The sequence below is a fragment of the Monodon monoceros genome, unplaced genomic scaffold, assembly GCF_005190385.1.
Source record: "Monodon monoceros isolate NGI ecotype Baffin Bay Population unplaced genomic scaffold, NGI_Narwhal_1 Super_Scaffold_8, whole genome shotgun sequence".
Taxonomy (NCBI): domain Eukaryota; kingdom Metazoa; phylum Chordata; class Mammalia; order Artiodactyla; family Monodontidae; genus Monodon; species Monodon monoceros.
Window position 1 is genome coordinate 23,564,172 of NW_021703785.1, and position 288,358 is coordinate 23,852,529.

A 288,358-nucleotide genomic window follows, 5' to 3' on the forward strand; every position below is an offset into this window, starting at 1 on the left:
GGGCTGATCTCAATTATTCATGGGACATCAAATGTGATAGGAAGACAAACCTGAGAGAAACATTTACAATACAATAGCATAACTTGCTAAATTCTTCATCAGCATTCTCTGAAAAAAACTTCTCAAAGTCTTTCTCCTCTTTATTTTAGCAATGGATTGTGGAAAATGTGTGATTTTCTGTTGACATGAAAATATTTCAAGGCACGGTGTCCTTGCCTGACTGGTTTAGTATTTTCTGCATAAGTGATACAGGAACACCTATACAACTCTCTTCCACCCTGTTGTAAAGGTCAGAAAAAAGCATCAAACTGGGAGGGTACTAGCTTATTGCCAGAGTAGTAATGTCTCAAGCCTTTCAAAGTATGTTGTCTTTTCCCTCGTTCTGTTTGTCTCCATTTTCTTTTTACAGCTCACAGAATGTAGGGGTTTTGTTGTTGTTAACAGTTGTTCTTTGCAGGTTTTTTTTTTTCCTCCAGATTAAAGTCCTATCTCTTCTTAGTTTGTTTCTCTATGTGGTATTTCACTTGGTCAGTTCCTGCCTGATTGCATCGATGAGCTCTTCTTGTAGCTTAGTTACTTCTTTTCTCATTTCTTCTAAAGTGTTTGGCTTCAGCCTGTCATAGTCCAGTCCTTCTGTCTGGACTCCGTTGGCACTGGACTGTGATGAGGGTGCAGATTTTGGTCTGTAAATAACAGGTGACTTGCTGCCATTCATTGTATTTGTTCTTTCCCAAGGTTTTCTTGTTGGTTCAGGTGTACTTGTTGAAGAGGCCTTAGAAGTTACAGGCTCTGAATCTTCATTTTCGTCTTCTTTTCGTTCTGCTCCTATTGTTGATCACTTTTCAGCAATTCTCTTCCTCCTGGCCAGCAGGGTGCTCATTTCTTCCATTAACCCACCACCCCTAACGGAAGGGGTCCTTTTCCACTACCTGTATTTTTTAGATGAGGCCAAATTCACACCAGTGATCTCTCCGCTTGGGAAACAGGAATCCTCCATCCGTGACACTTTCCTAAGTTTTGATCCAGAAATTGCAGCTGCAAGTCCAGTTAAAGGATGACTGTCTTCAAACATGGATCCCCAAAAGATCCAGATGCAGGGAGGGGAGAAGCAGGGGGTGGTGGAGGAGGAGGGGGTACCTGATTAGGAAGGAGGTGGTAGAGGAGGCGGAGGCCCTGAGGAAGGAAGTGGATGGGATGGAGGGAGTCCTGGGGGAGGAGGGAGTGTGGCTGATGCCTGGGCAGGACCTGGTGGGAGTGGAGGAGGGGGTGGAGGTGCCGGTGGTCCCAGGACAATGCAAGCCTGGCTCAGCAGCAGAGGAGACTCCCAGCACAGAGCTTAGAGGAGTCTCCACAGAGGCAGGGGCAGCAGCGTTTGACATTCTTTGCTCTCGCTCGCATTCCAGCTGCTCCCTTTCTAGTTGCTCTTGCCGCTTTCGTTCTTGCCTTTCTCGGTCCAGTCTCTCCAGCCTCTCCGCTCTTGTCTCTCCCGCTCCAGGCAATCCTGAACTTCTCTTTCTTGTCTCTCTCTCTCCAGCTGCTCCTGTTCTAGTCACTCCCTCTCCAGCCCTCCCCTTTCTAACCTCTCCCCCTCCAATCTCTCCCTTTTCATTCTTTCGCCCTTTCCTGCTCCAGGTCACTTTCTTTGCTGTGCTTGTAGTTGCCTCTTAATTTTTTTGTGTGGTACGCGGGCCTCTCACCGCTGTGGCCTCTCCCGCCGCGGAGCACAGGCTCCGGATGCGCAGGTTCAGCAGCCATGGCTCACGGGCCCAGCTGCTCCGTGGCACGTGGGATCTTCCCGGACCGGGGCACGAACCCGTGTCCCCTGCATCGGCAGGTGGTCTCTCAACCACTGCACCACCAGGGAAGCCCTATAGTGTATTTTTAATTTTAGTTATTGTAATCTTCAGCTCTTGTTTTATATATATACATATATATATATATATATATATATATATATATATATATATATATATAGTTTTATCAAGTTCTCAGTGACTTCTTCAATTCTTCTCCTGAGTTTGGTAAGCAACTTTATTATTATTACCTGAACTCTTTACCAGGTAGATTTCTTATCTCCATTTAGTTTAGTTCTTTTTCTGAGGTTTTGTCTTTTTCTTTCTTTTGGAACATATTCCTTTGTCTCCTCATTTTGCTAATTCTCTGTGTTTATCTCTATGTATTAGGTAGATCAGATATATCCCCTGGTCTTGAAGGAGTGGTCCATTGTAGGTTTCCTGTGAGGCCCAGAAGAGCAATCCCCTATGGTCACCAGAGCCAGGCACTTCATGAGTATTCCTTCTGTGGGCTGTTTGAGTCCTCCTGTTGTGGTGGGGTCATGTTTGCTACTGGTGTACTGATTGGTGCGGCTGTTCCCTGGCCCAGCTGTTTGCAAGGCCTGGTCATGACTGCTGCCCCAGTGAGGCTGGATTCAGGGCCTGACTGCAACAGCTGTGGGTATGGTGGTTTTATGGGGTTGGTCCCCTGGCACAGGAGCCATTTTGTGGGGGAGGCATGCCAGACCCACCTGAGGCTGCCTGCCAGGTGTGGTGGGGTAGGGCTTGCTTTGGAAAGGCACTGACCAGGGTGGATGGATTGGACAGGATGGGTCCTCAGGGGACTGCTAGGACAGGGAAGGAAATACTAGCAGGGTAGTTAGCAAATGTCAGAAATAATGCCCACCAGCGCCTGGCCAGCTAGGTAAAAGGAGAATTAGAAAAATGGCATCTACCACTGGTTTGGTACCTTGATAAAGTTCCAATAGATCCCTGCTCCTTTGGGACTCACCCTAAAGTTTGTCAATGAATCTCCTTCACATATAGCCCAGGCACTTTTCAAACATAGGTCTCTTTGCCGGAACTCAGAGTGAGTGAGCTTGTGCACAATCCATTTAAGAGCAGAGTCTGTTTGCTATAGCCCTCCAGCTCTCCAAGCCATAAGCCTCGGTGGTTTTCAAAGCCAGACATTATATGGGATCATCTTCCAGGTGCAGGTCCCCAGGGCTGGGCTGCCTGATGTAGAGCTCAAACCCTTTGCTCCTTAGGGAGGACCTCTGAGTTTGTGATATCCCCTCCCACTGTGGGTCACTGTGCCAGGGATGTGGGTCCTGACTAGACTGCATCTCTGCCCCTCCTAGCCATCTCAATTTGGATTTTTCTTTATATCTTTAGCTGTAAAAGAGGCATTCTTCTAGTCTTCAGGTTGTTCTTAGAAAAACTTCTATACATAGCATAGTTTTTGTGTGTCTGCGGGAGGAGGTGAGCTGAGGTTCTTCCTACTCCACCATCTTGATTCTCTCCTCCTTCTTGAAAGGACTACTCTTGATGAAGATATACAGTGAATTAAAGGCAAGTATTTTGTTTGTGAAGGAGTAGGAGCATCTGTGGCATATATTAGAAATTTAACAGCATTATATTCTTCCAAACCTGGTTATATGATATTTTCCCCATTAATCACATGGCAAGGTATATATGAGTAGTAATGCAGAGAGTTGGCAAGTGTCATATTGCAAAACAACACACAATTTATTTTCCAAAAATACTTATTCTGAAAATTAAATGACACCTTAAACAAAATAAATGTCCAGAATATAACTTAAAATTTGGCTGTTTTATCAACAAAGATTATCCACTTCTCTTTGACACTTAATCACTTTTGTGCTATCTTTATATGGACACTATTTTTTAAGCTGAAAATTTTCATCATTATCAACATTAACATTTATTGTGTACTTAATCAAAAAAACTTAATCTACTCAGGAAGGATTAAAATTTTGAAAGTGCATAAATATTTTAAATATCTTGATCTTCTACTACTGATGATACTTTCTACTGCTACTAACATTGACTGTTCATTTGTTTCTGTGGAAAACAGATCCACCAAAACATAATTTCCAGAACATAATTTCCAAGAAAGATTAATTTGGAAAGCAGCAGATTTAAAAGTTCATTCAATATCATTTTTAAGCTTCTCTTGAAACCAATGACAAAATTTCTTGGCAAGAGTGAAAACTAGAGTTGCTAGTACTGTACTGTTGTTTTTTAAAAAATGGATTTAACTGGAATGTGGATTTCTTCTTAAAATAATGCAATGAGGAACAAAATTCTGGAAAGTATATTCCTTTTGTACATTATCAAATGTCAGGAAATATTTTGTATATTATGAAATTACATTCATTTTACATTTTAGGAAAATACTCATAAATTATGTAAATGATTTGTGAAATTATGGAAAATATGGAATTATTGTGAACAAATATGGGAATTATCTTCCTTTCTTTAAACATGTACTATACGACAAATACACTTCCTCTGCAGCTTAAATTAGTTTTCTTGTTTACTCTCTGCAAAAGTTAAAAAGTTACGTATCTTATTAATAGAAGATTATTTATTATAAATTTGCTTTTCTTTTTGCCTACCTTACCTAAAATTTTCATCTCAGAGAAGAGTAAAATAAATTCTAAAAGGAATATGGAGACTGAGATGTATTATTGAGGAATATACATTGAATAGAGAGATAATATTCATGTTCTAATATAAAAAGCATTATACATTGTGGGGAGGATAACTGTGTTAATCAAGATGTTATTATGAGAGAGGATTTTCTAATTTTCTACCAACATTCCCATTAGAATGTCAATAATGCACCTAAAGGAAACACATAAGTACATTGTCCTGTGTGGTGGAGGGTAAGCATCATCCACAGGTTTCATCATCTCTGATTATGGTAGAATGAGATTGAGTCCTTTTCTGACCTAGTGATATTTGAGGGGTGAGAAGGAAAAAAGTAAAGAGAGAGAGAGAGAGAATCACATTTGAAAGAGTCCCATTTTCCACCTATATAGTCTTTAACATAAAGAGGGGGATATATGTTATATCAGGCAAGATTCTACAAGGGCAGAGATAGGAGAGATAGTGACTCACCTGGCTCTCTAAATTAGGTTGAGGAAAGTGGATATCTAGAAGGCTTCTATATAATAATCTAGTACACAGATATCACCACAGAACCTTGGCAGTGTGCTTAGGTATGAGTCATGAGCCTTTCAGAACCTGTAGGCTTAGAATTAAGAACTAAAATATAGCTGTGAATAAAAATGCTGAGCAAAAAACACAAGTGGGATTATTGTAGTGAGTCAGATGGAAAATTTTGTGGGATTTAAGGTTTGTTTTCACCAAGAAGAGAAGCTGAGCTATGTATATCAAAGAGTGTCCCAGCCTATGCTGACTGTCTGGATGTGATTATTATTAATAGCAACTCTTTACTGTCAAAGTATTCTATTCTGAACAATAAGTCACATGGTCACTACAGATAATGTATATTCTCCAAGGGCTTTGCCATTGAAATTATAGAAGTAGAAAGAGGAAAGGGATGCTGAGTAACTAGAAAATTTTATCTAATAGACACCAAACATTATTTAAAAGGACTACAAAAAACTAAGGTATCATACAATTTTCAAACTTTATATAACAGAAAGTTACTTTTCTCCCTCATCCATGCATACATGCTATTAAGTCAGACCAAATTAATTAGAGATTAACTATTATGCTTTCTAGGCACATCAGCATTGTAGTATGAAATAAATTTTCCAATTCCACATCATTGCACTATTTATAAGATTTAAAGATAATGGAATAAAATTGTATTTTTGTTTTGTCTTTATTTTTGAATTTTATTTAATATTTTTATACAGCAGGTTCTTATTAGTCATCAATTTTATACACATCAGTGTATACATGTCAATCCCAATCGCCCAATTCATCACACCACCACCACCACCCTCTGCCGCTTTCCCCCCTTGGTGTCCATACATTTGTTCTATACACCTGTGTCTCAACTTCTGCCCTGCAAACTAGTTCACCTATACCATTTTTCTAGGTTCCACATATATACATTTATATATGATATTTGTTTTTCTCTTTCTGACTTACTTCACTCTGTATGACAGTCTCTACATCCATCCACGTCTCTACAAATGACCAAATTTTGTTCTTTTTTATGGCTGAGTAATATTCCATTCTATATAAGTACCACAACTTCTTTATCCATTCGTCTGTTGATGGGCATTTAGGTTGCTTCCATGACCTGGTTATTGTAAATAGTGCTGCAGTGAATATTGGTGTGCATGTGTCTTTTTGAATTATGGTTTTCTCTGGGTATATGCCCAGTAGTGGGATTCCTGGATCACATGGTAACTCTATTTTTAGTTCTATAAGGAACCTCCATACTGTTCTCCATAGTGGCTGTATAAATTTACATTCCCACCAACAGGGCAAGAGGGTTCCCTTTTCTCCACACCCTCTCCAGCATTTGTTGTTTGTAGATTGTCTGATGATGCCCATTCTAACTGGTGTGAGGTGATACCTCATTGTAGTTTTGATATGCATTTCTCTAATAATTAGTGATGTTGAGCAGCTTTTCATGTACTGCTTGGCCATCTGTATGCCTTCTTTGGAGAAATGTCTATTTAGCTCTTCTGCCCATTTTTGGATTGGGTTGTTTGTTTTCTTAATATTGAGCTGCATGAGCTGTTTGTGTATTTTGGAGATTAATCCTTTGTCCATTGATTCATTTGCAAATATTTTCTCCTATTCTGAGGGTTGTCTTTTCGTCTTGTTTATTATTTCCTTTGCTGTGCAAAAGCTTTGAAGTTTCATTAGGTCCCATTTGTTTATTTTTGTTTTTACTTCCATTACTCTAGGAGGTGGACCAAAAAAGATTTTGCTGGGCTTCCCTGGTGGCGCAGTGGTTGAGAGTCCGCCTGCTGATGCAGGGGATGCGGGTTCATGCCCCGGTCTGGGAAGATCCCACATGCCGCGGAGTGGCTGGGCCCGTGAGCCATGGCCGCTGAGCCTGCGCGTCCGGAGCCTGTGCTCCGCAGTGGGAGAGGCCACAACGGTGAGAGGCCCGCATACGGCAAAAAAAAAAAAAAAGGATCTTGCTGTAATTTATGTCAAAGAGTGTTCTTCCAATGTTTTCCTGTAACAGTTTTATAGTGTCCGGTCTTACAATTACATCTCTAATCCATTTTGAGTTTATTTTTGTGTATGGTGTTAGGAAGTGTTCTAATTTCATTCTTTTACACGTAGCTGTCCAGTTTTCCCAGCACCACTTATTGAAGAGACTATCTTTTCTCCATTGTATATCCTTGCCTCCTTTGTCATAGATTAGTTGCCCATAGGTGCGTGGGTTTATCTCTGGGCTTTGTGTCTTGTTCCATTGATCTATGTTTCTGTTTTTGTGCCAGTACCATATTGTCTTGATTACTGTACCTTTGCAGAATAGTCTGAAGTCAGGGAGTCTGATTCTTCCAGCTCCATTTTTTTCCCCTCAAGACTGCTTTGGCTATTCAGGGTCTTTTGTGTCTCCACACAAATTTTAAGATTTTTTGTTCTAGTTCCGTAAAAACTGCCATTGGTAATTTGATAGGGATTGAACTGAATCTGTAGATTGCTTTGGGTAGTATAGTCACTTTCACAATATTAATTCTTCCAATCCAAGAACAAGGTATATCTATCTGTTGGTTTCATTTCTTTCATCAGTGTCTTATACTTTTCTGCATACAGGTCTTTTGTCTCCCTAGGTAGGTTTATTCCTAGGTATTTTATTCTTTTTGTTGCAGTGGTAAATGGGAGTGTTTCCTTAATTTCTCTTTCAGATTTTTCATCATTAGTGTATAGGAATGCAAGAGATTTCTGTGCATTAATTTTGTATCCTGCTACTTTACCAAATTCACTGATTAGCTCTAGTGGTTTTCTGGTGGCATCTTTAGGATTCTCTATGTGTAGTATCATGTCATCTGCTAACAGTGACAGTTTTACTTCTTCTTTTCCAATCTGTATTCCTTTTATTTCTTTATCTTCTCTGATTGCCATGGCTAGGACTTCCAAAACTATGCTGAATAATAGTGGTGAGAGTGGACATCCTTGTCTTGCTCATCTTAGAGGAAAAGCTTTCAATTTTTCACCATTGAGAATGGTATTTGCTGTGGATTTGTAGTATATGCCCTTTATTATGTTGAGGTTAGTACGCTCTATGCCGACTTTCTTGAGAGGTTTTATCAAAAATGGGTGTTGAATTTTGTCAAAAGCTTTTTCTGTATCTCTTGGGATGATCATATGGTTTTTACTGTTCAGTTTGTTAATATGGTGCATCACATTGACTGATTTGCATATATTGAAGAATATTTGCATCTCTGGGATAAATCCCACTTGATCATCGTGTATGGTGCTTTTAATGTGTTGTTGGATTCTGTTTGCTAGAATTTTGTTGAGGATTTTTGCATGTATATTCATCAGTGATATTGGTCTGTAATTTTCTTTTTTTGTAGTATCTTTGTCTGGTTTTGGTATCAGGGTGATGGTGGCCTCATAGAATGAGTTTGGGAGTGTTCCTTCCTCTGCAAGTTTTTGGATGAGTTTGAGAAGGACGGGTGTTAGCTCTTCTCTAAATGTTTGATAGAATTCACCTGTGAAGCCATCTGGTCCTAGACTTTTGTTTGTTGGAAGATTTTTAATCACAGTTTCAATTTAATTACTTGTGATTGGTCTGTTTATATTTTCTATTTCTTCCTGCTTCAGTCTTGGAAGGTTATACATTTCTAAGAATTTGTCCGTTTCTTCCAGGTTGTCCATTTTATTGGCATAGAGTTGCTTGTTGTAGTCTCTTAGGATGCTTTGCATTTCTGCGGTGTCTGTTGTAACTTCTTTTTTATTTTTAATTTTATTGATTTGAGTCCTCTCCCTCTTTTTCTTGATGAGTCTGGCTAATGGTTTATCAATTTTGTTTATCTTCTCAAAGAACCAGCTTTTAGCTTTATTGATCTGTGCTATTGTTTTCTCTGTTTCTCTTTCACTTACTTCTGCTCTGATATTTATGATTTCTTTCCTTCTGCTAACTTTGCGTTTTGTTTGTTCTTCTTCCTCTAGTTCCTTTAGGTGTAAGGTTAGATTGTTTACTTGAGATTTTTCTTGTTTCTTGAGGTAGGCTTGTATAGCTATAAACTTCCCTCTTAAAACTGCTTTTGCTGCATCCCATAGGTTTTGGATCGTCATGTTTTCATTGTCATTTGTCTCTAGGTGTTTTTTGATTTCCTCTTTGATTTCTTCAGTGGCTTCTTGGTTATTTAGTAACGTATTGTTTAGCCTCAATTTGTTTGTGTTTTTTACGTTTTTTCCCTTGTAATTCATTTCTAATCTCACAGAGTTGTGGTCAGAAAAGATACTTGATATGATTTCAATTTTCTTAAATTTACTGAGGCTTGATTTGTGACCTAAGATGTGCTCTATCCTGGAGAGTGATCTGTGCGCACTTGAGAAGAAAGTGTAATCTGCTGTTTTTGGATGGAATTCCTATAAATATCAATTAAATCTATCTCATCTGTTGTGTCATTTAAAGCTTCTGTTTCCTTATTTTCATTTTGGATGATCTGTCCATTGGTGTAAGTGAGGTGTTAAAGTCCCCTACTATTATTGTGTTACTGTCAATTTCCTCTTTTACAGCTGTTAGTAGTTGCCTTATGTATTGAGGTGCTCCTAAGTTGGATGCATATATATTTATAATTGTTATATCTTCTTCTTGGATTGAACCCTTGATCCTTATGTAGTGTCCTTCCTTGTCTCTTGTAACATTCTTTATTTTAAAGTCTTTTATATCTGGTATGAGTTTTGCTACTCCAGCTTTCGTTTGGTTTTCATTTGCCTGGAATATCTTTTTCCATCCCCTTGCTTTCAGTCTTTATGTGTCCCTAGGTCTGAAGTGGGTCTCTTGTAGACAGCATATAGATGGGTCTTGTTTTTGTATCCATTCAGCAAGCCTGTGTCTTTTGGTTGGAGCATTTAGTCCATTCACGTTTAAGGTAATTATCCATATATATGGTTCTATGACCATTTTCTTAATTGTTTTGGGTTTGTTTTTTTAGGTCCTTTTCTTCTCTTGTGTTTCCCACTTAAAGAAGTTCCTTTAGCATTTGTTGTAGAGCTGGTTTGGTGGTGCTGAATTCTCTTAGCTTTTGCTTGTCTGTAAACCTTCTGAGTTCTCCATCGAATCTGAATGAGATCCTTGCCAGGTAGAGTAATCTTGGTTGTAGGTTCTTCCCTTTCATCACTTTAAGTATATCGTGCCATTCCCTTCTGGCTTGTAGAGTTTCTGCTGAGAAATCAGCTGTTAACCTTATGGGACTTCCCTTGTATGTTATTTGTCGTTTTTCCCTTGCTGCTTTCAATAATTTTTCTTTGTCTTTAATTTTTGCCAATTTGATTACTATGTGTCTCTGCTGTTTCTCCTTGGGTTTATCCTGTATGGGACTCTCTGTGCTTCCTGGACTTGGGTGGCTATTTTCTTTTCTATGTTAGGGAAGTTTTTGACTATAATCTCTTCAAATATTTTCTCGAGTCCTTTCTCTCTCTCTTCTTCTTCTGGGATCCGTATAATGCAAATGTTGTAGCATTTAATGTTTTCCCAGAGGTCTCTTATGCTCTCTTCATTTCTTTTCATTCTTTTTTCTTTAGTCTGTTCTGCAGCAGTGAATTCCACCATTCTGTCTTCCAGGTCACTTATCCGTTATTCTGCCTCAGTTATTCTGCTATTGATCCCTTCTAGTGTAGTTTTCATTTCAGTTATTGTATTGTTCATCTCTGTTTGTCTGTTAATTCTTCTAGGTCTTTGTTAAACATTTCTTGCATCTTCTCAATCTTTGCCTCCAATATTTTCTGAGGTCCTGGATCATCTTCACTATTATTATTCTGAATTCTTTTGCTGGAAGGTTGCCTATCTCCACTTCATTTAGTTATTTTTCTGGGCTTTTATCTTGTTCCTTCATCTGGTACATAGCCCTCTGCTTTCTCATCTTGTCTATCTTTCTGTGAATGCAGTTTTCATCTCACAGGCTGCAGGATTGTAATTCTTCTCACTTCTGCTGTCTGCCCTCTGGTGGATGAGGCTATCTAAGAGGCTTGTGCAAGTTTCCTGGTGGGAGGGACTGGTGGTGGTGAAAGCTGTTGCTCTGGTGGGCAGAGCTCAGTAAAACTTTAATCCTCTTGACTGCTAATGGGTGGGGCTGTGTTCCCTCTCTGTTGGTTGTTTGGCCTGAGGCAACCCAACACTGGAGACTACCTGGGCTCTTTGGTGGGGCTAATGGCAGACTCTGGGAGGGCTCACGCCAAGGAGTACTTCCAGAACTTCTGCTGCCAGTGTCCTTGTCCCCATGGTGAGCCACAGCCAACCCCTTGCCTCTGCAGGAGACCCTCCAACACTAGCAGGTAGGTCTGGTTCAGTCTCCCCTGGGGCCACTGCTCCTTCCCCTGGGTCCTGATGCACACACTACTTTGTGTGTGCCCTCCAAGAGTGGAGTCTCTGTTTCCCCCAGTCCTGTCGAAGCCCTGCAATCAATTCCCACTATGCTTCAAAGTCTTATTCTCTAGGAATTCCTCCTCCCGTTGCTGGACCCCCAGGTTGGGAAGCCTGATGTAGGGCTCAGAACCTTCACTCCAGTGGGTGGACTTCTGTGGTATAAGTGTTCTCCAGTCTGTGAGTCACCCACCCACCGGTTATGGGATTTGATTTTACTGTGATTGCGCCCCTCCTACCATCTCACTGTGGCTTCTCCTTTGTCTTTGGATGTGGGGTATCTTTTTTGGTGAGTTCCAGGGTCTTCCTGTCGATGACTGTCCAGCAGCTAGTTGTGATTCTGGTGTTCTCACAAAAGGGAGTGAGAGCATGTCCTTCTACTCTGCCATCTTGGTTCAGGGCCTACTCTAAAATTGTATTTTTAGAGGTTTTGAACTATGTATAGGGAATTGAAAAGCATTACTCACAAAGTAGTTTCAAAGATATCAGCCCCTGCATTATGAAAAATGGTATAAACATTACTTCCATTTATGTTTATTTTCTCACTCATGTCCCTCATACTGGATTTATGGTTTCTGGAGCTAATACGTGCTTTGTTTTTTGCTATTAGTACAAAGAAGTTATATTGCTAAATATAGCTATTTACAAGTAAAGCTCACATTTCAACCTCAACAGAAGATGGGGAAATTAATTTTTGTACTCATTATATTTTTATATATGTTCTTATTTAAATCTGAAGAACAACTTACATAAATTACAGAGGAAACTAAAATATATTAAAAATGTTCCACAATTACATTAAAGAAAAAAAGTTTTTGTTCAAATACAGAAGATAACAAACTTACCTAAATGTGTGATAACCTGAAATATTCTGCAAAGTTGTGTTAAAATTATATTTTTGAAATTATTAAATATATATTAATGCTTCTAAGGTATAATATTCTTCTAGTGTCATTTTACCAGGCAAAATATGAGAAGATGGAAAGTTCTTTCACTTTTATGTTTAACATTTTTATAAGCAAGCGAGAGTCACAGAAGTCATTTGTTAGGTTAAGATAAATGTTACAGAGACCTTGATAAAATGTCAATGTTAGCAGAAGAAAGTCAACATATGATACAGTTAAAGTGTGTGTATGTGGGTGTGCGTGTGTATATATGTATATAATCTCTTAACTAGATAAATGCTCCATTTATAATTTTAATCCAACACACATATAAGGCAGGAAAAATGATAAAATATTTAAAAAACAAGTTTATGTTTAACAAGTATCATTTATAATTTTTAAAATTCTATCAAAACTTGACTGTGTTTTGAAATTATTATAAGTGAATAATGTCTACCCAACTATAATATGGCTATCAATTTATTATATTTCAAAGGCAAAGGACTTAGGGTGATATTATGGAGGGCGATCATTTTAAAACAGTATCAAATACTGTATACACCACAATACACCTGCAGAACATTTGTTTTATTAACACACCCACCCACCGCCAGACACACTTTTAAATGATTTCTTTATAAAGTATGTAGTAGCTGAACTCCACATAGACTCTGTTATGTAGAAGGGGATTAAATAGATGTAAGTGTTATATTTAAACTAAAGATTGGATCAGATTAGATACTTTGCTAAAGATTTATCTTGAAAAATTCTAAATGGAATAGTACTACCTTAGTTAACAAAGGACAAAGAGGATTTTTAGGGCTGTGAAAATACGCTGTATGATACTGTAATGATGTATACATGTCATTGTACATCTTTCCAAACTCATAAAATGTACAACACTAAGAGTGAACCCTATGTAAACCATGAACTTTGTGTGATTCTAATGTGGCAATATAGGTTATTCAACTGTAATAACTGCACCACTCCGGGAAGGGGGTGGCATGGTTCATAGTGGGGGAGGATGTGCATGTGTTTGTCAGGAAGTATATGAGGAATCACTGCACTTTCCTCTCAATTCTTCTGCAAATCAAAAGCTGCTCTAGAAAATAAAGTTTTAAAAAATTAAAATAAAACGATGATTAAGTCACACCTGATTTAAATCCAATGCTTATTTATCATGTTTCGTGGAAATTCAAAGTAAATGTTGCAAGTAACAGTAATTTGCAAATTGAATTAGTTTTTTTTAAATCAACCACAATTTATTTTATTTTCAATAATAGTGGGATATTGTGTAAATCATTAACAGATCCATTTCATCTCAGACAACCAGAAAGTCTTGGTAATAATCAATATCTGGCTTTCTTTTTAGTTATTATCATACTTTCAATCCAAACTCCATTCAAAAAGGATAAATCCCACTCATTAGTATCTTGAAAACATAATTTTGCAATAGGACATTGCTAAAAATTCCACAGATATCTACAACTTTGTTATAATTATATCTGTTTTGCAGAGTAATTTATTAATATGACATTTTAAAACCCATTATTAAAAGCAGAAAACCAATAGAAAATTAGAGCACATGAACAAACACTTCACAAGAGTAATATCTAAATAACCAACAAGATTTGAAACACTGGGTAGGATCATTAGCCATTATCAACATGCATATTAAAACATTTAACCCATACCAAATAATGGATTAAAAATCTCAGAGATATCAAATTCTGGTGAGTGTGGTACAATCATAATAAAATTATGTTAAAACAAAAAAACTGAATTATGAAAAAAGTCATCTTAAATTCAAGTTTTCACAAGTGCTTCAATTCAATAACTGAAGTAATTTACCTGTAAGGTATTTAAACAGCCTTCTATTACAGACAGAATTATAGTTACTTTATACTGGAAGAATAAGTTTTTTAAGCTAACACATAAGGGCTTTAAATACTGTTTTATTTGTATATAACACATTACAGTGTTTTAATATAAGGCCCTTCCTCCTGATACCCATAACTCTTATTTCTTTACAGCATTCAGTATATATGGACTATTTATCCCTTAATAAAATGTGCTGAAAGCCATTTCAGTGGAAGTAGTTCCATCATCTATACTGCCTGTTGATAAATTCTATTATTTTACTTTACAGGTTAACACTTGAAATACCCAAAGTACTATCAGAGATAACCTGAAGGAGCAAGCAGCATGGATTTCATCTGTATAAAATGTTAAGGAAAGATTTGAAAAAAAAAATTTCACTATAGTAAAGAACATCTCAACAGATGGAAAAGCTAATCTTGCATTTGTGATGAACATCAGAAATTCCTTTCAGAAATATTATTAGCAAAATTTAGCTCATCTGATATCTGGTAAAAGTCATATTTTGCTAAAAGCTATGCAATTAAGGAATTACTTGACTTTGGTTCAACATTCTAAAATTATAAATAAATTAACAGACGAAACTGCCAAAAATCTTTCCAGCCAGTAGGAGTTCAGGTTAAGGTGGTAATACCTTTTGGGCAAAGAGATCTATTTGATTAGAATACAGAGGTAGGGCAAGAATAGATGTCCAAAATTATGTGTTCTCCTAACTTAGCCCTGGATTTTCTTCAAAGGACAAATCCGGTGAAGTTCCGACCATAATGTCCAAATCCTTATTTCTAAGTTAAAAAAATCTATGTTGCATAGAGACCAATTTATGTTTGCTTCATTCAAAATTTCATTTTTTTTACATTTAGTTATATGGAAATTCTGAGACTTTTTAAATGCTATATTTAACTAAGTTATTTCCTTATATCTGAGGTTAAATTTATCTTGTTATTTCTTTTTACATGATTTCTCAGTGTCCTCCTTATGTACATTCTTTTCTACTGTTGTTTTGGGAGAACTGTCTAACCAAATGTTATTTTTAGGATAAATCAGATAAGTTTCTGGGTACTATAGCGTTTAAGAACATAGGCCTGAACCTAGAGTCTGGGATTGTAAGTCTGTCCTGGCCCTTACTAAATGAGTTACCTTGGTACCCAGAGAAAACCATAATTCAAAAAGACACATGCACCCCAGTGTTCATTGCAGCACTATTTACAATAGGCAGGCCATGGAAGCAACCTAAATGCCCATTGACAGATGAATGGATAATGAAGATGTGGTACATATATACAATGGAATATTACTCAGCCACGAAAAGGAACGAAATTGGGTCATTTGTAGAAAAATGGTACAGATGAACTGGTTTGCAAGGCAGAAATAGAGGCACAAATGTAGAGAACAAACATATAGACAACAAAGGGGGAAGCAGGGGTGGGAGGGCTGGTGGTAGGATGAATTGGGAGATTGGGATTGACATATATACACTAATATGTATAAAATAGATAACTAATAAGAACCTGCTGTATAAAAATAAATAAATTAAATTTAAAAAAAAGATAAATAAATGAGCTACCTTGGGTAAAGTACTGATTGAACCTCTCTGCTTAGAGACTCCATCTGTAGATGGGGCTGTAGGATAATGATTAAATAAACCAACCCATGAAAATACTAAGAGGAGCGGAGACCATGTATCAATAAATTCTCAATAAATAATAGGTATTATTTTTATATTTGTACATCCTTTTGTCTGTCTTTAAGTACAGTTGGTTGCCTGTCTAACCTATATTTTACAGCCTGTCACTGTGCCAGGCCTCCTGCTTATTTCTCATAAAATGAGAATAACCCTCAAAAAATATCCCTGGATTACTGCAGTAATCTCCCAATTATTGCCTGGTGTCTAATCAATCAGTTGTCCAGTGATGTCAGATTACTGTGTAAAAGAATATTTTCCAAAACATATTCCATTAAACCTTGGTCTTTTTTGGTGTATCATGTGAGAAAAGTAATATGTGGTTTATGTTCAGAAAGCCCATTGTTTTACATGGTCTTTTTGGATCTCCATAGGAATTTTAGCAAAATACAGCTCCTGGGGAGTACTGCAGTTAAATTTTGTTTAACTCATAATTTGACAAGTTTATTTCAGCAACTTTGCTCCAACTAAGAAATCGTATTACTATTATTAACTACTGTTCTGAGGAGCATGTTATAAAAACACTACAATTGTTCTATCTTGAATTAATAATTTTTTCTCAGAGTGTAAGGCAAGGAATTCTAAGATATTCATGTGATTTGGGGGCAATGGAGTTACTACAAGTATACACAAATACAGATGAGAATCAAATATTGTCTGTGTGATGGAATAGATAATAGCTGGAATATATGAACTAATTTTCAAATATATATACCCGCTTTTATTACTAATAATATACTCCTATTATTAGTATATACTAATAATATACTTAAACATGCTATTTAATATATAGCAATTTAGTATTACATAAATGTTAAAATACAATTAAAATCATGTAAACTACATATTACACTTTATTGTTATAAAAAGGGTAAGAACTATATATGAGGAGAAAAGACCTAGTTTTAAAAATCAGCTAAACATGGACTGAACGTCTGTTCCCTCATTAACACAACAGAATCCACTATTTATATGAAACCTCACTTATAAGGCTGTTATGAGCAAAGTTTGTCAACATTGGTAAAAATTTCTTCAGAGTCCATAGCATCAAGTACATAATAAGATGTTACGTCTTTCATTCTTTCCTTTTGCTTCTCAAGTGTAATTTTATCAGGGTATAGACTTGTCTTTTTCATTTCTACATTCATAGCATATATAGCTCACTATATACATTATAATATATATAGTAGCTCTCCAAACAATATTTGCTAAAGTGATTGATTGTAAAATGGGGATGGCAGAGTTAAAAAAATTATTAATATAGAAATAAAATATGTAGCCAATAATCACATTACTAAAATGCATATTTATGGATTTTTATTCATTAAATAAAGATGAATATTTGTTCTGTTTGTTTTATACAAGTATAACTATTTTTCTACTTCGTTTGCATACTCACTTATAAATCTACAGCTGCTTATGTTGTCCCAGCTGGCAAGAAATGTAATTTTCACAGCGTTTGTCATAGATATTAGGAATATGCAAACCTCACCTGAGCACTCACACTATTTAAAACCCCAGATTGACTCAGAGCATTAACATTACTTCTTCATACTCTTAGCAAGAATCTGTCTTTACGTTTAGCCTAAGTCTAAGACAAATGAATTTGTCTGAGAAAGTCAACTACATATAGTCAACTCTCTTTGCCTGAGCTGCTAGTAATTTGTTTAATGTAAATTATGTACCCAAAGCAAATCTATGAGTCATTAGAGAACCATACAGTAAACCCCCAAAAGAGCAAATCGTCCCAGGTAAGCTCATTTTCCTATTGCAGCATATGGGCTAAAAATTGAAGATTTTTTAAAAGTTTGTAGTTTATTATCATTACCATCAAAAATAACTGTTCTAAGAACAAACATACTGTAACATCAGAGTGGTCATTGTTCAGGATTTCTGGCTGCAAACAATGCAATCATGAGCCACTTAAGCAGAAACTGAATTCATTAATGGATGTTTGCCAGTTTACAGAATCTCTGGTAAGGCCAAAACAAGCAAGAAAAAGGTAGCAACAACGTTCCACACACTGCAGTGATTTCTCTACCTAAACATCACTGCCACTATCAGTGGCTCCTATCACATTCAAGGACTGGTATCAGAAACTCTACTACTGCCACCCTTGAGGAGCAGGACACCCTGTCTCATAGGTTGCCAAAAGACTGATTTCCTTCTAGGTGTTGACCACTTCTATATCTAAATCTTTTTTTTTTTTTTTTTGGTACGCAGGCCTCTCACTGTTGTGGCCTCTCTCGCTGCGGAGCACAGGCTCCGGACGCGCAGGCTCAGCGGCCATGGCCCACGGGCCCAGCCGCTCCGCGGCATGTGGGACCTTCCCGGACCGGGGCATGAACCCGTGTCCCCTGCATCGGCAGGCAGACTCTTAACCACTGCGCCACCAGGGAAGCCCTATATCTAAATCTTGCTTGGTTGCATTCATTGGAGTAACTGGATTAAATAACTGTTCTCTACTTGAAAGGGATCCTGTGGATGCAGGCTTTATAATTCTGAGAAGGTAGGACTCATAGTGTCAAAAATTATCAAGATACAGAGATGGAGTGCAAAACATTGGATAGCTATAGGTAACAGATGGTCTCAGAGTAGAAAACAATATTGTATAAGGATGGATATGATTTCTAGGAATACATGCTCTTTTACCAAAACAATAAATGTTTATTTAGAACACTGAAAGACTTGCTTTAATCATATATGTAGCTATTAAGTGATCAATTATTTATCAATTGTGACACTGTAATGAGTGTTGGTGGCACAAAGCTACAGATACCATTCTGAACTACTGTCAATATAGCATAGAAAGTAGATATATGGTTGTAAGTTCACAGAAACAAGGCAAATCTGTAATGACGGTATACAGATGGAAAATCAGAGGGGACATTTTGTCTTCATGGGAATGTCATAATTATCTTCAAAAATAAAATTTTGGGGACAGAAGATGTGACACTGAAAAAAGTAAACATTCTAAAGGTGGACAAAGGGACAAAAGGTATGTTTTTCTCAGGAGAAATATACAGTTGATGTTAGAAACCATCACATTGTGTTGAGAATTTTCTTTGCTCGAAAGTATATTTTATTAGATATTAATACAGCCACTCTTGCTTTCTTATTTTTTATTAATGTTTGCACGGTATATGTTTCCATTATTTTATTTCAACCTATCTATGCTATTGAACTTGAATAGAAATTCTTGTAAGCAACATACAGTTTAGTCATGATTTTTTGTTCTGTTTTGACAATCTGTATCTTTAGATTGGCTCCAAACAACAAATGCAGATACTTACAGATCATGATAGAAACAGACACTGGCATGCTTTAACCTCAGAATTCCAGTTTCTAATACCGCAGCACAGTAAGTATTTCTAATTTTGCTTCATGGCTTGAGAATGGCAGGAAATGACACAGAACAGGAATAAATTATACATCCATCAAATCATTGTCAAGTGCCTACCATGTGCCAGGCTGCGATATCTGTTGGAGTTGTAGTGATAATCAAAACCGGTACTTGTTGTCAGAAGGCTTACAATCTAGTAGACTATAGTACCAGAGCAAGTTCTGTAGTGTGACTCATTAAACTGTTCTAAATACACATGTCTATTGTCAAGACTGGTCCTAACGATGAGAGATGGAATTGGGATGGGGTTATCAATGGTCTCAATTGAAGAGAGAAGAGGAATTCAGAAGTTAGACATTAGGAAGATAAAACATAAACTATTCCAGGATATCTTTTCTTTTTCTCTCATATTTTGGTTGTTAGTCAAGAGTCAAGATGTTTTTCTACTTCTTAAATAATCTGTAACATTCCAATTGAAAACGTTCCCCTGATTTAAGCCATATGAGGTTTTACATTAAATGGCTTAAAATTTCAAAATTAAACTCTAATTAAAACAATATCAAATGTGTCAGTTTTATGTTTAACTTAATATATATACACAATATATATATATATACACACAATATATATACACCACTGCGCCACCAGGGAAGTCCCTAGAAAAATATTTTTATGGCAGCGCAGGTATGACAACTACATTTAACTTATTTCATATTAAATATAATCAAAATGGTTTTCCTAAAGAATAGCCATTGATCATTTAATTTAGATCAGTAAACAAAATTGCTTACAAGCGAGTTTTGCTTCTCATTTACCTAATGTTGGTATGCAAGTCTTATAGATATTGGGCATCTTTTGAGACATAAATCAGGACATTGTCTGAAAGCTTTTTTTTTTTCGCTTATTAGGTAATTTGGAATCTGTTAACATCTAAAATCCACAATAATATATAATTAAAAGAAAGATTAGTTTAGGCTGATTTTTATTCTCTTCTTTCCTTTCCTTTGTTTTCCTTCCTTTCTATTTCTAATATTTCTTGGAACCTTGATTAAATGATGTATCTTAAATTAGTCTGTCAATACTGAAATAGTACAGTGTTTTTAATTCAGAGATGTAAATTACTTTATTGACAATAATCATAATAATTGGGAATCAAAAACATTTCTTCATATATTATTACATATAGTAATATTTATATTACATAAAATATGTTGATTCTTTTACTTATAACAGCCAAAACCACTGCTTCTCAAACTGTAATGTACCCAAAAACTAATAAAAAGATATTATCAAAAAATACAGATTCTGATTCAGTAGTTCTGAGATAGGACTTGAGATTCTGAATTTTTAGCTCCTTCATAATGCCAGTGGTCCATAGATCATACCATGATAGTAATGGCCTCTCCTATGCATTAAGAGATATTTTGATATATTAGAAATTTATGAATAATTTAGTATACATATAATATACTAATAAAGAATATAATGTTCCATGACAGTTCACATTGATTAAAAAGCAAGTATTTTCAACTCTGAATATATAAAAATGAGATATTCCAATAAACATCATTTAGCTTCACTGCAGAGATAGTGATTTTAAAAAGATGTCTGGAATAAACATGGTAACTGCTGTAAAAATCTAATATCAGAATACAGTAAAATGTATGTACATTTTTATTTTTAGTTGATAATCAATTAATAGAAACATTGTTAACTGACTATTAACATTGCTATTTTCTAAAGTATGTAAGAAACATGGAAAGGTAATGTCAACAGTGTCTATTTTTGCATCTTAGAAATTCCTTTGTTAAGCCTCAAATTAATTAATTAATCAATTAATTAATGCAATCTACAAAATAACTTCTGATCTCATTGAGGTTTTAACCTAGGCCAAGAAATGATTTTCAGAAGGCAAAAAAAATTACAAATCATCTATGTAAATGCACATACAGGGTATTCACTCAAGATAAGGAAAATAAGACAGCTATATCATATATCTTTATTCTGTTTAAAATTGAGCTGTAAATGTCCATTTTATACCAAATAGTAGCATTTTATTTTAGCATTTACATTAACAAGATGCAATAATGCAATCAGTTGTTAATTATTTTGAGTAGTGGCTGTGCTTTCCATTCATAGCTTGGTATATTTATTGGCAAATTGTTATAGCAGCATATGTCTGGTTTTAATGATATTTCACTAACTTATGGGGATGAACTGTTATTTAGAAACACATAAGATCTAGTTCACAGGGTAGTTCATTAGTCCATAAATAACCACAGTTATTTTATTTTGCCTTGACTTTACAATATGACTTTTTATATCTCTGTTTTTATTTTTTTAATCCTATGACACTAGACTATAAACTACCTAGTAGGTTATGATTTTTTTGCATGGACTTTCCACATGTATTTTAATATCACCAGGAAAAGTATAATTCTAGAAGACTGAAGTACCTCAATAATAGTCTTCAACTGAATACATCAAATGATGTTAACTTTCACTTTTTTCCCTCTTTATTATACAGTGTTCCATGTCTGTATCTGTCTCCTTTTGGAGAATGCTCCATTTTTCCAAGCCATTTCCCAAGTTGCTTAATATCTTAATTTCTCAATTACCATGGCATCCCAGACAGTGTGCTATGCAAACTTTCCCTCAGGGCAATGGCATTTCTTCAGCAGAATTAAATGTGTTGTATACCTAACCTTTAAAATATAAAGCCTGCAAAAAGTAAATTTTCTTATGAAAAATAATTAATAAAATGATGCTAATGATGAATCCTTGGAACCTCTGGTATAGCACAAGGAATTGTTATCTATCTTATTTTTTGTCTCCTAGTCCCTGCTTACTCAATCAAAAAAATATGCAAGACAATGGAGTGAATTCCTATGACACTAAGAAGTGAGGGATAAAATGCATTATAACAGATTTCTTTCCAAGTTCACAAGAAATCTTGACTCTATTCTTTGGTCAAGATAAGCGTCCAGGCACTCATTACATTAAAATTATAATATTTACTGCCAAGAACGTACTAAGCATCTAATTTTCACCTATATTTTACAAATACATTAACTAAGACAGACTGTGGAAGCGATTTAGTGATAGTGTATTAGCAGTTTTAAAAACAAAGCTAAAATTATATTAAATTTTCCCGACCTCTACTTTTCCCATTACACTTTAGAAGATGGGAGTACAAAATTAAAAGAACACAGATTTTTTTATCCTAGATTTTATTAGCTCTTTGTACACTTGATTAAATGGTTTTCAAACTGTGTCATTCAAAAAAAAAAACAGGCCTCTTGTCTAAAATATTTGGGAATCCATTCTGATGTAATTCTTGATAAGAGAAGAGCACATTTTCTATACTTTGACCATAATGGTTTGACAGTAAATGCTTTTTTCTTTTAATAAGAACACTTCATTGTCCAAAAACTGTAGAGTATTAACAAATTTGAATGAAAATATATGCTGTGTTTGTCCTTTACTGTCAATGGTACACTATTCTTACTTAATCACCACTATAAAAGAGACTGAGGTTTAAATAAAGTCAGAAAATGAGTTAATTTTATAGTTTAGCTCAACCAGGAGACTAGTTAGTCTTTGCCTTGTATTAATATTAGATACAATGTATCAATACAAACATTTATCAAAACCTTGAAATAATTATCCAGTACCATCCTAACTCATTTCAACATTAAAAAAATATTAATGACTTTGTGTTTGAAAACTCATAAATTACAAAAAGGTTTAACCTTTATGAGAGAGAAGGTAGGCATTCTCCTATATGTAATCTTTCAAAAATTCACTTTAGAAAAACAAAATAATTTATTTGGCCTTGACTGAACCTAAATTTTAATTATGGAATATATATAAGGGGAAAATACTGCTTTAACAGAAGGCATGTTTATGCACTTAGAAATAAAACAGGATATAATAAGTGTTATTTTCAGATCTTAGAGAAAATGAACAGAAAATCAAATCACAAATGCAGGTGAAAGATAAAATTCCTGGATAAAAAGAATTCTCAAAGGATTCAACAGCATACAGAATTCCAACTTGTAGTGTATTTTAAGTTTTTTCTTAGTCATATTTTTTTTTGTGGTCCATATCTTGCAATTTTCTTTTATTTTAAAGACATTGCCTAATGAACTGCTTTATCATTTCCTTCCTTCCTGCCTCTTTATTTCTTTCTTATCCTTTGTACATTGTTATTCATTTTAGTTTATTTTTGTTGTAATTTTTGATTTTTGTTTTTCTAAAACAGAAAACATCTATGTATGAGTTTAGATATGTAATATAGTAATACCTAAAATATCTAAAAATATTTGATTGGGACATATTCATTTTACATGCAAATTTGGAATAAACATTTCTTTAAAAAGTTGATGAAAGAGAAGTTGAGGCTGCTTCAACTAATCCAATATTTGAAACTGGGTCATCATTTTATATCAGTCACAGGTCTTAACCCTGTTATTGGTTTCAGTAACACTGAAGAAAAAAAACTGATTCATCAATACAAGTAGGCAGAAATAATAACATTTTATACTTGCTTTTTTCTGTATCCTTTACAATATTTACTATTATATCTTAAGAACAAAATAAATTGCCAAAGTTTATATTTCCTGTTTGGTAGCAAGCAGTCTCTAGTTACGTTTTTTATGAAGATTTCATTTCTTTAGAGAAGTTTTAAGTTCACAGCAAAACTAAAAGGAGGGTACAGAAAGCTTTCATATACCACACACACACATCCATACCCCTCCCACACCATTATCAACATCCATCAGAGTGATACATTTGTTACAATTTGATACAACATGGTCATCAGCCAAAGTCCATAGTGTATATTACGGTTCACTCTTGGTGCTATACATTTTATGGGTCTGATCAAATGTATAATGACATGTATCCACAATTATAGTATTATAAAGTATTTTCACTACCCTAAAAATCCTATGTGTTCCATTTATCCATTCCTCCCTCCTGCCAAACTCATGGCAATCACTGATTTTTTTTTTTTTTTTTTTTTTTTACTGCTCCATAGTTTTGCCTATTCCAGAATATCACATAGTTAGAATCATGCAGTACGTACGTAGCCTTTTCAGATTGGTGTCTTTCACTTAATACGCATTTAAGTTTCCTCCATGTCTTTTCATGGCTAGATAGCCCATTTTTGCAAAAGATATACCTGATAAAAGACTGTTATCCAAGATATAGAAGAACATTTAAAACTTAATAAGAAAACAAACACCCCAATTTAAAAATGGGCCAAAGACTTTAGACACCTCACTGAAAAAGATATACAGAGGGCAAATGAACATATGAAAAGATGCTCCACTATACATGCCACCAGGGAAATGGAAATTAAAACAACGAGATATCACTACACATCTATTAAAACGGCCAAAATACAGAACACTGACCACACCAAATGCTGACGAAGATACTGAGCAACAGGAACTTTCATTCATTGTTAGTGGGAATGCAAAATACTACAGACATTCTGGAAGATGCTTTGGCAGTTTCTCACAAAACATAACATACTCTTACCACAAGACACAGTTGTGTTCCTTGGTATTTACTCAAATGAGCTGAAATCTTATGTCCACACAAAAACCTGCACACAAATGTTTTTGGCAGCTTTACCCATAATTGCCAAAATGTGTAGGTAATAACCAAGATGTCTTTCAGAAGGTGAATGGATAAACTGTGGTACATCCAGACAACGGAATATTATTCAGCACTAAAAAGAAATGTGCTATTATGCTTGCTTTTTATTTTAGTAAATTCATTTAAACTCTTGAAAACAAAGGAGCAGAAAATTCATTTTCAAAGTTAAATCCATATAAATACATTGGCATATATATATCCATTAGTAAATTTAATCTGAAGGTGTAGAAAAATAGATTTCTTACTTTTTTAATATCTATTGTTTAGCAAAAAATTGTTTTTTCACAAAAACTTTTTTCACATATTTTTGTTAAAGTTTGACACAGAAAAATGTGACTATAAAGCACAATCTTAGATACCACTGCACTTTTACCTGTGAAATAAGTTATTTTTTTTAACTGAATTTTGTAGGTGTTGAGTAAACTATTTTCTATGTAATTCAAGTTATTTGCCTTTTCAAGCAGGTTAAAAATGTGAAATATAGAATTGTCAAGTGCGGCTCATTTTGTTTATGAAAATATCAAGAAAATGTGAGTTACCACATTATATTTTAGAAAATATTTATATATTGGGACTTTTACAAAGATCTGAAAATAAAATATGACTCTTTGACATACCTGGAATATTTTTCTGGACTCAGACTACATGTGTCAACATGAGTCAGTTTGTTCCCTATGCTCTTTGCTCAGGAAGATAAAACTGTAAATCTATACTGAACTTTATTTTTTGCTTCAGGAATCTCTTGCAGAGAAATTTATCTGAAACAGTAGCCTGCTCAGCTAGACAAAGCATTCACTTATCACACAATATCGATACCTGCTTCAAGACCATCACCACATGTCATATCTATGGCTAATTACAAATTGGAAGATCTAAATTGGACTTTTTAAACCTAGATCCCAAAATCCTATTATAAAAGCCTCTTCTGACTTCCCCTTTTTGAGACACTGCTAAGTCTCTATCAAGGTAATATTCTCCCTCAGTCCCTCACTGCAATGAGTTCTAGAGAAAGCAACCTCCATGCTGGTAAATGCTTCTATCACATGTTTTCTCTACTCCAAGGCTAAAGAAGACTGTTCCAGGTGAGTAAAATTCAAAGCACTATTGCAGCTGAGACTGAAGACTCAGCCATGTGGCATAAATGTACCTAGCTCTGGGCAGTGAGACTTTTTGAATGCTGGAACCCATAACTTGCTCAGAAAACTGAATGAGCAAATCCTTGCAAAACTGCCCTTGCTCGAGAGAAGGCGTGGCTATGCCTTCTTCTCTTTGTTTCATTTGTCTCTTACCCCATCTCATCCACGTTGAGTCTGTAGACTGCTTTCATTTAAGAAATGGTACTAGACCTGCTCTTTTCTGATTGGGTCAAGTTCTCTGTTACTAGTTGATGTGCTAGTTTATTAGTTTCTCATTAGTCTTTCCATATCAATTGAAGGGCAAGATGGAAGTCTTGAAAAGAATGTGGAAAAGAACAGATGTAAGAAGCTACCTACATTTAAGCCTGGGTCAAGGTTAGCCTTCGTCTTTGAGCAAATTAGAGAAAGGCGGCAGGTCTGGGATGGTAAATTAGAAATTGCCCCTCCCCTGGGTGTTATGGCTCAGTTGGAACAAAATATTAAGCACGAGGCATTTTTGTTTAGAAAAATGGTCCCTTGTCCTTGCAGAGGAGGACACGTGACTTGATGAATGGAATCCCGGCTGCATTTAATTCACCCCTCAGCAGGGCATCTATGTGCCCTGCACAAACTCACCAACCATATGAGAAAACCCTGAATCCAGTTTGCTATATTTAAACCAAAGCCACGGTTATAGATACACAACCCCACATTGACATTTATCCGAAGCTGGAGTTTGCATTCCCTACTTGATACATTTAAGGTACAAATTCAGTTTTAGTGTATACATATTAACAAGGTCACAAATAACTTTGAACTTTGTTTCATTTAGAACTTGAAACCCAGACTGCATTTTATTTTCCCATTAAATATATTGTTAATTAGTCTCAAAGTCTATAGGATTTTTTTTCTCTCTTATCAGTTCAGAATTACTCCCTTCAGAATGTGGTAAAAGACTGATGTAAATTTAGGGTTATGATCTAATTTTTCTTTTAAGAAATCAATACGAAAATTTGTATGAAGGTCTTGCTTTTAGTAGTTTTTTTTTTTTAATTGAAGATTGAGGAGGATTAAAGGTACATCTAAAAGAATTTTGTTGCAATTGAGAAAAGAAATATCAGTTAGATATGTCCCTTATAGTTTACCATATGAATGAGGCTCCACAATTAGTCCCTGCAGGAGAGTATCTGTGTCATATCCTCAGTCCCCCCAGTGAATCTTAAGCCCCACAACTCAACTCCAGTATGCATGCCTTAAGTTCTTCCCAAAGTATTCTAGCTCAGTCTCTTTTCATAATTTACTTCCTTTGCTCTTTTATTTTCCAAAAGGAAACTCCTCAAGGGTAATGAGTAAAACACATGAATTTAAGCTCTGCAGAGTCAAATGATCACTACCCACTTTTTCAATGACTCTATGAAGGATATATAATTTGTTATAAATATAAACTGAGAAAAGAAGAATTTAAACCATTCACTTTTATCGCTAACAGGCTGGACTAGGTTAAGTTTGCATCACCTCTATATGGCTAATTGTTTTGCAGGGAATATTTTTTGGTTCCATCATGGAACAGGAACAGCAATGCAGTGTGGCTAATTCTGTTTGAGGGAAGTCATTTAACTATATGATAATAATTTACCCTTTAACTATATGATAATAAAATTTACCCTATCTTAAAATAGTTTATTTTATTCTCATCATTGTCCTTCCTCTTCTGTATAAAATTCAGCCTATGTTAGTATGTGCATAAATCAACATGGAAACATTAAAAATAATTACTTCGTGTTAATTTCACTTACAAAACATTTGCCACATGTCGAGCACTATGTGAATCATGCTTCTCCTATGTGACACTTCTGAAAAAGCCAAAGTTATCCACCACCTATAGAAAAACCAGAGAAAGCATTTTGAGTGTTAAGTTCTTTGCTGAGTTTAGCTAATTTTACACCTTTATTTTCCTTTTACCCTCATTTACTGACCTAAGAAATTTGTTTTTGCCATAACATGTATTTTTGTATGTCATTTTAAATCCAGCTAAAATATAATCATGTAAAAATAAATAATGCTATGATTTTTTTTATTACTGGCAAACACATTTGTACAGAAACTCCTAAATAACAGAACCTTGAAATGAATTGAGGCAACAACAACATCTGCAGCAGAAAAATAACTATTACTATAAAACCTTAATACCTAGAACCTGTAATTAACCAGCATTCATTAAAGATTTGAATTCACAGAAATGATGTATACATAAGTAGCCATGCACATTTAGTTTAGGAGAGTGTTTCTGCAAGACTATTTACTATAAAAAGAAAAATGCACATGGATATAAGCAATTGTAATGGTATTTATATATAATTCAGCACATGGTAAATGTACATAAAGAGCCCAAGTAGTTAGATCATTTTGTTATAATGGAATGACATCTGTGTTATATAAAACATCATATTCATTGTCTGCCAAAATATTTTTTGTTTGTTCTTTTTTCAGTTTTCCTCTTTGTTATTCTGTGACAAAATTATACGACAGCTATAATGGCGTGGCAACCAAAAGCTTAAAGGCTTCCTCAGGAAAAGAAGAGATACTAGTTTGTGATAACAAATGCTTACTCTATTTGTGATTTATCAAGTGAGACTGATGTGAAATTTTTTTCTCAAAGTGAGAAATATCTCTAAATTCTCTAAAACTATTCAAAATATGTCAAATACTTATTAAATATTTAGTAACATGTTAAGTAAATTCTGACCATTTTTCAACAGAAATTTAGTGATAGTTTACTCAACATGTCTAGAAACTGACTTAACTCTAATTGGAAGGGGAACAATTGCAGAGTCCATTAATTTCACAACTGTTATTTGTATGGATTTTGGAGTCATAAAAACTTAAGAAAATTATCCTTTGTGAGACTCTGTTTTTGCTTTATCTATTATCTGATGATATTTAATCCATCCTTATAAGGTTTTCACAAATACGGGCACTCTGTATTTTTTAATGACACTATAATAAATGCTTGAGACTGTATAAGATGCTATAAAACTACTTTCTGTTTTTATATTTAGGTAACTTGCAGATTCATCCTGAGTGAACTGAACAGATTTCTCTGTAATTCTCTAGTGGTAGTGTATCTGCTCCAAATTATTTGTATAATCATGTGCAGGCCCCAGAGTCATCTATTCATTGATTTGAATTACATTTTCTTGCCTCTATGGGTTGTGGTAGGGAGTTACCCTGTGGAAGTGGAACAAAGAATTTGCCTGTGATATGTCTGACCTGGTCTATACTTGCTGTTCTTAATTGTACACTGTGCTAACTGACATGATTAACTTTACATCAACTTAACTAGGCCACAGTACATAGATATTTGGTCAAAAATGTCTGGATGTTGCTGTGTAGGTATTTATTTAGATGAGATTAACCTTCATAATGTGGGTGGGCCTCATCCAAACTGTTGAAGGTGTTAAGAAAAAGACTGACCTTCTCCAAGGAGGAAGGAAATCTTCCAGAAGTTTGCATTTAGACTTAAACTGCAAGATCACCTCTTCCTTAGGTCTTTAGCCTGCCAACTTACCTTGCAGATTTAGGACTTGCCAGTTTCCATAATCTTATAAACCAATTTCTTAAAATAATCTGCACCCCCCCACACACACAGTCCCTATTGGTTCTGTTTCTCTGGGAAATCCTGACTAAAACACCAACTAAGCTTTGTGCATTTATTTAGAAAATATTTTGGGGGTGAAACATTTGTCATTCTACTCAACTTCATCCATGTACTACATGTCAGGTACTATGTTAGGTGTGGATGAAAAAAAAAAAAGATAAATAAGACATAAGTTATACTTTGAGATGACTTGAAAATTTTGTAATGAGAAATATTTATAAAAAATATCATTGAAATAAATAGTAGTATATTTAAATATAGAGATAACAGAGTTCAAAATATGGAGAAAAAGAGTCAATAACAAAGAAAATTCATTAAAGAATGAACTATGGGGCAGAAATTGTCTGCAGGTGAGAATGGAAAGAAAAAGCATAGAGGACTATGAATGTCATGAAATTACACTGAATTTTATTCTATAAATTAAGTCATTCATTGAAAGTTTTTAAGCTTAGGAATCAAATGTATAGATTTAGATTTTTGTTTTGATCATTCTGATGATATTATAGGTGATAAATTTGTACAAGGTGGGAACAGAAGGCAAAACTATTGAGGGTATTATTGTATTAAGTTAGGAAATAAATGATAATGACCCAATCTACAGATGGAGTTAAGGGGACATATTTACAAATATGAATGAGACTGATTTGGGGAGTTTCATTAATGGGGTCATTAAAATGACTTCTATTGAGATTTCTAGCTTGGGTCACTGGGTGATAAGGCTACCTAAATAAGACATGCCAGACAAAAAGAACAGATTCAAAGAACAATATAATGAACTACATGTTGGAAGTGTTGCATTTCAGACACTAGTTAAGTAACTATATGCTGTAAGCTTGTTTACTTTCTCCAATGTAGTCTGATTAGACCTACAATCAGCTGCCACTAGGTAGGTGGCTGGTTTTTGAAGTTCAACCCAACCAGTGAGACAGAGATCTTTTCCAGCCATAGACAAAAGAGACGATTTCCACTTTATTCCTTGGATAAGGAATAACATCCACGTTAGTTTCTTTCTAGTGGTGTTGGAATTAAAATCCTTTTAATTGAAAGAAGAACAACAAAATCCTAGGAAAGAAGTGAAGGAAGAAGCTTCCTAACCTTGCAATACAATTCCCCAATAACCATATGCACAAGAAAGGAGAAGGTTATAGAAAAAAGTGTCTGTAAGTTTGTGGATATTTCCTTGGCTTTCTTGGATACTGGGATATTTCTAAGCTATTCCTTGTAAAACAAATTAACTTTCTGATTCATTTATTTCCTGATCCTGAATAACTAATTTCTGCATATGGTTATTTCGGGAATTATATTACAAAGTTAGGAAGGTTCTTCCCTCACTTCTTTCCTAGGATTTTGTTGTTCTAATTTTTCTTTTCCCTTTTGATGAAGAAATATGTATAATATTTTTAAAATATAAGATGAGCATTGAACTAGATATCAACAGATTATGTTCAAATTCTTGCTCTATACAGCTCTAAAGTATATGTTGCCAGACAGATTACTTAAAAGTGAGGAACAGTTAAATAAATATTTATAGCCTATTTCACACAGTTGTAGGAATAAAGTTTGATATATATGAACACTTCTAGAAGATGGACTTGTACACTGTAAATATTCATTAAAATTTAGTAATTACAGATCTTTAGTTGCAAATAATTTTAAAACTATTACCCCAAATTTCTGATTGTAGAATTCTTGTCCCTATTCTGTGACTTTAAATTCTTAAGTTTTCATTCTGTAAGTGAATTCAAATCCTTCCATTTGTAAGAAGAAACATATACAGATTTCCATAGATTGGGGGGGTTATTTTAAGGGCATATAGGCAAGTTGTTACTGTAGAACATTTATTTAGATTTATCCTATAGATGCCACTCCCCTTCTGATACAGGTTTTCTTTGTCATCACTTCTTGTCTACTCCACCTCTTTTATCAGCCTAGACTCTGTCCCTATCCTTGTTTCTCAATTACAGACATACCAGGAAGCAGGGTTTTTCTGGCTGGATAATCACTATATATAGGCATATATAATCACATATATAGGCAAACTCTTCAAGCTAAGTGTTCTTCCTCATAAGTGACACTGAGCAGGCTAAGGATGGATGACATTGGAAGGATTCCATCTCTAATTCAACATTGGAAGGGTATCATCTCTAATTCAATCAACTTGGACCAAGTTAGCAGAATCATATGTAATGAAGTTAGAGATCTATCTGAGCAGGACCACCTTTGACTGCTTGCTGAGAAGCTATCTTTGCATATTGAAGACTGCCATTCCCACTAGCAGAAAAGTAGGTCAGACAATACATATTTTACAATTTTATGTAAAATTTTAGTAAAATTTTTAGTAAAATTGCATTGCAAATTTTCATGGATTCATTATGATACAGATCTACTTAAATAAATATTGCTATGGAAATAATTTGACAAGAACAAGAAATGATGCCAGAGGGAATAAAGCAGGGATAATACATACAAACTCACAGTAGAGGCAGAAAAGATATTTTGTAAAATTTATTATATGAATCTAAATAGTATTACCATGATGCACAAGCACATTTGCAAAAGGTTTCCCACAGGAAAACCATATTCTGAACCATAATATGAACCATGCAGAAAGATTCATGGATCAGGAAAAAATCATACAGAAAAAGTTAAAAGATCATTAGATCATTATTTTCCTTAAAATTCAGAAAACTACTGTGCTTTACAACACTTATAGGTTTCACGTTTTGGTAACAACAATGTGGTAGGCAGAACAATGCCCCCACCACCAATAAAATAAAAAATTAACAGTCTTATTCCTCAAAGTGAATATGCTGGGTAAAATAAGAAGAATTACAGTTGCAGATGGAATTAACGCTGCTAATCAGCTGACCTTAACATGGAGAAATGATCCTGGATATTCCAGGTGAGCCCAATATAAGCACAAAAGTCCTTAAAAATATTGAATACAAGAGGGAGGCAGAAGAAGAGAATCAGAGAAAGAGATGTAAAGATGAAAGGAAGTTGAGTAAGAGTGAAGGGGTATGAGAAGAAATTGACCAACCATTTCTGGCCTTGAACATAGAGGAAAGAGGCCCCAAACCAAAGAATGCAGACAGTCTCTAGATGCTGAAGAAGGCAAGAAAAGAGATTCTAGCTAGAGGAGATTAAGGTTACAGATGGAATTATGGTTTCTAATAAACGGACCTTAAAATAGGGCCAGTAGCCTGGATTATCTAGGTGGGCAATTGCTAAATAAATATTTTATGTGAAATGAATGAACACAATGTAGGGAAGGGACATTTAAAATTGACTACTGATAAGTTAATACAAAAATGTGGGTGAGGGCTTCCCTGGTGGCGCAGTGGTTGAGAGTCCCCCTGCCAGTGCAAGGGGACACGGGTTCGTGCCCCGGTCCGGGAAGGTTCCACATGCCGCGGAGTGGCTGGGCCCGTGAGCCATGGCCGCTGAGCCTGCGTGTCCGGAGCCTGTGCTCCGCAACGAGAGAGGCCACAACAGTGAGTGAGAGGCCCGCGATGTTGGTGACGCAATTCTGAACGAAATCATTTTCATTTTTCATAGACTTCGCAATTAAAAAAAATTACAAAATACCAAGATGTAATTGAATAGATATGAGTATTAAAATCAAGATTCTAGTGCTTAGAAAGCTCAAAGCCAGATAAGTATAAATGCGTGTTAATATTTAAAGTTTATGTATTTGTATAGAATAACAGATTTATGGCATGCAAGTCTGAACAAAAACTCATAAGCCTTATTTTAAAAGGTCAAAAACTGTGCTATTCTCCCCTTCAAATTAGGGGAGTACTTTCTTTTTAATCATTTTATGAAATTGCTGTATATTTCATTTCAGGCCTTAAAAGATATGGCAGTCCCACTAATTGAAAGAATTTTCTTCTTTATCCTAATTAAATCCCTCCCTTCTTTAATATGCACTGGAAATTTATGTCATAGAGGAGTCACCAATAGTTTATTCCCTGGATTACCTTATGGTCCACTCAGCAGTACTCTAATACTCAATTTAAACATACATTAAAAATGTTTCTTTATAATTTAATTGGAAGGAATTTTAGCTCAGTTAATGAATTAAAACCCATTCATGGCACAGACATGATTGTTCTGCCTCCCTTTAGTTTGTAGACTTTATTGCACATACCACCTGCTTAATACTCACTTTAAGATGTCTAGGAGTTTGGATTGTCAACTGGATTTCAGAAATTAATAATTGTTGACTTGTAATATTTCTTCAGCTTTATTAAGGTATAAATGACAAATAAAATTTTAAGATATTTAAAATGTCCTGGAATTTTGTTTGTTGGGAGCTTATTGATCACTGATTCAATCTCCTTACTAGTAATCAGTCTGTTCGGATTTTCTGTTTCTTTATGATTCGGTGTTGGTAGGTTACATGTTTCTAGCAATTTATCTATTGCTTCTAGGTTGTCCAGTTTGTTGGTATATAGTTGTTCATTCTCATATCTTATGTTCCTTTGTATTTGTGTGTGTGGTAGCAGCATTACAACTGCTACTGCATTTTTCATTTATAAATTTATTTATTTGAGTCTTTTCTCTTATTTTCTTGATGAATCTAGCTAAAGGTCTATTTTGTTTTTTTTCAAATTGTGATATTATTAATATATATTTATGATTTCTGAAATAAAGCTTGTAAATTATTAACATTTGGAATGAGCTGAAATAAAGGATTTATGTCTTATCTTTTAAATCGTCTCAGATCAAGCTCTTCCAAGGGCTAATGAACACATAGGAACCATCAAGATTAATACAAACATTCTGATCTCACAAGTAAACACAGATGAAGGTCCCACAAGTCACTCAGTAAGTAAGAATACATAGCAAAAATGATGAAACATTCTGTGCTTTGTTTCTGGTTATTTTTCAAGTGAACTACACGATTTTAAGTCTCTGCAATTCAGTTTGTATTTGTGTGCAATAGGAGAATTGAATATTATGCAAATTATTATTATACCTCCAAAAGTTCTTATACCAACGGCAATAATAGGCATCATCCATGCCATTTAATATTTAGATTAATTTCATGTAATTGATTCTTGGTACTTTTTTTAAAATATAAATTTATTTATTTATTTTTGGCTGCATTGGGTCTTCGTTGCTGCGTGCGGGCTTTCTCTAGTTGTGGCGAGCAGGGGCTACTCTTCGGTGCGGTGTGAGGGCTTCTCATTGAGGTGGCTTCTCTTGCTGTTGAGCAGGGGCTCTAGAGCGCAGGCTCAGCAGTTGTGGCGCACGGGCTAGGTTGCTCTGTGGCATGTGGGATCTTCCTGGACCAGGGCACTTTTCTGTCCTAGTTCTGTAAAAAATGTCATTGGTAATTTGATAGAGATGGCATTGAATCTGTAGATTGCCTTGGGTATATGATCATTCTAACAATACTGATTCTTTCAATCCAAGAACATGGTATGTCTTTCCATCCGTTTGTGTCATCTTTTGGTACCATTACTCAATATATACATTTTCTACTCTCAAATAAAACTTAAACTATGGATTAGTCTCAAGTTAATGTTTTCTTTAAAGTAAATATAACAAGTTTTTGAAAATGTAAAACAAAATTATTGTTAGACAACAATTTTATTTTATATTTTTGGAAAGCAAAAATAAATAAAACAACTGACAATGTACAGTGAGCCCCATCACAATGAAATCTCAGTCATAGACAATGCTATCCATCTATTAGTATCTCCTCTCTTTTGCGTGGGTTTGTGTGTGTGTATGAAATAAAATTCAAATGTGTAAATAACCATATTTATTCAAAATACATTCATATGAAACTAAGTATCTACACATATGTAAAGGGAAAGAATAATTATATCATCTACTGTGTCAGATGTTTTGAGTTTTATATGATACAGTCATTTAGTTACCCGTCTTTTCATCACACTTCATATTTCCAGAATATTTTATAGTGTTATCCATCTAAGAGATGAACACATGTTTGTGAATGACTGAATGGTTATTAAGATTGGTGAAGTTGGGACCTTGAAGATGGCGGAAGAATAAGACGCGGAGATCGCCTTCCTCCCCACGGATACACCAGAAATACATCTATCTACACGTGGAACAACTCCTACAGAACACCTACTGAAGGCTGGCAGAAGACCTCAGACCTCCCAAAAGGCAAGAAACTCCCCACGTACCTGGGTAGGGCAAAAGAAAAAAAGAAAAAACAGAGACAAAAGAATAAGGACGGCACCTGCACCAGTGGGAGGGAGCTGTGAAGGAGGAAAAGTTTCCACACACTAGGAAGCCCCTCCGCGGGCGGAGACTGCGGGAGGCTAAGGGGGGAGCTTCGGGACCGTGGAGTAGTGCACAGCGACGGGTGCGGAGAGCAAAGCTGGGGAAATTCCCGCACAGAGGATCGGTGCCGACCGGCACTCACCAGCCCGACAGGCTTGTCTGCTCACCCGCTGGGGCGGGCGGGGCTGCGAGCTGAGGCTCGGGTTTCGGTTTTGGACGGAGCGCAGGGAGAGGACTGGGGTTGGCGGCTTGAACATAGCCTGAAGGGGTTAGTGCACCACGACTAGCCGGGAGGGAGTTCGGGGAAAAGCCTGCACCTGCCGAAGAGGCAAGAGACTTTTTCTTCCCTCTTTGTTTCCTGGTGCGCGAGGAGAGGGGTTTAAGAGCGCTGCTTAAAGGAACTCCAGAGACGGGCGCGAGCCGCGGCTAAAAGCGCGAACCCCAGAGACGGGCGCGAGCCGCGGCTAAAAGCTCGAACCCCAGAGACGGGCGCGAACCGCGGCTAAAAGCGCGGACCCCAGAGACGGACGGGAGACGTTAAGGCTGCTGCTGCCGCCAGCAAGGGGCCTGTGTGCGAGCACAGGTCACTCTCCACACCCCTCTTCCGCGGAGCCTGTGCAGCCCGCCACTGCCAGGTTCCCGGGATCCAGGGACAACTTCCCCGGGAAAACGCACGGCAGGCCTCAGGCTGCTGCAACGTCACGCCAGCCTCTGCTGCAACGTCACGCCGCCTCTGACGCCGCAGGCCCGCCCCGCACGCAGTGCCCCTCCTTCCCCCCCCCCCCGGCCTGAGTGAGCCGGAGCCCCCGAATCAGCGGCTCCTTTAACCCCGTCCTGTCTGAGCAAAAAACAGACGCCCTCCAGCGACCTACACGCAGAGGCAGGGCCAAATCCAAAGGTGAGCTCCTGTGAGCTGTGAGAACAAAGAAGAGAAAGGGAAATCTCTCCCAGCAGCCTCAGAAGCAGCGGATTAAAGCTCCACAATCAACTTGATATACCCTGCATCTGTGGAATACCTGAATAGACAAGGAATGATCCCAAATTGAAGAGGCGGAATTTAGGAGCGAGATCTATGATTTTTTTCCCTTTTCCTCTTTTTGTGAATGTGTACGTGTATGCTTCTGTGTGAGATCTTGTCTGTATACTCTTGCTTCCACCATTTGTCCTAGGGCTCTATCCGTCCATGGTTTTTTTTTTAATTTTTTTTCTTAATAATTAACTTTAATTGTAATAACTTTATTATACTTTACCTTCGTTCTTTCTTTCTTTCTTTCCTTCCTTCCTTCCCTCCTTTAGACAACGAATCACCCCAAATAGAGGAGGTGGTCCCTGAGAGCAAGATTTATGATTTTTCCCCCTTTACCTCTTTTTGTGAAGGTGTATGTGTATGCTTCTGTGTAAGATTTTCTCTGTATAGCTTTGCTTCCAACATTTGTCCTAAGGTTCTATCCGTCCCTTTTTTTTTCTTTTCTAAATATTTTTTAATTCAATAACTATATTATACTTTATTTTATTTTTACTGTATCTTCTTTCTTTCTGTCTTTTTTCCTTCTTTCCCTCCTTCCTTCCTTCCTCCCTCCCTCCCTCCCTCCTTTCTTTCCTTCTTTGCTTCTTTCTTCCTTCCTTCCTTTCCTCCTTTCCTTCTTTCTTTCCTCATACTTCTACTAATTCTCTCTACTTTTTCTCCCTTTTATTCTGAGCCATGTGGATGAAAGGCTCTTGGTGCTCCAGCCAGGAGTCAGGGCTCTGCCTCTGAGGTAGGAGAGCCAACTTCAGGACACTGGTCCACAAGAGACCTCCCAGCTCCACATAATATTAAACAGCGGAAATCTCCCAGAGACCTCCATCTTAACACCAGCACCCAGCTTCACTCAACGACCAGCAAGCTACAGTGCTGGACAACCTATGCCAAACAACTAGCAAAACAGGAACACAACCCCACCCATTAGCAGAGAGGCTGCCTAAAATCATAATAAGGCCACAGACACCCCAAAACACACCACCAGACGTGAACCTGCCCACTAGAGAGACAAGATCCAGCCTCATCCACCACAACACAGGCACTAGTCCCCTCCACCAGGAAGCCTACACAACCCACTGAAACAACCTTAGCCACTGGAGACAGACATCAAAAACAACGGGAACTACGAACGTGCAGCCTGCAAAAAGGAGACCCCAAACACAGTAAGATAAGCAAAATGAGAAGACAGAAAAACACACAGCAGATGAAGGAGCAAGATAAAAATGCACCAGACCTAACAAGTGAAGAGGAAATAGGCAGTCTACCTGAAAAAGAATTCAGAATAATGATAGTAAGGATGATCCGAAATCTTGGAAGTAGAATGGACAAAATGCAAGAAACAGTTAACAAGGACCTAGAAGAAATAAAGATGAAACAAGCAACGATGAACAACGCAATAAATGAAATTAAAAGTACTCTAAATGGGATCAATAGCAGAATAACTGAGGCAGAAGAATGGATAAGTGACCTGGAAGATAAAATAGTGGAAATAACTACTGCAGAGCAGAATAAAGAAAAAAGAATGAAGAACTGAGGACAGTCTCAGAGACCTCTGGGACAACATTAAACGCACCAACATTCGAATTATAGGGGTTCCAGAAGAAGAAGAGAAAAAGAAAGGGACTGAGAAAATATTTGAAGACATTATAGTTGAAAACTTCCCTAATATGGGAAAGAAAATAGTTAATCAAGTCCAGGAAGCACAGAGAGTCCCATACAGGATAAATACAAGGAGAAATACGCCAAGACACATATTAATCAAACTGTCAAAAATTAAATACAAAGAAAGCATATTAAAAGCAGCAAGGGAAAAACAACAAATAACACACAAGGGAATCCCCATAAGGTTAACAGCTGATCTCTCAGCAGAAACCCTACAAGCCAGAAGGGAGTGGCAGGACATACTGAAAGTGATGAAGGAGAAAAACCTGCAACCAAGACTACTCTACCCAGCAAGGATCTCATTCAGATTTGATGGAGAAATTAAAACCTTTACAGACAAGCAAAAGCTGAGAGAGTTCAGCACCACCAAACCAGCTTTACAACAAATGCTAAAGGAACTTCTCTAGACAAGAAACACAAGAGAAGGAAAAGACCTATAATAACGAACCCAAAACAATATAGAAAATGGGAATAGGAACATACATATCGATAATTACCTTAAATGTAAATGGACTAAATGCTCCCACCAAAAGACACAGATTGGCTGAATGGATGCAAAAACAAGACCCTTATATATGCTGTCTACAAGAGACCCACTTCAGACCTAGAGACACATACAGACTGAAAGTAAGGGGATGGAAAAAGATATTCCATGCAAATGGAAACCAAAAGAAAGCTGGAGTAGCAATTCTCATTATCAGACAAAATAGACTTTAAAATAAGGACTATTAAAAGAGACAAAGAAGGACACTACATAATGATCAAGGGATCGATCCAAGAAGAAGATATAACAATTGTAAATATTTATGCACCCTACATAGGAGCACCTCAATACATAAGGCAAATACTAACAGCCATAAAAGGGGAGATCGACAGTAACACATTCATAGTAGGGGACTTTAACACCCCACTTTCACCCATGGACAGATCATCCAAAATGAAAATAAATAAGGAAACACAAGCTTTAAATGATACATTAAACAAGATGGACTTCATTGATATTTATAGGACACTCCATCCAAAAACAACAGAATACACATTTTTCTCAAGTGCTCATGGAACATTCTCCAGGATAGATCATATCTTGGGTCACAAATCAAGCCTTGGTAAATTTAAGAAAATTGAAATTGTATCAAGTATCTTTTCTGACCACAACGCCATGAGACTAGATATCAATTACAGGAAAAGATCTGTAAAAAATACAAACACATGGAGGCTAAACAATACACTACTTAATAATGAAGTGATCACTGAAGAAATCAAAGAGGAAATAAAAAAATACCTAGAAACAAATGACAATGGAGACACAACGACCCAAAACCTATGGGATGCAGCAAAAGCAGTTCTAAGGGGGAAGTTTATAGCAATACAAGCCCACCTTAAGAAGCAGGAAACATCTCGAATAAACAACCTAACCTTGCACCTCAAGCAATTAGAGAAAGAAGAACAAAAAAACCCCAAAGCTAGCAGAAGGAAAGAAATCATAAAAATCCGATGAGAAATAAATGAAAAAGAAATGAAGGAAATGATAGCAAAGATCAATAAAACTAAAAGCTGGTTCTTTGAGAAGATAAACAAAATAGATAAACCACTAGCCAGACTCATCAAGAAAAAAAGGGAGAAGACTCAAATCAATAGAATTAGAAATGAAAAAGGAGAAGTAACAACTGACACTGCAGAAATAAAAAAAATCATGAGAGATTACTACAAGCAACTCTATGCCAATAAAATGGACAATCTGGAAGAAATGAACAAATTCTTAGAAATGCACAACCTGCCAAGACTGAATCAGGAAGAAATAGAAAATATGAACAGACCAATCACAAGCACTGAAATTGAAACTGTGATTAAAAATCTTCCAACAAACAAAAGCCCAGGACCAGATGGCTTCACAGGCGAATTCTATCAAACATCTACATAAGAGCTAACACCTATCCTTCTCAAACTCTTCCAAAATTTAGCAGAGGAAGGAACACTCCCAAACTCATTCTACAGGGCCACCATCACCCTGATACCAAAACAAGACAAAGATGTCACAAAGAAAGAAAACTACAGGCCAATATCACTGATGAACATAGATGCAAAAATCCTCAACAAAATACTAGCAAACAGAATCCAACAGCACATTAAAAGGATCATACACCATGATCAAGTGGGGTTTATGCCAGGAATGCAAGGATTCTTCAATATACGCAAATCTATCAATGTGATAAACCATATTAACAAATTGAAGGAGAAAAACCATATTATCATCTCAATAGATGCAGAGAAAGCTTTCGACAAAATTCAACACCCATTTATGATAAAAACCCTGCAGAAAGTAGGCATAGAGGGAACTTTCCTCAACATAATAAAGGCCATATATGACAAGCCCACAGCAAACATCATCCTCAATGGTGAAAAACTGAAAGCATTTCCACTAAGATCAGGAACAAGACAAGGTTGCCCACTCTCACCACTCTTATTCAACATAGTTTTGGAAGTGTTACCCACAGCAATCAGAGAAGAAAAGGAAATAAAAGGAATCCAAATCGGAAAAGAAGAAGTAAAGCTGTCACTGTTTGCAGATGACATGATACTATACATAGAGAATCCTAAAGATGCTACCAGAAAACTACTAGAGCTAATCAATGAATTTGGTAAAGTAGCAGGATACAAAATTAATGCACAGAAATCTCTTGCATTCCTATATACTAATGATGAAAAATCTGAAAATGAAATCAAGAAAACACTCCCATTTACCACTGCAACAAAAAGAATAAAATATCTAGGAATAAACCTACCTAAGGAGATGAAAGACCTGTATGCAGAAAATTATAAGACACTGATGAAAGAAATTAAAGATGATAGGAATAGATGGAGAGATATACCATGTTCCTGGATTGGAAGAATCAACATTGTGAAAATGACTCTACTACCCAAAGCAATCTACAGATTCAATGCAATCCCTATCAAACTACCACTGGCATTTTTCACAGAACTAGAACAAAAAATTTCGCAATTTGTATGGAAACACAAAAGACCCCGAATAGCCAAAGCAATCTTGAGAACGAAAAAAGGAGCTGGAGGAATCAGGCTCCCTGACTTCAGACTATACTACAAAGCTACAGTAATCAAGACAGTATGGTACTGGCACAAAAACACAAAGATAGATCAATGGAACAGGATAGAAAGCCCAGAGATAAACCCACACACATATGGACACCTTATCTTTGATAAAGGTGGCAGGAATGTACAGTGGAGAAAGGACAGCCTCTTCAATAAATGGTGCTGGGAAAACTGGACAGGTACATGTAAAAGTATGAGATTAGATCACTCCCTAACACCATACACAAAAGTAAGCTCAAAATGGATTAAAGACCTAAATGTAAGGCCAGAAACTATCAAACTCTTAGAGGAAAACATAGGCAGAACACTCTATGACATAAATCACAGCAAGATCCTTTCTGACCCACCTCCTAGAGTAATGGAAGTAAAAACAAAAATAAACAAATTGGACCTAATGAAACTTCAAAGCTTCTGCACAGCAAAGGAAACCATAATCAAGACCAAAAGACAACCCTCAGAATAGGAGAAAATATTTGCAAATGAAGCAACTGACAAAGGATTAATCTCCAAAATTTACAAGCAGCTCGTGCAGCTCAATAACAAAAAAACAAACAACCCAATCCAAAAATGGGCAGAAGACCTAAATAGACATTTCTCCAAAGAAGATATACAGAATGCCAACAAACACATGAAAGAATGCTCAACATCATTAATCATTAGAGAAATGCAAATCAAAACTACAATGAGATATCATCTCACACCAGTCAGAATGGCCATCATCAAAACATCTAGAAACAATAAATGCTGGAGAGGGTGTGGAGAAAAGGGAACACTCTTGCACTGCTGGTGGGAATGTGAATTGGTTCAGCCACTACGGAGAACAGTATGGAGGTTCCTTAAAAAACTACAAATAGAATTTACCATATGACCCAGCAATCCCACTACTGGGCATATACCCTGAGAAAACCAAAATTCAAAAAGAGTCATGTACCAAAATGTTCACTGCAGCTCTATTGACAATAGCCCGGAGATGGAAACAACCTAAGCGCCCATCATCGGATGAATGGATAAAGAAGATGTGGCACATATATACAATGGAATATTACTCAGCCTTAAAAAGAAATGAAATTGAGCTATTTGTAATGAGATGGATAGACCTAGAGTCTGTCATACAGAGTGAAGTAAGTCAGAAAGAAAAAGACAAATACCGTATGCTAACACATATATATGGAATTTAAGGGAAAAAAAATGTCATGAAGAACCTAGGGGTAAGACAGGAATAAAGACGCAGACCTACTGGAGAACGGACTTGAGGATATGGGGAGGGGGAAGGGTGAGCTTTGACAGGGTGAGAGAGAGTCATGGACATATATACACACTAACAAACGTAGTAAGGTAGATAGTTAGGGGGAAGCAGCTGCAAGGCACAGGGATATTAGCTCGGTGCTTTGTGACAGCCTGGAGGGGTGGGATAGGGAGAGTGGGAGGGAGGGAGACGCAAGAGGGAAGACATATGGGAACATATGTATATGTATAACTGATTCAGTTTGTTATAAAGCAGAAACTAACACACCATTGTAAAGCAATTATACCCCAATAAAGATGTTTAAAAAAAAAAAAAAAAAAGATTGGTGAAGTTAAGCCATTCTCTTTTCAAGAATTTTGTAGACTCTGGTTTATGAAAATCTCTCAGAAAAATACAATGTGATGATAAATAAATATATTCAAAAAAAATAACATCAGAAGAATTTTAGAAAAATACCCATAATTCAATATTGAAAACCAGAAATGCACATATTTGCCTTCTGTTTGCCAATACTTGTAAACCAAAACCTGTTACTTAACAAGCATATGTAGAAAAATGCAAAATTATATCATCCATGAAAGTGAGAATTACAAAAATACATTTACTTTCCATCAGGGAAACAGGAAAGCTTATTTTGGTTTGAAAAAAAAACCAAAACACACAATTTTACATGAGAATTAATATGCCCTGTTCTGATTTTAGGTGCTATTGAGATTTGAATTTTAAAACATGTGTGATTCAAGTAACCACAAGCAACAAAATACACATTAATGTCAATCATTGTTGATAACACTAGATAGTGCCAACCGAATCTGAGAGTAAAATATCTTTCAAGGAACACACCCTCATCTCAGGCAACAATGATGTCCATAGGTAAAGCTCCACCAAAAATGAATTGCTAATTCTAAATTATAATGCACAAAAGGAAATAATTTATCATGAGAATAAGCTAAAACACTAAGTGACAAGGGTAGATTTACAGGAAACTTAATTATGAATATTACAGTATAAAATAATATAAGCATGCTTACTATGATTAAATGAACAATATACTTTCAAAGTAGTCTAGACATATTTGAGAAAGATCTAACTAGAAATTCTTGCAATTAGAAGAATAACAATACAACTAAAATATAAGCTCAGTGATGGATATAAAACAAGTTAGCACAGCCACTTAGAGAATTTGTGTAACCGAGTATATATTTTAAGTTACAAATATGTGCATATATATTTGTATGGATTTATAGATATAGATACAGATACGATAACAGGTCAGAGAAAGAAAGATATGGAAAATATGAAGGAGAGAAAGAGACATGGGGAATACATTAAAACAACTGAGCATGAGTTATGGAAGATGCAAACAGAAAAGAATGGGGAAAATAATGAAGTAATAATGACCAAGATTTTTTCAGAACTGATGAAAACATGAATTCAGATTTAGGAATTCCAACAAAACCCAAGAGAAGTATGGAAACATAAACCTAATGACAAATAGAGTATCTTAAAAGAAGTTGGAGGGGCTTCCCTGGTGGCACAGTGGTTAAGAATTCACCTGCCAATGCAGGGGACATGGGTTTAAGCCCTGGTCCAGGAAGATCCCACATGCTGCGGAGCAACCAAGTCCACACGCCAAAACTGCTGAGCCTGCGCTCTAGAGCCCATGAGCCACAACTACTGAGCACATATGCCACAACTACTGAAGCCCATGTGCCTAGAGCTAGTGCTCTGCAACACAAGAGAAGGCACTGCAATGAGAAGCCCACGCACCACAATGAAGAGTAGCCCCCACTCAATGCAACTAGAGAAAGCCTGCGCACAGCAACAAAGACCCAATGCAGCCAAAAATAAAATAAAATAAATAAGTAAATAAATTTATTAAAAAAAAAGTTGGAAAGAAAAGTAATAAATAGTAGACTGAAAGATGATGCTTCAACTCTAGCAATAAATGCAGAGTAATAGAGTAATAGCTTCAAAATGTGGGGAGAAAAATTTGCAACAGAAACTGTTTTATTCACCTAATCTATGACTCCACACTGAAAAAAGAAATATATTTTTAAGTAAAAATAAATAGATAGATAACTTATAACTAACATGTCCTCAATGTAAGAGACTATAAAGTCTGTACTTACAGAAGAAAGAATTTGAACCTAGAAGACTGAGCTGCAAATAGGAATAGTTAAAAAAGATAATGGCAATTATGTAAAAATTCTGAATGCTTAAAACAATGAAAGTAGCAGTAATGAAACTGTAAATAAAAATAGAACTGAAATACTGGATAACAGTAATGGAAAGACACAAAGGTGTGACCAGAATTAAGGCTTTCACAGAATCTTGGCATACTTGGAAGGAGGAAAGAGACAATGATAACTGTGTATGCTAAAGGGTATGTGATACAATGATAGAAACAGAATGTTTAACTTCCAAATCATACAACTAACTTTCTATATTATGAGGGTAAATAAAAATATTTTAATATAGCTATACTATTTTGATGAACACTTAATGAAGCATTTATAATGCTAAGATGTACCATATGTAGTATCTAAGGAACTAGCACTCTCAGATGTTCAGTGTTAGGGACAACAAGTGCTGAATCTTCTAATGTATGAAAACTGTACCATAATTATAGATGAAATAAATCCCCTGAATCTATGCTAATTATTCTTACATAAGTTAAATGTAGAAATTGAATCTGTTTTACTTGCTATGTAGAAGCTATGCAATGCATTTTTGATGACTAGAATATTTTCTATTTCCCCACTTGATAACCTAATGTTTTTTCTATATTTAATTTTTTATAGAATATGAAGATTATGCAATCTTATACAGTTTGCTTAACAAAGATAAAAGGAGCTCTTTTAAGTGTCAGAAAACGGCAAAGTCAACAGTTTTCACAGTACTGAATTGCTAATTAGTGAGTTTTTCTCCTGCATATATAACAATATCACTTTTAACAAAAGACCTAGGTAAGAAATATTGCCTATAGTAGGAAAGTTCCAAAAGTTTGGTGTCAAATAGACCTAAGTTTTCCAGTCCTTACAAATGTTTAGCTTATAAACAAGTGTAGTTAGATCTGATACTTGGTTTCCTCAAAAGAGGTATAAAACATGTACAATATTTATCTCATTTTGGAAAAATATATAAAAATTGTATGTTAAGTCTGTAGCACTACATCTGACACAAAGTAAGTCCTCATTAAATGATGGCTACTAGAATAAGTTTTCCAACAATTATTTTATAATTTCATAGATGATTTTTATCACAAGACTCACTTTGACATCATTTTTCCTTTTTTCTGGAAAGTTCTAATTTTTGAGAAAAATATCAATATACCTAAATATTTTTAAGGTTGGGAAAAATCATGCTTTGTATACAAACAATTTAAACTTATATTCCTCTGTGTGTGTGTGTGTCTGTGTGTGATTAAATTGTCTGTATATTCTCCTAGCTTTTCTCAGATTATCCATGCTAATTTTCTCTTTATTCACTTGTTTCTAAATCAGATTCCAGTTTCATTTGGTTGTTTGTATGAGTTTAGAAACATTTTTTTTGTGTGTAAAATTTGTTTAGGAATTTTTTTTTGCAATAAAAGCCCTAAGCTTGCTACAAAGGATTATATAAGATTTATTTTCTAGTAAATAATTTAATAAGTTGACTATGTATGAATCATTATAATAGAAAAAGGAGCAGGGAAATTTTTTGATATGACTCATAAAGGTAGAATAAATACTTCTGAATACCTAAAAAGAAATAGTTATTTGTCAAATCATAACACTTTAAAAAAAATTGCAAGAGTGCAGGTGAATCCAGTTAGAATATTTGCCAAGACATTCTTAACATACATTTAGAAAAAATGGAGAAAACTGACTTAATAATTTGGACAAAGTATATTCATAGAGAAAGTAAAGGAAAAAAACCCCAAAAAACAATTATATCACCAAAAAGTCCCAAATATTTAGGAACATACCAGAATTATTAAGAAAATATTTGTCTAAAGAAACAAATATTTTGATAGTTTTTAAAGGTCATCAGAATTATTACCTTGGACTTTTAATAATCACTGAATATAATTACATGTATATGTTGTAATTTAGAAAACATTTAAATATTTTTGAAAGCAAATGTTTGGGAGTGTGACCATAAGTAGCATAATAATATTATGGCATTCATAGCTTGTAATCTCACATTCATTAGTCAGTATCATGCCCATGACATACAGGAAAATGAAGTTTATCATATAAAAGTTGAGAATAAATTCAGTGATCAATAGCAAATGATCTTCATGATATACAATTCAAGGTTTAAAGCCAGTAGAGCCACAGTTGTACTCTGAATCACACTGTGTGCACAGTAACTACAGTATTGCTAAAGATAATGGAGATTGGCTAGTACTTTTCACATACTGGAAAAAACGGAGAATACTGAGAATTTGGCCCTAACCCAATGTCTTCCCTTTCTTCTATCCAGAGATAGAAGAAGCCACATGAAGGCTCCTATCTTCCCAGACCACAAATTCACTAAGGATTCATTAAAAAAAAAAAACTGCAACACTAGACCTAAGCTTGAAAGCTTGCAAGAGCTCCAAGATGGCCCCGCTGACAATGTTATGCTTGGTCTTGTGGCTTCAAGACTCCTTCTGCCAATGGGCGGACAATACATTCTATCTGATGTTTGATGATCAACAAACTTTCTGTGAAAGGCCAGACAGTAAATATTTTAGGCTTTGTGGGCCATATGATCTCTTTCACAACAATTCAAACCTACAGTTGTAGCATAAAGGCAGGCATAAAATATATATAGATGAATGTGATTCCATTCTAATAAAATTTTATTGATGGACTTTAAACATTTAATTTAATTTTTGCATTTTATCCCACTGATTAAGAAATGTTTAGGAATATAAAAACTATTTTTTTGTGAACCCCAAAAATAAGAGGCAGGCTAGATTTGGCCGGCTGGCAATAGTTTGCCAACCCCTGATTTAGGTCACCATGATAATCAGATACAGACAGAAAAGACCTGACAAAAATAAGTAACAATGCATCTAAGCTGTGCTATGAGCTCAGGAGGAAGGCAATCAGAAGGAAAAGGTCCAACATGATTTATCAGCTACAGAAGAAAGTTTACTAAAATTCTAAAAAAAACAATTACTTATACATGATTAAGAATAGCACAGGTGTTTTCAATGCAAAATAAAAAAAGTATCTAGAAGTAAAATGTATTTTTTAAAATGAGATGACTCAGTGGAACACCAAAGTTTCTTGAACTAAAAGGTTTGCTTTCTAGTTAAAAAATCAATAAGTCAATTAAAGGAAAGAACAGCTGCCCCTGAGTCCTAAATTATGGACAAAGTAAAGGAAATATCCTAAAACATAAACAGAAAAAAGGAAAGAGATTAAAAATATGAAAATTATGAGGAAATAGACAAAAACCCTGGAGTTCAGATATTGAGAATTAATAACTAAATATTAAAAACCCAGGTAAAAAAGAATTGATAGTAAAAATTTAAAAAATGACAACAAATAATAGAGACTCATTCCTGGGCCAAAGAGAAATCCAAGTCTACTTTCTTGAATGCATTGATTTCTAGCAGACTAATCATGAAAGACATGCACATAGACATTTCCTGACAAAAGCCATACATTCCCACCCATTTTTAGGAACTAGAGCAATAATTTAAAATAAAAATGTGAAATATAATGAAATAAAACATGCTTTTTAAAATATAAAATTAATGAAAGAAAACAAAATTTAGCAACTTCTCCAAAAATAATTGTCTGTAGAAAATGATGCCATACGTTGAGATTGAAATTTTGAGAAGGTACAGGTTTGAAGAAAGATTGGTCATTTTCAAAATGTTGAGTTTCAGATATAGAGAAATAGAAAACAATGTCATGGAATTAGTGATTAAGAAACTATGGGGTAGAAAAAAAATGTGGAACTCAACACTACATAATTCTTGGATAAAACTCTGGGAGTCAATGAAATGGCCCTGAAAAACATAGTGTGGTAAAAGAAGAGACAATACATGAAGATAAAATTTTGGTAACACCACCATTTATAAGTGAGTAAGGAAAAGAAACCAGAAATGAAACTCAAGAAGAACAGGTAGCACAACATGCTACAGTAGTAATACAGAGACACCACTCTTCTTGAAACAAAAGAATATAAAATTCTGAGGAAAAAACTTCGGGAACAATAATGGTAAATTTTGCCAAAAAGTTCAATTAAGAGAAGTGTTGGGAAAAAAATCAGCTTTCAAAATGTGGAGGGTTTCAATGTAATTAACAAAAGTAATTTCAATGGAGTGCTTTGACAGAAGCTATGTCACTGTCACTTGGAGTGAATAGGTGAAAAGAAAGCAGAAAATATGTAATGTGTATATGTAAGTATTGTGTACTTTAAGATATTAGTATTCTTGGTTTTATGAATAAAGAAACAGTATCAGAAATATCAAGCAACTTTTCACTCACAGCCAAATAACAGGATTCCTGTATTTGGGAATGATTCCATATATTTTAACCTTATATTGATTTATTTTCATTTATATTTATTTTATTTTATATTTATATATTTATTTTAACCATATGTCTAACATTGTAGTGTGTGTGTGTGCGTATACCTTTAATCCTAGAAAGGTGCTCCATTAGTAAAAATATTAGAAGGTCAATTCAGAAAAATCACAGGAATTCATATTTTTATACTCCAATAACTTCAGCTTGTATATTGTATAAAGATATAAATACTATTTTATTTTTCAACATGTTGGGACTGAAGATCTTTTTTATTCAACAGTACATTTTAGTTCCTTTTCTCTCCACTAAAAATGGTAGAAATTATATCAATATTATTTATTCATTTTTTATTAAGCATAAGTATTTGGAGAACATACAAATATGTTCAGATCATTTTAAGGGCATTCCTTCATTAGCAAATGTTTGGAAAGCCAAACAACATGCTTAATAAAATTATGAAAACTTATTTTTACTTTTTCCTCAAATAAAATTTCATACTTTAAAATATTTAATGCCTTAAAAAGGAGGCAAGAACATAAAATGGAGAAAAGACAGTCTCTTCAATAAATAGTGCTGGGAAAACTGGACAGCTACATATAAAAGAATGAAACTAGAACACACCCTAACACCATACACAAAAATAAACTCAAAATGGATTAAAGACCTAAATGTAAGACCAGATAGTATAAAACTCTTAGAGGAAAACATGGGCAGAACACTCTCTGACATAAATCATATAGCAAGATTATTTTTGATCCACTTCCTTGAGTAATGAAAATAAAAACAAAAACAAACAAATGGGATCTAATTAAACTTAAAAGCTTTTGCACAGCAAAGGAAGCCATAAACAAAATGAAAAGACAACCCTCAGAATGGGAGAAAATATTTGCAAATGAAGCAATCAATGAGGGATTAATCTCCAAAATATACAAACAGCTCATGCAACTCAATATCAAAAAAACCAAACAACCCAGTCAAAAAATGGGCAGAAGATCTAAATAAACATTGTTCCAAAGAAGATATATAGATGCTTTAAAAGCACATGAAAAGATGCTCAACATCGCTAATTAGAGAAATGCAAATCAAAACTACAATGAGGTATCACCTCACACTGGTCAGAATGGCCATCATCAAAAAAATCTACAAACAATAAATGCTGGAGAGGGTGTGGAGAAAAGGGAACCCTCTTGCACTGTTGATGGGAATGTAAATGGGTACAGCTACTATGGAGAACAGTATGGAGGTTCCTTAAAAAACTAAAAATAGAGCTACTATAGGATCTAGCAATCTCACTCCTGGGCATATATCCATATACACACACACAATGGAATATTACCCATAAATTTGCAGCAACATGATGGACCTAGAGAATATCATACCCAGTGAAGTAAGCTAGACAGAGAAAGACAAATATTATGTGATATCACTTCATCAGGCAAATGGATCTACAAACAAAACAGAAACAGACTCACAGACATAGAAAAAGAATTTATGGTTACTAAAGGGGAGAGGGAAGTGGGGAAGTGACAGATTAGGAGTATGGTATTAACAGATACAAATTACTATACATAAAATAGAAAAGCAACAAGGATTTACTTTATAGCACAGGAAATTAACACCCAATATTTTGTAATAACCTACAATGGAATATAATCTGCAAAAAAATCCCTCACATCACTATGCTGTACACACATGAAACTAACAAAACACTGTATATCAACTGTACTTCAATTAAAAAAAACAAATAAGCAAACAAAAACAACCAGAAAAAGATAACCAGAGTATTTACCCTTTGTTTTCCTAACTTTTAATTGTATCTGCACCTTATTGTTCAAATTAAAAAATCACATACAAATATGAGACTTTACTTGATCTTCCTGATCTTCTTCACGCAAGTAGAAACAATACCTCCTTCCTTTGAATTCCTGTAGTATTTTATTTAAGAATGTCTCACAACAGTTATTACTATTTTATTTTGCAGTCATTAATTTTATCATCTCAAAGATTGTAAAACACAATACCTGTTTGAGATTCAAATGTTATTTGTCTCAGAGATTTGAATAATATGAAAAAACACAATAAATATTTATGGAATTAAAGAGCTAATGAATAAATAAACACTATCCATGTGATTTTCCCCACTTTTTTACCTGATTTTCAACAAAGAATTTAGTACTCAACATTAGTTTTCTCAGTGTAGTTTCCTCCACTACATGAGTATGTCAACCTACTTATATTCACACATTTATATGTTTAGCATTTAGAAGTTACAGAATATTATATATGAAAAATAATACAGTTTTAAATCCCTTACCCATACGCATATTGAAAAATAAAATACCAAGAAAATAACCTATACTTCTGAAGGCAAGAATATATCGAAAAGAGGAAAAATTATGCTCAGAGCCTTTTGGGCTTTAGGGATAGAATAATTAAAACATGTAATTTCCAAGGAATGCTGCAGAAGTGTAAAAGAGATAATCGAGGTTTATTAAGTCAGTAGGACTATGTCCCATGCGGACACGCGCTTAAGAGTTATAGAGAGAAAAAGAAAATCTGAATACACAGCTTTTAGTTTGTGTGTGTGTGTAATAATGCAATTAGAGTTTAGTGTCAGAGTATATAATTATAATGTGAAGTACAGATCAGAAATTCCAGCATGAATCCTGTGCTTCATATTTTCATTATATTAATGTATGCATCTAATTAATCTATACTAATTGAAGCTAAATGTGAAACTCTTTAGGTTACAGTAAATTTTTATGTGTTTTGAAAACTCTAATTCAAGATATATATGATTACATTATAATATGCCCTTCAGATGCTAAATTTATATGGCAATATTCATATATCTAGTACATTTCCTTTGTTTTCTTTAGGTTCTATACTGAGGTGCTGTAATCTGCTAATATATAGTTTATAGAAATAACCCCCCAAAGTGCTACCTTTATATGGTCTGCAAATATTTTATCAACAAATGTTGCACTGGGTTTTAGTCTGCAGGAACATTAAATATTTGGGTTTAGGCAAATTATATGAATAAAAACAAAGCAGACAATAATAATTAGAGGAAAGAGAAGAAACTGAGAGAAAAAAAGGAAGGAGGAAAAAAAGATTATGGCCTTGGAATCAGAAGAAAATGAGGAAAATTTAAGACATAGTAGGAAAAAGAATTGGAATGGGCAGTTGGAAGGGTACCAAGATAAAAGTAAAGACTAGGCATAGAAAGGGAATGAGGTTGGAATGAGAAGGTGCTTTTGGTGCCAGAAGGAGAAAAGATATTGGGTTCTGAGCCAGATCGGGCTGTGAGGGTGCTGGTGTCCCTTACAGGATTGAGTTATGGCTGGAAGGGAGAACAGGATGTGCCTGGCCAGGAGCAGAGATACTGGAACAAAACTGCAGCATATGAAGTGAGAGGAATATGTTCAGAGCTGTTGGAGGTTGTGGTTATTTAATCATAACTTTGTTCCTTCTGGTGCCAGAAATCTGATGGAACTCCCTCCCACAGAGGTCAAACAAATGATTTTCTCAACTCAGTCAATTACCCACCCTGTGAATAGAAGGTCAGAATGCTGACTAACCACAGTTTAAGACAAATGAGGTGCATTAGATGTGCACTTGCTCCCAAGGTTCCTGTGACCTAATCATTTTAGAGATTTAGATACTGCTTTGCTAAGGTCAGACTAACTGAATGATCAGTATGTTAAAATACTTGTTTTGATATTCTTATAATATATCCTTACTAAGGATATTATATAAACAATTAAGAATTATATAAAGTACTAAACAATAACACTTTAAGGAGATAGAATAGTTCAGTACTAACATACCTTACTAGAAATAGTTACTAGCTTTTGATTCAGAAAAAAGTGAAATTGAACCCCAAGTCTGTTATTTAACTATTTGAATTGGTAATTTAATGTCTTAGAGCCTCGGTGTTCTACCATTATTATTTAAATAGTAATACGAAACCCACGTGGTTTGTGTAATGATAAACTGGGACTAAATCTTGTTTAGCACAATACCTGGTACACATAATAAATGATACTTACAGAAGATACTTGATAAGATCTCCCTATATGAACCCTTCCTAAAGGCTCTCAAACTTTCCCACTTTTACCAAACACATTTCCTTAAGCCACTCCTAGAACTATTACACTGTCTTAAAAACAATCCCCTTCTCCTGAATCTTTATTCTGCTGTTCAATCAGTCAAGTGCTTCTGTTTATTGGTGAGTAAGTAACAATTTCCTTCACAAGAGTTTTCAACTTTGGTTATGGCATTTTCTTACACTGTTCCTCTCTTCTGAACTCATTTGTTCCTATATTCTATAATCTTCTATTTTGAAAGAGCTTTCAAGTGTAAAAACAAATCATTCTTTCTTACCATAACTGATATGTCTTATATTTTAATAGCCCTTTATATTTAACAATACACTGATATGAATTACACAGTGTATCATATCTCATTTTGCCTTGTCTCCCCCAAATATCACATAAAAATCTTAATAGAATGTGCCAAGTCGTATACCTCTTTTAATTCTCCATTGAGAAGAACAGTGCCTTGTCACTGTACAGGGGGCAAAACTTTCACCTCTATACTCTTAAGGTTTTCCTCTGGCCCTGAGAATTAAACTGACATAAAACAGATTAACAGGAGAAGAGCATTCAGATATATAAGTTTTATGTGACACGGAAACCTTCATAAGGAATGAACACCCAAATAAGTGATAAGTCTATTAGGATGAACAAAGAGAGGCAATAGTGGAAAAATAACTGAATTATGTGTTAAAGCTAAAAGAAAATAAGAATTATTTTAACAAGATCTGTTTGTACAGAATTCTTTTGGTCTCAGCTTCTTGTCCTTGATGATAAGAATGTTACTTTCCTTCTGATACAGGTGTTACCAAACCAAACTTGGGTCTTCTCACCTGTGCACAGTAAAGCCAATCTACTGACACCAGGTTGTGGTGAAGGAAAGTGTAGCCTTTATTGCAGGGCACCAAGCAAGGAGTCCAGGCAGCTAGTGCTCAAAAGACCCAAACTCCCCAGTGGCTTTCAGGGAAAGGTTTTTAAAGCCAGGGTGAGGGAGAAGGGTTGTGGGGTATATGATCAGCTCATGGATACTCTTCTGATTGGCTGGTGGTGAGGTAATTGGGAGTCAACATCAACAACCTTCTGGTTCCAACAAGTCTGGGGTCTACATGCTTGTGGGCAGCATACAGTTAACTTCTTCCACCTGGCAGGGGTTTTAGTATCTGAAAAACAGCTCAAGGATATGGCTCAGAATATTATCTGTAGCCCTTGAGAAGGAACTAAAGGTTCCTGACTTTGTTTAATGGCTAAACTATTACTATTCTGTCTTGCTTGGCTATTTTCCTTTCTTTCTGCATTTTCTCACTTCTCTGATTAAATTTATTCTTTGGAACTCGGGGAAAACCTAGGAGGCTAAAGATTTTCTACAGATAAGAAGCAGGTGGAGGACACGGTGGGGGGTGGGTGTTCCCAGATGGCCCCATCGGGTCCTGCTCACATAGGAAGGACATCCTTAGCATGGGCAATTCATCTTCTGCTCTTAAGAAAAAGAAGGAAGGTCACAGTGTTTTTCTTGCATTTTCTGTTTTGCAAGTGCCTTTAACTCAAAATAGTCAACGTGCCAGAGCAGCAAATTTGGGGGTGGTATATTCTGCCAGCCTTCACTGGTAAAATAAGTCCAATAAAAATTGAACGGTCACTTAATTTGAGAAGTATATATCAGAGGATTGCAGCACCACAAATTCCTTTTCATTTTGAAGTCCTCTGCTGAGTGAAGACAACACTAAATTAATATTAGTCATTTTTATTAGTCGAAGTTTTATCTGTGATATCAGTGCAAGGGTTCCTGGGCCAAATCTAGATTTTAGCAACTCTGCATTCTGAATCTAGATATTGTCAGAAATATATCTACAGAGGTTGACAGGAAGGAAAAAATTCTATGAAAACATATCAACTCTACTTACACTATTACTGACAAATGTCTCAGACCAGGAAACCCAAATCTTTTTGTTTCTTATCTCTTTTTCCTTGAATTTCAGAGAATATTTACATAAATTATTGCAAGAACAAGTAGCTGGAATAAGGAGAAAATGGCAGACAAATAGAATCAGATGAATGGCAAGAAGCAGCATGATAGCTTCCGAGTTTAGCACTAAGGTGGCCAAGGCTACGTAGCTTCTATGTGTCCCAGGCCTGTCACTAAACAGGGTGCCATTTGCACAAGAGAGAGATGTGGGTCGGGGGGAGGAGATGGCTGACTATAATGTAAATATCTACCAGAAAGTGGAAAAATAATAACAAGGAATGTCAACTTGATTTTTAAGATAGTGTTATTATTAATTTTTAAAAAATTAATAAACAGAAACCTCGGTCAAGTAGATGTGGGATACCAGAAGTTAGAGCTTTCACACCCTGCAAAGATAGCAGAGCCCAACGGGAAGAAGAGATTCCTCTTCTTTCCTGTCAAGGACTCAGCCAACAAAAAGCCACGGTCTATTTGTTTCCGATTCCCTCTAACTTCCTTTTCCCTTTTATGAAAGTGTTCTTCTTGGGACTTCCCTGGTGGTCCAGTGGTAAAGAATCTGCCTTCCAATGCAGGGGAGGAAGGTTCAATCCCTCGTTGGGGAACTAAGATTCCACATACCTTGGGCCAACTAAGCCCGAGCACCACAAATACAGAGCCCACACGCTCTGGAGCCTGTGCGCCACAACTAGAGAAAACCCGCACGCCACAACTAGAGAGAAGCCCGAGTGCCGTAAGTGGAGACAAGCTCGTGTGCTGTAACGAAAGATCCTGCATGCTGCAACCAAGACCCAACTCAGCCAAAAAAAATAAAGAAAATAAATAAATAAAATATTTAAAAATAAATAAATAAAGTGTTCTTCTTTCCTTACCATGTGGTGGCTTGCACATGGCTCGCCATGGCTGCAGACCCCAAACTGCAATTTTCTGCTTATCCCGAATAAACCCATTTTGCTGGAGAACGTGGTGGCTCCAGGGTTGCTGAGAAAACAGGTGAGGTACCCATGATTGAGCCCATTGTGCTCACTGCTTATCTCACAAAACCCTGGAGTTTGAAGGTATTTCTTTTTCTTGGATCTGAGCTTACATGCTCTTTGTGTTTGAAGCTCTCCCGTCTTTACTTAGGATCTTTTTAAAGGTTTCATCTTTCTGGTTAAGGCCTTGTTTTGTATATAAATACTCCTTTGGCACTTTGGTCTGACTGGAGATCAGACTGTTTCACTGAAGCTGGCTAGTCTTCAAACCATTCCTTCCGGAACAGGGTTGTTTCTCTGAAACAATGCCAATTTTTTCAGGCTTTGGCCAATTCCTTTGGAAGGGCTATCTTCTGGAGAGTGCCTAAAAAAAAAGCATTTGGCCTGGCTCCTCTGGGACCAAGCTGTCTTAAGACTGGCTAAGATGGCTTGTAAACTGTTCAAATTAAGCCATTTGTGCTGTAAACTTATTTAAGCTGTTTGAAAATTGTTCTTTACTCTAGAAGAAAAACCTCTAGGAAATGGCATCCCAGTATCTAAGTGTCTTGAGGGAGCCTCACTCCCTCCCCGCAGGGAATCTGGCCAATTTTATGTTTAAAAACATGGTCCTTCCTCAGGTATATTTCTAACTGAATGGACCAACCTGACCAAAGGCAATTTAGAATATCAATTGCCATTATGGGGAACTTTTGAAATACCCAAACTTAATTTACTTAAAACTGTACTGGACTACAATAGCTTGAAAGTTTCCAGAACTGAGTGGAATGCTTATTTCAATTAATATTTTGAAGCTTCCTAGCATTATTAGGAATCTAAAATTGCCTCTGTAAAATAAAGTTTTAAAGATTAACTGAGGCAAACAAATGACTAAAGAAAGATAAAATGGCTCCCGCAGCCTCAGAATCTTCTTCCTTGGCTTCCCCTCAGACTCTGTCATTGGCACTATCTTGTCTCTCTCAGCACCTCCTGGCCAGACTCAGCCTCCAGAGCTATCTTCCTTCTTCCCCTCTACACCACCTCCACCTCCACCATACTCCCAAATTTCCCATACTAATTCTCTTGCCAAACTTCCCGTTTTCTCTGAAACTCTCCCCACTTCCTTTTTCTCTGACTTGTCAGAACCTGTCCCTTTAAAATTAAGCCTTCTGAGGATCCAGAGGCTAAATTTTTAATTTTTTATGCTTTCTGGATTAAAGCTGAACTGTGAGACATAGTCAAAGATTTTCCTAAAGTAATCAAAGATCCTCATAGATTTGCTAAGGAATTTAATATAGCCATCCACACTTATCAACCTGGTTTCTCTGACTTACATCACCTAGTTCTTATGCTTGTTGGTAAAGGCCAGGGCCAGCACTGGATGAAAACTGCTAATTGGGTAAGTCTTGAAAAGTCTCTAGAATTAGAACTGGGAGACCGGCCTGCTAACTTACGATCACATTCAGGCAACTGCTAGGCAATTTCATTGAGCAATTCTTAGCGCTATTTGAAAGCCTGTTGATTAGAACAAAACTCAAGTGTGCACACAAACATCTAAAGAACCTATTCATAATTTTTACAGTCAACTTCAGAATGTTTTAAAAGAAAATTCTAGTCTTCCTTCAGATGTTGATTCCACCTGAGTAGCTTTTAACTCTATGCTTATTAATGGGGCTGAACCAGGACCTTTCCCTTCCAGTAAAAAGGACCAGGATGGAATGGGAAACTATGTCCACTCCACATTTAATTAATCTGGCAACCAGCTCTCTTGCACTCCAGATGAGTCACCGCTAAGGAAGACCACCAAACTTCTTAATCTTAAACTCCAGCAAATGAAGGCTCCTAAATGAAACCAAACCCCACCTAGTTTCTGCTACTACTGAAAAGAGGCAAAACATTGGAAAGGAGATCTTTACAAATTTAAGCACTTTAGATACCTTCAGCTCACTAGCCAGCCTTTCCAAAGTCCTCCCTAATGATGGGACTACAAGGAACTACTGGGCTTCCTCCCAATCCTCCCTCTTGACTGGCTTGGAGGAACTTGTCTCCATATTAGGGATCAATCTCTTCCAGTCCTGACACTGGAGCCACACTCTTAGTGCTCAGCCCTGCTACTATGAAACAGCTCCTGCTTCGGAGTACTAAAACAGTTCAACCAGTGGGCATCTCTAATGAACCTCAAGAGGTTCCTGTCCCCGAACCTATTCCTTTTTGTTTGGGCCCTTTGAGAGATACTCACCCTTTTCTCCTTAGTTCCTCCGCCCCTATACGTTTATTACACTGAGACTTCTTAGAGAAGCATCATGCTTCTAATTCTAGAAATTGATAGTAGTCATCAAAGTAACCAACTAGGTGAATTAAATGACCCTTTGACATTTTTCAGTTGTTCCATTTCTGATGGAACTAGAGCAGATTCTGGCAACACTGATCATTTGTCCCTTTTGAATCAGCTACCACTTTCCTTATGGGCAAAATCTCCAACTGATGTTGGCAAAATTCACAGCCACCTCCCAGCAAAATTTAAATAGACCCCTCAAAACCTCTTCCCAAAATTAATCAATATCCTGTAGGTCAAGAAGCCCTGTGAGGCATAACGCCCATAATAGACGCCCCAAGGTTTCATTATCCCCTGTACTAGCCCTGTAACACCTCCATTAAACCAGTGAAAAAAATCTAAGGGCCCAGGGTGGAGGTTTGTCCAGTACCTCACAGCAATAAACAACACTGTTGTCCCTTGATACTTCACAGGTTACTAACATCTATTTCCACTGAAAGCAAATTCTCTACTATAACTGATTTATGCAGTATATCCTTAAGTATTCCAGTTGATGAAGATAGCCAATACCTTTTTTGCCTTCACTTGGGAAGAAAAACAATTCACCTGAACAGTAATTCCTGAGTGTTATACTGTGAGTCCCTATTTCCTGAAAGTCCTGAAGGCTGATCTGGATGCTTTGTTGCAATGTGGATGATTTGCTTCTTTGCTCTCCTTCTCAAGCTTCCTCACAGGAGGACAGTGTCCAGTTGCTAAAGCTTTTAGCCTTAAAGGGACATAAGGACGCCAAGAAAACTGCAGTTTGCCCAAACTCAGGTTCAATATTTAGGGCACTGGATATCAGAACAAGTGCTACACCTACATCCCAATAGACTTCATGGTGTCTTAAAGCCCAAAACTAAGTGCCAACTGTGGGGTTTTCTCAGGCCAGTTGGTTATTGCTGAATTTGGATTCCAAATTGCTCTCTTATGGGCAAACCTCTATAAGTTTTACTCAACAATAACAATCCCAATCCAATTTTATGGGAAGAACCAGATAACACAGCCTTCAAGACCTTAAAGGAGAGTCTGATGAACTCACCTGCCCTCTGGCATCCCAATGATCAGATTCCCTTTTTCCTTCTTGTATATGAAAAGGAAGGGAATGCCCTTGGGGGACCCACCCAAAAACACAGGGACCACTATCAACCGATAGGGTATTATAGGCAGCAACTGGACCCTATGGCATGGGGATATACCCTTGCCTTCGAGCCATTACAGCCACTGCCCTTTTGATTAAAGCCACAGAGAAAATCATGGAATCCAGAGAAAATCATGGAATCCCTTCTAACCATTTTTGTACCTCATGCAGTAGAAGCTCTCCTGACTTCTCATCACAGTCAGCATTTCTCAGCCAGCTGCCTCATCTCTTATGAAGGTCTTTTATTAACTGTTCCTCACATAACTCTTTTACTTTGTAATAAACTTAATCTGGCTACTTCCCTCTACATCACTGATGAAGTCCCTTACGACTATAACGCTAACAAACTACCTCCTGACTCCTTGTGATGAGTTACAGGAAACTCCACTGGGTAATGTTGACTTCTCATGGTCCACTGATGGTTCTTATTTAAAAGTGACAATGGTAATTGTCCTGGAAATGCTATTACAACTCCTTTGGATGTTGTTGAGGAATCATCTCTACATATTGCTACTTCAGCACAACAGGCTGAGTTATACAGTCTTTTATGAGCTTATATTTTGGTCAAGAACAAAACTGCCAATATTTATAGTAATAGTATATATACTTTTGGAGTAGTTCATGACTTGAGGATAGTGTGGAAGCAACGTGTCTTCCTTACTTCCAGTGGAAATACAATTAAAAATGGTCCCTGTGTTCAGGAATTATTGGATGCAATACTTTAAATCACTGCTTTAGCTATCATTAAGATTCCAGGGCATTCTAAACTTGATTCTGTGGAAGCTAAGGGTAATCACACCTTGCTGATATTTCTGCAAGGAATGCTACCCTTTAAGGGATCAACAGCAGCCAAACCTCTGTCATGGTCCAACGGGCTATTTCCCCAAATAATAATTTAGAAAAACTGGCTAAAGAAGCCCGATAATTGGCCTCAGAAAAAGAAAAACAAGATTGGGAATTCAACAATTGTTGGTCTGATAGAAAGAGGAAGCTCTGGTTTGGACCAAACAACAACCCAGTCTTACCAGACACTAAAATTCCCACTCTTCACTACTGTCCATGAATCAAACAATTAGTCTACTGACAAAATGGTAGCCTTCATGAGTCAATATGGTGGGGAAACATTAACAAAGCTGCATAAAGTGCCTGCCTCACTTGTCCCACTTGTCCAAAGTACAACCCAGGGAAAACTGCTTCCAGACATTTTAAACTGCCTAATGGACCACTGAGGGTCTGGCAAATGTATTCACACAACTTCCTCTGTTTCATGGATATAAATATGCTTTAGTCATGGTCTGTATGTTTCCACACTGGACTGAAGCCTTCCCTTGAAGATAGGCTACTGCCTCTTCTGTGGCTAAGGTCCTATTGGTAAAGATTATTCCTACCTGGGTAACTCCTCTCAAACTCCATAGATCAAGGAACCCATTTTACTGGCCAGGTGCTCTGACAAGTCTGCACTGTTTGGCTAGTTTTACAGCACTTTCATTGTGCCAATCATTCTCAATCCTTTGCTTTAGCCTAATGCAATAATGGCATTTCTAAGACTCATTTGGCATACTTTGTAGAGGCCCTCCAAGTACTTTGGCCAAAATCATTGCTGTTGGTCCTTCTAAATCTCACATCCACCCTTTTGGAACTCATAAACTCTCACCCTTTGAGACAGAGGATACCCACTGCACTTGGCACCCGCTTCTTTTGACCCACACGAATAAAAGGAGAGAGACTCCAATACTGCAAGGACCTAATTGCTTCTATTAAAAATAACCATGTTTTGGTACAGCAGTCTTTTCACAGTGTGTCCTCAGGAGATGAAGGCCTTAAGCTTCATACCTTGCAACCTTGAGATTTTATCTATTGGAAAAGCCCCTTCAACCTTGCTGGTTGAAGTACTGCTAACAAACCCTTGTGCCACCCAATTTTAGGAAACAGACTCTTGGATTCACGTGACACACCTAAAGAAAGCACCAAACATTGACTAGACCTGCACGTCAACTGGTAACCTAAAAGTAAAGATTTCCCAAACTGAAGCAAATGACATCTGATGAGACAGCTTTCCCAAGACTAGCTGGATGTTTGTCACCAAATCTTTGATGATGACAGAATTCAGATGATTTCAAAAGTCTTTGATCTTGAGAACATATGAACTTCAGATAAAAAGTGCCTGAGAGTTCTCTCTCCTGCCCCTCATTGTTACCTGAATGTGACCTTAATAGGTTTCCAATCTGTGAACTTTCTCTCTGATGTGAGACACTAACCCAGGGAAGATCCTTCCCTTTTGCGGGACAGAAAACAGCTGAAACTAGAAAACCTGACACCTAATCAGCGAGGTTTCCAAGAAAGAACTTGATCAAAAGAAGAAAATGTAAAAAATTAAGAGACCTTGGGGCTTCCCTGGTGGCGCAGTGGTTGAGACTCCGCCTGCCGATGCAGGGGACACGGGTTCGTGCCCAGGTCCGGGAAGATCTCACATGCCGCGGAGCAGCTGGGCCCGTGAGCCATGGCCGCTGAGCCTGCGCGTCCGGAGCCTGTGCACCGCAACAGTGAGAGGCCCGCGTACCGCAAAAAAAAAAAAAAAAAAAAAAAATTAAGAGACCTCAATTAATTAGAGTTGGGAGACCAGAAGGGGGAGCTCTCACGCCCTACGATGACAGCAGAGCCCAAAAGGGAAAAGAAAGACTTCTCTTTCCTGGCAGAGACTCAGCCAATGAAAAGCCATGAACTGCTGGTTTACTAGAGCTCTCCCAACTTTCTCTCCCTCCCAATAAAAGTGTTCTGTTTTTCTGGGGCCTTGCACATGGCTCACCATGGTTGTTGGCCCCAAACTGTCATTCTCTGCTGATCCTGAATAAATCCATCTTTGCTGGGAAAATATCTGGCAGTCTTTTTGTTTCAGGTCAAAAACAGTTACCCGTGAAGTAACAGACTGTTCAATGCCCAATCAATTAGAAGGTAACTTCTATTCCAAGACCAAAATCAGATATGAAAATAGAATTTGGGGTGAGAATATTCTGCTTCATAGGAGAAGGCCAAAGTATTGATAGCTCTGCTTAAAATGCTGTAAATTTTCAGATAATTTCTCTTAGCTGTTTGCACTGAACCTTCACAGTCTTACAGAGTTTTCCCAATTGGAACTCATTACCTACAATGCTCTGAAATGTGCATTCAAAAATACCTTGTTTCATGCTTAGTAGTTTTTATTTTCTTCCTTCCACAAGAACACATTTTCTAAAATTTTCTGCAACAAAAATGTATACTACTGTCTTTTGAAAATAGACTTATCAGTCATTTGAATTGACTCTACTCCTAAAAATTACACATCAAACAGACACATTTGCTTCCTCATGAAGGTCCACACATGAAAGTTAGAAATTATCATCTCTCTCCTGGGAGCATTCCAGTGGCTACATGGTGATAACTGACACAAGAACATTTCTGAACATAAGTGCTGAACACATGTAGGAAATCCATTTTAGGAGCAGTAAATAGAGAACAAATCACAGATTCTGGTGACCTCTGCATCTTCCATTATTTTATATTCCTAAACCTTATTCCATCTTACTTCCTAATTCCATGCTCCCTTTTAAACTATAAATTAATAGATCCTCAAAGTAGTTGGTCTAATCATAGTGTAAAAGTGATTAGGTATATTTTTCTTAGCTCTTCATTTTTAAATGTAATTTTAGCCACTCAAAGGAAACTTAGATATAAATGTAGATTATGTTTATATGATATAATCAAATGTGAATTTATTTATTGGCTATAACTTGTTATTCAGGTAATTCTAGATAGATAGGTAGATAGATAGGGCCCCTGGCTCAAGGAACTTAACACTGTGAGAAGATCGCACAAAATACTAAGTAAATCTGGAGGAAAGAGTGAGTAATCAGGTCTGGAAGATAGCAAGATCAGACAAGTGTATACTCTGTTCTTTTTACCCTCTAGTTATTTCATTAGTATTTCAATAGTAGAGAGTTCCTTCTCTCTACTATTTCATTTAAAAAAATACTCAAATGGTGATCTATTTATGTTTAATATCAAATACATTTGATATATTAGCACCTAGCACAGTCACTGGTTTAGCTTCCACCTGCCTGCCAGTAAATTAACTGTGATGATTATCATACATTCATTTACCATAATAATTATTAAATAAGTCCCTATTACGTTCCAAACGTTGTAAATTTTGTGATTCAGCAGGGAGCGATGCAGAGTATAACATACATTAAACCAGTAAACATATCATACATAATATTTCATATACTGCTGTGCTATGAAGAAAATAATCAGGGTCAAAAAAATAGGAGTAAATGGAATGGGATGGGATTGTTTTGGAAGGGGATTTAGAGAAACTTCTCAAGAAAGAGACCTCTGAACAGAGACCAGCTGAATGAGGAGTGCCCCCTATGAAGATACAGGGAGGGAATTCCAGGAAGAAAACAACCAGCAAGCTTAGAGATACTGAGGCAGGAAGGGATCAGAATAGTTGGAGGAAAGAAAGAAGAATGTGGCTGAACTGTAGTTGACAAGGAGGAGAATGGTACTGAATGATACTGTAGAAGCAGATAGCAGGTAGACTGCCAAAAATAAATAGGTTGATAAATAAACAAACAAACATAGGACTTTGGCTTTTTCTGTAGATGTGATTTAAAGCTACTGAGGGATTTTTAAAATGGAAGATACTGCTTTGAATTGTCCTGGGGGAAGGGTAAGGAACAAACACACGGCCTGACTGGCAATAGTGTTTGCAGGCTGACCAGTTAGGATGTTACATTAGTAACACAGATGAAGGATTATGATTCCTTGAAACCAGTGTTTGTTGTGGCGATAACAAGAAGTGTCTGGCTTCTGGATATGACGTGATCATAGATAACTGGTATACAGATAAGGTAGATAATGAGGAAAAGAGAACCTTGGATTACTCTGAAATTGTATTCTTAGATAGTATGTAATTGGTGATTGTATGGATAGTAACTCATCTGGATGTCAAATGGGTATTTGGGCAAGCCCATTTGCTTTTGTCCTTGGTCACGAACCATTCTCAATGCTTCTTTTCTGTGCACTGAGCCAAGGGGGGCTGACCCAGGAGGGAACCTGACATTTGAGGACAGCCTCCTTTGGGCTCACTTGCCAGTAGAATTCTCACTGGGTTCAGTCAATTGGAGGAGGATTTAAATGATCTCCTAAATGCTATTGATTTATAAATATATTTTTCTAGGGAAAAAAGTTATTTTCCTTTTTGTATCTATATATGAAATGTACCTATCCAATAAATATCTAAACTCAAAATGTTCCATATTGAACATTCTCTGGAAACATGCTTGCCTTCTTGTTTCTCTCTTGAATCACACTACAATTCTGTAAATTCCTGAATCTCAAACCTATAAATACATCTGATTTTCTAACTACCAGCATATACTAGTTATTAAAATCATATTAATAAAATCCAAAAATATTTTTACTAAAATTTTCTTTAATTTTTATCCTTTACTGTCTTTCACAGACACATCATCTCTTCCTATGGACTGTTCCTCTAGCCTTCTGTGCATAAATTTGTTCTCCAACTTACTAACTGAATGGCCCTACTAAAATTTAACTACTTTGATGTATGTCATCTATAAAATCTTCAATTGGTTCTCAATAGTCTGGGATAAAGTCTAACTGTCTTTTATTTACACATATAACTCATTATTTTTTGGTTTTGTTAACACTTCATGTTCAACTGTCATCATACACAAATCCCCATCCTTAGTGTACACACACATACACAGGCCACATTGGGATCCAGTGGAAATAGTTATATTCAATTTTAGGCATACACAGCATAGTCTGCATCTAACCCTTGCTTTGATCACCCTCTCTCTCTTGCATAGAATACCCTTTGAACCCACTTCTTCTTTTTCTTTGTTTTTTTTTTGGCCGCGCAGTGTGGCATGCGGGATCTTAGTTCCCAGACCAGGGATGGAACCCATGCCCCCCTGCATTAGGAGCATGGAGTCTTAACCACTGGACTGCAAGGGAAGTCCCAAACCCACTCCTTCTAAACAACTATAAATATAATTGGCTCGGGCTTCCCTGGTGGCGCAGTGGTTGAGAGTCTGCCTGCCGATGCAGGGGACACGGGTTTGTGCCCGGGTCTGGGAGGATCCCACATGCCGCGGAGCGGCTGGGCCCGTGAGCCATGGCCGCTGAGCCTGCGCGTCCGGAGCCTGTGCTCCACAATGGGAGAGGCCACAACAGTGAGAGGCCCGCGTACCACACACACACACACACACACACACACACACACACAAAATATATATATATATAATTGGCTTGATTTGCTTCTTATGAAATGTTCTTTGTCCCAGTTAGAATTATCTCACTTATTCTTGATGCCTCAAAAGAATCCACACTTCTATATTTATACCTCTACCATTTCCTTACAAATACTAGTTTTATTTCTATCTCCTCCAATTAAGCAGAAAATAATAGTATCTTTCCCAATACCCTGGTTGTTAAATCTTAGGCTCATTACCTCAGCCAATCAGGTGTTCCATTCTGAAACTGTGAAGTTTGATGAAGTAAAAGAAAAAAATGGATAGTTAAATTATTCAGGGCTTTTGTTGTTACAAGTCCCCCAGAGATGGTAGTACTGACACTGCAGCAGCACGGGCTTATAGAGCACTAGCCTCAGCAGCTGGTCACAGCGATAACCTCAGGTGCAAAACATTTCACCCACACTCCCCAAACCTAAAGTTTTTTCAGTTACCTCCTAGAATATCTGCTATATCATGCACCTTCAAATACTTACACATCTACTTTATATACATTCATGTATATTTTTAGTTAGTTTAGCTAAATTTTACTAGGAAAAAAAAAAAGAACCTTGACTGAACTGCCCTTATACTCTCAATACCAAATAATATGCTTACATCATTGAAGCTTAATTTATATTTGCAGACTGTATAAATGAATACGTTTCATCCTTAAAGATGAACAACATAACAAATGTTAACATTCATCAAGTGCTTATTTTGGGTGTAGCTCTGTGCAACATGCTTTGCAGAAATGAATTTATTTACTCCTAACCCCATCCCTTGAGGTAGATGTTATTCTTTGCTTTACTGTGTAGGATACTGAGGCATAAGAGTTAGTTATATGGCTCAAAGTCATATCTCGTAAATAGGGAAGCTGGGATTTGTACTTGAACATCTGCCTCTGATACCCACACCCATTCCATTGCCTTTTATTGCCTCTTAAAGCAGGATAAGAGGTATGTTTTCTTTGTTGTTTGTATTTGTTTGTGTATTGAGATCATTACTAGTTTAAGCAAAAATAAATGAGTACTCTTTGAATTTTTAATATTAGATTACATTTTTTCTACTGTCCTTTGCCCAAAATAAAAGAAATGTGAAAAATAATACAGGTTTATCCAAATTCAGGAGAGAAGTGAAAACGATTTTAATGATCATCTTCTCAGCTGTTTGGTTTGCTTATTATCAGCATGGTCCATATGAATCAGCTGACACTAATAAGAACCTCTAAGAGGAGAATATATGCTTTCAATTTAAAAGTCTAGAACCTATCAATCCCAGTTAAATGAGCATCATGTTTTGTAAATTTGAATGTTATACTAGAAATGTATAAATATTTAAACATATCTTCTTTATTATATATAAATATATACATATGATATGTACATATTTATGTGTGTGTATATATATATATATATCATTATAAATGGATATATGTTTTACTTCCACATAAATTCGGTTTTTAGATCCTGTGTCTTTATATAGACAAAGTCTAAGCCAAAATAAGAATTAGCTTGGCTTAGTAGATGCAGAATACTGATGAAGAGCTATCTTTTGAATTTCTTCCTAAATGCTCTTATATTAAGCCTTAGAACTGCAGGAACAGAGAGTTCCACAGCCTTGGAAACATGACAAAGACATCCTCCCCTGAATTTTACAACATTTATTTCAGTTAACTACAAAATGTCAGAAATGAAAAGGACACCACCAGAAATTTTCTCAGTAAATTTTCACCTCAATTATGGCCATAAGAATATAGCACAAAAAAATTTAAACAGCACAAAACTAGAAGTAAAAAGAACAATTTCCGACAGACTTGCTTTCAATTGTACCTATTAGAGAAAGCATTATCTTCTAAAAATCAATATTGTACAATCATAACTTTTTTCTTGACCTATAAAACGTTGAGGCTACTGAGTTTGTAATTCTGAGAAATAAAGCCCCAATACTTATCCCAGATGTTGTTGAGTATGCCCCAAGTATGAGCATGCAATGTTTATTCACATATTCACATCCGTTAATTCATTACAAAAATTTTTTTGAGGCAAAATTGTACCTTGAAGTCTGTGGCCTGCAAAAACTTCAATAATTATGCATATGGATATGTACATATATTACATAAAAAATACATAGTATAGAGTGTCAATGATCTACATTGAAGTTTCTGGTGATCACAGACAAATCATTTCCTAAATGAACCATTAAGATATTTATTAATTCATGTGTATTAGACACTAATAATTTTGAAATAATTTTTACTCACATGTGAAAGAGAAGGAATTTTGTTGGCTCAAAGGGAGAGGCAGGACTCAACTTGGTAGGTTTCATGTTCTTGTTTTATTTTTAAACCTACCAGGAGGAACTGAAAGCTGGGAAGGGAAGCGTTACTGCATAGGGAAAAATGTAGAGTAAGAACAGTAACAAAATTAATGTCTGAAATAATCTAACCTAAGTTCTTTATCGTACTAGTAGTTATAAAGAATGCAGTTGCTTTTTGAACACACTATTCTCCTAATTCTCTGGATTCCTGTTCTGATTCGTTCTTTTGCTTTCCAGGCCTACTTTTTTTTTTTTTTAATTATTTTTTTTTTTGCAGTACGCGGGCCTCTCACTGTTGTGGCCTCTCCCGTTGCGGAGCACAGGCTCTGGACACGCAGGCTCAGTGGCCATGGCTCACAGGCCCAGCCGCTCCGCGGCATGTGGGATCCTCCCGGACCAGGGCACAAACCCGCGTCCCCTGCATCAGCAGGCGGACTCTCAACCACTGCGCCACCAGGGAAGCCCCTCCAGGCCTACTCCTTAGCTTTTACTCTCAGACTTCATTTCCTTGTTCTCCTGGATTTGGCATCTGTTTTCTGGAAGCCAGATTTTCCAATACTTTAATTTAAAAAAAAACAACAATAAAAACAAACCTGAAGCCTTAAAGAATTCTCCAAGAGGCATCAGAGTATCATACTCATGTAAATCTCTTCAAATCTATAGATATTTATGTCATCCTCATACTTGATAGATATTCTGGCAGAAATATTTGAAGAAAGGAAAACTCAGAGTTGCCCAAATTTAATTTTAAAAATATACAAAACATCAGCTTGAAAGGGCACCTATAGTGTCAAACAGAATAAAGAAGAAAAAAGTCCAAATAGAAACTTGGTAGAGTCAGTTTCTAAACCATCAAGAAACAGTTCTGAAGACTTACAGAAATGAAATGCAATTATTAAAAATTAAGAAATGGCCTTCTTCAGAGTAACACTAAATACATGAAAGCAATGGATTAATATTTATCATGTTTTGAAGTTAAAAACTTATTATTTTTGATATGGAATACTCACAATAAAATGAACACAAGCTGGGCCATAAAAGTCCTCAAATTATTAAACAATGAACATCACTTATCTATATTACCTGTCTAGAATAAATTGCAAGTCACAAATAAGTGGAGATATAAAAAAATATCTTACTTCTGAAAACAGTTATAAATATTCCACAGACAAAAGAGAAAAAAGCTTAAAAGAGATTACGGATAACTGAGAACTAAATTACTGTAATAAAACACAGGAAATAGCTAGAGAGAAATATTTAACTTGGAAGTCATTTTTTCAGAAATAAGTTTGAAAACCACGATCTCAGTCTCTAACTCCAAAAGCTAAACTCCCAAAAGATTTAATTCCAAAATATTAATAGAATTCACCTTTCAAAATATGAAATAATAATAAAAAAAGATAATGAAAAATTAAAAAATGGGGTAAATCCTAAAATTTTAAATGGTTTATCAAATATATATATATTACTTCTGAAATAGATTTTTATTGTTTAATCAAAATTATCATATTGTTTCATTTAAAAATTTCTTTTGGAAAAATTCCTGAGCTAAAAAATTCCTGAGCTAAAATTTCTCATATAGCATGACTGAATACACTGTAAATTTTACTCAGCAGCAAAATATCTTGGAATTTGTTTAGCTAACAAAATTTACAGTAATCTGAAAAACACTGACCCTTGTCTTATTTCAATAATTTAACTATTACAATAAAATCTCTCTCTCTTTCCCTCTCTCTCTCTTCTACCCAGTCCAGGAAAACTCTGTCAAATCCTTAAAATGCAAACATAAAGCAAACACCAGACAAATGAGACTTGGTAAGCACTCTGTTTGAAACTAGGTTTTCCACTAGGTTCAAATCTAGATAATAATTTTCCTTGTAATTTTTCCATTTTATAAATCAAATATACTTCAGTGTCCAGTTTACTGTATAGAGTTCTTTTATATCTCAAATCACTTTGTATGGATATTCTCCTCACTAAGTTCTCCCCTTAAGAGAAACAAACACTAATGTATTACCAGAGTCTTCACCACATAAGTTAGTATATACTAGAACAATTTTTTTGTTCCAAACTATTTCATCCACTAATCAGAATGCTGTCCAGATTATTTTGTTCTTAAATCCAAGACAAGCTATTTTCTATATTGCTAAGGAATAATAAAAAGGAGAAAATTCAACTTAACTTCAAAATAAATTTCCAGGAGAACAAGAGAAAATACATATTAATTTAAAATAAGTAATACATATGTGAGAAATGAATTTGTTATACTGTAATATGAGCATATTTAGACATTTTTATGATTTCCGTATTGCTTTTATTTTCATATAGACATTTAAACCATTAGTTTTCATATCTACTGTAAAATTTCTAGGAAAGATATAGCTATGTTTGGGTATACATTATATATAGAATATATAAAGTATATATAGATTCAAATATATTTAAGCACAGACATATATCATATATGTGATATGCATGTGATATATATATGAATATATATCTGTGCATATATATAATGCTTCCAGGATGAACCCAACAAAACTTAAAATATGGACTAAAGAAGGGCTTCCCTGGTGGCGGAGGGGTTGAGGGTCCACCTGCCGATGCAGGGGACATGGGTTCGTGCCCCAGTCAGGGAGGATCCCACATGCCGCGGAGCGGCTAGGCCCGCGAGCCATGGCCGCTGAGCCTGCACGTCCGGAGCCTGTGCTCCGCAACGGGAGAGGCCACAGCAGTGAGAGGCCCGCGTACCGAAAAAAAAAAAAAAAAAAAAAAATATGGACTAAAGATATTGTACTAGTACTTATTATTTACTGCATCACTAGCACTTCATCAATCATTCTGAGCAAAATCTGATTCACTTGTCATTCTTACTTGGCAATCAAAAATCTATCTCAGAAACAATGTTTATCCATCACAGCTCCATTTCCACCAACATTAAAATGTGTATTTTTTCCAACATAGTCACAAAAAAGTCCCCAAGTTTTGACCTATAATGAAGATAAGGTTTTTGAGTTTAAGGATGACTTTGTCTTAGTTTAATTTAACCAATTTTTGGAAATAACCAGCTAACTAATGGTTTTGAAATTCTTCATTTGCTTTAACTTGGTGTCAAGCCTCAGTTATTCAGGTCCTCTGAACTTCACCATCATGGCTCATATGGGGGTAGTGCAAGGTTGCTCAAAATTTGATAGATTAGAACTATTTCTGTCTACCTCAAATATGTTTCTATGGTATATTTTCTTTGTGAGGCCTCTAGTTGGCCTAGGGAACTAAATTCTTTTTTTTTTTTTTGATAGACATTATTTTCAAGTCTCCCATCAAGAAATGTCTACACTTAAAACCTATGCTTCAGTTTACTGAGCCTATGTTTTCCTTCCTCCACTAGTTGAGAATAATCTTAACTCCAGCAAAAAGGCTTTAGGATGCCAAATTTTTTTCTTTTGATCTACAATTTTCTAAAATGGCAATACCAATAGTTTTGTCATCAGTTACCACATGTTGCCACAAGTCATTACAATCTAGGGATCAGTATAGAATTCAGAGGATAAAAATCTGGGTCTTAAACTTGGTTACACAACAAGGTCGGCAAGTTGTATAATGTCTATGTCTCCTTTTCTCCATTTGTTAGAAAAACTAATAAAATCCTATTTGAGATTGTTTTGAGCATTTTGTAGTACCTAATCCTATTTAAAATAGTATTTATTACATTATTATATATAAGTTCACTCACTGATATTAGTACTTGCAAAGATCTACTCTACCTACAAAAGTTTAACACGAAGTCAATGGTGTATTGTGACTCTAAAATATGCATAACAAAGCCAGTAAAACACAATTTTTATATGCACGCCTATTAAAACATTAAGTCCTACAGACCTTGGGAATATTCTGCTATAGAAAGATTAATTTAGTTATAAGAATATTCTGCTATAGAAAGATTTAGGAAAGCGATTTGTTTAGCACAATATAATTTAAAAAATAATCACCACAGCTTTTAAAAAGAGAATAAAGCAATTTTTCAGCGGCATACTATTATTGAAACTATTTGAGGGTACATTGAGAAAAACAAATTCCAAAAATCACAAAGCTTCATACAATGAATTAAGATGCACTTTCTCATTCCACTCAACACAGCTATGACATGAAATTTTCAAAGCTTTGGATATGAGTCACTGTCTACTAACATTCACTTGGAATTCTTTTATTCATTTTTTTTTTTTTTTTTGCTATGGCATGGTGCCCTGTGTCTGCTGGTGTTAACGTTTATCTAAGATCAGCATTTTTTCTATAGCATTCTGCTGTGTTTATTTGTTTGTTTTTTATTTCCTTACTGCTGTAACACAATTGTCTATAATTTATTCATATTGTCTTCTTTAAACCACTATAGATTTAACTCTTCATTGTGCAAATAATATCATAGATTTCTTTTTAAAGTTTTTAGATTTTGTTATTACTTTTAATAGAAAATGATTTATGTTATCATCACCTTATTTGAAGACACATGAAGTTGAAGAATCCTGGATCTTGTTTTTCAACATAGTTTACTTTTCACTGGATTTTTATGATGCACTTCTGTATATATCTATAATAATAGTGTCAAATAAAAATTACAAAAATGCAACTTATTAAACCATTTTAATACTATAAAGAAATTATGGATAATAATCTGATAATAATAATCTTCTGATATATTTAGTAAAATATCTTTTTTTACAGCATACTAATACCAACATTGGACATACTTAAATATTAATATTTAAGATAACATATAGTATGCCTGTAAATGCTAAAAAAGACAGTTGGCTACTTCTGTTTTTGCTATCTCTTTTTGCACTTTCCACTGTCATATATAAATATTTTTAAAATATAGAAAGAGGTCCAATAAAGGTTCCAAAAGAATTGTCACAAGATTAATCATTAGAAACACTCATAACATATGTGATGGAACTATGCTTCCATACAGTACTGCAAAGATTTAAAGTGTCTTTCAGTTCTTATACTGCCTCTTCCCAAACATAACCCTCAACAGAAATGTAACTGTGTGGTGGTGGTGGGGGGGCATTCTTTGTTACCAAAAGAAGCAGATATTAAAATTTCATTAAATCAGTGCATGCAGTTTATAAGTAATTCTAAGTCAACAGAATTTTGTAATAGTTTTTATCATATCTTCCCTCTAGATTAAATAATATAGTTGTGAGGTCTATTTTTCATACTCTACTCTGCCAAGACTGACAGAAACCTGACAAAGGGATTAGCATAATACTACCTATTTTTTTATTTTAGAAGTTATTATTGAATTAATACTGTGATAAACAAGTGTTTAAAAAGTGCCTTTAAGGATCTGTACTGATGAAAGTGAATTCACTGTGATTATTGACAAAATCTGTTGAATTAATCTTAATTTCTCTTTGCATTCATCATCCCTTTACTCAGCTAGCAGATGTTTATTACATACATTTAAGTGCACAGTGATACCACAGGCATTTAACAATTATTTGCTTATATGCAAATATTTTAAGAATAATATCCTGATTTTTCTTTAAGGTTGCATCTACATTTTCAATATTCTGAAAGAAAAATGATCAGTTTAATTTAAAATTTTTCATCTTAAATATCTATATACCTACCAGCACTGCAGATCTCACCTGCATGTGAAAATAATCTATTACCAATGTAAGACAAAATTTCCTTACAAATTTTTGAATATATGAATTTAAATCTCTTGGAATAATACTGATAGTAAAGGCTTGATAAAAGAAAAAAATACAACCATATATGTCTGCATAAGATGATATTCTATTCTGGTCCTCTCTCCTACAAATTTCAATATTCATTTTAGCCAATCCCAAAGCTATCATCAAGAATTAGTACAGAAATCTCCATCTTAGTTTTTCTCTTCAGAATGGCGAGTCTTAAATATGAACCTCAATGCATTTCGAATAATTAAATATATGTAATGCAATCTTCCTTAATCTTTTGCTTCCCAGTAATTTCCCCAAAACTGAATTCTACAGTTCTTCAGTAAGATAAACACCATATATTCTTAAATGAACTTTCTAGCAGCATTAGACAGCAGAAGGTGAAAAGCCTCACATTTATCATCAGATTCCAGGCTTCATCAAGCCAAACAGTTTATTAGATTTGAAATACAATTTAATGATCACATCTGCCATGACTTATTCTTCAGGATGGCCCTTAACTCTGTTCATCTTCATCTTTGCTGAATTTTACAGACAGTAAAACAATATCATCAATTTTTTACACATCAATTTTCTACAATTTTCTACACATCATATCTTGCCTGAAATAATTCTTAAAAACTTGTATATTTTTTCTCATCATTTAGGAATTTCTTCCAATGGAGGTGATCTATGATTTATATTGTCATAATAATTAATAACATTGAGTTAGGCACCAAATTAATGCTTAATAAATGGCTGAATGAATTTTTTTTAAAGTAAATCAATTGTTTTGACAAAGAGAACCCTTTAAGAATCATGTTAGGATTATAATAAAAAATAAAATAACCTATTAATTGGAGTGTATCACAGCCTAAAATGAAGACAGTAAAATATAAAGTTTACTGTTATGGACTGAATTGTGCCCCCCCTCAAATTCAAATGCTAAAGTTCTAATTCTTAGTACCTCAAATGTGAATGTACTTGGAGATGAGGCCTTTAAAGAGGAAATTAGGTTAAATGAAATCTTAAGGATGGAGCCCTAACCAATAAGACTGGTTTTCTTATAAGTGGAAGAGACAATAGGGACACATATGCACAGAGAAAAGGCTGTATATGAACACAGCAAGAAAACTGCCATCTGTCAGTCAAGAAAAGAGGCCTCAGGAGAAACCAAACCTGCCAACACTTTAATCTTAGACTTTCAGATTCCACAACTGTGAGAAAATAAATTTCTGTTGTTTAAGTCATCCAGTGTGTGGTATTTCATTATGGGAACGCTAGCAAACACATACAACTGTCAAAACACAGTATCTTCTATGCAATTTGGCTTCTGTTAAAATGAATAATTATTATTTTTTTAATGAAAAAATATAACAAAGTCTGTGTTATCTAATTACTATCACTTCATGTCATTTTAAAATATGACAAACATTTTCTAATTCCATATTAGAACTACTATAGTGCTTTCCTAATTAATGAAAAATCTCTTATTACTCAATATTATGTTGTGTTATGGAGAAATTAATATAACATTCCTTTTATGAAATTGCTAAATGGAGAAATAAACTCATTTGAATTTAGGTTTTAAGAAATTACAAGATAAGGGAAGTTTTAAATAAAAACTGAAGCATGTACCATTTTAAATTTGAGAAGATAAGATCTCAAAATATTAGCAAGGAAAAAACACATTAGCAGTTTTAACTACAATTTTTAAACTCAAATCTCACAGTTCTCACAGGGCTCTCACAGTTCTAACTAATGCATATCTTAATAAAATTCATATCCCCTTAAGTGATCATATACCTTTTTTCTTCCTTACTAAATAGTTAAATTGACAGTTACTTGCAGGCCATATAATGTCCATTTTAATTTTGTATTATAAGTTTCAGTTCTATTTTCTGAGTATCTGAAAATATTGATGGCCTCTTAAAATATGTATTTGTTATTTGCAGGATTTTTTTTTCTATTTCAAATTTTCATGTTTAAAGAAATTGTGCTAATAAACACTGTCATCTGCAATCTTGTGAATAGGATATTGGACTAAGAGTCATTAGAGTTGATATCGAGGCCCACCACTTACACTTACTAGCTTTGTAGCTTGGTACAAGTCATTTAACATCTTTGAGATCATTTATTCATCTGTAAATTACCAGTATTCATCTGTAAACTATCCCCCAAAGGATACTTGATTGCATTAGATATACTAGACAGGGGTTGGTAAACTCTATTATCCAAACAGAAATCATTTTAGGGTGATTAAAATATTTTGAATTATTTAAAATAAAAGTAGCTACAATAAGCATATTATGATTCTATTGATTTGATATTGATTTTTGCATCACTTATTATATTGCCGTTATATGTTCCAGGAAAAGAAATTCTTTCTTTGCCTAATGTACCCCAAATTAAAACAATTTAGCTGTTCAGAACAGTCACCATTTAAAAATTATAACAGCATGTCATCATGTGCACTATGGCTAGTCCTATACCAGTAGGTCCTTTATTATAACTTGAGTGATAGTAGCACAAACTCTTCATGAGGCTCTTTCTCCAAAAAGTGAGCTTCTTATTCTATTTCATGTGAGATATTAAAAGTTGCAAAGGAAAAAAAAAAACAAAAAACAACACACCTTTAGACCCAAACTGACCTGCTAGATGACCAATTGACTGACTTACAAAGAGAAATGTGGAAAACCGTTTTCCGTGACCCTTACTGAAGGTATAGAAGTGTGAAAACTGAGTAAATTGAACAACATCATTTTTTTCTTTCCATAGCATTTTGTTAAAAATCCTGTGAGGCTCCCCCGACCGAGTTTTATTGAGATATAATAGACTTATTAGTTTGAGGTGTACAACGCAATGATTTAATATATGTATATATTGTGAAATGATCACAGTAAGTCCAGTTAACACACATCACATTTTTTTTTTTAGATTCCACATATAAATGAGATCATACTGTATTTGTCTTTCTCTGTCTGACTGATTTCACTGAGTATAATGCCCTCAGTGTTCATTCATGTTGTCACAAATGGTAGGATTTCCTTCTTTTTTATAGATGAATAACATTCCAGAGTGTGTGTGTGTGTGTGTGTGTGTGTATGTGCCACATATTCTTTATCCATTCATCAATTGATGGATATAGGTTGTTTCCGTGTCTTTTACTGCAAATAATGCTGCAATGAACATGGAAGTGCAGAAATCTCTTTGATACAGTGATTTCATTTCCTTTGGATATCTACACTGAAGTGGAATTGCTGGATCATATGGAAGTTCTGTATTTAACTTTTTGAGGAACCTCCATACTGTTTTCCACTGTGGTGGCACCAATTTACATTCCTACCAACAGTGCACACCACATCCTCACCAACACTTATTATCTCTTGTCTTTTTGAAGACAGTCATTCTAATAGGTGTGAGAAGATACCTCATTGTGGTTTTGATTTGCATATTCTTGATGATTAGTAATATGGATCACCTTTTCGTGTACCTGTTGGCCATTTGTATGTATTCTTTGTAAAAGTTTCTACTCACTTCCTCTGCCAATTTTTTAATCAAATTTTTTTGCTGTTATTGAATTGTATGAGTTCTTTATACATTTTGGATATTAATATCTTAGATACAGGAATTGCAAATATTTTCTCCCATTCCAGAGGTTGCCTTTTCATTCTGTTTATAGTTTTCTTTCCTGTGCAAAAACTTCTTTAGTTTGATGTGGTCCCACTTGTTTATTTTTGCTTTTGTTGCCTTTACTTTTGGTTTCAAATCTAAAAAGAAAAAAAAACAAAACACTGCCAAGACCAATGTCAAGGAGCTTACTATGTTTTCTTCTAGGGGGTTTATGTTTTTAAATATTACTTTCAAGTCTTTAATCCCTTTTTTTTTAACATCTTTATTGGAGTATAATTGCTTTACATTGGTGTGTTAGTTTCTGCTTTATAACAAAGTGAATCAGCTATACATATGTATATATCCCCATATATCCTCCCTCTTACGTCTCCCTCCCACCCTCCTTATCCCACCCCTCTAGGTGGTCACAAAGCATCGAGCTGATCTCCCTGTGTGAAGCAGCTGCTTCCCACTAGCTATCTACTTTACATTTGGTAGTATATATAAGTCCATGCCACTCTCTCACTTCGTCCCAGATTACCCTTCCCCCTCCCCATGTCCTCAAGTCCATTCTGTACATCTGCGTCTTTATTCCTGTCCTGCCCCTACGTTCTTCAGAACCATTTTTTTTCTTTTTAGATTACATATATATGTGTTAGCATATGGTATTTGTTTTTCTCTTTCTGACTTACTTCACTCTGTATGACAGACTCTAGGTCCATCAACCTCACAACAAATAACTCAATTTCGTTTCTTTTTATGGCTGAGTAATATTCCACTGTATATATGTGCCACATCTTCTTTATCCATTCATCTGTCAATGGACACTTAGGTTGCTTACATGTCCTGGCTAGTGAAAATAGAGCTGCAATAAACATTGTGGCGCATGACTCTTTTTGAATTATGGTTTTCTCAAGGTACATGCCCAGTAGTGGGATTGCTGGGTCGTACGGTAGTTCTATTCTTAGTTTTTTAAGGAACCTCCATACAGTTCTCCATAGTGGCTGTATCAATTTACATTCCCACCAACAGTTCAAGAGGGTTCCCTTTTCTCCACACCCTCTCCAGCATTTATTGTTTGTAGATTTTGTGATGATGGCCATTCTGACTGGTGTGAGGAGATACCTCATTGTAGTTTTGATTTGCATTTCTCTAATGATTAGTGATGTTGAGCATCCTTTCATGTGTTTGTTGGCAATCTGTATACTTCTTTGGAGAAATGTCTATTTAGGTCTTCTGCCTTGGATTGGGTTGTTTGTTTTTTTGATATTGAGCTGCATGAGCTGCTTGTAAATTTTGGAGATTAATCCTTTGTCAGTTGCTTCTTTTGCAAATATTTTCTCCCATTCTGAGGGTTGTCTTTTCATCTTGTTTATGGTTTCCTTTGCTGTGCAAAAGCTTTTAACTTTCATTAGGTCCCATTTATTTTTGTTTTTATTTCCATTTCTCTAGAAGGTGGGTCAAAAAGGATCTTGCTGTGACTTATGTCATAGAGTGTTCTGCCTATGTTTCCCTCTAAGAGTTTTATAGTGTCTGGCCTTACATTTAGGTCTTTAATCCACTTTGAGTTTACTTTTGTATGGTGTTAGGAAGTGTTCTAATTTAATTCTTTTACATGTGGCTTTCCAGTTGTCCCAGCACCACTTACTGAGGAGGCTGTCTTTCCTCCATTGTATATTCTTGCCTCCTTTATCAAAAATAAGGTGACCATATGTGTGTGGATTTATCTCTGGGCTTTCTATCCTGTTCCATTGATCTATCTTTGTGTTTTTGTGCCAGTACCATACTGTCTTGATTACTGTAGCTTTGTAGTATAGTCTGAAGTCCAGGAGTCTGATTCCTCCAGCTCCGTTTTTCTTTCTCAAGATTGCTTTGGCTATTCAGGGTCTTTTGTGTTTCCCTAGTAGTCGTGAAATTTTTTGTTCTAGTTCTGTGAAAAATGCCATTGGTAGTTCGATAGGGATTGCACTGAATCTGCAGATTGCTTTGGGTAGTATAGTCACTTTCACAATGTTGATTCTTCCAATCCAAGAACATGGTATATCTCTCCATCTGTTTGCATCATCTTTCTTTCATAGTGTCTTATAGTTTTCTGCATACAGGTCTTTTGTCTCCTTAGGTAGGTTTATTCCTAGGTATTTTATTCTTTTTGTTGCAATGGTAAATGGGAGTGATTCCTTAATTTCTCTTTCAGATTTTTCATCATTAGTGTATAGGAATGCAAGAGATTTCTGTGCATTAATTTTGTATCCTGCTACTTTACCAAATTCATTGATTAGCTCTAGTAGTTTTCTGGTAGCATCTTTAGGATTCTCTATGTATAGTATCATGTCATCTGCAAACAGTGACCGTTTTACTTCTTTTCGGATTTGGATTCCTTTTATTTTTTTCTTCTCTGACTGCTGTGGCTAAAACTTCCAAAACTATGTTGAATAACAGTGGTGAGAGTGGGCAACCTTGTTTGCTCCTGATCTAGTGGAAATGGTTTCAGTTTTTTACCTTTGAGAACGATGTTGGCTGTGGGTTTAATCCATTTTGATTGTTGTGTATGGCCTAAGATAGGGATGCAGTTTCGTTCATTTGCATGTGGTTGTCCAGTTTTATCAGCATCATTTATTGAAAAGACTATCCTTCCCCATGGTATACTCTTAGCTCCTGTGTCATAAATTAATTGCCTATGTATGTGTGCATTTATTTTGGGGTTCATTCTTTTTAAGTAACATTGTCACTGTCCTCTAGATCTCTTCTTACCCCACTTAGATGGGGAAGGTGTAGGGATGTTCTGATTGTTAATTTTATGTATCAACTTGACTGGAGTAAGGGATATCCAGACAGCAGATAAAAAATTATTGCTAGAGTGTCTGTGAGGGTGTTTCTGGATAGGATTAGCATTTGGACAGATAGAATGAAGAAGCCTGCCCTCATCAGTGCAGGTGTGCCTCAGCTAATTCTCTGAGGGCCTTAACAGAACAAAAAGGCAAAAGAAGGGAAAATTTGCTCTCTGCTTGAGCTGGGACATCCATTTTCTGCTGCCCTCAGACTTCAGTGCTCCTGGGCCTTTGAACACAGGACAGGAGTTACATCATTGGCTTTGCTGGTTCTCAAGCCTTTGAGATTTGACTGGATTTATACTATCAGTTTTCCTGGCCATCCAGCTTCCAGATAGCATAACATAGCCTCCATAACTGTGAAACCTCATAATAAATCTCCTTCTATAGATCCATATTTATTTCATTGGTTCTGCTTCTCTGGACAACCCTAATACAGGTGCTTTCTTTTTACTGTCAACCAAATGAGAGGACTTTCAGGGGATCATTGGAAAACTTATGTGAGCCCTGCAATTTTAGTGGGTATTGCCATGAAATTCTACCGGCAAGAGGCTGACTTAAGTGACCTATGAAAGCTTAGAAGGTAAGACTGGAAATGTACCCTCACCTCTGTCTGGGCAAAACGAGGTATACATAAAAGAATATAACTGAAGTTTCCTTAGACCGTATTAAAACATCAGACAAGAGAGCGTTTGTAACCCTAGCAGAAGGTGGACCACTGGATGTCCAGAGTTGAATGGGAAATCATTAGCTCCCAGCTGGATGAGAGGTACTGCCTCTATCAAATTAGAGTTGGGAGATCTTAAAGAGAAACATCTGAGAAAACCACACAAGTGTTCTAAGGGATTAAGAAAAACTGAAATGCAATTCAGAAGGAATCATCAAATATGTCCTTGCACAAAGACATTTGCTACACTTACATCTCTGTTCTCCTTCTTGTTCTATATCTGTATAGAACAGAAGCAGCCTCATGAAGGGAGGGGAGAAATACATAAAGTTAGAGAAAACAGACTGAAACCCTCTATCCAAGCCCAGTTTCTTTCCTCCTACGTCACTCTCCAGTGCAGTCTTTGCAGTTTGAACCTCAAGGAAAACTTTTGATTGGTTATGACAATGGAGTAGTTATTGTAATTGCTTAAATGAGCATGTGATTGGAGCTCAAATGCCTGGAAGTGGAGATTATGGAACTCCAACTAGTGGCAAGAAAAAACTGGTGCAGAGAGTAACTTTAGAACAAAATTATATTATGTATCAACTTGAGAGTCGCTTTAACAAATGTGTTATACTAGGCCATGGTGCTGTAAATTTTCTTTTTTTCTTACATGTTTTTATTTTGCTTTATTTGCTTTTTAGTTTGTTTGTCTTCTGGCTCCTGCACAGAATAAGGAAGCTGAACTAAAGAGACATAAGAATATCACTTATATGTGGAATCTAAAAAAAGAAAATGATACAAATGAACTTATTTACAAAACAGAAACAGACTCACAGACTTCGAAAACAAACTTATGTTTACTAAAAGTGAAAGGCTGGGGGGGGCAGGATAAATTAAGAGTTTGAGATTAACATACACCCACTACATATATAAAATAGATAATCAACAAGAATCTATTGTATAGCACAGGGAACTCTATATTCTGTAATAAACTATATGGGAAAAGAATCTGAAAAAGAATGGATATATGTATATATATAACTGAATCACTTTGTTGTACATCTGAAACGAGCACAACATTGTAAATCAACTATACTCCAATATAAAATAAAAATTATATTAAATTAAAAAGAGAGATAAGGAAGAAAAGTAAGTCAGCATGCAGTACATTTTGCCTCTCTGGGTGCAACCTTAAAATGGAAACTTTCAAGTCTAGTAAAGTCTATCCTTTACATACTTTAAGAAGACCCTAGAGATTATTTGGAGAAACCGCTGCTGGTGGAGCTCGGAAAAAAAGTAGACAAATACTTCTTGAGTTCTCCTTCTCGTTTTTATAACTGCCTTTTATTGAAATAAATATTACTATGAATTGCAACACAATTAAATGCATCCATTTTAAGAATACACATCAATGAATTTTAACACACATATATAAACTCAAGTAACTATCACCACAATCAAGATACAGAATACAGCCATCTATTACTGTTGGTGGTTCTCTCTCCATCCATGGCACAATGAGCTTCGTGTCCCTATAAATGAGATTTGCCTCTTTAAGTGTTCCATATAAATGGAAAGATACAGTAAATACTCTTTTGTATTTGTGTTTTGTCACTTAGAACAATGATTTTGAGAATCTTTCTTGTAATTTCATGCATCAATAGATCATTCTTTGTATTGGTATTATTACATTATATGGATAGATCGAAAGTTTATCATTCACCTGTTGATATTTTCATTGCTTATAATTTTCAGCTATTATGAGAAAAATGACAATAAAATGTTTGTACAGATATTTGTCAGAATATATACTTTCATTTGTCTTAGGTAAATATTCAAGACTCCAGTTACTAGGCTTATGGTCAGTATATGTTTAATTGTATAAGGAATTGCCAAAATACTTTTCAAAGTGGTCACACTGTTTTAGATTTCCATCAGCAATGTATGAGTTTAATTTATATGCTTACCAACACTTGGTTTTCTGCCTTTTTAAATTTCTCTATTCTAGCAGTGTGTCGTGGTATCTATTGATAATTGTGATTTTAATTTGCATTTCCCTAATGACTAATTATGGTACGCAGCATTCCAGTGCTTACTTGCCATTAGCACATGTTCTTTGATGTACAAATTCTTTGCCCATTTTTAATTGGGTAGTTTGCCTTCTTATTACAGAGATATGAGTCCTTATATATTTCAGATCCAAGTCATTTATCAGATATCAGTATTACAAATATTCTCTTCCAGTCTGCGCTTTCCTTTTCCTTTTTAATGGCATTTATGAAAATCAGAAATTTTTAGTTATTTGAAGTCCAATTTATCATTTTTTTTTCCAATTGCCCATGTGTTTTGCCTGTCTCAGGATCACAAAGATTTTCTTCTATCTTTCAATCCAGAAGTATCATAGATTTAGCTTTCACGTTTCAGGTTCCATAAATCATTTAAATTTAATTTTCATTCATATTGTGAGGTAGCCAAGTTTTTTTTTCTCCCATGTGGATATCAAGTTGCTTCATCAGCAAGATTGAAAAAACTAGCCACTCCTTCCACTGAATTACCATGGCAAAAGGGTTGAATATCACTGATACATGATGAGTCCATCTGTGGACTCTAATTTATCCTACTGATCTACATGTATATCCTCAAACCATATCACAGCATCTTAACTACTGTAGATTTATGTTTTAATCACATAGTGTACATCCTCCAAATGTGTTCTTCGTTTTCCAAATTGTTTTAGCTATTCCAAGTCCTTTGCAACTGCATATTTATTTTAGAATCAGCTTGTATAATTCTACAAAATAAATGCCTGATGGGGTTTTAACTAGAATTATGTTGAATTCATTCAGCAATGTGGTGTGAATTAACATCTTAATAGTATCAAATCAGCCAACTCATGAATAACATCTTTCCATATATTAATTTAGGACTTTTAAATGTCTCAAAGCCATGTTTTGCAGTTACCAGTGCAGAGGTCATGCACGTATTTTGTTAAAACTTATCCCTAAATATTTCATGCTTTGGGGTGATAATTTGAATGGTATATTTTATTTTGATTCCATTTCCCAATTGTTTCCAACTGTTATTTTCTAGTATATAGTAATACAAATAATTTATAAATGACTACTCTAATCTCAGTTATTTTTATTATTTTTTGTATATCATTCAGGATTTTCTTCATATACAATAATGCCACATGCAAACAAAGAGATGTTTACTTCTTAGTTTTTTGTTTGGTGTATGTTTTACATCTTTGATTGCCTTGTTGGTCTAGGGAGAATCTCTAATACCATGTTAAATAAAAAAGGTGAGAGTGCATCCTTGCCTTATATACAGTTTTTTCCATTTTCCCTCCCTCTCTCCTCCCTTCGTTTCCCCCACCTCCTTTCTTTTTTTCTTTCATCCTCCCTTTATGTATGTATTCTCCCTTCTTTTCTCTCTCTAACCCTCTCCCCCTTTCTCTCTTTCTCTTCCTCTCTTTTTTTTGTGATATTCATTGTTGGATTGAGAAAGATTCCTTTATTGCTCACTGTTTGAGCATTTTCATCATGAATAAGATAAATTTATTTAAATGCTTCCCTGGTAATCTGTTTAGTAGTGAATTACGTTGAGAGTTTTGAATGCTAAAACAGTGATCCATTATTGGAATAAATCTCACATGATCATGATGTCTTAAAATATACTTTAATATGTTTCATTTAAATTATCTTTTATATATGCACATGCATTTGGATTCCCTTTGTTAATGTGTGGGTACGTATATATATGTACATATATATATATATATTTTTTTTTTTCATTTTTAAGTCTAGGTTCACATGGCATAGAGTGGTATATAGTTCTGTTTTTTCCACAATGCTCTTATCTGATTTGGTTATCAGGATAATGCTGACCTTATAAAATAAGTGGTAATGCCTTCTTCTCTCTTTTATTTCTAGAAGAGTTTGTGTAGGATTGATATTATTTTTCCCTAAATTTTTGAAAGGGCTTATCAGAGAAGCCATTTGAGTCAGGAGTTTTCTTGTTGCGGAGGGTTTCAAATATATTTTCCTTAGTACATATAGTCTACTGAGATATCTTATTTTTTTAAGTAAGTTTTAGCATATTTCAAAGAAACTATATTTCATCTCTGAGTTGAATGTATGGCATAAAATTGTTCATATATTCTTTTTCTCCTAAAATATCTGTGGAGCCCTAATAATGTATCCATCTTTATTCTTGACACTGGATATCTGCATATTCACTTTTATTGCATAATCAATCTAGGTAGATGTTCATCAATTTTATAGAATTTTTAATAAAACAGATTTATGATTCATTGATTTCATCTTTTGCTTATTTTCTACTTTACCACTTGCTCTTTTTATCTTATTATATCCTTCTCCTACATGTTTTGGATTTAATTTGCACTTCTTTACTAGCATCTTTGGATAGAAACTTAGATCATACATTTTAGACCTTACTATTTTCCAATATAAGCCTTTAAAACTATACATTTCCCTCCAAGCATTGTTTTAGCTCTATCTTCCAAATTTTGGTAAGATATATTTTTAATTTTTAAAATTTCCCATTTTACTATTTTTTTAAATCTGAGGGGTATTTAACAGTGTATTTTTAAAATCCAATTCTACTGTGGTCAAAGAACATGATTTATAGGATTTCATCCCTCAAATCTATTCAGACATATTTGAATGTTTCAAATGAACTTGAGAAAACTGATTTTCTACTGTTTTGGAGTGGTTACATTATTTCAATTACCTTACTTTAAGTCTTTTATATTTTCAAAGATGTTCTGTCTTCTTATACTAACAATTACTGAGAGATTCCTGTTGAAATTCATTTCTACTTCATTTTCTGTCGGTTCTTGCTTCACATATTTTGAAGCTGTATTAATAGATGCATATACATTTACGACTTTTAAAATCTTCTTCAAGAACTGACCCTTTTATAATTATGAAATATCCCTTTATCTCTGGTAACAGTTTTTTTTGTTTTTTTTTCTGGCTTTGTTGGGTCTTCATTGCTGCGCGTGGGCTTTCTCTAGTTGTGGCGAGTGGGGGCTACTCTTCATTGCAGTGCGTGGGCTTCTCATTGCAGTGGCTTCCCTTGTTGTGGAGCACAGGCTCTAGGCACGTGGGCTCAGTAGTTGCAGCATGCAGGCTCAGTAGTTGTGGCTCGTGGGCTCTAGAGCGCAGGCTCAGTAGTTGTGGTACACGGGCTTAGTTGCTCCATGGCATATGGGATGTTCCCAGACCAGGGATCGAACCCATGTCTCCTGCATTGACAGGCGGATTCTTAACCACTGCACCACCAGGGAAGCCCTCTGGTAACAGTTCTTTTCCTAAAGTTTAGTTTCATTTTTGTAATACTGCCAATTGGGAATTTATCTGATAAGTGTTTGCATGAATTATTTTTCCATCCTTTTCTTTTAAGTTGTATATATATATATATATATATATATATATCCTTGTACTTAAGATGTACTTCTTGTATGCAGCATATTGTTGACAATATATGCCTTTCAATTGGTGCATTTGGACAATGTGCTTATAATTGAATTATCTATGTATTTAGGTTTAAACTTGCCATCTTGGTAATTGTTTTCTATTTATCAATTTGTTCTTTGTACTTTTTGTATTTTTTCTCTGCTTTGTATTGGGTTAAATATGTTTACCGGCTAAGCCTGCTTGTGTGTGTGCATGTGGGTCTGTGTGTGTGCATGGGCAGGTGTGCATGTGTGTGTGATTGCTTAAGATTTACAATATGCATCTTTACCTTAAAAGTCTGTCTTTAAATAATATTATACCTTCTAATATTAAATATAAAAATCACGTCAATGCACACAAGCATTTCTCCCCTTTCAACAACTGTGATATATCAATATAATCAATATAGATAAATGTTTTATAGGGGTTTAACATATTGATTATATTTTCCCAACCATTGAAAACCATAGTTTTGTCCTATTTTGTATTGTTTGCTTTTTGCTGCTGTTGTTGTTAGTAAAAGTTGAACTTTTTTTCACAGTTCAAACGTAAATTTATCAGTAAATTTATCAGTCTTTTTTAGGAACTGGTAAATGCACCTATTCAAAAATTAATTTACATCAACTAAAAAGAAGTCAAAAGCATCAAATAAAAGTCATTACAGAAGTCAAATATATATGTATACACACACACACACACACACACATATTTGTCTTTTTTATTTCTCCTGATTTTTGGACCTTATATAGCATTACTTTCCCCTTAAATTTTTAGAAGGTAATGAACATGTACCATATAACATAAGTGTATTTGAGTTCTCTTCTCCAGGTCCTTACCTTTAATACTAAATGGTAAAATAATTAATAAATAAATTTGAATAATGTTGACAAGTAGTCATGAACTTTTTAAAATCTATTCATTAACTTATTTCATCAGTCACGCCTAGATAAAAATAATTTTCTCACCCTCAAAGGTTTAGACTCAATCTGCTTGTGGACATTGGTTTGTTCAACATTCCAATATGCTTTAAATTTGCATATAATATGCATCTCAGAGGACACAAATTTATTTTAGATGTATTTACTGTATTATAGATGAACATTTTTTCTAAGATATTTTTATGATAGTGCTAAGTTACTAAACATTTATTTAAACAAAAACAGTAAGATATCACAACTGAATAGAAGTGATATGCCAGTGTCGCTATTAATTTAAAATAAAAAGTAAAATTATTTATGAAATACAAAATATATCATTTGCCCAATAATGCAAATTAAAGGTTCTATATGAAACATATTATACACCAATTAAGATTATAAAAGTCTTGGTCATTTAGTGTACTTATAGAGTAATTATGTTAATAAAATGTTATAATAAATTGAACAAACATAAATTAGATAAATTAGTAGTTGATATTATTGTGAGAACACTAAATAACAGAGCTATATGAAAAACAAATATTGTAAAAATGGTATAATTAATTTTTGAATCCTTGACAATGAATACTTAGAAAATTCTAATCAGGAAAGAAAATTAACCAGGCTATGTTTTGGTAAAATTGGGTTCCCTGGTAAAGTAAAATTTATACTATATAACACTTGAACTGTGTTATCAAAAAATTAAAACATTACTTTTAAAATAAGTCCTCTGATGAATTAGTCAAACCCATAGTCTTATAAAATTTCATTTAAATTTCAAATATGAAGTTAGCAAATTTACAGATTGTTATTTTTTACTAATCTGAAATTCAACACCTTATCTTATATACTATATAATATTTTTTACATGTATATAATTATAGGAGAAGAACATTAAGAAGAAATTAGATACTGTAAAATCCTTAAGTGGATTTTGTTTAATTCTACCTCATCTTCTAAAAGAAGTCTAATAGTTTCTTCTAACTTGATTTTGGCATTCATCAAAAGAAGTTACTTAATGCTAGAATAAGAAGATACAATTCTATTTCATGAGTGCTTTTGCGTAACAGTCAATGTATACCTCAGTGCCATCCAAAAATGACAATGCATTTTGTTTTCTACCTAGTCTTTTTTGGGGGGGCATGGAACATTGATGTTATGGAATTGGGTATTTATTTCTAACTATGTAGTAAAAAGAATTGACAATTTAAATTAATATTTCTTTGATAACTAATTTTAAAATAACCTCCTTGATACAGACATGCAATACTCTTCAAATTTTATATTTCTAAATGAACAGTTGGCTTTATGGCAATGAAATGATTTAAATTTCATCATAAAATTTGGTATCTTTTGGTTCAAACTATATTTCTGTCTTGAGGATGGTAGGTATTCAACATACATTTACTACTGTTATTTATTAATCCTCTGTGACAGTATGTCGGGTCAAAGTCAAAATTATATTGCAGAATTAAGTGAAAAGACACAGTTTATATAGATGTTAAAAAAAGACTCAGTTTAATGTTTATAAATGATAAACCACTTATACTGATTATAGTTTCATGTGGTGAAAAAGAAGCCATCTGGATTAAAAACTATTTAGATCATGTAACACAACCTTTCCTCTAGTTGGCCAAAAAGGTTACATTTCTAGAGCAATGTAATGACATCTTAAAATAATGTGACTACTTATTGAGAAAATTAGCACTTTTAAATTAGATCTCAGATTTTGAAACCAGACCTTCTGAGTTCAAATTCTAGTTCTACCAGCTGCTAATTTTGTGACCACAGGTGTGTAATTTAACTTCACCATACTACAGGCTCCTCATTTCTAAAATAAAAGTAAACTAACATACAAGATTGCTGTAAAAATTAAATGCATTAATGTTAAACTACTGTGACAATACTTGAAACATATTAATTGCTAACTTGTTTTTAATTTTTTTTCAAATTAACATATATGCATAAACTCTTTTTAAATGATATACTGAACAAAATAATTATTTTTATTGATTAATCAATGTTCTACTCATATGTGAATACTAGATTAGACTTTTATATGAAAAATGTTTATATATTTGATATTCAAATATATAAAATTCATGAAGATATGAAAAATAATGTATTAAAAGTCTTTATATAAAATGATAAAATATGTATTTTCAAAGCTGAGATTCAGAATTTTGAATTTTAGATATATAGGTTTAAGTATGAAAATGTAAGGCAGAAGAAAAAGAAAGAAAAAAGAGAGAAAGAAGGAAGGGAGGGAGGGAGGGAGGGGAAGGGAAGGAAAGGGGAGGGGGAGGGGAGGGGGAGAAAGGAAAAAAGTAAAGGAAGGAAGAAAGAAAAAAGTAAAGGAAGGAAGGAAGAAAACTAAATGATGGCTTAACAGTAAACCAGAGAAAAAACGCTCCATGTATCTAATGTTTGGGGTTTAAATTATCCCTACAATAATACTCTTGCTATAGTATTCTTTCTGAAGTAATATACTCTTTCAAACTTAATTTTTAAAATAAAAGCTTTGCACAAAGATGAAATATTTATTTTAAAGTCTATATTATCTGATATTAGTATAGCCATTCCAGCTTTCTTAGGTTTCTGCTTGCAATGACATATTTTTATATCCTTTTACTTTCAACCTAATTGTATATTTGGATTTAAAGTGTGTCTCCTATAGACAGCCTATATATGGATCCTGCTTGTTTTCTATTCAGCCTGAAAATCTGTCTTAATTAGATTGTTTAATCCATTCAGAACTTAATGGTATTAACTGATATAGCTGGATTTGTCTGCCATACATTATGGCAGTTATTATTTTATATAATTGTATATCACTGACAAAAGTTTATATAGAAAATAGAGAGTAAGTACATATTTATAGAGGTTGTTGTATTAACCTGCTAATATATCATTTTGGTTCTTTTCATTTGTATCTATGGATTTGACTTATCATATGGTATCATTTCCTTACTCCAATATAGCTTTGCTTCTACTTACCTCCTTTATGTTCTTATTGTAAAATATATTACATTTCTATGTACTATGGATCCATATAATAATATACAAATTGTTGCACACGATTCTTTTTAAAAATCAGCTAAGAGAAGAAAGGAGAAACATTATGCATTTGTTTGTCTTTTGTGTTACATAATTACCTTCACTGGTGTTCACTGTTTGCTGTGGATTTGAATTTCCCTCTCTGGGTTTATTGCTTTCAGCCTGAAAAGTTTCCTTTGATATTTTTAAGGTGCCTCTGGGACTTACTAATTTTGCTGTTGTTTACCTGTTCATTTGTTTAGTGAACTGGCTGATCTCTTTTTGTGGCACCTGTTTCCTCTGCCTTGTAAATCAGGGGTCCCCAACTCCTGGGCCGTGGACCAGTACCAGCCCATGGCCTGTTAGGAACCCAGCCACACAGCAGGAGGTAAGCGGTGGGTGAGAGAGCGAAACTGATAGCTGATTGTTATAGTTTCTATCAATGCCCTGGAGCATAAATTAATACACAGTGATCCAACTTCACTTGGGTTCCTTTGCAGAGGTAGTTTCTGAGGCTATCTTGAAAGTTTGAAAGTTTTTTTGTTCCTCCTGGTTCCAGGAGGCTGTCTTTCTACCTTGTTGTCTGTGGTAAACTAGCTGATCTAAAGCTTAGCTCATTCTCATGAAGATATTAACCTTTTCCTTGGTTGCTTACCATTAAAAGCTCTCTTGTTTTTGAAGGGGCCCTAGGCTAAATCTTGCCTACGTGCTCTTCAAAATAAAGTCAGTTCTTTTGGGGAGAACTCTGGTGACCTCTGTTCTTATGGCCTAAACCTTTCACTGGGAAAAAAATCTGAGCTCTGAAGATGGGGTTGGGAACACTTGCTTGCTTCTCTTATAATGACATGCCTAGGATATAAATGGATGCTAGAAATAGCCTCTGGTCTTCTCAGCTTGACTCTCCCTGTGTGGTACCTCCAACCTGTAAGCCCAAGTGAGGGTAGTTGAAGTACTTTGAGTCTTCCTCCCCTGAATGAGGTACAGTGGCAGGTTTTTGCACTGGGGCAAGGTTTTCCTGGGGTTTGCTTAAGCAACAAGAAGCTAGGGTTGTGAGAAAATGCTGGTGATACCACACTTCTGGAGAGATTCCATAGCTCTTAACTAAGATCTGGATGGAAAGAGAGACCTCCCATTTTGGCGACAGCTGCCCAGAATGGAACAGGGGTTCAGCATGGAGGCTGGGAACAGACCATGGCTCAAGTTATACAGTCTCTCTTTTTCTCTTCCTGCTATTTAGTAGATTTTCTTTTTTTTTTTTTTCCAATCAAAATTATTTATTTATTTACTTACTTACTTATTGCCGCCTCAAGCAGCTTGCGGGATCTTAGTTCCCTGACCAGGGACTGAACCCGTGCCCATGGCAGTGAAAGCATTCAGTCCTATCCACGGGACCACCAGGAAATTCCCTAGTAGATTTTCTTGAATAAATATTTATTCATTTGCTTTATATCTTTAGGATAAGTCCCAGTGATTTTAATTTCTTTAATATAACTTTCCTCAGTTATATTTGTTCTACTGGGAATTGGTTTCACAGATCTCCTCCTATCACTATGCAGGAAATGGAATCTGTGTGTGTATGTATTTAATGTCAGTCATCACACAAAACTGTAACATGAAACATAAAGGCCTGTAAAGAAGTATAGATAATTATAAAGAAATTGGAGGGGGGCTTTGCTGGTGGCGCAGTGGTTGAGAGTCCGCCTGCCGATACAGGGGACGCGGATTCGTGCCCCGGTCCGGGAGAGTCCCGCGTGCCGCGCAGCGGCTGGGCCCGTGAGCCATGGCCGCTGGGCCTGTGCGTCCGGAGCCTGTGCCCCGCGGCAGAAGAGGCCACGGCAATGAGAGGCCCGCGTACCGCAAAAAAAAAAAAAAAAAAAAGAAATTGGAGGGGTTGGGAGTGGGCAAAATAGGTGAAAGGAGTCAACTGTATGGTAATACATGGAAACTAGACTTGCTGGTGGTGATTACTTTGTAGTGTATACAGATTCTGAATTATAATCCTGAAAACTGGAAACTTACATAGTAAAAAACTAAAGTTAAAACTAAAACAAAACTTCTTTGTGACATACAAGATACATCACCTGCATAAATGACAGCACAATTCTGAAAATTATTTTTGTGATTCACAATGGCAGCAAAAGGACTGATATGTTCTTTTAAGGTTTTATTCTCTCCATTTTTCCCTTTACTTATACTACAGACAGCATTTAAAATCGTGTTGCCATAGTTACTGATATTAAAGCACATACAAGAGAATCAAACCTGAAACTCTAAGAAAATATACTTGAAATAAAAGAAAAATCACTACAGTAAACATACTTATATATAATAATTTCCCACCTGACATTGTATTATTTTTCTTCCCTTAGAAGATATAATGATTGAACTATATAGTGCCCCCAAAAGGTTGCAGGATTTAAAGAACTTTAAAATGTTTCCTTAAAAGAGTCATTTTTAGAAACCAAAAATGGCATGATATTTACAAATACATTGTGTATAAATAAGTGATGACATGAGAAATACATTGCATGGTAATGAAAAGTTTATCCCAGACACAAATTATAACATATCCTTTTCTCATTAACATATTAATTTCTCATTAATATGAATATTTCTGTTGGCAATCATTTTTTATCAACTCAATGGCATACAATTGACATTTAGTTCAAGAAGAGTGAAATACAATATATAAACAGCATTTTAAAAGCTAGATTACTGTATGTGGCTCCGCACAGTGTGGTAGCCCATTCCATAAGGTCATTCTGAACTGAATGAAAAGGTAATAGCTGACCTGATATGGGATTTGATGCTATTCTTAACAGTGTGATGCCTCTTATTATATTGCAATAGATGCATCATTTAAAAGGTTTTAAATCGCTTTATTTCTCTTTTTTTGTCAAAAGAGCATACAGGGTAAAAATAGCTTTTTCAAAACAACCTGAGCACCTTTTTTTTTTCAAAACCAATTCCACACCAATAAATCACAGAAAACATAAAGGCTTTGCAGTTGAAATCAGCCCACTCAAGTTCCTTCATCTTAATTCTATACATTAAATGTGAAAAGCCTGAATTTATCATATTTTCCATACACTGGGATTCACCAATATATTTATAGATAGAAATATATAGATTGCATACTTAGATATACAGACATAGATATATAGATATACACATAGATATAGATATCACACACCAACACACAAACACACACACACACACACACATATATATATAAATTTAGGAGGCCAGACAGAGTAACTTCTTTATCTTTGAATCTTACTCCTCTTTTGTTCCTGTTATACATAATATTTATTAGGTAGCTTAAATAAGTATTAACTGATTAATTTGTCAAAGGAATTTGGAAATTTGAGCAAGTTAACATGCTTAATATTAGGATCAAAAATTAATAATTGAAGAAAAAAGAAAAGTACTTTAAATTTTCAAATTATCTGGAACATGCATTGACTTATTATTTTTTGACAATGCTCAATTTTAAATCTCCTATCCTGCCTGCTCTTCTAAATTCCTCTATCATATATTCAATTATTCACTTACTATGAGCTTCTTTGTTCCCAATAGAAATACAAAGGCAGAGTCCTTAAATCAATTCATGGGACCCTGCTGATTTTCTCCTGCCCATTCCCTCCCCCCCACACACACACATACCTGAAAAACCATCCAAATCTCATCCAAGAGTACCCTCCACTTAGATATTGGTACCTACAATCTGAGAGTGACTTTCTGTGTGTGTGTGTCTGTCTCTCTCCCTCCTCAAAATCAATCACCAACTGTTTGATTCCACTCCCGAAATATTGATCAAATCTCTCTGTTATTCATCTACAGTGCCGTGACATTAGTGACAGTCACCATTCTCTTCAGCTTAAACCTCGGCCACTATGGAAAACAATATGAAGAGTCCTCAAAAAATTAAAAATAGAGCTACCATATGATCCAGCAATTTTACTTCTAGGTATATACCCAAAGGAAATAAAAACAGGGTATTGAAGAAATATATGCATTCCCGTGTTTACTGCAGTATTATTATTACTCACAATATGGGAAAACCTAAGTGTCCATCAACGGATAAATGGATAAAAAAGATGTTGTATATATACATACAGTGAAATAGTATTCATCAGAAAAAAGGATATCTTGCCATTTGTGACAGCATGGATGGAACTTGAGGACAGATACTATGCTAAGTGAGATAAGCCAGAGATAGACAAATACTGTATGATATGACTTATGTGTGACTTTAAAAAAAACACTGAACTCTAAAAACAGAATAAAATGGTGGTTACCAGGTGGGGAAATAAGAGAGATGTTGTTTAAGGGTACAAACTTGCAACTAGTAGATACATAAGTCCTGGCGATCTAATGCACAGTATAGTGATTATAGATAACAATATTATAAAAATTAAACTTGATAAGAAACTAGATCTTAATCATTCCCACCACAAAAAACAAATGACAATTATGTGACCTGACAGAGGCGCTACTTAACACACTACAATGGCAATCATACTGCAGTATATAAATGTATCAAATCAACATGCTGTACAACTTAAACTTACACAATGTTATATATCAAATATATTTCAATAAAAGACAACAAAAAAATCCCTGCAGTACCCTGTTAACTCATCTGCTCTGTCCTCTCTTGCAGCCCTTCATTTGGTTCATCACTAAGTATCAGAGAAGTATTTTAAAATATGATTCTGATAAGGGAGATTTCCTGCTTAAAACTACAATGCCTTCTCCTCTAGACTACAAAACCTTGCAGCAACTAGCTGTGACTTCATCTGTAAATTTACTTCACCCTTTTCACAGTCAGCTACTATCTTTTCCTAACAAATATGACATAGGTTTATTCACATTCTCAGAATTTCAAGTCCTCCTCTGTCAGGCATGCTTTCTCTTCTTCTTTTCATGGGTTAATTTCTCCTCATCTTATCTCCTTAAATTTGCTTTCCTAGGAAGTCTTCCATAAACCTCACACTAGGTAAGTCTCCTTGTTATAGCTATAATCTAATGGCACAAATCTTAATATAAATCCTTATTTCCAAATTTTAAAGTATATCCCTTTTATGAGATCCCCAGCTTCTTGAAGCCAAAGACTGTTAATCACTTAATTCCCAGCACCCAAGCTGACTAGCTAGTAATGAGTAAATACTCAATAGTGTTTGTGGAATAAATGAGTCAATCAACCAATCAACAGTAGATTAGTGGGGAGCACAAGTGAGATTATAAATGAAATAAAAATTTTACAAAATGGGAACATATACAGAGTTCTTCCAGGAACCTACATTATAATTACCATTATTAAAAACTGGATCTTCACTCTGTATTATTTTTCTGAGAGCACTAATGCTGAATACTGGCAACAGGGAATACAAAGCTCTTTTGTTTGATTTCATGAGACACAGATGAACAGATATTAGGACAAACATCTTAAAGCAAGGCATATAACTACCTTTCCAACCAGAATCAGTTTCATTGCTATCTGATTCTGAGGAACCTCTGGAGGGTCTGAGATAAAGAAATATTAAGTGGTGTTGACAACTTAATTGGAATTTCAAACAGAGCAAATCAATTCAGTGAGCATTTTATTGAACACCTAGATAGGCAAAGCCCTGTGATAGTATGTGTGGAGGCACAAAGGTGAATAAAGCACGCATACTGCTGATTGTCTAGGTGGCTACAGCAGGGTCCTCTGAGTCCATCAACACTTCTCATTATGGCTCTTTTTGGCTATACACTGATTCTCTCAGAACTTCCTCCATCACTGGTATACTTGACCATGTCATTTTAAGTATTCTGATGAGGGGTGATTATGGAATAATAGAAGGACTGCAGCATGGACGCAGAGTCTTTTTAGATCTAGGGTTCACACAGGCAATGTTTGCGATTTCTGAATTGAATTTTCTCAATGTGTAAAGTGAAGAATTAATATTACTTATCTTTAAGATCACACATTGACATATCCAAAGCTTTTCTGATGTTGATAGTGAGTATTAAGCCACATAAGATCTCTAACTATTTAATCCTTTGACAATATTGTTCCTAAAATTGTGCCTAAAATTTGGACAGCTGAGGGAAGGAAAGCAGAGTACTTTGCAGTGGGCTCTTCTAATCCAGATCCTATGGGTTTGCAACAAACTTGAAATGGTGTGGACACTGGAACTGTGTGAAGATCAGATATGGCCTCATAAATAACAGTAAAGGAGACTGTATTTTTATTTTGGGAGACATAACCCTCATCTTCGTACTTTTCATATTTCATTTCTTTAGGCTCCTAAGCCAGACATGTTTCAAAAACTTTGTCATCCTGAATAACGTATTTCAAGTTTCCTGTTATATATACTTTCTTGTGGATGCCTTTTGATGCAACTGATTTCAATTAGGTAACAGAAACAAGATCTTTTTTATTCTCAGAAATTTTACTACCTTACCTCCAAATTTATGAAATTATCTATATAGTATATATTTCACCCTTCCAGGTTTCTCTCTAGTTTCTATAAGTATTATTTTTACTTTATAATATTTGTTTGTTCTATTTTTCTCAGACGTAGTTAACCCAGCGTTACTCCTCTGCTCTTTAAAATAATAATAATGCTAATTATGGAAATACTGCTTAATTATTAAGAGAATAGAATTATAGAATCATTCCAGTATAACACCATGTTCTTTGCATGCATAAACTTGTTAAATATTCACAACGAATTTTTGCATTAATTACAAATTCCTGTTTTACAAAGGAACAAAATCAGACTCAGAAAAATTAGGCTACTTGTCTAAGTTCATAGAGCTAGTAAGTGGTAATAGGTTAAAGCCAAGAATATCTAATTCCAGAGACTGAGGTCTGAATTATTATGCCATAAATACATTATCACTGTTGCTTGGAGAAATTGTTCTTTTGATTTATAGTGAGAATAGTCTTCTTAGATGATGTACTCAGTTACATATGTGAAGTTACAGTAATGTAATTTCAACCAAAATGCAATTAAAGTGATTTGTTAGCCTACGAAATGATTTTCTTAAGAAAGCAACCAGCTTAAGTGATGAGGGCAAACCACAGGACAATTCAAATTAAGAGGCTTGATTGGAACATTTTCCCACCTTCATTCCAATGTTCTTCTGAGTTCATACAACACATTCTCTCAGGTATAATACTTTTTTGACTGCTCACTACTCCTTGGAGACACTTGGACTCTCTGAGAAGTCACCTCTGTCAGAATCTCTCCTTTCAGTATCCCCATTTTTTTTTTTTTTTTTTTTTTTTTTTTGGCGGTCCACGGGCCTCCCACTGCTGCGGCCTCTCCCATTGCGGAGCACAGGCTCCGGACGCGCAGGCTCAGCGGCCATGGCTCGCGGGCCCAGCCAATCCGCGACATGTGGGATCTTCCTGGACCAGGGCACAAACCTGTGTCCCCTGCATCGGCAGGCGGACTCTCAACCACTGCGCCACCAGGGAAGCCCCTATCCCCATTTTTAAAACTTGTTCTCAGCTTAGAACCACATTAGACGATAAAATGATGACTCAAACACGTGTGTTAATGGCAGGCACCAGTTCGCTGAATTTTGTTAATTTTTAACAAAATATGCTTTCTTTAAAGTAAGAAATTATAATTTAAGGCAATGTTACATAGTGTGTGGTCAGTAAATGTTTAATAACTGATTAGTTTATGACAGAAATTCAAAGATTGGCAGTTGAAAATACAGATACATTTTTGGCCAAGCCCTACCTCTCTCCCCATCTCTCATCATGCATTCACACGATACAGTCAACTGCATTTTTGGTTTGCCTTCCTGTTCATGGTGTCTCTCATACTTCATCAAACCTGCAAGTAGAGACACTGCAAAGTAGAGACACTGACAACATTTATTTTTTCTTCCTGGATTACTTTTAAGGGTGTTGCATAGTGAACAGCTTTGGAAGATAGAGATGATGAGGGCAGAACTGTTTGCTATTCAGCTTAATAAAGATAAGCTCTCCCTCCAGGTAACAGATTGGATAGGTTTGCTTGCAGTTCATTATAAAAGACTGAGGTTTTATAATCTTGGGGTTCCCATCTGCGACACAAGGCCACTGCTGCACCCAGCTCTACCCACCAGCATTATGTGCTCGGGAAGTGGATTGGGGACGGGGAGAGAAACTGATATAATTATGAAGTTTATGCTTCTTGCTGTATCTGAGAAACAAAGTCCTTTTTCTCTGTTATGGGTGTCTCATGTTTTCTGTCAGCAAACATAAAACCATGGCAGGCTTATTTGCTAGTTTGCAAATCAGGAAAATCTCAGGCCCTTTACCATACTTGACACCATCCAGTTTAGAAATCAACCACATGATTATCACACAATAAATCTAGGAAGATGGATACACCTGCAGCTTCCACCTGTGTGTTTCCTCTACTTTAGCTTTCTGAATATGTAAAACTCCAACCAGCATGAAAAGTTGGCTATTTTCTTCCTGATTGTTACATTTTAAAAGGAATTTAATTAGCAATGGTGGAAAATTAATGGCAGTTGATAATTCATAAATTTAAAGACAACATTGCCAAATTTAAACTTAGAAGTTGATATTGTACAATTTGTGTATTTCTTTTCATATTTTGAATGCAAACATTTTTCAAATAAATTAGTATAATCTATATTAATTATTTTAAAATGATCTTCTATATTTGTCTGGGTAGGTACCTTGGTGATATGTAAAGGTATAGTAGACAAAATGTAAATCTAAGCAGAGTAGAGGTGACAAATTAATATCCACCTATATATCATTCACCCTATTTCCATTAAAATAGAAGATAATTTGGTGGTAAAAATATTTTGCTCTTACTCACATTCCAAAAGCCCTCAAAATTTCTTCTCACTGGATTTATACAAAAAGATACTGAAGGGAAGCATAAAGATCTATCTCCACGGCTCTTTTTGACTGTGCAAGGTATCATAAAGGTAGATGGAGAACGTGGCAGAACCTCACTCCACTCCAGACTTTGGCATAATGGTGCAGGAAAGCTAATCCAGTGAGTGAGTTATTTATTTTTTTCCCCTCTGCCAAGCAACAGCATTTGCAAACATCAGTGGAGTACTGAGATCTCAGGATTTTCTCTTAGCAGTGGTGGCCACAAGATGTTCAACTCATGAAGTAAGCTGATACACACAGTTACCTGGAGAGACTGTCATATACTAGAATACACAGTTTGACCTGTGGCCAGTTGCCTGAAGCACATGGTCAGATACTGACTCATCCTCAATGTTAACGTATGTTAAACGTTCTTATTATGTACTCTCTTGTTTTAACTCCCTTCTTGTTGTTTTTTCATTTATGTGTCTCTCCACCCTCTTGCATTCATGTGTCTTACTAATGCATCTGGAATGCTTATTCTTCTAGCTCACCAGGTTCAATTACAGTGAAATAGCAGTGTAGTGAACCAGTGTGATTATCTATAGAATATTTTTCTGAATGTCAAAGACATGAAATTAATAGCAAAGTTGGGACTAAAATTCACACATTTCTGTCTTTACAAGTCAATGTGTTTAATAGAGTAGAGTGTTTCTTAACATAATCCTAATATTAAGAAGGCTATAATGTGCAATACTATGTTTAATCATTTGTTTGTTCATTCTTTCATGAATTTACTGAAAAGAAATAGAATTATGCCTGAGGATAAAGAAATAAATAATATAGAAAATTGTGACAGTTTCAAAGAGCTTATGTCTAAAATAAACAAAAAATTGATACATTAGAGTTAAAAAGGACATTTTTATCAGATCCTTTAAATCCAAATTAAAGGTCTGACTTTTACCTGAAAGAAATGAGAGGTTTTTTTAAGTGTTAGGAAACAAATTGTGAGCAGATGTTTACTTTTAAAATATAATTTTCACTGCCATACCAAAAATGGATACTCCTCATGCAGCTTGTATAGCAATTCATTTTCAAATTGACAATATTTTAAACTCAGGTATAAACAGGAGTTATAAAAAGGACTCCAGAAGCATTTAAAAGTAGAATAAAATAAACTTAATATGTTTTTCAAGATCATATGGATTCATGAGAGGGTGGGAGAGGTCTAAGAATGACTTCTAAATCTGAAACACTATAATGGGAAACTGGTTTGATTAAGGTATCATTTCATGAACTAAGGTTTAAAATAGAAAATAAATTTTGTGAAAAAAAAGATGAGTTCAATTTTGTTTAGACTGGTATTGTGGCTCCTAAGAGGTATCAAATGTAGACATAAAATGAGAATTTTGAAATACGGGTGTGAATTTCAACAGACATCAGAGTCGTGTAACTTGAATTTTAGTTTATAAATAAACTGATGAGAAATTAACCCTTGGGAATAGATAAATTAGCCCATGCCTATATATTAGTTATTGACTGTTACAATAACAAATTATCCCAAAGCTTAGTGGCTTACAACATTTATTATTTCACAGTTTGTAAGTTAGGAATCTGAAGTGGTATAGTCGATGCATTTGGCTCTAGGTCTCTCACAAATGTACATTCACTACCAGTCTCCACTGGGAAGGATTCACTTCCTAACTCACTCACGTGGTTGTTGGCAGCCTTCAGTCACTCACAGGCTGTTAAACTGAGACCTCAGTTCTTCATGAGGTTTGGCTATAACTGTCTCTCAGTTTCTTGACTCATTTTCATCTACATACACTACCTTACAACATGGCTTGCTTCATCAGAGTGATCAAACAAGAGAGCAAGACAGAATACCAGCAAGAGAAAATGAGTGCGGGCAAGTTGAACGTCACAGTTAAGCTCATACCAGAAATGATAACCCATTAATTTCCATACTCTATTCATTAGAACCAAATCACTAAGCCCAGCTCACAAATAATGGACTAAGCTTAAAGAAGAACATGAGTTGGAAGAGGTGGGGTCATTGGAAGTGATGTCAAAAGCTACCAGCCACAGCCCCAAGGAGTGAGAAGTAGTAAGAGGAGTAGACTCATGGCGAACTTGAGAAACATCTTTAATGTTATAATTTTAAAATTAGCTGGTACAGAGCTAAAAAAAATATTTGAGGAACGGGGCTTCCCTGGTGGCGCAGTGGTTGAGAGTCCGCCTGCCGAAGCAGGGGACACGGGTTCGTGCCCCGGTCCGGGAGGATCCCACATGCCGCGGAGCGGCTGGACCCGTGAGCCATGGCCGCTGCGCCTGCGCGTCCGGAGCCTGTGCTCCGCAACGGGAGAGGCCACAACAGTGAGAGGCCCGCGTACCGCAAAAAAAAAAAAAAATTTGAGGAACATCTCAGGCATTGTTTAACTTCATATTCTATTTAAACTATCCACATATATGGAAATTGTTAACATTTCTAACTATAACCTAAATTGAAGATTCCATGTCTTCTATTCACGCCTTATTTAAGTGCTCAATGTTCAATAGAGGTCTTGGTTTATTAACCAATTATAAACAATGCTACAATTTATATCCATTCAATTGATGTCCAAGATGGAAAATACCACTCTACAATTAATAATAAAAACATATCATATTCTGATGATTACTATAAATACACTCCTTTCTTATATCTCCTCTAGTTCAATGGTTTGAATAATTTGATATTTTAACTATATTTGATATTTTAATTATTAATATATAGAATTGTAATTGCTATATTATGAAAGTTCTTTGTATTTCGCTGTTTCATTTCCAATCTGAACATCTACAGCTAATACTCATGAGTCAAATTCAATGAAATATAAATCACAAGGAATTTCCGAATGATCAGAACTATGTTTAAGAAGTCTACGATGGAACCATAGGCTAAGAACACAGACTGAACTGAAAAACTGACACTTAACCACAAGAAGCATGTCTAATTTCATAAGATTATTTGTGTGATTCACTCAGTTTTATGGTGCATTCCTTGATTATGACTTTCTGAAGACAACAGCATTTTGCTATAATATAATCATAGCAAAAACTGCCCAGCATAACATTAATTAACAAATATATTCTTAAGTATATTTTTAAAAATTCAGTTTACAGTTTAACAGCTTACTGACTTCTCAGTATTATTATGATCATATTTTGAAATGATCTCTTAAATTTCTTTACAGGTAGTTCACTGTTACAGTATTTGAAACACAAAGCATTTTTCTATGTTGATTGCTTTTCCTGAAACTTTACTGAATTCATTTGTTAGTTCTAGCACTTTGTGTGTGTGTGTGTGTGTGTGTGTGTGTGTGTGTAGTCTTCAGGGTTTTCTATATATAAGATCATGCTATATGCAAACAGACAAAATTCTGCTTTTCCTTTCCAATTTGCACGCCTTTTTTTTCTTACTCTACCTAGGACATCCAGTACTATGTTGATTAGAAGCTGTAGAGTGTGCATCCATGAGTTGCTCCAGATCTTAGAGGAAAAGATTTCAAATTTTCAAAGATATTTCACGGCTGAATATTCTGTTAGCTGTGGACCTGTTATACATGCCTCAATTATGTTGAGATAAATTCCTTCTACACCTAATTTATTGAGAGTTTTTATCATGAATTGATACTGAATTTTGTCAAATGCTTTTTCTGCATTTATTGAGATGACTGTGTAATTTTTATCCTTCAGTCTGTTAATGTGGTTATCATATTGAATCTATAGGTTCAATGCTATAGCCATCAAAATCCCAATGACATTTTTTATAGAAATAGAAAAACAATTCTAAAATTCATACAGAACCACAAAAGACCTCAAATAGCCAAAGAAATCTTGAGAAAGAAGAACAAAGCTAGAGGCATCACATTTCCTGATTTCAAAATATATTACAGTGCTACAGTAATTTTAAAAGTATGGTACTGGCATAAAGACAGGCATGGAGGCCAACAGAATAGAATACAGACCCCAGAAATAAAACCATATACACAGTCAACTGATCCTCAAAACGGGTGCCAGGAATACACAATGGGGAAAGGGCAGTCTTTCAACAAATAGTGTTGGGAAAACTGGGTATAGACATGCAAAAAAAAAAAAAATTGGAACCTTATTTTACACCACACACAAAAATCAGTTCAATTTGCATTACAGACTTGCATGTAAGATCTGAAACTGTAAAACTCCTAGAAGGAAACAGGGGAAAAGCTTTTGGACACTGGTCTTGGCAATAATTTCTTGGATATGACACCAACAGCACAGGCAATAAAAGCAAAAATTAATAAGTGGAACTGCATCAACTAAAAAGCTTCTGCAGCATCAAGGAAACAATCAACAGAATGAAAAAGCAACCTATGGAATGGAAGATAGTATTTGCTAACCATATTATCTCATAAGCGATTTATATCAAAAAAATGTATAAAACATAGACAACTCAATAGCAAACAAAAAAAAAAAACAACAAATAAACTGATTGAAAAATGGGTAAAGGACCTGAACAGATATTTCACCAAAGAAGACATACAAATGGCCAACACACAAATGGTATATGAAAAGGTATTCAACATCAGTAATCATCAGGGAAATGCAAATTAAAACCAAAATGAGCTATCACCTCACACCTATCAGGATGGCTATTATCAAAAAGACAAAAGATAAGAAGTATTGACAAGGATATGGAGAAACTGGAACTCTTGGAGGGAATGTAAATTGGTGCAGTTGCTATGGTGCATAGAGGTCCCTCAAAAAAAAAAAAAAAAAAGAATCACCATTCGATCCACAAATCACATTTCTGACTACATATCCAAAATAATTGAAATTAGGATTTGAGGAGATATCTGCACTCCATGTTCACTGGAGCATTAGTCACAAGAGCCAAATTTAGGAAACAACCTAAATGTCCACTGATGGATGAACGGATAAAGCACACGTGGCATATATGTATAATGGAGTGTTATTCATCCTTAAAAGAGAAGGAAACCCTGCCATTTGAGACAACATGGATGAACTTGGCATGAAATGCCAAGTGAAATAAGCCAGTAATAGAAGGAAGCACAAATGCTGCATGATTCCATGTATATGAGGAATCTAAAGTAACCAAACTCATAGAAGCATAGAGTAGAATGCTGGTTGCCAGGGGCTGGGGTAGGGAGAACAAGGAGTTGCTGTTAAATGGGTATAAAGTTTCAATTATGTAAATGAATGATTCTGGAGATCTACTGTACAATGTAGTGCCTACAGTTAATGGTAACCTATTGTGGGCCTGAAAAATTTGTCAGTAGGGTAGATCTCATAGTAGGTATTCTTAATACACACACACACACACACACACACACACACAGGGCAAGAGGAAACAGTTGGAGGTGTTGGATATGCTTATTACCTTGATTGTAATGATTGACACAAGGGTGTACGCATGTGTCCAAACTCATCAAATTGCATGCATTAAATATGTACATTTTTTGGTATATCAATTAGACCTCAATAAAAAAATTCTTTTTACAGTAATGATCCCTTACCAAAATTTTGGTGGTACACAGGAAAATTTATAAACCTAAAATAATACTCTTTTTCTGTATAATATAGTTCTAAAGATTCCAAATACAAATAATTTAAAGACAATCATCATTAACACTTGGTACCAAGATAAATATAAAGTTTTTGATTATCATCTTAATAAATGTTTTACAAAATCTACTGTATATTAGGTAAAATAATAAACATAAAAATTACTCTATATTTTAGGAGGTGGAGCTTTTTCAAGGCTATGTTCAAATGCATACTTTTCAAATATAAACATACCTCAAAGGGTATAAAACATAAAATGATTAGTTCCATATTGACTGTAGATGAAAAACTGGTTTTTAGGAAATTGCTGTTAAAGATTTGTTCCCATACTTTTCCAATAATTTTTATATTTCCTGTATAAAATGAGGTTGATCAAATAAGATATAACAACATAAACAAAAACCACGTGGCAAGATGCTTTTAGGAAACAAACTAAATGTAATAAATATAATAGAAATTTATGCTAAAAATAGAACCGATAAATCAACACAGCAGCACAAAGCAAATATAAAATATACAGGCACCATATGAGATCCCTTTTATATAATTAACTGAAAATACACTGTGCACCACAGCGAAGAGTAGCACCCACTCACCACAACTAGAGAAAGCCCACGCACAGCAATGAAGACCCCATGCAGCCAAAAAAAATTAAATGAAATAAATGAATTAAAGAATTAAACAAATACATTCAATAACTATATTTGTGATTAGTCAAATTCATAGAAGATTTGAGAAGGGTAGAAAATTAGGCTAATAGGCACACTCGGAATAAAACAACTATGGAAACAGCAAATTTATTCTAAAGTTTACTTCATTTTAGTAATTCTACAGTGGTCAAAACAATTCAAGTATAAGGGAATTTATATGTTGGTTATTGCTGTAAAATGTGTTTCTTTAGAATAATTAACCTAAGATGTGTAAAATGTGTTTCTTTAGAATAATTAACCTAAGATGTGGTATTATTTCACTAATATTTCAGGCACCTCAAACTCATAATGTCCACTATTCCAATCACTACTTGCAATCCACACCTCTTACCCTGTTTCTTCTCCTCTTTATAGCATCATTTTGAAAACAAGAAATTTAAGTTTTATTCTTGATTTGGCTCTCTTCCTTACCTCCAAATCAAATTAATTTAAAAGTATGTAATTCTATTTCCTGAACATTGTTATATGTGCAATTTCCACCTTACCATACCTCCCTGAGTGTCAACTCCCATCATCTGTCAAGCAGATTACTGTCACATCTCCCAACTGGCCTATCTGCCTCAGTCTTTTCCCTTCCAATCCCTTCTGCCCAAATTAATACCGATGATTACTTCAGCCTTGCCTCTTACCTGTTGCCTCCATCCTTAGCTTTACATTCAGTACTCCAGTTACTCAATATTGTTCAGTTGATTCAAAGTACATTTTCTAGAATGTCTGGCTATGGGCTCAAGTTTTTTGTCTGCCTGAAATTCACTCCACCCTTTTCTCCACCTCAGGTTAATTTATACTCATATTCCAAATTTTAAATTATATATATTGATTCATCTGTTCAACAAACTTGTTTTGAGGGCCAACCCTGTATCAAGATTTATCGCAGAACCTAAGAATAAATACATCAACAAATAATACAGATAGAGTTCATGCTCTATTGGGTCTCACACAAAAGCATACAAAGGAGTAAGTGACATCATGTGTAATGAAGAAAAATAAATTAGGGTAAGGTGAGTAAAGAATCATGAAGAGATAAGGGTGGCCGGCAAAAGCACTCTGATGGGATGAATATCTCAGCAGAGGCCTGAATGAACTAAAGGAGTGAATTATGCAATTATTTAGGGGAAGCAGTTTCCAAGGTGATAGAACAACCAGAGTAAGGATGCCCTTAGGTAAAAGTAGGTTGTAGGGATCTAGGAAAAGCAGAGATCAATGTGTTATATCCTGACATCTTTGGTCTGTTTTATATATGGCTGTCCACTGAGCTTTCAGAGCATACTATTTCCCCAGCCTACAAACGGATACACTTTATGTAATCACCTGCTTGCTGTTTTTTCAACTCTCACGCAAGCATTCAAAAGACAGAGTCCTTGCCTGACGTTTTCACTTGGTACACGGTGCCCATGACAAAAAGGCTCAATATATATTTTATCAAAAATGAAAGTATAAGGAGACATTCATACATAAACACATACATATGTATGTGCATGTATATATATATGTTTTTCTGCCCCCCCATTTTTTTTCTTTTATTCTTGCATTACATTTGTGTTTCCAACTGTGCGGAAAAGAATGCTTAGAGAGTTGTCACAACACAGAGTGAAGTGACACGAGGCGCGCGTGGCCCCCAGGCCCGTCACTTCCCATCGACCCCCTCCCCCAGTTAGACCGGCCTGGCGCCGGGTCGGCTCGGCCTACCTGGGCTCCGAGGGCTTTGCACTCTCTGGATCTGGCAGGGCTCGGCTGGGGCCCTCAGCTCCTGCCCCGGGAGTGGCCACGGCAGGAAGAGGGCTGGTGCTGGGGCCAGACACGCTGTCCCGCCTGCTGCTGAGGCGCGCTCACAGCCGTCTCCTCGCGTGCCTGGAGCCGGGGTCCAGGCCCGTCTGCGTGACGTCGCCCGCGTGGCGTAGCGTCTGCGTCTCCGCCGCTCGTGAAGCGTCGGCTGCCGTCGCGCGCGCTTCACAGTCTACCAGCCCGTGCAAGTCGTCTGTAAAGATGCGGCTCTTAACTGTTATACATATGTTTATAATATATATTTTATATACTTTATAACATTTAATATATGTAACATGTATATACTGCTTGAATATATAAAAGGTAAACATTTAAAGTTGCATAATTGAATATATAAATAGGTATCAAACACGTTCACACACAGAGACATACCCTTCTGTTTCTCGCTCTAGAACCCTGGTGACACATATTTTGATACTGAGAGTGGTTCTGGAGAACAGAATCTTAAGGATGAGTGTTCTAAATTGTTTCTAAGATTTCCGGAATTGGTTCTCTACTCTGATGAGTTTTAAAGGCATTCGTGATTCTATTTCCAGTGGTAAAGAAGGCACTGAGAGTCCATAATGTGAAGCAGCAAGAGAGGCAGGCAAAATATCATCACTGACTTCTCTCTCTCTCTTTTTTTTTTTTCCAAAAATACGATTTGAATGAGGTATTCTTCAAAATCTTCCCTTTTTTTCTATTGGTTAAATACATGCAAATGTAATCTTGATTGTTTTCACTGAACTATCTTTTAAAGCGTTAAGGACCTATTTCTTTTCCATCGTTAGCATGATTATTTTCATTTAACTTTTTAAGTTGAAGTACAAGACACATCCAGAAAAAGACAAAAGGCACGTATGTATATAGCTCATTGAATTATCAAAAAGTGAGCACACTTATGTAAATATTACCTAGGCCAAGCATGTTAGAGTATGTCAGACACCTCCTTCTGTGCCCGTCCTGATAACTACTACCTCCCCCACCCCCCAAAGTAATCATTGTCATCACTGCTAATGCATGTTTTGAATTATATACAAAAGGAATCATGAAGGATGTACTTTTTACACCTGGCTTCTTGGGTTAACATTATGCTTGTGAAAGGTATTCACGTTGTTATGTATAGGTATAATTGATTTATTTTCATTGCTTTACAACATTTCTTTATATAAATATATCCCAATTTGTTTGTCCATTCTACAAATGGACATGAGAGATGTCTTTTGAGACTATTCTGAATAATATTTCAAAAACATTCACGTGCATGTCTTTTGTAGAGAGTGACAGCTTTTCTGATGGACACATTCTCAGGGTGAATATGCTGGCTCATAAAATAAATGCATGTTTATCTTTAGCAGAATATGTAAAAGACTTTTTATGGAGATTGTACTAATTTACACTCTCAAGAGCAGTGTATGAAAATTCCATCCTTTACAATATTTCGTATTGTCAGTTTTCTTTCTTTTAAGCTTTTTACTGCTTCTCTCAATTTTAGGCATTCTGGCTGTGCAGAACTCTCTCACTGTGGTTTTAATTTGCAATACCCCTATGACTATTTAGGTTGAGCACCACTTCAAAGATTTGTTAGTCATTTAGATATTTCTTATTGTCCCTGTTTTTCTTACTGCTTTGTAGTTCTCTATAAATTTTGAATACTAATGTACTGAAAAATAGATTCTTCCTATTTCTGTGGTTTCTGTTCCCAGCATTTTAACAGTGTCTATAAACGAACAGTTCTTAAAATTAATGTAGTCTGGTTTATCAGTCTTTCCTCTTATGGGTAGTTCCTTTGTGTCATTGGGAGACTGCACCACAGTCCTGAAGCTATTTAGCTATGCTGTCTTCTAATAGCTTTATTGTTTTGCCTTTCACATCTAGGTCTACAGTCTTACTGGAATTCGTTTATACATATGATTTAAGGCAGTGATCAAACACCCATCTCAGATTTTTTCTCTTATCTTTTTTGTCCAATGTGGATATTCAATTGACCCAGCATTATGTATTTAAAAGAGAGTTTTTGTGGTGTGTGTGTGTGTATGTGTTTTCTGTTTTGTGTTGTATCATCATTGAATACTCTTAATTAAATATCAATACTTATGAAAGTGAGGTTCTGGTTGACCATATATCTGATATCTTAGAACAATTTTGTCAAACTAACTAGTATAATGAGATTGGCTGGTTGCTCATAATTGTACGGGGATAAGTTGGGAAAGAAAAGAATGAACTCAAGGTTTAAAATTCCCAGTTCAAGCTCAACATATATGACCTGAAAGGTTTTATATCTGTCCCGAAAGAAACCTTTATCTCCCGTAGCCACAGAGCTGAAGTTTCTCAAAACCAAATCTAGAGTCTCATCATACAAGTGACTGAATTACAATCTAATTTGAATCTCCCAACCATACAGGGTATCTTCTGTTAAGTTGAGGGCATTGATTGGGAAGAAATGGGATCCTGAAAGTCAGAATAGAGACATGGGCAGATTCTGATGAAGCTGGGGCCATCAGACCCCTAAATTCTGCTGCGTCTCCTTTGCCAGGAGAAACAGCTCTTTCAACCCTGTTTGTTAACTCATTTTTGCCTGAATAATCTGTAATGACCTTCCCTGAGGTAGCTGCCTAACAAGACACTGCAGATTTTCTTCAGGACCAACTCTCACCACCCTTCTGTGCTTCTACCTGTAAGGAGACTCAAGCCCAAGCAGGTCTCAAAAAGTGAACTACAAACATTGACTCATGAAGAGGTGCCCATAATCCAAAACAACTGCATGATTTTTCTAATTTATGCAGACATTTAGCTGTGGAATATGTGTGAGAATGGATATTAAGAGAGAGATAATGGCAGAAGGACATAAAGTTTTATCAGGCTGAGTTTATTCATATGGCCCAGTAAGTTGTCTTTTTATAATACAAATTGAGTAATATCACCCACTTCCTTAAGCCCTCAGAAAGGTTCCTGTTGCAGTTAGAAGAAAATTTGACCATTTTTTCATTGCTTAGATGACTTTGTTCAGCCTTGTTTCTTACTGCCACCTGGTCTCTGTGTTCCTTACTCATATGGTCCATGTTCAGTTTCTTGTGCATATCAAGCTTTCCCCTGACTCAAGGCTTTAAATTTGCATAATATCAAAGTTTCTGTATAACTACTTTCTGTTGTCCTTGTCTCAGCATCACATTTAGAATAAATACACATTCCCTCCGCTCTTTATTACTTCTTACTGATTTATTTGCTTTTAAATAGTTATGATGATCGTAAATGGAAATGCATTCATAAATTCATTATCTGTATTTCTCCCACAAAACCCCAATATCCAAATCTAATGTCCACAAGACAAATAAAATAGTGCTTCACACAAGTACCTGCTCAATAAATATATGTTTAAAGAATGAATATAAATTACACATGTAAGAATAACACTAATATACTCTACAAATACTTTATAATAGTTTCTAAAAATTCTGTACATTTAAATGCTTTAAAACTCTAGATATTTACAACAGTCTAAACAAAATACTATGAAAATGTTCACATTCACAAATGGCATATCTATGTTATGTAATCAATACATACAAATTCCTTGTGATGTAGAGGGTAATATATATTTGAATAGGATTAAAATTATTTCTTCAAGTCACAACATTGGTAACTGTTTCACAAACCCAACATTGGCAACTATAACACATAAACACAAACTTGCAAAGCTCAGCTGTTTAAAGATACTTTCCTTAGAAGAAAATATTGATTTTTCTTTGTCAATAAGTGGATTTAATAGTCCCTTTTTTGATCTTCCATATAATTTTAACCACCTCGTAGCATAGAATCAGGTGTCTGTCTTCCCCAAGACCCTGACAGCTCCTTAAAGCCTTGATAATTATATATTTGACAGAATAAAGTATAATATAAAAATTGGACTAAGGGAGTTATTTATTTTTAAAAGGGAGCCTGTTAAAAACAAACGACAACAAAAAATAGAAACAACGGAACCAACCAAGGGTTCATGGATAGTAAAGCCAGAAACTAATGCCAGACAGCAACTTTCTTCACTAAGCTATAATAAAAAAGCCCATGCAGTTCACCACATTTGAATGGTCTGATGATGGCGAGAGCCAAAGCACAGGGCTTGAGGGGTCACTGGGTACTAAGCTGGGTTGGGCCAAGGATGTGAACAAAGGAAAGAAGTTTTATATCTGTATGAGTTCATTTATTTGGTAACCACATTATGTGAAGCCTACAAGTTTGAGAGCTGTTGCTTCTCTTACTTCGATCAAGTCAGTGTAGGTAGGCAACCAGGTAACTGGCTATAATTATCGCTGTGTATGTTCTAAACACATGCTAGAGAATATGAACTGGGGACATGCGAAAAGCTCACTCACCTTGTTTCGTGCTTCATTGTTGAAGAGGTAGCTTGAGACAGACAGAAGCTTAAAAAGTACTTTTTTAAAAATTAAAATTTCCAGGTTTTTTCTGAAACATTGACGCTCCTGTGTTTAACATTACACTGATTGATGAAGAGAAAAACTTCCAAAATAAGATACATATTTATTAAAGTATAAGACATGTTTAAGGTTTTATTGAAGATTAGAAACTAAGTCTAACTTATCTATTGTCATCACATTTTCAATTCTGAATCAGTTGCCTTAGGAATTGAAAATATATTCACTTTTATTACTTTGTTTCTGTTCATTAGGACCTCCAAGACAAGGTGTAAATACTTGAGGTCTAGGACAACAAATAATGCTTCCCTAGTGCCATCTAGAGCACCCATAAGAGGTAGTTATGGAGCAGTACTTTAAAAATAAAATAATCAAATGACCAAACGTTTTTGATTGATTTGCAAACTATTGAATGATTGACTTGTGAACTTATTGTTGAAATACTGCCTATCATGTTTGGTGGGTACTGGTTACAAAGAAACTTATTTCAGATTTATTTACCCAGTGGCTTATTAACATTAGGATTAAGTTAAAGAGTGTATCAACAAATATATATATATATATGTGTGTGTATATATATAATATTTTTATATACATGTAAAACGTAGATAATGTGAAACTTTAAAAAAATTAGTCCATCACAGTAATACAGTAGTTCTAATATATCATAAGTACTCTAATTGCAACAGTGCCAAATGCAGTGCAAACAAACGCTTTGTTGATATATTGATTTGGATCAGTATTTTTTGTTACAGAACATATTGATTTCATTATCAGTTATCTTGTTTGTAGCAGTATTATCTACTTAGGTATTGACTCAGTAAGTCGGGTCATCTTGTAGCCTTGTGCTTCTGATGCATACCGAATTTTAGTGCCAATTATGGCATCATTAACCATGGTGGGTTTACTTCAACCTTTAGTGAGATGCCAAATTTAGCCTCAATTTTTTTCTTCTTGGCCAGAATAAGAACTTGAATAAAATGAACCACTTGCGTAGATTTTTTTAATGATAAAAAAAAATTTCTCAGAAGTAAATGAGATTCATCACAGCAGTGCATAGACGCAGTCTGTTACTAAACTAAACATTTTTTCTAATTTTCACTTTAAAAAATTAGCCTCATCTGGAAGAATCCACTGAAAGAGTCAACAAATTTACATTATATGAGTTTGTGTGCAGAAATACTTAAATCTAATAGGAACAATATGCTTACTAACATAGTGCTATAACATCTGAACTAAAATGGGGTGTGATGAGAAAAAAATTAAATTAACTTAAAATGTGTTTTGATTACTGCTTGTCTACAGCATGTACATAAAAAATAGAAGACCTTCTTGTTATTTTGAGTGTGACATTTTCCTGTGATGGGAGATGTCAGTAGAATCATAACTGTAATAATTCAGAACTCTGGCAAGATCACGCACCTTTAAAAGTGGTCTTCAAATAGTAATGAGAAAGAAGGAGGTTTTTTTTTTTTATTGAAGTATCATTGATGTACAATGTTGTGTTAATTTCTGCTGTACAGCAAAGTGACTCAGTCATACATATATATATATTCTTTTTCATATTCTTTTCCATTATGGTTTATCACAGGATATTAAATATAGTTCCCTGTGCTATACAGTAGGACCTTGTTGTTTATTCATCCTATATATAATAGTTTGCATCTGCTAACGCCAGACTCCCAATCCATCCCTCCCCCATACCTCCCCCTTTTGGCAACCATAAGTCTGTTCTCTATGTCTGTGAGTCTGTTTCTGTTTCATAGATAGGTTCATTTGTGTCATATTTTAGATTCTACCTATAAGTGATACCATGTGGTATTTGTCTTTCTCTGTCTGATGTACTTCACTTAGTATGATAATCTCGCCATCCATATTGCTGCAAATGGCATTATTTCATTCTTTTTTATGGCTAAGAGAATTGTTAAAGAGTATACACTTGAGCTTTCAGTGGGGTCAGGGTATACCAATTATTCCTCCTATGTAAATAATCAGATAAATTGCATTCCTTCTGAAAACCAACCAGCTAATCAACAACAATGAAGAGGATGAATATAATAATACCACAACCCTGATTAACTAAAAGAATTATTCCAAGGAGGGGACAGCAATTGCCTTCAAAAGAAAAGGACATAAAATTGCTTTACAGAAAGTAAAATTCTTTTTCTTTTTTAATATGTACTGTCTCTGAATATAGATACCTCCCCTTCCGAAAGAGTCAGACTTAGTAAAGATAAAAAAGAGAGGAAATTTCTCATTTTAAAATGTCTCAGTTAAATATCAAAAGTAAACATATGTCTTTTGATATTCCTGATTGCATTTATTTTGAGGGACTAACTAAGAATAAAGTTGAAGCAAGGGACATCGATTTTAAAACAAACTTCATTTACTCAGTACTCGATAAAGAGAAAAAAAATAATTTGTTTCACCTTTCAGTATGATTTAATTCAGCAAGCAATCATTGATTTTCTATGCTGTACAAAGCTTCGTCCTTGGTGTTATGAGAGGTACAAAAATGAATAACTGTAGTCCCTACTTTTAATAAGCTCATTGTCTATTGAATAAAACAGATTCATAAACTGCCATACAAAATATCAGGTAGTAATTTTATAAAAAAAGGAAAAAGGCTGTCAAACTTTATCAAGCATTGGAATTATCTGGAGGAACTGTTTAAATTAGATTGATTGGCCCCACCCTCAGAGTTCTCAATTTGAATTTCTAACATGGTCTCAAGTTATGCTTATGCTGTGGATCTTGGTACGATACTTTAAAAATTACTGCTTTAAGGATTTGATGGAGTTATTTATTTTTATTTGGTCAACAAAGGAAGAATTCCCAAGAGACATGGACTTGCTATTTGATCATTCATTTGCATTTGACAGGAAGATGAGGAATTAGGCAATCATATGGAAAGAAAATAAATCAATCAAAGACATAATAAAACCAAATATTGAAATCATGTATAGAATGTGTGGTCGGACCATGAATGAATGTATTTGGCTAGTATAGCACAGGGAACTATATTTAATATCCTGTGATAAACCAGGATATAGCTATAAGAACTATATTTAATATCCTGTGATAAACCAGGATATAGCTATAAGACACGTGGCAGCTTCCTAGTTCAAAACCAGTAAGAGAAAGAAAGAGAAAGAGGGAGATAGGAAGCAAGTGAAAGAGCGAAAGGGGGAGAGAGAGAGAGAGAGAGAGATGCTAACCAGATGGGTACCACAATCCTAGCAATCATCTGTAATCGTGTAAATGTAATCACATGCATCTTATCACCTTTGCCATTGGTTAAAGCAAGTCATATGTCTTCCCACACTCAAGGGGAAGATTTATACAGTAGTGTGAAGACCAGGAGACAGGGACCATGTGGATCACCTTGAAGTTTGTCCTCCATAGTAGAGAAAGCAAAAGTTGTTCGGGATTTGTGAATCTTTAGCGTGTCTCTGTCAAGAATGCAGTAGAAAAAAAAACAAAAACAAAGAATGCAGTAGAAAATGCAGCATGATTTATGATTATTTAAGGCTACCAATATAAAATATATAAATGGCATTTTAATACCTGTTTACACTTTCTATTAAATTTCTGGAATATAAAAGAAAACAGAACTTGATGTCAATCTCTCTATTTTGGAAAAATATAAGTTGATTTTCCAGTATGATGCAAGTAAGGAGAGAAATTTTCCCATATAGATCAGTTGGGACTGTGGAGTTTTAAAAATACTTTTCAGGAAACATGACTAGAGACATTTTTAAATTGCAAAGATACATACTAACATAAAACAAGAGCAAGGAAGCAAAGATAGATGTCAGTTCTGAACCAATGGATTCACTGAACATATTTTCTCTTCCTGAGTCCAGGGATAAGATGACCATTATCACAATGCTCATAATCAGTTTCACCAGTCATTTCTCTAGCACTCTGTCTTAAATCCCTAGAATGAATCTGTGGATAAAAGGTGACCACTTGGCTGAAGATTAACGCGGTTGAAATATAATACTTAGGCAGGAACTTAGCAAACTCTCTGACAGGTTTCATGATAAGAGGAAAGAAACTGTCGGGCCACACAATTTGTGGGAATTTGGTGAGGATCTTTTGGTAATGTTGATAGTGATTTACTAAATGCAGAAGGTAAAGACAAAATAGCAGGTTGTTTTATGGAATTATAGTATTCTAGCTATGTGAATAAAGCAACTCTTGGCAGATTCTTTAAGAGGTAGTGAATATGAGGAAAAACGGTGCAATAGAGAAGATAATCATAGAAGAGATATTAGAAAATACTTAATGACCATTTAAGAATGAACTCAGTTAAAGTAGAGATAAAAACCTGGTGAAGATTTTTTAAAGCAACAGTTCTAGTAATTGCAAGTATAATTTAACTCACTTTGGGTTGAAACTGTCATTGACTTGGGAATATAAGATTACAGATAAACTATCTCTGAATTTATAGGAGAGGTTTTAAGCAGATTAGTATAGAAGTAACATCTTTGGTTACATAAGAAGTTGAGGAATATGAAGCAGTAACAGCAGAGAGAACAGGAGCCAGTGTTGGGGCAGAGAGCCAGCTACACTATTCCATTAATTCAGGATGGAGAGGAGTTGCTATTGGAAGTGGAATTGTGTTAGCTAACATGTATTTCCCAGCCCAGGGGCTTCCTGAAATTTAAACAGAATTTCAGTTGTCTATGTATAGGTTCATTTTTCAGAGAATAATTTTTAGAGCTTACATAAAATTCTCATCAACATATATGACCCCAAATAAGTATAAGATCTAAAACCTGCTGAAACTAAATTACGCTTTTTTAGAGACACTCTCTCCCTTTAAGAGCAAAGAGGACCAAGGACATCTGAATGGGGCTTTTGTGCTGAGAACTGACAGAAGTCTAGCCCTTGTCATAAATTTGCCAAGGAGGGAGCCCAAGACAGTTGTTACATGTGGAACGATATTTCAGAATACAAGTGCTGACTATACTGTAGATGTCTTTTGTTGTTGTTCTGGTCAGAGAATAAAACCAAGGAATGACTGGCAAGGGCTGATGAAAATAAAATATTTAAATGAAAAAAAGGTTGCTAATCATTACTAATTGCCTAGGCAATTAGGAAAGCCCCAAATTATCACACTCAAATATAGTCTAACTAGACCATTCCTGAAGTTAAGGTTTTATAGAAATAGACTCCTCACAGATTATTATACAAGGAGATTTTAGACAAAGACTTGTTAAAGAAAAATTTCACTGGATGGAGTTAAACAGGCAGTGAAGAATTTACTTGATACTGTGGCAGTAGGGCAGAGGGATTGAACTCAACTCTACTAACACAAAAGGCAGGAGGATTTTTACACTGGGATGAGCTCATGGAAAAGTACAGGAGGATGTTAGGGGAGAGGGAGGTTAGTCACTGTGCTTATGCCGTCTGTGTTCGCTAACTGGTACTTATCTAAATTTGACTCCTACCCTCCCTTAGAAACTGGGTGATGGACGGGCTTTCTTGATGATTAGATTTCAAAGAGATGGTTCCCAAATCCTTGAGAAAGATATGCCTGGGTTTATAAATCTGGCAAGAGGATGTGAGAAGATTTACACCTATAAAGAGTGGACAAATAATTTACAATTGCAAGTTTGCTAAAATGTATGCTCTAAGAAAGGAAGGTCGGGGGACTATAGTCAGGAAGAAACCTATCTAAAGTTTAGACAAGCTGAGGGACACATAAGGCTTTCTTAGACTCGTCTGTGGTTCAGTAATTTCCTTATATGACAACTATACACTCAACTGAAATAGCTCCAGTCCTTATATGGAACCATGACATTAGTAGTGCTTTCCTTTACCAAATGCTGTGGAAGCTTAGACTTGGAGCTGCCATACCACATACCATTACTGCAAAACAGAAGCACTGTGTTTCTTCTACTTGCCACTTTCAATTTATTAAACCATTCAATTTTCTCTGAAGGAAAAAAAATGTATATGCACATATATTTGAAGATCTTATTTTAACACATATGCAGCCTGTAAAAATGTTTCCACTAGAGTTTCAAGGCTTTTGCTGAATTGGCTGAATTTTGTATATTGTAGTAAAGCTAACTATTCTTTTGCTTACACTGCTGTAAATTTTGCTTATTGTTATGTATAATGTATGAAGAAGTACAAATGTACAATGTATCTTTTGCAGGAAGATTATGAACTAAATCAAAAGTATTTCGAATATAAATAATAAAATAGAAAATACAATTTAAAATAGAGCCAGAAAAGCTTAGACTCAGAAATAAAATTTTCACAGCTACTTTGGAAAACAAATCATTCAAGGCACATTGTAGGCACAAGGCTTAGTTATTTGTTAGAACTCACTGGAGATATTTTTCAGTTCACATGTGGAACTTAATGTTGAAGGCTACTTTAATTTCTGATGAAAGTTAATCACTCAATGTTTTTGGCTTCACACTAATACTTAATATCAGATAGAGGAGAATAAAAAGAAGTTAAAGTGTTATCCACAAAAGAAAGGAAAGGATATTCGCAAACAAGAAGAGTTTTCTAAAACCTAATATGTAACACTAAATACTCAAAAAAAGAGAGAAAGCTATTCAAAGATGACTCTTGGAGAGTTCCTTCTTAGACACTGAATAAGGTCAATATGACTTCAAGATTTATGGAAAATAACAATGGAACAAATGTCCCAAGTAGGACAGACTTTTAACATAACTTCCCTCAATTTAATATTGAAGTAAACTTGAAATATAACTAATTCTGAACTGAAAGAAGCATTATTTCTCATTTTGGTAACATTGTTGGCCGTGTAACCTGGACAACAGATATTTAAGGGTCAATCCAAACTGTTCTTTTGCATTTACTAAATGGTGGATGGTGTCCAGATCTCTCTTGGCTAGTATGGATTAGAAGTATTAAAAATATACTTAATGGTCTCTCAGAAAGAGATGTTTTGGTTATGAATCTAAATGGTACTCTTTCAAATTTAGTATACATAGACCAGTTGTCCTTGAGAAGAGCAATCTGGGTAACAGCCAAATTAAAACTTTATGGAAGAAATAGACTGTTATCAAGCTACTGTTTTTGGCATACTGTACTGTACTAAGAAAGTGAAAGAGGTATGTGTGTGTGTGTGTGTGTGTGTGTGTGTCTGTGTCTGTGTATATGTATATATACATAGGATGCTTTTAATTTTCCTTTTCACATATACTGGAATTGTTCACTCTGAAAGTATGCATTTAAATTCTAGTTTCATTATTATCATTTCATTGTATTGCCTCTATTCTTTGTTACTTATTTTATGGTCACTGAATGTTTGAGCCTGCAACACAGATAACCTCAGTGCTTCTTGAATATCTTGACTTCAGCCTAAATTCCACTCTTGTTAGAAAATATTTATCTCCTGCATATCAAAATCTCTGAGAATGTTTACATTTAATCTGTCACATCTAGCTCTAATTTGCTCTTTTCATTAAATTAACAGTCTCTAGTTGAAGCCTTTTACAGCTGCTTTCATCTTCCAGAGCCACGAAGATACTGTTTCTCCATTTCCCTAAACTAACCACATCAGCAAAAATCTTCTCAAATCACATCAGCAAAAATCTTCTATGTCATATTTGTCTCAAGATGTTGAGTATGGAGGAGAAATACATGGTATGATAAGACTTTCAGCAAAATAAAGTTAAGGCTTTGTTGATGGTCATACCTCTTTGGTCTCAGATTACCACTAAATGTTGCTTTTTTTTCACCATATATTTGTAGGTACTTCATTTTCTTTCTGAATTCATAGGTGCCTCAGTAAGTCAAACTTCATTATCATTATGTGGAAAAATTCACCTCCATTTAGTTACTCATGGCAGTGAGACTTATCAACCATCTTGGCTTTATCAGGAAGGGGCATCAAAATATATTTTCCTCAATAATTAGATTATATACTTGGATACAATTACACTACTTTGGAAAAAGGAAAAAAATCAATGGCAATTAGATTTTTGTATAGAAGAGCATCTTGACACTATTTTTATATTTTACATTATTATTTTCCTTAAAATATTCTTATGAATTAATACCCATATATTTTATTATTTATTAACATGTATTGTTAATTTTCTTTTGGATTTATTTAGACATTGTTTTGTCCAATAGGAAACATAATCACAATTATAAATTAATAGAAACTTTAAAATATACCTCTAAAGGAGTTACCATTTTATTTAAAGCATTTATTGATATTGATGTTACCAGCAGAATAAAGTTGAAATTATTTTCATGAAGTCAACAATATATATGCTTGGCATAAAGCCTGTACCGTTAAGGAAAAACAAAGGAAAACCAAAGACCATTAAACTAAGCAGGATATATGCTACCAGATTTTTGGATTTTTGTCCATCTTTTCAATGTTCCTGAGCATTCAATTCCTTTTATTGCCTGGATTATGCTTCTTGGTAATTTTAATTGTACATGACATTTTGAAAACAATGGGTTGTACTAGGTTAAAGGGAGGAAAAACTTATTCAGCTGAGAGAAATGCAGCAGAAGAAATTTACAGGAAGAAAAATCCTTGAAAAAAATGCATAAAAAAAGAATAATAACAAAAGATCAAAGTTAATGTGTTACAAAAGCAGTCTGAATAATCTGTCCTGGGAACTGTCAGATCTTAATGGTTGAATTCTGTATTCATCAATGCCGCAAATTTTATTATGAGTAAGAAAATGAGTAGAGTTATATATAATTTTGACATGTGATCGGAAGTTAGACAAAGAGAATATTATTTTATTGTGCCACCGAAACTAAGTTTGCCATCATTTTCTTGATGTTCTTTCACTTGAATTCAAATTGATTGTAAATTTTCGGGAATACTTTGAACTACTGAACAACTAGCATTACTCGTTATTACTATGTTTATTAACAAAACACTTTAACTTTTTTAGTCATGGAATAAAAATTAGTTTAATATGATGTGTATACAAGACATTTTGCTAAGTATTAATCTGTGATTAAATTGTGAAATGTATTTTTTTTAAGTAAAAATTTCATCTGTAAATTACTCTAAAAGCCACTTAGACTGTGAAAGTCTTTCTGATAAAACTGGTGGACATATTCTTTCTAATTATATGATTTAAGACCACCATATATTATTTGTATCCATTTGGAGAGTAAAAAGTAAATATGATATTATTATAATTAAGTATATAAAATTATAATATAAATTTAATTATATAATCCAATATATCTTAAAATCATAATTGGGAGGCAATACGCTAAATAATTTGTTTAACAATGAGCAAATAAATTGTGCTTGCATTTTATTTACTATTTTTCTGATTCTAAACTATTATGTGATAATTGTAGAGAATTTGTAAAATTCTGAAAATGAAAATATGAAAAAATACAAAACAAAAACATTATAATGAACTACTCATGCATTTAAACATTTAAGACTCTGCAACTTGACGCATATTTTGTGTTGTTTACTATAATCAGATGAAGATGCACAATTATGTCTATATATGTATAAATTGGAGAATAATATTGAATTGGTACAAGAGCATGAATTATTACCCCTTAAGCTTATTCTCCGCCCAGGAAGTGAGACACAGAAGCATTAGAGTTTTCTACCTGGCGGAAGTTTAGTAGCCGTGGTATGAAGTCATTTCTTCCCATGCCATAGGCAAAGGAATGGTATATCCAGCATGCTACGCCCAAACCCTGTTCCTTGTCTAAGTTAAATGAAATGGTCTCCAGAGATCTGAGTGAGGTCGAAGATGCCTGCAAGATGGGAAAAGACCATTCAGACCCTGATAGGATGATGGCTGAAATAGTGAATGACTAGGCTGTTCCTCCTGCTACCCCAGCAGTGGACAGATAAGAGAGATGGATAGGCAGATAGATGGATAGATTTAGAGAGAGGTACAAATGTGGCAGCCTGAATTTCTGTTTTCAAGTCCGGTGCATATTTTCTGTGAGTTTATTTTGGGTCAAGGAGAAAATGCTAGCAAGACCTGAACTGTTTTGTAGTTACCCTACCAAAAAGGGCTTCTAATTTGGAGGAAACCTTAGCAGCTATGGAATAATTTGAGCCAGAAGGGAAATCTCACTTCCTGGAGCCTTGCAGCAAAAGAGCCACAGAAGAGACCGTGAAGGACTCACACCTAGAACCACATAAGTCATCAGTGCCTGGACGGAGTTTAATTTTAACAGGAAGGAGCTACAGGGATAAAAAGGAATCGATTATTTTGCTCTCCACACTCCAAGTCCCTGAAGCCACAAGTTTAGACAATCATGATGGAAATGGTAAGTATCTTAGTCAGTTCAGGCAGCTGTAACAAATTACTACAGACTGGGTAGCTTAAACAAGAAATATTTATTTCTTACAGTCTTAAGAGGCTAGAAATCCAAGATCTGGCCACTGTGGTCAGGTTCTTGGTGAGGGCCCTCTTCCTGGTTTATAGATGGCAGCCTTCTCTCTGTGTCCTCATATGGCAGAGAGTTAGCACGCTATCTGGCCTCTTCTTATAAGAGTATCTATATTTTATTTTGTCACTTTCAGTAATATGCAACTTCCAAGTAACTTCTTCATTTCATGTAATTGGTGTTAAGTTATTTATAATGACCCCTTTTTATTATCTTAATATCTGAAAGATCTTGAGTAGTATACCCTCTATAATTGCTAGTAATGGCAATTTGTCACCTGTCTCCTTTTTCTTTCTTTCTTTCTTTTTTTTTTTTTTTGCGGTATGCGGGCCTGTCACTGCCGCGGCCTCTCGCGTGACGGAGCACCGGCTCCAGACGCACAGGCTCAGCGGCCATGGCTCACGGGCCCAGCCGCTCAGCAGCATGTGGGATCCTCCCGGACTGGGGCACAAACCCGTGTACCCTGCATCAGCAGGCAGACTCTCAACCACTGCGCCACCAGGGAAGCCCCTGTCTCCTTTTTTTTTGATCAATAGATTATGAGGTTAATCAATTTTATTGATATTTTTTCAAAACACACTTTTAGTGTTATTGATTTTTATGTTAAGGTTATCAGATTTAACAAATAAAAATACAAGAACCCAATTAAATTTGAAATCAGATAATGAATATTTTGCATGCATAATTATGTTCCATGTAATATTTGTGACATACTTAAAAATGTACTTTATCTGAAATCCAAATTTAACTGAGTGTTCTGAATTATATGGGGCAGCTCTATATTCTGTATTTTTGCCTGTTTTCTATTTTGTTGGTTTCTGCTCTTTATAATACCCTTTCTTCTACTTAGGATATTTTTTGTTTGCTGTTCTTTTACTACTCTCCTATGGTTGTAGGTTTACAGCATTGATTTCAGACATTTCTTCTTTTCTGATATTTACATTTAACATAAAAATTTCCCTTTAAACATTTCTTTAGCAGTTTCACATATAGTTTGATATGCTAGCCTTATAATATCATTTGACTCAAAATACTGTGTAATTCCGTTTTGTGTTATATGTTGATATATGTGCTGTTTAGAAATGAGCTATTTAATATGTATATATGTGGGGCTATTCTATGTGTATTTTTTTATTTCTAGTTTGTGTTCTGATCAGGGAACATAGTTTGAAAGAAACCCTTTTTTAATATCTATTGAGATTTGTTTTATGAATCTGTGGTCTGTTTTTGGGAACACTCCATATGTGCTGGAAATAATGTTTAACCTGTAGTTGTTAAGTATAATGTCTCACATATATCAATTAGGTTATGATGCTGACATTGTCATTCATATCTTGCATATCATTTTTTTTGGTCTAGTCACCCTATAAATTAATATGAGGTATAAATTAATATGAGGTATAAGAGAACCTGGAAAAGAATAGATACATGTATATGTATAACTGAATCACTTTGCTGTACACCTGAAACTAACACAACATTGTAAATCAACTATACTCCAATATAAAATAATTTTTTTTAAATATGAGGTATATATTAAATATTGAATTCTATGTAGATTTGGCAATTTTGTTAGAAGCTCCAATTTCTGTCTTATTTAGATATTGTACGGTGTATTTAATTATTTTTCATATTGTATTCAGTTTTTATAATTACTGTCTGTAGGCAGGAAAGGTTCATACAACTTCATTGCTTTCTTGCTATTATGGGTATGATGTTAAATTAAATTGTTTTTATAAGTGTTAAGGTTTGGATCAAAGGCAGTTGTTATAGTTAGTGCTTGATAAATGTTTCCTCAATTCAATACGTTTTAAAATGGGATTCTCATTATATATGTATACATAAAGTCATATATTTTAATATAGATTAGATCTTGAAATGAGCACTCTGGGTGAAAAATGTGTTAATTTATTATAATGTTATGTTTAAGGCACTAGAACTATCAATTTGACTTGTTCATTTATGACTTATAGAACATATTCATAACATCATTGTTCTATTTAATGCTTCCCAATTGAATCCTAGCCTCCCAGCACATATTACTGTGATTTTTTACTAGTGTTCACTTCTGGGGCTTTAGTAATGTAGAGGAAATTGAGGTGGTATTCTGATGAGAATTTTCTGCTTACTGACTGACATGAGCTACTACAGCCACTATATTAATCTTCTTCCAATCCCTTCACCAGTATAGAAGAGAACCATATAATTTATTTATTTACGTGATTTCTCTGATCTTCTTAGGTTATATAAATTATTCAAGGCACACTGTTGAGAAGATATAGGTTCTGTTGATAGTCAAGACCATACGATTCAATGCCTGTATGTGTATATGCTTTATATACTCAGCAGCAAAGACAGAATTTTTTATTGGATTCAAAAAATAAATATATTTTGAATGTTTAATGGATAACTTAACATGTATCCTAGATAGCATTTGGGCTTTCCAATTTTTTGGAGATGAATATAACTTTGTATTACACCCAAAATTCTGAGGATTATGAAAGTCAAGACTGTCTTCAATGATTTTTTTCTTAAATATTCACAGGAACTTAATTTCTCATGTTCCCCAATAGTACTGTCATTGGTGAGTTATGTGACTATTTCTTCTTGACCTACTATCATAATCCTCACTTTCTTTAAAATCAAACAAGAAGCTTAGCTAATTCCTTGACCACTATATAGAGAACACATATCTGCCATTTATCTTGCCAGTACCTTGGTCTCTCTTGGCTTCTCAGGTTAGTTCCATTGTGAATCCTTGTTTAATTTCCTTCCTGGGGTTTCAGATTTTATTCTTTCATTCTGTAGAGAAATTCAACTTCCTTTATTCCTTCCCCATATTTCATGACAAATCATTGATATTGCATTAGCAACTTTTTCTTGATACCTATAGATAAATAACAATGTTTATATATGTTTCAGAAAAGCCATCATTTAAATAAAACTTTGAAGATAATATGCAGGAATTATTTTTAAAAGTGATATTTCTTTTCTTTTTCACATGACATGGTATATTAAAAATATCAATCTGAATATGGTAATATTTATTTTATACAAGATTTTAATAACTATGTACTGTACTTAATGAGTATTTAAATAATTTATTTGTCATTATGTTAGTCAGCTCTGATTGCCATAAAAAATACCATAGATTAGATGGCTTAATCAATAGAAATTTATTTTTTCTCAGTTACAGAGGCTGTTAAGTCTGAGATCTAGGGTCAGCAATGGTTGGGTTCTGGTTCGGGCTCTCTTCCTGGTTTGCAGAAGGCTAACTTTTCACTGTGGCCTCCCATGGCACAGGGAGGGAGAGATGGCTCTTGTTCTCTTTTTATAAGAGGACACACTCCTATCAGATTAGGGTTCCCTCTTATTACCTCATTTTACCTTATGTAATTACCTCCTAAAAGTCATACCTCTAGATACAGTCACATGGGTGGAGAGGTAGGACTTCAACACATGAATATGAGATACAATTCAGTTCATAGTAGTTATTATTGAGTAGTTACTACCTAAATAATAATATATTGGCCCTTACTGTGTGTTTACTCTATATGGAGTTTACATTTATTGTTATTTCATTCTTTGTTTTGAATATTTGAAATTTTTATAACTGTGTCATTTGGAAGTGACTTAATACCTTCTTATCAATTTGTGTCAAAAAATTATATAACTAAAGTCTCATATCTAAATAACAAAAAATGATTTGAATTGTTTTTAAATCTTTAATCTTAAACTGTTTGGATTTATACTTTATTTTAAGTACATTTGCTAATATTTTTAGTTTGTACATAAAATTATGAGGCCCCAAGCAGTCTTATTTTTAAATATTAATCAGTTTCTCTCCATCTATTTACTTCTTCTGAAGCATCTATTAGTATTAACCCAGGCTGTGAAAAGAGTGACTGAAAGAAAGAAGAATGTTAGGCAGTGCTAGGATTTAAGTCATTTGTGACTCAACAAAGAACATCTGCTAAACCAAATGTGCACATCAACTGCAAAGGGAGCTTTTTTCAGACATTCCCTAGATAAGGCCCATTCTCTCCAGATTTCAAAACAGCCAATGCCTACAAAGTCTGATTAATAAAGAAAGGATTTGATATTTATATTTAGGACTGAATTACAATCATGAAGAGAAATTCAGTACTTCTGGATTTTTACAAGCTTCAAACTATTTGACTTTACTAAGGCAAGTACATATACCTTTTTGAAGAAAATATGGAAACATTCAAGTTAAGAAAAAAAATTAACACTCAGATAATCATTTTGTAGAGAGATTTCCTTATAGAAATTATTCAGATATCAGAGCATCACATGGAAGAAAAAGTCTGTTATTTTCTAGGAAAGAGAACTAGAAGCATTATTTAGTCAGTAGTCCTAACTTGTAGAGTTTTCTGTTTCCTGATGCTTTCAAGATACACCAATTAGCTTTTTGTTGCAGAAGTCTATATTCATGTGCCAACATTCCATTTCCTTATCTTCTTTTGAAAGCAAGTTTAAGCATTTGCTCTACTAATTTCTCCAAAACAGGGATTTACCTTGCAATCAATCTTTTAATTTACTGTATTTCTATCTTCCTTCTTTTTTAAACAGAAATAGCTGCTGGTTATTATGGAATTGCCTTTAAAATGCTGATAATATGAAGTCTCTATAGATTTTTTTCATGACATGAAGGTTTTTGTATTTCACAAAAGTGTTTTATCAAATGCCCAGGAGGGAGCCTGCCACTACTGGGAAAATGAATAAATAGCAATCTTAAAAATTAAAAATTTCTTGTTTTTATTGAGGAAGGAAAAGAGATTCATGGATTCATTAGTCATTATAGTTGAAGATATATGTGAGTTTTTATAAGTGGTATAATAAATTGAGTGATGCTATTTTAGACTGGCATTATTTAAGTGTCATTTGTGGAGGAAATAGAATATTAAATTTATGTTGCAAACAAGTAGACAAGTAACATATGAGATAAATTCAAGCCATATAAAGTAGTTGTGAGAATTACATGAGATTACAGTATTCATCTCAATACAGTATTGAGATTAACTTGAATTAAGTAGAACATTTAATTTGGGGGGGCTGTGTGTGAATTGAAAGGTTATCCATCCAAGGATTAACCCTGTATGTTATAATCAACATTTAGTGATCTAACAAAAAGCATATTACTCAATACTTATATGACCCTGTTTCCTTATCTGCCTTACCAATTTTATCTACTATAACCATCCCAATGTGTAATATGTGAGAATCATATTTAACATCATTTTAAAATAAATGATAAACATCAAGATGAGAAGATTTACTAAGAGAAGTATTAAAGCTTGTTAAATTGTCAGAACAAGAAGTTTTAGACAATTACGTTACCATGGTGTCTGCTTAATGCATTCAACATTTTATAAAGAAAAAAAACTGAAGAGAATACGCACACACAGCTTTCATCAGATGCATTGAGAGTGTCAGAATTCTTTAAAAACATGGAGAAATCCTGAACTCCTGCAGGAAAAAAGAAAAGAAATATATAGAAAATATATTAAAAAGGTAAAAAAAAAAAGAAGGAAGACATTGCTGCTCTAGTTGTTTCATCATCAAAAATCATTATAGGAGTCAAAATGAAGAAATAAGATAAGAAAATGTTTACGGAAAAATTTTTTTTCTAGGACCACATATCCCAAAGATGAATTCAGGTATCATGCCAATACCTAAATTACTGGGACTTAGATTGTCACAGAAAATTGAATGTACCTGAGGGATGTGTTTGTCCTAAGTTAAACTCAGTAAATATGGGGTTTGATGTGATCTTTCAAAGAGAGAGGGATTCCTCACTTTACTGAATACACTTTATAGTATCCTGAATATTAACATGAAGCAGAAAATTTTGACCCACTTAATCACAGGAAAAAAACTTCTAAAATAGTAGCTATTATTCACTGATAACCTACTGTGTTGAAACACAGTAATATGCCTATGCATTCATTATCTAAATAATGACTTCTCAATTAAGGTGTCAAAGAAAGTTCTAGGTATTCTATGTTAATGTTATTTTCAGCCTTTGAGGTAACAGGTAGGAACCTGAAGGAGCCTGAGCAGGCTTCTGTGTTTTACCCATTGGGACATAAACATATTATCATCTTCTCTGTGTGCAGTAAAGTAAAGGTTAGGAAGCAATGACATAATTCTTACAATGGCCTTATTAAATAGTTACTGTTATTATCCTCACTTTACATAAATTTAAGCTGAAAGAAGTTTAGTAATTCTATTTAAAGAAGTTAAGTAACATTCTCTAGATCCCATGGCTAGAGAATTTTGTGCACTCTAAATCTGTCTGATTAATCTTGAGCTTTCAAGTACTTTACGAGTACACATGATAGAGTCTCTCTACTTCCAAGTCATCTGTATACTCTCCTTCCTCCTTTCTGCCCCTTCTTGGATGAAGGTATTCATGCATTTGTTAATTCCATCCCCACTATTATACTTGCAAATATTATTTTACAAATGAAATGCAGTAGAAAGAGTATAGACCTTGGAATCAATGAAACCTGGGTTGTAGCCCAAATTCTAAATGATAGCTACAGTAATACTTTTAGGTGGGTTAAATTAGTGAACTCCAAACTCTCTAGGATTCTAGTTTAGCTTAATGAATGTAAATATATATTGAGAATTCACCTAAATTAATGGAATGTGTAGAATCTCTCATTAAGTTGGTTTATGGTGGGTAATCCAGTTTCAGTAGACTATGTCAGTGAAGGTGGGCCAGAGTAGAGTATCAGACAGAAGCCCCTGCTAATACCTTCAGTTGCTATCCGTTGTCCCTGATCATCTCAGGCACTGGTTGACCATCCACTCTTTAACCACTGCGATCTGAAAAAACTGATGTTTTGGTTCCATGAGCAAATAATGACTTTCCCTCATGTACCTCCTCCCATCAATTAGCCCCAGTTAGTGTATACTTTATCTTATTCAATAATATGAAAGAGCATATTTGCTAGTTATTATTGAACTTCTCCAGACAATCAGATGGGGGGAAATATACTCTGATGTCTGGGAAAGGTGTAGAGGTAAAAATATATATTATCTACAGGGAGCACAGAAGGGTTTCTAATGGATCAAAATTTCTCCAAATTATGGCAAACGAAAAGCAATGTCTTGTTGGATAAGAATGGTCTACACCTAGATGTGCAGCTGCTGGGACACAATTCTAAATAAAATTAAACAATACTCTTGAATCTTACATAGCTCATTGGTTTAGACAGAAGTCTTCTGATTTCAGATTTTAAAAAGCAGTAAACTCAGAAGGTTTTTGTTTTTTTGGTTAAGGAGTGATTCATAGTAGCTTTCCTTCCAGATATCTATATGATAATAGAGTTTCCAAGTCTAGTTAATATTAACACCTTAGGAGTTTATCTCCTCACTATAAAGTGTATAGTAGTTCTTCTTGTCACACAATGTTATTTTCTTCTCCTCCTTCTCCTTCTCCTTGTTTTTCTCCTCCTCCTTTACCACCACCACCACTATCACTATACTTAACACAAAAAGAGGAGGAACACTATGTAATTTTGGTTTATTACTGATCTCTCAACAACACTGGACACAGTTCCTGCTATATATTTGGTATTCAGTAACAATCTGGTATGTTACAGGAAATTCTAGAGAGGATAAAGGACCTCAAGGGAGAAGAAGATGTATCATTTAGGGTCCAATCATGAAATAAAAACCACATGATAATTTGAACACTGAAAGTTTAATCTAAATATGTATTCTCTACTTTAAAACAGGTTTAATATTAAGAAATAAAGAAGCTCTTAAACATACAAGAGTAGTAGTCATTGAGAAAAAACGCTGTCTCCATGACTGAGGATGAGCACAAAGGAAGGAACAAATTTGGAAGACCTCTGCCCCCAAGTCTGAAATTTGGATCTCATAAGAGAATAGGAGAACATCTTTTACTGGATGGCCAAGAAGTTACCTATAATGTTGTAGGCCAGGAGCTGGCAAGTAGTAAATAAGCACATAATGTCAAAAACACTTACTGAAAAGCTGGCTGAGGTGAGAGTTGGAACTCACTGGGAAACCAGCATGGGGGTACTGTGGAAGCTTGCTGGAAAGCCTCCTTCTGGAGCTCTTGAAAAACCGACTTGGAAGCTTCCTATGCAACAAGCTGCTAAAAGGTGGTTAGACTAAATAATAAACAAATATTTATTTTTTTATTTGTAATTTATTATTTATTAAAAATTGTAATTTATTACACATTTATAATAAATTTGTAATTTATTATTTGTTTATTATTGTAATAAACAAATAAAGTAAAACAAATTATGACAAAGCTCGAGCAGGTCCAGAAGTTACAAGTTGCACGAGCAGGTAACTCAGACATTTTCAATACCAATTGCTGTTGTATAGTCTCCTCTCCCACAATCCATGTCTGTGGCTTCCTGGAGTGTTTCTTATGACTAATTGACTAAGGATTAAAAAGACCCTCAAGCCTGGTTTACATATATGTTTGCCTGACCTGTTGGTACTGCCTAAATGTGTACAGCTCCAGCACTGCATCCTCAGTCAGGGTCACCCTTTGTCAGTATTTTTCATATGGACGCTGGCACAATGTTAATATTGTTGGTAGAGGGTACTGGAAGGACACTGGAGGGGAAAAAGGCTTTTCTTGTCTGCTCTCCATTTTGTCTCAGTTGCCAGTCTCCTCAAGGGCAAAGCTTCCTCCAATGCTAGAATCCACCATAGTACAGTTAATTCTGTGCTAAGCTCCTGCTTGTGGATGTTTCTTCAGTTATGGGCTAAGGTACGGTGTGACTTCTTCCAGTCCCAGCTGTTGACAGCAGATAGATTCGCCAGCTCCTAGTTCCAAAAGCAGTTGATTTTCTGCAGTCCCCCCAACACCTTCTTTAATGGCTTCACAAAAGATTGCCACAAGTGAGGCTCCTCACCTGGCTCTCAGGTGACTGTTGTGCATTCTGAGGTGACAGTCCTCTCTGTGGATGACTTCCCCCAACACCACAGAGAATATATTTTCAGAAACATCTTAGTACCATTTTTCACCATATGGTGATCCATAAACGTGCCTTCCCGGCCCTCTGCCCTATGCCACCTTTGGTAAGTGGGGGAAGAGAGGCTCTTTAGGTAGCTGTTGCAGCTCTATGAGTAATAGATATGATAACATGTATATACCTACATACACGTACACACAGAATTCTTAGTACATTATCTCACACAGCCTGAAATGTGTGTATTCAGTTCTCTTTCTTCATTTCACACTTATGACTTAAGCTATGCAGTCTGAGGAACTAGAGAATTGGGAGCCATGCCACTAAGAGTCCTTATTCTTTCTTCATTCCTCATCCAATTTGTTACCAATTTGGGTCATTTCTTGCTCCCTTTGTATTTATAAACTTACGTGAATCATTTCTACTTCTTTGTTCAGGACCTCATAATTCCTGTCATGGTTAATTAATATTTTTCTCAATTTATTTTCTATCTTGATTTGATCCTCTTGAACCTATTTTTCATAGAGTTACTAGGGTGATTTTTATTAAAATTCAGACATGATTATGGTGTCCCTTTGAAGTAGTTCAATGTTAAAGTACTTCAGGGATAATAATCAAGCTCATTACTGAGAAATTAAGAACATTTCTATTCTAGGCTGTAACTACTTTTCAGTCACTTATCATTTCATCTCCTAAACCCTATGTGCTGTTCATACTTAAGCAGAACTATTCTCTAAATAGTGTTTAAATTTAATTGAGAGGTACAAACTACTGTGCATAAAATGGACAGGCTACAGAGGGAGGAGTACAGTGAAATATAGCCATTATTTTGTGGTGATTTTAAATGGAGGATAAGCTATAAAAATGTTGAGTAGCTATGTTGTACACCTGAAACTAACATGATGTTTTAAATCAACTATACTTCAATAAAAAATTTTAAAAAAGAAAGCTAAACTTTAGTAGTTCTGAACTGCTTGCATAACTCATATTATTTTACTCTATCTATTCAGCACCTAGCATTGTGAGTGGTCAATGAATGATTGTTAGACAAACAAGTAACTATATGAATAAAGTGGGTTAGAGAAGCATGGATGAAGGAGCAAATAGACCAACAGTTTCTTGTCATTCAGTTGTGTGAAAAAACTCATACTTGATATTTGGAGATGACTGATTTCTTACAGTATTGTAGAGTAAAATGTGCATCAAAGATGTATTCAGTATGGAACATGATACTGATGTAAATATAATTTTATATAAGTTTAGTGTAAAATATGCATATGTAAAAATCCAAAAGTACTCATTAAGATAGTAGTACAATGAGAATGCTTTAAACACCTAAAAATACAAGAAAATAAACAGTTCAGTAGGAAAAAATTAACCAACTAAGGACAAAGAGCTTGATAAAAGCCTAGGAGAGGTAGGACTATAGATTGCTATAGAAAGAAGTGGAAAGAAAATATGTAAAGACAGTTGATTTAATAATGTGGTGGAAAGCTAGATAACTAGCTGGAGAATGGACAGAAAGATCACTCCCTTGCAGAGAAATTAAAATAGGTGATTTCTTTTTTAAGAAGAGAAGGAAACAAGAATAAAAATATAGTGGAGCCCCTTAAATTATAAATCAATAAGAAGGCATTTTAGTTAAGATGAATGTGACTAGAATCTCAAAGCTGAGAATTCTCATTCACAAATCTGGCATGGTCAGACTTCTACCGGTTGCTATGGATGGAATGTTTCTGTTCCCCCCAAATCCATGTTAATTCCTAAACCCAGTGTGATGGTATTAGAAGGCGGGGACTTTGGGAAGTGATAGGTCATGAGTGTAGAACTCTTAAGAGTGAAATTAGTGCCCTTATAAAAGAGATCACAGAGAGCTCCCTTGTCCCTTCCTCAGTGTGAAGATATAGTGAAAAGAGAGCAGTCTGTGAACCAGGAAGTGGGCTCCCACCAAACATTAGATCTGCCAGTGCCTTGATCTTGGACTTCCAGGCTCTAGAACTGTGAGAAATAAATTTCTGTTATTTATAAGCCGCCAAGTCTATAGAGTTTTATCATACCATCCTGAACAGACTAACATACCAATTTAAGCTTCTGAGGTTATTTGCATTATTTGTTATGAGAAAAAAAAAAATCAGTGAATGGATGCTATTTATACTGAGCTTGCAGTTTGATCCTAATCCCTTACCAGTGTCTTTTGAGATAATGTAGAATGTCAAGAAGTTTGAAAAACATATTTTGCCTATTATATAACTGAGCTTCCTAGTAGTTCCTTCATCTCCTGTTCCATCCTGCTAACATTGAGGAGAGGAAACTACTTTTTTTTTTTTTGCGTTACATGGGCCTCTCACTTTTGATGGATAAGATTCCATTTTCTTGAAAGCTTTTCAGAGCAAAGAGAGAAAAGAATTTTTAGAAAGGGAGAAAGTCATCTAGCAATACTCACAGGGGTTTTAGGAGTCCCATTAACAAAAAGTTTTCTTCCCTTAGCCCTTTTGTTTAAAAGCTTCAATTAACGTTACCATGCAGAAATTTTCTGTCTTGATTCCTATCTGGCCACGGAGGCAGATAGGATTCCCACATGCCGCGGAGCGGCTGGGCCCGTGAGCCATGGCCACTGGGCCTGCGCGTCTGGAGCCTGTGCTCCGCAACGGGAGAGGCCACAACAGTGAGAGGCCCGCATACCGAAAAAAAAAAAAAAAATACTCTGAGACAATTCTTATGTAAAACAAACACTCTGACCACGCTATAATGCCTGTTCTACAAGTGTATTTGGAAACTTAACTCCAAACTAAGGTGGAATACAGAAAAACAGAATAGCTTAGGATATAAAATAGAGCACAATAATATGATTACTTTGTTCAATGAAATGTTAACAGAAGTGACATGTGTCATTTCCACTGGAATTTTTCAAAGCCTGAAAATAAATTATATTCTTTTTCTTCTGCCAAGGTGATCTTGAAAGTGAATATTAAGATGAAGCTATATCAGCTGGGATCCCAGAATCACCATAATGAACTAAACATGCTGCCAACATGATAATACTCCTAGTCTGAGTGAGAAATAAACTTTTGCAGTGCTAAGCCATGAGATTTTAAGATTGTTACTACAGCATACCCTGGGGCAGACTACTATGGCCAGTTACTCTATTGCACTAACATAGGATTGAGATATGTTATCAATACCAACAACCCACCTTTTCTTCTTGCTCATGTTTATTTATCTTCGGGGGGGGGGATCCTAGTGCTTTCCATGTGTTGCCCTTTGAGCATTTTTCTTCCATGTGGGCTTCTCTTTCCCTGTTTTATTAGTGTGTTTTTATTCTCATCTTGTCTTTTCTTGCTTATATCAAAACTTTTCTACAAATGACTGGGTATGCAAATGGCAAAAAGGCTCTGCAATGTGGATCTTGTTAGACTTTTTTACTATTTTTATTGTTGCATTGAATATTTAAACTTGGCTTTTGGAATGAGGCAAGTGTTATCTAAGTTCAGTCTGCTATTTGAATCACAGTCTGTAGTGGGGATTTTTGAAGAACGTTTATCTTCTATGTCTTACATGTTCAACTGGCATTCTTTGAAGTCGAATACATTTTTCATGGACTGTTGTTTTTGATTATCTGTTGATATATTTTTGAATGATTAGAGATATGTTTTATCTTGTGAACATCTACAGATTGCTTTTGCTTCCCCACATTTTCTAACTGTTTAATATTAATTCCTCCTTTTAAACCGTAAGCTGTAGGACATTGATGTACACGAACTTTTTCCTAAATTTGAATATTTACTAATATACATCTGTAGCTGTGCAAGTCTCTGTAAGGATCTTTGATCCTGATGCATGGTCTTCTTACATGGAAGCATGTAGTTTATTTTAAATATTCTAATGGTATTTGTGGTTTTCTCTCTCCTGAGAATGAACAAAATATAATAACCTTCAGAGTATACTGAGTTTATTAACTTTCTTGTAGTATGTGCACCTATTCATTTATGTAGACCCACTGCTTTCCACTTCTGTCTCCCACCATATCACGTCATAGGTAGTAATAATCTATAGTGAATGTATAGTAGGAAACAGCTATGGAATAAAGATGGAGGTAAAGTGATTCTAGCTATTTTGGAAAGAAACTCAGGACTAAAAGCATGAAGGTAGAGTGATAGAAAGGTAGCAACCTCCCCTGACCCTTCTCAGAAGATATTCAATTCATAAATATGGTCTATCGTGTGTGAATTCTGATTATAATCACCTTAGAAATAAAGGGAAAGCAATCACATAATGGAAAATTTCCTACACAATATTATTAACATAATTATGATTAATACTTCTCAGAAAATAAAGTCAACTATAGTACAAATACTAAGTATGTTTTGGTTTAACATATGAAAGAGATTAGTCAATAATATATTTTGTATCAGTTGATATGGACATGACTAAGCTCTAGCAAGGATATGAAAATGTTGGAAAAATGCATATTTCCTGCACGTATGGTCTTTTGTTGTCCAATTCTATTACAATAACTGCCCACCTAAGAATAAAAAACTGAAAACAGTTTTCAAGCAAGCATTATTGACCAAATTGGTCACTGCCATCTTATCTGTCACTAGCCAAACGTGTCCAGAGGGAAAATCTCTGGTTGTAAACGTATTGTAATACAGAGTAGGTGGCCAGCTGACGATGCAAGCACTTCCTCTTTTGCCTTCTAAGTTCATGGCATCTGATGAATACATCTCTTTTTAAAGAAAAAGCATTATTTTTAAAGCACCTGGTTATGAGTGCTCAATTCAGTAAGAGCAATAGGTTACAGGTAGAGAGACAAGGGAGTATATTGAGAAACAATTGTTTAAATTCCTTAGGAAGTTTAAAGGATACTTGAAAACTTCTTAAGGAATTTAAACAATTGTTTAAACAATTGTTTAAATTGAGGAAACAATTGTTTAAATTGAGCAAAATTCAAAGGAGTGACTAGATGTTGATCTACTGTCTTTCCCACTGTGGTCCAATGTTTTACCAGAGAATTTGCTGTAATGTAAGAAAGGTGGAAATTTCTCAGTGTTTCTGATCATATTCCAAATTCCCTACAATTATTTGAATTTTACACCCCTTTTGACTGTTCATTAATAGTTACTTGGAAAGCTGAAGAATATTAATCAGGTAACAGTATCTTTCAGTGATCATAACCACTCACCATATTTTTATTGGAAGAATAAATGGTTGAGGTGGTATTAACAACAACCTTATAAAAAATACAATTAAAATTACATGAGACATCACTCATTCCGTTAGAAGGCACAGTTTTTAAGAAGTAGATCTTGTTCAATGTTCTCCAGAGAAACAGAACCAAGAGTATAAGGCCATTGGGGCAGAATTCACTGTTACTGGGGGGAGGGTCAGGGGACTATTCTATTCTGGCCTTCACCTGATTGAATGAGGCCCATCCACATCAAAGAGAGCAATCTGTTTTACTCAGTCTACCTATTTAAACATTAATCACATCCCAAAACACAATCACAGAAACCCCAGAATAATACTTGACCAAACATCTGGGCACCGCATGGTCCAGTGAAGTTGCTGCATTAAATTAACTATCACCACGTGTAATCACTTTATCACTAGCTTTCTATTTGTTACTTGGAAAATATACTTCAGCTTCTCTCTTGAATCTGTAAGTCAAATTATGTGTCAAATAATACTGGTTTTCCATTACTTCAAAGAGATAATGCAAGATTAATGTGCTAGTTTCATAACACACATTGAGTTCCTCATAAGAAATAAAGAATTGACATGTTAATATTATCAATATGTTATAGTATTTTAATATATTCAGCAAAGACCATCATTCACTATATGACATGAATAATGAAAAACATCTAAGGAAAAGAAGAAAGTTTGTAAAATCTTTTGAGGAATTCATGAATAGATGTGTATATAACTTGTGTTCTATAATGTATACTAGGTACAGTATTATGGGATATGATAAAGGAAGAAAACTGATATAATCTAATTAGATTTTATTTTAAAGTTTGTACTGTAAGGGTAGCCTTGAATTGTTTTTCAGTATACTTTATCAATGGATATCATACTAAAGATCATTCATTAGATTTACCTTCTAATCCAGGAACTTTGACCGACACCATGGTCAAATCAGTTTGATTTTAAGATATTCATTTGTAAAATTGTTAGAAGAAAGACATGATCTCTAACAAAACATCCTGTTTTAAGATTCTGTATTTTATATGGTAGGTCACAAACCAGTAGCCTATAGGTTTAAAAAAAGAAAACAGGAACATATCATTTACAAAACAGAAAATTTTACATAAAAATTAAATGGCTGTACTTCTCTAAAAAAATAAGATCTGGCAACTCTCCCCTAAATTTGCATATGGTATCAGTTTGTTCCAAGGGTATAATCTTTCCATTTTATTTCTCATCCACTATTTAAACAAATATGTTTTTAGTATCAGAGACTCAACATTCCTACCTTAGCCAGTGCTTTGGCTTTTCCACCTTTGGTAAACAGTTTTAATTGCAATTCATGTTCTGAAAAAGACAAAAAAAACTTCACTGATTTTTGTTTTGTTTTGCCTAACGAAATTGATGAATTAGTCCATGAAGTCATATGAATATCATATTAAAAGTTTATTAAGTCCTGGGATGTTACCAAATAGTAAAGTCTCATCTCTTTTAAGAATAATGTGACTGGTTATTGCTTTCTTCTTTCATTTGCTATCCAGATTGACCCCAAATGACTCAATTTTATGTGAAGGGAAAAGAAGAAAATAGTCTCAATTTACTCATAATGAAAATGAGTACTGATACTACTTTTTACTGAATAAATAAGTTCCCATTATCTTTTGTGTTAGTGACATCAGAATAAAGAGGAACAGGTTAGCAAAATATTTTACTCTAAGAAACTGTTTACCAAAATACGTCAACGCAAGGAAAGATATTCACAAGTGAGTCTAAATTCTTGATTTATCTCTAGAGAACTGACTTAAATCTGATGTCATCAACTATGAGTACCTAAAACAATGAAAATGTATTACTTTAAAAAATTTTAATCATTTAAACAGCCCTTATCTTGCTACTATACCTCTTACCAAGAGGTGGCAGTACCATATTTTCAACATTCAAGTGATGAGAAATATTTATATTGACTTAATGTTATCATTTTTTCCCTTTTTCTGAAAATTAGTAATACAAGTCAGTATTTAAGTGTATTCTCATATAAATCAACTAATGTGTGATAATTACAGCATATTCTTTGTAGGCCATCATGAATCTTCTTTATAGATATTATCTAGAGCTTTCTTTGTATTATAGACAGTGTTCTCTAATGATTGCCAGCACATACACACCAGACTGCCTTACCCCAATATTCAGTTCTTAATGTGCTTAAGGAATGATAAGTATAAAAGTAACTTAAGTAAAAATACAATCTATTGTAATTTAGTGATATATATGGGGGTTGGCCCCAAAAATGTTATAATGTTTATGTAAAACAAAAGAATTTTGATTTAAATGATAAAGACCCTTGTTTCTCTCAGTGTGGTCCACATTAGTACCCTGAGAGCTCATTCTATGTAGGATCTCAGTACCCACCCAGACTTACTTAATCTAAATGTACATTTTATCAGGATCCCCAAGTGATTCGAATGCATATTAAATGGTGAGAAGCACTCATCTGAACTAATGATTACAAAAATCATCATCGATAATCACAACTGGCCTTAGAACAGTGTTTTATAAATTGCGTTCCACCAAATCCTGTAAGTGTGAAGTATTGCTTCTCTGACTACTGTGAGAGAAAGAAGTGTCCTAGAGAAGGACAGTTACACTCTCATCTGTTTGTTTTTTTTTTAATTTTAGTGAAAACACTTAACATGAAATCTACTGCCTTAACAAATGTTTAAGTGTACGCAGTTTTTTGTCTTTCTGTGTCTAATTTATTTCACTTAGCATAATGTCTTCAAGTTTCATCCTTGTTGTCATGTATCACAGAAGTTCCTTTGTTTTTAAAGCTGAATAATATTCCATTGTGTTTGTGTATGTGTGTGTTCATATATATATATATATATATATATATATACACACACATACATACACATTATATTTTCTTTATCCATTCATCTACTAATGGACATTCACGTTCCTTTCTTACCTTGGCAATTGTGAATAGTGCTGCAGTGAACGTGGGAGTACTAATATCTCCTTGAGAACCTGATTTAAATTACCCAGAGGTGTGATTACTGGATCATATAGTAGTTCTGTTTTTAATTTTTTGAGAAATTTTTAAAAATGTTTTCTGTAGAAGCTCTACCATTTTGCAGTCACACCAATGGTGCATGTACTGGTTGTTCCAGCACTTTGGGTGAAAAGACTATCTTTGCTCCATTGTATTTGTCATTGCCCCTCTGTCAAAGGTCAGTTGACTATATTTACATGAGTCTATTTCTGAGTTCTCTGTTATGTTCCACTGATCTATTCTCTTACCAATACTACACTGTTCTGATTACTGTAGCTTTATAGTAAGTCATGAAGAAGTCAGCTAGTGTCAGTCCTCCAACTTTGTTCTTCTCCTTCAATATTATGTTAGCTATTCTGAGGTTTTTTGCCTCTCCATTTCAATGTAAGAAACAATTTGTTTCTATCCACAAATAACTTATTGGGATTTTGATTTTAATTGTATTAAATCTATAGATCAAGTTAGGAAGAACTGATATTTTGACAATATTGACATGAATCTTAACTATCCATGAGCATGGAATTTCTCTCCACTTATTTAGTTCTTCTTTGACTCCTTTCATCCCAGTTTTATAGTTTTCCTCATATACATCTTGTATATATTTTGCTAGATTTTTACCTAAGTATTTCATTTTTGCAGGTGCTACTATAAATGGTATTGCATTTTTAACTTTAAATTTCACTTATTCATTATTGGTACATAGGAAAGTGACAAACTTTGTATATTAACCGTGTATACTGCAACTACTATAATTTCTTATTAGTTCTAGGATTTTTTTGTCAGTTCTTTTCAATTTTTTGCATAGACAAAGAAGACACTTTTATGTCTTCCTTCCCAATCGGTATACATTTTATTTCTTTTTCTTGTCTTATTGGATTAGCTTGAACTTCCTGTATGATGTTGAAAGGGAGTGGTGAGAGGAGACTTTCTTTTCTTGTACCTGCTCTTAATAGGAAAGCTTCAAGTTTCTCATAATTAAGTATGATGCTAGGTAATAAGTGTTTTTGTTGATATTTTTCATTAAGTTGAGGAAATTTCTCTCTATTGCTATTTTACCAGAAGTTTTTGTCACATTTAGTGGTGGATTTTGCCAAATGCTGTTTCTGCATCTATTGATATGATCATGATTTTTCTTTTCAGTGTGTTGATGTGAAACATTACATTAGTTGTTTTTTGAATATTGAGCCAGCCTTGCATACCTGGTATAAATCCCACAATGTCTTGGTGTATAATTATTTTTATACACTGTTGGATTTGTTTTCTTCTTGTAGTTATACAGTTTCAGGTCTACATTTACGTCTTTAATCCGTTTTGTATTGTTTTGTGTGTGTGTGTGTGTGTGTGTGTGTGTGAATGTGGTGTAAGATAATGGTCCAGTCCCATTGTTTTATGTACCTGTTTTCATGCCAGTACTAATACTGTTTTGATTACTGTAGACTATACTTTGAAATCAGGTAACATGATGCCTCCACCATTAAATCTGTAGATGTCTTTGGGCAGTATTGATATTTTAACAATAGTAAGTCTTCCAGTCCATGAATATAAATATTTTTCCATTTTTATGTGTCTTTAATTTCTTTTAACAATATTTTATAGCTTTTGGTATACAAGTCTTTTGCTTTCTTAGTTAAGTTTATTCCTCATCTGTTGTATATACAATTGAGTTGCCTATTATGTGTTGAAATGCAAAATCAGCACTAACAGTGAAAATCATTTAAATTTTCCTTTAGAATTCTTAGGAAAAAATACACTGCATTCAGAACATCTCTAAAGTATTTTAAGGCAAGCAATTTTTAATTCATTTATGAAATAGATCACCTTTTTGGACTGATTACTGCTGCCTTTTTGATGGACTACATTGTAAATATATGTCTTTATACACTGAAGTAATAATTGGTTCTGTACGAAAGTTAAAAGAGAGTGGCTTTTGACAAAACAAACAAGCAAAAAAACTTTAAGTTCACATCTCTCACATAACTTATTTTCAAGAAAATCTGTCCTTGACTACAATGGACAGAGTTACGTATGACAGTGATCACTCTCTCTCTTTCTCCTTCACTTTTCCTCTTAATCTAGCATTTGTTAATATAATTAAAGTAGTAACATGATAGAATTCTACCTTAACTTTCTCTTTAAGCTCTCCACTAAAATATGAGAGGTTGAGTGTATTATATGAAGTAGATGATTAGTGTATATATACTTCCTTTGCCCTCGTTACAACTTCACCTTAGTCTCAGTTTGTATCAATTGATATCCATGACATATTTAATTCTTTACTAATAATAGAGGAAATTTAAGTTATGAAAGAGAGTATATGGGGGAGAATAAAAGAGAAGGTTGCATATAATATGACATCTATCAGTGTTAGGTCTTACAACTTAGTTCACTTTCCAAATTAGTAGATGAGAGGGTTTAGAATTTTCTCAAATAGATGAAAGTAGGTTTCTGAGATAGAAAATCTGATGCAAGCATTACTAATTCATAGTTTATAATTTAAAATGAAAATCCTCCTCACTTCTAAAATCAACCTGGCAATTACTACTCCACATGATGAGAATATCCAGATGTAAGGTGTTTGTTTGTTTTTAGGTGAATGTCAGCATCTTCATGTTGTGGAAAGTGACTACAGTGTTCATCAGCAGTTTGGCAGGCACTGGGCATGTATGGAGAAAGAGCAGTGACCTTGCACAGCAACTTCTGTTAACGGACTGTTTTATATGGACAGGTAAGGCATCCCTTTGGGAACTCCTATAAATTGTGGAAGAGGGATAAAACATTGAATGAACTAGTTTCTATCAGGATGGTAGGAATTCTATTACTATAATTTAATTTAAAAAATAGCAATGACAGTCTTCCACCAACAGCATATACATGGATTCCAATTTCTTCACATCTTCACCAACAATTATTATTGTTTGTTTGTTTCTTGGATAATATTCATCCTGACAGGTGTGAGGTGATATCTCATTGTGGTTTTAATTTGCATTTCCCTGATGATTGATGAATTTGAGCACCTTTTCCCTTTACCTGTTGGCCATTTATATGTCTTTGGAGAAATGTCTGTTCAAGACCTTTACCCATTTCTTAATTGGGTTATTTGGTTTGTTTTGCTATTGAGTTGTAGGAGTTCATTATATTTTGGAAATTAAGTCCTTATCAGATATATGGTTTGCAAATATCTTCTTTCAGTCCACAGACTGCCTTTGCAATGGGTATAAAGTTACAATTATACAAGAGCCCATTAGGTACTAGAGCTCTCAAAACAAAATTATGTGTCACAGTTCTCCAAAAGTTTTGCAAGAAACTTACATTTAAATATACGGTTTGTCATCTACCATGAGTCAGTTTAGACCATGATGTGATTTTCCTTTTATATAACCTTAATGATAACTCTATTAAAAACAATAGGAGATGGCCCTCCCTAGCCCCTGCGCCTCTCATGGAAAACACCTGTGAAAGCTTCTAGATATCCTCCCACAACCACCCCCATAGTTATCACTCAGCAATTTGATGACATGGATGAATGGATAATTGCTGTCTGAAATGGGTTAGAACCTTCTGGCTACTCAGAATGGAAATAAATACAACTTCTTACAATAGGGCAGACCTGAGGCCAGATTAGCAAGAACTAATCTCAGAGAAGTGTTACCAACAATTAGGACACCATTTGGTCACCTGTCTTTGAACCTATTATCAGGTATACAGCATGCAGTACTATCCCAAATTCTTCCCCATTAACCAGATAGAGCAGAAGATCATTTATTACTCAGTAGATCATAACATTTTGGACAACATGTTCACTATCCATTCCCATGAAATTTCTTCACATCCCATTAATCAATATACAGAAAGCCTATATTCTTCCTTTTCCAGAAGTAAATCTATGTCAGCATGCTATCCTCATTCTAAAATTGTCAAGAACTATGAGAGATCTGTGACTTTGCTCTACTTAAAAGCTGGCACATAATTTGCCACAATTTTAGAAATGCGGGCAGAATACAGGAGACATGAGTCATAGAACTTTATGGCTAATGGCAATATAAGCAGCATGAACATCAGAGTATTTCCTCAGTCCACTTTGCAACTGAGGCTCATGGGAATAACCCAAATAGGTCCAAATAGATGTCTGAGAATGCAATCGTTTGCATTTTATGAAAGGCATCCTGACTTTAGGAAACTGAACTCTTTTATAAGGGAGGTAAGCATGCCTGCTACAAAGGGAGACATTGTTTCTGTCTTCTTAGGCTGATTGCTAAACAAATACCTTTGAAAACAGTCTGGAACAAAGGCAGTCAAAGTCTCTGCAAAATGTCAGGAAACCTCAGGTACCCATAAAGAATTGTCTCTCAGTATTGGCTTCCTCAGCTTTACCTACTTTTCTTCTTTCTCTCTCTCCCTCTCTACTCCTTCCTTCCTTTCCCTTTATTTCTCTCTCTCTCTCTCTCATTCTTTCTTTCCTTCCTTTTTTATTTCTTCTATTCTTGGCTTTAATGGTCTTCACAAAGATAAGACTAAAATAGTAGTAAATAAATATTTTCAGGTACAATGATACATAAAGATGAAATAGTCCTGATTTCTTTTGTTGTGCAATTAGTTTAATTTTCTCCTTCAGATTTTATTTTCATACATCATATATATGTTTCTATGTGAGTGTGTGCATGTTGCAGGGGGGGCAACACTTAAAATGTTATAAGTTAGAGTTTGTATCAAATTTGCTTAATGTAAGTTTGTATGGTCAGATTTTCAGACTATTCCTGTGGAAATTATATTCAATAGGCCTAAAATGGTACCCAGAGTTTATATTTTTAGGATAGAGCAAACTGAAATCTTAAATGAAGCAATTTGAGGAAAACAGGCATGGAACATTTTTTTAAAAGAGAAAGAAATGGACATATCTTTACTAAACACATTTTTTACAATGACAAGATAACTTCAAATGGTCAAACCTTTTTTTCTTTGTGTGTTAATGAGGTAAACACATTTTTGCTTTGTTCATAACTAATGTTTTCTTTAAGTGTATCAACAAAGAACAAATTAACTGCAATTTTTATTGTAGCATGTAGATGTAATTTGATATAGCAACTTTATGCAAATTAATTTAGTGCCACAGAAAAACACATCTGTAACACTTAACAAATGAGAAAACAAGTAGAACAAAAGAAATATGAATTGTAAAATTTCATTTATCTAATAACATCTTGCATCATACTGAGAAAAAAAATTAAATCCTGAAAATCCTAAATGCATGAATATTGTATCAAAAATGAAAACAAATAATTGATATTCTTTAAAATATTTTTATTTGATAATGTTAAAATATTTTAAATGTCAATGTACAATAAGAAGCTATAAAATAGATCATTTAAAGTATCTTTTCACATACAGTATTTGGGCAAATAGGAGAGTCTATCCTGACTTGTATAGTCTTCAAAATTAAATTAATGCCTAATTTAAATTGTAAAATATCTCTATAATTCTCACAGTTTTATATGTTTCATGAAATTCTACTAGTCTTTATGTATACATACATTACATATCACATAATAGTTGGCCTGAATGACCAGAAATATCAACATTTTCTCATGTCTGTACCTTTTTTTACCCTTCTGTTTCATATATCTTGGGATATATCTTAATGAATCAAATTCTGGTGTCCTAATACAAAAACTAAAAAAGACCACTGCTTTCTCTTAATCAGCTTCAGGGTAAGCAAAGTGCAGACACACTAAAAATCAGTGGAGACTAGCTCCCAACACTGAGCTGACAGCTAGAATTTGCTCGGCTATCTCCACTCTGTTATCATCCTTCCCATTTGTTTTGTTGTTGATGTTATTAAGATAGGCAGGTCCAAGGAATTCTGGAAATTGTTTTACTCTTGGATTTTGTAGTTGTCATTTGTGAAAGTATTCTCCTACCTGCCTGAAATTAGAACCTCAGAATTTTGAAACAGGAAAGAATGTTTGGATTTAAGGATTTAATGAAGAATGTTGAATAGAATGCTCTAAACCAGAACTTTGGAGGTAGATACCAGTTGAGAAAAGAGAAGAGAAGAGGGAGCTTTGAAATTCCTTTGTGGGTGGAATTAACAGGGAGAGATACTGGAGAGGTCAGTCAACACTTGCTCAAATAAAAACAAAAGTTATTTTAATTGTAGTTGATAGAGTTGTGAACTGTCAAACAATTTCAAACGTAGTCACTTAAAAAACATCGTGTGATACTTATATAATTATGTGAATTTGAACAGTTTATGAAAATACATATTTTTCTCAGTACTAGAACAAATCTATTGTTTTAGGTACTATTACAATGTGCAATGTAAAAAAATGAAACAATTAAAGAATACTATAGTGTTTCCCAAAGCTTTTAAAAGCTGTGTCATATTTATTGAATATATAATGCTCTAGTACATCAGGGGACAAAACACATTTCCTTCCCTACCAACAAAATAATGGATTGTTCTTATTTCAAATAAAATTTTGTATACTATAATTTTATTGAAAGAAAATCCTAAAATATGGAGCTTTGGAACTCAGTATATTAATGATTAAGAATAATAAATTAATCTAGGCCAAAGGATAATCTACTTCAAATTTTAAGGTATTTCTTATGGCTCAAAGATATACATATATATATATATATATATATATATGGAATCATACACTTGCAGCCTTTTCATATTGGCCTCTTTCACTTGGTAAATGCTTTTAAGTTTCCCCATGTCCTTTCGTTGTTTGGTAGCTCAATTCATTTATGTGCTAAATAATATTCCATTGTCTAGATGTGCCACTATTTATCCGTTTACTGACTGAAGGACATCTTGGTTGCTTCCAAGTTTTGGCAATTATGAATAAAGCTGCAGTAAACATCTATGTGCAGGTTTTTGTTTAGACAGAAGTCTTTAATACTGTTGGATAAATACCAAGGTGCATGATTGCTGATTCGTATAAGAGTATGTTTAGCTTTATAAGAAACTACCAAACTGTCTTTCAAAGGGGATGTACCATTTTGTGTTCCCACCAGCAATAAATGAGAGTTCCTGTTGCTTCAATCCTCCTCAGCATTTGGTGTTGTCAGTGTTCTGGATTTTAGCCATTCTTATAGGTATGTAGTGGTATCTCTTTGATATTTGCATTTTCTGATTTTATTGATCCCTAATTTGTATTGGTTGGTTTGGGCTGAGCAGTATTTTGAGCCAATACCGGCAATTCCACTGCCCAGTGATGTGCTATAACTACTATTGTATTCATTCAGAAATTAATTCATTTAGTATTCAATGACTATTTGTTGAGCATTTTTTTTTTCTCTTATGTTCTAGACACTTCCTCTAGTACTAGGATTATAGTAATGAACTATAAAGACACGTTCACTGCCCTCCTGGAACTTAAATTTTTATGCTGGAGACAGACACCGAACAAAAAAAAAATTATGAAAACAGTGAAGTGATAACATTTTCCTCAGTGCATCATGAAGAACTTGAGATATATAACAAGAGGAGCTTAGCTAGTCAGAAAGGTCAAAACTGTAAATTAAAACTCTGAACCTAGTATGCTGCCTTCAAGTTATTTATACCAAAATGAAACCACCTACTCATTCAAATATTTTTCTTCTATGATTATAGCCCTTTCCCTTCCTCCCAGGTTTAGCTCTTTAATACATAGAAGAGATTTTGCCGTTCTTGAATTTGCATTTTCTTCTGATTATCATGCCTAATGTTAAAAATGATTAAAGAAGACAATTTAGGTTATACAAACAAACTTTAATTACTTTACGAAGTGGAGAGTGTCTTTTCAGAGAACAGTAAATGGCAGAAAGCAGGAAGCTTTTATAGGATAAAGAATAAAAAGCAAGAAAGACAAATAGAAAATATTTGTCTGATTGGCTGGGGCTACATAGCCAGCCTTGTTTGGGATGAGAAGGCCCAGAGCTGGCTTGGAGTTTAGGGATTCGCTGACTGGATATACAGTGTTTGTGGACAAGCAGAGCATTTATAGGGACAGGAAAGATATCCAACTTTCAGTTTGGTGATGTGGCATCCTGGGCAGGAGTGGCTCTTTTGGGGATCTAGAAATCTATTTCAAATGTCCCCCCTTTGATCATCCTCTTGACCATTCAAGATGCTTGATCAAAGATACCTGGTCTTAGTTACCATTGCCTCTTCGGGTCTCAGCATTGCATCCACAAGAGACAATGTCAGGCTCATATTCTTGGAGCAGGTTACATTTTTCTGTTTTCTTTTGTCGTCCCAGTTGGAGATAGACCATTTGTCAGCTGGTCAGTGACTGCCCACATGCATTTATAACTTTTAAGAGAATACAGTGTATTAGGGAGACAATTATTAACAACAAAACAACACTCATGGGCTTCCCTGGTGGCGCAGTGGTTGAGAGTCTGCCTGCCGATGCAGGGGACACGGGTTCGTGCTCCGGTCCAGGAAGATCCCACATGCCGTGGGGCGCCTAGGCCCGTGAGCCATGGCCGCTGAGCCTGCGCGTCCGGAGCCTGTGCTCCGCAACAGGAGAGTCCACAACAGTGAGAGGTCCGCGTACCGCAAAAAAAAAAACAAAAAAAAACACTCATGGTTTGGGGAGCACTTCTGAGCCAAGAGACCCTGTGGCCCAAACCAGTTAGAATCAAATAAGTCAAGAAATGTTCCCCTTTAAGCCAGTAGGCCTGTCTATGTATTTCATGTACCTGTGTCTCTACTTCCCCAGAAGTGTTTATCCAGTGAGCCTGCTCAAGAGAAACTGAGGTATTAGAAATCAGAGAGAAGTCTGTGATGGGCAGAAAGAACTGCAGGATCACCCACATCATCACAAATCCAACAGTTAACTAGCTTTATGTATTTGGACTCATTCAATTTTCAGCCCTTTTTTCATGCCTAAGTACAAATATTTCTGTCTTATTATATTATGTGGACTTATATGTATAGAAATAAAATTTTTATTTATTTATTTATTTATTTGGCTGCACCGTGTGGCATGTGGGATCTAGTCCCCAACGAGGGATCAAAACCATGCCCCCTGCAGTGGAAGTGTGGAGTCTTAACCACTGGACCTCCCAGGAAGTCCCTAAAAATAAACTTTAAATAGTCACAAAAAGGGATTAGCATGAGGACCAAGTGTGAATACTAGGTATTTCTAAGTTTGAATTCAGGTAAACATTGCATCTATTTAGGAATAAGAAATATTCAAAAGAAAACATAGCCCATCTTTTTGCAATTTCCTGTTTTAATAGAAAGAGGATGAGAAGAATGAGAATTGTTAAAGTGAAATTGAGACGTACCGCGTGGTAAGATATTGCATCACAAACCTCAGCGTTATTTTGCATAACTCCTTGATTTTGACAATGTATTTCTGAAGTTTTCTTAAACGATTCTATTTCCCTTATTTTGCATCCTAATTTACTTACTGTAAATTTCATTGAAGCAATAGTTTTCATTTTGCTAGCTAGTATGCAAATTAAATGAAGAAGACAACAGAATAATCTCTTAGCAAAGTCTTAGGAAGTGCTATTTCCTTTGTTTTCCATATTCATTATTTTAAAATTTTTATTGTAACGGTAAGTGTGCATTTGCTGGTCTAGAAACAAAAGCAAATTGTCTAATCTAAATTGTTATCAATTTCATAGAGGGCAACAAAATGATCGAACCTCCTCCAGCTTTATTTGAATTGCATTTTATAGACTGAAATCAAAGTTACAAATGCACATTTACCAATTCAATGCATATACATTTATTCACTCCACATATCTTTATCAAAGGCCTTGTCTTTACTAAGGAAAACAGTATTATAAGCAGTTCCCAACTCAAATATGGATTTTGTTTCCAAAGACTCCTTGCAAATGTGGACTAACAAAAAAAACACTTATTTGAAATTCAAAATACCTCTTAAGCTGATACACATAATGGGCTTTGCAAAGCTATCTCATTTTAAAAAATCAGTTAACTCATAAGGACGTATCCTGAAAGAAAATCAGGTTCAGCATGGCACACTTAGTGTTCAAAGTTGTGATGCCCTGATCTCTAAAGTGCAGACTCTGCATTCACACCAAATTAGCATTCTTTGTTTTTTAGCCATTTATCTTATTCTCTAGCCTACCAGGATGACAGAGAAGGAAAGCATTTGAGGAAAAAAAAAAAAAAAAACCCACAAGGGAAAGTGGAGGCTGCAGTTGAGTGCTGCCTGGATAACACTTAAGCTTGAGGCTAATAAAAGCTGGAGTGTTTTTAAAACTAGTGCTAAAGTCGAAGCTTTAAATGTAGCTTCTCCTCATGAGGTGCCTTCTTTTATAAGAAGGGTCCATCATTTCTTTGTCTGTCAAACTTTAGATTTCTTTTCCTCTTAGAATAGTCTTCATCCTATACAATAAAACAAAAGGCAATTGTTCCCACTTCCATGATTAAACCCACCCAAAGACCATTTTCCAAATGGAAGGCTATGGCATTGTACATCTTGGATAGCACTGTGACGTGGCATTGCCTACAGCCAGTTGAGTCCAGCTTTGCATTCTTATAAGCAGGACATTTCTCCTCCACTCTACTTAGCCCGTGATCACCACCTACAGTGCACAGATTGTATGGATAGTGCTTTCTACCCCTCGTCTTACTTGGCTCTTCTGTTGCAAAAATTCAAGTTAATATAGTATTAATATCAGATTCTGACTTCTTTAAATATAATTAAAGTATTTTGGGGGTCCTGGAAACATGTTTATAAGTAAAGTAAGTACAAGAAAATTAAATTTGGATAATGTTTTAAAATACACCTTAAGTTTCAGAAAGGAGGCAAGGACCGGCCAAATTATCACATCCACAAATTGTTTATATATATTTTTAACAGTTAATGACTTTCAATCACTTCATTTTTTCAAACTTGTACTCAGGAAATGTTATGTCTAGGGCCATTCTAGCCATAGAATTTTAGTATCTAGTGTGATGATTTTATGTTTTCATTATTAAAAAAGCCATTTTTTATAACGGTATACACCAGGGCAGTAAAAATTGGATTCTTGTTTTAGAATATTTTTTGGATTGAAATGTGTGTAAACATTGTATAACTTAAACAGTATAACTGAATATTTATGATGTTGCTATGGGTTTTACCTCCTTTAATTTTTCCAGGTAAAAATTCATTGTGTGTGTGTTTTAAATATCTTTAAATGTTTTAAAACTTGGAAGTTACTACCTGTAGATAATATTACTTGGAACAAAATTTTTTTGAAACTTTGATAATTTTATTTTTAATGAAAAACTGGTTTATGTTCAATGTGTACTTCACCAATTCCATCTGTATTCTTAATGAGAATCCTTATCTAGTGCATGTTTTATTCCAAGTATTCCTGGATGATCCCATAGACACTTTGACTTCATGGTCTGCAGACCATTACATCTATGCCATAAAGGCGGCTCAGGGAAGATAACTAATGATTTTACAATAGTCATTATCTAGAAAGTATTACTATCCAGAAACACATAGATGTTGGAGGCCTGACACTGTGGAGACAAACAGGTTCAGAACCATTTAAGGTTCATATTTCTTCCTTAGTTCCAACTGATTTTTGCATCCCAACTTTCCACAAATAGAAATTGTGAAACCATATGACAATGGCAGCACTTTCCATTGGCTCTTAAGATTTTTTTTCCTGTTACAGCTTTCTGAAATACATCTTTTAAAGTTTTCTGCCCTACAATATTACTCTTTTCTCTCATCTTGACCTATCTCCTTTTAATTCAAGGATCTGAAAGTTAATTACATTTATACTATGAGCACCTTCTTTTGAGAGATGTACCCCATAAGATCTATGTCATGGATCCATGGATTTCTCATCTATGCCTCATACTACTAATATCCCCCCTTACACACACACACACACACACAGACACAAACACACACACACACATACCACATACTTATTCACTCTTTGTTAAATTCCTTTTTCACAGCTACTCCAGATATGATGATTGTTTAATGTCGACGTCAAAATGACACTATACACTGAAAAGCAGAAACATCTTGCAAGACCAAGGCAAGATAGATACCTGAAAAAGTATTTTATACTCCTGTGGTGAGCATTTTTTTTCTTTGGTGTGTGCCCACTGGAAAACAAAGTAACTGTGTTTAGGAACTTAACTGAATAGCAAATATTACTGAACAGTAGTTTACTTAAATAAATAAGCTTTATTTATGAAAACAGCTTTAGACTTTAGAAATATTGTAAAGATTTTACAGGGAGTCCCCATATATATCATTTCCCCTATAATAAATATCTTAATATAGTATGGGACATTTGTTACAATTAGTAAACCATATTGATACATTATTAGTAAAACATTTCATACTTTATTCAGATTTCCTTCAGTTTTATCTGATGTCCTTTTTCTGCCCCAGGATACCACATTACATTTGTTCTAATAATCTCCTTACATTCCGCTTGGTTATGACAGCTTTTCAGACATTCCTTGTTCCATAACGTGGACAATTTTGAGGAGTTTTTGTCAAGTATTTTGTAGGATGCTCTCTAGTGGAATTTGATATTATTCTCATTATTAGACTGGAATTATGTATTGTGAGTGAGATTATGTATCTTGAGAGTGGGAGAGTGACAGAAAGATTGAAATTTTTTAAAACATTAGTTTCCCCCACTTGACGTAAGGACAGGGATTTTATTCAGTGCGTGTTTTAGTCTGTTTGGGTTGCCATAACAAAATGCCATAGACTGGGTGGCTTAAACAGCAGAAATTTATTTCTCACAGTTCTAGGATTCAATTCCTAGTGAAGGAAGACTCTTTTCCTGGCTTGTAATGACCACCTTCTTATTATTCTATTCATGTGGCATTTCCTCTTTTTTTTTTTTTTGCGGTACGCGGTCCTCTCACTGTTGTGGCCTCTCCCGTTGCGGAGCACAGGCTCCGGACGTGCAGGCTCATCGGCCATGGCTCACGGCCCCAGCCGCTTCGCGGCATGTAGGATCTTCCTGGACCGGGGCACGAACCCGTGTCCCCTGAATCGGCAGGCGGACTCTCAACCACTGCGCCACCAGGAAAGCCCCAGCATTTCCTTTTTGCGTGCTGGAAGAGTGGGGGGAATCTCTTTTTCTTCCTGTTCCTTTAAGACCACCAATCCTATTGGATTAGGGGCCATTTTTTTTTATCTCTCTTAATCTTTACCTCCCAAAAGTCCAATCTCCAGCTACAATCACAATGGAGGTTAGGGCTTTAAATATATGACTTTAGGGAGGGACACAAGTCAATCCATAGCATCCCTTATTTATTTATTCAATAATATGTTATACCTATATGGACATATAAATATCTAGTTCCACTTTACCTCATAATCCAATATTACTTTATTTATTTAGTTGTTTCAGATTTGGCCATTGGGAGCTCATTTCTTGGTTTATGTGTAACTATCGTTACCTAATATTGATATTAATTTCAATCACTCCTAACTGAAGAATTGGTAAAAATGATTAACCATGTAAAAATAATACAACAGTATCTCATCTAGTATGGTAGGTTTTCCAGATAATGTTACATTTTGTCCCAAGCTTTCCTAGCCTGATTTCAGTGTCTGCAGTATGGTTTCTCTATTTATATGTGGTTGTTTCTCATTGTTATCATTGTTGTTCCTCCTCTCCTCTTCCCACTCCTCCTGCTTTTTTGTCTTGTTCTTTCCATATTTTTCTAGGCTCTCTTTCTTTACTGTTACCTGACAGATGAGTTTCCTGGTTTCTTTTAATTCTATTTCTTCCTGTTTAATACAGGAACATAGTTGTATTTCAATAATTATTTGATGTGTCTAATTTCGTAAAAAATTTTCAAAATAGCTCTTGAATTATCATCCACTGTTTTTAGACAACAGGGTTTTGTAGCTTTGTGTGTTTTGATATAATGACTTACCATTACATCAAAACACTAAAAGAAAAAAGCGTATCAAAGCCATATTCAACATCTATTGGTAAACAGAGAACATTTAATTCATGTATGTATTTCATGCAGAAAGGGTGAAGATTTGGCATCTTTAGAACAATTCAATATGTTGGGCAAATATGCTTAACATTTTAAACTCTTGGAGCTTGTATTTAGGTTTTATTTGACCCTAAAATAGATTTTGTGCTTAAATTTTGTATTTTTATGCAGTTTTAATGTGAGATAACCATAAAAAGCAAAACAGTATGAAACACTGACAAATTGGTACAGGAAAAATGAAAATATTAATAATTATGAAAACCTCCACAACGTTACATTATGTAAAAAATTAAATCACACAGTACCAGTTATTGTTTATCCCTACATACAATTATTTCAGAATTTTAAAACCTATACATAATTTTCTATCTTTGAAAATTGTGTATCTTGAATTGGAATGAAGTCCATCATAATTTTTCTCAAAATCATTAATGGAATGAGGGGAGTTTTGATAACCAATGGTAATCTGAAGGTTTCTTCAAAAAAAGAAAAATAACTTTAAAAGAAAGATAAAGATGCACGCACACACACAAATGCCCACAATAAAGACAGATGACAGAGATGGCTGCAAATTTCAAAATACTTATATTTAAATATTCCAGAAAACCAAGTACAGCAGAGTCACCTGTCATTATACTTTTAAGGAGATTATGAGAAATCTAGAAAAAAAAAAGTGAAATAAAGAAAATAGGAATTAGCAGGGAGCCTAAGATTGATCTAAAATCACTTTTAGGAGAAATGTCAATACTAAGTTTGAAAACATTTAAAAAGAATTTGGGCATATCAGAGCAGAGACTACAGGGAGAGAAGTTAAAAATGTGTGACCTGAGGTGGCAGCTTTTCAAGACATTGCTCTGGGGAAAAAGAATGTGAAAAGGAAGGGACAGGTACTCTTTAGATATAGGGTGATATAACAAAATAAAGCAAGAGTTGCAAATTTATGTTGTGCAAAACAAAAAAGGACAACAGCAAAAGACACTGAAGCCACATAATCCTTCTCCTAACCCCCCAGAAGAATAAAGGCATCCATTAAAGAAATTATTCTTTACTACACTGGCAGAAAAAGCATTCTTGAACTAGGAATTCACTCCAAATTTGTGAAATAAATACATATGAAATAAATAGAAAAAAGCAGCCTAAATTTTTTTTTTTTGGCCACACCATGCGGCAATGTGGGATCTTAGTTCCCCGACCAGAGATAAACCATGCCCCCTGCAGTGGAAGCATGGAGACTTAACCACTGGACCTCAAGGGAAATCCCAGTCTAAATATTAAAAAAATTTCTATTAGAAAGAGAAACCAAACAAACAAACAGAAAATGAGAATAAAAACATGGCTTAATGAAATGCTCTTCCCCCCACCCAAATAAAATGCACCAAAAAGTACAAAGAAGAAAATTAATAAAAACGTTCCTGATTATTTTCTACAAAACATTTGAATTATGTAAAACCATCTTGAATCACAAATCCAAAACCAGAAAACACAAATGTTCAAAATAAAAGAGGAGAAAAAGAAGATTATTGAATTGAGGAAAGAAATGGAAGAAGTAAAAACCATCACAGAAATTAACATTTAATTGCAAGATACACAAGGGGCATTAATATCAAATGGAAATTTAACAATGATTACTGAAGAAAGTTAGTCAAACCAACAATAGAATAAAAAATAGACTATAAAAGAAGAAGTAAAAAAGGTGCTAGAAAAAATGGCTGAGGTGTCAGTAAGGCAAAGGACATCTAGTATATATATATATATATATATATATATATATATATATATAATTGGTTCTGAAGGAAAAACAAAAACTGAACTAAACTAGTATTTAAAATTACAAGAAAAAAAGTCCAAATGTAAAAACAACCTGAATCTTAATATTGAAGGATTTTTAGGATATCTAAGAAAATTGGTTTAGAAAGCAATTTCAAGATATATCTGCATATAGAATAACATTTAGAAAGACAAAGTCCATAGGGCCTCATGTAAAGAAAAAACAAGTTACTTGCAAATACCTGAAAATTGGACTTGCATCAAACATCTCTAGAGCCACATACATAGTGAAACAAAAGTGTATGGGCAGCTTCAAGAAAATCAAGGAATTAAATTATGAACAAAGAATTTTTTGCCTATATAAGCAGCTCTTCCAGTATCAAGGCCAGAGAAAAAGTTTTTTAACATGCAAGATAGCAGCCAATACTGTACTTTTTGAAGATTCTAGAAATGGTGAGCTTTATTAAAGAATGATAAAATTTTAGGAAAATGAACAATGAATAGAATTTAAAATAATTGTAAATCCAAGTTGTAATTGAAGGTGGGAATGAGGATAGAATAATAACCATTTACAAGTTATACTTACTAACAAAGTAGAAATAACGTAACTCAAATATGAGAAGATAAGTGCTGAAAGAGGAAAGAACACTAGTTTATTGATTCTAATATAGACAAAATATAAGGCAAAATATGTAAATAAAAAACTGAGAAACAAGCTAATAAAAAGATTAATAAGAAACAGGAGACTTACAGATGTTAAAATGGCATACATTCAAAGTCATCTGATATACTTAACATACAAGCACTCATAAACTTAAAGGAAATTTTAACAAAGGAAGAAAATCATATCTTGTGAAGAAGAAAACACAGGAAATATAGCATTGGAAACATAGTATTACATTGAGGAGTAATTTGACAGATGTGAGATCAAATATATCAGTTTTGTGAATAAACATGAGGGTCAAATCACCTATTTAAAAAATTCAAATTGCCTTACAGAGAAAGAACCTACTAAATGCTGTTTCCCAGGGACTCACTTAAAACAAAGTGGTTTTAAAAATGAATAAATAAAAAAACACAAGTAAAAACAAGGAGAAAAATAGGCATTGCTATTAGAATATCAGGCAAAATATAATAAATAGGATTAAATATTCTAAGATGTGTGTTTTTGAATGCTAAAAGCCACAATCCACAATATAGTACCACACATGAATACATATGCACCAAATAATACTGCAATAAACTTACTAGAGCAGAAAGAGGGGACAAAAGAGACAGAAGCATAAAAATATCAGAAGGGTTAACACACTACTCTCAGTAAAAGTCAGGTAAAAAAAATGGACCAAAAAAATTAGAAATAGGGACTTCCCTGGTGGTCCAGAGGTTAAGACTCCAAGCTCCCAATGCAGGGGGCCTGGGTTCAATCCCTGGTCAGGGAACTGGATCCTGTATGCCACAACTGAAGATCTCACATGCTGCAACTAAAAAAGACCCTGCACACAGAAATGAAGATCCTTTGTGCCACAACTAATACCCAGCACAGTCAAATAAATAAATAAATATTTTTTAAAAAGAAGAATATAGAAAAGATGCTAGAGTGTAATCAATTTTTAGATCATATGGAAACAGGTAAAACTTTGCCACATGGTAATAGAGAATACACTTTTTTCTACAGTGAAATTAGATTTTTGAAATTTTGGTATGAAAAAAATGTAAGAAGAAAAGTCAAAAGAAAAATGACAAACAGTAAATACACACTTGCAACTTTAATACAAATAAAGAGTCAATATCAATAAGAGCATACTTGTATAAATATGTATAAATAGAACAACAAAAAACTTTACAGAAAAAATGGAAACACATAAACAAATAATTATTTTAAAAGGTGTGAAAATTGCCTGTAAACTTTGGAAAGATTTTCAACCTCACACATCATAAGTAAAATAAAAATTAAAAGAATCCTGAGCAACTATTTCTCATCAGTTATAATGACCAAAAATAAAAGCTTGGTAATATGTTAAGTTTGGAACCAAGCACTCTCATTCATTGCTTTGGAAATGCAAAATGTTTTAACCTCATGAATATGAATTTGACTACATCTAACAAAATTGTACATGCTTCAACATGTAATCCAATAATCTCCAACAATTGAAAAATACATCTGCGCAAGGTTAGTTTTTGCAACATTATTTGTAAAAGAGTGCAAGAAAAGAGCATAGTGTCCTGCATTTTATGTTAAAAGAAAAGTGAAATAAGAAAACATTCATTTATCGTCATGCTTTTGCAAAAAGAAATACAGGAAGGATAAACCAGAAACTTAGTAAATTGGTTACCTCCAGGGTAAGTGGGAAGAGAGTTGAAAAGATTGAGGGTGAGGTACGTCCTTAAAAATATGCTTTTTAATATATAATTTAAAAATTCTGGAATCATGTTAATATCTTAACACAAAAAAGTAATATAAAATAAAATCCTCACATAGATAATTACTATGTTTAAAAATAGTTTTGTTCTAGTATGCACTCTCCAAGTAAAATTTATCGCTACAAGATGCTGACTTTCAATTTCAAGGTTTGGTATTTCTTGTTGTATAACTCTTCCTGTTTTAAATTGTCTAAATCCCGAGGTACTGGCTATTGTTATAATAGCAAAGTCTATGATGGCTCAATTTAATAGAAACCTGGAAGTATATGACTCACCAGTACCATTATTAAACAGACTATTCTGATCATGCTGACTAAAAGTAACATTTGGCATGTTTCATTGAAACTCCTTTCAAGTACACAAGTATGGCACAGTATAACAATAGGTTTCATAGCTCTATTAAACATATCCTGTAAAATAATTGGCTTATCACTTTTTAGGCAATGACTCCTTAAAACTTTAAAGTTTGACTTTGATTCTAAAAATACAAACTTTTATTATTATATTTTCCAATTGCCTATCTGTGTAAATGTGTACTGTTCTCATTTTTTCCACTGCAAGGATAGCAGATGCATAAATTCTTTTCTATTTGCAAATCTCAAGTCAGCATTAAAAATGATAAACAATATTTCTGTATTTGAAAACGGCCTTGTTGAGGCTGAGAAAGAACCGGAGGCAATTAAATACCTTTTTTTTGTCACTGCTTAATATAAGGCTTTATTTTTCCATCTCTGTGCTTAATATGGGAATAAAAACAAAATGAGATGAACTAACATTAATGAAACCCTTAAGTGAGTAATGGAGGTGAAAAGTTCAACAAGCAATAGAAAACTCAATATTGAGGAAAAGGGAATATTTGACAATGAATGGTTATTCACATATTAGCTTGGATGGATAAAGTACATCATTTATAATTCTGAGAGCTTGTGTTCAGTTTTCACATGAGTTTTACTTTATATAATACCAAGAAGCTCAGTTGCATCATTTTGGATCTTTCAAATATGTATGATTTTTTAAAAATCAGGTAGGCGAGTGATTGTTTGAGGGCCAATTTGCATTTATTTGAACACCTATCAAACTCAACACTCTCTTCTCAGTGGCTGGATGAAGCAGGGGAGTAATGATATGAAATATCATTTTTCAGTCTGCACAAGTTATAAGACAGCATGAGTAAAACACCAAGTTGCCAGAGCTAAGGAGAATGTTTTAGACCCATAATTCAGGAAATGCTCAGCAGAGGTTTATTTTCAGCCCAGCTACAATCTAGAAGTGATTCTTTCTGCCAAAAGACCTTAATTGTATACACCTGTCCATTACTTAATGCCTTTAATTTGTGTAAACTGTCTCTGAAAAATCTTCCACTCAATAAAAATTATTAAATAAACATTGATTTCATTATTTTTTATCTTAGTATGTTTTCATAATTATAGACAAAATCGCAGACTAGAACACAGAACTCCTGTTACCCACACTCACATTTTGGTCATTTGTTTATCTATATCACCCTCCCCAAACACACACACATTTTTTTTTGTTTTTAATCATGTAATAGAAATTTGCAGGTATTATATACCACAATCTATTTATAAATACTTCAGTATATTTTATACTTATATTTAAAGTACTCACAGGCCAGTCTAGAATTAATTTGAGAAGGGACCACATAAGAGTGCTAATATTAGGAGGCCTGTTTCATGGTCACCAAAGCAAGTCAACCACATTAATGTAATAATTTTCACATAAGGCTGGTCACTTTGAAAGGTAACAGTGACACACAGTAACATTTCTTTCCCTTCAAGATATTTCTGGCGTGTAACAAAACTTAATGGTTCTGTAAATTAAAATAGCCCTGAGAACTTCACAAGACTGTAGATAACTCCTAATTCTGTCTCCATTATAGCATTATTAAAACAGAAATATCTTAATTCATATCTGTAGTGCACTTATATTTTGACCCAATGTTATGTTTTCAGGTCTGATGAAGCAGCTAACTCACCCTATGTAATTTCTTGTACTCCAGGTACTCAGACAATCAGCCATATTATTGAAGCAGAGTTCACTTATTCATATTGCGATGGACTCATAGATTCCTTTTGTATTTAGTGAGTTTTAATCCATTCGCATTATTATTTTGATGCTCAAAGTGCCCCATATTTGTCCATGAAAATTCTTTAAGCTGGCTTTTGTGATTTTTATCATGCCCTAATCATTCTTTGAGTTCTTACTGTCTGGTACAAAACATATTCCAGTCTCACCTTGTACTTTCCCTCCCCTAGCACAGAAACCTGTAATTTCCTCAAGGAATCCTCATTTCTAGACAACTGTGGAGGATTATATTTGGAAACAAAGATCTAGACCTTGATGTTTTCATTGTTATTTGAATGTTGCTGCACCCATGCCCTGACAGTGGACAGAGAAAGCTTCCCACACATGTATAAGTGCATGTGCGCACATGCGCGTGCACACACACACAGAGCTATCTATCTACCTATCTATCTATCATCTATCATCTGTCTATCTCTCTACCTCTATCATCTATCAAAATCAATGAGCACACTGACTTCTCAAATTCCATGTTTGTAAGTATCTCCCTTTTCAGACAAGGAGTAACCAGTCTCCTGCTTTTCTCAGTGTGTTTACTTATTTGATTAGTTTCTCAGTATGTAAGCAAGCGCTGGCACTGTGTGTGGACACCCTGCTCAATGTATTTGGGTTCTTTTTGGGATTCTGCCACTCCACCACCACTATTTAAACACCTGACTCTCCTTGAACTGTGACATCCCACAACAAGTCACATCTTCTACCGTGCAAATTCTCTCCTCATCAACTCCAGCTTGGAAAATGCATGGAAGCCTCCTTCTTCAAACTAACTGGACACTAACACCCCATTGCTGAACTTGTACCCCTAACTTCCTATGTGGAATCACCAATTCATCAATAACCCCAGGCCAGTTTGCACCCCTGCACTGATTCACTTCTCTCCCCCTCACACTTCACACTGCAGTCACTGCCACTTATCTCTGCATGGATGCCCTACTAACTCCACTCGAACCCAACACCCATTCTGCTTAAATAATTATTAAAGCATGTGCTTTAGTTTCAGAAATTACATTTCCTCCAAAATTTAAAATTGGTTGATGACTTAAACATTCTTCACATTAAGATACTTCAGATTTTCTTAAAAACTTTTAATTTTTAAACACTGAAGATAAAAACAAAGCTACTATTAAAAACCTGATTAGTACTCTGAGACTGCATTTGTTACAAATGTTCTAACACAAATGGGTATACTTCTTTTTTAACATAGTTACATAGAATTAGAATTATTGCAATCTTTTAAATTCTTGTGTGGTCTTTTTATATTTATTTTCTCACATTGGCTATCTTGTTTTCATTAGTTAATAAATGCCAGTAAATCTACTGGGAAATTTGACCTGTTTGCTCCATGGGCACCATTATCCCCCAGCATTTCATCCGAGAAACCATCCTGAATCTCACAATCATTGTTATACAGTTTTAAAGCATCTATTGTGTTATTAAAAACAACATATGCACATACACACACAGATACACACCCACACTCACACATTATTATTTTTTTTAACTTAGAAAGTGGATATCACTCTTTATGCACATTCCTGGGTCATTTGTTTTTCCAGTTACTATTACATTTCTATGATTTATCTATATTATTGTGTTTACCCTAATTCAATCATTTCCAGCCACATAATATTCTGTCTTGCTCATACATCCATTTTCCTACCAGTGAAATCAACTTTGTTTTCTGAAATTTGTTATGAAAAGTAGTGCTCTGAGCATTCTTGGAAATGTATCCCAGAGTACATATGGAAAAGTTTCCCCTTGGTATATACTGGCAAACAGAAATTTTGGGTGGTAGGGTATGTGGCATTTTCAACCTTCAGAAATAGAAGTCACTTAAAATCCTACCAGTTATGTAGCATCTAGAGTCAGATTCTAACACTTAATTCTGTCAGATTTTATTATTTATATTAATTAATGGGTGTGCAATATTTTGTATAATTTTATTCATAACTTGAAGTTCATAATTCTTAGTTTCCCCCACTGCAGGTATGATTTTACCATAAGACATAGAGAGCTAGGGTTTTCATATTAAATCAGCTGAGACTTCAGATATGTTTAATGAACCATAGCACCAAAGCCAAAAATTTCACGTCTTTCTTGGCAATTTTATTTTTTTTACATCTTTATTGGAGTGTAATTAATTTACAATGTTGTGTTAGTTTCTGCTGTAGAACAAAGTGAATCAGCTATATGTATACATATATCCCCATATCCCCTCCCTCTTGAGCCTCCCTCCCAAACTCCCTATCCCACCCCTCTAGGTCATCACAAAGCATCGAGCTGATCTCCCTGTGCTATGCAGCAGCTTCCGACTAGCCATCAATTTGACATTTGGTAAATGTAAAATTTATCAAATGCTACTCTCTCACTTCGTCTCAGCTTCCCTTTCCCCTCCTTGGCAATTTTTATATCCACCATCCAGGTGGACAAGTCCCCTTCTTATGTACTTCACTTTTGGAATCTTAATTGTTTCCCCAGAAGATGTCTGTATTGAGTGTTGTATCTTTCTATTATATACTGTTGCTATTTAAAATTTTCAATTTTGCCTTCTGTATTTTCTCATCTTATAGTAGATACAAGCCTAGTATAAAACTGCTTATTCTGAGTGAGGTTGGATGTGGTTTGATTTAACCTAAACATTTTGTTGTCAATTACAATTTCTTAAATTATCTTTATCACTGGTCAACATTATTGTTATTCTACCATGATTAGTAATCCACATGCTATCTTTACTCATTTAAAATTCTTAGCATATTGTAATGGTTTTGTGGTATAAACAGCTATTTTACAAGTCTACCCAATTTAACATCATGTAGACTAGTTCTGATATAGACATATACATCAGTATAACAGAATATAAACCTCAGAAATAAATTCACTAATATTGTTACATGGTCATGAAAGACCTTTGACTCAATCTGCACTGACAGTATATATATAATATTGATTTTTTTACTCTATTTCTTAATTTGATATTTTATAGCAGAATATGTTTACATATGATTATATCTCATACTAATATTTTAGCATTAAACTTATGTGAATTAAAATATAACTTTAATACATAACTTATGATTTACTGTAACACTCTTTTTTTTAACATCTTTAGTGGAGTATAATTGCTTTACAATGGTGTGTTAGTTTCTGCTTTATAACAAAGTGAATCAGGCATACATATACATATAACCCCATATCTCCTCCCTCTTGTATCTCCCTCCCACCCTCCCTATCCCACCCCTCTAGGTGGTCACAAATCACCGAGCTGATCTCCCTGTGCTATGTGGCTGCATCCCAATAGCTTTCAATTTTACATTTGGTAGTGTATATATATGTCCATGCCACTCTCTCACTTTGTCCCAGCTTACCCTTCCCCCTCCCTGTGTCCTCAAGTCCATTCTCTATGTCTGTGTATTTATTCCTGTCCTGCCCCTAGGTTCTTCAGAACCATTTTTTTTTTTCAGATTCCATATATATGTGTTAGCATACAGTAATTGTTTTTCTCTTTCTGACTTACTTCACTCTGTATGACAGACCCTAGGTCCATCCACTTCACTACAAATAACTCAATTTCGTTTCTTTTTATGGCTGAGTAATATTCCACTGTATATATGTGCCACATCTTCTTTATCCATTCATCTGTCAATGGACACTTAGGTTTGCTTCCACGTCCTCGCTATTGTAAACAGAGCTGCAGTGAACATTGTGGTACATGACTCTTTTTGAATTATGGTTTTCTCAGGGTATATGCCCAGTAGTGGGATTGCTGGGTCGTATGGTAGTTCTATTTTTAGTTTTTTAAGGAACCTCCATACAGTTGTCCATAGTGGCTTATCAATTTATATTCCCACCAACAGTTCAAGAGGGTTGCCTTTTCTCCACACCCTCTCCAGCATTCATTGTTTGTAGATTTCAGATGATGGCCATTCTGACTGGTGTGAGGTGATACCTCATTGTAGTTTTGATTTGCATTTCTCTAATAATTAGTGATGTTGAGCATTCTTTCATGTGTTTGTGGGCAATCTGTATATCTTCTTTGGAGAAATGTCTGTTTAGGTCTGCTGCCCATTTTTGGATTGGGCTGTTTGGTTTTTTGATATTGAGCTGCATGAGCTGCTTGTAAATTTTGGAGATTAATGCTTTGTCATTTGCTTCATTTGCAAATATTTTCTCCCATTCTGAGGGTTGTCTTCTCATCTTGTTTATGGTTTCCTTTGCTGTGCAAAAGCTTTTAAGTTTCATTAGGTCCCATTTTTTAATTTTTGTTTTTATTTCCATTTCTCTAGGAGCTGAGTCAAAAAGGATCTTGCTGTGATTTATGTCATAGAGTGTACTGCCTATGTTTTCCTCTCAGAGTTTTATAGTGTCTGACCTTACATTTAGGTCTTTTATCCATTTTGAGTTTATTTTTGTGTATGGTCCTAGAGGGTGTTCTAATTTCATTCTTTTACATGCAGCTGTCCAGTTTTCCCAGCACCACTTATTGAAAAGGCTGTCTTTTCTCCATTGTATATCCTTGCCTCCTTTGTCATAGATTAGTTGACCATAGGTGCATGGGTTTATCTCTGGGCTTTCTATCCTGTTCCACTGATCTATATTTCTGTTTTTGTGCCACTACCATACTGTCTTGATTAATGTAGCTTTGTAGTATAGTCTAAAGTCCGGGAGCCTGACTCCTCCAGCTCCATTTTTCTTTCTCAAGACTGCTTTGGTTATTCGGGGTCTTTTGTGTTTCCATACAAATTGTGAAATTTTTTGTTCTAGTTCTGTGAAAAATGCTATTGGTAAAAAATATGGAACGCTTCACGAATTTGCATGTCATCCTCACGCAGGGGCCGTGCTAATGCCAATCTTCTCTGTATCGTTCCAATTTTAGTATATGTGCTGCTGAAGCGAGCACTACTGTAACACTCTTTAAATTTCTTATATCAAACAATTTGAGTTTTTAATCTTATGACACAAGAAACTTATTTAAGATAACAATAAACATTTAACCCAATAATATGAACATGTAATGAGTTTAAAATAGATACTTTTTTAGGATACCATTCTTCAAAATGTTCAATAGTCATAGACAGTATGTCACAGAGTTTGTGCTATGTACAAGAGTTTGTTTTTGTGAGATTTGAAATTTGGCTCATTCTGGGATTTTGTTATTCTAACATGTGATGCAACATATTGAAATAAACTGTAGTTATTCTTCCTTTTCCACACCTATTTCCCTTCCTGATTACTCCAGTCACAAACAGTAGGTGGGGATGAACAAGACAGGTGCTTATGTGTGTGTGTGTTGTGTTGATAAGGGATCAAGGTGCTCCACAATCCAGAGTCAGAGGCTAAGTAAGTAGAGTGAGGATGGTGTTCAAAGGAAACAGACAGCCCAGCAAGGGCTATTGGTACCAGAACAGGATTAGAACTCAATCTTGGGCAGGGGGGCAGAGGTGACAGCAGCTGCCCAGGCTAGAGTATTGGATTCAGAGCAGCGTAAGAAGGGTATCTTCTTGGGGAGGCTGAAGCCTGGCTTAGTATATAATACCTAAGTATGAGAAGGGCATGCAAGAGGAGACTGCGTAGAAATGGAGAAAATGAAAATCAACCCTATGTTATTGGATTTAAATTAGAGATATTGTAAACTCAGAGATTTTAACCTATTAAGATGGATACAGAAATAAATGTGTGTGTGTGTGTATTTCTGGCTCTATCTACTACAATGTTCCTATGAGAAGTGACATACCAATAACAATGAACACACCTGGCACTAAAATCTTTTCTGTACTCTATTCTCCGTTAAAATAACCTAGAATTCCATTGAGAAATGACTCATTTTAGTAGTGAGTTAAGGAAAATACAAAATGAGATCCCAATGGGGTATTTTCTAGGCCAGAAAATAAAGAAGAGTTCAAAGAATGATGAGTGCATGCCAAAGGATATGTAAGTCCATTTAAAGAGATCCTCACTGTAAAAAACTTAAATGTCAAAATGATGATATTAATGGATTATACCTGATTAACTAAAATAAGAACTCATGAGTCTACACTAATGTAAATTAGTGAATAGATGTTTGATGAAGTCTCAGACTATCTCCATCCCAGTACTTATATATATAAAAAGAAAGGGAAAAAAAAATAAAAGGAGGAAAAAAGGAGAAACTTTAGAATGGATAATACTAGTATGTGTCATCTTAATCAAGTGCTCAAAGTCAAAATAAGTAAACAAGTAATGAGACAAATTAAAATGGTGTGCCATTACAGGATTGGATGGGAAGGACACGGCATCACTTCTTTGTTAAACCTGCCCAAAATACTTAATCTGAATTGAATTATGATGAGATATTTGAGAATCCCAAATAGAAGGGCATTATCAAAAACAACTGGTTTTTAATATGCCCAAGTGTCAAGGTCATGAAAGTCAAGGAAAACCTGAGAACTGTTCCAAGTGAATAAAATCAGAATGACATAGAAAATAAATGCATGTGTGTAATTCTGGATTTTACCCCTTTATTTTAATGGATATTACTAGAATAATTGGAGAAATCTGAATGGTCTCAGGAGTAGATGGTAGTAATATATTAATATCAATTCCTGATCTTCATGTTTACATTGTGGTTCTCTAGAACATGATTGGAAGAAATATACACAAACATTTTTTGTGAGTGATTGGGCATCATGTCAGCAGCTTACTCTTAGATGATTCAGAAAAAAGTTATTTGTGCTGTACTTGCCACACTTATTAACTTTGAGATTGTTTCAAAAAATTTTTAAATGTAAAAATATAATTGTTATATACACACACAAATTGCCCACATTGTTTTTGTATTATTGTGCATAATTTTATTTATTTTGCTACTGCAAGATAGGGGAAAATGTCCCTCCAGGTTCACTTTACAAGATGGGTATAAAAAAAATTTTTCCCCAAACATATATGTCTTTAAATATTTTTATTATGATTACTTAATGCTTGATTATATAGAAGATAATTCATTGAGGCAAGGTCCAGCTGGATTCATTTTCCCATCTTCCAATGTTCACAAGGATTAAGGAAACTTGTAGTCTTATCAAAGGCTATCAAAAATTGTTGACTCAGGATTTAATCAAAACCATGAAATGGCATAAAGCCATGTAATAGTTAAAATAATATCAAATAAAAAAGCATTTTGTAAGTTAATGCCTTTGTAAATTAGACCTTTAACATGTTATATTTCCTTATAGAAGAAACTTTTAGTATAACTTTAAGGGAAAAACTGAATGTTGGTCATTTATTTTCAATGACCAGAAAGACATCATTCGTTAAAATAATCAATAGTTGGTACAGATTATTAGCAGTATTAATTACAACATCATCATTTCTCCTACACATAAATGAATTTCAGAAAATCACACTCTTAGTTTCTCACCACTGATTAGTGGCAGAAGCAGAACTAATGATAACAATAATGGTTTTAATTAGTGATGTTATTTTATGGCACACAGTGCATTCTCATTCATTTACTCAAGGAACCACAATCACCCTATATGATGGATTATATCCTCATTTTATACATAAAGATAAAATTCTCACAATGTGTTGAAAAAGTTGCCCAAGTTTCACACAGCAAAGTGGAGGATCCTGCAATTTGTTATCTAACTGGTCTAGACTTCAAAAACCATAAATTACTTCAAACTACTTCCACCTAATGTAGTGTATTTATTTCCCCATGCCACATTGTGAAAGGTATTTTTGTGTTGATGTATCTTTAAGGGCTATTTCTAGTAGTCACTTAATTGATTATTTATGATCCTCTCCTTCCCTTTTGAACTTGGATTGAATTATGGGAATTGGTCTTAAATCTTTAAAGAATCAGCCTCCATTGATCACATACCTCTATAACTTGTGTCACATGACCATTGAAAATACAACTTGGGAAGATCTTTGGCTTATTGAGGAAAGAGAAGTTATAGCCTATATTTTGTAAACATTAGTATGACTATATATCAAAACAGAGGGTGTAAACAGCCTATTAGTACAGCATCTTCATCATGACACTCTTCCCTTTCAATCACTTCTCCATAAGAATATTCCTGCTTGAATATAATGGAACATTATATACCATTTCCCTCCCGCCTATTCAATTTTTACATGTCAGTCAAATATCTTCCTCAGTATAACTGATTATTTTTGTTTTTCCAATCAAGAAGTACCCATATCACAAAATGGCTGGAGTAATTGTTTTGAGACATGAAATATAGTATTTTAGTTAGGATCATTTGCCTTTCAGTATAATTTTCTAAGAAGTGAAAGAAGAGATTTGATTGAAATAATTGTGTTTTTTTCTCCATGATGGCAATCTGGAGATTAAGAATGATTTCTGAATCATTATAAAATTCCTCTGTATTAGTTATCTATTGTGACATAACAATATTAACACAGACTTAGTGTTTATGACAACACATTATCATTATTATTATATCATAGTGTGTAAAGCTTTAAGAGTTTGGGCATGACTTAGTTAATTCAAGTTCTCATAAGGATGCAATTACTGTGTTGGCTGACGCTGTGGTCTCATCTGACACTTTACTCGGAAATGATCCACTTCTAAGCTTTCATGTGGGCAGGATTCAGTTACTTAGAAGGCTGTGGAACTAAAAACCCCATTTTCTTGCTGGGGGTTCCTTGGAAGCCACTTTTAGCAACTTGCCATGCAACTCACACACAACATGGCAGCTTCCTTCTGCAAAACCAGCAAGGAAGAGAAATTATTGTAGCAACACAGTTTACAGCCTTACATAACCTAATCGTGAACATGTAAAAACATGCACCCATCATCTTGCCTTATTCCACTCGTTACCAGCAAGTCATAGGCCCTGTCCACACTCAGAAGAGGATCACACAAGGATGTGAACAACAAGAGCTAGAGATCATGTGTGCAACCCTAGCATCTGTTCCCCACAGATCACCCTCTGGACTCTAGTTGTTTATATCTTTCCCACATGCAAAATACATTGATTCTCCTTCTAATGAGACATTCACGAGACACTGGTCCCATTAAAGATTTTGCTCTAAGTCTATAATCTTATCACCTAACAAGACTGGATCTAGATATGGACGAGGCTCTTTGTGTGTAGTTCTCTGTAATGAAAGAAACCAGTTAGCTGTAAAATATAGAGACAAGTTTTCCAGCCCCTCCCCAACAAATCAACATGCAGCAGCTGAACAGTCACGTGGGAACATCTACAGGCATTCCCATTAAAACGGGGGGAAATGGAGAGAAGTAGTCATTGATCCTAAAATTCTGAAATCCAGTCCAGTGAATGTTGGAATTTCTTGATTATGTATGTATAAAAGTCACTATTTAACCATAAAAATTACTCATTTAAATTAGTTAATAAAAAATATAAAACCTAACAAGTATCAGATATTTGTTCTACATATTTGCACAGAAAGATGTGCTTCATTTCATTAAGAAGCTAATGTCACACTAGAGGAAAGATACATAATTTATTGGAATTTTGTGAATAATGGAATGCATATTAGATTACCTCTGAATGTATTCACATCCTCTTCCAATAAGATATCATTTGAAAGGGCAAGAAAGGTAACTTCTGTTCATTTTATTTTTTATATATTTGAATCCTAATACTAATTTTGTCATTTTTAGCTATATCCAAATCTGTGGCATAGAAATAAATAAAATACAAATATATATATATATATATATATATATATATATATATATATCTCACTCACTTTCAATATATTCTGTGATAGGAAGAATTTTCCAAGTACATTATAATGTGTTTTGAACTGTGGGCATTCATTGTAGTATAACAACAGCCTGAAGAAATTTTAGTGTGTAAGCTCTTCAGTAGTTTAATCAGTATACATCTCCATTTTCAGTTTGGCATATAGGCAGAAATAAAACTGTAGCTATATGTTTGCCACTTTGGGATTTACCTTAAATCCTTTAGGTTGTCTTTCTATTTTGATAATCCTTTGCCAAATTACTTTTTTTAAAAAATTGAGTTAAAATTGGTATATAACCTTATATTAGTTTCAGGTGTATAATATTATAATTTGATATTTGGATACACCTCAAATTGAACACCACCAAAAGTCTACTAGTTATCATCCATCACCATACAACTGACTCCCTATGCTTTTGCCACCCCTCAACCTCCTTCTCCTTTGTTAACCACCAGTCTGTTCTCTGTATCTATGAGTTTGTTTTTGATTTGTTTTGTCTGTTTGTTTTCAGATTCCACATATAAGTGAAAACATATGGTATTTGTCTTTCTCTGAGTTATTTCACATTGTATAATACCCTCAAAGTCCTTCCATTTTGTTGCAAATGACAAGACTTCCTTCTTTTTATGGTTGTGTAGTATTCCATTACATGTATATGTGTGTGTGTATATATATATATATATGGCTCACATCTTTTTTATCTATGCATCCATTTATGAACATTTAGCTTGTTTCCTTATCTTGGTTATTGTAAATAATGCTGCAATGAACATGGATGTATATATTTTTTCAAATTAGTGTTTTCACATTTTCCAGGTAAATATCCAGAAATGGAAAAGCTTGATCATATGGTAGTTCTATTTTTAAATTTTGAGAAATTTCCGAATCATTTTCAATGGTGGCTATACAAGTTTACATTCCAACAAATAGTATATGAGATTTCTCTATTTTCCACATCCTCTTCAACATGTTATTTCTTATCTTTTTGATAACAGCCATTCTAACAGGTGTGAGATGTTATCTCATTGTGGTTTCGATTTGTATTTCCCTGGTATTTAGTGATGTTGAACATCTTTTCATGTGCCTGTTGGCCATTTGTATGTATTCTTTGAAAAAAATTCTACTTAGATCCTCTGCCCATATTTTCAATGGGCTGTTTCTTTTTTTGTTGTTGAGATGCCTGACTGTTTTGTTTTCTTAAATATATTTTGGATATTAACCCCTTATCAAGGTTATGATTTGCAATTATTTTCTTCCATTCAGTGGGTTGCCTTTTCATTTTGTTGATGATTTCCTTCAATGTACAGAAGCCCTTTAGTTTGATGTAGCAGCTTATGTTTATTTTTGTTTCCCTTGCCTTTAGATTCATACCTCCCAAAATAATCACTAAGACCAATGTCAAGGAGTTTACCACATAAGTTTTCTTCTAAGAATTTATGGTTTCAGGTCTTATATTCAAGTATTCAATCCTTTTTAATTTTTCTGTAGGGTGTAAGAAAGTAGCCTAGATTCATTCTTTTGCATGTCAAGTTTTCCCAACACCATTTATTGAACAGACTGTCCTTTCCCCATTGTCCATGCCTGGATCCTTTGTTGGAAATTAACTGTCCATATATGTCTGGGCTCTTTGTTCTGTTCCACTGATCTGTGTTTCTGTTGTCATGCCAATACCATACTTTTGATTACTATAACTTTGTAGTATAGTTTGAAATCAGGAACTTGATACCTCATCTTTGTTCTTCTTTCTCAAGATTGTTTTGGCTATTTGGGATCTTTTATAAACCACACAAATTTTAGAATTATTTGTTCTAGTTCTGTGAAATATGCCATTGGAATTTTGATAGGGAGTACACTGAATCTGTAGATTGTTTTGGGTAGTTTGAACATTTTAACAATATTAATTCTTCCAATCCATGGAACGTCTTTCCACTTATTTGTTACTTCTTTAGTTTCTTTCATCAATGTCTTATAGTTTTCAGTGCAGTTTTTAACCTTGATTAAATTTATTCCTAGGTATTTTCTTCTTTTTTATGTAGTTGTAAATGAAATAGTTTTCTTAATTTCTCTTTCTGATAATTCATTACTAGTGTATAAAAATGCCATAGATTTCATTTCTGTATATTGATTTTGTATCCTGCAAATGTATTGAGTTCACTTATTAGTTCTAACAGATTTTTGGTGGAGTCTTTAGGGTTTTCTATCCACAAATGGTGACAGTTGTACTTCTTTCTTTCTTATTTGGATAACTTTAATTACTTTTTCTTGCCTAATTACTCTGGCTAGGACTTCCAATACTCTGTTGAATAGAAGTGGTGAGAGTGGTATCCTTGTCTTGTTACTGACCATAGAAGAAAAACTTTGTTTTTCCTTGTTGAGTATAATGTTAGCTGTGGGTTTGTCGTATACGGCCTTTATTATGTTGAAGTACATTCCTTCTGTAACCAGTTGGTTGAGAGTTTATATCATGAAAGGATGTTGAATTTTGTCAATTCTTTTTCTGAATCTACTGGAATGATCATACAATTTTTACCCTTCATTTTGTTAACATGGTGTATCATATTGATTGATTTGCAGATGTTGAGCCATCCGTGCATCTCTGGAATAAATCCCACTTGATCATGGTGTATGTTCTTTTTAATATATTTTTGAATTCAGTTTGCTAATATTTTCTTGAGGATTTTTCCATCTTTGTTCATCAGAGATATTGGCCTGTAATTTTCATTTTTTGTGATATCCTTGTCTGGTTTGGTATCAGGGTAATGCAGGCCTCCATTAAATGAGTTTGGAAATGTTCTCTCCAGTTTAATTTTTTGGAATAGTGTAACACTGGGGCAGGGCAAGCAGCCTTAGCAAGGTAGAGAGAGACTATCAATAAATGGTACCTGCCAGCCTCAAGCTAGCAGAGTAGGAGATTGAAAAAAATGGCACCTGCAAGCAATTACATCCCCAGAAAGAGTTTCAAGAGACATCTGTCCCTCTGACAGACACTTTAGGTTAGTTAATGAATCTTCTTCACGTATGGTCTAGGTGATTTCCAAATTGCTGCTTTTGAGCTGGGTCCCAGGGTGAGTCTGTGAAGAGCCCTTTAAAAGTGGAGTCTCAGTTTCCTATAGCCTTTTGAGTCTCCTGGACATAAGCCCCATTGTTTTTCAAAGCCAGTTATTTTGGGGGTTCATCTTTCCAGCGCAGTTCCCAAGGGTTGGGGTACCTGATGTGAGACTCAAACGCCTCATTCTTCAGGAAGAAGCTCCTTTTTTGTGATATTTTGTGATATCCCTCCTGATTGTGGGTCACTACTCTACTGGTAGGGGCCCTGTGGAGACTGCCTCTCTGCCTCTCCTACCTTACTCAATGTGGCCTTTTTATTGTTTGTTGTGGAAGAGCTGTTCTGCTGGTCCTCAGATTATCTTCAGAGAGAATTATTCTACAGGTAGCTGTAACTTTGGTGTGTCCCTGGGAATAGGTGAGACCTGTGTCTTCCTAAGTCCCATCTTCAACCAATTCCCCAAATTACTCTTCCCTTTAGCATTTTTAGACAGTCAAAATATCCCTCATCCAGTGTTTTCAGGATGAACTTATTGGACATTTTAATAAAATAGCTAATGTAATTAAAGAAAAAGTGACACTGTGACATTTCCACATATATTAAACAATGAGGAACATAAGTTAGTTCTCAAAAATTATCCATCAGTCTTGTGTCATTAATGGTCTCCCCAGAACCATAGTAAATCTATATTGTAATACAATAGCATTGTTCAAGATAGCATGGTTTAAAATTCTATGTCTATAGTATATACCAATTATCATCAGTAGTTATCTTTCATTCCAAGAAGATATTCTCTTTTCACTCCAAGTAACTGATAAATTGATATATAAATTATCTATGGACCACAGACGTACTGATTTTGGTTTGAAATTGACACTGTAACATACTGACCATTACCTAAAGGAGAAAATTCAAATACATCAGAAAGTTTCCCTTGTTGAAAACTTGCAGGCATTGTGTAGAAAATATGCAGGCATTGACAAAAGATTGTGATTTACTTTAATAAAATGTTGCATAGAGTTGTGTTTTTAATTTTACTGAACATATGTAAATATGGACAATCTACCTTAAGTCATTTCAAATATGTAACAAAAAAAAATTATGCAAGACTGGTTCAATGCAACAGCAGGCATCAAGGCCATAATTCTATGAGTAATATTTAAATAAAAATTAAAATGTTATTTATTAATTAAAATATACATATACAGTGTGTGTAAAGAGAGAGAGAAAGAGGATTGCAATGTTGAGCCAGGCCACTAATTTATAATTTATTACCTTTGGAAAATTTAATATATAGAATTTGGAAAAAAAATGTAGAATTTTTTAAATATAAGAAACAAAATATTAGGAAAAATAAGATCAATAAATCCAAAATGAATCAAAATATTGATGTTAAATTATACAAACAGGGAAGTTTAAAAATTCAGAGTTATTTTTCAAATTTCCAAATAAATCATCTATATATTAAAATACAACTTTTCTTCCAGCTGCCCAAGATACCAAAGGGATAGAAGGCCACGGGGAAGAAAGTGGCCCTGGTGCCTGCTGTCATGAAGAAGCAGGAGGCCAAGAACGTGGTAAATCCCCTGTTTGAGAAAAGACCCGATAATTTGGCATTTGACAGGACATCTAGCCCCAAAGGGCCCTCACCTGCTTTGTAAAATGCCCCTGCTCCATCCAGTTGTGGTGGCAAAGGGCTATCCGCCATAAGCAGCTAAAAGTGCCTCCCATGTTTAACCAGTTCACCCAGGCCTTGTGCCACCAAATAGCTTCTCAACTGCTTAGGCTGGCTGATAAATACATATCAGAGATAAAGCAAGAGAAGGAGCAGAGACTGTTTGCCAAGGCTGAGAAGAAAACTGCAAGCAAAGGGAATTTCCCCTCTCAGTGGCCACCTGTTTTTCGAGCAGAGGTTAACAGTGCTACCATTTTGGTGGAGAACAAGAAGACTCAGAAGGTACTGATTGCACATGACATGGATCCCATGGAGCTGGCTGTCTACCTGCCTTCCATGTGTCATAGGATAGAGTTACTGACTGCATTATCAAGGGGAAGGCCAGCTGGGAAGTCTAGTCCACAGGAATACCTATACCACTATCACCTTCACACAGGTAGGTACAAAAAGTTAATTTGCAGTTTTAAATTTCTTACCAGAAATCATCTATACCAAATTCACAAGTTTGTCAGGTATTGACACATTCTATATCTCCTCTAACTGCTCCACCAATTCATAATATTTTCCTCTTTCTTCAACGTCCAAAATAATTTCCTCTCTGCCTAACTAGTTTTGACTGAAAGTCTCCTGCCTGTAGTTCTGGCCACCAGCAAAGGTAACAAAACTAATGGTACATGATAGGCCTAGTCTTGAGAGGTCCAGATTATCCCTTCAGCACTGCAAAGGAAGTCACAAGGCCAACCAAGGTTTAAGAGGAGGAGAAAGACTACCTTTTGGTGCGACCAGTGGCATGCATATAGAGAAAAAATGAATTATTGGAAACCTTACTTAGAGACTATCACATGGGAATAGAAACAGTTTTTATGAGAATGTTTTCAAAGAAAGAAACCATAATATAATATATAAGTAATTTTAAGAAGACTAGCATTTTAATGATCTGATATATTTAATAACACCATAAAGCAAAACATGAGGCAGATAAAAATTAGAGAAAGGTTTTTTTAGTATAAGATAAAGAAATAATATTCAACCTAAGTAATACACTATAACAAATAAATGCTATGAAATATACATTAAATTGTGCAAATGACATGATTATGATTGGACAATTCACAAAGAAGAAATATGTATAAAATAATGTTTATCCTAGTCAAATGATTATCTGATATTAAATTGTTTTGGGACATATAAATCATCATAATTGTAGAAAATCCTAAAGATTACACACACACACACACACACACACACACACAAACACTATTAGAATTAATAAGTGAATTCAGTAAAGTTGCAGTACACAACATCAACATACAAAAATCAGTTGCACTTCTATACACTGAAAACAAATGATCCAAAATGGAACTTGAGAAGACAATCCTATTTACAAATCATAGATGAAAGAAATTAAAGAAGAAGCAAATAATTGAAAAAACATCTCATGTTCATGGGTTAGAAGACTTAATATTGTTAAAATGTCCATACTACCCAAATGATCTACAGATTTAATGCAATACTTATTAAAATCCCAATGGTACTTTTTACAGAAGTAAAAGAAAATAATCCTAAAATTCATATGGAACCCCAAAAGACTTCTCTTAGCCAAAGCAACCCTGAGAAAGAAGAACAAAACTGAGAGGGATCACCATTCCTGATTTCAAATTATATTACAAAGATACAGTAATTGAAAAGTATGATACTGGCATAAAGACAGACGTATAGACCAATGTAACATAATAAAGGCCTCAGATATAATCGCATGCATATACAGTCAAATGATCTTCAACAAGGGTGCCAAAAATACACAATGGAGAAAGTACAGTCTCTTCAATAAATGATGCCGGGAAAACTGGATGTCTACAAGCAAAAAATGAAACTGGAACCTGATCTTACACCATACACAAAAATCAACTCCAAATGTTTTAAAGATTTAAACATAGAACCTGAAACTCTAAAACCCCTAGAAGACAATTAGGGAAAATTTTCATGATGTTGGTTGTGGCAATGATTTCTTGGATATGACACCAAAATTAGACAACAAAAATTAGACAAGTAAGGCTATACCAAACTGAAAAGATTCTGCAGAGCAAAGGAAACAATCAACAGACTGAAAAGGCAACCAAAGGAATGGAAGAAAACATTTGCAAAATATATATCTGATAAGGGGCTAACATCCAAAATATGTAAGGAACTCCTACAACTCAATTGCAAAATAAGAAATAATCCAATTAAAAAATGAGCAAAGGACTTGAATAAACATTTCTGCAAAAAAGATATACAAATGGCCAACAGGTATATGAAAAGATATTTAACATTACTAATCATCACAGAAACACAAATCAAAACCACAGTGAGATATCATTTCATACTTGTTAGGATAGCTATTATCAAAAAAACAAGAGATAAGTGTTGGTGAGGATGTGGAGAAATGAGAATCCTGTGCATTGTTGGTAGGAATGTAAAATGTTGTGGCTACTATGGAAAACAGTATGGAAGTTCCTAAAAGAATTAAAAATACAATTGCCATATAATCCAGCAATCCCATTTCTGGGTATACATTTAAAAGAACTGAAATCAGGGACTTGAAGAGATATATGCACTCCTATGTTTACTGCAGCATTTTCACAAGATTCAAGATATGGAAACATGTCTGTAGATGGATAAATGGATAAAGAAACTGTAGTATATAGAAAAAAATAAAATATTATTCAGCCTTAAAATGGAAAGAAATCCTGCCATATGCAACAGCATTGATGAACTTGTAGGACATTATGCTAAGTGAAATAAACTAGTCACAGGAGGACAAATATTGCATGATTTCAATTATATGAGGTATCTAAAATAGTCACACTAATAGAAACAGAGAGTAAGATGGTGGTTGCCTGGCATTGGGGGAAGGCGGAAACAAGAAATTGCTGTTCAATAAGTTTCAGTTGTGCAAGGTGAATAACTTCTAGAGATCTGCTGTACAATTAATACAGGATTATAGGTACATTGTGACTACAGATAACAATACTGTTTGATACACTTAAAAATTAAGAGGGCAAATCTTATGTTATGTGTTTTTAACCACAAAAGCAAACAAAATAGAGGTACATAAAAAGAAAACCCCACATCATATACTCACATAAAGTTTGAGAAATAACATGTAATGAAGATACTGGACATACTCTTGCCTCACAAGATTGTTTCAACAAATTAAAAATAAATGCACTGTGCAACCATAAAAATTGGAAGAAAAAACTTTCTTTTTTAAAGTTTTCCCCTAATAATCTATGTTCTTAAAAAATTATGAACTTCTGATAATTTTGCTCAATGGGAAATGTAAATTTTATATGGTATACCAACTTTGGCACTTGCATATTTTTCCAGTCACAGAAGTACGAACTGAAAATATACAACACATTCATGTACTGGATAAGAAGAAAAAAAAGTAAAAAAAAAAAAAAAAGGTATATAAATAATTGACACATTTGCAAGTAAATAGATAGCCCTGATGTCCATAACTTTACTCAGATTTAAAATAACCTGTGTTTTCAACCCTAAGTTACATTCATTCATTTTTCAGACCTCTGTTCCATCTTTGAAAGAACATTCAGCTTAAAGTTTTGGAGTTCTCCTAATCTTGAATTTAATTTTTAAAAAATCACATTTGTAATTATATTCGTATATATGCTAGGCATTCACTGGAGTCCTTTCCTCCACTGCAAGGTCTATTAGATTAAAAACTTTACTACATAAGCTATGTATTTTTTATTATATTGCAGATAATGAATGCAATGGCAGTCAGGTAGAGAAGATTTAAAGATATAAGCATGGATTTACAGAAAAGTTGCAGAGATGGGTAAAATATAAACCATTGATTTGAGAGGAGACAGAAAATACTTAAAAGAATTTTCTAAATTCTTAAATACTATACATGATATAAAATGTTAGTATAGTACATTTTGATAACATATTCATTTGACTATTTCTTTTCACTGCAATGTAATGAAACATTATGCTACAGTTATGTGGATCATGGAATAAAAGAAAATAAAAGAAAGAAATGAAAATATTACATGCATGCACTTATACATATACACATACTTAAAGTGAACATCATGTAAAACTTGACAAATAATAATCACATTGTATTTGGAAGAGTGTCCAAGAAATAACAGAAAATAAAATGAAATATTTTATCTAAATATTATCTGAAGTAATTTCTAACCATTTTATAGCAGTAGAATTTGTTTTAGTACTTGTATGTGGAAATTTAATATTTGCAAAATGATAAAAGAGAATGCACTTCAGAAGTTAATTAGATTAATTAACTATAGCTACACATAAGACAATTCATCTTTTGTGTTTTTTCCTATTGTAAATTTAATGCAGTTTCTTACAAACAAAAACAGTAAGTATTTTAGAAAATATAATTCCTTTACATTATTACCACACTACAATCCCAAAGGGATATAACCACCTCATTAGTTGCGTGTCCATCCCACCAGATAACTCCCATATAAATATAACTATGCTGATAATAATGATGGTAATAATACTTATTTTATATAGATATCTGATCACACTTGGCTTATTCTTTAACAGTACTCTCTTACAGAAAGGAAAACACATGGGGCATCTTCCCTATCAGTCATATTTTGATTTAATCATTATGCATGCATATGTAGTTTTTCTCTTTTTTTTTTCAGGAAGAAGTAGGTGAACAAAATAAATCTTAATATAATTTACAGCTTTGGGATATTTTTGTTTAATTTTTCATCTACTTTAGTAAGAGGCTTTAAGTCAAATGGTTGCATTATAGAGACATAAAAATAATGAAAAATTCATACAGTTGAAGAAAGCAGTTTTCTTTGAAAAATATAGATTTTAAAACTAATATTATACAAGTAGAAAATGTCTTGATTTGTATTTTTATTAAACAAATATGTGGTATATTTAAATTTATTTCATCAATTTTGCTCTGTAACAAACTACACAACAATGATCTAATAATGTTCTGGATACATTATGAAAGTAACTTAATCCAATTTTGCATAACTTTATATTCTGTATATTTGGGTTGTATATTATTTCTAAGCTGGAATTTCATTTTTAAATTAAATTTTGAATACATGAAGAAATATCATCATATTGCTCTACAGATGACAATCTTGAAAACTAAATTCTTACTATTGGTTGAAAGACAATATTTTGGTCACAATTGTCAAATATTATCTGGTATTGACATTATTTTTGGGAAGGAGGGGAAATTACATATTTTGAGGCAAAACATAAACTTCTAGTTTTTAAGAAAATATGTATGACTGACCTAATAGACATTAAGGATTCTTTTTTTCCACATGTTTAAAAACTTTATTTGGTAGTGTCATATTGAATTTTATTTACTACTAGTAGTTTAGTAACCACAGACAGGAACAATTAAACCTAGTTATTTTATACATTATATTAAAGTTTCTGAGAGAAAGAATGTTTGTACACACACAAAAAGTAGAGGTGGACCATGAAAAATATGGATTAAAGAAGGCAAGGAATATTAGAGGCAGAGATAATATGTTGAATGCACACTTAGAGTATTTTCTTACTTTTCCCAAAACTGGTGTGTCACTGTGGATCAATCTTCCAGTTTTATCACACCAGGTCATAGTATTCCTACAATAAAATATAGTGTAATGAACTAGTTTGGAATTGAGGAATTGTGTGGGTGGTATTAGGCAGAAGTATTTCATGTCTTCTGGGTTTTTAACTTCTGTTTTCTTTCATTGATTTACAGCATCAATTCCCTGTATGATCTGATCATTTCGAATTCTGAAGGGTTTGAAAACAGCAAGAAACCTTGTAAGAGTGATTTAAAACCTTCAAAAGTTCCTACTTTTATTTCTCATAAACGTCAAAACTTCACAAGCTACATGTGGTCTTCACAAAGGGAACAATCCTACATCTTTATTTTGCTCTAATGGCAAACATTTCTCATCTCTGTCAGATTTGAGTGCATAACTGTATCAGAAAACTATGTCTATTGGTCATAGGCATATTTATCACTTGACATATGAATCACAATGTCTGTAGCAAAGTTGAAGATCAGCAGTGACAATTCACTTTAGGTCCCTGAAGGGCAACAGTCTTGGTGTTAGAAGTCTACAGTAAGTTCAGAAGACAGGGAAATAATTATATTTAATTTGAATATTACCATGGGTATGAATGAAAATTAAACAAGTCACATATAAAACACTGAACCTTTGTTTCTTAAAAAAAAACTAAGTTAAGGTCACACCTCAGCAGTATTTTCTAATTAAATACAGTTTCTCTTTTGATGTAATATTTTGCCTTTCTATGGTAAATAGAATATTACACAGAAAAGACAATGAGTAAAACAGGGACAAGAGATACACTGATATACTGTAATGATTTATTGGCAACTAGAAGTCTAAAGAAAAGTGAGAAGAATTTTAGTATTCATAAATTTCTTGAAACTTATCATTTAGTGATTTAGAAAAGGCAAATAAGAACTTTTATTATCTCTTTTTATTCCTTAAAAATATTTTCCTATGGAAAAGTTGGTTATAGGCAGATAATATTTGCTCAAAGTGTTTTATTTTTTCCTGTTGCATAAGAAATATTTTAAACAAAGTTTAGCTTCTTTACAATTTTATTTGCTAAGATACTACAAATCATGCCTTTATAAATTTAAGCTCACAACTGAGCAATTTTTAATTGGGGGATTATTTCACCTGTAAAGGAAAATCTGCTTATGTAATTAATTTTCAGAATACAGGCTGAAATGAATGTGTACAAAATGATTTATTATAATTTAGTTTTAAACTTTAAGACATCAGATTTTATAGATCAATATAGGAAAGCACAAGATGAGACTGACTTGCCAATAATTCTGCCATGATACTAACATTTTTGTAACATCATTAATTCAGAAATTGCCAAAATTCTGCCATTCATTTAGTCAGCAGCAGGTTTTAAAACTTGTTTGATTAAAGCATATATATTTTTAATTTTTATTTTATTTATTTTAATTTTTTTTTGCGGTACGTGGACCTCTCACTGTTGTGGCCTCTCCCGTTGCGGAGCACAGGCTCCGGACGCGCAGGCTCAGCGGCCATGGCTCACGGGCCCAGCCGCTCCGCGGCATTGTGGGATCTTCCCGGACCGGGGCACGAACCCGTGTCCCCTGCATCGGCAGGCGGACTCTCAACCACTGCGCCACCAGGGATTCCCCATATACATTTTTAAAATTTATAATTAAAAAAATATTGATATTTGGACAACTGCCTTTCTCTCTTAGGAATTTGGGCTTGTGAACAAGAAAGGCAATCTTTGGCAAATCTTTTTCACTTTATGTTTTTTATGGAAAAATATAATTCCATTTAAAACAAGAAGAAGACATTAGCGTATTGCTGACCAAGCTAAAGAAACTAAAAGAATGTTGACATATCCTGATTTGTAAACTAATGAGACAGAGAAAGGGAAGAGATCTTGACAGAGAGGAAGACATGCATCCGAATCACTTGGAAAGCCTATTAAAATACAGATTGCTTGACCCAACTTAGAGTTTCTGATTCCATAGGTCTGGGGTGAGACATTACTAAACAGTTCTTAGTTGACGGCAATGTTGCTAACAGTTCTTAGTTGATGGCATGTTGCTAACTAACCACACTTTGAGAACCACTTCATCAGGGCTATATATTATTCCACTATTGCTTTGATAATTATGAAGATGCTTTTCCTAGATCAATTTGTGCTAAAAATTGCAAACTTTATTCTTGATTGAAAAGAAAATATGCATCTGAAAATTGTGTATTGACCTTCAACACATTAAGACAATATCATATTATAAATTGAGGAAGTTCAGTTTAAAAAATAAGAGAGAAGTTTGACCCATGCTGGGAGGAAAACTTTGCCTCTACCCCATTAGATTTGACTGATTAGGGGCCTGGGAGTTAACAAACAAAAGCCTGATTAAAGGTGATTAAAGGAGTTAAGTGTATTCATATGCAGGTGTATTTGAAGGTGCACAAAAGAACTGTCTCTCTGAGTAACTAGAGAAATGGGTTTATATCCCCACTTAGCTAGGAGAAAGGGAGAGGGGAGAAAAGACTTACATGGGAAGAATAAATGGGCTTATTGTGTGGTGCAGGGGAAGCCAATGAGCTTTTGGGTAAACAAATGTAAGTTACGAAGTTTGTGATAATGTTTGCTCATGCAATATCTCCTCAGATCTTTCTTCTTTCTAGTGGTGAAACTCCCCCAGAAAGGGGATTTACAGCAATTACACTCTCTAGGAGTGAAGCTGCCTTGAAGGGGAGATTATAGTTGCCTCCCCTCAGAAGGTTCTGCCTTTAATCAAGTAAGGGAAGCTTGCAAAAGACTTCTTTCTACATCTTTTGAATCTCAAATGTCTCAGCTTAAAATAATCTTCATGCCAAAACTGCTGTTCACTCACCAATGAAAAATACTATATAAACAATTAAATCCTCATACACTGGAAGACATTCTCAATTTTAAAAAGAAATTTAGTCAAAATGACTATAACTAGTTTTAAGAACATATTTACAATTTATTGCTTAATTTGTTCTTATTTTTCATAGTAAGACTGAAAAATCATAATCTCCTAAAATTTAATAAAATAACTAATTTGATATAAGAAAGTGTGAACCTCAGAATTTTTGAAACAAAATAATTGACCCATTCTATACCCTAACTGTACATTAGCTATTGTATAAACATTATTTTCAGTTATCTTTTTCTAAATATTTTCCACCCAGTCAGTAGAAAGTTTTCTCTTTAACAATATTTGTCAACAATTGTCTTTAATTTTTTCTCTTGTCCTTATGGTAGTAGACAGTAAGCCAGCATTTCAGACATTTAATGGCTGATCTATTTTTGTAGCAAGAAGAGAGTCTTAATGGATTGAGAAAAGCAGTCATTGAACAAGGATGCCATTTACTTAAACTGTACTTAAATATAAATTTATAATCTTCAGTTATATACACTTGTTTCTTTTCGTGATTCTTCTATTCTACTACTAAAGGGTTTTACTGAATTCACATTCATCAGATTTTCTGGACTGTACAGAAATTGACCTTTTACATTTTGAGCAACTGAAAAACTCTAAATTTTATTTCTAATGTGGCACACATATCTTCCACTTTAAGGTCTACTATGTGGGAGTCCATTAAATGGAAATTTGGTCAGTTGAAAGTAATGATCAATTACATAAAAAAGATTCAGTTATCTAATTGCAGCTCTTACAGTGCTGACTATACAAGAGATATAACAATAAAACAAAGAAAATATTTAGAACAAGTAAGACTTTTCTTACTATCAAAGCACAAGTCAAAAATAAAAAGGAGAGGCACTGCAATGTGTCAGAGAGTTGATAGAGAGGATATTGATGGAGAAAGAAATCAGCCTGACTTCCAGGTGCCATGGTAAATTTTCAGAAGAAAAACTGACATCTTCTGAAGATTTAGTTCTTCAATAAACAGAATAACTATTTTATTACATTATAGATGCTTTAGGATCAGGGATCACATTTCATTCATCTGTTTGTCTGCATTGTTTATAACATTTCATACCACCACATACACTAACCAAACTGGTTTTTCCAACAAATACTGGATTATTTTGTAATGAGCTTATTGAAGCTATCAAGCTAGACCAACCCCCAGAGATTGGTAGGTTTTTCCTTACTGGATATGTATGACTCTAATAACAACTAACCAAAAAAATGTGTTCATAAACCTATGGCAAGGAATGAACTTCAACCCCCCCCATGGATTAAAGTATAACCAGCTTCCTCCTATTCTGGAACCAGAAATGTTTGGGTCCATATTGAAAGTTGTAAAAGGGCTGTAAAATCACAGTGAAGATGTGATGTAACAACAGCTATATATTTGGTCTCTGTCCCAGGGTCCTGACATGAGATCCAGAAACCCTTAGAATCTCAAGTCATAAGAATGCCTTTTGTATGCTAATGAATGACTGGTGGCTCTGGGCCCCTAGATAGCATCAGGATGGGTGCGGGTCACCAGAAAGACTAAGCCATGATTAAAGGCGTGGAACTTCACTCCCATACACATTCTCCCAACTCCAAGGAAAGGAGAGAGGCTAGGAAAAGAGTTCAATCACCAATGGACAAGGATTTAATGAAGCAAGCATAAGTAAAGAAACTTCCATAAAAACCTCTAAACAATGAAGTTCGGAGAGCTTCCAGGTTGGTGAATACAAGGGAGTGCTTGGAGGGTATTGTGCCCTGGAGAGAGCATGGCAGCTCTGTGTCTCTCCCTCCAGAACTTGTGCTATGTATCTCTTCCACTTAGCTGTTCTGGGTTGCATCCTTTATAATAAACCAGGAATAGTAAGTAAAGCACTTTCCCAAATTCTGTGAGTCTTTCTAGTCAATTATTGAACCTGAGAAGTGGGTTGTGGGAACCCTGAATTTGTAGCCAAGTCAGACAGAAGTGCAGGTAGCCTGGGCACCCCATTGCCGCTGGCATCTGAAGTAGGGGCAGTCTTGTGGGTCTGAGCCCTTACCTGTGGAGATGATGTTAATGCTAGGTAGTTAGTGTCAGAACTGAATTTAATTACTGGACACCCAGTTGGTGTCAGGGAATTGGAGAATTGGTGTTGGAAAAGATACAGCCACGTATTTGGTGTTAGGATGGGAAAAAACACATGGTGGTGGTGGGAGAGATAAATTATTACCCTTGATCACAAGAAGCAAAGTGATGGAAGGGGGAACTTAGATGAAAGAGAATTCTAACTTCTCTAAAATGCTGTGAACAGTCATAATTAATCATCTAAAATTATAAATCCTTGTTTGGATTTCAGTTAAAATTTATAAGATACATTTTTGCAAAATTAATTAGATTGACATATAAAAGACCTTCAAGGGACATCTGTTAAGAATTTGTACAGGTAGATATGTATATAACCTCAAAAAACCTGAAATTTCTGCACCTAAATACTGTATTAGACATTTTAAATTAATAAACCTATATATTTCAAAATATACATTATAGAAACTTTTAAATGATAAATTATTGTAATAATAAAATATTACATTCATTACAAAGAAAATATGAATAATTCATGAGAGGAGAAACAGTGGGGAAATTAAACTGGGAGTCAGGATATGCCAAAAAATTCCATTTAATTGCATGCATTTCTCTGTAACATTTGATGAATTTCACAACTGTGACTAATTATCTAATACTAAGTTATTGTCCTGCCTTGTATGATAATTGATTAAATCAATGCTCCTTTTTTTTCTCCATAGGATTTATTTGTAATATTAGCTCTTATTTCATTAAAAGAGTACTTTGACAAAGTCATGTCTGGCACCATAGTCTCTTTTAAATGAGCAACAATGTGATATAAACAGTGTAAACATTCCCTAATAGAATACTTACGCATGTTCTAGATCAGATGTGCAACACAAGATGGGAGCAAGTTACTTGAATGCTCATCTTTACGGAGTCAAAGTAAAATTTTTAGTTTCTTATAGATCCAATGTGCTATGAAACAAACACTAAGATTATCTGAAAACAAACAACTATTTTTTTTCTTTTACAACGATTATTAAATATAATATCTACAGACATATGCCCTCTCTCCTAAACAAGAGCTACATATCGTGCCTTACCACTTTTTAATGAAATGAAGAGAGGAATAATCCATTAGTTTTCTATTGTTCCTCTAACAAATTACCTCAAATTTAGTGACTTAAACAACACAAATGTATTGTCTTATAGTTCTGGAGGTCAGAAGGTCTGACATGGCTCTCACTGGGCTAACATCAAGGTGTTGGCAGATCTGTGTTCCTTTCTGGAGGCACAGCAGGAGCTTCTGGAGACCCTCATGCATTCCTTGGCTCTTGTCCCTCTTACTCAATTTTCAAAGTCAACAATGTTGCATCTTTCTGACTCTCTTCCTTCATCACATCTCTCTCTCTCTGACCTCAGCGAGCAAAGCATCTCAGCTTTAATGTCTCATATGATTTGACTGGGTTTACTTGAGTAAAGGAGAATAATCTCCCCACCTCAAGATGTGTAATCATCTCTGCACATACTTTTTACCTTATGTTGGTCAGGTAACATAGTCACGGGTTCATGAACATTAGAATATGGGTATCTTGTGTTGTGAGGGATTATTATGCCAGAGAGAGAGAGAGAGAGAGAGAGAGAGAGAGAGAGAAGGAGGAAGAAGGGAAGGGAAAGTGTTTCCATAAAAATAAATGTACCTAAAAGTCATGTTTGAAATGATAGAATTCACAATAAATTGCTTAAAATGGAACAGTTTAATTAGCTTTTCTTCAGATTCTATTCAGTGGCCAATGGCATCTATAAGGGACTGAAAATAGTTGAGGCATAATCTGTTAAATACATGAAACACGTTTGTGCTAATTTAGTAATATTTTCTTGAGACATACATACATACAAATAATAGTTGAAATACTTTTTTCTAGATATTTAATGCACGTAATCATTTGATTAAAATGACTTATTTTACTTTGTGTCTTACATCACTTAAAAAGATCAATATTTGGTTGATTTATAAACTGAAATCAAAACATAATAAAAACATTCTTCAAGAAACTCCTTAATTGAAAAGTGCTATAAATGGCTGTTTTTAAACCTACACTGGACAGCATGATTATTATCCTTCACAATGAAATGCTTGGAAAAGAGCAAGCAATTAGTAAATGATTTTGTAATAAATGTAAGGCTAAATAAGGAATACTTCCCCAATTTACTTATCTGCCAGAATATAATCCTAGATTTTCCAACATATGCTTTCCTTTTACCAAAAAGTATTGATCCTACAATACATGACCATTAAAGATCTGTATCACTCTACATGTTTTAAATCAAGGTTTAAGGAAATAATTACAAATGTTGGTAATTTACTGTTTTTATCAATTTTTAATTCCTAAGTCCAGTCTGTTTCAGAAATATTGCAATCAGAATCCTTAAATATGTCCTTCTTGTTTCACCATCACTATTAAATAGATACTCCTGCATCATTTATTACACTATTTGGCCACTGGCAAAGCCTAGTATTACTATCTACTACCACCTAAATTGCCTACCATCATTCCCATTTTTAAGCTGAACTGGCATTTTTCCATTGCTTGAATGATAACACTTTTGCAAAATATTCTTTATTTCCTGACAGACAGTGCTTCATCTCAGTCCGAAGCAAAATTAAGAGCTTATTTTTGTCAAATTTTTAGAGCATAGGTTGCAAGCTCAAATATCTAGAGAGAGAGTCATCTACAGCATTAAAGAGAAGAGATCTCACTTTATTTTGATTTGCAAGACAGTGTAGGACATTCTGTTTATCTTTTGAATAGAATAATTCACTATAAGTACTTCTGAGAAACACCTCCAGCAGGGCTCTGCTGCTATCTACAACAAGTATAGCGTTCACCTGCCCAGTCAGATAGAGTTTCTATGGACTGATATTCTCTTTCCATACACAGTGATTGAGGTGCCTGGTGTAGTGGCAGACTTATTGCTAAAGTGACACTCTTAGCTTCTAAAGCTCTCTATGAATGAGCTTTCAGCAACATTTTTTTTTCTTTTTCTTACTTAATGGAATACATTTAGGCTTTCATTTTGTTTTCTTCCTGCTAGCTGCTCTTACATATTTGAATTAAACATAAATATATATAAATAAATGTGCCATTGGCTTTAGTTAATTTATAATGTTTCAGACATACGACAAAGTGATTCAGTTATACCTATCTGTATGTGTATATATATATATATACTTCTTCATATTCTTTTCCATTATAGGTTATTATAAGATATTGAATATAGTTCCCTGTGCTATACAGTAGGTCCTTGTTGTTTATCTATTTTATATATAGTAGTACGTCTCTGTTAATCCCAAATTCCTAATTTATCCATTCCCCGCAATTAAACATATATTTTAAAAAAAATTTTCAACTATATCTTGATTCACATTTTTCGAACTAAATACCTCTAACATTATTTTCTATGCTTTGCTTCCCACATGTCAGTGACACACTAGAATATATCATATCAAAATATTGATATGAAACATACAAAAACGAAACCGTTGAATTCTGTATCTTCTTGTATTGGACTCTTATTGAAATGTTCAATGAATAATAATTCTAATTCTCAACATGTGTTTTCTGCTATTTTAATGTGAAGTCAGCAAGATATGTTTCGTAACACGGCCTTTCAACTAGCACATGGAATCTTCATAGAAATAATTTGAATCATGCTTAAAAAACATATATTCCTTCATGTTTAATAATTACATATTCTCTAAGAGAGGAATGAAGAAATTCCTATTTTCAGTACAGTGAATCCTTTAGCAAACTGTGTCTTTGTGAATTCTTAGCAAACTTTTGTTCTCTCTTTGTGTATGTCCCTAGGATTGAGCTCACATTCAGCAACAGGAGAGAACCAATATCCTTTAACCAGTGTCCTGCAATTGCCATCACTTTTGTGCCATTATCTTTCATTTCTTGCACAATTGGCTACTATCTCTGACATTGCTATGCCCTGAAACTAATTTCCAGTTGCATAGCTATTCACACATCTGAAAATGCAAAAACACATGCATATGGTGTAATGCAGAGGATTTTTGCTTTGGAAATAAAAGACCTAAGTTTCCAAGCCACATTTAATCACATAAAATCTACGTACTTTAAACCTATTTTTTCTCATTTAACATCATGTGAGCTAGCTAATAAACAGAGAAAAACTTAGCTCTGATAATTAGGAGTTATATGACCTTGAGTAATTAATTAACATCTTCAAATATTCAGTTTTTTTGTTTATAAAGTGGAAATACAAGTACATATCTAATAAGACTTTTGAAAGTATGTTTTTATAATTGTGTATATGCATGACCCTGGAACAGTTCATGATATAATTTCATATCATAGTACATTAGCTCAATAAATGATAGCTTCCCTCTGCAATTGGAAGAAGATAAATATATCACAATCTATATTTTGTTATTGGAATAATCACATTTATGATAATATAATATTTGATGAAATAAAAGGATATATTAAAGTATGTACCAGGGTGCAGAAGGAAGAATTTTTACTTATCCTAGAAAGTCACGTAAGATAAAGCCTCAAAGCCAAGCAAAATAAATAAAAAAACACCATCATAGTCTCAATATTGATGCAAGTAGCACCCTTAGACTCCTTAGTATAGGACTGGTCACACAGCTATTTGACAGTAAATACTCATTACACTCACCAGTTGCATATAAACCTCCTAGAGATTTATATGAAAAAATATTTTTAGGGAAAATTGTGGTATTGAGAATACTGCATTAATGTCCTCCATTTTCTATGGGAAACCTCATACTCCCCCCTAAGCAAATGAAATTATTCTTGTCTTGTGTCCCCAGAAGTCTGAGGTACAGAGGCATTTTCATGATTCTTGCCTTGAGAGTCTTAAGGCATAACTCTTAGAACCTCTCTTCTGTACAAAAGGACCTCTAACATTATAAAAACAAGACAAAAAAATTTAAGATCTTAGTATTTTCACAGAACACCTTGTCTGTCACCTCAATGAACAGAATAACTGTCTCAGAAAGGATTGCAGGTGTGGCTTTTGACTACTGAAATAAAGTATAATTTAAGGAAGAGGAAGCTCATGACATTTTTAAAGGTATTATAACATCTTGAACCAAAAGACAGAAAGGCAGCACAATATAAAAAGAAGCCTTTGGCCCTATCAGGTACTGCAAGCAGAAGCAGATCCAAATATACTCACCTGTAAACATAAGCTATTTCTCATGGAAAAATAAAGGATGACTCATGAGGCAGAAACAAGATTCAGAGGGTGGAGCCAAGATCTGCAGAGAATCTTTTTCTGGGAAGAGAAGTAAGGCTTAAACAAGGAATTGACAACACATGCCCAGCTGGATTTCAGCATTGCAATCCACCAACGAGCACTATTTGCCTAACCTCCCTCAGCCCCAATGACTTGCTAATAGAAGTGTCCATTACAATTATCCTATGACTGACTCACCATGTATGTTGGGTATGCAAAAGTTAAATAACTTGTTTCTTGATTGAATTCACAAGTTTTTAGATTGAGAGAAACTATACATGTGGAACTACACTGAAGGAACCTCATCCACACTTGGATTTGATTTAGATGTAATGTCCTGAAACAGGAGAATATAATAATACTAAGAGGAGACTTCGTAGGTCATGAAAGAGGGGTGAAACATGTAAAGAATTTGTGACCTGCCAGCAGGCTGTTGTTAGATTTAAAATGACCACAAATTCTTCAACATTCTCTTATTGAACTGTTGTCTAATCCACCCCTCCCCTTCCATCTCTGCTGGCCTGTGAGTTGTTCTACCGTTAGTATGGAAAAGTGATATTATGAGAGTTTCTGGCTGTATCTCTAGGAAAGATGCCAACTTCTGCATTAGTCGTTTTGGAGCTTTTAGTTGCTGTGTAAGAATCCCACCCACCCACCTGGAGAAGCCACAATGAGAAACTCGGACTACATGGAGGGAGGGAAAGGACCAGCCATTTCCAGCCTTTCAACCTTCTTGGCACAGTCCATGCATGTGAGTGAAGCCATTAAGAACACTTCAAGCCAGCTCAGCTTTCAGCTGAATATCACCAATTTACAACTGTCCAGCTGAGCTTTGCCTGGAATCCAGCCTTGCCCTATCTACTGATCCACAAAATTGTGAGATATTATCAAATGTGTGTTGTTTTAAGTCACTAAATTTGGGAGAAGTTCACTATGCAACAATATATAATTGGATATCTGTTAAATATCTTAAGGAGGTAAAGTACCAATCATCTTTTAGGCTCTCAAGAAATCTTTTTTGAATGAATACAATTTAATCCTTATAACTTCATTTTCAATTCACACTTGAAGAATTTGAAGCTTTGAGACAGAGGTCAGCAAACTAAAGCCTCTGAATCAATATTCTATCCCTTCATTTTCTCCACACGAGAATACTTCCTCTGAAGTATGAAATGAATGGTTAAATCCAGTTTAATTGTATGACAACTTATCAGAGGTTTTTGGGTGTAAATTGCCTAAAGCTTAACCTAATTATTCAGAAAACATGGTCAATGTGATATTCCTTAGTGGCAATATGACTTAAATTTTAGGCCTTTGGAAAAGAGGAGTAAATAGAATAAGATAGAATCTAAAGAGCTAGAGACAAAGTATCAAGAAAGGTCATAGTAGTTGTGTTCAAGTTTAAAAGTAAAAAAAAAAACAAACACTTTATGAACCTAAAAATTGCTTCTTATAGATTTTCTGGCTTTGTAAGAAGTTACAAGTCATCTGTATTGCAATGTCATAGGAATTAGAATAATAGTAGTGAATGTTTTAAAGTCCAAATAATTAGAAATGGACTTAGGTCTTTCAGATCAAATTATATGAAATATACCATTTTCCCTGCTTACTGTTCAAAACGTATTAAAACTAAGACATAGAGCACCTTTTTTATACCTTATTATGTATACCCTAATAATTAATGCTATTTCATTGAATTATTCCCTTATTCTTTCCTGCTCTCTCCTCAGTTGCTAAACCAGATGTTCTACCTCTAACAGCCAAAATATTTCATTCTTCATAATCTCTCTTTATAAACTGCTTCTATGGTTAGTGATGGTGTAAATTTAGAATCTGTAATCACCCTGCAGGGTCATCACCAAGTGATTTATACATATATAACATATATACCTCATATATATGATATATATATATGATTTATATATAATATATAAATACAATACATAACTGATATCTATATCTCCTATATATGTATTTGTCATGGAACCTATTGGTTCTGTTTCTCTGTTCTCTCTCTCTATAAATACACATGCACACATATATAAATGTTTAAAAACAGAGATGACCCTCCATAATATGGGTAGGATTCATCCAATCAGTTGAAATCTTTAAGAGCAAAAACTGCATTTTCCTTTAGAAGAAAGAAATTCTGCCTCAAGACTATAAAAATCCTGCCTGAATTTCCATACTGCTGCTTTGACCTACAAGAGTTCAGACAATCATGTGAGTCAATTCCTCAACATAAATCTCTTGCTAATATATATATTAGAAATCTCTCTAATATACTATATATAATATATATATAACATCTATAGATTATAAATATTAATCACACCTACAAAATACCTTCACAGCAACATCTAGACTACTGTTTGACCAAATAACTGGGTACCATAACCTAGCCAAGCTGAAACATAAAATTAACCATTGACAAGAATCAAGATTATTACTTGTCAACCTCTTTAAGAATATGTACCTGAATACAATCCTATGCAGAACAAATTTTCCTGTACTTTGTACCTTATAGTTGTATTATAACTAAATTTATGTCCTTATCATCTGCACTCTACAAAAATACCAACTCCCTGATAGTAGGTGCTTAATATTTTCATTTTTATATCCACAGTGCATAACATAGGACCAAATACCTACTTAATCCACAAAAATTCATTTAGCAAATGATACAATTTTTAAGACATGATATGTTGGTACTGAAAGTGCATTAGTTTCTTATAAATGGAATCCGTGAAAGAACAAAATTATACAAGATTTAAAGAGAAAAGATGCTAATATTAAACACAATTTTCAACTGAAATATTTATAATGTTCAATAGTGAAATTTCCAAGATTTAAGAACCATCCTGCATATGTGTTTAGTATGTCAGTAATAATGATCTACTACTTAGAGTATTGCTTACTATAAGCATCTCCTAGTTGTAGTTTTATATGACAGTGGCAGATTCTACCACATTAATACTAACAGATGGTAATTACGAAATGAATGAAACAGATTGTTAGTACACCACCACGTAGATTGCACATAACTGTCATAAAAATTAATCATCTAATGACTCAGATGAATTGCATCTACATTAGCAATTAGATATTTGAATCAACATTTTGGAACAAAAACAATTGTACAGTTGGAAATGCTTGATTGGTTAGACATGGACTCACTTCAGTAGTTTCAGACACAAAATATTTACCACAGCAAGCTAACATCTGGTAAGGGAAACTAGGCAAACCTTACCCAGGTCAAAAACAGAGTAACCACAAGTTTTATTATAAGCCAGACTGAAAAGTGGTCAGTTTGTCATTGTGTGTGTGTGTGTGTGTGTGTGTGTGTATGTATGAGTGTTATTCTTACACCAATTTGTTATAATGGTTCAATTCATAAAACCAAATTATTCATAATTTTGTGTTAACTATTATGGAAAAATGTATATATTTTAAAAATCACCAGATTTTATTTTACATCATTCATAAATATTAAAGATCAGATGAGAAAATTAACTCCTTTGCATTCTGTTTTACTACCCTCTTTTATTACTAAAGTTAAAGGGGTATAAAAATATTTGTCATGGGCTTACCTGGTGGCGCAGTGGTTGAGAATCAGCCTGCCAATGCAGGGGACACGGGCTCGAGCCCTGGTCCGGGAAGATCCCACATGCCGCAGAGCAACTAAGCCCGTGTGCTACAACTACTGAAGTCCGCGTGCCTAGAGCCCGTGCTCTGCAACAAGAGAAGCCACTGCAGTGAGAAGCCTGCACACCGCAACTAAGACACAACTCAGCCAAAAATAAATAAATAAATTTATTTAAAAAAAGAAAAAAAATATATTTGTCATGTTGTGTTTGAGACATAGCATTTTAAAATCAAATCCTTTATATACCTAGTGGTTTTCTTTCAGGTGGACATATTCAGTGTGAATGTACTTTCAAAAATAAGAATTTACAAATGTGGGAGATATAAAAATATATGTGATTTGGATATAGAAAAGCCTATGGATGAGTAATGCGTATGAATTGTACCAAAGTTTTACAGTCCCTTATATCACATTCACTGTTCATCTTTTAATAGCTCCGTTCTTCTCCTGCGATGTTATTAGTGAGTAAGAAATAAACAATGGGCGGGATATAATTTAGTGGAACATATGTCTGTTTATTGATACAAGTGAGACAGTTTCAAACCCCTAAGATCAGCCCCTGTTCCTATTTCTACGCACAATTGTATATTACCACATTTAGCTACATATTAAAAGCTAGAACATTTAATTTTTGCTTTTTAGGTATACTTTCTTAATACATGAGACTTTTTTTTAAGCTCCATAATAATTACATTGTGTTTTATTGCAGTAAGTATTTCCCAAAATCTAGCAACAAGTTTAATACAATAGAAGAATTGATATTTTCTCAAATAAATGCCTTTTAAATTAAGTTCAAGCAAACTGAAATCTAGACATGTGCTTGCAGAATATCAATGACCCAAAATTATTGATCAGGTAACATTACTGAATGTCTCATACCTTAATTTTTGAAAAATAGAGTATGTCCTAATTATTTTCTGATTGATCTTGAAATCTTATTATAAAATTGTATAATTTGCAATACTTGTAAACATAGAACCCCTGAGCTCAATATTCCTTGATTTTAAAATTTGCAAAAACTCAGCTCTCTGTGAGTACATGCAGCATTTAAACTTGAACAAACAAACCCTACTTTCTGATATGTGATAACTGTGCCTTTTCAACATCATAATCATTAGTTTCAACGCTCTCCAGAGCATGAAGAATTTGATCACAGTACTAAACTTTTCATCTCATCTCAAATAGAGATATCCATTTGAAGTGAAGATGTTAATTCAGAATAGTAAAACAACATCTTCACCTGCAGTTAAAGAAACTGTTTAGTTACATCAACAATTCCTATGAATTTCTGGAGCCAAATTTCTCTATTAGTCTCATCTATATGTTTCTTTACAGTAAAGCTAAAACTCCTTTCTACTGAAACAGTTTAGCAGAAAAAGTCAAGCTTAAAATGCAGTTTCAAGAGTGCAAGAATGCTGAGACTAATTGTCTGATAAAGAAAGCAACCATAATTGGGGGTCTGAAAATTAATAATGGTTGCAAACAAGAAATATATAGATCCTTTAAAAGTGCCATCACAATCACACGAAGGGGAATAAGGAATAGGAGAAAACAGAATCAAGTCTGTTTCAGCAAGATTAGGAATCTGACATATCCATGGGGTAAGGTAGAGCTTTATCACTCACATTGGCTGGAGAAGAAAAAAGCCCACAGATTAAACCACCCCCTCTGAGGAGATGAACTGAAGGTGCTGTATACTTAAATGGCTCTGCCATGGTCCTCTGCGATCCCTTGTGTCACTAGCTTTCAGAATAACCCCTGGATTATCAGACTACTTCCTTTCCCTATAGTCACCTCACATGGGCACTATGATTACATAATGCACACATCAGGAAATGCTCTCTCTCTCTTCCTATCAATATCCTGATAACTTCTGGAGTCTTCAGATAAAGAGCAAAAATGTAATTGCTTGAATAAAGCAGAGTGTTCAGTGCTTCACTATGACTAAGCATGATTTTTTATGTTGTATCTGGCATCTTCCTTTCAAAATAGTTATGTATATAAATAGGAGGATGAATACTTCTAAAATATATATAAAATACTTATACACAAACTTTACATGAGATACTTTTTAATAGATATAGTAATAAATGCATTTAGTAAAAACAAGTATGGGTTATTAATAGAGTGCTATGGAAAATACTAGGTGATTATTCATCAATAATAATAAGAACCACATCTTCCCTAGAACACTATTAGACTGTATTTTCTCACCCTATTGCATCTATTTGGAGTCATGTACCTGGTTTTCACCAGGGGAAAACGAGTACAAATGATGCATGATCCCCCCACAGACTGAAATGATTAACAGTGTGTGTGCCTTCTTCACAGGTTCTTTCTTGCTGTCAGATACAGCTCCCAAATCCCCAATATTTAAGCACTAGAATTGATAGAAAATTTTCCCTCTGAAACACAGTTTGGAGCAAAGATCCTTAGTTCCTTTTCCATTTGCCCCACCTGGAAGGCAATTTGAGGGAAAAATAATCATTATTCTGTAAAAGCCCCTAAGATTTTGAATTTGATCGTTACAGCATTTACCTTAACAAATATAACACATAAAACTGGTGTTACCAAACAAAAAACAAAATACCCCAAAATATATACTGTTCACTTAGTAGTTGTTTAGCATTTGGAGAGGAAGCTGACATCAGAGGCTGGAAAGCAGCAGCTTTGTGTTATTGAGAGAGCTGCTTTTGTTGTGCTGCTGGCAATGTTTCCTTCCAGCCAGTGAGAAAGTCCACGATAGCCTGCTGGGTGATGGGACACATTTAGACATTGCTCCAATTGACACAGCTATTCAGAGGATACTGCAATAATGTTTTCCACCTACACCACCAGCCTGCTATCCCCCAGAGGGTGGAGTGAGACCACTTGAGACTGGCCAGACCCAGATGAGACTGCCCAAATCAGAAAATCTGTCTCGTCAACCCATAGCATTGTGAGAATTAATACCAAATTCTTGTCTTAAGCCAGTACATTTTGAGATGATTTGCCATTCAGCAAGAAAAAACTGGCACAAAATTTGATGTGAAGAGAGAGGTTCTGCCTTGACGAAAATATAAACTATTTGGCATTGGTTAGAACTGTGTTGAGGCTGGAAATATGGAAAGAAAACAGAAAAGGGTGGAAACATGATGCTCTAATTTTTAATAGTCCTGGATAAACAGTGATTTTTTTTGGCCAGGTTGGAGAAACTAGAACTACTGGGGTAGTGGCAGAACAATTAGCAAAATGGTGGTCTACAGTAATGTCGAAAATAGAACATACATTTAAAGTACTTGAGCATCTGACTAATGTAATCAGGCAAGATGTTATAAATGTCAGTTGGTTGGACCTAGAGTCTGTGATAAGAGAGATGATGTAATGAAAAAAAAATTTAGTTTGTAAGTAGCCTTTAAAGGAATTAGAGAAGATCCAGCTCTTGCTAAATACTGTTCTCATCTTTAGTCTCCTCTGCTGATGAAGATTCACAAAGTGAAATGAGATCTGGTATCAAAAATCAAGTCAGTGCTTTAGCTCTAAGAATCCCTATTAAGGCCTCTGAAGGATTGAAAGAAGTCCCTAGTAGTCATCCTCAGCTTGATAAAAAGGGCTTCTAAGAATTTTAAGGTTGTTGTCTCTCAGTAGCCTGACATAAAGACCAAAGCAGAGAGATATATTATGGATGTGGCTTTTGACACATGGAGTGGACTCACATCAGATGTACAAGAAACCCATAAACTTTTAATAAAGTTGTACTGACAAAAGTACTACTGGCTTCGAGCTAAAAGAAGACAATTAAACATTAAAAAAAAAAAACAAAAGGAAAAACAAGAAAAAAGAACTTTGCATTTCTAACTTTCTATTGTTCAGAAGCAGACTGAGAAATCAAATATGGGCAAGTTCTTATTAAAAAAAGGAATTTTATCTCAGTGGAAAGAACTTGGATCAAGGAAAACTTAAAGAAGTACAATATAGAATGATGAACTTGGGAGCCACTTTCATGAAACAAAACTAAGTGCTCATCAAGGAATATTTTCTATCCTAAGAGGAGGAAGAACTGACAACAATTTGTTTGCCTGAGATTCAGAATTACCATGGACCGCTGATTTTCATGTTCTTTCTGTTCTTCCAAACCCTTCTTGTCATTGCAATTGTCATTGCAATAATTGTCATTGCAATAATCCTATTCCTATTTCAATGTTGTATGTTGTGTAACTTTGTGGGATGAATTACTTGATTATATAGTCCACCATTATCTGTCAAGAGAAAGCCACATTTGCCAGTATTGGTAAGCTTATTGAGCAATTTCCATTTACTTCCTATGTATACACTGCTGCAAAATCTCCAAGTTTCTTTTGCCACCAATTTATTTCAAGGTTCTTCTAGTCAGAAAGAAATTCAACTTTTTTTTTAAATGGTCTGAAGAGAGTGAATTTGAGTCAATGTCTGGAAATAGTGGTTCAGTCCCCTTTGGTTTAAACTAACAAGTGACACTTCAATATCTGTAACTTTCCCAAACTGAATGGTGTTGTCCTATCATGTAATAAGATCTTCATTCCTGGAAGTGTTCAAGCAGAAACAGGATGATGTCCTCAGAGGTATATGGGACAGAGAAAGAATTGGGTGAAATATAGAATGAAAAATAGAGTTCATCTTAACGTCTAAGCACGATTCACTGAGAGTGCTGCACACTGGGAAGCCAAGACCATGACATTCACAGCAGGAATGCTATGACCCGTAGCCAATAATTTTTTGGGAAAGAAAAAGGTAGTGAGTGACAGCACATTTAAATGGCCTTTAGATCTAATTCAAATTCTATAATTATAGTAAGTAATCTCTTATATACAGCTTAAAAATATTCAACATGGTGATTCATCACGGGAATGAGTTATTACAAGTTATTTGTAATATTATTGCTCATTGAATATATCACTATTTAAATAAGAGCAATAGACCCAAACACAGACTCGAAAAGCTGTCAGAAGTTACTGCAAAAGTAATTAAACTTTCTTGTTGACTCTAAATTTATCTACATACTATATTTCAAAACTGGTTATTACACCAAGATGAAAACATAGAGATTATATTTAAAGCATGCAATGTTGTATTTGAAACAAAGAATGATAACTTTAGTGCTAAATCACATTTTTAGGTATATAAGTGTATCTGAATTGATAGCATTATTTTAGAAGTTCTTCACTATGATTTACAAATATGTTTGACTTTCTCTTTTAAGTAGTAAATTTCATTTGGAATGTGGAGCTTTTCAAGAGAAAGTAAAAAACTTGCTAATACGAATGTTCTTCAGGCAATAAATACCCTTGGGACTTCCTTAATGGGAAAAGGCTGCTGAAAAAATCTATTGACTTTCAAGAGAAGTTGATAATTAACCTCTTGGCAGTTTCCTCCAAGCTATTCTGTTAGTCTCAGCACAACAATAGTAACATAATTCTACAGAGATTAAATAGGCTTTGGACCAAAATACATTGAAATAATAAACTTAGTATTCCATGTTTATTAAATGTAGCTATTAGGACTGACATAAAATGAGATTTTATTCTCCTGTTCTTATATTTTATAGTACTGGATTTGTTGGTTGAAAAATTTGGAAAAAAATGCTTTCATCTTATATACTGAATGTACTATATACGAATTACTGAAAGACAAAAGTTCTTGTAGACTCCCCTTGACATTTAATATATTACAAATAACCTACTGTTCATATCATAATATTAAATTGAAAATCAGATTACAGAACACTAGATAGTATGATCCAAAATTATAAAACACATATTATAGATTGTACTTAGACTATTTAATTAAGACATAATTTTGAGAAAGACATTGCACTAAGAATAAAAATTATCAATATTAATCCTATGAGGTAAAAAATATTATTTAAATTATGCAAATAAAATGAAGCACAGAGCAGCTGAGTAAACTTCCAAACCTCACAATTTAGGTAGAGAAAGAGACTAAGACTGAGGGATAGTCAGGTTAGCTCCAGAACTTATGCTAATATCTACTGTAGGCAGTTGGCTGTTTATACATGGAAACCTGCAGAACACTGTAGTTTTTTGGAAGCTTTCCTTACTTTCTGGCACTGAAAGATTTTCCAGGTTCATCTTGTATATTTCCCACCACTGTTCTAGAATAAGTCATATCTTCAAGAAGTCCTTGCTTCTTAACTATCTATTTATATTAAAAGTTAGTTTCTCATACACAACACACAGTGGGTCTTGGTTTTGTATCCACTCTTACAATTTCTATGTTTAATTAGTATATTTGGACCATTCACATTTAAGGTGATTACTTACATAGTTGCATTAGTATCTACCACAATTGCAACTGTTTTTTATTTGTTGCATTTGAATATCTTCCACTTTTCCTGCCTTCTCTGGTTTTAATTGTTTTATATGCTTCAATTTTGTATTCTCTCTTGACATACGCATTTCAATTTTCTTTTTAGTTGTGCACGTGTGTGTGTGTGTGTGTGTGTGGTTGCCCTAGGATTATAACCTAATAACATAGTATTCTCAATTCCTTCCTCCAGCCCCTTTGATGTTGCTCTAATTCATTTCAATTATTCATAAGCTATAATCACTCAATGCATTGTTACTCTTCTTATTCTAAAAAAGATTTAACCTTTAAATCAATTAAGAATAAGAAAGATAAAATATTTATCTTAATGTCTTTTATTCTTTTTTTTATCCTCTCTTTTTGTATGTTAGAACCAGTTGTCTGACTTATATCATTGGTCTGCTATAGGATGGATTTATTTTAATATTTCTTCCAGCACAGGTCTGCTGGCAGTGTCTTGAATGCATTTCTTTCTCTCTTTTTTTTAATTTAAAAAAATTTTGTATTTTTGGCTGCATTTGGTCTTCTTTGCTGCATGCAGGCTTTCTCTACTTGTGGTGAGCGGGGGCTACTCTTTGTTGCAGTGCGTGGGCTTCTCATTGCGGTGTCTTCTCTTGTCGTGGAGCACGGGCTCTAGGCGTGTGGGCTTCAGTAGTTGTGGCACGCAGCCTTAGTAGTTGTGGCTCGCAGGCTCAGTAGTTGTGGCTTGCTGGCTCTAGAGCACAGGCTCAGTAGTTGTGGCACACAGGCTTCATGGGCTCTAGAGTGCAGGCTCAGTAGCTGTGGCACACAGGCATAGCTGTTCCACGGCATGTGGGATCTTCCCGGACCAGGGCTTGAACCCGTGTCCCCTGCATTGGCAGGCAGATTCTTAACCATTGCACCACCAGGGAAGGCCCCTCTCCTTTGTCTATGAATGGAACTTCTGCTGGATATAGAATTCTAGTTTGGTGTTCTTTTTTCTTTCAACTCTTTAAATATTCCATTACATATTCCACTACACTTCTTTTTACGTACATGGTTTGTGATTAAATGTTTCCTGCGATTCACATCCTTGTTCTTCTATTGTCAAGGTGTTTTGCCTTCGTGTTTTTTCTCTAGTTTCTTTTAATATTTTCTCTTTGTCATTGTTTTTATGCAGTTTGACTATAATATTCTTAGATGTAGTTTTTAGTATTTATCCTCAAAAATGTTCTTTCATTTTTCTAAATCTCTGGTTGGTGTTTGTCCTTAATTTGGAAAAGTTCTTGGCCATTGTTACTTCAAACATTCCTTCCAGTCCATTCCATCTTTCTTCTCCTTCTGATATTCCAATCATGCCCATGTTGCACCATTTGAAATGGGATAACAGTTTTGGATATTCTGATATTTTCTTATCATATTTTTTTTTCTCTTTGCAATTTAGTTTGGAAATTTTTATTGGCCTATTTTCAATTTCATTGATTTTTTTTCCTGGCTGTGTCTAACCCATTAATGAGTCCACTGATAGCATTCTTCATTTATATTACTGAGTATTCCATTTTTATCATAACCTTTTGATTCTTAATATTTTGTTTTTTTTTTTTTTTCTTACTTTACTCATCTATTCTTGCATGTTGTCCACTTCATCCACTAGAGCCCTTAGCATATTATTTATAGTAATTTTAAATTCCCTGTCTGATAATTGCATATGGGTCAAATATGAGTCTGGCTCTAATGCTTGCTTTGTCTCTTCAGACAGCATTTTACTTGTATTTTAGCATGCTTTGCAATTTTTAATTGAAGCCAAACATGAAGTATCTGATAATAGGAACAATGGTAAATAGGTCTTTAACAATAGGTTTCCTGTTAATCTAGCTAGGAGTTGGGTTGTGTTTAATGTCTGCTGCAACAATGAGTGCCAAAGTGCCAAACAATGAGTGTCAAATTCCTCTAATGTCATTGTTTTTGTCTCTTCTGTTTCCTTTGTTCTTCTGTAAAAACTCTTCAAATATTATACTCCAATATAATTAAAAAGCAAGCAAACAAACAAACAAATAAAAAACTCCTCTTCAGATAGTGTCTGTCTTGAAATTCTCTCACCTTCAATGCACTGTTACTCTATTGGAGCAGTGTTGCTGTGGTGGTAAGGTGTGGGAAGGGGAAGCAGTCTGTAATCTTATGATTAAATCTCAGTTTTTTATTAGGCCTGTCTCCCTGGGCTGTGACATTCATAGTGCTTCTAAGCTTTTTCCCCCTCCTTAAGTGAAACAGAAAAGTGTAACAGAGAATGATTTGGGAATATTTGTCAATGATTACTCTTTATGCACCCTGTTAGAACCATGGGGGAATCTTTCTTGGCTCTTCACCTGTGGAACCTGGTGATGCTCTTGGATACACATCCCATGAGACTATGCTCCCGTAACACTGCAGCGCCCAGGTACTCCTCACTCTTGTGGTAGTCCACACTCATCTTCCAGCAATTCATCAAAATTACTGTTTAGTGTGGCTGCAAGTTTATGACTTTAGGAGCTTTGTTTCATATAAGCATATCTTAGCTGTGATTCTCTGGATTCACCTGTATCTCCAGATTTCATGGTAGTGGTTGACTCTCTGACCTTACTTCCCTGATGGATCCAAGGAAAATCATTCATTTTCAGTTTGTTCAAAATCTTTTTTCTTGCTGTAGTAGGGGCATGAGTGACAACTTTCCTTTATATGTCATAGCTGAAATCTGAGAGATTTTTTTTAAATTTAGAGATAAATGAAAATAAATAAAACAATAAATATTTAATTATATATTCTCTGTTTCCATGGGCGAGAAGTATTAATATTTAAGCCAAGTTGAGGTATAGGATGTCTAAGGATTTTGTGATGACCTAGTCACAAATCTTACTAATTTCTTTCCCCTTTCTACTATATCACAAATTCTTAAATTCCTATGAACATAAACCTCCCATAGATATGTAAAAAATATAAATACACTTACTCCTTGTGTACTTGGACTCACTGTCTTCAACTTTATTCAATAGCAAATGAATAGATGAAGATCTGACTTCCACTTTGGAAATAATGCTGAATCCAGTTTCTCTACATCGTGTTCTCAAACCACATATAATCTGTTCAGATTGCAGCATCGTTGACTTTAAAACAGCAGTCTTTTACAAACAAGAGTAAATAGTTGTACCTTCCAAAATAAGATATGTATATATACACATATCTACATTTATTTGCCTTCTTAACTCTGAATATTTAAGACTATGATGATATGATGATCAGGTCCCTAAGCATATTATAGTTTATAAAGCTTCCTTTCTCCCAGCATGGAGAAGAAGCATTTTTATTTTCTGAAAAAGAAAACCTCATTTTCACTGGTACAAATTTTCATTTTTTACCAGTGACCCTCCAAATACAGCACTGCTAGATGAGTATGAAATGTTTGGACTCTTTTATAGGAAAAAAAAAACTGGAGAGAAAATTGAGTCAGTAATGAAAATAACAACATAGGAAAATGGCTAATGACTATTAGGAATACAGATAAAGTGATGATTTCTCCTACCTCAATTGACCCCTCACCCCAATCCATTCAAAATACTAAATCTTCCTTTGAACGCTTAACAATATATGAAAGCAACTGACAAATTACTAACTACTTACATATATTAATTTGTTTCAAGGCCTTACAATGTATTAAAATTAAACAATGAAACAAAATTATGATTTTTTTATGTACCCTGTAGACAATTATAGGAACATAGTCACTGTACTGATATTTTCATAATGTGAAACATCAGCTAATTCTCTAAATGAAGAAGAAAACATTTTTTTAGTTTCTTCTAAGATTTTGAGGCAAATAACTTGGTAAAGTGTAGGAAAGTCAGAGAGAAAAACATTTATGTTGGATGTGGTTTAAATCAAATTTTAAAGAGTGGATAAATTTGAGATTAATTAAAAAGAACGAGTCTTTAGTCTAGTCTCTATTTTTTTCTGTTAGACTTGAAAAGGCATAATTTAAGGACTTCCCTGGTGGCACAGTGGTTAAGAATCTTCTTGCCAATGCAGGGGACACAGGTTCAATCCCTGGTCCGTGAAGATCTCACATGCCGCGGAGCAACTAAGCCTGTGTGCCACAAATACTGAGCCTGCGCTCTAAAGCCTGCACGCCACAACTACTGAAGCCCATGTGCCATAACTACTGAAGCCCGGGTGCCTAGAGCCTGTGGTCCACAACAAGAGAAGCCACTGCAAGAGAAGCATGCGCACCACACCAAGAGTAGACCCAGCTCGCCGCAACTAGAGAAAGCCCGCATCCAGCGATGAAGACCCAATACAGCCAAAATAAATAAATAAAATAAATTTTAAAAAAGAAAAGGCATAATTTATTCCAAATGAGTGGCTGTGTTGGTGTGACGTTCTAGCTCGAATGACAGGAAAATGGCATAGAGGCCCTTCTCTTTAATTTTTATAAATCTTTAAGAGTTTAAGGCCAACATTTCTGTCCTTGTTATATCAAACAGCTATTCTACTTATAACATTATCCCACATTACAACACTTTGAAAAGAAATACAATTCAAATAGCTGAATAAAATATTTACTTAAAATAGATCTGGACTCTATGTGGATTTTGAGAAGTTAGATATAGCTAAATTTTACAGAAGTTCTTCCTGGAATATCTGGTGAAGCATAAAGAGTAATCCACCCTGAGATCGAAAAGTTGTACACAGTTAAGTTAGGCTGGACTTGAAAAAAATGCTCTTTTGTTTCTCTTCCACTTTGATACCATTTCTGTTCCTATGTTATTTTTTTATAAATATGTGGAAATTGTATGTAAAAGTAACAGTGGGAACTTGGCATTTCATAGTAATAAGAAGACAAAAGTTGTATTATATTCACACTATGTTATTTTTTTCAATCTTTTCAGCAGAGTTCCATTTTCAGTCATAACTGGAATATAAGTATGTTTGAGTAAAGATATTATCCTTCTTTTCAGTGCCACTTCCACTCGCCCATGACTTGACATTCAACTGTGGATACGACAGAGTTGGCATAGACCACATTAAAGATGACATTTTGCACTGCAAAACATTTCCACAGGTCTAAGAGTCAAAAGTAAATTTATTTACTAGGTTTCTTTCCTTGTTTCTTTCTTTCTTTCTTTCCTTCTCTTTCTTTTTGACAACTTCAATATAGGTATTCCGAGTCTATGTATATAGCATATTCACACACAGGCTGTGCAATTTCATTTACCTTCTTATTGAGTTCAGAAAGAAAATACCAGGTGTGCACCAAAATGTACTTAAAGCTTTCTATTTTACTGTCAGCACAAAGATTTACAAACTTATCTCCTCACAAATATGCACATGCATAACTCCATGCAGGGCAATAAGTTAGGTATTAGAAATGCTTAACGCAGTCTTTATGCAATATGATTTTCCTCTCCAGTATTCTGTCATTTTCCGATATACAAGATATCAAAAAACAAAAGAAGTAATTTTCTTAAAGGGATACTGAGTATAAAAATTATATGCTTCAACTTCTTGCAAACTGGTTTCAACCTGTATTTTAACAGACAATTGCAAGTCCTTTGCAATTTGGCTTCAATCTATATTTTAACAGACAGATATCTATCAAGTATTTACTTAATGTAAATGATCATGATATTAAGGATTTGGGGCTGATAGTGGTAGAAAATCAATAGGACCCTTTTCTTGCCATAAGGATCATTAAGGACCAATTAAAACAGATATATGAACCATTCCATTATTATAAGAATATATAATTTAAATAATTAATATTTAAATGGTACTTGTGGGAGTACAAAAACTTTTAAAACAATTAATTTTGGCAGAAGAATACCAAGCAAGGCATTAAGTAGGTGACTCAATCTGGGCTTTGAAGATTAGATAGAAGTTAGGGAAACAGAGAAGGAACACAGCAGGCCAAATCCAAAATCAAAGAAATAATGGCATTAAGCTGTGTAATGCCATTTATAAAAATACCCTGAATTGTCAACCATGGCTATCTGTGAGATGCTTTAGAATTTGTGCTGTATCAGTGAATAAGTACATAAAGATTTATGGCAGCCTATATCAAAGGCATTTAATATGAGCAGAAATTTACTCTGGGCTTATCCCATCACAAATTTCCATAGCCACTAAAAGGGAGCTAAAATATAACATATTAAACATATACACCACACAAAGATAAAATATAAATTCACATCACACATCACATACACACAGAAATATATAGGCTTTTTCTTAAGTGCTTGTCATTTGCCAATCACTCAGTTAAGTTGTATACTTTCAATATCTCATGGAATCCTCTTCAGAACTCTAGGTAGTCAGTATTTATGTTTGTATTTCAGGTTAGTTGAGGATCAGGAAGTTTACATAACCTGCTCAAAGTGTGTAACAATAGATAGAATCAAGCTTTATTCCCATGTGAATCTGTAAAATGGGGATGGAAATGCCTTACACAAACAATATTAATGAAGATTAGTTGATAAAATGTGTATAAAACAGACATAAATATCTGGATAGAGTAATTATTTCCTTTTACTTAGGATTCTTGATAGATCTAACACAGGATTTTAGTGGGAAAATATTCAACTACACGTAAGAAGATACAACTAACTGACCCAGTTAGGAAAAGCTGTCTTCTTTGTTATAAAGAATATATTGAACTTCACTGGAGAGAAATAAAGAAAGGGAGGGGTGCGATTTCCAGAATGGCATTGTGAAGGACTATAAACATGTGCTTCCTCATAAAACAACAAAGGCATTGGCAACAAATTGTCAAAGTCAAGACTTTCAGAACTCTGGAAATTAACAAAAGTATTGAAAGAAACAGGCAGATTTGAGAACATCTGCTGAACTTCATTAAGAACAATAGGATTTGTGGCAATATAGCTTGGCCTAATCCCATTGCCATTTCTCCAGCTCTGCAGCAGCCTGAAAACTTTCAAGGAGCATAACCATAGTAACTGAGAAAATAAGCAGCCTTGTAACCACAGGTGGGGGCAGATCAGATTTGGGGTTCCTGAAAAAGTTCCTTACCTGGAGCAAATCCACTATCTGACTTGTCTGGCAGCTCCCTAGAAAAGTCTCAATTGCAGAATGATGTCATGATTTGAACTATTTAGGAGTTTACATCAAGGGAGTAGCCCTATCTCCAGGGTCTTTGTTGAAAATAATGATTGAAAAACATTTTAAAAACACAGCTCCCTAAAGCTGTGATACATGTTGGGGCAAAGAAGAGGCTGGTCAAAAATTTTAAAGGAATATCTAGGGAATGAGATATCCATAAGGGGCTTTGAAAAGCTCTGAAATATCACAGGACACCTAAAGACAGTGTACGGGTAAAGATGTATCCAGACCCCTACAGATGGGAGATAGCCCAAATTCTCACTTGTGGCTGACCTTGAGGTCCTATGTGAGCAGGAAGCAGAATTACAAACTGCATGAGCATTAAAGTCATGCCCAAACATAGACACAGGCCCTCTGGCAATAAGTAGAAGATTTATGGTTCAAGACATTAAAAACTAATCATTAGTAGCCCTGCAAGCTAACTGAGCAGAGACATCAGTAGCCATATGTGACAACGAATGCAGAATTTAAAGAATTAGTCCCAAAAGGTAAAACTATAGAGACAATAAATAAAAAGATCAGTGGTTGCCAAAGGTGCGGAGGTGGGGAGAGATGGATAGGCAGAGCACAGAGGATTTTTAGGGTAGTGAAAATACTCTGTATGATATTACAGTGATGAACACATCATTATGTTTTGTCCAAACCCAATGTAAAGTACCAAGAGTCAATGTACAATATCAGTAGCAAAACCTGAGATAAATTTTGGATGTTGGGTGATTATGACTTGTCAATGTAAGTTCATCCCTGGTAAAAACCTGTACCATTCTGTTGAGTGATGTTGATAACGGGGAAGGCTATGTATATTGTAGGGCAGGGGGTACACAGGAAATCTCTGTACCTTCCACTCAGTTTTACTGTAAACCGAAAACTGTTCTTTTAAATAAGTCTTTAAAAGAAAGGAATTAGTCCTGAAAATTCATTAAGCAAACAAATAGCAGCAAAAATGACACCTACAACAACAAAAACAAAAAGCAGCAATAACATAGGCACTCAACATATCATGCTGTAGTCTCTCAGAACAGAAACTGTGGCATACCTGTTTAACCCAAAAGAAGAGGGTGATTTCTTCAGGAGAAAGGCAGGATATTAGATAATAGACTAAAGTGACGTGAAAAGGAAAGTGGGATTTTGAGGGATAGGATAAACAAATATGCATTTTAAAAAATCACGGTTTTTGAAATAATGTCATTTGCACCAACATGGATGGACCTAGAGATTATCATACTAAGTGAAGTAAAGTCAGAGAAAGACAAATACCATATGATATCGCTTATATGTGGAATCTTAAAAAACGATACAAAGGAACTTATTTACAAAACAGGAATAGAGTCACAGATGTCGAAAACTAACTTATGGTTACCGGGGGGGAAAAGGGTGGACAGAAAAATTGGGAGATTGGAATTGACATATATACACTACTATACATAAAATAGATATCTATATATAAAATAGATAATATATAATAAGGACCTGCTGTATAGCACAAGGAACTCTACTCAATACTTTGTTATGACCTATATGGGAAAAGAATCTAAAAAGAGTCGATATATGTATAACTGGTTCACTTTGCTGTACAGCAAAAACTAACACAACATTGTAAATCAACTGTTCTCCAATAAAAATTTTTAAAAATTAAAAAAAATCATGTCTTATCTGTTCTTACAGAGGACATTAGAAAACAACTAGGTATTTTATTTGTTATTAGATCTAAAAGTGTGACTGAGGCACAAAGAAACCTAACAGGAAAAAAGGACATTAGAAATTATTGAATGAACACATGTATGTATGGGCCAGAAAGTGAATGAGAAAGGGAAGGAATATATTAACTCAAATCCAGCAAAGAGTGGTAGACTTCATGATATAGATAATGAAAAGTTTCTACTTAAGCTACAGGTTGAACTAACACAAATTGAGGCTCTTGAAAGGAGTAACAGCAAGTGAAAATGAAACACTAAGCATATCTCACTAGAAATCTAAGACTCAGAAATATTAGCATAAGTCTTGGCTCAGAAATGTCCTGAGAATGATTCTTCTGATAAATAAATAAATAGTAAATAAAATTGGGAGGAGGGAGGAAGCTTCTTTAAGAGATACATTTCTTTATATATAGTAGTGTGTATACGTTTATGAGTTTTCACAGCAAAGGGCAGTGGAAAAAGACAAATGGCCAAGTATTGAAGGCCTGCTTACAAGAGTTGATGGTTTGGATGTCACTAAATAGTACTAATTCAGAACTCCAACACTAGGGACAAGTCACTCAAGGCTAAACCTAAGTTGAAAGGAATTAAATATGCTGAATATGAAAAACAAATTCTAATTTTAGTACAAGTGCCACTCCTTGGGAAAACAGACAGCATTCACAGTTGAAATTTCCCCCTGTATAATAAACAGAATATCTTAATTAGCTGCACACTGGAAGATTTCTTTCAATATCATTTAAAGTCTCAGACTGTATACTATGCTCTCTTAGAATGACTGGTAAAGCTGAACTCGGTATTCATGGATCTTCTCAAATGTAACTGAGTTTTCTACAACCTTATGTTCTGTGGACATAATTTTTCTTGGTATAACCGTCCTAGGGGCAAGGCATTTCTGTATTTTCTAATTTTTGTGAGTGTACGCATGTATGTGAATGTGTATGTCTGTGTGTTGGAGTAAGAAGGTGTGTTGTAAAAATCTTTTGTGTGTCTTTTATTTGGACTCTTTAAATGTGATACACAGAAAAAACAAATTCTCTTGTTGAGATCCTGAGGACACTGCTTCCATCATAGTGTGAAATAGCACCCCCTAGCAGTCAAAAGAATTCCCACCTTTATCAAGGCACTGGAAAAAATATTTGCCTTATAATGACCAGAAAAAAAAAATCAGGATATCTGAATTTTAGGTTTTCATTTCTTTGAATTTTTATTTATTAATGCAGTAAAAATTGATTTTGATTGTAATTTCTAGGGTTTTAATTCTTAGGAACTTGAAAACAAATTTAATATTTAAACTTCAATATCTAGTAAGAATTTTAATATATGAAAAACATTATATTCACATTTATGGCTTCTGTACGTTATCACAGTTTTATTATTGGCGTTCGTTTACAATGTTATTTAAATTTGTTGAAACACCTCTGATGGGTTTTATGGGATAAAATGATTAGAAAAATTTTCTTTATAATGTAAAATAGCAAGTTAATTTTCTGTCTTAGATACAGAATGGCTAAGTTAGTTTAATTAATTAATTGTTATGGCCCACTTTGTAGTATTGTTGGGGCAGAAGGAAAATGATCCATTGGTGGTCCTATAAAAGCAACCAGGAAGCTTTGAGAATTGAAGGCTATGAGAGGAGACTTAAGAAAGTAAAAGTGGAAATGTTCCCATGCATTGATAATCTTCTCATAGATTTAAGGTTTAAAGTCAAACACAATAGGAGAAAAAAAGGTGGAGAATGGTGAAAAAGAGCACTTAAATTCCTCTCCTCAGGCTGCTATGTGTAAGAACATCCTTGAAGAGGCTCTTCTTTTTTTTTTTTTTTAACATCTTTATTGGAGTATAATTGCTTTACAATGGTGTGTTAGTTTCTGCTGTATGACAAAGTGAATCAGCTATACATATACATATATCCCCATATCTCCTCCCTCTTGCATCTCCCTCCCACCCTTCCTATCCCACCTGAAGAGGCTCTTCTGATATAATCTACACCCTGGAGGCGTGAGTTATCCAATTGGTGAGAAGGGGAGAGGGAGCTGAAGATGTTAGCCTTTGGCAGTGGTCCTCTTGGCTTGAGGTTATATATGCTTGACTCTGTGGCCATAGGAGAGACATGAGGTTTTGGGGTGAATAGTTATATTCAGGGGGGTGACTAGCAAACTCACTTGGGCACAGAGTAAGACCACCTTCTCCAAATAGCTTTATCAAAAATATGAATGATGCGTTCAGATGCATCTTCTTGACTCTTGCCCCTCTCTCTCACCTGTTCAATTCAGGGGTGGAAAGAGGGTTATTATTTATTGATTTCCTATAATCCAGACAGCTGGCATAGGTCTTTATCTAACAAGGAATAGAATTTGTTGAATGAATGAAATAATTATGTTTAGATGATGCCACCATAAAATTTGAAGTGTTCATTCATTTGATGGCCTTAGAGCTATGGTTTTAAAATTTTTGGACCACTGACACCATTGAAGGACTGGTAAATATTTTGGAGTTTTTCCTCAGACAATACATACTTCTGAATAAAATTAGTCATATGACTACAGAGGTTCACGGGCTCCAGTTTAATAATCGCTCGTTAGAAAAGATTTAAATTGAAGTTCAAGTCAACCTACAAATTAATTTCTATATAACATTGAGCATTCACTATGCCTTTTACATTTAAAACTGCATTAAGTCTCATGAGTTACTTTATAATTCAGTAGAAGGTAAGTGACTGGGAAAATTAAATATTAAGCAAATGCTGAGTAAAACTGGCATATTAAGACCCAATGGTAAGCAAATGACTCATTTTCACTATTATTCCATATGTATTATTTTAATTTATAAAGAGTCAAGGACTGAAAAAACCACCAATGCTTTAGCATGCTATACATTTCCCATTACTGGAATATCTATGTTTAAATACAATGATGAAACGTATATATGATGCAGTGTCTCAACATTTTTAGTTATTTTCAAAGTTCATATCCTAAACTCATGCATATGTTATATCACCTTGTGCTAATTCTTCAAAAATTCTTTTAAAGGTAGTGTTATACAAAATTTGATATACAATATAGTGAAAAATATTAACTAAGGGCAAGTAAATTTCTTAACCATGGTAGGCTGATATCAGCTCCCAAAGTTGTATTTATGTTCTAATCCCTAGAATATGTAAATATTACCTTATTTGAAAAAATGGTCTGTGCAGATGTGATTAAGATAAGGACCTTGAAATGAGTATATCATCCTGGATTATTTGGGTGAACTCTAAATGTCATCACAAATATCCTTACAAGAAAGAGGCAGAGGGAGATAAACACCATACATCCAGAGGAGAAGCAATACGGAGACCAGCAGAAAGAGATGTGGCCAGGTGCCAAGGCATGCTAACAGCCACCAGAAGCTGAAAGAGGCAAGGAACAGATTATCCCCTAAATCTCCACAGAGAGAGTGGCCCTGCTAAAACTTGTTTTCAGACTTTGGGACTCTAGAACTGTGAGATAATAAATTTCTGGTATTATAAGCCACAAATTTGTGGTCATTTTTTTTTTTTTACCACAGCTAATAGGAACTAATACAATAGGTAATAACAATTAAGCATTGATTTTTTTTTGTAGGTATAGATAAGAGCTTTCTTTACTTTCCTTTAGTCTTTCAATCTTTATAAGATTAAGGAATAGTCTACATGATTTATCTAAAGCGGGTATTGTTCTAAGCATCTCACATGAATAAACTCACATAATCTTCGAAATAAGTGTATGAGCTAATTAATACTATTATTCTACTTTTACAAAGGTGAAAACTGATGCAGAAAAAGTTAATTACTTTTTCCCCAAAGCTAAACAACTAGTAAATTGCAGAATTGAGACTTGAATCCAAATTATCTGGCTCCAAACTCTATACTCTTAACTATGATATCATGTTGGCCTTCTGAGATTTTAGACTCAAAACCACGGAAATAAATCCTCCTCTTTCTTCCATATTTTAGATAATGAAAGGGAAGCAAAAGGAAGATTAAGAAAATCCCCTACTGTCAAATAGTTACTGATGAAAGCAGGATTTGAATCCATGCAGCTTACCAAGACAGTCTGGGTTTTCAATTATTATGCTATCCTATCTCCAAAACAGTTCATTAAATTGAGTCTATTTTCTTATGATATACCCTCCTGAGGAGCAAATTATCTGGGATATATATGAATTATGGTCACATTAAAAAATTGCATAGGTACTCAGTAAACATTGACAGAAAATGTCTTAAAATGTTGCGCTATAATTTGCAAATATAACTCACAATCATGGATTTTACTCAATATAAATGGATAATTTTACAACCTCTATGCAAATTTGAATTTCATAATCAATTCTGAGCCTTTCTATAATGAGAAATGACAAAATACTCTTAATAATGAGATGACACATTAATTCCAGATACCCTCCTCTCCAAATAAAATCTATTGTATTTAGACATCTCTTTTCAGTAGCAAACAAAATTGAAGAAATTATTAGAGAATTCCCTATCAATTAAATATCTGGTAAATTTTAGAATATATGTGCTATTATAGAATAAGATGTTTGGAATTCACTGCATAAATAATTAAAAGTTTTCTGTTACTATTTTTTCACAATGATTCAGCAAGTAGCTGAGACCTATTTTCCATATTATTCTTCTCTATATATTGTTAACATACCCCCTCATTAACATCCTACATACATGCCACTCACACCTACACATACTCACACATATTATAATTTTAGATATACACTTTTCCAATGCTGAAATAATCCTAGTAAAAGGACTGTAACAACAACAGTAACATAATATGAAAGCATTAATCATACATATATGTAATGTATATACATATGCTTTTAATTCGAAGATTCACATGGTGACTTCCCCTATAATCTATTTTTAGTGTTTTTAGGTCTGTAGGCAGTGGTGTAAACAATTAGTCATATTAGAACAGCTAAAATAAGTTATTATTTGAGTAGACTACTGAAACAGTTAAATTTTTATCTTTTGGGAGGTTTTGTATTTGTTAAGTACTTTAGAAATAAAATAATATATCTGTGTCACTTCATGTTATAAAATTGGAATTACATGCATTTAATTTTGTTATCAGTAGTGGTTTGTAATAACTAGGAGTGCTAAGATGGAAATTATATCTTCCTTAACTACAGCATTTGACTCTTCTATATATTTTATTTTATTTTTTTGATGTTGGGGGTAGGAGTTTTATTAATTAATTAATTTATTTTTGGCTTATTTATTTATTTATTTATTTTGAGTCTTCGTTTCTGTGTGAGGGCTTTCTCTAGTTGTGGCAAGTGAGGGCCACTCTTGATTGCGGTGCGCGGGCCTCTCACTATCGTGGCCTCTCTTGTTGCGGAGCACAGGCTCCAGACGCGCAGGCTCAGTAGTTGTGGCTCACGGGCCTAGTTGCTCCACGGCATGTGGAATCTTCCCAGACCAGGGCTCGAACCCGTGTCCCCTGCATTAGCAGGCAGAGTCTCAACCACTGCGCCACCAGGGAAGCCCCTCTTCTATATATTTTTAACTTGGGACAGCAGTTGCTTCTTGTTCTACAACCTATAGTGAAGAAGACCTTTCTGAGGTTAATTTTCACTTCCATATTTGCAGTGAAGCTGTTGAACACCCTTTATGCCTTGGCATGCTCTCCCTTTTTGATATCTATTTTTTCAAACTAACTCTGTTTCCTCTTCCAACTTTATAAATTCCTCCATTTATTTTTTTAAATGTTGAGTTCTTTATTTGAATGGGCTTAATTTTTTTCAGTTTTTGTTTATATGCCTTGTCGTTTTGTGTTGCTAAAGTGTAACTAGTATAAAGCGATGAATTTGTTCCCAAATGTTCCCAGCATGTTAGTCCTTGAGGCCTTCCCACGCTCATTCCCCACAGGAACTAACACACCCATACACACCAGTAAGGTGGGCACAGCTGCCCATTCTGTCTCATTCCAATGCTTTAAACCTCGTTGGTGCTTTATATTTATGGGTATCCTTGTTTTTCAAATATCTTTATGGGAAATTTCAGTCCATTTGAATGCTCTTTTAATATACCTACTGAAGTAAAGGAATTCTGTTGACTGAAAGGAAGTTGCTTTGGACCAACTGTGCTGAAGCACAGAAGCCTGCCAACATCCTCAGGGTTGCCAGATAACGTAAGGGATGCCCAATTAAATTTGAATTTCAGATAAAAAATGTACGTTTTAGTATATATGCCAACTATTGCACAGGACATACTCATACTAAAAAAATATTCCTGGTGAATCTGAAATTCTAAATTAACTTGTCCTGTATTTTTATTTGCTAAATCTGGCAGTCTCAGGGTGTACAAAGAAATATTGTCCTTTGTAGTATCTAATTTACAAAGTGAAACTTCGGCTGTGTTATTCCAGTGCTGCAGGACACAAAAGTGAATTGAAAGATATACATGAACTAATCCTATGAAATATATCCCAGGAAAATAAAGGCAAAAAAATGTAAAGGACAGTAAGAGACTGAAAAATGGAATGAGAACATCTAAATACATCTAACGTGAGAGGCAATGTTGAAAGAGATAATGACTAGGAGCACGATAGGAATGTTTAAGAAAGGCATCCTTAGATTCAGGAAACTCAATTTACTCAAGAATAATATATATCTATATCTATACCTATATCTATCTATCTATCTATCTATCTATCTATCTATCTATCTAACTATCTATCTGTCTATGTGTAAAACAGATGCCATAGGGATGAAGGAGGAGAGATTTAAAATAAATGAAAGGAAAAGTTGAAGACCTACATGATGATGAGTTCAATCATAGGGTCTTCATATGTTAACAGAATTGGTAAGACAATGAAATATTGTGTTTAAAAAGGTTTAAAAAATCATACTGGCCTTGAATTGTACTCTTAGTTAGCTATCAATCTAGAATGGGACACAAATAGAAAATTGGGAGGAATTTCTAAAACAAATACTAAATATAGTATTTAGGAAGAAGAAAATCTCAGAAGGAAGGTCTGAAGTCCAAGAAGGAATCTTTAAAAACAGAATTAGTAAAATTATGATTAAAGATGAGTTCAATTTGACTTTATAAAAATATATAAAATCTGGGAATGAATATACAAGATACCTAAGATTTTCAAGAATTCATAAGGAAAAGAATGATTGAATTTAGACTGCTTAAATTCACTGAAGAGATAACTTAAATCTAGAGTTTAAGTACAAATTGAGGACACATGCTATATGGTTTAAAGTCTAAAATATTAAATGATTCAATACTTTAGAGCCTTGAAAAATGGAGAATTAACAACTACTTTGCCCCTGGTGGGAGAGGCAAGAGAGGGGTAGAAGATTAAGAGGCACAAACTATTATGTATAAAATATATAAGCTACAAGGATGTACTGTACAACATGGAGACGATAGTCAGTATTTTGTGGTAACTGTAAATGGAATACAACCTTTAAAAATTGTGAATCACTATGTTGTACACCTGTAACTTATGTAATACTGTACATCAACTATATTTCAATAAAAAATGAAAAAAAATTCTTTCCACCCATAAAAACTACTGTATTTAATTCAGAATTATGCAAGAAAAGAGAAATGAAAAAGTCATAAATGAGGACAAAGAGCATAAGATAAAATGGTAAGAGAGTACATTACTATAAGAGAGACAGAGGAAGGAAGAAAGGAAGGAAGAAAGGAAGGAAGGAAGGGAGGGAGGAAGGAAGGAAGGAAGGAAGGAAGGAAGGAAGGAAGGAAGGAAGGAAGGAAGGAAGGAAGGGAGATTAGTAGAAGCAAAATCCAGAGAATTAATGGGACTGTGTTCTTCTCATAGACGGAAGTATTAATGTTGGAAAGTAGCAGCTAAATGTATTAATCTGCAACAAGACTCAAAGGGGAAAATAAAGTTGTCAAGGAAAACATGGAGAAGGTTAATGAACAAAAGGCATTTTTCTTTGCTTTTCTTGTGTGTATTTTTCCCCTCTACTCCTGTGCTTATGAGGCTCACACTATAGTGTTAAATAAACGCATTTAAAAAATAAAATAGAAGACAACTTCAACAGTTTTTGAGGGGGACAAATGGTAGCTTAGCTACAAGAGCTCTGGCTGTTACAATCCTGGTGCAGATCACTGCCTCTAAACTGATCTTGTCTGTCTTTATTGGAGAATCATGCTGTAAAAAGTCAATTACTGGATTTATTTTTCTAAAATGATGAAAGGATTTTGTTCTCCAGGACACTGTTATATTATTAACATGAGAAGCAATTAACAAACCACTCCACAGTTCAGCAACTTATCAAATCATAATGATAAAAGCATGTATGTAGCATCATTTGTTATCTCTTCACCTTTGGATTTGTCTTCAGATTTTTAAGACCTATAATGTACAGTGGGATATACTATAATAAATAATGGGAAATGAATTTATCTTTATTACTGTTTACTATCCAAAGCATTATAAAGTCTAGTCAATGTTACAAATTCCTGAGGAATATGAATTATTTATCACTTTTAATTTTTTAAAGATTTTTCACTTGGGGATTATAGCTTGAAATGATGCTTTAATGATTTTCAAACTGGCAAAGCCCAAAGCACTTCCATTACTGTTTCTCATGCTTACTATTTCATTCTAATAGCAAGTATTGTCTACATCAGGGATCTGGGTTTACAAGCCATTAAAAATCCAACAAAGCATTCATTTATAGTCAGAAATAAATCTTGAAATTATTGATATCCCCTATTTGGGATACTAAAATATTTTTTTAAAAATCAGAGATGAAAAAGAAAACACCAGAAAAGAATAAAGGAAGAAGACATCTTGGAATACCAGGATCAAATACCTCATCATATGTTACTATAATTTACCCTTGTGCCAGAGCATTAACTTCTAATTTCATAAAATTGAACACAAGTGCATAAAACACTTAAATCTTTGCTTATTAACAATCAAGGGACTTCCCTGGTGGCTCAGTGGATAAGAATCCACCTGCCAATGCAGGGGACACGGGTTCGATCCCTGGTCCGGGAAGATCCCACATGCTGCGGTGCAACTAAGCCCGTGCGCCACAACTACTGAGCCCGCGCACCTAGAGCCCGTGTTCCGCAACAAGAGAAGCCACTGGAAGGAGAAGCCCGTGCACTTCAACAAAGAGTAGCCCCCGCTCGCCGCAACTAGAGAAAGCCCGCGTGCAGCAACAAAGACCCAACACAGCCAAAAATAAATAAAATTAAATCTTAAAAAAAAAAAATCAAAAAGTTACTTTTTTGTTTCTAACTTTTGTTTTTCACGAACATTAATGTTTAAATATCTAAATAGGCTTTGCATAGTTACTCTAAAATCCATATCTATGTTAAAATACACATTTATTTGCTATTCTGTGAATTTTTTTTTTTTTTTTTTTTTTTGCGGTACACGGGCCTCTCACTGTTGTGGCGTCTCCCGTTGCGGAGCACAGGCTCCGGACGCGCAGGCTCAGCGGCCATGGCTCACGGGCCCAGCTGCTCTACGGCATGTGGGATCTTCCTGGACTGGGGCACGAACCCGTGTGCCCCGCATCGGCAGGCGGACTCTCAACCACTGCGCCACCAGGGAAGCCCTATTCTGTTATATTTTTAAAGTTCATTTTCCTTTTTAGTAAAAAGTCTTAGGATTAATATATTTTCTATGATGTTCTGACATTATAAGGATTATGGAGAAAGATTTAGATTAATTCTGGGGATCCACTGAATCTTTGAGTGTGTTATTAAAAGATACTATTCCTTAAGTCTGAAGATTAAGTGAAGAATTGGGGTACTTAAATGTTCACTCTATATTTATAGACATTCCCGAATATCAAAAACCAGAATTTAAATGTGAATCAGTGTTAGAATTATAATGCCTTAAACTCCCTGGAGTGTGGCACTAAAGAATATTAGCTGGGAAATAACCATTGTCTCAAAAATCATAATTGTTCATGGGGCAAGTGCTTCCTAGCCCCACAATTGCACATGCTTCTTTAAATGGTAGCTTTTAGTTTAGTTTAGTTTAATTCCTTTTGTTCCTTTTGCTTTTTTGGCGTGAATTAATGTTGGCTCTTTTTTGCTCCAGCTCTAAAAGCTCTTCTTAGCCTTAACAAACCCTTTCCCATCATATGCCATATTATTATCTGTAATGATCTAATTAACAGTTAAAGTGCCATTTCCTTTTTGATTTCTCTAATGTGTTCCAAATACTCCACCATGGCTTGATATTTTTTGCATTTTAAATTAAAAATGTAATCCAGAGAACTGGTATGATGAATTATATTTGGGTAAATACCAGTCATCAGTCATCCAAGGTGTTGTTTTAGTAATAATAACAATAGCAAAATAGTAATAGTAATCTTTGAATTTAATATAAATTATGCTGTTTTTCTTCATGAAAACTCTGTGAGATATTACTAACTCTGTTTTGACAATGTGACGACTAAGACATGGAAAGTTTGTGACTTTTTCACAGATCACACATCTAGAAATTGGCAGAGTTTAGATTGAATCCAGCACTTCTGGCTCAGTTTTCTTTCTACAAAACCACAGCTGCTAGCCAAGAAAACACTCCAAGGAAAGCAGCCTTTAAAAACCGAGGCTTTAAATCCATTTTTAATTGGATTGTTTTTGTTGTTGTTCTTATTGACTTGTATAAGTGCCTTATATATTTTGGCTATTAACCCCTTATCATATATGTGGTTTGCAAATATTTTCTCTCATTCTGTAGGTTGCCTTTTTGATTTGTTGATTATTTTATTGTCTGTGTAAAAGCTTTTTAGTTTGATGTAGTCCTGCTTGTTTTTACTGGCTTATGTTGCTTGTACTTTGGGTGTCATAACCATAAACTTATTAAGACCAATGTCAAGAAGCTTTTTCCCTATGTTTTCTTCTAGGAGTTTTATGGTTTGTTTAATCCATTTTGAGTTAATTTTTGTTAGTGGTGTAAAATAGGGTTACAGTTTCATTCTTATGCATGTGAATATCCAATTTTCCTAGCAACATTCATCGAAAGAGATTATACTCAATGGTGAAAGTCTGAAAGCTTTTTCTGTAAGATCGGGAAAAAGACAAAGATGCCCACTCTCACCACTCTTATTCAACATAATACTGGATATCCTAGCCAAAACAACCAGGAAAACTAACTAACTAAATAAATGTCATACAGATCAGAAAGGAAGAAGTAAAATTTATGTGTGCAGATGACATGCTCTTACATACAGAAAATCCTAATATTCCACCTAAAACCATTTAGAACTAATAAATGGAAACGGTAAAGATGCAGGATACAAAATCAGTAAAAAAAAAAATCAATTGCTTTTCTATACACAAACAACAACAAACTTAACAGAAAGAGAAATAAAGAAAACAATTCCATGTGCTATAGTATCAAAAACACTAAAATACTTAGGAATAAATTTAGCCAATAAGGTGAAAGATCTGTACACTGAAAGATCTATAAAACATGGATAAAAGCCTTTCACTTTTTAGGACAGAGTGGCAACTTCTAAGCTTCTCGCATGCAGACCAGAAGATGGAAGTCCTTGAATTATATTTGGAGCTAGAATTAAGTATAGATTCTACTCATTTAATAATAGCAATCTTTTAACTTCATGACTTCAATACACTTTTATTAAGAATGTAACAACTTTTGAAGCATTATGTTGGAATGCTGGCCAACATATAAGTAAATTAGTATTGTTTGCTTACTCTATTTTTTTGTGTACAATTTTAGCCAAAAATTTTTTTGCTTAATTGTTGATCTATATCCTTCAGTAATAATTGTAGGTGGTATTTTTTAAAAGTCATTGCTTCAAACAGCATTTATTAATAATGGTGACCAGCATTATTGAAGAATATTGGTAACTACATAGATTTATCATGATCCCTTATTTTTTCCTAATAACTCCATTTTCACTATTTTGCCTTTACTTTATTCAAAGCATAAGTTCACTTGTACCAACAAGTATTTATTTCAATTTAAATTGCCGTGACATCCATATAATTGTTCCCTACATATATTACTTATTTTCAAAAAATACACACACACGCACACACACACACACACACACCAGCCCTTATTGTTAACAAATGTTTAATGAAACAACCAAATCCAAAATTATTAACCCAATCAGGTATTTTAAAAAATAGTATTTAAAAGTATAATCATTGTTATTAGTCTCTGTATACAGTAGTTTATATCACCAAGAACAGTTTATATAATGAAGAATAAAAAGTTTTCTGAGTTTTAAGTCTATGACTCAAAATGAAGAAATATCTTCTTTATTAGTAAATTAAACTTACTTTAAAAATAAGATTAACTGTAGAAGCTCCTTTGTGACCCTAATTTATTTCATATTTTATAATTTTATGATATCAATGTAATCATAAAATGTTTCAATATTACACATGTTCTCCAAAAATCTTTCTTTTCTTTAAGGAGTAGTAACTTTCAAAATAAAATTAATTAAGTCATAGCCTTTTATTTCTAACTTCTAATTCCTCCCATCTTATACCATTTATTATTTATTTTCGTAAATAAACTTTTTTTTGGTAATGAGTTATGCATACTAGAACTTAGAACGGGTTTTGTATACCAATATCTCTATGAGGCTCTTCTTACACAGAATATAGCTCTCTTAGAAAATAATTGAAAAAGGACCTTGTTATAAAGATAAAAACAATCCTAAAATAATAAAGTGGACTACAGAAGTCATCTATTTAATTGAGTAGTCAAACCACTGAAACCTAGAATGAAAACACCTTCTAGTACATTTGATAAATAGTTTTAAAGGGAAAAAGTACAACGTAATGCATTTTGTGCTATTTTATCTAGACTTCATTGGGTAGATATATTTATATTACTAAAATGACTGTAAATATAAAGAGATGGTTGAGGAATTTTTTTAATAAAATTGACGTTTTAAAAAATAAATTCATTTAAAAATGAATAAAAAATAATTAGAAATTCACAGTGTTTGCTACCTGGTTAAAGCTTATGTCTATACAACCAACATCATAATCAAACTTTTGCACAAACACAGTTTTAATAATCTGTACATATTATTCTAATTATCTTACGATTTTTAGCTTTAGATAGATATTTAAACATTTATATAAATGTATATATGTGAATATGTACATATGTATTTGTATGTACAAGTATCACTTACAAATATATCTGGTATAGACCTTCTTCACTTTTCCTTTTTCTCATTTTTGCCTTTAAAAATTTTTTTTTATAAATTTATTTATTTTTTATTTTGGCTGCATTGGGTCTTCGTTGCTGCTTGTGGGCTTTCTCTAGTTGTGGCGAGTGGGGGCTACTCTTCGTTGCAGTGTGCAGGCTTCTCATTGCAGTGGCTTCTTTTGTTGCAGAGCACGGGCTCTAGGAGTGCGGGCTTCAGTAGTTGTGGTGCACGGGCTCAGTAGTTGTGGCTCATGGATTCTAGAGCGCAGGCTCAGTAGTTGTGGTGCACGGGCTTAGTTGCTCCATGGCATGTGGGATTCTCCCGGACCAGGGCTCTAAGCCATGTCCCCTGCATTGGCAGGTGGATTCTTAACCACTGCACCACCAGGGAAGCCCTTTGCCTTTTTTTAAATAAAAAAGATTCTTTATTTAATACTTGTAGACATAAAGATAAAACGTGTAATTCCATTTAGTTTCTCAAAGGGTTTTGCAGGACTTTTATAAAATTACAAAATGTTATTTGGGAATATTTTCTATTTTATTTATATTTAGAAAACTTTTGATTAAACTAAGTTTAACAACAAATCATTCAGTTTCTGGCCTAGTTATAGAAGCATCATTAGAATTTCCCTATATCAACAAGAGTTTGAAGTAAATCCACACAATCACATATAATTCTGAATTATGGATTGTATTATAATACACTCACAATAGGGAGCATAGAAAAGCATTTTCCCTATGAAAATCATAAAATATTTTATCTACTATATATGAAGACATTATTTATAGTATAAAAATTTGCAGAAAGTATTATAAAATGAAACCTTTGTACTCAAAAGCTAGCAAAGCATACTATGTATACTTGCTTGACAAAGAATGACTTGCTCTTAATAGAGAAAAGGCTTTATTAATCTGGATAAAAGTTAGGCATGTGTATGTCTCATTCTCCTGATGCTTGGTAAGTAAATAATGCATTTCTTTACTTTGTAAGGTGTATATATTACCTTCTGAGCACATGTAAATATAGTTTACAAGAAATGTAGTTTTTGCTCAAAAGAGACTTGGGGCAGAAAAATCTACTTAAAAAATAAAAAGTTTGACCAATAAGAACTGATTCAGCTGCTTTAAAATCCACCTTGATGAAAATGGCACTTTTTTTGTGACTAGTGAATCTACTGTTAGAAAAGGAAACAGATAAGCAAGAGGAAGTAGGAGAAAATAAAATAGTTGGAGGTGATAAGATTATCTGGGTGCAGCACACACTTTTAAGATGACAAGGGTGCTTCAAGTATTTTGGTCGATTTTCTATCCTTTTGGGGAAAGTGATGTAACACTTAGGAGAATCAATATATAAATGTTTTTTTAAAAGAACTGAGATTAATAAAGAGCTCTCAAGAAATACACACACTCACACACACATATTGTGTCAGAAAGAGAATGTTAGTCAATCATTAATCTTTTTAGAACAAATTTCATCCCCTCTTCCTTATTCCCACCCCCAGGAATAAAGAAGAAGGGGAAACTACAATACTGATTAATTACCTCTTATAGATGAAATGTAAAATGGGAAATGAAACTCTTGTATATAAAATCTTATCATGAATTTTATTGTGAATTTTGAGCCTGAAGAGATATTTCATGATTTAAGATAATTATATTATGGAATATAGGCAGATTTTAAACTACTTTAAAAACTTGTCTGATACTGAGTAGTTATGCAATAAGTAAAGGAGGAACATCACACACCATAACCCTTATTGGCCTCAGGAAAGAAAAAAAAAACAAAAACATGAAAAGAAAAGAAACACATCATCCTATAGTTTTAGCATCAGAAATCAAGTAGATGAGTCTTGTACATCCGAGAAAACATAAATCACAAGTCTGAGGAAATCAGTTAATACATATAAAACAGATGAGAGAATGATATTTAAAATTGATAAGGAGGCTACATCTGACAATGAGATCAATTATAATTTCCTTGTTCTTTCAAAATGAGAAATTCTTGGGCAGATACTTTATTTGTATTTTTCCCAGGTTTATTGAGGTATAACTGACAAAATTATAACTATTTAAGATGCACAGTGTTTTGATATACATATATTTTTACATTTATTTTATCATTATTTTTGTAATTAATTAAATAATTTTGGCTGCGTTGGGTCTTTGCTGCTGCGCATGGGCTTTCTCTAGTTGCAGCGAGTGTAGGCTACTCTTCGTTGCGGTGCACAGGCTTCTCATTGTGGTGGCTTCTCTTGTTGCAGAGCACGGGCTCTAGGTGCATGGGCTTCAGTAGTTGTGGCACACAGGCTCAGTAGTTGTGGCTCGTGGGCTCTAGAGCGCAGGCTCAGTAGTTGTGGTGCACGGGCTTAGTTGCTCCACGGTATGTGGGATCTTCCCAGACCAGGGATTGAACCCGTGTCCCCTGCATTGGCAGGTGGATTCTTAACCACTGAGCAACCAGGGAAGTCCTTGATATACATATAGATCCCAGAATTTATCACTTTACAAATGATATTGTGTATCCTTTGACCATCACCTGCCTACTTCCCCCATTCCCTGCCCCGGGCAATGACCATTCTACTCTCTATATCTGAGTTCAATTATTATTATTACTATTAATAATAATTCCACACTAGGATGTGGAATCTTCCACCTATAAAAATGAGACCAGATTTAATAAATCACTGAGGAATAACCCAAAGTCATCCTCATAAAATATATATTGACAATTGAACTAAGTGGAGATGACTCTGGCAGAATTATCCTTAATTCTCTTAATTACAGGGCAAAGAGTGGCAATTAAAGGCATCTATGCAAACCATGTTATAGAAAACTATTCGACTCAACATATGGTTATACAAGACTAAAGGCCAACAAGAAAACAGGTACTTGCCATTTGGCAGAAAATATATCTGGAATAGTCAATTGCATCTATCTATATGGAAGACAGTTCAAACAGCAACCAAAGTACAAAACGTATACATCATAGTAAAAGTTTTGCCTACAAAAATTGAAGTAAAAAAATGAAATAAAAATACTATAAAAATTGAGGCTTTAAAAGCCCAGATATTCCATTGTATATATACAATGGAATATTACTCAGCCATAAAAGGAACCAAACTGAGTTATTTGTAGTGAGGTGGATGGACCTAGAGACTGTTATACAGAGTGAAGTAAGTCAGAATGGGGAAAAACAAACAACGTATGCTAACACATATATATGGAATCTAAAAAAAAAAAAAGAAAAAAATGGTCAGAAGAACCTAGGGGCAAGACGGGAATAAAGATGCAGACCTACTAGAGAATGGACTTGAAGATACGGGGAAGGGGAAGGGGAAGCTGGGACAAAGTGAGACAGTGGCATGGACATATAACACTACCAAATGTAAAATAGATAGGTAGTGGGAAGCAGCCGCATAGCACAGGGAGATCAGCTGGGTGCTTTGTGACCACCTAGAGGGGTGGGATAGAGAGGGTGGGAGGGAGGGAGATGCAAGACGGAAGAGATATGGAGACATATGTATATGTATAACTGATTCACTTTGTTATAAAGCAGAAACTAACACACCATTGTAAAGCAATTATACTCCAATAAAGATGTTAAAAAAAAAAAAAAAAAGCCCGGATAACTCTAAACATTTCATTCATTTCTGGGGAAAATGTTGGGATAAAATAATTCTATAAATCCTAAGCAGGTGTCTAATTATTTTGTAATACTTCTCCACCAAGGTCACCTACTCCTAGTAATAGTCTAGCAATTGTAATCACACAAACTATTTCATATTCAGATATTTCACTCTTTATTTATGTATCTTCAACATTTCATTTGCATCAATTTATTATGATTATGCTTATTAGTCTTCATAAAGATGCCTCAGATACAATTATTGTTTTACTTGATATTTATCTTTCAACTTCCTGCAGGCTTTACATATGTCTACCTAGTTTATATCCATGCTCAGTAAGTTGATGTTTTCCATGGCAATGATATTAATCCTCATGCTTGCTCACTGACATTTAGGTTCGTCTCAAATTGTTTCAATTAATCTTCTCTCTGCCTCTACTAATTGCTGAAAATAATTTCAAAAATTTATAGAATGAGATTACAATAAATTCATGGTCCTTACTTTATTTGCACTTTAATGTTTAACTGAAAATCAAAATGTTTTTCTAAATTGGCAGCTCTTCGTCTCTCTACAATTTCTTTTCTAAACCTTCGTGTTCCTCAAAACTTCCTTAGACCATCTCATTTCCCACTCTACAGAAGAAATAGAAGATATCAGAGGGATTCTTCTTTCTTCACATCTAACTATATTCTTGTTTATCACTTAAACAAAATCTAGTATTTCCTATTCCTTTTAAGACCTTTCCTATACCCTATCCTATTTCTGTTTCATTTTCCTTTTACTTTCTTCACGTAGTGGAGAGGGTGTTGTTCCTTCTTTTTCTCTTTCAAATACTTGAAATACTGAGACCATACACAGAAACTAGAAGATAATTAGGTAATATACTATTGTTAGTATTTGCACAGTTTGAATGGACAAGTTGGTGGAGCGTCTTACCATATTAATAGATGAAGTCTCTGACTGACCTTCTTTGCAACAGAGTACAAACTAGTTGTGCAATGAGCCTCATATACTAGAATAAAAATTGCCCAAATTATATAGTTTTCTTAAAACAGAAAGATCCAAATTGAAAAAAGAAAAAGGCAATAGCGTGTATACCTCTAGCTATTAAATTTCCAGAGAAAAAAATATATGCTAAAATACACATTAATTACTAACCTTCAACTTAGACCTCTCCGGCTGGAAACAGTATTGCTGCAGTATAATCACCACAGTTGAACTGAAACCAAGTCATTTTTCAAACGTGCCTAGAGTTGCCAGATTTAGCAAACAGAGGTACGAAAGCCCAGTTAAACTTAAATTTCAGATAAACAACAAAACTACTTTTAGTCTAAAAATTGCAATGGTGTGAGACATAATTATACTAAAAATTATGTATTGTTTATCTGATATTCAAATTTAATTGGATTTTTAAAATAATTTTACCTGGAATACAACCACATATGTGTCTTATTTTTAAAAAATAACACTTCACAGAATCATATCTTACCAGAAAGGCCAGAAAAAAAAAAAATCACAAGAACCAGCATCCTACCTACATATGTATCACAAGCAGATTCACAGCCTCTATAGTAGTGATCCCAAGTAAAATGTTCTCAGAAGCAAAGAGATGGTACAATATAGACCCATATTGCTGCTAAAAGCAGAAAAAAAAAAACAAAACATGGCAGAGATGGCAGCATTTGGTGTTGAGTAAGGGGTGGAAATGGAATAAATTTCAAAAAAGGAGATGGAAAAGAAAATTTGTCTTAATTTTATATACATAGGGAACATCTGGATTTTGTTAATTTTACATACATAGGGAACATCTGGATTTTGTTGAGGTTTATGTTTTGTAACATAAGCTCAAGAAAGAGCAATATCTCATCAAGGGGTATCTTAATCTATTTAAGCTCCTATAACAAAATACTACAGACTGGGTAGCTTATAAACAACAGAAATTTATTTCTCATATTCTGGAGACTGGAAGTCCAAGATCAAAGTGCCAGCATGGGCTGGTTCTGGAGAAGGCCTTCTTCTGGGTTGCAGACTGCTGACTTCTTACTGTGACCTCACATGGTGGGAGGTGTAAGAGAGCTCTCTCCTCTTTTGTAAGAACATTATTCTTATTCATGAGGGCGCTGCTCTCATGACCTAATCACCTCTGAAAGGATTTCAATACATGAATTTTGGAAGGACACAAACATTCAACCGTAACAAGTGAGGAATTGTGGCAACATAATTACATATTTTGAAGGGAAAATATGCCTATGGATGCTAGTAATCTTTGTGTGAAATGAGCCTGACATCTTGAAAACTGCAGAAAATTTCAATATTGGCAATCCTAGCTTCCAGATTTTCTTTGAGAGTTCTTTCTTCAACTGTCTTCAATACACATTTTCATACCTTTAATTGTATTTCCATTTTGAGTCCCTTACATATTGAATATAGTGAGGGCTCTACCTAGTTAAAAGAAAACTGAGCTCCAAATTTCAGAGTAAATATTTGGGGTAAAATTCATGGGACACCTTTTCTGAAATCCTAATCTGTGTTTCCATTTGGTTTCTCTATCCCCAGCAAAGCTCCAAGCAATAACAGTTTATTATCCTCGCCATTCACTGTAGTCCCTTGCTCTGGTATTCTTCAGCATTTAATACTCTGACTCTAGTAACTGTCTTTTCTCATGCCCTAACATTTGCATTACTTGGAAAATTCCCCTCAAGGTTCTTGTACTGAATTAATTGATGATGTTTCCAAACCTGGCCACTATGGACACTTTGAGAGTAAATTTATCACTTTTCATACTAGCCTCTAAACCCTCAACTTTTCTCAGTCATTGAATCATGCTATTTCAGTGGCAGCAGAAAAAAATATCATTTCTGACATTTTCTTATTGAATCAGATATATTTGATAACACATTGTTCTATGTAATCCTACTTAAATTATAAATACATTTAGAATATTTTAAAATTTAAATTTAAATAGTTATAAAGAGGAAATTTACACAGTGACAAAGGGGAAATTTCAGATGTGACCAAAAAATGCCAAAAAAAAAATACATATAGGAAATATGAACTGGAGTCAAGGGTTCATGGGAGTGACTTAGTTGAAGGTAGATTTGGGTACCACAATGAGAGGATTCTCAAATGATAGGAGAAAGTAATGTTTTCAAATTTTAAGGTACCTCAATACATGGGAGCTTAGTTTAAAACAAAGATCACCAGGTGCCAATGACTTTGATTCATTACAACTGTGTTTCGGGCCACAAAATGGTATTTTAATCTGTTGCTGAGGTTATTTTGATGCAATTTGTCCATAGCTCTCACATTTGAAACAGTACTAAGTTTTTGAATTTAATCGTGAAAAGTCGTGAGAATATTTTGGTTAAGAACAAAGCCTCTGCAGTAGAACTATGTGGTTTCACTACTTTCTGTTGTTTCCTTGCCTCTACACTAGAGTGGTAAAAACAGTACGTACTCCACAGAGTTTTGTGAGACATGAATGAATTAATGTTCCTAATTCACTTTGAACAGTGCTTAACCACCACCATCAGTAAACCTTCAATAAACGTTAGCTATTATTACTTCATGGTTAATACTATTATTTAATATACGATATATGAACTAGAAATGGCTTATCATCACAGATACATGTGACAAGCAGAAAATTATTTTAAAAATCTGATAGTGTTTTCAAAACAGCTTACAAGGACTCTACTTAAAAAAATCTTTTAATGATCTAATGTGACAGGAGAGTGTAAAATTGGAAAGTTAGGATTTATTTTAACATCAAATATTTTTGTAGTGTATGTATACTAGACTCTGTTGCAATGCCTCATGTCAAAATTCACATTGGATATAATATCATATTAAATACTATACAGTATATATTTTTACTATTCCATCATATTATTATATATTCTTACCTATTATAGACTCTAATAGCATAATAGTCTCAGTATGCATCCAAAAATATTCTTATATGGAAATTCTTTTTCAGCTACACCGTGCCTTTTCAATAAAGAGATCTCAAATTATATTACTAAAATTAAAAAATGTCCAATGAATTCTCTGTGGATAGATGATAGCTAGATGAAAAAGAAAGAAAGAAAGGAAGGAAGGAAGAAATAAAGAAAGAAAGGAAGAAAGAAAAGAAATTTTACATTCTTATATCCTACTTCTCAATTTACCTTTATAAATATTATATTAAGGGCAGAAGAAAAACAAAGTATCTGATATTTTCTTGATTCCTTCTGAAATCACTGATAATATTGGTTTCTATCATATGACATATCTGAAATTTTAAATTTGAGTGTAGGCAATTAGCTGAATTATCAGTGTAGAACATTTTAAAATGCATTGAAAGACCAAAAACACAAGACTACTGTGTTTAAAGATGAGGTTGTCAGTTTTTAAAGAAAGAAACAAGAAATAATACTTATAAAAATGGTATCATATATAGGCATTGTTAATCACACTAAAGGCATTAAAGTGTTCAAGTCACTCATCCAAGAGGGCTATATCACCACTGAAGTGATAATTGTGTCCTTTAGAATTTTCTTCAACTTATCTTGCATTTCTATAATAACAATGAGGAGAATGATCTAGTTAAGTATAAATATATCTGCTCAAATCAGGAATTGCATGAAACAATATGGAAAATCCCCAAATCAAGTATTTTTAATAATGTAAACTATGCTTATACTGTATCTTAGTCACTTAAGATGGTTAAAGATCATTATATCTTAAAATATATGCATTTAAACCTGCAATAATAGAGAGAGAATTGAAATTATTTATGAAAATACTTAGCATTATTTAGAAGCTAGAAGTCAAAAAGAATTCCCTTAATTACATTTCAAGTATAGGTTGATGTTTGGTGATATTATTTATTAACAAACATCTATTCAAATAAATAACTATACCACACATTTGTAGGATGAATACAAATGTGATCTTTGTTCAGATCTTTCTGAACAGAATTCACAGAAGCCTTTCAATATCAAAATTCCCTATCTGTTCAGCAAAACAGGATATCGTGTAAAAAAGGTTTTATTACTAGAATATGAAACTATAAAGTTTCATATTCTTTAAAATATGTTTTTGAGAGGAGTTATTTTTAAAATTTAAAGTTTGTTTTTGAGAGGAGTTATTATTTTGTATGTTTTATATGTTGTATATTGGTTTACTTATTTTATTTTCATTTTCCCACAATAAAAAGATCAGGCAATGAAATTATGTAAAGTTTTATGAGGCTCACCTATTATGCATTATAGTTTTCTAACCAGTATGCTATGCATCTTGATTCATTGAAGATGCTAAAGAATCTCTTTAAGCACAGGTTTAATGAGCACCACATGATGTTTCATTTGTGATTTCTCACCGGGAAATTCCAGAAATAATTAGTGCCACTGAAACACTGTGGAACAGAATCAGACCTCTAGTTATATCATGAATTAGAAATGAGAGTTATTACATTAATCAAAAAAAGAATAAAACATTGACATATCCTTAGGACACTTTTACTTATCTCCAATTATTCTCTTTAGAACATTCCTTGATAGTCAGGTATAAACAGAGCCACTGCCTGTAGCAGTGCAGGCTCTCTCTCCTTGTGCCCACTGCTCTTACAATCTCTTTATTCCTTTAATTATAGTAAATGTCTATTTCTTCTGCCTATAAGATTTTTGTTGCCATTTTCTCCAGGTTTTGGCCACTAGTGCTCCTCTCTTTCAGACACTAGTAGGAAACTGTTTGTTTCTTAGGGCCAGCAATCTGGGGGTGGGGGGAATTATAACAAAGATTTTGTCCTAAAAACATATTTTGGGCTTCCCTGGTGGCGCAATGGTTGAGAGTCCGCCTGCCGATGCAGGGGACACGGGTTCATGCCCCGGTCCGGGAGGATCCCACATGCCGCGCAGCGGCTGGTCCCGTGAGCCATGGCCGCTGAGCCAGCGCGTCCGGAGCCTGTGCTCCGCAACGGGAGAGGCCGCAGCAGTGAGAGGCCCGCGTACCGCAAACAAACAAATAAACAAAAAAAGACATATTTTGTTTTGTTCTCTTTTCTTTTCTTTCTTCATTTATTCTTGAGGAGGGGGAAGTGGGAAAGAAGTTGGAAGACATTCAGCTGTGTTAAAAGTAGGCTAGCATGTTCATGTTATTATGAATTGTCCCAGTGGCTAATTAACAGATATCATTTCTTCCATCTCTCTAGCTCAACTATATATTAATAGGGATCTCCTCAAACCCTTTAAATGTCATTAAGTACAAAAGGAAGATTAAAAGTAGCTGGCGTAAAACGAAATTGAGTTATTTGTAATGAGATGGATGGACCTAGAGTCTGTCATACAGAGTGAAGTAAGTCAGAATGGGGAAAAACAAATACTGTATGCTAACACATATATATGGAATCTAAGGAAAAGAAAAAAAAAAAGGTCATGAAGAACCTAGGGGCGAAGAACCTAGGGGCAAGATGGGAATAAAGACACAGACCTACTAGAGAATGGACTTGAGGATATGGGGAGGGGGAAGGGTAAGCTGTGACAAAGCTAGAGAGTGGCATGGACATATATACAATACCAAACGTAAAATAGATAGCTAGTGGGAAGCAGCCGCATAGCACAGGGAGATCCGCTCTGTGGTTCGTGACCACCTAGAGGGGTGGGATAGGGAGGGTGGGAGGGAGGGAGATGCAAGAGGGAAGAGATATGGGAACATATGTATAACTGATTCACTTTGTTATAAAGCAGAAACTAACACAACATTGTAAAGTAATTATACTCCAATAAAGATGTTAAAAAAAAAAAACCATAAATCTAGTAGCCCTATCAGTTTCACTCTTTAATACCCTTTAGGAAAAAAAAAAAAAAAAGTAGCTGACGCTTTCAACATAGAGTAAACCAACTGTATTTTTCCTGGCGTAATTATAAGGCCTATACCAAAAAAACTTGTCCTGGCTTTCTTTTTGTTAAAGTGGATCTTAATCTCCCAAGCCTAACATTTAATATTTGGTAGAATCTATAAAGTTATGGTTCCATTTGGTGGGAAATAATCACATACTCAGAAATAAAAGTTAACTGCAATAATTCCTCTGATTACGAAGTCTCAGAATGTTTCCCCTCATTTGAGCAAATTGAAGCAATAAACTCATGGTTGATAAAACTCAGGCAACTGTGATTGTGTGTGTGTGTGTATGTGTGCATGCCTGCCACAATAGCATATGTCTGATTATAATGCCTTACTTAATTGATTATTACAGTATCTGATTTCTGGTTCTAAGGGTAATAGTTTATGGAAAGCAAGGGACCATAAATCTCTTAGAAGACCACCAAGAAAACCTACTAATCAAGGAAAGCTATGTTTATTGGGTCTACTGCAATAAGGGAAAACAAATCTTAACATATTCTTATAGTATCTCAAAATGTGGAAACTGAAGAAAGATATTTATAGGGTTTTACGGCTCAGGATGTTTATTAAATAATAGCTTGGGATTGGAGAGCAAAGTGAGTTTTGCGAGACTTGAGGAGTAACCTGTGATTGTGATACAAAAGCAACTTAATTAACTCACAGACCTATTTTCCAGAAGCAAGTATTTTTGTTACATATAATTAAATTATTGTTCATTCTTGGTATTATGTAACATAGAGGCCAATATAAATTCTTGGCCCAGAAATGATGTTTTAACAAAATAACAGGGAAGTCTATGTCTTCATAATATTTTTTGTTCCAGAGAAAGGACAAACAGCCATTTTAGGCAAAAATAAAAACAACACAACAACAACCAAAACAAAACAAAACTACCATTATCACTATGGGAAAAAAGCAAACAAGCCCTATAAATTCTAATATATGTGTGTGTGTGTGTTTAGCTCTTAAAAAGCTTTTCTTCGAAAAAGACTGACTATTCTTTTTTTTTTTAATTGTGGTTAAAAACAGAAAATTTACCATCTTTCTAATGTGTTGTTTTTTGTTTTAAATTCTTTAATTTTCCTATGTTACAGTTAAATATCTTAATAAACGTAGGGAAAAATAAAGTTTTCTACTACCACTGAATCAGGAATTGCAATACCTGTCAGCAGCTACTAGTGGACCATTAGCATCTGAGAATAGAAACAAAACATATCTCACTCAACCCTGAATCCCCAGTAAACAGCAGAATGCCACACACATAGAAGGAATACAACAGTTTTTAAATGAATATATCAGTACTTAAGTACTATGTCTTCTGGTCCTGGATTTATACATGATTCAACTCAGAAGTAATACTTCTGAGTCATATCATATACTGATTTTCACAACCCTATATGCCGGAAGATGTGGACAACAGCTTTAACATAGCAGAATTGTCATTTCTCAAATTTAACATATGCTCTGTATTTCCTATACAGGTTAAGACCTTGAGGAACCTTTATAATTTCTCCTAAATTATTTTAATAAAATTATGCAGTTTATAGTAATAGAAATCCCAGATAATTTATATTATATTGCCCTTTTTTGGGCAATTTGCACCATCTAAATATCCAGCAAGCTCATAGTAAAATAGAAATCAAACCAATTATCAGAGTAGTGATAGAATAACTGAACTACTGAAATTTTTAAAAAGTCAGCACATTATGTGCCTTTGGGAATAACCTTTGAATATACCACACCACTGATGAACAGGTAAATCAGAGTTTTGGTTCAAAATGTACAAAAATATTTCTTTGTCATACATTAACTTTTCACATTGTTGTAATGTTTTCATTGCTTTCATGTTCAAATGATTAACAATCTATTATTTGATAGTTCCTTATGAAGTCTTATCCAATACAAGCCTCAAGAGTAGCTTAACTTTGAAGCCTGATGATCTAATTTTTAAAATTAAGTCTTTGCAAGGTCCAATAAATATCTCCTGAGTTTCAGTCAGTCACATGCCATCACATTTATATAGCTTTTATCTAGGCCCATATGACTTTTATTTAGGTCCTCTAGCCATTATTCTATCTTTCCAAATATTTTTTCCTAGATATGAAATGTGAAGACATTCATGGCCATCACCTAGTATCACAGTCTTATAATGAGGTAACAACAGAAAAGTACAGCTTGAACTTCCGATGTTCAACGTATAGGACTAATGGTTTTAAGTCCAGGTGACAACCTCATGTTTGGATTTTATTTATTTTTTGCATTGAATATAAATCAATAATTATACTATTACAACAGTTAAAAATATCTCCATGAATAACAGACTTTCACCTTTGTTTATCTATCTATATTGCAACTGGAGTGAACTTGCATCCCCAAATTCATAAAGTGATTAGAACTGTCTTTTGCAGACTCCATCTATAATTGCCAGATTTCTGCTTTATTATTATTATTATAAGTATTTCTTTCCTACACTGTCCTTCCAATCAAACCAGTTACCAAAACATTTGTGTCAAATTTAGGATCTGATACCCAGATGCATATTAATCACTTTTACTTTGTTATTATGAAAAATTACTGATGAATACGGTCTCACTTTTATTGTCTCAGTAATTAGACTGTTGGACTTATAAGTCCAGGTGCTGCTTAACTGGGTGAGCAAATTAGAGCTGATCAGAAATGAGACTGTGGGAACTGTTATTGGAAGTACAGGAAGAAAACAGTAATGTGACAAATGATGTTTATTTTCTAATAAAATGTGACTGTTCAGTAAAGTAATTGAAAACAACCTACTGTGGATAGGACACCAAGGTAGTCTATGACAACAGCGATCAGTTTGCTAGAATTCCTCCTTTCAGTTTAGTTCCCTACCGCTATCAGTTAATGTAGGAAACTTACATTTGAAGTCCTTTGTAGGAAGCACAGGACAGTCCTCCTGAGGTGCTAGCTTCACATAGTAAACGTGAATCCAGTTTTGATTTTTTTCACTTTGCTTGCCAGATAGATAATCAGCAACACTTGAAAGGGTTCCTAGGAATGAGAGAAGCTTTTTTAAAGTATATAATATAAGAGGATTCAGTTAAATCAGGTACAGGACATGGTCTCAGACCCAAATTTATAGGTCTGCCTAACATAAATTTCAAGGGAGAAACTCCATGCTTGCTTGCAGGTACCACTCTAAATTTTAACAAGGCCAGTGGTAAAGCTCTAAGACATCTTAGTATAGTAGTTGCAGAATCTTAGCTGATGTGTTTTTAGAATTGGATTCATTTGCTATACTAAACTTTTCCAGAGCACTGAGTTGTATAGCAATCTGCAAACATTTGTGTAATCCTTGACAGCAGTAGAAATAAAGTGACTTTCTCAGTCCTATGCAGGGTGCTCTGGTATCCCCAAAGTAGGAACTATGTGTATTAAGAGAGATTTCAACACTGACTGAATATCGCTTTTTGAAGAAGGAAAGACTTCAGGCCATCAAGACATCATATATACCATATGTATGTATGTCTAGAGACAAAAATCTTTTACTTTTACAAGCATTAGTTCTATGAAATCCAACTGCTAGCAAGTTCCTAGTAACATTGGTCAGGAAAAACCTCCTGTGCTTACCTTGAGAGTGGCTTGCAAAAAACTATGCTGACAAATAGCACATCTTTAATATGTTTTGAATGCTTTTATCTTCTTGGTAGGCATAGTAAGAGTCTGGCGTCTTTAAAATTTATCTTTTATTCAGATGATTTTGTTGATGACACAACACTAACCAAGAAAATAGGTGGTATAGGAAATATTTTGTTAGCTAATTCCCATCATCCAGTCAAATTTTTATGTCTCTTTTATAATCCATGTGTCCATTTTCTTTTGTTAAGCATATTTTTGAAAATGAATAAATGTTTTTTATTGTATTAAAAGTGAAGCCTCTATATTTGTAGTCTGTCAGGCTCTGACAGCAGCTTTTGCAATTCTATCAGTAAAATTATTGCATTTAGAAACTTCATCCTTCTGCTCTATGTGAGCTCTACAACGAATTACTAAAATCTGAGCAGGCAGTTGTAAAGCCTTTGAAAAATCAGCTATCAATTTTTTATGAGATTGTTTCATTCTCACTGAAATAAAAAATTCTCTATTTTTAAAAAATGCTCTGTTACATAAGAAACATCAAGCATATATTGCTTATTATTACTGATTATTAGTACTAAAAAGAGAGAGAGAAGCAGAAGAAAGAGAAAGATGGGGAGAGAGAGAAAAGTCTACATATCTAACCCTCCAAAATCAATATATAACATCATACCCAAGAAAAAAGGAAAATATTTTCATTTATATCTGCCTCTTGATGTTTCTTTTCAATTGAGTTCAAAGAATTTTGAATTTTTTTCACTCTAATCTCAATATCAGTTCCAATTATTACTAACATTTTTATTATACTTATTTTATATTTTGCTATTAAAAGTAGCTGCATAACAATTCTCAAATATTACTACATGATTGAATTATATATTCATTAGGTAAACTTATTGAAAAAGAAAGAAATATTTGTTATACTTTGTTAAAATGTGATCATTCAAACTGTGTTGAGTGCCCACTAAATGCAGGTTACTTTAATAGACAAAGGGCACATGAGAAAATGACTTGATACTAAGAACAAAACAAAACACTCTGGATTTTGCCATTAAATTGGTCATTTATTACCTGATTGGTTCTACACAAGTTATATAATCTTTTGAACTTCTTAATTCTCATCTTCAAAACAAAAAATGATATCTATTTACTTTTTCTGAGTTGTAGTAAGATAGTAAAGAAGATGGAAGAGAAAGTCTAGAGCCCATTAATCAGACTTGTGCACCAAAGGGCAGGTAGCTACATGGTAAAGTGAATTTATTACTACAGGCCTTATCCTCCTGATTAGGATCTTATAACATGTTTGTGATAAATAAGTGTACAAAATAGTAATGATTCTCCCAAACATTTATATTTTTTTATTTCTTCCTATTAACATTTTAACCACTTCTTACTCTAATTTTCATTTCATGCAAGGAATCTGAAAGAAATCTCAGTATTATATTATATTAACTTTAACACTTAGAGTTTTCTTAATCTGTGTGATTTATTCTAATTAGGCCAAACACATTTATTTTTGGATCTTAATCAACCTCTAGTATGATCTACTTTTCATTAACAATTTTGTCATTTTCTTTATTAAGCCTTTCCAAATTACTGTTCCTTGTCAGTTTCTACAACCTGCCTCCAGAGAAGACAATAAAAACAGTATTCTATACAGATTCCATTAAAATAGGCCAGTGTTCTTCAACTATTTCATCTCTGGCATCATTTCATATATAACCATGCAATCATTAAACATAGATAACTGACATACATTTTTACATATATGATTACATCACTCTAATATATTTTAATTGTAGACAATTGTATGATTATATTATACAGTACCTTATTATAAAATAGGATACTAAGCCCATTACACCATTACACCATTAAATATTATAAATTGAGAAAGTCACATACAGAGAGAATTCACTACTAGCTGAAATATCATATACTAGTTCTAAATTTTCTTGATCTAAGCCACAGAAGCATTTTGTGGTTACCATCCTCTAGGTGAAATTTTCTGCTATAGTGAATTAACTTGATCCAGGGAAAATACGAGAATCTGCCAGAAACATAGGACTCTATTTATTGCTACTGTTCACATGGGCATTGTATTTAAATGTATAATGGAAAGAAAAAAATTACCAGAGATTATATGTAAATTTCATAATTTAAGGGCCTTAAAATAAATTCTTGAAAGCCTAGTTATTGACATCCTTCTTGAAAAAAATTTTGTAAATCAAGACTTTTAAGTAAATGAGATGATATTAAGTATATTATACTGTCAGCATAAAAATGTAAATCATATAGGTAAGCCCCTTACCACTTCTCAGCTTATTTATGACAATTCCCTAAACAACAATAACAGATATTGGATATGTAGCTACTGAGCCATTTTTATCCTAGAACACAATTCCTGACTCACTCTAAACTTTATTTATCAAGACATAAAAAAATACACTCTCTGAGTAATAAAAAGTGTTGGTTACTGCTGCTATTTTTTAAAAAATTGTTTTTATTTCATATAATATTACCAAGAGAAAATATAGCACCTAAAGTGCACGTGTTTAGAGCAACTTTTTTACTTAGTATTTGTTCATGAGGAACTATTAACAGTTGGGAAAATGTTTCTTATTTGTTTGAATTCAAGTTGTATTCAATACATCATAAACCATATTTTAATCACAATGAGTAATGCAATCATGGCTAAATTCTCTGCCATATCATATAGGCAATATTCTAAGAAATAGCTTCTAATTTACATATATGGTTATTATTAAAATATAATTTTTCAAAAGTAAAAACTTTGACTTTCATGCAAATACAGACAGGACATGTGTCAAAGACTTCATTAAATTCATGAGTTAATAAGGATCCCAATAATACATTAAAACTGGTTTAAGAGAAATTGACCATATAAAGATGTATATTTTCTATAGGAAAAAATCATGTGCATTGTTATGAAGAATGATGCTTTGCATTGTAATGGTCAGAAAACATTTGTATATCTTCCATTTTCCATAATTTTATTTCTCCCTCTACAGAATTGAATATAGCCTAGTTAATAACAAAGGCAATCAGTTGTACACTTCTACACAAAACTAGATAATTGTGAGGAGTCTGCTAGACAGTACCCAGACCTCCACTGAAAGAATACCCAGTAATCTCTTTTTTTTTTACACCAATTTCCAAACCTTGGACAATTTTTCTGTATAATTTTCATTTTTGGATACTATAGATTCACAGTTTAAATTTGTTTCCTATTGAATTTTATGAAATGCATAAAGGCATAAAATGTTACATATATACACACAAAAACTGTATATACTAATATAATAAATTTTATCAGTGCTACTGAATGATGAAAAGAAATAGAACATTTTCTAAGTATTAAAAAATTATTTTTAAACTAAAAATATTATTTTTAGCCAATCTAACTTTCAATTGTGTTTTACAACATACCATTCAGACATATAAGAGCTGAGATTTCTTGAGAACTTATTCAAGTAAAACAAGGTATTAATTAAACAAAAAGGTAAACATGTGAATTTAGAAACAATGGCTCCAACGCATTTGTAAGAAATAAGTGTAAGCCTGTCACAGCTTGGTTTGGCAGTGAAATTTATAAACCCATAATTATTTAAATCATCTTTATTGTTTTACAAAATTTTCAACCTTCACATGAAAACTACATGGAAGAATTGTCTGTAATTAAAAAAGAGAAACAAATTAAATAACCTTAGCAAGTCCAAACTGATCTATGGCTGCAACTGAAATCAGAGAATAAAAAGAAAAGTTTAAAATGTGAAGGAAAAGGTAGGAACATTTCTCAAAAGTTGAAATAATTATATTGAGTGGGGTTTAATATAACAATGTTTTAAGTGAAGTGAATTCTCATAATTAGAGAAACCCACATTAAAATTACACTGAAATATCATTTTTCAGATTGGTAAAAATCTAATGGTTTAATAACATATTCTGTTACATAGCTGAGGGGAAACAGATAATTCAGTTATTATTGATGGAAATGTAACCTTCATGGAAGGGGATATGGCAAAATCTATAAAATTCATGTAGCAATCCCAATTTTAAGAATCTATTCCCAAAACTCATTGAAAAATATATAAAACTAAATGCATAAGAACTTTAATTGAACTATTACTTGTAATAGCAAAAACAAAACATAATAACAAATAACTGGACACATGAAATGCCCATCAAGGGCATACTGATTAAATAAACTATGATAAATCAACAAAACAGACAACACCCAGTTCTCAACAAAATGGAAAAATAAACTGCTGTAAAGAGGAAGGAAGGGCTTCCCTAGTGGCGCAGTGGTTGAGAGTCCGCCTGCCGATGCAGGGGACGCGGGTTTGTGCCCCGGTCTGGGAGGATCCGCGACGGGAGAGGCCACAGGAGTGAGAGGCCCGCGTACCGCAAAAAAAAAAAAAAAAAAAAAAAAAAAAGAGGAAGTAAAATTTTGTATATTACTAATGAGTAATCTCTAGAAAACGCGTATAGTAGTTTTAGTTTAACCTAAGAAAATGGGGGTACACACATACCTACTATACATATACATCTATATGTATTTATGTATGTGTGTAGTGTTTAAAAGGCTATCTCTGAAGAGAGAACAGGGTAAAAAAGCCATGGATTCAATCTAGTCTTCTTTTCTTGTTTTGATTCTAAATCCATAAAAATAATTTGTCAGATTAACATAAAATTAAAACGATCCTTAATAATATAAAATAGTACATTATATATGAACTATTCCAAGTGATTTTTAAAATAATTAATTTATTCATTCATTTATTTATTTATTTTTGGCTGCGTTGGGTCTTCATTGCTGTGCGCAGGCTTTCTTTAGCTGCGGCAAGAAGGGCTACTCTTAGTTGCAGGGCTCGGGCTTCTCATTTCGGTAGCTTCTCTTATTGTGGAGCAAGGGCTCTAGGTGTGCGGGCTTCAGTAGTTGTGGCTCGCGGGCTCTAGATCACAGGCTCAGTAGTTGTGGCACATGGGCTTAGTTGCTCTGCGGCATGTGGGATCTTCCCAGACCAGGGCTCAAACCCGTATCCCCTGCACTGGCAGGCAGATTCTTAACCACTGCGCCACCAGGGAAGTCCCCCAAGTGATTTTAACACACAGTAATTTGACTATCCATCTCGAGCAAGATATAATCTATAGACAAAAACACACAACTATAGCCATGTACATATATGTGCATAAATGGTTTAGTAATAGTATCGTTAAGGGGAGTTTTGGCAGAATTGATATTGTTTTATTTGTCTGTTTTAATTGTAAGCACACGGTGAAGAATACAATGATAATTCATTCAGCGCTTTGATCCACCACTGTGGTTTGTGCCAAGATGCAAGAATTTTACTTCAAAAAGAAATTTACACCATTTGTGTAAATAACAACCCAAGATAAAAGGGCAAATAATGCCCTACTGTTGTATAGATATGTTTTTGATCTTTTTGTCAGGAACTGTAACAGGTATGAGATTTTATTTATACTTAAAAACTAAAATATTGCCTGCCAAACTAAAAACTTCAGATGTTTGCAGAAAACACAAAGACCCTGGGTGGGTGTTCCAGCTACTGATATCACTCATGGCAATAGCAGTAGCTGGAACATTATCACTTTTATTCTGGTTCCCTCAGACCCAATCCCACAGGATGATGCAAGGAGGGTTAGCTAAAGTATCGTAAATCATCAATAACTTTCTCTCCCTGCAGAATTTTAGCCTAGTCAGTAACAAGTGATCAATTGTACTCACCTATACAAAATCAGGTCATCGCAAAGGATCTGCTAGACAGCACCCAGCACCCCACAAAGTAGGTTGTATTGAAGGAGAAGGGTCTTGGCTTTAGGGAGCCAGAAACACTTACAGTGGGAAGTAAACCTGCCTGACTTTTGCCCCAGAGGAGACTGTTTTTATTCTACTGCAGAGTAAGCAAATCTGTCTCTCACAGCAGAACCTAACTCTAAACAAAGAGAGGAGATGGAGGTGATGCAGGCTAGGGTCTCCATTTTTTAGAGGACAGAGCAGAAAGTAGCAGAGAAGATATGGGGGATTGGTAGAGAGTAGTCAGCATGTTTTTCATTTTATTATTTTTCCTTTTCATTGATTGAAATAATATGCATTTAATTTTCTCTGCGCATTCTGGATCCCCGGGCAAAATTCATCAGCAGGTACAACCATGGAACAAAGATAATGCAAGCACACAAGATTGTACTTCTGCAGATTTTTTTTTTTAACATCTTTATTGGAGTATAATCTGCAGATGTTTTTAAGGAAGTACAGGGGACAGAGTTGATGGAGATCGATCTAGTGTTATACTCTCTGTATTTCCCCTGATGATATATATTCTTTTAAAGAACTGTCTCCCTTAGTTTTGATCACTTAGTTCTCAGGGAGTGACACACTAAAAGGCTGTCTGTGACCATTATTAATTGTTAACGCCCTACCTACTCCTTACCAAAACTAATTACGGCTATATTCTCATCTAAACCAATCTTCCTAAAACTGAATTGGACTGGTTGTTTTCATGATTAAAAGTATAAAACAGCAAGCTATGGTGTAAATCACAATTTTCAGTAATAGAAAGTGGCAGACATAAGTCTTTCCTGCTGCTTTTAATATCCTATCTCTAGAGAATTCTTTTGTGCAATTCCCCCTGTACAGTGGTTTCTTGCAATCCTTCCTTGTTTTGAGAAGACTTGACATACACTCTGTGGTTACATGGCAATCTTTCCTCTTTTACCGAGCCTGTGCAAGATAATGAGTTGGAAGAGAAAGTACAAGTAAAGCTTGGAGTACTTGTACTTGAAGTACAAGTAAAGGCTTTTTTTACTGTGCTTGGGTTCTAGAACCCAGAGCACCTTTTATAAAATTTTTCATGAAATAAATAAGCTGCTTCCCATCTGGCAGGGGACAAAGGGCAATTCCTATTTTCAGCAGTTCACCAGTTTTTGGCTACGTGCATCATTCTAAATTTATCTAAATTCTGAGAATCCCAAGGACTATATGAAGCAGTGATTGCTATTCTCATTAATATTTTGTGTTACATAAAATAACTCTCCCTCTTCAATTTTCTGCATCCAAAATGTCTTTTTAAAGCTCTCCTCTGGTGATGTCTCCCCCATGTTGTCTTTTGTCTTTGTTTTGATTATTTTACTTCATTTCAGTAAGGGTGGGGAAAGAAGAAGATAAATTAGCATGGACAAGCCTGCATACCTAAACAGAAATACGTACTTCCAAGCCTTAATTCTTTGCCACCAGATCAGAGACATTGAGATTCTAATGCACAGCCAGTACATTAAACCTCTTTTGCAGAGGTTTTACCAATTTTTAAAGTTCTTTCTCTTAAGATAGTTACAGAGCTCATATTTTGTTTTCTGTAATATTATCCTTTTAACCTAAAAGTAATAAGACTAATTCTTCTATTTGCAGCTGCAAGTATATCTAATTTACTCATTTAAAGAAAACTATGACCTGGAAAATTTCCATGTGATGCATTGTACAGAGCAAAGAAAATTAGGATAATATTTTAAGTATTTTAGATTCTAATTTTATAAGTTTATTCTGAATTGTATTATGTGAATATATATAGACACACATAAAATAAAACTATACACACACAAATATATGAAACTTTACTCTCATAGCACATTGAACATATATTTTCTGTTGGATGTTTTCCCTATCATTCCATTTTCATGAAAAGAATATAACAAAAGAGGCTTTTAGAAAATGAGAAAGCTCTTCAATGTCAAACCAAAGGTCAGAAGAATTTTTCATAAGAATATCAGATAAGATTTCCAAATTCTTTACTCAGTAATTTAGTTTCTTTGAAAAGATTTGACTTTTGACGTGCAGTTTTAATCATAATTTTAGAAATAAGAGTATTATGTCATAAAAGATTCTCAGTACATATAATAGGAAGCTCTTTTGTTTCATTCTTCTTTAAAATGTCAAAGTGAATTTAATATATTTTATATAATATCAGTATCAGAATAATATCTCAATATAACTTCTCAGTTCTAAGGATTCCTTCAGTAATTCTGCAATACATTATATCAGAAGTACCTTGTCTTCAAGAAATGTTCTTTAATTAGTTCTCTTTCCCAAAGGCTCCACCATTGCCATGAATATTACTAAATGATACATTGGTGGTCACAAAGAATCAATGTGAATCTTTATTCACCTAATTGAGAGATTAAACTTTACTATAAAATGATACAGAATTTGGTTATCACAATGTAGTTAAATGAGCAAATTATAAGTATATATAAGCAATTTACAGTTTAGCATATACTCATATATCTTCTATATAGTGTTTTGAACTTGGTATAATGTCAATTAGTAAAGTGCAAAAAGCCCTTCAAATAATCTTCAACAAAACAGTGACTTAGAAGTTTCAATAAGATGATGCAGAATATTTTGTTTCTTTAAATGGTAAGACCATCATAGGATTTACTGTCATTTGTCATGTATGCATTCAATTAGGCTGACTTATTTAAGTCAGTAATCAGGAAAGAACTAGGTTGCAACTATAAACCACTAAGGTATATCCAGGGAATAAATAAGTTAATCTTAAATTAAAACTTAATTCTCCATTTCTGATAATGAATGCTAATAATATCTTTAGATATTATAACGTTTATTTATCTAAATCCTGACTGAAAAATTATTATATCTAGACATTACTTTTAGAATACTTAGGAATCATTAACTTTTTTTTTTAATTGTAGACTTTGTTTATTGACTTCCTTTAATGGAAGATGAGGATTTAGTTCTCAAACCTTACCATCCCCTCTGCTCTCCCTTCCCCATACACTCAATATTACAATTTTTGTTAAATCAAAGATCTGTATTTAGGTTATATGCCTATTCCATACCTGAGCATTTCAATCTAGTGAAATTATGTTTCCTTTACTTTTTTGTTTATCCTAAAGCTAATAACTGCACAATTTGGGGAAACATTGTCTTTATTGTTGTATTTTCAGGAATACTTGAAGAGACAACAGAAACTCTTATCGGCAATCATTATTAATACTTACTACTAGGGTCCAGTAAGTAACACAGACACATTAGGTATTAGAAAAGAGAATATGTGGTATAAATAATTGGTTACACAAGAGTTGAAACAAGCAAAAAGGGAAATATGAGGGACTAAGAAACTACTATGGGAAGAAACTACTACCCTTATGGTTGGTAGAAAGAATGAAAAAGAAGAAATGGGAATTAAAAGTATCAGGAATGTCAGGGGAAAAAAAAAAAACCACGGAGCTAGGATTTGGGCTTTGCTGTAGCCTGAATGTTTGTGTCCCCTCAAAATTCATGTTGAAACCTAACCCCCAATATGATGGTATTTGGAGGTGGTGCCTTTGGGAGGTGATTAGGTCATGAGAGCAGAGCCCTCATAAGTGGGATTAGTGCCCTTATAAAAGAAACACAAGAGAGCTCCCTTGCTCCTTCCAACACGTGAGAACACCACAAGAAAATCCTGTCTATGAACCAAAGAGTGGGCCCTCACCAGACACAGAATCTGCCTGCATTTTGCTCTTGGCCTTTCCAACCTTCAGAACTGTGAGAAATAAATTTCTGTTGTTTATGATTCACACAGTCTATGATCATAGTCACTCTGTCACAGCAGCCCTAAATGGACTGAGACAGGCTTTGAGAAGCATGTGTGGCCCATTTGCTTTAGGAACCTCAAAGCAGGTGTAAAAGGGTTGGTTTTAGGAGTAATGGAAAGAGTTGGAGGCCGGAACCACTGCTAGTATGAAGTGCTGATGCTGGGGAGAAGCTCACAGGAATGACAAGAAAGAAGTATTCCCTTCTGACTTCCAATATTTCTCTAGTATCTGCTATGGATAAAATCTAAAAAGAAGCAAGCTGACAAGAAGAATCTATAACACATACTTTGTAGAATTCCAGTCCTAGTTTCAGAAATCTGATTACAGATGGGTAGAGCCCATCTATAATTTCAAAGAAATTATATTTTTGAAAGTTATCAATTTCTATTGTGATATAACTAACTCCTTCAAATTCTGAGAGTTAAATTTGTGGTTGGGTAACTTCAAATAAATTTATCTATGTCTCAAGAATAATATTAATATTTAACATTTAAATGTTAATAATGAAATTAATTTTAAGATTTTTTGATAAAATGAGATTTTATTTTTCTCACATATGCTATATCTGCCCCACAACTCCACTAGCTCTCCATTCACCAAATTATCGTGAGAGTTTTAAAGTTATACAAAACTACTAACACATTATTCTGTTTTGAAATGCTCTTTCTCCATGTTGTTGATGACACCATTTGGTACAGGTACTCTTTCCGTCTCTCTGACATCTGTCTTATTCATTCTCTCACCTCATCTCAATTCCTTCTCTTAGCAGGGAATAGCAATAGCCAAGAACAGCACAGACTGAGGACTTAAATGTCCGAGTCAGAATCCATGCACCATATCTTAGCCTTTCTTGATTCTGCTCTTATTTATTAAATGGGAATAAGAATGACACCTACTTCATGTGATAGCTGTAAGATTAAACAAGACAATATGTGTTAAGTAGTTAGAATGCTGGAACATAATAATGCTAATGCCAATACATTTTAGCTTTCATCAGCCCTTAAACGTTGGTGTGTTGTAAGACTCTTCCGTAGACTCCTTTTTCTTTCCATTTCTATGTACTCCTCCAAAACCATCTCTTATGCTCCCAAGGTTTCAATTATTCTCTGTATGCTGAGAACTCCTTAAATCTACATTTATTTTCATTTCCAACTAATCTGTGTTCCAGCCCAAAACATTGTTTCTTACTCAAAATCTTTACCTAAAACACAGCATTTAAGTCACTGACCCATAATTTTTCCTTTAAATATACTCCTACTCTTCTGCCTGTTTATATGGTACCAAGATTCATCAAGTTGGTTACGCCAGAAATCTGCTTGTTATTTTGACTCCATTTTTTTCCTAACTCCTCACAGCCAATTAACCACATATCCTTCCCATTTTAAATGTTAAAAATATGTTTTATCTATTTTTTCCTCAGCACTCTGATTTTGTCTTAACCTCTACAAGTTTTTCAAATACACTCCTACAATATTCTGAATAGTTAAACGTGTTCCATTCTTACAAAGTAATCATTCAAAGAGATCTTTGCAACATACTAATCTGATGAAAAATTTCTCCTACATGAAAGTCATTAGTATCTTTCCATAACCCTTAGAATAAAGTCAATATGTTTCCACGTATCTCATAAAGCATTCCCTTCCTCTTACACACCATGCTTCAGCAATTCTAAACATGTTAAATTGCTCAAGTGGACTATGGAAGAATGCATTGTCTGAGATGACTGTTATACACATGACTGGCAATCCTCCCATTAAGACACGGCATTTATGTTATCTCCATTTGCATCTAAGTGGGAGCCTGCAACTTCTTTAGCCAGTAGAGTATAGTGGAAACAATCCTAGATGTCTTCCAAGGCTTAGCCTTGAAAAGAATACGGTTTCACCTTTCTCTCTATATATCTCCCTCTAGTTCTCACTCTCTCTCTCTCTGAGGCTATCTCTCTTAGGCTACTCACCTTTAGGATCTAGCCACCATGCTGTAAGAAGACCCAGAAGAGTCCATATAGAGAAACCACATGGAATGTCCCACATAGAGAGAAACTGGAGTCCAAAGCCAACAGCCAGCATCAAAGGCCGTACATATAAGTCAAATTTTCCTGACCCACAAAATCTGAGCGTAATAAATGCTTGTTTATGCCACTAAATTTTCCAGTAATTTGTCATGCAGCCATATTATCAGGAATATGTGTCATGTTATATCTTTTCTCTAGGGATTAACTTCCTTCTCCTGGAACATTTTCAATTTCCTAACATCTCAAATCAGACATAACAACATCAGCTTTTCTTATCAACACCTATTCAAGTTATCAATTACAATTTAAATATTACTTTTTCTGGTCTTTTTTCATCCTTCAGACTATAGTGTTTCTTACTATTGCTTACTCCTATATACTCCTTTATCAAAGCGCTCTTTAAACTTAATGTGAATAATTGTCAGCCTTCATTGGAATTTAAGATCAGTGAGGGTACAATATCTGTTTTGTCCATCATTATCCCCTCATGTGCATAGTGCATTATGCAAACTTGTGTTATGTGCTGAATCAGTACCTTTTGTCTGAATATATAAGTAACATAAGGCAAAAAATTAAAAAAAATTATTAAACTTAAATAGCTTAATTAAATCTATGACTTCCCCAATTCAATGGATTTATAAACTGACTTGGAAAAGAAACCTTGAAATTAAAAATATTTATGAATTTTCCAGCCCAAGCCTTCAAGTGAAGTTGGTTTCTTAGAATTTGTTAAATTGGGATAATACGTAGAGTTAAAAATTGTGAAAATAGAAAATGGGTGCAGTTGTTTAACATAAGAATCTTGATGTATATGCCTGTAATTAGACCTGTGGTTTTGCGAAAATTAAATGCTAGAGAGAGTAGAGATATTAGGGACCTACTCTAAGTATAAATGGAAATGTTTTGAGGTTGGTGTTAGTATTTGTTGTGTACAATATGCAATACAGTTCCTACTTACATTTTCCTGCAAATAAAGCTGCCAGCATGTTTGGCCATTTAAGCAGAATTTTTGCTTTGTGGTGTATTTGTTTTGTTTGTTTATGTGATGTGATAACATGCAAAAAAGAGCTACATAATATATATTGATTGAGATCAGAATCACATGCCGGAAGCTTCGTTAAGCTTGGTTTAATTTCTCTAAAATATTTCTTGGTATCTTGTATGTTGTTGTTGGTAGACTTACAAAATTCTTATCAAAAATAATAGATTCAAGCCTTAAAAACCAAGGAAAAGTGTAGCCATCACCATTCATGTTGTTTTCCAGATAAGACACTGTATGTTAAATATAGCTGGCTATAAATCTACAAAAAGAACAATGTTAAAATCAGAGTCAAAAAATGAAAAAAAAAATATTTAACCAGTCTAGAAATCAGTAGAACTTGGGTAACTTTTACTTCTACTTCTAAATGGTTTTATGAGGATAGATTTGCTGAATAAAATGTCTGGTCCTTATATTTTATCAGGGAAGATGCACTGAAAAATGTATCAGTCAACTATGGCTTCAAATAGTCCTTGAGATGTTTTCTCTTCCCCAAATTTTTCTGGAGGACTGATCTTAGGCAAATTTCTGACTTTCACCTATGCCCATTCTCTACCCATATTAAATCATTTAATTGCTCAGTTTTCAGTTATTTTCATTCATCTAGGAGCACTTAATTTGAATCTTATATGCAATCATGGATTTCAAAGTTATCAGCAAAACATTGGGTGATCTATATGACGTAAGGAGAGAAGGTAATTTTATTTTGCACCATTGGAATTACATATGTTCTATTTACACAAAATGTCGTGTAAATAAAACCTGAACAGAAGTACAATTTCAAACAAATAAAAGTAGAGATGTAGATTTGGATATAGATGTAGATAGAGAGAGATATAAACTAGAGAATATATACAAGTACTTTTCCCCTATAGTCTACTAAAAGTAATCACTACAAAACCCTCAAATTTAGCATTTCTAAAGATAATTGTCTTTTTCCTTCCCTACAAACCCGTTTCAACTCAAAACCATTTCTCGATCAATGGCATCAGAGTGCCATGAAAACCCTGTTGCCCAAGTGCAAAACATGTATCTAATCTTGATTTAATCTCCCTTCATTATCTATCTGTCAGAATATACAGATGGTTAATCATGTCTCAATTCTGGCTGCTTCACGTTGTTCCAAAAGGTGTCATGTTAATTCGACCCACATAATTCTGGTTTCTTTACTATTGTAAAGATAATCTTCCTGCAGTCTGCCAACTAAAGAATGTCACTAGCCATCAGGCTCTACAAGGACTGAGTCATTAGCCACTATAGTTGCTGACCTTTAGAACCATCCCGAAAGAGTTCATGGCAGAGATCAGGAATGAGGCGCTCTGTGCTCTGGGAAAACTGGCAGAACAGGCCTTCAGATAGTGAGATATGTTCAGGAGAAATTTTTTATGAACTTGGATTCTTGCATTGTCCCATACTTAGAAGAGCACTAAAAGCACTAAAATCACTAAAATTAACTAAGATATCTGTTCCTCCTGACTAGCAGCAACCTTTTACCAAGATTTGTGCACAAGTAAAAAAGAGTGTTTTATAACTATAATTAAACACTGAAAAAGTGAAATTTTTTCCTTGTTTCTTGGCATATTAGAAAAGTTGTGGCTAACTAATGGGCTTTTTGGGATTCATGCAATAGTAACCTCACTTGATAAAGTTTCATTCCATTTTTAATTTATTGCTATGCTGTCTATTGTCTATTTATTAATGATCATGGCCTATTGTTTTTGGATATGTAGAGTTAAGATTATGGGAACAGATAAAATGGGAATCTGAAACATTCTACATAAGTAGAATATAAGTAGAATAAGTCAGTAGAATATAAGTAGAATAAGTAGAATATAATTTATACTACTTCATCACATGTATTAACTTATTTGCCAGTAAAGATAAGTACAATATAATGACAGCACCTTTATTTAGTTATTTCCAAATTCTGGCACAAAGGATTCAGTGTAGAGTGTATAATATCACACTTAAAAAAAAACATTAGAATAGCAGGGCCAGGTAAAAGAATGTGAAACAACAGCAGTATTATTTTCTTATTCTAGGTATTTTCTAGTCTCTACAGTATACTGATTCACACAGCTGTAACTCATTGAGTGCAATCTGCAGGTTTAATTCCATCTTTGTCTTTAGAACACATTTTTGCATTGGTTACTGGGAAATTTAAGGAAATTTAACTTATCACTCTATGTTATTCACTACTATACAATTCTGTTAGTACCCTGGTTTGGATTTTGTGTACTAGTTTGGATAACTATATTCTGATTATCCCCATGAGGCTGGAAGTTTGTCTTGGTAATTTGCCTGTTGTATTAATTGAACTGAGGTAATGGCTCTGCTTTGCTTCTGTTAATCTCCTTTCTAGCATGTCACCTCCTCTCAAACTTGAAGGTGCAATAGCCTGATTGTGAGTATTTCCTCATCTGCTATTCCATTTGAATCACTTCAGAATCTATTATCCCATTCAAAATACATTGCAGCAGTTGCTCTATTCGATTACGACGCTTTCTGCAAAATGAACTTCCTTGTGGCATGTGAATCTGGGTCTGTTTTGATCTACCATCACCCAGATTCTGTAAGACAACTATATCTGACTACATATAATAACTCTCCAGCTGCTTAAATGCTCACAACTAACTGGTTCTTGGTATTTCTTCTGACTCAAATTTTTGTTTCTAGTTTGACACATACCTCTTTCTCTGATGCTCTAAAACAGGGGTCCCTAACCCCGGGTCTGCGGCCTGCTAGGAACCAGGCCGCACAGCAGGAGGTGAGAGGCAGGCAGGTGAGCGAAGCTTCATCTGCCTTCCCCATCGCTCGCGTTACCACCTGAACCCTCCTCCCCACTCCCCATTTGCCACATTACTGCCTGAACCACTCCCCTCCACTTCCCAGTCCACGGAAAAATTGTCTTCCACAAAACCGGTCCCTGGTGCCAAAAAGGTTGGGGACCACTGCTCTAAAATCCTTGAATATAATTCTGTCAACTTGGAATTTTTCAACCATCTTTCCAGAGTTTGAATTTTATTGCCTCTAACTTGCCTGCTTCTTTTGGCTAACTGAGGCAAGCAATCACAAATCTATTCAGGACTTTCAAAATACAAGCTCCTAGAAGCAGCAAGTTGACTAGCATTCTGGCCCAGTCAATTTGGTTTAGCTTTGAAGAATCAGACATTTACCAGATTATCATTTTGTTCATCTCTATCTACCCCATTTTGCTTAAATTAATTAGCCCACACTTGGCCTAATTGGTTCAATTCATCTAAGTTACCAAATCTGTAGACAGAGTCATTTGTAGTATTCATTATCCATTTAATGTCCATGAGATCATTACTAATGAACCTGCTTTCATTTTTTATACCGGCAATTTGCTTCTTCCCTACTTTTCTTGATTAATTATATAGAGTTTTATCAGTTTTATTGATCTTTTCAAAACACAAGCATTTGAGTTCATTGTTTTCTATATTGTCTTCTGTTTCCAATTTCATTGATTTTTGCTCTAATTTATTTTTGCTCTAATTTTCTTCTGCTTGTTTTAGACCTGAATTGTTATTCTTTATCTAGTTTCCTAAGGTAAAGGCTTAGGTTATTGATTTTAGAAATTTCTTATTTTATAACATATGCACTTAATGCCATAAATTTTAGTCTTAGCATTGCTGTCACAAGACCTAGCAAATTTGACTAGGTTTATATTATTTTTTTTTTTAGTTATAAATAGTTTAAATTCCTCTTGGGCTAATTGGTGCTAAATTACCAATGTGTTATTTAGAAATTTGTTGTGTAATTTTTGAATATTTGACACTTTTCCAGCTATCTTTCTGGTATTGATTTCTAGTTAAATTCCATTGTGATCTGAGGATATACTTTGCATAATCTCTATTCCTTTTAAGTTAAGTTGTGTTTTATATCTTAGAATATGGTTTAACTTGGTAAATGTTCCATTTGACCTTAAGAAGAATCTGTAATCTGCTGGTTGGTGATTTTAATATTCCTTACATGTCAAGTAGAACAATTTCACTGACAGTGCTATTTGGGTCAACTATATCTTTACTGATTTTCTCCCTGCTTGATTTGTCAATTACTGAAAAAGGAGTATTAAAGCCCTTAACTATCATAGTAGAATTGTTTATTTCTCTTCCCAGTTCTATTAGTCTTTGACTAAAGCTTTTTGACAGTCTCTTGTTAGGTGCATACACATTTAGGAGGATTTTTTTTTGAGAATTGATGTATTTATCTTCTATAATATCTCTGTCCCTGAAAATTATACCTGATAATTTTCCTTGCTCTGAATTTGGCTTTGTCTGAAGTAATATAACTACTCTAGCTTTCTTTTGATTAATGTGAGAATGGTATATATTTCTTTATTCATTTACTTTTAATTTTCCTTTCTCTGTATATTTAATGTGTATTTCTTGTAGAAAATATAGCTGGATATGTCTTATCCTTTTGGACAAGCTGTTTTTTAGTTGGTTCATTTACTCCATTCTCATTTAAAGAGGTTATTTATGTAGTTGGATTAGTATCTGCCATGTTTTTAACTGTTTTCTATAGATTCCATTTCTTCTCCTCCACAACCACCATTTTCTTGCCTTGTCTGGTTTTAATGGATTATTTTTTATGATTCAATTCTATCTCCTCCATTAGCATGTCAATTGTGTTTCTATAAAAAAATTTAGTGATTGCCTTAGAGTTTCTAATACATAATTTTAACTATTCTAAAACTACATTAAAATAACACTATATTGCTTCCTATATTGTGCACATACATTATAATAGAGTATTCAAATGCCTCCCTTCCATCCCTTCTAAAATTTTGGTCATTCATTTCAACTATATATATAGTATAATCATCTAAGGTATTGTTACTAGCTTTGTCAGTTCAGGCTGCTACAGTAGAATACCATAGATTGATTAGCTTTAGCAACAAACATTTATTGCTCACATTTCTGGAGGGTGGGAAGTTCAAGATGAAAGCGCCAGCAGATTAGATGTCTGGTGAGAGCCTTCTTCCTGGTTTGTAACCATCTTCTTGCCATAGCTTCACATGGCTGAGAGATCTCTTGTCTCATCTTCTTATAAGGGCAATAATCCCATCAAGAAGGCCCTACTCTCGTGACCTAATCTAAGCCTGATTACCTTGAAAAAGCCCCACCTTGAAATGGGGACTACAGCTTCAGCGTATTAATTTGAGGAGAACATAAGCATTCAGAAAATAGCAGTTACTATTTTTTAATTTAAACAGTTATATTTTAGACCAATTTAGAGTAAGAAAAATGAAATATTTTATTTTGCTTTCATTTTTTCCTTCTCTGACACTTTTCCTTTGTTTATGTAGATCATGTTTCTGACCTAAATCTTTCCTCTGCCTGAAGAATTTCATTCTTCTAAAGGATATCTGCATTCCTTGGCTCATAGCCCCTTCCTCTATCTCTAATGACAGCAAAGTTGACTCTCTCTGCTTCTTCTGTAATCATATCTTCCTCTTAGTCTCACCTCAGCACGGAGAGGTTCTCTGCTTTTACAGACTTATGTGTTTAGTGAAGGCACACATTGATAATCTCCCTATCGCAAGGTCCTTAACCTTAGTCTCATCTTCAACATCCTTGTTTTCCCTGTAAGGTAACATATTCACAAGTTCCAGTGTTTGTAGACATCTTTGGAGGGCCATTACTAAAATATTTTGTAAAAAATTGAGATAAAGACATAGTGAAATTGTGGTGATAATCTTGTTGCTGAAAATTTTATCAGTGAAAGACAATGTAATAACTCTCAAAGCATAAAGAAAAGTGAGAAAAAATATTTTTCATGAAACATAAAATGCTATTTATCCAAGATAACCTTAAGAGCTTTTACCCATACATACCAGTAAAAAGTGTTTTACAAATAACTTCTAAACTATATAAGATTAAATAAAGAACCCACTGGAGGGCTTCCCTGGTGGCGCAGTGGTTGAGAGTCCGCCTGCTGATGCAGGGGACACGGGTTCGTGCTCCGGTCCGGGAAGATCCCACATGCCGCGGAGCAGCTGGGCCCGTGAGCCATGGCCGCTGAGCCTGCGCATCCAGAGCCTGTGCTCCGCAACGGGAGCGGCCACAACAGTGAGAGGCCCGCGTACCGCAAAAAAAAAAAAAAAGAACCCACTGGAGTTTTAAAAACACATTTTATTAAGCTCAGTAATTATTGGTCAAAATATATCATAGCAACATAAAAATGTACTATGTAGCAAATAAAAATTTTTAAATGCAAGATTATTTCTAATTTTGCTTAGAGTAGCCACAGCGAAGCAAAATAAATGGAAAAATAAAATTTTATGTATGACGTAGTTAGTGTATTCATGATGCCAATTCGGGACTTCCAGGCAGTCCAGTGGTTAAGACTCCATGCTTCCACTGCAGGGGGCATGGGTTCAATCCCTGGCTGGGGAACTAAGATCCCACAAGCAGTACAGTGTGGCCAAAAAAAAAAAAAAATGATGCCAATTCTATCCAAATTTTGGTATAGAATCAGTGCAACTTTTTCCAATATCACTATGTAAAATGGGTGGGGAGTGTGGGGGAAAATGCCTTCCTTACAGATGAATACCATAAGTGTAATAAGCAATCACGTAGAAGCAATGATGGAATTACAAAATCATCACTTTGCTGCCATCGAGGTTGATTGAGCAAAGAGTCATCAGTGAATGCTAAAGATGGGGGTAAAAGCTTTATGCTGAACAAGACAGTTTTATAGTTCAAAATATCTCTTAAAAATTACTTATTATAATAATAAATTTACAGAAGAGAAATCTGGCTGAGGCCATAATAACCAAGAGATCAAAGATTATGTCATTAATAATGGAACAAACTAACATCATGTATCATCTGATATAATGCACTGGGAATGTCACTACATAACTTCTGTCAGGGGATGAAGAAGTGCAAACTTACTATTTGCTTGTAAGGCAAAGTTCAGACGTATTTAGTGAAAGTGTTAATGATAGCAAATAAAAGAGTACTCTTTACTATGGTTTGTGCTAATAATAAAGAAGCATGAGTGAGATTAAAGGGGAATACAGTACATGGTCTAAGTTAAATTCAGCACATCTCCCTGAGAAATATTAGACATCAAGGATGTGTGGCTTGGTTCACTAAAGGATGTGAGGAATTAATGAGGTGACAGACTGTTCCTTATCTGGCAGAATATTTTTGTCTCAAACTTGTAGATCAAAAAGAGGTTTAATTTCATAAAAGAATTATTAACTTAGCTGATTATTTAGCAGCCAATATTTTAAGAACAAAAACTCTTCAAAAATTATGTCAAAAGAAGTTGTGTTCACCAATTTTCATTAAAAAAGAGATAATAGATACTTGTTTGGCCCTTAGAGCTTGTACAAAAAATATTATTTTTATACATTTTATATTTATTTACAAAATTAGACACAGATGTTGAATTAAATTCCTTATATGTGGCAACAGAACAAAATAATAGTAGAAATTCTTTGAACTGTACAGAATAAAGACAGAAAGGGTTTGTCTGTTTTGTTCATAAGATATAATTCCATCATTAGCTAGTAAAATATTATGGTCTCATATTTTACTCTCAACAAGACCAGTATTGCTCAGATAAACAGGATTGGTCAGATAAACCTAATATAATTGTAATATCAACCATATTAATAGCTAGAATGGTGTCAGAACAACACAGGGTTTAGCACTGGAAATTCAGCTGTGAACCACCATGGATGATGCCCCTGCCAACAAAGAGAAAGGAAAATGACTTTGAAACTTTACTAAGTGTGCTGGTGGGTGGCATGTACCAGTGCGTGTGTGTGTGTGTGTGTGTGTGTTTCACATGTCCTTTACTATCCCTAGTGACCATATGAATTTAGATGGAAAGACAGAAAGACTGAATAATTTGCCTTATTATTTATTTTTTTGAGATAGAATAAAAAACACTTTTTTCTATAGGAATATTTTAACAGTTAATCTGGGGTGAAGAAAGTTACATCAGGAGTCCACTGGGAGGAGCTGAAGTGTGCACTCTCTCTCTCTGCATCTCTCTCTCTATGTATCTCTCTTTCACACATACATTCACGTAAAATTATAATTCAAATGATACATTTGTCTTACTGAGACAGATCGATCAACAAAAAGCATTAGAGTTCAAGAAAAATGGTATTTCTTTCTGATTTGCTTATGTTGAGAGTAAACATCATGCATCACTGACAAATTATGAATATAGATAAATATATATATGAATCTGTATACATATATATTCATATATTATATATTACTTTCTGAGATAAATTTTACACACACACACTACCATTTATAACTAGATAAAATAAGGATTTTGTTTATGTCTTTCATTCCTTAGTAAAACAAAATTGCCATCCTTTTACATGTAGTCTTTTTTTTTTCTTCTTTTTTTTTTTTTGCGGTACGCGGGCCTCTCGCTGTTGTGGCCTCTCCCGTTGCGGAGCACAGGCTCCGGACGCGCAGGCTCAGCGGCCATGGCTCACGGGCCCAGCCGCTCCGCGGCATGTGGGATCTTCCCAGACCAGGGCACGAACCCGCGTCCCCTGCATCGGCAGGCGGACTCTCAACCACTGCGCCACCAGGGAAGCCCTAACGTGTAGTCTTTTAAATAATATTCCTGGCTATTAAAATCCCAATCTTGGGACCATTGCTATTGATGATAAGATATATTCTCATCCTTCAAGAAACTAAAATTACTAGTTCAGTTATAATTTCATACAACTAATACAAGTTTATAGTGTAAATGTCATTGTGGTAAATTTTATCACAATGCATTTTGAAACAACAATTTTAATAATATTTTTATGTCTACAGTAGTTCCTCTTTATCCATGGTTTCACTTTACATAGTTTCAGTTAACCCGCGGTCATCCATGGTCAGAAAATATTGAATGAAAAATTCCAGAAATAAACAATGAGTAAGCTTTAAATTGAGCACCCTTATGAGTAGCATGATCAAATTTGTGCTGCCCTGCTCCATCCTGCCTTGGACATGAATCAGTCCGTTGTTTGGTATATCCATGCTGCATACTCTACCTACCCATTAGTACAGGAAAAAAAAAAGACATAGTGTATATAAAGTTTGGTACTATCCTCAGTTTCAGGTGTTCACTGGGGGTCTTGGAATGTGTATTTTCCTATCTGGACCATAATGCACATGTATTTCTTTACCACTGTGCTCTTATTGATGATGATTTAATAAAAGTGATAAAATGAAATGTTAAAGGAATGAATCAGTGTACAAAAAGAACACTACCTTCCCTGATAATTCTTTCAAGGAAAACTGCATTAAATATTATTTTAGTGTAAATTGTGGATCAATTCCTTTACAATAATGATTGATTATCTCCAATATGTCAGCAATTAATTAACAAATAATGGTGAATGATACAGACAAGGACTATAGCAACAGTGAAGGCATTTCAGTTTAAGAAAGCAGGAAAGGCTTTCTGATATAATTAAACTATTAAATATGCATTTAAAAGCCAGAGGAACTCATCTAGTGAGAGTGGTCAGATATGAATAGTGGTTTGGGAGTGGCCCAGGAGCATGGGAGAGGTGAGGGAGGAAGAAAGGTGTTTCTGGCAGAAGGAGCAGAATGCATGAGTGAATGAGAAAAACACTTGGTGCAGTCTACAAAGAAGGTCCATGTAGTATGTGCAAAAGTGGCATGCTTGAGGTCAAAATTGGGAATAAGCCACATAAAGGTCATAATTTCTGTTTTAGGAATAGATTCACTTAGGCACAAATTCATAAACTTGAAAATATATCTGTGACATTAATTATACAATACTGTCTTAATTAAGATATCAAGCAGTAGTAGGCTTAGAATAATTTCCATAATTTGCTTCAGTTTTTTTTAATGTGAAAAATCAATTTTCATGGATTTTTATAATGCAGATGCTGTTGAAGTTACCATTCAGTGAAGAAACAAAAGTTGTCACAGGCAAAATTCTGTATATTTGACTTGGATATTTAGTTGATATGACATGTAGGTCAAACATTTGTTTTTTTGTTAGAAACTCCCATTACAGGCTGATACATATCCAATGTGTTATGTATCTGGAAGGTATGCGATGTACAGAATTGTGCTGCTGAATAAAATCTACATTACGATAAATAACAGACTACCTATCATATGTGCATTGCTTTGTTTAGCTTATACTAGGGTTAGGTTTTCTTTGAAAGTTCCATTGCAATATTATAGTGACTATTTGGAAAACTGAACATACTACATTCTACAATCATTTGGCTAAAAGTGGAAGATTATGCTGTATATAAATATTAAATGTTTCATTTCTAATTATAATTTATTCATAATAGCCATAAACTGGCTTATTTTTTATATATGGCATATTTTGTCAAAACTCAATGAACTATATACTAAAGCATTTGTATTTTATCATACAGAATTTATAGCTCAAAAATATGACTAAAGGGCTTCCCTGGTGGCGCAGTGCTTGAGAGTCCGCCTGCCGATGCAGGGGACACGGGTTCATGCCCCGGTCTGGGAAGATCCCACATGCCGTGGAGCGGCTGGGCCCGTGAGCCATGGCCACTGAGCCTGCTCGTCCGGAGCCTGTGCTCCGCAACGGGAGAGGCCACAACAGTGAGAGGCCCGCGTACCGCAAAAAAAAAAAAAAAAAAAAGTGACTAAAATATTATCGTCTAAGGAGAAAAGTCAATGTAAACTGTCAACAACTTGTTCACTAACCACAAAATGTAACTTGAAAGAAACTGGTTGGCATTTTTATGAAAAAGAAAAAAAAATATATATATATATATGTAAAAGAACAAATTACAAAAAAAAACACTCTTCAAAAAATAGCAACACATTATTAGAAACAGATATGGGTAAGAAGTTGATTAAGGTAGGTGATGTGTTCCAAGAATAATTATTTTGTTTACCTGTCTAGGTACACAATATAAAAAGATTTGTTGTTGATGTTGCTCTTTAATAAAATGTATATATTTTTGAAAAAAATTTCTTTATGCAAAAAGGATGATTTCTATGTTCATCAAGTAAAAAAAAAAACTGTTTTAGTCTAATGTAATTCTAATTATTTTAGAATTTCTTGTCACTTTCTAAGTGCCCAGCCTTGTACAATAAACAATGCTGTCATTCTATCTCTGAGTAGATAGCATTAAATCATCCTCATAATCTACTTTGTCCTTCACTTTCTGCAAACCTGTCCTCTCTTCAAAATCCCCTTAGAGGATATGTGACACCACGGCCCTCATATTTACAGTCAGATGCTTGAATCTCAAAGGCTTCTATTTTCCTTAACATTTTGAATCAATACTAATTAATTTCCAAAAAAAATCCATGTTCTTTGATCTTTATATTACATACACAATTCTAACAGCAAAGATCCACATTATTTAAATATAGTCTTTACAAGTCTCACTGACCCTAGCCACACATCATCACAGCTTTTAAACTTTGATTTTTCCTTTATCACTCTAAGAATGATATCTAATCACACTTCCACAACACAGAAAAATCTTTATTAGAGCAAATCTACAGCATAATTATTTAGAGGTTTAGCGATATTGCAGACATTCTGAGTCTCTTAGTAGCTATGTAATTTTAATAAAGATTTTAAACTACCTATTCGATTTAAGAATGTGAAAACTATTGCTGAGAACAGTTTCAGTAGAGTGGTTGGAATAAAAGCTTTGGTGGTCCTTGCAATGACTTAATATGTATATGTACCCAATATCTGAGACTTTGAATACTACTGGAAATGTAAACATGACTAACTAAGGATAAAATAAAGTTGAATAAGTAGTCCATTAAAGGGAAAAATGATAGTGACTTTGTTTCAAAGACTTACTCCTGTTGAGCCTTTATATGTGAAGATCACATGGTAAACCAAAATTTGACGTATTTGTATTCATATTCATTGTAATGCCTTCATCAATATGTAGTGCACTGTTTTTAAGTTTTCTAAGAAAAAATTATTATTAAAATCTGATGTTTACCTCCAAGTCTCAGCAATTAAAAATGAATATTCTCGAAAGAAACGGAAAGATATACCATGCTCTTTTACTGGAATAATTAATATTGTTAAAATGGCCATACTATCCAAAGCAATTTGCAGATTTAATGTGATCCCTATCAAATTACCCATGACATTTTTCACAGAACTAGAACAAACAATCCTAAATTTTATATGGAACCATAAAAGACCCAGAATTGCCAAAGCAATTCTGAGGAAAAAGAACAAAGCATGAGGCATAACCACTCCACCCCACCAGGCTTCAGATAATACTACAAAGTTACAGTAATCAAAACAGAGTGGAAATGGCACAAAAACAGACATACGGACCAATGGAACAGAATAGAAACCCCAGAAATAAACCCACACACCGATGGCCAATTAATCTTCAACAAAGGAGGCAAGAATATACAATGGAGAAAAGACAGTCTCTTCAGCAAGCAGTGCTGGGAAAGCTGGACAGCCGCACATAAATCAATGAACTTAGAACACACCCTCACATCATACACAAAAATAAACTCAACATGACTTAAAGACTCAAGTATAAGACATGACACCATAAAACTCCTAGAAGAGAACATAGGCAAAACATTCTCTGACATAAATTGTACCAATGTTTTCTTAGGTCAGTCTCCCAAAGCAACAGAAATAAAAACTAAAATAAACAAATGGGATCCAATCAAACTTACAAGCTTTTGTACAGCAAAGGAAACGATAAACAAAATGAGAAGACAACCTACAGACTGGGAGAAAATATTTGCAAATGATGTGACCAACAAGGGCTTAATTTCTAAAGTATACAAACAATTCACACAACTCAACAACATAAAAACAAACAACCCAATCAAAAAATGGACAGAAGACCTAAATAGACATTTCTGCAAAGAAGACATACAGATGGCCAAAAGGCACATGAAAAGGTGCTCAACATCTCTAAATTATTACAGAAATGCAAATCAAAACTGCAACGAGGTACCACCTCACACCAGTCAGAATGGCCATCGTTAAAAAGTGCAGTTAAGTCCCCTGGAGTGGAAAATAGGACCAAAGACTTTATATCTGTAATTATGGCTCTGAAACTTATTTTCTGTGTGAAATTTGTTTGAGGCTTTGGTAGAATCATATCCAGTTTTAGCATTCAAGTAGACCAAAGATCTTGGATGAGATAATAGGATTATATGCCACATAAAAATAAGACTGTCAATTTTGATATCTCAAAATTGATACCTCAATGAAAGAAGAGTTTTCAGGAAAACTAGTCAGAATTCTTCTGTGACTGCTCAATGTAAATTCATGTTTTAATCCCATTCTACCTTTCTTATTTCTTAATACATTCTCTCAATTTATTGGTAAATGAGATAGAGGCATATAAGCAGTGAAGAATTGTCTCACCATTCCTAAGATTAATACAATAATAAGTAGAAATCAAAACGTGAAAAAAAACCACATTGAGATGGTAAGTTAATAACCCAATGACTGCCTGATGTGAGGAGAGGCTGGTGTTTATAAGAATTAAAATAAAATAAATTAGCAATTCTTGAGGATTTACCATATGACAGGCACTTTGCTGGGTACTCAGGCACTGCACATGCATAATCTAGTAAATCTTTAAAATTCTATGAACTAGGCACTATTTTATAATCCTTTTAGGAAAACAGAGAAGTTGTTTAAATTGTCTGTTATCACCATAGCTAATACATTATAGAAACTATGCTCTCTGACAAGATTTACTACAAGATACATGTATTATAAACAAGGGAAGGATTTGCATGTATCATTACAACACTGATAGGGGTGTCTTTTTTTTTAATCCATTGGGACTAAGAAGAAAAAAGTGTCCAATGAACACATACATTTATTCCACAAATAAATGTTCAATATAGAATCAATTCTAATATAAAACTGAAATTTGGGGGCTTTGATATATACTTATTATTAGTTATTAATATCTAACCTTAAAATTTTTCCTATAATATTATATTGAGTACCTACAAGAGGAGAAAACTGTTTAGTAAGACAATGATATTCCAAAAAGTATTACCAAAAAAATAAACTATAATAGTTGCATGCTAAAATTTGTGACCTGAGGCTCTCACAAATCCAAAATGAATTCTACATAAATAATCAAAGACCTTGATGTTTGAGTTAAATTAGGATAACATCAAGTCTCTGAATAGAGATTTTGTGTTTTCTACCTTCTTTCTGTCTTTGTCTCTGTTTCTCTCTCTGTCTCTCTTTTTCTTTCTTTCTTCCTGGAACACCCACTATTAATATGTATCCTTCTATCTTTTACTATTTTCTTGTTTGTTATTCTACTGATAACAGCATGTGCTCTGACTTATCCAAGTTTAATATCATCCAATACTTCCATATCCTTCATAAAAAATCAAAGAGATTAGAAAATATTAACTTTATTCATTCCTCCTGATTTATGTGGCTTTGACCTATATTTTAATTCTGTTATATTGTGATTTTACACAGGCAATTTTCTATTAGATTTACTCTTTTCAATAGTCTCCTTCTTCTCAGTATCTCCAAATTTCCATATTGTCTAATTCCTCTGTTTGAAAAATCATCTTATAAGTTTTAAAAACCAGGCCTACTAGAAACAAGTTCTCTCATATTTTATTTATTTGACAATGTCTTTATCTTTTTTTTTTTTTTAAAGAAGATGTTGGGGGTAGGAGTTTATTAATTAAATTTTTTTTTTTTTTTTGCTGTGTTGGGTCTTCGTTTCTGTGCGAGGGCTTTCTCTAGTTGTGGCAAGCGGGGGCCATTCTTCATCGTAGTGCACGGGCCTCTCACTATCGCGGCCTCTCTTGTTGCAGAGCACAGGCTCCAGACGTGCAGGCTCAGTAGTTGTGGCTCACGGGCCTAGTTGCTCCACGGAATGTGGGATCCTCCCAGACCAGGGCTCGAACCCGTGTCCCCTGCATTAGCAGGCAGATTCTCAACCACTGCGCCACCAGGGAAGCCCGATCTTATCTTATCTTTGATGAATATTTTCACTTGATAGAGAATGTAAGGTTGGAAATATTTCCATGTAGGATTATAAATATACTATTTCATTGATTTCTAGCAACAATTTTTTGGAGAAATATGAGATCAAAGTAAGTAACCTGTATTATTTCTCTAGATTCCTTAAGATTTTCTCATCTATGCTTTCTAGCAATTTTAAAATGATGAATCTGAGTAGCTGTGCTTTCATTTTGAATTTTTTTGCTCAATGTTTATGACTTTTTCTTTTAATTTGTGAAGTTATATCTTCATCAGTTCAGGAGTATTATTAGCTATTATGTCTTCAGACATTCTGCCTCATTTTCACCTCCCTTTCTGGCAATTTAAATGCTAATGGATCTTAAAGGAGTTTATTCCATAAAATGTGTCTTATAATTTATTTGGTCTGTCATATGATTCAGGACAAAATAATAATATAAAAATCTCTTATTCAAGACTTCTTCATGTTAAAATCATTTCAAAGTTAATATTTCCCATGAGTATATTTTAGAAAAAAATTTCCCCAGCAGTTAGTCTTCTAACCAAGCAAGATTTTTATTTAATTATTATTCTCTGTAAACTAAGAACATGGTATATGTGCCCATTAAATGATAACTTGAATAGACACTTCTCCAAAGAAGACAGACAAATGGCCAACAGGCACATGAAAAGATGCTCAACATCAATAAACCTCAGGGCAATGTAAGTCAAACCACCATGAGATATCACCTCACACCTGTTAGGATAGCTATTATAAAAAAACAAAAAACAACAAGTGTAGGCAAAAATGTGGAGAAAAGGGAACCCTTGTGCACTGTTGGTGGGAATGTGAATTGGTGGAAAATAGTACGACATTTCACCAAAAATTTTCAAAAGAAACTACCATATAATCCAGTAATTCCATATGGGGTATATATCCAAAGGAATTGAAATCAGGTTCTCAGAAAGCTATCTGTACTCCCATGTTCATTGCACCAAGACATGGAAAAACCCTAAATTTCCATCAATAAATGACTGGATAAAAACATCTCTCTCTCTCTCTCTCTCTCTCTCTCTCTCTCTCACACACACACACACACACACACACAGAGGAATATTATTTATCAATAAAGTGGAAGGAAATCTTGCCATTTTTGATAACGTGGATGGACCTCCAAGGCATTATGCTGACTGACATTAAGTCAGAGAAAGACAAACACTGTATGATTTCACTTACATGTGGTTATCTAAATAAGCTGAACTCATAGAAACAGAATAGACTGGCATCGCCAGAGATGAGGGTCAGGAAAGGGAATCAAGGTTGTCAAAGGTACTAATTTCCAATCATAAGTTCTGAGATGTAATGTACAGCACAGTGACTATAACTTAAAATACTATACTGTACATTTGAACGCTGCTTAGAGAGTAAATCTTGAAAGTTGTCATCACAAGAAAAAAAATTAACTATATGAGCTGCTGGGATGTAAACCAAACTTACTCTGGTAATCATTTCGCAGTTTATACCTATATTAAATCATTATGTTGTACACCTTGAACTAACACAATGTTATATGTCAATTATATCTCAACAAAACTATAAAGAAAATGTGATGGAATATTGCTCAGGCTTAAAAAAGAAGAAAATTCTGCCATATGCAATAATATGGATTAACATAGAGGACATTATACTAAGTAAATTAAGCCAATCACAGAAGCACAAACACTGTGTGATTTCACTTATATGAGTAGTCAAACTCATAGAAACAGAGAGTTGAATGGTGGTTGCCAGAGGCTGGGAGGAGGGGAAGATGGGGAGATGCTATTCAACTTAAAGTTCCAATTATGCAAGATGAATAAATTCTAGAGATCTGCTGTATGACACTGTGCCTCTAGTTAACACCATATTTTGCACTGAAAAATTTAAGAGGGCAATCTCATGCTAAGTGCTCTTACTGCAATTTTTAAAAAAAGATATAATTAATATATTTTAAGATTTATACTTTTCCATGTTATCCTGTTGGGTCATAACCATATTTCTAAGATATATTACCAGATGTAAGTTAACATTTTTTTTGAATTTTTGGTAAAATGCTAGCTTTTTTGTGGAAAATTGAATAAAGATGAGTAGTCTAAGTATTTAGCAGTATGTTTTTGGCAGCACTAAAGAAGCAAAACACTTCACTTGACTAAGCCAAAGCTAAGGTAATGCATAATTTTTATCCATTTAGTGTTTAGAGGTTTGAAAAAGAGAACCTAATTGGTAAGAATTTATGCAAAGGATACATATCTAGAATATTTGTCAAAATATGAAAGGAAAGTTTTATGGGACATTAAGTTAAGCATTGTCAGTAGAGTTATAGCTGTTATTTTTATAGCTTAAGAATAATGGGATGCATACTAATCAAAATAGTCCACCTTATATTTTGCACATTCTATTCAGAATTCTTTTGAAAGGATCCACTGGAACATTTCTCTGACCATTTAATGTGTATTTTTCTAATAATTTATAAAATAAAATAAAATAATTACCATATATTACCATGGTAATTTGAATAGCTTTGGTAGCTGAAAAGGTAATTCAAGAAATAGAAACTGCAAAAAATAATGTTGAGTCAGAGAACTGAAAGAATTTTCTTTCTTATTCCTCCTCTATTTTTCAAAATTAACATAATTTTATAACACAATATATTCAATCAATCTCATTTCTCCATATGCCTAAGAGTTTTCTCTATTCTACTCAAAATTGTTTAAGTGCCCTATCCATAATCTTAGCATATCTTGTAGCCCCTGCCAAGATTTCAGATGAGAGAAGCTCCAACCAAATTCTTCACTGAGTCTTCATAAGGACATAGCCAGAGTTACTCAAATAGCCCCTTAATTCCAAATCCACGGAAACTGAGATGATAAATCTTTGTTCTGAGAGACAGTTTGTTATGCAACAATAGATAACTAATATACTCTACTTAAGCTATGATATGTTTGGGGCATATTATGTTTTTCTCCAGCTACTTATGGCTGTTAAAAGTAATTCTAAGACAGTATAAATCTCCAACTATATAGCACATTTAAAGTTTTGCTTTTTTCCAATGCAGATTAAATTCAGGCTCAAGGAATTTGGGATTCCTCCTTCTCTGATCTTCTTGACACTAGTTCCTCTGGACACACATCTTTTTAATTATGAGGCTTGTGAATATGCAGTTTCCCTCTTGTTGGTGGTTACTGCTTTTCTGACTTATGTTGACTGGCTGTCAATATTTTCTAAATGATAAACATCCCACTTTTGTCCTTCTTGTAGGGTGCATGTATAGGTTCATGATGGGTACCTGCAAAGCTACCCAACCACGCAATTAGCTGATGTGGAAGACTTGGTGTTGACCCAGCATCTTCTCCCTCTCCTCCTTTCCAACCTCAGCTCCCACCACCAGTGGTTCTCAGTCCTAGCCTTTTTTTTTTTTGCTACAAACTCTCACCTGTTGAGAAGATCCTTTTTTAAGATACTACAGTGCTAATCAACTACAGCTTCTTTCCACAGCGTCCATTTGATCCATCAAAAAATCATGTACTCTCTCACAATATGATAGGAGTGGTGGCAACTCCTGGGTCAACCGTTCTTTCTGATCTTACCTCTCTCTGCAATTTCCTATCACCCTGCTCTAAAATGAACAAGAGTAGATTTTTAAATCTTGTACCCACACTGATATAAAATGGGGAAGGAAATGCCTGTTTATGGTTCTTATAGGCATGCTTAGTTTTCCCAAATATTTTTTTCCTGGAGGATCCCAGGATCTATGTTTACAGGAACATAATTACAAAGAGGGAGAGAGTAACCTTTCAGCAAATATAGTGTCCCTAAAATACTGCTGACAATGCCTCTTCCCCCTTCCCCTTCTGAAGTTGGTAGGGACTTAGTGGCTTTATTATAAAGACCTGTTCCACTCTATTTTCAAAAGCCCTACTAAAGGTATCTTGGTGGACTGCTGGTTATCCTAAGAACATGTGGAGTGTTTGGTATCTTTTTGTAAATATTGGACCTTAACTGCAATTCACTTTCTGTGTGTTCAGCAGTAATATAGAGACTAAATTGGCTTTTTTTTTTTTTTTTTTTTTTGCATTTTCACTGATTGTGAGCGTTTTAGGAAGTCACTTAAGTCACTTCAAGTCTCTGGGACTCAGTTTCCTCAACTGAGAAGAGAAGTGTGTGTGAGACTAGGCGATTATCACCTGTAATACTGCATGGCTATTTTTAATAGCACTTGTATGTAACTGTATTCGTTTGGGTATATTCCTAAGAGTAGCATCATTGAGTCATATGATGATTCTATGTTTAACTTTTTGAGGAAATGCCAAAATGTTTCTACAGTGACTGAAACATTTTACGTTCCTACTAGCAATGCAGGAGGGTTCCAATTTCTCCATGTCCTCACTAACACATTGCTTTCCTGTTGTTTTCTTTCTTTTTATTATACCATCCTAGTAGGTGTGAAGTGGTATCTCAATTTACATTTGCTTAATTATTCATGAGATTGAGCTTCTTCCCATTTCTAGTTCAACATTTGTATATCTTCTTTGGAGAAGTGTTTTTTCAACTCTTCCCTCATTTTTCACTTGAGTTGTTTAGCTCTTTCATCGTTGACTTGTGAAAGTTTGTTATATATTCTGGATACTAAAGTCTTATCAGATATATAGTTTGTAATATTTTCTCCCATTCTGTAGGTTTTCTTTTTTTTAATTTCTTGATAATGTCCTTGATGCACAAAAGCTTTTCATTTTGATCCAGCCAAAATTTTCTTTTTCTCTTGTTTCCTTTGTTTTTTGTATTATATGTAAAATTTCATTGGCAAATGCAAAGTCATGAAGATCTACTCCTATGTTTTCTCTAAGAATTTTTGAATTTTAGTACTTCCAGTACAATTTGAATAGCAGTGGTGAAATATTATTCGTGTCTTTTTCTTAACCTTTGTGGGAAAGTTTACAGTCGTTTGCCTGAATATGCTGTTAGCTTTGGGTTTTTCAAATACCTTTACCATGTTGAAGAAGTTACCTCTATTCCTAGTTTTCTGATTGTTTTTATTCATGAAAGGGTGTTGGATTTTGTCAAATGCTTCTTTTCTGTGTTAATTGAGATAATTATGTGTTTTTCTTTTTCCCATCATTTCAGTAATGTGGTATATTATATTGATTGATTGATTGATTGATTTTTAACCATCCTTACATTCCTGAAATGAATCTAACCTGTTCATAGTGTATAATATTTTTAATATGCTGTTGGATTGGGTTTGCTAATGTTTTGTTCAGGAGTTTTGTATCTATATTCATAAGCTATTAATCTGTAGTTTCTTTTTCACTGGTGTCTTTGTCTGGCTTTGACAGGGTAATGCTGGCCACATAGAATTAGTTAGGAAGTGTCCTCTTCTGCCTGCTTGGGACGTAAAATATCTTATGCACTAGAGTTCTCTTACCAGTTTCAACTCTCTTCTACTGTAATATGAGTGAAAAATAAAATTTTACCTCATTGAAACTATTTTATTTTTGGGTCTCTTTGTTAAGGTGTCTTATGCTATACGCTAAATAATTCAAGATTCATAAAGATTCATCAGTATGTAATTGTAACTCAAAATGTGCTAGAGTGAAGTTAAATAAAGACAGTGTTTAGATGGAGAAAAACAGAAGGATCACAACAGGGCCCTTGGTTTTTACATTATTAAGAGTTAGATAATAAAAGAAAGAATAAACATAATTTCCTAAAAGATTAAAAAATACTGATGAGAGATCAAGAACTGTAAGAATAGAGAAGTAAAGCATACATTTATCTGGATCAGTATTTCTCAACTGAAGGCCACAGTCCCCAGGGAGCACTTGAATATATAAGAAGGCATTTATTCCTTTGCTGTTGTTTTTCTTGGCCTAATAACTAGGGTTGCCATTTGACAAGAATGTTCACATTGAAATATACTGTGTTAAGTATGGTTGTTTTCTCCTATTCTCTACTTTGAAATAAAGTTATCCCAAGACTTTTTAATGAAGTAAAAAAACAATCTTATGATGAATTTATATCAAAACCAGATTTCATATAAGCAATTAGGTCAATTTATATAAAAATGAGATTACATATCAGTGATTAGAACAATTTATATGAAAAACATGGCTTCGTATCAGTAAATATTCTATCTCATAGCTATAAATTACATCTGAAATCTATAGCAAAATTTCCATCAATTTGGTGACATGGACACATTAGTTCTGTTTATTTTTGCTTGTGTACATTGAATAAAAGGTGTTGACTAAAAAAGTACCTGTGTTAATTTGCTTGTGGCCATATATAATTAGTTTAATGTCAAAACATTTCTTAATTTAAAAGTCACCTATGAGACATTTGCTCCTATTCTAGGAAGCAATGAATATTTAATTTGCTTAACTTTAAAAATAATGTCATCCTCATCATCCTCCTCCTCCTCAACATCATCATCATCATCTTGCTTAATCCATGGATTTAACCTGTAGTGATGATAGTGGGCAGAGACTCCTGTCTAGGAGTCTAGGCTAGAGACCATGCTTAGCCATGGGTTTGTTCTCAGTGAAGTCAATCACAATATGTAAAGGGGTGTGACAAACTCATATTCAGTATGGATAACTATAGTATACTAAGGGATTCTATGTAATCATCCTGGAGATAAAGAACAAAAGAACAGGTGTATCTAAAGAGTGCTGATGTCATGGATTGTGGTTGTTTCTTTTGAAACATGGCTTTTTTGGTGGCCATGCAACAGACCTCTCACTAAATATAATCTATCCTCATTGTTTATAAATTCCACTTTTGTGTATTTATCTGCTCACTATAATATATATCTGTGACCCCAAAATCAATATTCGTTATACTTTGGTAATCATTGCAGACATGCACAGAGCATGAAAAATTTGAATCACTTGATTCATATGTTCCTAGCTGAGGTCAAACAGGATTAAACTCTGCCTTCTTGTTTCAGCTTTCATATACAGATGACCAAAACAATGGAGACGGTATGGGGCAGTGCAGTGTAGTTAGTGCAAGAAGCTCTGGCTCTCGGGCAGTTGGACAGGGTGTGAAAAACAGCTCTGGAGCCTCTTAGTGGGATGGTCTCAAGCAAGTCACTTACTTCTGAACCTTATTTCCCTGTTTTAAAATAAAGAAAATAGACTCTACAAGGATGAGTTGTTTTTATGATTTAAGATTATAATCTATGTGAGATATGCAGATTACATATATATACATATTTCCCAGTAGCAATAGACCAGTGTCCATGATAATTTTATAGAGCATAATTGCTGCAAATAACAAGAATCACCTGTCTTTGTTTGATACATGAGTAGTGAATATATGACTGCTACATACTGGGTTGTTATCCCTTGTAGAAGGTCTGAGATTCCATAAAGCTTGAAGAAACATTTACCATTAATGGATTCAGTTGCTATATTTAGGGTAGAGAACAAATGACATTGTTGAGATAAGAAAATTGAAAAAAATCAAACATAAATCCTAGTTTGGGGGAATAATGGACATGTACATTACCTTGATTGTGGAGATAATTTTGCAGTTGTATACGTATGTCAAACCATATAAAACTGTATACTTTATAGTTCATTAACACTTTATAAAAAGTAATAATAAGTCAAAGAGGAAAGTAGAAGAACAAGTGGCAAGATTGGGGAGGTATCAGAAGCAAGATGAAATTAATTTCAAGTAGCTGGTTGACAATGGCAATTCAAAACTAAGATGATTTATAATGATGAATCATACTACCTTGTTCTCATGTTCACATAAGACCTTCCACTTTACTACCTAGGATGGAATAATACCCTCGTAATGTTTTTTGGTACCACTCACCAATTTGTTCACTCACAGAGTCTTCACAAAAGGGAAGTGATAGATCTGATGGATATCAATTTGTCCATATTTCTAAAACAAGTTGTTATTTTTTTTTAAGACAAAGAATATTTCTTATGTGTTGCTCTTCTTCTTAACACCAATAGCTTCTCTTACCTGCATGATATAATCACTAATAGTACTTGATGATGATGAAAGTAAAGGATTTTTCTATTCATTTTCTGCCCCAAGTAGCGAGATAACTTCAACAAGGCTCTCACCTTTGCAGAAGACCCTTCACTTTTCGAACTTTTCAAACATGAACAGCTGGGAGGTGAATGTGATTATGATCAGATTCTTACCTTACCTTTCCTTACCTTACTTCACCTTACCTTGCCTTACTCTTCCTAGGTTTGATAAAAACGTTGGAAGATATGCCATTTATTCCAATTTAGAACTCAATAGGCATAAAGATGTGAAAAATTGGGCAACAAATGTCACACTGAACCTCCATGAACAGTAATTGGAAAAAGTCTCCTGCACTGTAAAATAAGTTAACTGCGATACTGCCAAACTGAGATCACACAAGCCAAAATAGTTCCCTTAAAATATATATATATATAATTTATTTTTTAATGACCCAGTGCAGTTGCTTTCCTATTCTATCCCTCCATTCTCTCTTTGATGACATAGCTCCAATTTTGTCTGAAAGTTCATCATCAGTGGCAATGTGTTCAGGGAATGAGACCCTCTCTAGCTTCAAGGGTACAAAATAATTTGTTCAGGACAACAGTGATTATCTTATTCCCTTGCTATTATTTGTTTATTCCTGCAGAAGTGACCCAATTCTAGTTAATGAGAACTGAAAGTCTTTTGGGAAGTTTCTAGAAAATTATTTATTTCCTTGCTAATAAAAAGTGTTAAACAGGAATATCCCTCTTCTCGCTCTTGGATATTTTCATATTTTTACTGTTTATGCCCATAATAGACATGCTACAATCCTAAAACCAGAATCTATCAACATGCTGAGGACTGCAAAGCAAAATGATGAAGAAATGAGTTCCAAATATGTTGATATGCCTCTAAATTATCCTACCTTGAACTGACCCTATTTCCATACAACTTGTTATTTGAGATAATGACCGTTTTATTGGGTAAGCTACTTTTTAGTTGATTTTAAGTAGTTTTTACTCTTTACAATTGTATCTGATATAACTATGTGTGGCTGAATGAGCCTACTGCTGTGGTGGTGTTTAAGTATCTAATCTGTATCCAGGCATGCATGGCTTATACTGAGAAATAAAAAAGGCAAATAACTATAAATGAGCAATGTATAACTGAATCAGCATACAAAACATACAATGTATAAAAACTAAAGAAATAGAAAATTTAAATAAACATCTTTGAAACTTCTCAATGATAAATTATCCATAAAATATTATAGACTACTAGATAAAAAATCATAAGTTAATTTCTTGAGGAATTACTAAACCTATGAAGTAGAATTGGGGAAACAATGATTTGAGGCCCCTTATTTAGAAAGACTTTAATTTGCAAGAATCATGTGACTTATTGAAGAAAAAAGGGTACTGTTAAATTAATAGTTGTAGATATGGAGCAATCATATTTTCTAAACCAAATTCAAATTTGTTCACTATTGTATTTATCCATTAAATATGTATGTGTTGTATACCCAATGTCTAATTCATCTTTTATTTTTCCAGGGGCATAAAAAATAACACAATTAGAACACAAACTTGATTCTGTACACATTTTGAGGATTAAAATTGGAAGGGCCTGGCAATTCTTGAATGTACTATGGACATGGGGTAAAAAAACTCAGAAAATAAAGCTGAATATATAAATAAAAGCCCCAAATTTATATTCTAAAAAGGAGAAAGGATAAGAAAGGAAGATATATTTCTGCCTCAATGAACTTAATTTTTAAGTTATGTTTCTGGACATATTTGACTAAGGAACTGCATCTACCCTTTCCTCAATAAGCCCTAACTCTTGTTTCTTTTAAAAAAATCTCTGAATTTGCTTCAAGTTGAATATTGTTACTATTAAAAAGGTAAACCAGTTTTCCTCCTACTTTTTCATTATAAAAGATATATAAAGATAATAGTTAATATTTATAACCCACATCACATACTTCCTGTGTTGGATCATTTTGATATTAAAAACATTTGGCACATTATAAAATTTATTTTACAGTGATATTTCTTAATTAGCTAATTGACTTGTGTGACCTCTAATCTTAATCTGTATGCCTTTTGAATCTGATTCATAAATATTTTATCAAATTCATTAACATTTAAGCCTTTTTGCAATTACAAGTCTTAATGATTAATTTTCAGATAGGATTTTTTGTAATTTTTCCTTGCTCAGTTTATGTAAGGAAAGAGATGGGCTACTAGTTAATATTCCTTTTAAAATTTAATTTAGAAAATTAAATTGGTAGAACTTTGATCTTCACATTTTTCTGGTTGTATCACATTACTTGTTAGAGCCAGAGAGGTTAATAATTTGTCCAAACATGCAGAGAATCACACACATTACACACAAACACACACATATATGCTCTTTTCACCATTCTCCCACAAATAGTTCCAGACAACCCTTCACCCCAGGCCATGTTCCCAATTTCATAATTTGAATGCATTATGGTGCTTCTTCTTAGAGGATAATTACATTATTCCCATCATGTATGACATCTCTGTTTATTTCAGGCACCTTAAAAACCCAATTCGCTCAAAGATGACACCAAAAGCACAGGCAACAAAAGCAAAAATAGGTAAGTGGGACCATATCAAAGCAAACGTTCCACACAGCAAAGGAAACAACACAGAAAAATGCAATTTATGGAATGAGAGAAAATATTTGCAAATCATATATCCGATAAGAGCTAATATTCAAAATATATAAAGAACATCTTCAACTTAATAGCAAAGACACAAATAACCCAATTTTTAAAATGTGAAAAGGACTCAAAAATACATTTCTCCAAAGAAGACATATAAATGGCCAACAGGTATACAAAAGGATGCTCAACATCATTAATCATTAGGGAAATGAAAGTTAAAACCATAATGATATATTAACTCACACCTGTTAGGATGGTTCTTAACAAAAAAGCAAAAGATGACAAGTGCTGGCAAGGATGTGGAGAAATTGGAACTTTGGGAAACTGTTGGTGGGAATGCAAAATGGTACAGTTCCTATGGAAAACAGTATGGAGGTTCCTTAAAAATCTTAAAAAAAAAAAAAGCTTCAATATGATTCAGCAATCATACTTCTGGATATGTAGTAAAAAAAAAAAAAATGAAGTCAGGATCTCAAAGAATAATGTTCCATGTTCACTGCAACATTGTTCACAATAGCTAGAATGTGGAAACTGACTAAACATCCATCAGATGAATGGATAAAGAAAATATGATAAGTACATACAATTGAATATTATTTAGCCTTAAAAAAGAAGAAAATCCTGCCACATATGACAACATATTGATAGATTAACATGGAGGACTTTATACTAAGGGAAATAAGCCAGTCACAGGACAAAACTGTGTGACTTCATTTATATGAGGTGTCTAAAATAGTCAAACTCATAGAAAGAGAGTAGAATAGTGCATGGGGGGAGGGGGAAATGGGAGATGATATTCAACTTAAAATTTCAGTTATGCAAAATAAATAAGTTCTAGATTTCTGATGTACAATATTGTGCCTAGAATTAACAACACTGTTTTGTACACTTAAAAACAAAAAATCCAATCTTCCCCACCACCTCTTATGACTAAGATATTCATGCTAATAGTAGTGTGTAATTCCTAATCCAACCGAATTCCCCCATCCCTCTCAGCTCTGTAATAACACCATAGTTATTAACAGTATTCCTTATGTCTTAAACTATTTCCCTAATGTCCCTTCAACTTCTGCCTTATCTTTAACCATGTTGTCCATGAAAACACTGTATCACCTATAACTTATAAAGCAGAGTATATTTTTCTTTCCCACTCCCCATACCTTTAGTCCAAGAAGTGGGACTCTCTAGCTCTCCTTTGCTGCAAGCAGAACACTAGACATACTTCTTAGTTCACAAACTTGAGTTCCATTAAAGGATACCATTTGGCTATACTAACTTCTACCATTCCTCCCTGCTTTCATTACTGACTTTTCAATCATATTCCTTAACTTACTGAAGTCTTCACCACCTGGATTAATGTCTTTTATCATGTTTTCTTGTGATGTATTTTATCACGGTGTCTGTTACCACCATTTCAGATGACTCATTTAACAGATACAGCTGTTAATTTTTTACCCCAGTCAAAAAAACCTTTTCCTACCACTTCCTATCTTTCTTCCTCACTTGCTCTAAAAAAATTATTTTTAACCATATGGAATTTCCAGTTCACTGATGCCGCTACCCTTAAATTTTTTCTACTTTACAGAAAGTCTCTCTTTTCTCCAAATTAGATCACATAATTTGGCAATAACAATACCCTATAGTCACCGTAAAAAATACACATCTTTCTCATTTCTATTATATACACGTGAGGGGGGAGGGGAAACAGCATCTCACTAGAAAAGATGACTACTGTCTACTAACATAACAAAACAAAACTAAATAAATAGCTCACCTGAATAGCTCAATATTGCTGGAGAAAAATCACCCCAAATTAATTTACTTTACCAAAAAATTATGACCTCAAGCCTCATATGTGCATTTAAAGCTTCCCAGCAAAAATTCTATATTACTTCCCTTGCAAATCAGGGCATCATACCAAAATTTACTATTGTATAGCTCCACATTGACCTTAATATTGCCTGTATGATACCACTGTTCAGCTTTTAAATATTTGGAAAATATAGTAGATAATAGAGGAAACTGCCCTCAGTTTTCCAATTTAATTTAAAATTTACATTCAATTTACAACTTTTAATTTATAAGATTTGAATGTGTCTTCCTTTTCTCTCAGTTCTCTAAATAGATAAATGCAACTGAGCAGGACCCTATGGGGCCTTCCCAGAATAGATGTCCTGTACTCTGCCTGCCTCTTGTCCATAGAAAAACTTTAGCCTACGAGGCTTTCCCCGAGTTCCAAAGAGTAAATTTAATCAGTGAAGTGAGAATACAGAAAGAAAGGAGAACAGTCAAGCAAGACAAAATAATAAGTTAGCCATCAAACAAAGTCAAGGACCTTTAGTTCCTCCTCAAGGGCCATACATAATATTCTGAGCCATATCCTTTGCACTGTCTTGCAGATACTGAAATCTCCACGAGGTGGATGAGGTTAACTCTATGCTGCCCACAAGCATGTAGACCTCAGACAGGTTGGAACCAGAAGGTTGATGATGTTGACTCCCAATTACTGTACAACCAACCAATCAGAACAATGTCCATGAGCTGATCATATACCCTACAAACCCCCTCCCTCACCCTATCTTTAAAAACCTTTCCCTGAAAGCCTTCAGGAGTTGGGGGGCTTTGTAAGCATTAGCTACTTGGACTCCTTGCTTCGTGCCCTGCAATAAACTCTGCACATTCCTTCACCACAACCCAGTGTCAGTAGGTTGGCTTTACTGTGCATGGACAAGTGGACCCAAGTTTGGCTTGGTTTGGTGACATAAATAGTTCCTGCCTTTATCAAAGTACAGTCTGTTCTCTTTATGCTCTGGGAATTGGCTCCCATGTCATCTTCTCAAGGATTAATTCCTTAAATATTATGTCTATACCTTATATTAAACAACTCATCTAAACTATTATATAATTCATACCCATATACACAAATCTTCCCACCTCCCATCTTTGAAAATACCTTCTCCTGGTCCCATTCAACCACTACAGCCACCACCTAAATTTTCTGTTTCTTTTAATGGAAAATATGATCAAAAAACATTTCCATAGTTTTATCGTCCACCCTCTCATCCCCCGATTATCTCATCAATCTTCTGTCATCCTCAAATAAAACAGATCTTTTCAAATTCTTAATGAGAATGGACTTTTTGGTAAGCTATTTGAAGGTTCCTTTCTTAAAACATACTTTTCTAATTTAACTTACGTCTCAACTGGCTCTTAATCTGCCCTATTGCTTGTCTCCTTATCTTACCGGTTTCCATAATTTTGTAATAACTCTAAGTTCTGTTCTGTTCCTTGCTCTGTCTTAACTTTCTCTTTGAGTGATAACAAGGCAACATGTGAACCCAGAACTTTAACAAACAACTGGGTACACACACACACACACACACACACACACACACACACACACACACCCCTTCCCTGATATCCAAATTAACCTAACTGACTCTCTACTGGACATCTACAATTGTATGTCACAAGGTTTTGAGAATAAGTATTATTTTATATTCTAAAGCCTGATGATTCTATTATCTGAAGACAACAGTGGCAGGTCATTAAATGTCAGATGCCTAGGGAGCCATCAATTTTAAGGTCTGCTTAATAGTCAGGTTCTTAGCTTCATCTCTCTTTGGCTGCTGGTAATTTCTTTTACTCTCCTGTGAGTATAGTCATGCTCTTCCATTGTTTGTTACAGGAAGGCTTCATTTTAGGCACTTGCACCTGTTATTTGCTTTTAGATGCAAGCTTTTCCCCAAGAACTTCACAACCTACATATTTCAGGTAAAATATCTGCTCTAAAGAAAATCCTCTACTGATAATTCTAACTATAGTTATTATTTTTCATCCTATTCACTTTCTACATAGCATTTATTTATATGTTTACTTAAATTATTCATTTTTAAAATTGTTTATTACTTATTTCCATCCTTATAACATATGTTTAATGGGAACATTTCTTATGAGACAGCTTTATAAAGTAAAAAGGAGATAATCCTAAAATCATTTCATTTTCTTTATGAAACTATCATTCTTATTTTACATACCCCTTTACCTTCTGCGTCTTTTAGCTAAGCTGTTCCAAACTCTTTGTCGTTGGCCCTGACCTCTCCCTGAGCTTCTGATAACTCTTTGAAGACCAAACCAAATTTTCATAAGTATTTGGGCAGGTATTCTGCAATAAGCATGTTCAGATCATTACTCATTATATTACTGCAAACTTCAAATATAATTTCTGTCCATTGCTGTTGTCACAGAATGTGTCAAGCAGAGTACCATGCACCAATTATCAATGCCAATGGAGTAAAGTACTGTGCACTGGTTATCAATCACAAGGGAGGAAACATTTTTGTCCATTGCATCTTGGTATTGAAGTTGCCAAAAAAAAAAAAACAAAAACAAAAACCACAGAGCAGTCAAGCTCTGGATGGAGCAATATTTTACTTACATGGACAAGAGACACAGCAAGATCCGCTTCAGTTGTGAGTGTCAATCCTCCATGGACAGCAGGTCTCTCCTGGATGACAACAGTAGGGCAATTTGCCTAGTGCACCTTCTCGTGCAGTAATGGAAGAAACCAGCAGTGGGGTTCGTCAGGTGTCATGTGATGCACATGCTGCAGAGACAAAAGAACACTCATTGCCCCTGGAAAAGGAAAAGATATTCCCATATAAGGCAATAAGGCAATAAGGCAATAAGCCTGACACAGTCTGTTTGGGTTCTTCATCTCTTGGTAAGGATGTGTTCCAGGCTCAAGGCCCATTCCTACATGGCAAAGTGGAGGCTGAAAGACTACTGTCGTGGACTGCTTTTTCCAATAGAATGGAATTAACATTTTACCTGGAAGTCATATTTAAAATTTTTCTCTTCCTTTTGAACTAACTGGAAACCATGCTCTGCTATTTATTTATTTATTTATTTTTGGCTGCGTTGGGTCTTTTTTGCCGCACACAGGCTTTCTCTAGTTGCGGTGAGCAGGGGCTACTCTTTGCTGCAGAGCACGGGCTCTAGGAGCATGGGCTTCAGTAGTTGTGGCACGTGGGGTTAGTTGCTCCGTGGCACGTGGGATCTTCCTGGACCAGGGCTCGAAACCGTGTCCCCTGCATTGGCAGGTGGATTCTTAACCACTGTACCACCAGGGAAGTCCCTGCTCTGCTATTTTAACATCAAAATATTTGCCATTTCCTTATTTCAGTAACTAAGTGTATTGTGAAAGGTAAATTATTCACTATCATTCAATTGTACAATTATAATAGTCTTATAATTGGTCAATTATATCCCTTTCATGTCTCCGAAATTGTACACATTTTAATTAGAATTGTGCTTATAAAATAAAACTTGCATATTATAATTTTCTTACCCAAACATTTTCTAGTTTACTCATGAAATTTAAAAAAAAAATGTTCCCAGTCATTATTCAAAGTCAACTAACCCATTTATCCACTATTGATCCCCTTCTACCTAACACTGGGGATGTTACTCAGTAGAGCTGACTTAGGGCCAAGTGATTTTCATAATCTGAGTTTTGGAATTGGCTGTTTTAGACAAGATCAGTTGCTGAAATCCTTCTGAACTCTCCTGGTTCCTGCACACACAATGCCTTTCTTATATAAATATACATATTTTTCAAAACAGGTCAAATCTTAACTTATTCAAAATGCTTTTAAAATAAAGCTGTCACCTAAAATCGGTCTTTAGCTTTTCCATATTTCCATTATATATTGTTTATAATTATATCTTAGAGTTTATTAGTTTGTCAAGTAATAGACATAATTTATAGATACGTATACTTTTACATTATCATCTACATGGTAGTATCCATTTTATCTCATTGTCAGAGAGGAAAGCAGATCTATGTCTTTTGGATTTTTTTCATTATAACTTCTTACATTTATTTTACACTTAATATTAGTTTAAAACACATTAACCAACATATAAAAAATCTGTTTGCATTGATATGGTTTTCCACTTTGTACCTCATATACAATGTACAAAAAATATATAATAAGACTCAGGAATGTGTTTCGATTTGTCTACTAATACGGATCTTTGGAATAATCACAATGCTTTTATTGTTTCAGTGATTCATTATATAATTTACCAACTAACGAGTGGTATCAATTTGCATTTGAGTGTTTGAGGTGGATGATCTCAATAATTTCCTAGTCTATTTCTGCAGAAGATCCAAGAATTATAGGGTTTCAAATGATAGGGAACAAAAAAAAATCTAATACCATTATGAAATGAATTTCCTTTTTCATATTACTTATATTTATGGCATGAGAACATTAAGTCTGGTAGTAGTTACATAATTCTGAATATTAACAAAACACCTAAATCAACAAAACTGTTGCTCTGCAAAAACAGCTTAATTATTATAAAAGATAAATATTATTGATATTTGCTATATTCAACTACTGTTGGTTATTAATTGAAGCCATGCTATTTAGTAAAACTGAAATGATATTTTAAATACTTACATATTTATAGGCATTGAATAGAAAGTTGATTCAAATATTCCAGAAAGCAAATTTTATACAAATTAAGATAGATTTGATTATCTGCCAAACCACATTTGCCTTATAGGCCAGATAAGAGCTGAACAATTATTGTGTGCTTTCCAGGTGCCAGATATTAATCTGGTAGACTCTTGAAACCAAAGTATCCAGCTTTGCTTACTTATCAAATGCACTCCAGAGAATAATGTTATTTTATTCATTTACTTAGTAGAGCTGCTATATCAGCACTTCCAAGTTAATTTTCATTTTACTCCTAGGGATGGCATGCAGGAAGAGGGGTGGAGATATTAATGTCAATTCCAAATATTATACATTATTTATTATGTATAATGAGAGTTTGTAACTAAAATAAAGCAAAACAATGAAAACAACTAAATAAAAAATAACTATAATGTTATTAACACTTTCAATGCTATACTATTTTGTAACTAGATATTACTTTATGCTATACTTATTTATAGGTATATTCTAGTATATACTGAGCATACAGCTACAAATAAGAACCAGTATTTCTTAACCATAAAATTCATCACCCTGCACCCCAAACCAACTTGCTTCTCTATCCTAGTGCCCAAGTAACTGGACTCAAAATTCAAAATCATCTTTATCACTCTTTATATCCAAGTCCCCTTCTTTTGCACATATTCATTAGGTAGCCAAATACTATGAATTCTGGCCTGCTCTTCTTTTCGTACATTTGTCTTTTCTTCATTTCCTCTTCCACTGCCCTAGTTCAACTCTTAAACAGGTCTCACCTAAATGACTCTGCACCATCTTTTGTCCACTTGTCATGGATTTTTGAAGTTGTTGCTCAAATATGTTTTCTTTACTTGAGATCTGATCATACAAGTCAGTTGCACTGTACTGTCACTAACTCCTGTTCACTTATTGAATTTAGGTCAAGTGTGGGTATAGAATGCAAGACCCTTCTGGATCTAAGCTCTTTTTATAGAAATTTCTGTACTTCCCTGTGTTCGATTCTGATTTTTATTTGCTCCTCCCTCATTTCTAACATTTGAAACCCTAGACTTAATTCAAAGACTAATTCAAGTGCTTTTTCATCCTGTAAAATATTTCTGGTTGCCTCCCCCAGGACAGACTGACTCATAAAAAGATCAGTATTAATAAGCCTTTAATTCCCAAATCACTGGAACTTGTTTTATGTTTATACTTGGACACCAATTCTCATCTTCCTTTGCTATTTTGTTTGTACAATATTTTCTGCTTTGTTGTCTGGATTTAGGCTTCGTTTACTTTAAGCCAGTTTGATTATGCTTTGGAATAATAAAATGTATATGTTGACTAGAGTCAGCTGATTTCTTCTCTAATGGAAATTATTAAGTCCAATCCTTGAAGTACAAAGCAAATCATCCTCCACTCTCCCTAACCCAGGCATTTTAAAAAATCTGTGCAAAGCAGAACTTCTTAGAATCAAGCCTCTATTGGTTTTCTTAGAAGGAGAAAAAGCAAATGTCCTTTGCTTACGAAGACCAAGATGTACCTGTAAAGTATTTCACAGGCCTACATCGATTAAGAGGTAAAAGGACTGTTTTTTAATCAGTGTTGCTTGGAAGACTCTGCCCCATTTCCCAAAAGCCCTACCTTATAAAGTTGCTTTCTTTTTTCTTACCTTCAATGTCAACTCTCTGATGTGCAGGTGGGGGGTTAAAAAAAAAAATCATCCTCTTAAACACAGTGCTGCTTCCTTGGAGTACCTGAGTGAGTCATTCAACCAATCACATTAGTCTGAATGCTATCAGAATCATATTTCCAAATCTCAGCAGATCTTGTGAAGTAAAATTTTTATTTTTATTTTTAAATAATCTCTAGTTGCTAACCAGTTATTACTAGGCAAGAAACTAAGATTCAGGTCACTGACTTAATGGCAATCATTCTAGTTTAGTTACTTTATTAATCACCTGGTGATTGTGTTATTAATGTAACTCAAATCCAGCCTTGAAGTCTACCTCAAGTCAACCATTAAGTTGCAACCACTTGTTTTATTTAAGGTTCACTCTGTAAAATTTTAAAAATTGCTATTATATTACATCAAATGGCCTTTGTCCTTTGATAGTTTATATGTTTGTATATAAATACTATGAATATGGCTTTCTTATAATCTTATTACATTTATATTGTTGTATTTAAGCCTAGTTTTGCATTCTAAAATATTACTAATTTTTACCCAAACCTCTCAAAGCATAATAATATTCCATTCTACAGAATAACTGACTCCCTTACTTATGAATTTGGTAAAAAAATCCAGTTTACTAGAAATCATTCATATTCTGCCAGAAATGTAGGGTGATATTACTGGCATGGCACCATTAAGAAACCCTTGATAACTATTTAGCTTTCATTTAACTGAATAGAAAATTTAATCAAACACATAGCAATTCAGTGTTTTAGGAAGACCATCATAATGTTTTTTTCAATACAAAGGGAGAAAATGCATTAGCACTCAAGCCACTTTACATGCAGGTTGATTTAATTTTGATAGCAATTTGAAAAACATTTGATGTATGACCAAATTGTCTTCTATTAAACTTGTGTATTTCTTCATTCAGTGTTTAGGAAATACTTGGTACCAATGATTACAATTGAAAAAGAAGAGTCCTGTACTACAGATTTACATTTTAAAAATGACTCATTTTAGGTATTTTATTTTTACTTGATTTAAGTAAAATGGAATATTTTCCTTGTTTAGGTCCTTTAAATAGCATGTCTTTAGTTAGTACTTAGAAACTGAAATCCATCTATAGTTACTAAGCTCACTGTTAAAATCAATATTTCAAACATGACTAAGAATGTTTTCTTTCAGAATTTCATAGTATGTTAGAACTAAAATCAAATCAATAATTATAGTAGCATCTTACAAGTGACCTTTTACATTTGTCCAAAAGGGAAAGTGAAATAAATTTTATCTGGGAGCAATATTTAAGCAATCAGTCAAATTAGAGTAGATAGGAAGATTGAAAAAATCCAGGAAAACCCATGAAAAGAAAAAGGATTTAAAAAATTCATAAGAGATAGTAGGAGGGCTATTGAATTATTTTACATGGCTGTAATGGAGGGATGGTGTACACATGTACGTACATGCATAATATGTGTATGTACATAAATATATGTGGGTATATATTACTTACATTTATATTTTTCTGGGAGTTAAACAGAAAAGATGAAAGATAAATAGGCAACCTTTGTCACTGACTTAATTGCCTGCTCAAAGAAGAATGGATTTTGCTGTGTAAAATGGTAATCTATTTGAGAGTTCTGTGCAGGGAGGCATTTTGATCAGATGACTATTTAAAAACGATCATTTACCACAGTGTGGAAACTGGCTTAGAGAAGGACAGGTTAAGAAAGGGAAGCAAGAAGATGGATGTTATTATGGGAGTCTACGTGAGAAAGGATTAGATGATGATGTTCTGAAAACCTGTTTTAATTTTACTATAACAGAGTAACAGAGTGGCAGGTATATTAAGCTGGTATAATAAACTGACTTACTCACATGAATTTGTTATTTAAAATTCACACTCAATAGGCACTTCTTAGATATTGAACTAAAATGCCATATAAATTCAATAACAATGCACTTTATAATAAACTTTGCAGCAATGACATTTGCAGTAAATTAGTTTCCAATAAAATAAAAAAAAATTTGTTTACTATTCTTTAAAAGTATTCTTCTAATACTTTTTTTTTTTTTTTTTTTGCAGTACGCGGGCCTCTCACTGTTGTGGCCTCTCCCGCTGCGGAGCACAGGCTCCGGACGTGCAGGCTCAGTGGCCATGGCTCACAGGCCCAGCTTCTCTGCAGCATGTGGGATCTTCCCCGACCGGGGCACGAACCCGTGTCCCCTGCACTGGCAGGTGGACTCTCAACCACTGCGCCACCAGGGAAGCCCTCTTCTAATACTTTGACTTCAATTAAAAGTAGGAATCTAGATAATTTAAATTATACATGAAATCTCTTCCATTTTATACCTGATTTTCTTCTATCTGTATTGCAAAACCTGAAGGATATATTTTGAATTCTATTTTTGGTACATGTCTTAGTTGGCTTGGCTACTGTATCAAAATACTGTGGACTAGCAGGAAGTCTGAGATCAGAGTACCAGCATGGTTGAGTTCTGGTGAGGGCCTGCTTCCTAGTTTGTAGACAGGACAGTTTCACTGTATCATCACATGGCCTAGAGAGAACCCTGGTCTCTTCATTTCCTTATATGGGTACCAGTGATATCATGGAAAATCCACCCAACATGACCTCATCCAAACTCAGTTTCCTCCTAAAGGTCCCACCTCCAAACACCACCACACTGGGGATTAGGGCTTCAACATATGAATGGAGGGGGGTACACAATCATTCAGTTCATAAAACTAGAAGTAATTATGAGTTGAAACACATAGATTTATTAAAATACTGTCAATCTCAAATTACTATTTACTTAACAAGACAAAAATAAAGAAATTATATAAAGGAAAATAATTCCCTCTTCTACTCTCCCAATTATATTTTGCTATTTTAACTCATCAATTTGCTGTGCATCTTTTCATACAATTCTCAGTGTTCTTACAAACAAAATCTTATATAAGATAAATTAATATGTAGTTTTCATCCTTACACATAGTATTACTATATGATGGCATGTTCTATATTGAGTTGAAATACATAAAACAGTGGAGAAAATAGTCAAATAATGTAAGCCACTCATTCTTGGTATTTCTGTTTATATTACATGATCATGTCTGTGCTTCAATTTTTGCTTTTCTTATAATTTGTATCTGATGCTATTTACACAGCTGCCCATCTTCCTTACTACAGAAAGGAAAATTTATTTGATGAAATGTGAACACATTAATGCTGAAGTCACACAAATTAGTTGAAGTGTCAGTTGACCATACTCTAATCACACTCTTGAGCTTTCTCTCTAGTCCTCAAATATGTTCAGGGCCTTTACCCTTTAATAATGACTTCTTTTTTCTTTACGTAAGCTTCATGAGATTCTGGACCTCATTTTGATTTCTTACCCTTGTATCTCTACTGCCAAGCTCAGTGCCTGATCATTATATGTTCTTATATATATTTATAAATGCATGGCTATTAAGCACCCATTGGTGCAGATTGATTTGGTTTACCACTCAACAAAATCCTCTTCATCTTCTAAAGCTATGTAGAATCTACTCAGGTGCTCAATTCTTAGAAATTTGGGTCTCATAGGAATTTGGTTTCCTGTCTACAGGGAAGTTAGACATTCACGAAGGGACTATTAAAAAATCAAAGCATTGCCTATGGCTATTCTGTGTTCACTTTTTGTCTTTGATCTGCCAGTCATCCCATGTGATGTATTTCTTTTCCCTCAAGCTAGTCTTGAATTATATTTCTTTCTTTTTTTTTTTGGAACATTTATTGCTGATTACATCATTTGCCAAGATGGGGCATGTATGTCTTGGCAGGGGTCAAATACCAAACTCAGCTATTTTAAGAACAGAGTAGCATCAGGATGATTCTTACTGTAATTGGTAAAAGACTGTTGATTTTAAGGATGTACATATCATTTCCCTGAAGTTTTCCTAAAAAACTAACCTTGGGGAAGGGGAAGGAGATATAGAAATAGTCAATGTATACATACATTAAGTTCTTCAACATAAATTTTGTTTATACATTTATACATATACACAGACACACAAAGATATACACACACGCATATATAAGCATATATTTACATAAATGTACATGTATGTGAATGGGCATTCATATACACACCCACAACTGGCAAGGGTTCATGCTTTCTATATTTATCATTTTTAAGTAATAATTTATTTTACCTGGCACCCTTTTGGTATATTGAAATACCAAAGCTTGGGACTACTTGCTTAAAGCTATAGCGATATATTTCTAACAGATTATTCAAATATTTTTATTCATCCTGAAAGACGTATCTGCAGGGAAAAACTCTTATCTTTTCAATACCACACATGTTTAAGCTTTTAAATTTTGTAATTGCCAGCAGAGATTTTCTGTCAAGCACATTAATTTGATGTTTGATTTCAATCTGTTAATGACTTACATCACACTTAGGGCACATTAGGCAAACTGAGCTCCATGTATTTAAATTTGGGGACTTGTGTTTGGAATGTTTAAGGGAATGATGGTTCTGATCATGTTTAGGTATTTTTTTAAAGATGATGTCAATAGTATATTGGTACAGAGTTTAATTTTAATCAACACCCCTATGCATTTCAATTTATATGGGAACATTTTTTCCGATTATTTGTAAGTTCACTATAGATATTTTACAAAACAAAAATTTTTTTTTTTTTTTTGCGGTACGCAGGCCTCTCACTGTTGTGGCCTCTCCCATTGCGGAGCACAGGTTCCGGACGCGCAGGCTCAGCGGCCATGGCTCACGGGCCCAGCCGCTCCGCGGCATGTGGGATCTTCCCAGACCAGGGCACGAACCCGTGTCCCCTGCATCGGCAGGTGGACTCTCAACCACTGCGCAACCAGGGAAGCCCATAAACAAAATTATTTTTCAAACATTAAAAGAGAGTAGCTCTCATGAACATTTATTTTGAGGGGAAACAGAGTGAGTACAGACAGAATTTTTCAATTTCTTTCTTTTAAATTTCATCTTTATATTTAAACAATTATTTTTAAAGTGCATCAGTTGTCATGCAGATTATTTGGGTTATCTTAAACAATAATGTTAAGAAGGCAAACAACATTACTTTCATGCTTGTGATACATTAATCCTTATTTGGGATCTTGCTAAACAATCATTAGATAATTTGTAGTTAATTATTTTTTTCCTGTTTAGGGAATTATGTCTTTTGTGAATTACAAAAGACTGCTTATTTAATTTCAAGTCTTTAATCTTATCTCTTATTTGCTCCACCCACCCGCCCCCCCCTGCACCCCCCCCACCCCCTTATTCAGTTGTTAGTTCTAATCACCCTGGCCTGCCCTCAGCAAGAATCCTGTTTGGTCAGTCTGGCAAGAATTTCCCTTCCCCTTAATGTCTCGTCTTAGCAACTTCCATTCAGCAGCAAATTATTGATTAGTGCCTTTATGAGCTGTAAGAGTAGCTCAAAGTTATATGATTCACGTAATACATGCAAGTCAGTGTATATAAAAGTGTTAGAAAAATGAGAAATA

The 288,358-nt window shown here is 34.4% G+C and overlaps 3 pseudogenes; 1 reads left to right on the forward strand and 2 right to left on the reverse strand.

Annotated features, from left to right (window-relative positions):
• Positions 1 to 508: 508 nt before the first annotated feature.
• On the reverse strand, positions 509 to 106,475 carry LOC114888046 (annotated as a pseudogene).
• A 511-nt stretch (positions 106,476 to 106,986) lies between these two features.
• Positions 106,987 to 174,803, forward strand: LOC114888047 (annotated as a pseudogene).
• On the reverse strand, positions 164,696 to 164,808 carry LOC114888450 (annotated as a pseudogene).
• Positions 174,804 to 288,358: the final 113,555 nt, after the last annotated feature.